The sequence below is a fragment of the Plectrocnemia conspersa genome, unplaced genomic scaffold, assembly GCF_051122295.1.
Source record: "Plectrocnemia conspersa isolate PC_06_02 unplaced genomic scaffold, ASM5112229v1 ptg000008l, whole genome shotgun sequence".
Classification (NCBI taxonomy): Eukaryota; Metazoa; Arthropoda; class Insecta; order Trichoptera; family Polycentropodidae; genus Plectrocnemia; species Plectrocnemia conspersa.
In genome coordinates this window covers 6,314,247-6,558,039 of record NW_028277172.1, presented here as the reverse complement: position 1 = coordinate 6,558,039, position 243,793 = coordinate 6,314,247, and the positions used below count along the sequence as shown (strand labels likewise).

The 243,793-nt window shown below is 27.9% G+C and overlaps 4 protein-coding genes and 1 non-coding gene across 8 annotated transcripts; 4 read left to right on the top strand and 1 right to left on the bottom strand.

Annotated features, from left to right (window-relative positions):
* Positions 1-2,475: 2,475 nt before the first annotated feature.
* On the bottom strand, positions 2,476-163,315 carry Lrt (Leucine-rich tendon-specific protein). 2 transcript variants are annotated; one of them, XM_088189621.1, is made up of 13 exons: positions 163,197-163,315; positions 158,546-158,672; positions 72,473-72,508; positions 27,335-27,494; positions 25,967-26,165; positions 17,823-17,941; positions 17,326-17,617; positions 11,058-11,186; positions 7,172-7,363; positions 6,805-7,094; positions 6,514-6,743; positions 3,427-3,561; positions 2,476-3,366 (listed from the first exon to the last, which is right to left on the bottom strand). In XM_088189621.1, the coding sequence occupies exons 4-13, from the start codon at positions 27,491-27,493 to the stop codon at positions 2,796-2,798; spliced, it is 2,316 nt and encodes a 771-aa protein (XP_088045747.1). In that variant the 5' UTR covers position 27,494; positions 72,473-72,508; positions 158,546-158,672; positions 163,197-163,315; the 3' UTR covers positions 2,476-2,795. The 2 variants fall into 2 exon arrangements, with proteins under 2 accessions (XP_088045747.1, XP_088045748.1); XM_088189622.1 differs by having other exon boundaries at positions 158,546-158,669; positions 163,197-163,303.
* Positions 47,317-57,094, top strand: LOC148232832 (lysozyme-like). Of its 2 annotated transcripts, XM_088190382.1 has the most exons (5): positions 47,317-47,572; positions 51,295-51,383; positions 51,455-51,518; positions 55,739-55,984; positions 56,964-57,094. In XM_088190382.1, the coding sequence occupies exons 1-4, from the start codon at positions 47,422-47,424 to the stop codon at positions 55,957-55,959; spliced, it is 525 nt and encodes a 174-aa protein (XP_088046508.1). In that variant the 5' UTR covers positions 47,317-47,421; the 3' UTR covers positions 55,960-55,984; positions 56,964-57,094. The 2 variants fall into 2 exon arrangements, with proteins under 2 accessions (XP_088046508.1, XP_088046507.1); XM_088190381.1 differs by lacking the exon at positions 56,964-57,094 and having other exon boundaries at positions 55,739-56,020.
* Positions 59,844-64,661, top strand: LOC148232831 (lysozyme-like). 2 transcript variants are annotated; one of them, XM_088190380.1, is made up of 5 exons: positions 59,844-59,919; positions 60,007-60,174; positions 63,390-63,478; positions 63,549-63,612; positions 63,875-64,661. In XM_088190380.1, the coding sequence occupies exons 1-5, from the start codon at positions 59,859-59,861 to the stop codon at positions 64,189-64,191; spliced, it is 699 nt and encodes a 232-aa protein (XP_088046506.1). In that variant the 5' UTR covers positions 59,844-59,858; the 3' UTR covers positions 64,192-64,661. The 2 variants fall into 2 exon arrangements, with proteins under 2 accessions (XP_088046506.1, XP_088046505.1); XM_088190379.1 differs by having other exon boundaries at positions 59,857-60,174.
* Positions 72,377-101,585, top strand: LOC148232830 (lysozyme-like). The gene is made up of 5 exons (XM_088189623.1): positions 72,377-72,479; positions 72,561-72,735; positions 73,743-73,828; positions 100,821-100,884; positions 101,175-101,585. The coding sequence occupies exons 2-5, from the start codon at positions 72,567-72,569 to the stop codon at positions 101,309-101,311; spliced, it is 456 nt and encodes a 151-aa protein (XP_088045749.1). The 5' UTR covers positions 72,377-72,479; positions 72,561-72,566; the 3' UTR covers positions 101,312-101,585.
* A 61,720-nt stretch (positions 163,316-225,035) lies between the features above and the next one.
* Positions 225,036-225,108, top strand: TRNAN-GUU (transfer RNA asparagine (anticodon GUU)). The gene has a single exon. It is a non-coding gene; the product is annotated as a tRNA-Asn (tRNA).
* The last annotated feature ends 18,685 nt before the right edge of the window (positions 225,109-243,793 follow it).

Below are 243,793 nucleotides of genomic sequence, written 5' to 3'. Positions count from 1 at the left end.
TTTTTATCGATGATTTTTATTAAAATTAAAAAACCAAATTTAGTATTACATGACAATTAAAAACTTTTATCGAGTAAACCATTGGCGTTCCACGATAATATTTGTAGTCAAACGCGGCGCAAATTTATATAATATTGAACAGATATTTACAGAGAAGTACTAACTCAGCTCAGTCCGGTAGATGATTTTAAATCGGACGGTTTGTTTAATATTATTGTGGGGCTCTGATTTCTTATAACTAATTGGAAAGTCAGAATAGAATTTTTTAGAAAAAGGTTAAAAATATTCAACCAATGATATTTATACAGTTATTAAAATAATTTGTTTTAAAACTTTTTACGATCAGATCTAAGATCATCGGTATAGGCTAGACCCTTGGATTTGTTTTGTAAAAATTGAATTAATTTGATATTTATATTTGCGTTTGCATGTATCTGCACTTGTAAAGCAATTTTATATTTTTTTTATTTAGATTTAATCAGTGATGGTGATTAACTAAAAATATAATATGCAAATAAGATTAAAAATAATACACAAAAAATACATAATAAGAGGGGGAAAAAGATAAATAATACAAGCTGGACCAGCTCCTCATGGCTGACAGTAAATAGTACACTTACTTGCATATATATTAACAGTATAAATACTAATATATATATATATTAACAGTGATCAGTGAAGTAAGTACTTAGTTCTCCATGGCATCTTATCTAATAAGTAAGAGTTATCACCTTGGCGATTAAAAAATCGACTGTATTTATTGGCAGCTAATGTTTAACGTTACAACTGCGTTTTTCACATATTATAAATATTTTGTGATGATAAAAAATACTAGATTATACTAATATATATGGAATACACAAAACAACTTAATACTGAAATAATAAAGGATTAACACAAAATACACTTAAATAAATTTTTGAGGTGTACCTGCAACAAGATCTATAATAATTATAATACACAAAGAACATGAGCAGTGTATAATTTTATTTATAAATAATTAGGAAATATTAAATAATTAATTAACAAAGTATCACAGCACTACTCGTGCATACTCACATATGCGTATACCCGTGAACATTTCTGCTTTTAAGGCATGAATACAGCAATGCGATCCTGTGATTATGGCTGTAATCCTGTGGTAATGGTTCATGAGGGTGAATGCGACGCCTTTTAAGGGTTGATGAGTACAAAGTATAGGGAGAACGTAACGCTGTTTCTGACGATTGTTTGAAATCGTAATATGTAGCTACTTCGATTAAAAATATTGTCTAGTACTTTTTTATAAAATATATAATAAATATCATATATTTTATTAAATGACCTACGTGATTTTTCTTTCAGCTGGAATATTTATAAAATTCGGTTAGTTCTCCGATTTATTTTATTTTGCGAGAAGTTTTTCATTTGATTATGAAAGCTTTTTTTATTTAAAAAGCTTAAGGTTAAGAAAATAAATATTTATACATTTTAAATTTATTTAAAATATGTACAAAAATTCAATTTTATTTATAATATATATTTACATTCAAATTTATTTAAAACATAGTATATAATATAAACAAGAATTCATTTTTTGGTCTCGTCAGTATTGTTAATGTTTCTTAGACTAAAAACTAAACATTAGTATTTTTGTTGCTGAAATCATTACGTAATACTAGTATGTACAATAGTCAAATTAAAGCGATTCCCAAAGTTTTAAGTCTCCATTGAAACAGGGACGAATAAATAAATATGTTATTTTTATAAATGTGCCTTTTGGATGCCAAACTTACTAATTTATTGTGGTGTTACTTGTATATATATAAATTAATTTATTAAATCTTATTAAATAAAAATCGTCATATTTAATAAAAGTTAAAAAAAAAACTCTTTTATGTTTAATAAAAACCGCGCGGTTACAAGGTTAAACTTGTGAACGTCAACATTTAAAAATTAAAAAAAAGATTTTTTCATCATAATAAAGTATTGCTGAATAGATTGTGCCATAAACTAATAATGCTTGACGGAAACCTGGCACAGGGGTTGTTTTATAGGACAGTATTGAATATATAGCACACATGTTGTGCCATCGGCCCGTATACATATATTGTTAAAAAATAAAAAAATTGACTTTTGTGTTTCATTGTCAAACATCAATAAGTCCACAGTGTATATTCTTATAGTGCTTAGAATGAAATAAGCTGTGGTACTATTTTATTTAAGGCATATTCTATTTATAAATATTATTACTATAAATAAATTTGTACAATATTATAAACTTAAGAAAAAAATCAATTAATATTTATTACATCTATCTACATATATGTTTAAAACATAAAATGCATAAATATTGTGTATTGATTCGCTTATGAATAATTATTGTCGATGTAGACTTATTCATGTCGATGTAGACTTATTCATGTTATTAGTAATAAATTTAAAGCTTTATTATCTTAAAAATAGCACATTTATTTTATGTTATATTTTTAATAATGTTCGTAAATAATTATTAACATAATGCTTGTTAATAAAATGTTTTTAAAATATAAAAATGCAGTAATTTACTTATTTTTTTAATAGAACTGCGCTATCTTTTTACGAGTTCATGACAATTTGCATGTTCTCGCAAAACAGTAAGATTGCCAATCGCGTTTGTGTGTTTTAAATATTTAAATATATATATGCTATAAAATATTTTGAATCACCATGTATTTGTGTTAGGAACTGTATTTCAAAGTTTGGCATCTAAAAGACTCAAATGGCACTGGTGCATTTCTTATACTTTAACTTAACCTATTCATTAAAACAGTTTATTACACTTTAGTGGTTGCATGTAGTTTAACATATCTCGAATGCTGCACTTCTTCGCACGTTTCCGGATCTGGCCTGAAGCACTGGTGAGATCCGTGAAAGTTCTTGGGCTTCTTCAACAGTTTCTTTGTGCTCCAGACCAGAATGACAATCACCAAGATGACTAACACAGACGCGGAAATCAGCACTACATTTACGCCTCCAAAACTCGCTTTCTCCGGTAAATTTCCAACCCTTTGCGCCGAAACGCACCTGGAATTAGGTCCAGTCACTTGGAACTCGGATAATGAGGCACACACCCTGTAGGGACCCTGCGTGAAACCCTCCATTTTCACGAACGTGTGATCACACGGAGAGTCCCTCTGGGCTATCAAGGAGCCTTGGCTGAACACAGCCAGACTTACGTAGCAGTTGTTGAGCACATCAAAGTACTGCGATATTTGCTCTTGGGTAGGCTCGCCAGAGCCTTGTGACAGCTCCAGATTTTGCGGCCTGTCCGGCGGGTAGCCGAAAAGCGAAATTTCGACAGACAGGGCACCTTCCTTGGTAACGTTTGACCTCACGCCGGATACCCTGGAGGCAGAGAGGTGGGTTTAAACAATTATTTTTTGAAAGAATAATAGGTTTACTCACCTCACTGGTGGGTCTTTTCTATTTACTACCGGTGCGGTAGTTAATTTTAGTGGTATTGTATCGCTGCACCCGAGGACTAGAGACAGCTCATCGTTGTTCCTGGAGCCTTGCATTAAAGCTAAGCAATATCTGTATCTGAATAAATATAAAAGAGCTTGAGAGATTTATAACACGTCTTACATATTAATATTTTTTCAATAACACGTTTTTTATAATTATTTTTTTCATATTTATTATGAGTACGTACTTATTAATATAATATTATATTATTTAAATATATTAAATATACATATCAAATTTTAATCAATCGTTATTAATAAATAAAAATCGTCATATATAACAAATATTTAAAAAAACTGTTTTATATTAAATAAATACCGCGCGGTTCAAAGGTTAAACTTTACCTGTAAACAGCAACTTGAAAAAAATATTTGTTGAATTCAAAAGGTTAATGATTTTTTTATCATAATAAAATATTGATGAATGGGTTGTGCCATAGACTAATAATGCTTGACGGAAAACTGGCACAGGGATTGTGTTACAGAACAGTAACAGAGATATGACACATATGTTGTGCCATCGGCCTGTACACATATATTGTTAAAAATTAAAAAAAAATACTTTTGTGTTTCATTGGCAAGCATCAATAAATTTTTTATTATTATTTTTTAAACATAGTGTAATATCTAAAAATATTTCGACATTTTTATCGTTTTATTTGTATACTTTTTATGAGTAATAACTATGTATTTTTGAACAAAGAAAGCACACAAAATTTCATGTCATATTGAATTATTAATTAGTAAATATTATAAAATATCTAACTTATTCTTACGACAAAAACAGAAGATATACTTTAATTCTAATTGATTTTACTATTTGCGTGGTTTATCTATAAAATATTTCCAATAACTAAAAATAAAATAAAATATTTTAATTAATTAAATAAACGGCGGTTAAAAATTTAATTTGAATTTATAATATATTTAGACACATAAAAATTGCGTTTTAGTCATAATGTTTGAATTAAATATCTTAATTGAATAGTGTAGATAAATAAATAAAAAATAATTAAATTAATTTTGGTTAACAAGATTTTTAAGAAAAAAATAAATTAAAGATGTACAATTTTTTATATTAAAGAAATGAAAAAAAAATATTTAATTTTGTGATATTTTTTAGAATTTATTATAAAAAACAATATCGAAACATATAGAGACTGCAGACTTTAGAGCTGCATCAACAGAGAAAAGCCCTAATTAGAACCCAATAAATTATTAAAGTGATATTTTATAAAACTGTTGTAATTAATAACGTTTTTGTAATATGGATATATTATATATCAAAAATCTATCAAAAATATTTTAACTAATGAAATAAACAGCGCCTAAAAATTAAATTTTTAATTTATTTTGACTCAAAAAAATGCATTTCTGTCATATTGTTTGAATTAAATATTTTATTTAAACAGTGTAGAAAAAAATCATGTGGAAAATTGCACTAACAAGATTTTTAAGAAAAAAAAAATTAAAGACTTATTTTTTTATTTTAATTTAATTAAAACCATCGTAACCTAACAGCTTACCCTCAATGCGTCACGATGGTCAAAAACTCTACATTGTATTGTTTTTGACCACCATAAATGTTTTTTAATAAAATCATAAGCACCTGAAAATATTTATATACGAAATACAAATATATATACAAAATATAAAAAGCTCCAAGGATTTGTATATTTTTTTTTTTTTTTAAAGATTTTCAATTAAAAATAAATCAATTATATACCCATTTTTATGAAAAACGGAAAAGTGTTTTTTTTAAGTAAACCTGAAGCAACTATATATACACGAAATTCTCTACAACAAAAATAAGAAACCTTTAATAGATTGAATCTAAGACAATCCAGACAAGAATTATGCGTCGAGATTTTTTTATTAAGCACATAACATGTGTATTTATTTTTTTATTTTTTTATTTACACCATATTTACCAAATACATATAAATAGCTCATAAACTCGTTTTTCATAATTTTTATTTTAATGGAAAATAAGTGCTTTATGTACCTACATACAACTTTGATAATATCGTGTCTTTGAAATTGACTAAAAATGAAACGGTTAGTCAATGCGAAAGCTGAAATAATTATATTGAGTACCCAAACTTTTCTTTTTATAAATGCGCTATACTATTAATAATGAAACTCAAAATAAATTTATGTATCTTAAATATAAATATAAGATAATATTAAAACCAATCCTTTTGTTGAAACTCATGAGTTATTTATAGCAAAACATAGTAATTTAAATAAAAGCTTGATAAATCTGTTTTTTAGTGTTAATTTAATAACCAAAATAAAAATATTTACCTTTAGTAAATACATATTTACGATATTTTAAAGCAAAAACATTTTACTTCAAATTGAAGATAGCGCTTTAGTCGTACTTGTACGCTAATTTTTTCTGCATTCTATTTTCTTTAATATTATAAATTTTGTTATAAATGTATTTATGTACAGTAATGTTACTATAAATAATATAGACTTGTAAGTCCACTTTTATTATTTTTGCGATTATTTTAAGCAAATAATAAAAAAACTATAAAATTATATTTGTATATGAGTCTAATTATAATTATGTCGTGACTTATAATAATATTATTACATGCCTTGTATGTATTATATATAATTTAAGGACATAATTGAGGAATTTGCTTTATCTAATCAAAAAGGGGAAAACCCCAAATGATGGATAATCTCCCATAATTAACCATTATAATATCTCTATTATACGGCAAATGAATCACTACTAATGCAATAAAAATATATTAGTATTGTTCTCAGGGAAATTATAATATTATTATTATACTTATCGTAATATTTAATACAATAAACACGCAATCTTACATACATATGTATATATCATATAAAGACTATCTAGAAACTTGAATAACGCAATATTATATTTTTAATTAATTTAAAATAAAATTGTTATTATTAAAAATAAATAAGCAATTTTAGGAAGCGTGATAAATAAATAAAAATATAAGTAACAACTACTCCTTCGTATTAAAATGGTTTAAGATCTTACTTATGGTCCTCTTTGAGATCTCTGCTACCAGGCACTGACACATGCAAATCACTTGGATCACTCATGACAACTGAATCACAATGCAAAGGTTCCGAACTCAACATTACTTCATTCTCTCCCAGTTCTTCGTATACAAAGACAGCATCGCAGGTATAAGGCATTGCCTTTTCTTCCACCGCCCATCTCAACTTCACCAAAGCTCCGTCGTATTGATAATCGGTCAAAGTCACCTTAATGACATAATCAAAAAATTAAAATAATATAATTATGAATAAGAATAGATAGACATACCTGTGCTTTAGATACAGGCAAATCTTCGTCATCTTCGTTTAAATCCGGAGCTACTAATGAAGCTGTATAAGCAGTCACTGTGGTTATCGGTTCAGTCGAAGTCGAAGGTAGAATTTCTTCTTCATAATCAGCGCACCCAAATTTTCTAGGCGATAGCTCGGTCAATAGGGCTCCTTCTAGTTCCGGAGGTGTTGTACAAACAGCTGTCATCCTGTCCAAAGATCCGAGTCGCGATTTCTTCAGCCAGAAGGAAAAATCCAAGAGACTGCAGTCGCAATTTAAAGGGTTATCTGCGGAATTGGATTTAGACGCATTATGTAAACTAGTTGAAATTTCTGGAATAGAAATGGCATTTCCGATCCGATACCTGACAGGGTGAACCTGTCCAAAACGACGTCGGCCGACAGCGAGTCTCCGGCAACTATGGATATGTCGTTATCGTCTAGGCGAAGATCTCTAAGTGCTTGAAGTGGCTTCACCAAGTCGGCGGTTACGGCTCGCAGAAAGTTATGGGACAAGTCTAGCTTCTGTAGTTTCACCAAGTGAGCCAAGGAATTACCTTTAAAGGAAACTATCGTTTTAAACAAACCAACAAACGCGGGGCCGGGTGGGTGGATGCGAGTTCAAGAGTTTTGAATTATGTAAACCCTTGATTGGGTCCCAGAGACCCGAGAGTTTGTTTCAAGTATACGTTTTCAAATAATAATTAAGAAGCCATCAGAAATATATATTTTTGCTACATCCAAGAAATACATTTATGGTAATGTATATAAACAAATCTTATCAATTTTCCTTTAAGTTAAATACAGTATTGCAAATTTATTTTATGGTACATAATGCATTATTGTATATAATAACTATTTAGTAAAAATTTTATTCATTATAACCTAATTTCTTGGCTTCATAATAAAATTAAAAGATTTGCTACAAACTTATGCTTATAATTCTTATTATCATGAAAGTATCGTTCTAATAAAAATTATATTAATTTTTAATTAAATTTAACTAATTTGAATACAAAATTATTTTTTTACTGCAATGATTTTTTACAAATTTTGAAGGGTTTAAATTTTTTACCTTTATTACTACAAATAATAAATCTTAAACTTTAATTAAAAACATGAAATATAGTTTAAAATGTCTTTTAAGTATTTATTCTATATTTTTTTAAATATGACTAATTTTCTTATATAAATATTCATAAAATCGATTATTTTAATTGTATTGTATTCAGTTTTATATTTTTAATAACAAATCGTGAATTTTTTTCTAAGATTTAATTTGATTTGTACATTATTGATATTTATACAAAAAAGTTAAGACACGACATAATAAATAATGATTTAAATATAATCTACTTCAAAATAATATAAAAATTTCTAAAATAATTTATTTGATTAAAAAAATCCAAGAAAATTATGAAATTTGAGTAGATTCAATATAATTTTCTACGAATTTTAATTTGTACGTTTGTTTTCTAAATACATAAAAAAAATCGACTACAATTCATCTATATCGACAATTTTGTACATATTTTTATTGATATATTATAAAATTTTTACTAGAAAAATAAACATATAAACACATAAGAATATTATATGATATTAAAAATATAGTTAAAATAGATTATATAATATATTATTAAAATTAATGGAAATTTCAACATTATTTTTAATTTGTTATTTTTTTAAACATATATTTTTTGATAAAGTAGATTCGTACAATTAAAAGTTATGATATTATGATATTAATTAATTAATAAGAAAAAATTTTGGCAATTATGTTATAATTTTCAATGTGTTATATTTTATATTTAACGTTAATTTTTTTTGTAATGGTAATTTGATATATTTTCTTGCGATTAAAAATTATGATGGTATTTTTAAAATAATTAAAATAAGAATTTGTACAAATAATTTTCTATCGTAATTTTTATACAAACTTTTTTACTTATATTTAATCAAAATTTAACTAAAAAAATACAAAACGCATCATAAGAAATCCAAAACAATATTCATTAAAAATATTTAAAAAATTATGAAAATTACGTTATTTTACGTTATTAAGTTTTTTATTATTACTTTTGAAGAATTTTTTTTAAATAAGATTTTTTTATACAATTTAAAATTTAGACTTTTTTCTACAAATCAAACGTCATTTTTAAATATACATACATTGCTAAGTTTCAATTTGATTTTAACTAAAAAATATAATAATAATTCATAAAAACGCATAATAAAAAATGCTAAAAAATCTACTTTAACAACAAATTATAATTTCTTAAAAAAGTGCTTTATTTGATCAAAAAAATGGTAAAAACCAATATAATAATTATTTATATGCTATTTAACTCTTTTAGTGAGTTAATTTATGTACATTTGCTATTTTTTAGGGAGTCTGTAAATTTTACGTGTTCTCCATAATTATTTCTATTGTTATTTATTTATTATTTATAAAAAATTATAGAAAAATGGTGATTCTGAACGTTTTATTGCTTTGATTTATTTTATTGTTTTTCTTTGTATTAGTATGTTTTAATAATTTATTTTAAATATTCATTAATATTATTCGGCTATTTTGTAAAATAATTCAAATATTTTTTATAAAATTAATATAAAATATTTTTTGCTGTGTTAATTTATTTCGCACTCTTACATTTACTAGTATTATTTTCTATGAACATTATTCACATTATTTAAAATTAATTAATATAAAAACATTAAAACAGTGCAAGATCAACTACCGTACATGTACGGCGATACTTCTCAAAAGGTGAACTATTTTTTTTTTTTGCTAAAATAAATTAAATATTTTTTTAATCCAAATATTTATTTTTATATATTTTGATGGACTTTTTAATATTATTTTTTTGCTAAGATTTTAATATATTTTTTAAATAAAAAATATTATTTATATATGTAGATAAAAATGCAAAAAAATCTATCTTACCAATATGTTTTTAATTTTATTGATTTGATATAATAATATACTTTTCTGCTAACAGACTATTTCCAATGTACATATTATTATTTTTATGAGCACGTACTTAATTTTTTCTATAATATATTTTAACAAAACTGATGCAATCGCTTGTTGAAGTCTTTTTTTTATATATTTATTTTTACTTTTAATTATTTATAATTAGCTTAATAGCTAATTTTTACAAACTTTTATAGGGATAAAAAAATTTTACGATTGAAAAATAATAGTCCTACATTAAAAATAAGCTTATAATATTAAATAAATATATTTTTATCCAAACAATGGCTCACACTTTGTTATTAAATATGTATGTCACACAGTGTTATCAAACATACATATGTATACATAAAAAATATTTAAAAAACGTATAACCATATAATTTCAGATTTTCTTTTAGCACAAACAGAATAAATAACTAAATAACTAAATAAAAATAGCGTGCTTATTTTAAATTAAGGAATTTACAGCGAGATTTTTTTTCTTACAGAAAAATGTGCTTGTACTAGAATTTTTTTATTTATAAAATAAACTTAATATGATTATTTTAGAGATTTAAGCGCTTAAAATTCAAAACATTTAAAATAACCTTATAATTTTAGTATCGTAGTTTTATATCAATCTTGATTAATATAGAAAAATATGTAATTGCAATTTTTATGTAAAAAATGTGGTTCGTTTTATGTAATCATAGGAATAAAATGTACCACATTTTTTCTGCATATGTAGAATTTAGATTTTTGTACAAATAATAAATATAACTACAATATATATTTCTATGGTTTGCGTTCGTATTACAAATTTTCTACAGGGAAATAATAAAGTATGAAATAAAATTTTGCTAAAATTCAAAAGGACTTTTTGCTTAGAGAATAAAATATAACCACATAAATATGATTTACAATAAAAGCAAAAAAATGGTTTAACAAAAAAAGAGCTAAAAGATAATAATTCATTTTTAATATGCATCTAGTAGTAATTAGATACAATAGTTTCAGACCTTATATTTGTAGCAAAAATTCAAATTTAATCATGAAGGTAAAACAAAATACGTACTTGGGTATCAATGGCTAAAGAATGACTGATTGTTAAAACTTCAATTTAAAAAACGGAATTACCTAATATATTGTTTGCTTCGTAGCTCAATTTCAATGATTTGACTCTAATTTAATATTTTCTTTCAAGATGAAATAATTTAATTGCATTTCAACATTTTAGTTTTTAATTTCCCAAAGCTCAAGCACAAATGATTTTCGATTTGTTGTAAAGTTTACCTGAAACGGCAACAATGGCATTGTGGGCCAAGTCTAGCTCGGTCAGATTGGACAGTTGCCTGAAGGCGTGGTCTTCTATGACGTCTATTTGGTTGTGCTGCAAGCTCAGCGAAGCCAAATTAATCAGACCTGTTGAAAAAAGAGGATAATGGTATGTTTGTTAATGAATTAAAAAAATATTACCAGTTACAAAAAAGGCTTTTCATTTTATCTGTAAAATAATATTTTTATAAATATGAATAAACAGAATATTTGCGCAAGGTCTATTTTATTTTAATAATATTACGTTTCAATAATAAAATTATAAATTGTATTAATTAAGCTTTATACAAATAGATGATCTAATTTGCAGAAATTCACAATGCAAATAAGCAATAATATGTATATTTCTTCGTAAGAAAATTGTTTACTCAAGGAGGCTGAAGTTATTTGTATCATATATATTTTTTTCCTCATATTATAATAAAACGCGTATTAGATTGCGATGATTTGATTTTAAATAAATAAATATTGAGCTTTTTCCAATTCATACTGAATATTTTCTTATACACATTAGTTTAAAATTTAATATACATCGTTACACTACTTCAAAAGCACTTTTAAAATCAACATATAAAGTCTGACTATGCTCACAAAAAATCTAAATACATATATGTAAGCGGCACATAAGTTAGTAGATAATATATGTAGTTTAAAATCAGAATAAAAATATTTTTGAATACTCTAATATATTTATTTTATTCATAAAATAAAGCTCGCGCAAAAGCTCACCAAGATACCGCCGGGATTTGAACTCAATTATCGCCGCGAGTATAAAACCGACGTCAACGAAATGTGTTGCGTGCTTTTTTAATTTTTTTTATACTCGAAAATAAAAAATGTATCCTTAGTTATATACATACATATAACTCGCTGAAAATTGCGTTTTCCGAATTTTCACACGACGGGGTTATTGTTTCGCAAGATTTATGGTTAAATGACACGTCAGCGTAGGTATTTATTTCTCGCGCGATTGGAATTTCGCCTTTTGTATTTTTGTGTATTGCGATACGTGATTCGTTTAACGCGCCTCGTTCCTTATTCACTCGATATTTTAAGCGAGAAATAAAGCAATTTATTTGTATTTTTTATTTTTTTAACGCTCGAAACAATGCGACGGATCGTCGTTGTTGAAATTGCGGTTTCATTGTGCGTTGTTTGTTTTCAATGCGATTGTCTCACAATTTGTCAGTTATAACGTAATTAGATTATGAGAAATGAACTTTTATATTCAAATGAGTAATAATTGATTAAAAATTATTTGTCAAGTTATAAATGCAGGACCTAACAGGTCACGACAATGCGTGCTGTACATAATTTATACTAAAAAGTTCAGTTTCAGTTCCTTTTTGCTCTACATTGACAAGATAATGGACGAAAAAGATAGTATCTAGTTGAGTTGAATTCATCTGGACTACTAAAGCATAAGCTTACCTTCAATGTTTGCTGCTAAAAAAGTTGATTATACCGATAATGTATAATGGAATGTGGTAGGCTTTGAAGGTATTGAACAAATAATATATTACTATGAAAACAATTTTGCATTAAAATTATCATTTTTATTTAAATTTATTAATGTGTTCAAATCTGTAAAAGTTAAAAAATCTATATTTACTTTATATAATTATTTTATTTCTGAAAAAGCACACAGCATATTATCCATTAATTAAATTTAATATGGCGGCTGTCATGTGTCACAGGAAAAAAATTATAAAAATATTATTACGTTTTCGACCATGGTTTTAATTTAATTTAAATAAATAATTAAATCTGTATTATATATACCAGTATAGATAGCTCTAGTATTTAAATAACCCAGAATGATTTTATTTTTGTGATTACATGCAATTTATTATCTCTCGCCCGTATACACTTTTCAATCTTCAACGCTGGATATTTTATTTTAATTATCATAAAACTAAATTAATCAAGGTTTTAGCGCTCGCCAGGAAAGTTTCGCATTCAATTAAGATAAAGCGTTCCGGAAAAATCAGCGCGGGCGCATCGGTTCAAGTTAAAAAATCTCATTTGGAGATATGAGAAACTTAGGGGTGGTTAACCGTTGTGCATCCACCGAAATAACTAACTACTTTGCAAGTTCAATCTAATAAGAAAGTTTCGCGACTCGAGTGGCCCCATTGAAGCCGTTCAACGTTATATTGCCGCGTTTTCAATATGCCACGCGCAAACTTTCAACTGCCGTTCGACGTTATTAATTTTTATTTTACGGCCGTAATAAATATGAGAGAAAAAGTATTAAAATCGACGAAAGCTACTTACCTGCTTAACGTGCGGGAAAGCAATCAGATTTTTTACGTTTGAAAAGATATTTTTTAAAGCTTTGTCAACATCACCTGACAGATTACTGCAGTGCATAATTATGATATAATACAATTCAAACATATATTTTTTAAATTCAGGAAATTCATCTTCGTTGTTTTTTGATGTCAACGACGTTTCGCTAAAAATGTATTCAAGCATAATCTTGTGATGTTATTTTTAGTACCTTTATATTATCATCGCAATAAATGTATTTAATCAAATAAATATAACTATATGACGTTGAATACATTTTTATCGAAACAAATATTTCTGTAAATATCTTAAAAAAAATTGGTTAAATTGTGTTACTTTTTTTTGACTGATTCTCGATAAATTGAATTGAACCATAACACGTGTTTTCAATTAGCAGCTTAATCTGAAAATCCGCAGTTTAAATAAACCATTTTTTTTTATATTTTGTATTATATATATGATGCGTGCCTTTTATTTTTGGTCGCTAATACACTTCTGTGTTTCGAATTGTACATATAATAATATATGCATAGCAATGCAATCGCGTTTTAACCGCGTTCATTTTTGCGGTTTTTATTTAACATTCAATATGTTCGCCTATACTTTTTAATTATTTCGTGGCTGTGAATTAAAGTTAAAATTTTGCGTATTTTAAAATTTATGTAGTACTTTTTATAAAAAGATTTAAAATGTTTAACGTTTTCAAGTACAGTGAAATTTCAGTATAGCGAAGGTCACAGGACCAAAGAAAATTTCGTTATATTGAATGTAAGAAGATTATTTATAAAAAAAATGAATACCATGTTACTGTATAACCTCTTATTAAATTGACAGATAGTATTTTGTCTATTTTAAAGGATGCTGTAATGAACATAATAAAATATGTTAAAAAATGTTTTATAAAAGAAGTTTGAAGATCGGCGAAACAGCTTAAATGTCACTTGGGAACACACCTGACACACGCCAAGTCAAAGGCAAACTGAATTAAAGTTGTAATGTCATTTTTAAATCCAAATCAAAAATTTCGTTATACTGAGATTAGTCTTCGTTACAATTGAAACATTTAGTAAAGTTTTTCAGGTAAAGATTGAAGATTCGTTATACTGAAATTTCGTTATTTCGGGGTTAGTTATAATGAGATTTCACTGTTATTGTTATTGATAAATAAATTGCTTGATTTGACTTTTATATTTAATAATCAATTACTTGATAACCAAATAATACAAAAGTCACTTTTAAGAACAAATGTAATAAGCGCTTCATAAATTTATATTTGAGAGAAATCGTCATGTTAGTTAAAACCCAAGATGAGAACACCTAGATTTAGAAATCACCTGACTTTACTTTATTTTATGAAGCGATAATTATTCAATAACATTGCAAAAAAATATGCAATTTTTTTCTGAGCAAATAATTTTTTTTAATGCGTAATTATATACTGAGGCGTACGCAAGGAAGCAAAAATCGCACATACAGCCAAATTAGGCAAGTTAAAACCGTTCACCATATGTCAAAGTCGCTAGTCTTAAACATCCAATTGCGTTTGCAGATATATTCACTCACTCTCACTCATTTAGAGCAGTGTCTATAAATATAAATATCATCATTATGCTAATCTGGGCAACTTAATTGTGCAATAAACATTCACTAATGCAAAGTTAAATTGTATAAAATATGTACTATTCATTTATAACGGTAGGACTAATATTATCTATTAGTTACAAACTAAAAAACATATGGTCGTGAGTAGCTATTTTTCAAGAGCCCTGCTCTTGACCGCTAATCAAGGTATTTTGCTCTTGCATTTGTACAAAATTATAGCTTAATAATTTATACAAAATCTAACTGTTATTTTTTATTCATTTAAATACATATATTTATTTAATAAATGCTTTTAGATATTAGGTCAGCAAAAAAATAATTTCAAAAATAAATATAACAATTTTATATTTGCTGGGATTACCCATAATCGTTTCGTATAAATTAGTTATGCAAGAACAACTAAAAGGGGGATAAAACTAATAGATTTGTGTCCTTCGATGTTAATAAATATTTCCGAGGCAAAATAATTTGTTTGGCCATACATTAACAAAAATAAACTTATCAAGCCATTTTTTTATATTGCAAAAAATATTAAATACACCATCATGTTTTGATAAATCAAACATGTATGAAATAGATAGGATATGTATTAGACAAAAACAAAGATTTTAGTGCCACCCATTTATTGCTCAAAGTATCAAAGACTTAAAGAGACACTGTCTACAGTCTTTCCTTAATGATGTATAGCCACACTTCCATTAAAACTTGATCACAAAACTTTCATTGTAAGTGTTTAAGACCCCCAATTTGCTTTTAAATTAAATATAGTTTCTAGAAATATAAACATGTAAATTGACATATGCATTTATAATAATGTTATATTACTATTTACAAAAAAAAATTTTAGAGACGCGTGTTTTTATATGCTTAAATGCAAATAAATAGTGAAAGATCAATGGCTTGAAAGATTGAATACTAACTTTAAATATATTTTCATTCATTTTTGGTGAAACTCTATTTTTAAAATATTTTAAAATGGTGGTAATACTTCATTGCAGTCATTTTTTCCTTTTATTTATATATTTTGTATGCAAAAGGGCAGAAAAATTAGGCAGCTGCCGTCAGTGATTAATGTCGAGCGCGAGACGCTACGCTCTGTATGAAAATTGCTATATTATAATATACCACACAACTTTAAAATGGTCGAGATTAAAATTTCCAACCAGTAAAAGTCGCAACAGATATGAAAAACTTATACGAATAAATAATAAAATTTATGCTATATACTCTCATTTTTGCGTTTGAAAGAATGTCTAACGATTATATCCGCTTCGTCTCGGTCTATGTGAAAATACAAAATTTTCCACCGACTCTTAACGGGAAAATTTCGTAGGAATGGACTCATTAGGGCGAAAGTTAGCGCGACACAAAGGTGGCCCTTTGTTGGACCGACTATTACCCGACTGCGTAACTACCTGTAAGCTTTAATCTGGTCGTGTAGTAAGTAATAGAATGTCTGGCGAGAGCCGAATGCCTAATGAAAATAAAGCATTAGAGGATATTAAATAACACATTGAATATCCAGATTTTGTAAATAATTAAGAATGAATGTGAAAATCTATTGAATGTCAATAATAAAGTCACTATTATCGTGCGATGCCTTTTTAAATATTAAATAATATTAATTTAATTTTGCACCCAAAGAAAAGAGTAATACATGAAATTGAATTTAATGATTTTGGGACAATGATGGAATTTTTCAAAGAAGATTTCGCATACAATCGAATCCACTAAATCTTAGTCCCGTTCAAAAGTACTTTGTGTGTGAATTTAGAGAAAATGTCAACCGTCATCAGAAAATCAGTGATATGTTCCAATTTAAAAATCGAATCATTTCAACTGTAAGAGTTTTTACCAATAAAATATAATATCATTACAACAAACCTAATTAATATAGTATTTACTTCTTAATAAAATTATTCAGTAATAAAATTATCAAGTAATAAAATAATGAAGTGCTATTCTTGGCACGGAGATATTTATACAAGTTTAGTAATGGACATTGTAATGCTATTCACATCACGCTATTTTGCTTAAAACTTTCGACAAAGTTTCATCGTAAAGCAACCAGTCGAAAAGGGACGGGGTGCGTTCGAATAAATCTCAAAGCGTATAAATAAAACGTAGACCATTATTTAAATCGACGATGAATATGTAACGCGTGACCTTAAACAATACATTTTGTGCACTTAAGGTTACTTCGAAAGCTTTAGTTGTTATTGAAAAAAGCAGTGTAAATTTAAAATATAAATTATCGATTTTAATATTAAATTGTGAATCTTTGCTTTGACACAAATTCATTATTAATAACTATAAATTAAGAGTATCTTACCTGCCAATGCTCCCCTCTTGATACTGGTCATTTCGTTGTTTCCCAACTGCAGCAATCGAAGGCTTCTAAGGGTAGGTAGTGTGTTTGGTCCTAGAGGTCCTGCGAGAGAATTTTTAGTCAGGTCTAATTCGCTGATGCTGCTCAGATCCTTGAGGGACGTGAGGGTAGGCACGTTCAAATTGTTCCCCCTCAGCCTCAGGGTGGATAGTCTTTTCAAAGGTTTGAAACATCCGGGAGACATAAAAGACAATTGGTTCTCGCTCAGCTCCAAAAATGTCAGGTTGTATAATCCCTGTAATTTAATTATAAATAAAAAGTGACGATTATTTTTATGTAACAAATAATTTGATTTATGTCGCATAATATATTATCTAACTTCCTGAATAATTGAGGTAAGATAAATTAACTATATATAAATCAAACCTCATCCGTTTTGATATCATATTTAGTAAAAGTTCAAGTTACAGATAAGAAATTAATTTATCAAAAACTGTTACCACAAAAGAGTCAGCCACCAAATTCTCTAATTTATTGTGCGATAAGTCCAAACGATCCAATCCTTGCAGTTGAGATAGGGCAGCTGAAGGTATCGATTTTAGCTGATTATTGGGTAATCCTGAAATATAAGAAATAAAATTTTAAAATCAATATTAGCTAGTAAAGATTTTTTTCGAAGCATCTAGAATCATTGCTAAAACTAATTGATTTATGTTCTTTACCTCTCTATTATATTTTCGTAGCATAAATAAACGATATTGCGTATCCGTGAGATATCTATGAAACAGTTTGTAAAACACTTGCAAACACAAAAAGTATGTAATTTTTTTTTAATATTTTCACATTTTTAAAAAAATATTTTTTATTTCCTTACTTTTTTCTTTTACATTTTTTTTTAAACTCAAAAAAATTTTTTTTTTATAAAATTTTTTTTTTCTTATTACTGACGAAAATTTTTTTTTTATTATTTTTTTTCTATTTATATAGAGTTTTGAGGACATGATAATTGCTGTAGTTTTAAGCATATTGATATAAGACTAGATATAAAAATATATTAGTAAAATCTTATTTTAAAATGGCGGCTATTCAAAACCTAATAAAATCGTTGCTCAGCTAAAAAAGTCCTAAAGAAAAATGTAATGGTTATTAATATGTATATTTAAGAGCATAATTATGTAGTTTTAATGATATCACCATATACTTTATTCTAAAAATAAATCTTAGTAATACATTGTTTTAGTTTAATAGCTAGTCTAATCTGCTATATTTGTTTTACACTTAAAATATGCGTCAATTAAAATCAAAAAATATATATAGAAAGTTAAATGGTTAACAATGACTAAAAATATTTTTTTTTGGTAATTTATGTGTAGTTTTAAGGACACGATAACTATTATGTTTTTAATTACATTGACATAAAACTGGTTGCATAAACTAATTTTAGTAATATCTCTGCAAAATTTGTAATTCAGCCTAAATTTCCATATTGTTTTAAAACGGTGGCTCTTTAAAATATGTAACTTTGCTAAAAATAAACTTACAGTCATTAATATGTGTTTTTAAGAACATGTTAAACATAGTCGTAGTTTTAATGATATCATAATGAAACTTATTCGATAATAAATCTTGTAAATACCTTGATTATATTTTTTTAGCTGATTCACCTTTTTTTAAATAGCAACTATTAAAAACATAAAAAAATTGTATCTATGTAAAAAAAAACTTGAAGTGCAAAAAAAAATTTACATTTTTATGTAATTTATGTATCATATAACAAAATTTAAAGACTCGATAACTACTGTAGGTTTACTCACATTGACATAAAAATAGCTTTTGTGAAAATCTCGTCCAACTTTATTAGTCAATTTAATCCGAAACGTTGTTTCAAAATTGCTGCTATTCAGAAAATAAAAAAAAAACGTTACTTTGTTAAAAAGATTAAGAGTAAAAAACAAACAAATATACGTTTAAAAATATAAATTAAATTAAAATCTTATTTAAAAAAAAAAAAAATTATAAAAATAAAATGTCTTATTAAGTTGAAAAATTTCTAGAGAAATATCGATAAAATCAAAATTGCTTTTATATAAAAAATAAAATTTATGAAAATTGAAATAAAAAAACAAACTTTTGTATACAGAAGCTCTCGTGACTTTTTTCGGACAAATTTGTAATTAAAAATAATTTTTTTCTTAAAAGAAACCAAAAATGCTGTCTATTAAAAGCAAACATAAAAACACTGTTGTATTTTGTATTTTTAAAAACACAAAATAGATTGTTGAAAAACTTTGTTAAAAAATCCCAAAAAAATATTTGAATTGTAAAAATTAAATAAAAATATAATAAAAGTTGGAAAATATTTTTATACAATACATTATTTGATATTAAAATATTATAAAAAAAATGGTTACATAATTTTTTATACAGAAATCTATTTTTCATAAATTATAATAAACAAAAAATATATAAGAAAGCAAAAATTAAAAAATTGGATGACTGTTGTCGTCCATAAATTTTTTGTATCTCAAAAATTAGTGCGACTAATTAATGATGTAATATTAAAGACGTTGGTTTGGAGTATTCTGATATACGAATATTTTTACTGATTTTAATAAAACAATATTTTTTTATTTATGTATGAGTTTTTAACTAGAAAGTCAAACAACTTATAAAAAATATTAAATGTGATATTTATTTTTAAAAAATGCGCTTTGCAACAAATTAAAGCATAGTACTTAAACAATTACTTACTACTACTACATGTTTTTAGGTAAAGATATTAGTAGCTAGTATATATTATTTTTGTTTAGATTATTCAAAATACTAAAAGTCTGTAAAAATAAATTGATGTGTTATACTACTTGTTTTAAACCCATTATTTAGGATTTAGGAATAGTGATCAATCATTAAAATACGTTTAATTCGAAGTCCCTTTATTTTCCTTCATATTTATTAATAAAGTTATAAATAAGCTTATGTTTTCTTATACAGGTACATTTTACATTTATTATAAATTAAAACAACCTTGTTTAATTTTTAATGAGTTTTCCAGCAGCATAGAAAACAAATACAAGTACACCTCTGCTACAATATTATTACTATAACTAAATTATTAATATAGAAGTAAAAGGAAACGCGCAGGGCGCTTAATTATTTCATATTTACTATTAATCTAGCTCCTTTGTTGTGTCAATCGCGTTTTATACAGCTCGCACTTAAGAGTGCTATACATTATTCATAATATACATTTAAAATTGAACGATCAAAGGATAATGGGTGGAAAATGTGTAATATGTATGTATGAGAAGATTACGAGAGGAAGTCAAAGGAGCCGACCGCGAAACTGCGTTGTAGATAGTGAAAGTAAATCTCACTTTCGAGCCCAAAGTCACGCGTGACTCTGCCCCCCGCCTGCGTATGTACCTGACTTATGGATATTATACGCCTGGTTTTTAATGAATTTTCTATGTAAAAAGAATATCGTAAATTTCTTATGACTATGACACGGTTTTCTTTTTCCGGCGACGGTTTCCTTTTTCCGCCCATTATGGTTATGAATAGTTTGCGGCGTAAGGTGAAGTTCTTACAATTACTTTTTTAATAATTTTAATTAAATGATATAATGACAATTTTAATAACTTTTTTTACACATCGAAATATAATTTAATACTATTGTAAGATATCGAAAAGGCGTTTGACACATTTAATAGATTAGCACAGAACATATTTTATAGAACAAGCTATATTGCGAAGCTGTTAATCTTTAGTTCAAAACTAGACATGATACTAATTTAGGAACTTTAATTGTCTTGTATTTACTGATGACTACTAATTTTTATTAAGCTGATTTAGGGACTTTACTTACCTAACTTTTATACTATCATCATCAAAAAATATAAAACATAACCTACCCATCTTTTTTAATTAAAAAAATAATCAATTAATAAAATATATTGAATTGCGTTATTATTTGGCTAATTTAGATACAAAAGAGAGACTATTTTCGTACATGATTATTTTTTTATAAAAAAATAATAGCTTTTTTTTGTATCTAGCTGTGCCTTAGATTTTTATATAAATTGTGTGAGTGCTTTTGTACAAATTTATAAGTGTATTGTTTTATTTTTTATATGTTGCATTATTGCAATGCAAGTAAAAAAATATACTTGGCGTTTTCTGGCTTTTTAAAATAACTACGTTGTTAATTGAAACGTGATTTTATTTTTTCACAAATAATAATATATTATTATTGTAATATTCATTATGTTTATATGAAAAAATCATTCGTTGAATAATATAAACTTATTCATAAGTTAAATACAATAGAAGTGTTACCATACGAAATTCTAGTGATACATTGTTAAAACAATTAGCGCATGGACTTTTTTTGTTTCTTTATAAATTTTCCTAATTATTTTTTTAAACTCATTCAAGAGCGTAGAAAATCTGCCCGTTTGGAAAAATTTAATTAGCGAGTTTTCTCGATAATTGATCGAGCGCTCATTATTTGCGCCATTAGTGATTCTCCGCGCAAAAATTATATATCAAGGTACGTGAAATAATGTGCCAATCCTTCGGGGGACTCCGGGCTTCGCTTCCGCGGGGGCGACGCAAAAGGGGGGCGTTTTTCTGTTTGCATTCCGGCGGCTGTCTCGGTATTGATCAACGGCCCCCGCGGATTTCCCATCTTTGCCGAGAGATGATAGACGAAACGGAGAGGAAGAAGAAGAAAAAGCGGAATTGGAAGAAGTCTCTCCCCCTCCTTCACCCACTCTCTCCGCCAGTGATTGATGCTGGCCGTTCGACGTTTTGACGACATTACTCGACCGTGACAAATGTGCTACGAAATATTTTACAGCGGGAAATTATTGCTACGATTTGACAAGAGGTCCTATGCGCCTGTGTAAATAATAATGCTGTAACTTAAAAAGATAGCCTACACTTAAGATTTACTATTATTGACAGAATTTTAGACTCCTTGCTACTATTTCAATCTATAAATTATGTAGTTAACATATAATAACATATAAACTAATAGTGTATTATAATAATATTTATTCTAATGGTAAGTAGTCTTTTTTGGTATTTAAAAGCTAATGTATTATCGATAGTAAGGGTGGGCCATAAAGATAATCCGTTTGGAATAAATTATTAAAAAAAAAATCTAGAATACTAAACGATTTTTTTTTCATTCATATTAAAATATACATTCAGGAAAATCACATCATAAAAATAACAATATCCAGGTGTGCACCATCGCATTGCAAACATTGTTCAAATCTGGAGCTCAAATTTGTAAAAAATACCACTAGTATTCTTGACAAATTTGACAAATGGACTCTTTTAGTATCATCAGAGAAAAAAAAATCAGGACTCCTGAGAGGCCAGAAATAATGGTAAATATGTTTTATAAATATAAAAATATCTACAAAAATACACTTTATTATTACATATCTACATACAAAGTGAAAATAATAATTCTCGTAAAATTCTTAAAACTTTTAATGTAATTTTATGTAAATTTATAATAATACGGTGTTTTTTGTAGATATTTTTTATAAGTAAAATATCTTTAAAGCGTTTCTTAAAAATAAAATCAGAATGTCTAGGAATAACTATGCGTCGTACAGACAAATTGCATTTTGTTTATTGCGCTTTTAACACGTTTTTTGCCATTTTTTTTTTCAGTCAATGCATCAATTTCATGTATGTTTTGTATTGGTTCACCTTTAAGCAAAATTAGTTTTTCTGCAAACATTTCATTGACGACGTGTGGATAATATTATTTTTAAGATATAATTTTTATTTAAATAATTCATCGCAATCTGCTTATTTTTATGGCCTATCAAAAATTATTTTTTAAAGATCAAAGCATAATAAGATAATACAACTTTAACTAACAATATTGTAATTAAATATCTAGGTAAGGCACTTTCTAGTTGCAACAATTAAAATTTTACAGTGCTGTAATAAATTGTTACTTTACTCTCTGTATTTCTTCTTGTAAATTATTTCGAGATAATATCCCAAGAAATATGCAAAATTATGATTATTTTCTTAAAATGTTTTTTTAGTAAAAACTAAATTTATATAAATATTTAAAAATAGTGTACAACTACAACAAGTTTAAAAGCAAATAGCGATTATTATCTGCTGAATTTATAGCTGCATCTGAAGCAGATGGTATGGAAAGTGACGAAGATTAATGCTGACTAATAATTCGATATAAGTTTTATGGCCGACTCTAGGAATAACGATTAGCAAATATTTTATTTTGACATCCTTAAGCATTCCGTTCAACAAAAAATAAATGACTATCATAGTTTTAGTATGTTTTTATTTATATACTATTAAACGACATAATTTTTTTTTAATTTGAGAAAATATATTGTTTGATTGAAAATAACTATTATTATAAAACAAGCAATATTTTGATCAGTAACTAATATAATTTTTTTAAATAAATTTATTGAAAGTTTTACCATTGTTTGTGTTAATTTATATTTAAACTATTATTTAACTAAAATTGTTGTACATAAAATCAGTGAAAGTATTTTTCAAAATAAAATATATATAAACTGTAATACACAACGTATTAATATTTTTAATATATTTTAATATTTTTAAGAATTTTGAATGAATTTAGAATAATATTTTATTTCTCGAGAAACGAAAACATCGAGACATGAGAAATTCACTATGAATACAATGTCTAGCTTCATTAAACTTTGACCTATTTCTGAACTATAAAATATACCTGAAAAGACGTCTACCAAAGTTTTACATTCTATGATAAAGCATTTTATCAACAGAGATAATGACATTCAACATTAATAAATCTAAGGCAACAATGTGATAATATCAATAAGATATAAATAAAAATAAAAAGCACAATTTTATTTAAGTTTTTTTATATTATATATTGTAAATAATAAATAAGAAATTTGTTAAAATACCGTTTTTTTCTTTATTTAAACATAAATATATTTGCGATTAATTGGCCTTATTTATACAGAGATTTATTTATAAGCAATTCATTTGCAAGTCACGAAATATTATATTGTGGCGGTTAATGTGTGACACACAAAAAAAAACGTAATTTCAATGGCACAAATCAGAGACAACTTCGTAAAAAAACAGTAAAAGTCAGACCCACCGTAGAGGCTTCGCCTCTAGAGCAGACTTAAAAATATTAGGTCCACAGAGATCCTGCATCACTAGGCCTACGCTCTAAAAATATTTTTTTTTTAAAAATGTTTAATTAGCAAGTTCTTCAACTATCTAGAATAAATATAAAATATATTGATATATTTGTTTAAATACACAGTAGCCTAGTTGCTATAACTTAAAGTGAATTACATAATATACTTAATTTTACAGAAACGACTTTAAACAATTTAAATATAGAATAATATATGATATTTAAACTCAATTAATCATATCTTTGTGATTTAAATATTTAATTTTTAATTATTTAAGTATGCTTATAGTATTAGGTCCTTAGCAAGGATTCGTTTGTCGGCTAAATAAAACAATGGTCAATGCTTTAACGTAAATACTTTAAGTCATGCGATAAAACGTTCTCATTTAAAAATTAAATTGATCCTTATTCTTTTGAATCCAAGATACGAAAAAAGTTTTTCGATTGGTACTCAACTTTTATGACCCACTCTATGATTTACGGTTGACAAACATTTCATTTTGACTTTTTACTTTGTCGTTTTATCAAAAATACTTGTGTTTATAAAATACTTTTCATTATAGCACCTGAGCGTCCAATCAATCTGAACTAACAATTACTTTTATAAGAGTCTCTCAAAATTAGTAATAACCTTTGACTGCCAAAGGCGAACTTTTACTCTCTTAGGTGATTTTAAGATCAAATAAACATCGCATGGCAAAGTTCGATACGGAACTTTTTTCTTCGACTCTTTGAAATCCTATACACATGTATAAGTATTTTCTAAATATACTTACCCGTGTATGAGAGACAAAAATGTCTTATTTTGTTTGCTCTTTCCGAGATATTTGAAGTGGATTGTTGTATTAGCGGATAGACTGGTACACATAAAACGGCTGTATGTACCTAGGCAAGGCTCGCTATCGAGCGTCCTTAACTGAAGGGGCAATAAATCAGGAGGGAGAAACATGATGACAGACGGACAGGGGTTGAATGAGAACTCATTAAAGAAACAACGAGCCACTGCAAAAGATATCTCCGAATCGAAGAAGAGGAAGTGGAAGGAATTCTCAGAGACAATGAGAGTTTTTCGCCGAAGCCTTTTGGGGGCTAGGGATCCATTGTATTAAATCAGCGGGGATGATTTCGCGATTAGGGGATGTCGCTTCGGGTTAACGTTTTGATTATGGAGGACGGTTTAATTCGGTAAATTAAATCTTGCGGTTTTACGAGGTGATGCGAATTTGTTTTATGCGATAGAGGGTTGAAACGGACGTCTGGCGGTGAAGTATTTTAATCGAAGGTTTAAATTTTATATTAGAAATCTTAAATCAATGAGATGAAAATTAGGTTATATTTATTTTATAGAGTTATGCTAAGTTGTAAGTATCTTAGAAATAATATTGATCTAATAAAAACGAAATGATAGCATTGATTGATTTATAAAAACATGTTAAAATATACCTAGTGCTTGCAGTGGAGATGCCAATCCTTCAAATGCAGAACTATGAACATCGCTTATTTCTCCAGACGAAACCACCAATCCATGAAGAGCAACTCCTTCCAGAAGTGAGCCTCCCAAAGCAGAAACGTTTTGAACTGTACAATCCAAAAGTGAAACTGCTCTGTGAGTCGGTAAAGATCTTAGAGTCCTTCCAATAATCTAAAATTAAATTAAATTATTAAAAAGCATTGAATCCATACTTATAATTTTTTTTATGTAAATAATATTAGTACTGTTTCGATTTTTGAAGCAAAAAATCAGACTAAATTTAAATACTTTTTAATATACAAATTTGACAATTATGTACCAAAAATGATTCATCCTCGTCTCCCGCTTTAAACAGATAAAAGTCACGAAAATAATATTCTTTCTCCCAATTATAAAAGATAGTACTTCGTTTTGTTTTTAATTATGGATTAATTTAGATTTTTTTATAATACAACTGTGACTGCAAAAATTCATTAACATATGTGTGTTTTAAAACTTTGTTCAAACTGAAAATAATAGCCGACTGTGTTAAAGTTTTGAAAAGTTGTTATTTACGGAAACATATAAGGCGTAGATAAACGAAATCTCAACATCGTAGTACAAAAAAAGTTTCGTCCTCGTCTCCCGTTTTTAACCGATTCTTATATTTTACATATAAAGGGAATTAATACTCATATTTTGATTAAGGGTTACCTTGAGTGTAATTAATAATTATTAAATATTGATATCTGTACAAAAAGGATTCTGTTTTATTATTTCTTGATCGAGATTTTTTATAGAAAAGTTCGAACTTAAATTTAAGAAAATATGTTTAAAAAGTGCATTATTTAAATTGATATTTTTCTTAATGCTTAAAAATATTATTTCTTTTAAAAAATCTGAATAAAGTACTTTTTTGGTAAATATATAAATTTTGTTAAAAATATATTATTAATTGGTAATTAATAAAATATGAAAAAAATTAGGATTGCATGAAAGTTGTTAATTTATTTTAAAGCACGCGTTTCTAAAAACTAAAATTCAAGAGCAAAATTAAAGTATACGTTTTTTTACACATATAAATTTAAATAAAATTTATTATTTACAGTTTATTTCAAGAGTCCTTATTCTCAGTATTGTTAAACTGATTTTAATCAGAATTCTAATAAGCCTAATTTATACATGTATAAATTATTAAACAAATATTTGTAATATGTCTGATTTTACAAAATATAACAATATATGATTGGATGAATACTTTTATTGTATTTGTATTATAAATATTTTCTTTTCAAAATAAATAATATTTTAAGCACGATTTTTTAATAGCTAATAAATTATTAATATTAGTAATAATTTACCTGCATGGCCGATCTGTCTCCAGTGCATCTCAAAGTGTGTGGTAGATCGCAGGAGCATTCCACAGCAGGATGTTTCTCGATTTGTGGACACTTCCACGCTTCCTCCGCGCTGCAGTGTATCGACGCAACAAAAAAGAAAAACAACCAGAAGCGATCCATCCTGCAAGCAAAAAATTAAAACCATAAGCATTTAGGTTAACACTTGGGTGTGACGTCTCAAAAATGGTGCAGTTATAGACTTTTTTTGACATATGCTTGCGGTTATAAAGAAAAGAGAATCATAAAATAATTTAAATTTTTAAATTATAAACCTTGTAATCCAGCGTCAGGTTTCTTTGAAAAAGACTTGAAAAATATAAGTAAAATTACTAAGTGTATTTTTAGGCTAATATTATGACTGATAATTTAAATAAAGTTAATATCTCGTACATTTAATGCAAGGCAATTTTGACTGATCTTAAGAAAATTTATTGCAATACATCATCATAAAGAAATTCTTAAGCTGATGTTGAATGATGTTGTTTATAACTAAGTTCATTTATGATATCAAAATAAATATGAAGCGCACCTATAACCAATATCAAAAATCACGTCAAGTTCGAGCAAACTGCAAGGTTCTCCAAACTGTTTTTCTTGATTGTAAGCTGTTTTATTCAAATTGTTTTAAGCTTATTTTTTACTATAATATAGACTTTTTTGATTTTGATTTTGATCATGTACATCAAAAATTAATAGCAAAATATTATTTCTTAAGCGGCATTAAACTCTTCTGAAGTAATATATTTTTCTCTCACTCTCTATTCTCACAAAATAATTTAAAAATTAGACCTAAGCCATCTGAACCCTTAGGATTGACACTATCGCATGTGACATCTCAAAATTCCAACTGCCCAATTATTCTATCGTTTTAGGCTTATTTCGTCACATGTGTTCGCTGCAAACGAGCATGAAGACAAAATATTTGTCCGAGAAAAATAAAAAGCGAAATCCTGTTTTATCCTTGGTCCTTTTAGAGGTCCGAGGAGGTTCTCCTTACAAGGACATGGCCGATGGTTAAAGAATGGTGCATTATTCATTGAATAACGAACCGCCGATCCTTGTGCCCCATTCCTGGACGGTGGCTAACCTCGACCGTTGTTGTTTTTCCCTGTTGTTCAGTATAATGGCGCCATTGTTTATAAATCAAAATTGTTTAATGTCCGCAATGTTGCGCAGCTAATGTCCTTATATACGCGGCGAAGGGAGTTTTAACTGCGATTTTTAACCGAACGGTTGCGTTGTTAATTTTGACGTTATCATTTTTTGGATAATGGCGAGAATGATGAATGTTACGACCTTTGAACCGCGCTAACCGGCCGTTAAATTGTGAAAAAGTAATTTTAATTTGTGCTTCTAATTGTAATGTATTGTAAATTGTGTGTTGGCCGAATTAAAGTAATGTATGAAATTATTGAAAAGTAAATTATTAAGCAAAAAAAATATCTTTATAAAAGCAAATTCTAATAAATAAATAATTAATTATAAATTTTTCGTTGCAACATGACAGGCACACACTAATAAGTTAATACGTATTTTATTATAATTTATTAGGAAAAAATCAAATTGATAATCTTTCATTACTCGCGAAATTTTAAGGTTTTTTGATAAATATTTTAAAATTATATTGATAAAAATATTTAATACGGTTAAATCTACCAAATTAACAGCTGCATACAAAGCAGATGATACCAAAAGATTACTTTGTTTTATAACACTATAAAAGTTTTATGTCCGACTCTAGGAATAACGATTAGCAAATATTTTGTTTCGACTTCATAAAACATCTTCCTTACAGCAAAAAAAAATTGGAATGCAGAGATCGATGACTCAAGAAAAATTATATTTAAGACTTTAGCAAGGATTGGTTCGCCACCTAAATATAACAAGATGATTTTAATTTTTATAAAATACGAAAAAAATATTTTAATAATTTTAAATATTAGCTTAACATACTACATTAAATATCATCGTCACAATTAAAATAATATATTATTTAGGAATTTTGTGTTGCTTTATTATAAAATAATTTGGTAATAATATGTCTCATTATTTTTTTTTGCGCTCAATAATGTCTTAAATACTTAGCAAAATATAATTTACATGGATTAATGCAATGAACCAATGCTGAAGTTAAAAATTAACCCAGCGCTGAAGATGAACAACATCTATAATGACTAGAAAGAGATATCCACAAACATAGTTGTATCAACAGAATGACTCTGGAACTACTGTACAGAAGGCAAGGTAAACCGCTGTAATAATCTTTCGAAAACAAGTCCTTAATTAGTCATAATAAATAATAATGATTATTTTCATAAGTCAAGAAAAAATAATAACAGCTTAAATATATTTCCTTATTATAAAATTATTTTTTCTCTACTCCCTAACGGCTAAATCGCCAAATAATTGGCTCGCGGCGAATACGAAAGTTGAACTTTTCGGCATTATTCGACTATAAAATTTTTGTCGAGCCATCAACAGCGCCATTGTCGCGATTTACAGTTGCGCAAAATCATAACCGAGGCCCCACATTTGGCTCGATTTGCCATCAAACACCTATTAACCCACCGAGGGATGCGAGCCATTGTGTGTTAAAATTACATTTTCCGAACAGCGTCGATTCTGTTCCACTAACTGAAAAAGGATGGTAAAAAAACCTTACACCGATCCAAGACAAACTTGTAGGTACAAAAAGTTGTTTGTTGTAGGGTCGTAGTTTCAATAGTCACGATGTGGAAGCTGAAACGTGCGATTAAATATTAAGTTTATCTTAATTTAGGTGAGAGACTCTTAGTGAAAAATAGATTTTAGGAATTAGACTATATAGATATATTATGAACACTTTTAAATCACAAATTAAACAATAATATCGATCAATTAAATGGTCAAAATTTAAATCAATTTAGGGTCAAAATAAAAATTAAATTTAAGATAGAAACAGCCTGGTCGTAATGTCATAATGATTTTTTATTATTTTATTAATAAAACGACATTTCTTTCAGGATTACCTAATGTACTACATTTAATTGCAAATGTATATTAGTGGCAAGTGAAAAAGATAAATATGACAATCCGTCAGCTATTCGAATGCTTCATGACACTTAAGTTATTAATTTATTTAGCTAATATAGCTAATTTAACAAAAATAAAAAATAAATAAAAATAATATTATAATTTATTTTTTAATGCACGAAATGAAATTTAGTTTTGCGGACACCTCTATACATAATTCCTATTCTCTTATACCTAACTTTCCTTAAATTGTCTCTAACTTAGTATTAAATCCATATACATTTTAATTTCTTCATAAATACTCTGGTAACATATTATTTTCTAGTTATATATAAATACTAAAACATTCATCTTAAATATTTATATTCTGGAAGATTAAGCCGTTCCAATATTTCAATCATATGTTTATTAGTAAATTTATTTTTATTAAAAACTACTGTCATTGCCCTATTTAGTAATTTTTGCAACACTATTTTATTTATATATTAAACATATATAATATTGTTGCACAACAATTAAAATGAGGCAATTTAACATATTTTTATTTCTAGATAATATACCTATTTTTCTACTATTTTTTTATATGTTCCTTAAATAATATTTATTTTATTATCTAACATATTTTTTATAATTAATAAACATAAATTTAGTTTAATCTTATTTAGTATAAGTATTATTTTTTAATCATATTTCTATTATACTTAATTAAATATTTTAATTATTTACAACTTTTTTAACGTTATCACCTATGTATATAATAATGTGACGTCCGCAAAATTTTTTTTTATGGTAATAATTACATTATTATTTCTAATTATATTTTTTGAACATAAATCAGTTTTATTATTTTAATCATACTTTTACAACTAGTCAATTTATTTTTATTTAAAACTTATCTCATATGCCTATTTTGTAATTTTTGCAACATCATTTTATTTTATTTATTTAACATATTTAATATTGTTAAATAATAATTAAAATGGGGCAACATGATTACAGCAATGGCCCCAAACTAGACCCCTGTAGTACACCGCTAGATAATGTTTTCTCTTCAAAATAAGCATTACTTATTGTTTTTAAATAAATATTAAACCATTTTAAAACAATTTCACTTCTGTTCTTCAACATTATTTTCCGGTCTATTGTTTCGAAATCCCTCTTGAAATGCAAGGAAACTGCTTCAATGATTTTGTTTGTATTGTTGGCTAATCATTTAGAACTACTTGTAATGCAGTCTCATTGAAATGTTTTTCTCTGAATCACGATTGTTGTTTACGTAGAATATTATGAGAAATTATAAAATCCTTTTAAAAAAAGTATTTGCAGTGTAATTAAATACTAATATAAATCTGTAACTAGAACTTTATATTGATGTTTTTAATGTTAACATTTTGATAATTTATAATTTTTACTTTATTTTTTTTTTTTTCTTTATAACTACATGTGTATTATTTTTGACCATCATGACGCATTTAGTAATCTAATATTTCGCGATAGAATCAATTAAAAAAAAATAAATAAATAAATTGTTTTATGCAAACCAATGCCTTATGTCTGTGGCACACAAATGTAAATTTGTTATACAATGTTATCATACCATATATTTTTTTAAACATAATGAAAAGCAAATCCAGGGTTTCAATTCCCATTTAGGATATGTCTCGTCATTCCAAATCGTCGAAAGCACACCCGACCCATATCGGGCACCAAATCGAATTCTAAATTGTTTTAGCCATTTTTATGAACGTCCCCGGCATCGTTAACGCGCTTAATTACATGTGGGCCGTTTTTGCCCCGTTCCTCCCGCAAAAGGAAGCCTACCCATTTTCCTAAATAAGGGAAGATTGACGGTTGATCCCTAAAACCAGCGATGATTAACATTTGGGCCGGAATGCCGCACCGAGGTAAACAACGAGCTGGCTTCGGCGGAACGTTTTTTCCACTTCGAAATTCTCGGATCTGGTAACGACATCCTTGTACGGCCGATGCGGCCCATCAAAAAGGAGGGCCCGTATCTCGGTCGAATCTCTACTTCTGACTTTTTCATCGTATGAATGACGGAGAATGCTAACTTTTCGGTCAGCGCCGATCTTATCACTTCATCGACGACGAGTCAATGGCGGGTTTTGATGTGCCCCCTTGTTTTTTTGCCCACCGCGCGCGAATTTTGCGATGCGTTCTCTTTGTGGCTGCGTATGTACATAAAGTGTATTTTTAAAGTGTTTATATTATACTAGTTGTATCACACATAAGCTGTGTTATTTATTTATATTATAAAAATTTTGTATAAAAGTGTTTAGTCAGAGTATCTGTTGCAGTTGCAGAGATTTTTATTAAAATATTTTGCAAAGTTTAAAATTTTATTGCGTACTTATAAGTATTAAGTATTTTTTATTTTTCTTTAAACTAATAAAGAATACAAAATTTCTAATCATAATTAACATATATTTTTTTATTAGTAATTAATTTTTAATATTTATTACACTTTTACGGAAAAACATAAATCTGGTTGTTTGAGTTTTTTGTTTATAAGATAAACACGAAAGTCCGAATCTAAAGTGTGAAAATGATACTTTTCTAGTTTATCAGTTAAAATCTTAGTTAATTAATCGCCAGCAATAATTTTTTTTTAATAAATATTACTGCAAGGTTTTTTGTGGAATAATTAGTGACTAGTCATATGTCGAACATTTTTTTTTAGAATATTTTTTAATATTGTCATTATTAAGAATTTCAAATTTAACAATAAAAAATTTAATAAAATGATTCTAAACCTTTAATACAAATTAATTATTTTTTCGCTCTAAAAATCTTGCCACCATTGCTGCCTTTAAACCGATATTCAATAAAAAGAGCGCGTTAACTATAAAAAAATATTTTTCAATCTGTAAACAATTAATTATATACATTTTTACATGTCTGTCCGGTATAAAGTAACACCATAAATACTATTTTTCCAAATTACAAGTTATTCTGAACAAAGATATAAAAATAATATATAACACACCTTTTTATACTAATTTTAATAAATTGCATATTAGTCCTATAATAACAACAATTAAAGAACACTGTCATTTTCATACCATAAAATATTATAATCTCGTGTATCGGTGATACAATAAAAACACCAATATATCAAAGGAACCAAATACGAGCGTTAACTATATGCCAAGTCGCATAAAAGCTCGGACGGGGGCCCGCTCAATATACCGTAAGACTCGTTTTTTAATAAAAAAAAATAATCAAAATTTTTTTTTAAATGTAAATTAAGGTTTTAAACACTTTTTGCAAACGACATTTTTGAGTCAGATTTCAATTTGCAAAGTTATGACACTTTTGATTTTTAAATTGGCCGCCATTTTGTAAAAAAAAATATTATTTTTTTCATACAGAACGTATATGGGGTGCTCAGTAGTTCTATACGATACTAAAAATGTAATTTGTAATCTTTAAAACCAAGCAGTTAAGAGCGTTAATTCTTCTGAAAGTCTCAAAATGGCTCGTATGGGGGTCCGATCGAACTGATACATCGCTTGTTTTGAAGCAAAAATCTATTTTTTTTATATTTTATTTAGATGAAGTTTAGGCTTTTAAATGTTTTATACGTAGTAATCTTTTTGTTTAAATTTAATCCTACTGAGTTACGAGTGTTTAAGTTTTTATACTTGTCGCCATTTTGCAAAAAATTGACACATTGGATTTTGCCAATAAACATATAGAGGGTGCTTAAAAATTCTATACTGTCACTAAAATTAAACTTTAAATATGTATAAATAAACTCACACTGACCTTAACTATATTGCAAGTCTTACGAGCGAATGTATGGTGGGTCGATCGACTTTTAATTTTTAATTTTTTTAAACGGTATCATAAGTATATTCGAAAGCTCTATTTTGTATTAAAAATTCAAGTCTATATATTTTAAATTAATAACATTTATTTAAATATGTGTTATGATTTTGCTATCTATCGTCAACAAAACAGTTTTCATAGAATATATGTGAATTATTATAAATTTTATTATGCATATTTTTGCATAACAAGCATTACACACATATCTAAAAGTTTAGCTGTATTTTATGTGCATTTGGTCTATAAAAGCAAACAGCTATAATAAAAATACTATTTTCAACGCACCACATAAACCATATAAACTTTATCGCTTATTGTGTTATAATATTGTTCGAATTCGAACACAAAAAAAAGTCAGTGGATTCACTTAAAATCTCATCAAAAATGACAGACTGGAGACCACCCAGATTGAAGTTCCGAATTGGGCTTTAGTATTTTTTCGACAAAAAAGAGAGAAAAAAATATCGAGCTACCCGTTTTGGTTTGTAAATTAAAAAATAAAAATGGAACGATGTAGCATACATTGCATAAATATTCTGTGTGTAAATATTCAATATTGTATAAAAATATAATATAAACCTTCAGCTTAAAACAATATGATTTTATTTTATTTTTAATTATTTCTTACGTCAATGGCAATTAATGCTTCAGCCTATTATTTATTATAAACATGTTGTTAGTTTCTCATAAAATAACTGAGAGTATATAGAAAATACTCATTGTTTAGTTGCAAAAACATCCACAACACAAACTTGAAACACTTCTTTGCTAGTTGCTATAAACAATACAGCTGTAATAAAGTTTATTCTTATTCAAGAAAGTTGAACCTGTATTTATTTAAAACATTCAATCAAAATAATTGTATGTTAAGAGAGTATATTTATTTATTTTTTATAAATCTTTCGTTGCAACATGAAAAATATTAGCCAAAATCGTTACAACTTAGTAAACACCAACAACAACTATAAATAAAAAGTAATAAGACAATATTCTGCAAATAAATACTTTTAAAAAGTCACATTTATCGATATTATTATTTAATTTAATTTAATTTATTATTTTTTTCAATAAATATGTACTGACTAAGTAAATCAATTAGATATGATGAATACCTACAAGTAATTATTAACCACCAGACTGAAAGTCTGGGAATCGATGACATTTATATCAATTTATAATTTATAATTATTATGTGTAATATAATTAATGTTACTGCAGCTGGTGCCGTTTTTTTTATGAAAGCGAATTTTTAATAAATAAAAATTCGAGTGCCGCTGCCGGGGCTCGAACCCTAAACCTCAAAGTTATTAGTCTGAGACGCTACAAACTACGCTATTTTGTCTTTAATATATTATAATAATATGATAAACACAATAGAGTTTATTTATAAAATTATTATATTAAATTTATTTGAAGGAAAATAGTAGTAAATCACAGTCATAAAATTATCGCACATCACTCAATACAAGAGCAACTCTCGAAAATTTTGATTTAACCAATTCGACAGAATATTAAACGGTACCAGACAAAAATCCCACCACTACCAGTCGGATGCAGCGACACCTGGTGTCGTTTGATTCAATTATCGATTCGAAGCGTGTATTTGCCCATCGAACCGTCAACCGGTCCAATATCCATTTCACAGGGTGTTCCTCGCTTCGCTAGCCCCCATCGCGGATTATTCTGTAAAACAACACTGTACCACCACTAGCAACCGGCAGCCACTAGCGATCCAATTATTTAGACGATGAATTAGTTTTAGCCCTGTGTGAGTACCAGTGCAGCGATGGTGAACCCTTTTCCGCACGTGGAGCAAAAAATAATTCGAAATTTCGCAGCATCGGAACGCGAGTCAAAGAGTTAATTTCAGAGACCTCTAATCAAAGCTAAAGTTCCTCTTTTTCTTGTCCTCATATTTTATGATTATCATGGAGATAGAAAATTTACTGTCTCAATCATGGGATATAACTTAATCTTTCCATAATGTCCAGAACATTTTTCTTATCGTTATTTCAAATTATATCTCAAAAATAATAATATCTCAAATACAATAAATAAGAAAGTTAAATAAAAAAAACGTATGTTTAATATATTATTTATTATACAATATAATAAAATAAGAATTTAATAAAAACGGTTTGTAAATATTGAATTTTTATATTCTAATAAAATTAAGAATAGTGTAGTTCTTTAATTTATAGTAATTTAATTCCATTTAATGTCAAATTAATTTTAATACAAAAAAATCTAGTAATAAATAAAGAAATGTAAAGAAAAAAATATTTTATATTTTTCATATTAATATAATACTATTTATATTATTAATATATAAATGACTTATAAAGTTAATTTTTCCAAAATATAATTTATTTTGTAAAACAGAGAAAGATATAATATAAAAGAAATAGTTGTTTTATGATTATTTTATTTAATGATTAGTAAATTATTTAATCAAATATATTCATTCAAAATGGCTTGGATCTAGCAACACTTATTACAAAAAACTTTGGACTACAAAGGCAAAAATAAGCGCGCTTACCACCAAAAATAAAAACCTAATACATGCCTGACCGGTGTGGAGTGACATCAGTTATACTATTTTTTTCTAATTTGCTAAAAGTCTTTCAAAATGAAATTTTAAGAATAATATATATTTCACAATTTTATACTTATTTTTAAAAACTTCATAACAGCGAAAAATATAACTGCAAAAATATAAAAAATATTCTTCATAACCACACTAACCCACTAATATCATGTATAACAACTTGGTGAACCTTTTTTATGCCGACTAGTGCATACCGTACGTGACAATAGAGGGATTGCTAAAAATCGTTTGCCAATGGCCGTTTGATGCCTTTAAACAATCACAATAATGTAATACATTGATTTACTGATTGATATATATTTTTTAAAACTTCATTACAGCCAAAAATATATCAGCAAAAATATAAAAAAATATTCTGCATAACCACACTAACCTACTAATATCATGTATCACAACTTGGTGAACCTTTGTTATGCCGACTAGTGCATACCGTACGTGACAATAAAAAGATTGCTGAAAATCTTTTGCCAATGGCCGTTTAATGCCTTTAAGCCAGAGATCCCTAAACTTTTTTGTCTCGTAGACCCCTTGCCATGTTTTTCGGTTTTGGGTAGACCCCCTGCTTGCTTGATATTGATTTTTTGCAAATTCATCAACTTCAAATGTGTTTTTAACAGCTGGTATCGTGCTACTCACTTTGAAAGATTTCTACTATCTGTGTATGTGGATTAATCCATTCATTGAAAGCCAAAAATAAAGTCAGCCACATTTACATCTTATGGATCCTCAATTTTATTTTTCACTGATATGGACCCCTTGCAGGTCGTTGTCGACACCTAGGACTCGATATAGACCACTTTGAGAATCACCGTGGTATATCATTATGTGTAGGTTTTTACAAGTTCAAAATGTATTGCGACCACAAAACGAATGCCTACCTACATCCTACAACTTACACAATTTTATAAACATATATAATATTTTTTTTTATTCATAGGTACTTTTATAAATAATGTATATGTCTTTATTTTATAAGATTATAATGTAAGTAGATAGGTACTATCAGTGGTTGTTGAGATCCACTTCTGTGGTCCCCCATTTTTATTTCATAAACCCCCAAATTTTTTTTCGCTGACGTAGACCCCTGGGGGTCGATATAGACCACTTTGGGAATCACTGCTTTAAACAATCACTATAATGTATTACATTATTATATAAGTAAAAATAATTTAATTCTAACGATAGAAATTTTAAAAGTCACGCAATGACAAATGTTCTAAGAAAACAGATGGACACGGTTATACCGCAAATCTTTGTTTTTGCCTGACAAAGATAAAAATAATTTTTAATTTGAATATAAGCACTAATGCCAAAGTATATATCGCTTTGAAAGATAAAGAACACATATCAATTGTTTTATACATATATTCAGTTAAATGTATCTAAATTCGTACTTGATCTATTTTTTTAATATAATTATTTTCTCCCACTCATATTACAAAAAGTTCTTTTAGTATTTTTTGTCTTATAACTAACCACTAACGTTTTATTTTTATTTTATTGTGGCATATAACAAAATTGTAAGCATAAAAATGGTTATTAACCAGTAACATATATGCTTGTGAAATTTACTATAAACGTTTTACAAAAAAATCTGATTGTCAGCCGCTTCCCTCTTCACGTCAACTCTGGTAAGGCTATGGCGTCTGAAATTCAGAGTTCAACTTGACTTTCCGAGACGAATGGATTATTAAAAAACAGACAAGGCTATAAAACAATAAATATATAAACCGTGACTTAAAATTTTTATAACAAATTAGTTTTGCTTTATTCAAAAATAAATACCATAACCTTCAGGTCAGGATACAATAATAACCACGCAACTGACATTTACCTAAAATAATTTTTTGAAGTTCTGTTAAGCTAAAATTATCAAATATGATTAAAATAAATATTTTATTGTCACTCAGAATTTTTTTATGTTATAGCAAGATTTTATTATTTTTTTTAAGTTAATTAAAATGTGTGACGGTTTGCAATTTCCTATGTAATAAATATTTTTTTTCTAAATTATATGATCCTAATATTCTTTGAATAATAATTCTTGTACCTCAAAATCGCCAGAAGGGTCAAAGGTTTGCCATCGCTGTGTTTATGCTGAACCGAACCGTCGAACCCAATTTTATGGTTGACGAGTATGCTGGTGCAATTAGCGAAAAGTAACATTAGCGATAATGATCGCGAATCCAAATCCGCAACGTATGTGGTTGAGTAATGCTATAATAGGATGAATTCAATGAATTGTAATTTTGACTGTTCTTTCCATGATTTTAGATTAAAAAATATCCATTTTTATTATTATTATGTATCATAATTAATCGATCATTGAATTTATAAAAAAATTGAACAGAAATATATACACTTTCTAATCGCAGCAATCCTTATATTTAACACGATAAAAGATACGTATAAAAGTAGCTTCTCCTTCTTGATCCACAAATCTCCAAAATCTCGCTATCCCATCTTGAGAGTACGCACATTTTCTCGCCGCGGATCCGCATGATTCCGAATAATTTATTATGATCGACTTTTAAAAGCGCCATTGTTTGCCGCCGTATTCGACATATTTCATTTCATAAATATTTGATGAGTCCGCCAGAAATCCGAAGATCGTATAATGTCGAATGAATCACATAAATCGGTCAAAATCAGAATAATATCGCAGCGGCGGATCTCTCTCTCTTTACTCCAGAAAGGAAACTGTGCAATGGATTTATCGCCTGGATTCAATTAGTGTAAAATATTATATTCCTGAAAAGCGCACACATAATATAATACATGTGACGTTGCTCGTGATGATGCCACATAAATATTTGGCGACCATTATTTTTGCCCCCTTGCCAGAATTTAATGGTAAAATATTTTTAGGCATAATACCACGATCATGTGAAGATTTTTTATATATTTTATATACAGCCTATTAGGTATGCATTTTCTGATAAATATATATATTTCTTAGTTATGGAGCAATACAATATTTTATTTACTATCTTAAGGATTTTTTTTATAAATCTGTTTCTTATTAAATAATAAGATATTACTTAAACAGTTTGGACACATTTCATTTAAAATTTGCATATAAAACCAATTTATTTTAAACAGAAAATATACATCTCTGGTTTCACGCTATTCGCGGATAGTAGTTAAATTATTTATAGCGAAATCGCAATTATACAATGTGATTTGCATCAAAGCAAATGTTTGTTATTTTAATTTAATCACATTGTCAGTGCGATTCGTGTTTATACAATTTGTATTTGTACGGATGTTTCTATAATATAAAGTGTACTGTATAATAAGGGAGGAACAAGCGGGTACTATTTGCTTAGTAAAAATAATTAGAAATTAAACACTTTAACACTCCAGCGATTTTTTAATAAGTTACTTTTTATTTCTTTTCACGGGTCCGTATCTTTTCCTAGCAATAAATATAAAATACTTGATTAACTGATTAATAAAGCAAGTACAATTATCTTTGATAATTTAATAAAAATATGTATACAATAATTCGTAAACTTGTTTTAAAAAAATAATTTGTAAAAAAAATAGTCAACAAAACACCTGTGAGTCGCTGACTTTTATATGGAAAAAATAAATTAAACATTTTATATTTACTAACTTTAATACGTATTTCAGATTTTAATACAACTAATTGTTTGAAGCAAAGAATATTAAGTAACTGTGTAATATGTAACAATTAAGTAAAAATAGTTACATATTTGGCTTAAATGATAATGAGCCTAATCTATATAATTTATGTTTATATTATAAAATAACAACGTTGAATAAAGTTCATTAAAATAAATCCCTCAATTTCATTTTACAAAACATTTAAGCATTGTAATGGCGAAACGTAAAACATTTGTTTCACTTTTTATAGATCTTAAAAGTTTACGGTCCGTCACAGCAAATTACACTTCTCATTGTTTGTCGTCTCACTGCCTATACAATTTTTTATATCATAATAAACCTTTTACCTTATTTTTATATTATCTATTATGCATTATTATTTAAAGATGGTTAATAAAAAAATATGATGAATCTAATCTTTCAACAAAACGGTGACAAAATCTTTGATAAAAAATGAATACAACTAGAAAAATAACATGTTTAGATTTCTGCCAACGCTTAGCAAATTATTTGATAAAATCATATTATTGCGATTAATAAAATTAAAACAATTTTCTAAAAAGCTGACAATACTCATATCCGCCAATTTTAATCAAAAATAGTTCTAGGATGTTATTACTAGTTAAATAAAAATCTTTTGATACTCTTTTGATCAATGTACGCCGACGACACTGTAATCACCAGTTCTCATGGTCCTAAACATATTTTAGTTGAACTATAAAAAAAACCTTGAAAACTTATGAAAAGGATAAATAAAATTAATCAAAACAAAACAGACGCTAGATTGTTTACAAAACGTAGGCAACCCTTGCCTTTGCCCATTAAGTGTGAACAAGGGCATAACATTAAATGGAGAACAAGCGTTAAATACCTAGGTATACACTTCCAGACTTAAATTCAACAAACATATAACTGAGCTTCGGTCAATATCGCTTTGCGCCATTGCGGTTAATTATAAGAATTAAAATATTTGTGCATAAACTGTTATAACTAATGCTTGTCCCAATTTATTTTAATAAACTTAAAGTTATCCAAAATGAAGCCATAATAATATGTTTTAAACCAACCTTAAAAACTCCATACCAGTATTATTATCAGTTGTTATTATCAAACTGAAAAATGATATAAAAGTATCTAACGGGACAACTGAAATTCGCTAATTTCGATTTTAAAGAAGATTGTAACCAATGGCTTTAATAAACCTAATATTTTTTTTAATTTCTGAAACAATAATAAATTAAAACGGCGATATTACATTGCCTTGTCGTACTCCTTTTATTTTATTTTTTCATGTTTTGCTACTTACGTGTTGATTTTACGGTACAGTTTTATTGAAAAACAATAGGGAGGTAGTGCAAAGTATGCTTAATTTAAAATCCCACGAGATCCCAATATTCAATTACAAGTTTTGTGGAACCCGAAGCATTTATGGGACTGGGCCAATTGTACTATACACATGCGGTTATATAAATTATGGCGACGAACCTAACAATGTAGGCGTTGAATACTTTAGCTTCTGAGATTGCACTATGCCGCATTGTCGGCCAATCTAATTGCATTATAGTCTTGCGGCAAATTGGATCTAATTTGAATGCAATACAAACAGATCCCAATCGTGGCATCGAGGGGTACCTACGTACGTGCTCCTCCCGGTGCATTTTCCATTGTGCTCCAAAGAGAAACGACGGTCGTGAAGAGGTTAACGGAGAATGCGGGTGGGGTTCGTTCGGTTTGGTGTTAAAGTTTTATTGCCCGGAAATTTTATTACGGCGGAAAATTCGAAAAGTTAATATCGGGCAATGGCTCGAAACTGAATTAGTTTTCGATCAAAAGGGCGAGTTGTAAATTATAACGGCCCCGTCAAAGGCGGCTAGTTAACGCTGAGACGAATTAACCCGACGGGATCGTGTTTTTAACTCGCTCGCTACACAAACAAGGGTTGTTTGTGCTATTTTATTAATTTTATTTGATGAAAGATAACAAAAATATAATATCACTTTATTAAAAAACTGTATGAACACAAATATTAGCTGTGGGGGTTGATTTATTTGGCCACAAGCGAATGCTAGCAACACTGAAATGGCGGAAACGAGAGCAACACATTCCTCTGGCGAATACAAAAATTAACAGCACCTCATAATTTTAGCGCGTTTAGAAGCTGGATAGCAATAACCGTAAGCCATTCAGCTCAGGCATCAAATAGAAAAAGACTTTTCGGACCTCAAAAATAGAATTTTTCGAGGAAGAGTTTTATTGTCAACAGCACGCTTCAGTAGCTTGAAAAAATGCTTAGCGACATTCCATTTTTAGAGAAAGAATAACTTAGTGAGTATCCCAACGCTGCTAAAAGAACGGCGCTGAAACACAAAAATGAATTATACCAAAAGTCATTATAAAAAGTTATCTAAAAACCTTTTTTGTACTTTTAGGATAAGAAGGGAGTATCTGAGTAATTTTAAATGATGAAGTTTTAGAATCTGAAAATGACAACTTTGTAGAGACATAACAAGTTCATTTAAATTTTAAAAAATCGTCTCTAAACAAGGAAAAAAAGCAGTAAAACATCTGGAAAATATTAAATCACGGGGTATTGCTAATAAACCAGCAAAGATGTACAGAAAAAGTTGAAAGAAGATTTTGCAACTTATTCACAAAATGATGAAAAAATTATCTGTCAAAAAATTGTCTAATTTTATATTATTAATAAAATAGGTATTTTTCTTAATTAAATTAAGAGGAGGTTAGTGACTATGTAATTAACTATCTCTACATCAATAAACGTTATAAGAGCATGTAGGTCATATTCAAGTGCTCCTTGAAAAAGCTTGCTTAAATTTTAAAATAAAAACATCAATATGCAAAGTGAAAAACAGAAAATTTATCATATTCATTTAAAAATCGACTATTTGAAAAGTAAATTAAAATAAATTGTTTTAAAAAAGTATAATTTTAAAATCCTGTTGATTTACCAAGCAACATAACAATATGGTATCGTTGTAAATGGCGTATTTGCCTAAAAATATATTAAAAAACTAAAAACAACGAAAATTTCTGGTTATACCGAAACAATTGGCGCCGTGTGAACGGATTTCAGTTTATTTTTGCGTCACTTTTGATAAATGGTTCGCTTGGCTTTAAAATGTACGGCGCACGTCCTGATGAAGCTTTAGTCGAAACAAACAGTGCTAACACTGTGGTTCTCAAACACAATTTTGAATAAAAAAATATTTAATAAATTATTGTTATGTTCATAATCAAGATCGAACCATATTATACATTTTTGTCCTTGTTATAGAGTATGGAATCTGTATTCGATTAAGATAAATATAAATTCCTTGTTTCGCAACAGTTAAGTCGGGTTGTCCGTGGGTGCGTCCATGGGCTGCAGGCTGCTCAAGAATAGGTCGCTCTGGATCAGTGGATGAGAAGAGAGAAACAGCGGTTCCTGCGATCTTTGCTAGTCCGAATTAGAATCGGCCTTTTCTAAGTCGGAGGTTGAAGTTCGAGTGCCTTGAACTCTGATGTGGATGTTCAAGTATATGTCAGACGAAGTGTGGAAGGGAAAGTCCTCAGAAGAAATGTCTGATGGAAAGTCCTCAGACACGATGTCTGAGTTCCAGTATTTATATTATATGGATTTTATATTCCGCCTCTTTTCGATGGGAGGACCAAATATAGAAGGATGGCGATTTCCTTTAAAATAAATTGCCGTTGGCCGATAAGGCTTGATGCGTTTTTTATTCTCAAGGCGATACATATGTAATTCTTTATAATTTATATCGCTTACATAAATCTGTTAGATGATAGAAAATTAAACAGAAAATGTTTCGTTTATGAATTCGTGTGCTAAGATGTTATTTTATCTTTATCAAAAATATTTTCAGAGCTTAGTTACCATAAAATGAATAAATCATTCTGGCAATATGAAGTTATATGAAAAGATATATTACCATTTTAAATTTAATTAAATTTAAAAATAATGGTAAAACTATTTAAAAAAATAAAATTTGTTAGTTTACTTTTAGCAACAAACCTTTTGTGAACATTTTGTTTAAACATTATTTATTTTAAATATTATGACATAAGATAAAGTGTCACATAATATAAATGTAACACCAAATTATCGACTATGATTAAATTTATCACAGGACAGGATAGGACAGGGCATTATTCACTACCTTAGGAACAAATGTACTAAGCCAAAAAGTTTATTTATAATATCATTTGCTTTAAAATGTATTTCATTAGTCAAAAAAAATATAATGTATAATGACGTGTAATTAATCAAACTATGTAATAAAAATCATGAAATCAACAACTACTTTAGCTTATAGAGAATGTCATATAAAAGTTTCACTTATTTAATATAAATATTATCCAAACTGATTTATCAAGTTTTTATTAAGAAATACACAGGCAAAAAATATATAATAATAACGACAAATACACTAAAACGTAATAATCTACAGAGAATATTGATAATTTTTACTAAATAAATTATTTATATTATATAATTTAGTCAAACATATTATCTGTAAATTGGGAGTTTTGATTTATAGGATCAGAAGGGTGTCGAACGTAAGGTCTAGACTAATAACCCAGAGGCCGCGTGCTCCAATCACGGCAACATACTTGAATTAATATTTTTAAATATGCGCTAATAATTAAAAATACAGCAACCGCTGCAAAACGATATATATTTATCATAAATTTCACAACATATAATAATTTATATTTAAATATCTGTTTCGTTAAGCTATTATTAAAATAAGCATAAGCTATGAACCTTAAAAAATAAGTTTCATTAAAAATTAAGTTTAAATGTAATAAAACGTATGACAGTTTGACAGTTGTTTGCAGCAGTTAAAGCTAAATATGCACATGAAAAATGATCTGCACAAAAAGAGTTTTGTAGCATTGTTTACTTTTTGTCAGAGAGTTGTAATTTGCGGTGTCATCATTACGCCGAGCCAATTTTTCACTGGGGGGCATTGTTAAATAAAAATTCGTCCATTATGGCCACGGAAGTGTAAAACTGGCAGAATCGCCAGATAAAAACCTCACGAATAAATTGGATTATTTATTTTTAAGTGGGAAAATAATTATAAGTATTATAAATCAGACAATTATTGAGTTACTGATCAAATAGGGAGTGTATTAATAAAACCAGTCAATAGAAAATATATTACAGCTAACAATTATCATTTATTATTACATATTATATGTATATATATATAGGACTAAAAAATAAATTATGCATATTTAGGTTTAAAACCCATGATAAAATTATTAATGCAAGTAAAAATGCGCTTTATATTTAACTAAGACACCAGTTACACTTTTGACATGAAGATAAGCTGCCTCTCGTGTAGCTGTCAGTTTATATGAGCAATATCCAAGAATTTAGGAAGGCATGGAATTCATCATAATTAAACTCACTCACTGCTAAAGTAGAATATAATGTTTCGAATCTAGCAATATTTATTTGGTTTATAAGTACGCAATATTCCAATGGCCTTTGTTACATTTTTTTGCAGCCAAATGTGCGACTTCATTAATATTCATATAATATACATATGACACTTAACAATGGCACCCGTTACCATAATCGAACGTGTGAATACACGAATCGTACAGAAAAACCCACTCATAATCGCGCCGGTTCATGAGACAAGCGTCATAATTCTGATTCTAAAAATATTTTTTAATTTAAAATAAAAAAAATTGTTGATGCGGAACTAATAAAATTATTTGGCGAGACAAATTCATTTCATTGGTTGTTTTGAGGGAATTGTTTTAACTCGGATCGCTGATAAGATTTGGGGTCGGGGCTCTTTGCGTTGATTCGCGAAATTTATCTTCGGCTACATAATCGCTTTGCGAAACTTTTCCAAAAAGCTAATTTAGATTAATTCAAAAGTGGCTAAACGCCGAGTTTAAAGTTTGTATATTGAAATGATACAACTTTTTATCTCGTTGTCGGGTGATTTTTGTCGAATTCGGGCGAAATCTTGGGTTAAGTGAAATTTCATAAACCGGATAATTAAATTATATTTATTATAGATTTAATTGAAATTAAAAAATTAAATGTGCTAGAAATAGTATGTTTTAATAAATCTTTGCTGTAAATATCAACAGCTAATTTGTACAGTAATAAATGTTGTTTTTTTATGTGTCGGTTCAAGGTAAGCTTCACTGAATGCAAGTTTAGGGTCCAAATAACGATTATTAAAAATAAAAATCAATGTAAGAAATATTAGTTAAAGTTCAATTTATAAAGATAAAAAATATTAAACTGACCTTCTATTTTTTTTTCCTTTTTGAGTAATCTTGATGGTTCAAGGGGAAAATGATATCTTTTTTTTTCATCTAATCAACGATAGGTTTTATTTTTGATTAAAAAAATACGGCAACAATTGATTTTGTAGTTTCTTACTATCAAATTCCTTCCCAATGTATTACCATTAAGCAGACGACTGAAACCTTTCCAATTGCGCGTCCAATATTTTTTTAAGTATATTTAAGCCAGAACACTGCTGCACTGAAACACTTCAAAACTACCACTTCGCTTCCGACTTGGAATAAACGACAATTCAGTAGAACATCCATTAAGCAGAGCAGCAAACATAATTTATAAACATTTTTTTTTATTTTATATAATGTATAATTTTATAAAAAAACATATTTATAAAATGTATAATTTTTAAATTATTAAAATTACATTAGGCATAATTTGTAAAACATATTTTATATTTAAAGTTATCATGCTATTTTTCACAGTTGATAAGCGTAATTGAAAAACAATAATTATGATATTGATAATGTTATGTTTGGCCTCGTCGCAGTGCAAGTCACAGTTTAGTCCACGCTACATCTATGACGCAGTTGGACGTTTAGAACTATTTTTAAAATATTCACTCGTCAAATCTGCCGTCAACCAAGAACAATGTCGATAATAAAAAGTAACAGAAAGGTCTTAATGACCTTAGTTTTAACCTCGTGCCTGTACCAAATTATTGAGTGTAGAATCTTCACAAGATGTCAACTTACCAAAGAGCTGTTGAAACATCAGTACGAAAGAACCTTTCTGAGCAATTGTAAGAATTTTACTTTTATTTATTAATATTAATAATAGTTCAAAGTACATTCAAGAACACATAAATATTGCTTGTTATGAAGAATCACATAGGTACATGTATTTTATTGCAATCGTATTTATTTTGCTTATCTCATTTGTGGCTTGTTACGAAACAGCAAATAAAAAATTGTATACTATCTTAACCTTAAAATTTTAAATGTATGTATTACTTTGACGGTTAATTTTAATATATTTAATTTAAAAATATCTTTAATTTAACATAAATAGGCATTAACTCAAAGCATATAAGCCTATCATACTTTTTTAGACAAACCTTTAAAGAAGCAAATAGACCATCTGTTTTTGCAATATACATAATTTAAAATATAAAATAGCTACTTATTTCTGCAACTAAGTCATCAAAAAATTATATATTTAAATTGTTCATTACTAATACTCAATTAATAAATTAACTTATTCAAATTACTGTTTTTTTAATAAAATTATTAATAATAAAACGCAAGCCAAAAAATGTAATTTTTGCATTGTTTATTTTTATGTTTTTTATATTAAGCTTTATATAATATATTATATATTAAATAATAAAAAAATTTATTATATATATAAATTAAAGTATTATGTAAATATTTATGTTGTACTTACTAAATGAGTTTTTGAGTTAAAAGTGTCATTAAAATATTTATTAACCTTCATCCGTCCCTCGGGTCTTTTTCGACCCGAAGCGATTTTGTTTTGCAAATATATCTTAAAATATTAATACTACATATCTGTAATTTCGTGACTTTGATTTTGTTGAGATAATAAACTAATTTTTGAAAAGAAAAAATAAATATGTTACCTGGATTATCTCTTGTAAAAAAAGTAACACTTAAGTCCCTCGGGTCGAAAATGACCCAAATCTATTTTAGGTCAAATTATTGGAATTCCCTGCGCAAACAGATGTTTATTGTTTATCACCTTCTAAGAAATACTCTTTTAAAGTGATTATAATAGAAGATAATTTACTTGAATTTTCATCGGGAAATGATACCTGCTCAGAGACGTCAGATCATATTGAAGAATTGACTGAAACTTCTGATAGTGACATAGATGATGTACCTCCTGGATCTACATCATATCTTTCTAAAGATAAAGGTATTAAATGGCGATCAAAGCCTTCAACATAGCCGTCAATCATCATCAAACATGATTAGAACTACCCCTGGAATCACAAGGTATGCTGTTTCTTGCATATCAACAGAACTCTGCATTTCAATTATTGTTTACGAATTCTATAAAAACTATTATTATTCAAAATTCCATTTTGGAAGGAAATCGTGTATAAAGAGGATTGCAAAATATTGATATTATCAAATTGGATGCATATATTGGACTTTTGTTGTTAGCTGGTATATATAAATTGAATAATGAGGATTTGGAAAATTTATAGCACGAAACAAAGGGTCGACATATATTCAGGGCTACTATGTCACTAGAACGATTCAAAATTATATCGAGTCATTCGATTTGATGATCGTAGTACACGAGCTGCTAGAAGAAATACTGACAAATTAGCCCCAATTCGAGAACTTTAGAATAAATGGGTTGAAATACTACCATACCTTTATAATCTGGGCGAAAATGTAATAATCGATGAGCAATTGATTTCATACAATTCCGTTTTGACAATACATGCCAAAAAAGCCGCTAAATATGGGATTAAATGTTGGGTCCTAGCAAAAATAGTTATGTTTGGAATATAGATATATACACTGGAAAAATAGCTGGTGAAGCACCTGAAAGGAATCAAGGAAGGCGAGTGGTTTTAGATTTGTGTCAACAACTTGATGGGAGAAATGTAACAGTTGACAACTTTTTCACTTCTTATGAACAAGGTCAAATGTTACTTATAAAAAAAAATACTATGATTGGCACTATTCAAAAAAATAAAACGTCAATTTCACCCGTATTGCTCGAAGTAAAAGGCAAAGCAATTTTTACTTCAAAATTTGCATTTACAAAGAATACATCTTTAGTGTCATACATTCCTAAAAAAATGAAATGTGTTGTTCTTCAGAGCACTCTTCACATAACGAAGGAATTGTCAGGTGGTTCTGAAAATAAACCTAACATTATATTAGATTATAATGCAACGAAAGGAGGAGTTGATACCTTAGACAAAAATAGCCAATTACAGTACTCGAAGAAAAACCTATAGATGACCAATTACTTTTTTTGCCAATATATTAGATACATCTATATCAAAAGCATTTATTATATTTACATGAGTTTATCCAGATTAAAATATAAAAAAAATTATCAAAGGAGAATTTTTATTGAAACCGTTGGCAAATTATTGATAAAAGACAACAATTTATATTAGAACAAAAATGCACAACTACATCTCCTTTAGAAGTACAACAGCAAGGATACGTGTTCAAAAAAAAGGTAGATGTCACATTTGCCCAAAATCGGACAATAAACATGCATTAGAATGTAAATATTGTAAAAGATTTATTTGTAAGGCACTTTCCTATAATGTATGTAATAAATGTAATAAATAAATAATTAACCCATAAATCGCTCTTAATTATTCGTAAACAGTCAACATTACCGTTACTAATAAAATTAATTTAATTAATTTGCATTTTGTTTCTTTTAAGTCAAAAATTTCTGCCTGGGTCGAAAAAGACCCGAGGGACTTTAGTGTACAGTCGATTTGAGGGACGGATGAAGGTTAAGCAGTCGAAAAATAATAGCGTCGATTCTGACTACGTGCATGTTGGTAGTACAGATGATTTTTTTGATCTTAATCATCATTCTTATAACTCGATTTTAACATTTAACTAAGTTGTGAATGTTTTAAAAATACATTTTTTATTATTATTCAATATTATTTTTAACTAGAACAGATTCTGACCGTAAACTTGATTTTCTTGGTCTTAACAATCATACTTACAAAATGGTTCCAACATTTTACATAGTTGCATCTATTATTATACATATCTTATTATCATTTAATATTTAAAAATATTTATATGCAATAATCAGATCAGGTTTCAATAATTTAGATTTTCTTAGTCTTTACAAATATCCTTACAGCTTAGCCTTAACATTTATCTTATTGGCTAATAATTTAAAGCTTCAAAATTCATTCGAAATATATTTATATTATACAATTTTAATTATTATTCAATATTATTATTAATAAGAACAGATTATGATCACACGCATGTGATTTGTTATTTATGATTGTTAAGACCTTGAACCTCTTGCTCTTAACATATTACTTAGTAAATAATATTTCACAATTACATAATTATTTTTACATTAATTTATTGTATTGATATTTCCCTATATTCAATATTATAAAAATATTATTATCAATAATCAGACTTATGTGAAATACATTAATATAATCGCGAGTGAAATAATACATATTTATTTGTATTAGTTAAAATATCATGTATTATTTTTGGCTCTGCTAAGCTAATTTTTATGTTTATATTACCATATTTTTCAACAAATATTTTTTTATTTATGTTATATACAATAACATACTGTCTGTTAAAATTAGTATTATATATAACAATTTTTATAAAATACAAATATAAATATTAAAAATTAAATTAATTGTGTAATAAGTAGCTCTACATAAATTTTCTAAATAAGTGTATTAAGTAGCTCTACTCAAATTATCTAAATAAGTTTTAATACATTTCTGTTTTTATTTTATTTTAGGGGTATGCCTGGCTGAGCAGGAAAGCAAAAAGAACACGTCTCTTGTAACTTCGAAATCGAACGGCAGTTTCAATTATGGAATTTTTCAGGTCAGTTGACATTTTGCATGCCATTATATTTTGCGAATAAAAATATATACGTTCACCGATGCAAATTTCAGATTAATAGCAGAAAATATTGCAAGAATGGTCGCAAGGGTGGATTCTGCAACGTTGCATGCGAAGGTATTAAATTGCAATTAAAATCACGATTTGAATAGTTATTCCCAATATAACATGACAGATAGAAATATTAACATATGTATATAGTCAAGAATATGTTACAGTTACCTTTTATTTAAAGTTAAAAAATATATTGCATTATATAGCATTATTTGAACGAAGTACAACAATACATGTGTGTACTTCGTTCAAATAATGCTGTCGTATTTTACCAGTCTTAATGTTAACCGCTTTGCAGGCTTTAAGTAGTATATGAGGATTAAATGTCCACTTTACATAAGACGTGCAATTTAATTTATGTATTTATTTTAATACATGTGCATAGAAAAACAGCTCAATTGACATTTGAGGCTTATTGCATCTGTTTTCTATATGATCATAAAATCTGTAGTACACTTAAATCAGTTATCACTTTTGTGCGATGAAGCACGTTGTTATTAATTTTAAAAGCAAATTTAAAAGATGTTATATATTTATAATATATACTTTAGCTGAATTATTGAACACTTTCTAGAATTGTCTATATTTAATATTATAATATAATTCTAGTTACATATTAATTATTTGCTAAATGTAAAATATATACAAAAAAATCAAACCATACATAAAGAAAAGGTGGTGTGTCAAACCCACAACATTCTTTTATGCGGCCCACGTTTCCAGTAATTTTTTAATAACAATTTTTTTTTACATGTATTACTTTTAAGACTTACTGAATCTCTTAATATCACTGTTTAAATTAAAAATAACAATAGACAAAGAAAGAGTGTTTCATAAAAAAGGCTAACTTTCTGGTAAAAAAATCAAAGCAATATGATATGCAGAAAAACTTATTTTTTTAATGCATCATATCCATTTTCTTTTCAAACCTATGATATAAACAGAAAAATAAAGATCTAGAAAAATCTTGCTTCACAACAAAAACAATTTCGCAAAATGACTTTTTATTAAATTTTCAAAGCAAGTCGTGTTTACTAACAATTAAATTATTAAAGGATCAAGATGGTCTGCTTCAGAATATTCTAAGACTAATAGATATACATTATATTATTTAGAGCACGCAAATAAAAATTAAAATGGTGTTGCTATTATTTTTAGAGAAAATTTCAACAGATATGTTAGAAATTTTATAACATAATCTGAACGCATTATGATACCACTAATGGGAGATCCGATTAATGTCAATTTAATACAAGTATATGCTTTTAAAGCTAATAAGTTCAATGGGAAAGTTTAACAATTAAAAAGAATTAATAAAATATACCATGATTTCAATAAAAAAAGTAGGAAATAACAGTACGCTTTGAAAAAGGTGATCAAAATAAAAGGGGAGCGGCTAATTTAATTTTTTCAAGAAAAAGATTTGGTCATATTACCATAAAATACATAGAAATTTTAGTTAAATTGCAAGGTTAACATAATACGTAACCAAATTTATTTTGTTATTAATAATATGAGACTTAAAAACAGTACTAGATCAGCAAAAACCTTTACCGGTACAGATGCAGTTCTGTTGCTAATATAAAAATTATATAAAAATCATACAAAATTATATTTACAACTTCTAAAGCACGAAAAAATTATTCTTGAATTTTCAACTGAATTAAATCAAAATATAAAACAATATTGCAATGACCAACAAATAAAGAAAAAATAAATATGAAATAGAAAAATATGAGAACGACAATGATTCAAGTGGGAAAAAAGATTTTCGATACTAAGAAAAGAGTCAAAATGAAAGAATAAATGACTGAGCAAATATTAGAACTAATGAACGATTGTAGGAAATTCTGAAACATGAATCAAATACAATACAATAATATTTACTGTAATATAAAAAAAATTGCTATGAAAATTCAAAAAGCCTAAGAAGATTAGATGAACTAAAAATGCAAAAAAATATATAAAAAATTGCAACAAAAACACCAGAAACATTTAGACTTAATCAAAAAAATTACACTACCGAAATACCCAAAGGGAAAAATTTTACAATAAATGGACTATAAGTATCCATCATTACTTTGATTTAATTATTGACGGTTAGATATAGGAAAGACCAGCGAATCTGATGAAGATGCAAAAATATTAGTATCATTACATTTTACACTTTAAAAAATCGATTTTAGAAACTACTTAATTATAAACGTTGTCATTAAAAATAAATGTAAAGAATTAAGTCACCGTTAATTTCAAGTTTCTAAATACTCTAAAAACTAACTATGGAGATACTATGTACTTCACTACAGTTTATATGTGGTTAAGTCATAAGTTTAAAGGAAAAACCTGTTCTTAAATTCAAAAATGTTTGATTTATATTTCAAGTTGATATAACTGCTTATTTAAATGAGCAAACATACATTTCAAGATAAAAATTAATTAATGAATTGAATGTTTAAAAGAACATATACATTTGATAAGAACATATGATAAGAACAGTTCACTTTAAAGCACTGTCCTAATTACTATTTTATCACATGACTTCGGCAGCAGATTTCAAAATTTTAGAAATATAAATTGCATTACTGTATATTTGCTACTTTATTACTAATTGACATCGACACGAACTTTCAGATTTGTAATCAGATAAGCAGTGATAAGAATTATTTATTTAAGCGTCTTTATTGGATATAACTATGTCATAAAAAATACCATGCACTCTTTATGACGTTCTTTTCTGAGAATACCTCTATTTTTTCGTATATTACATACAAAAAGTAAACTAAAAACAAAAATTTTAGACGTATATCTTTAAAATACCCATTATATCGCTACGTCCTTTAATAAAATATATATTAAATAAAAAGCTCAGATTTTACATTAATAATACAATGTTATTGCTTTTCCTGTAAAAAATAAAATTGCGAACGATCCATTGGTAATATGAGTTACAATGTAGTAAAAAAAAGGTTTTAAATTCTACATGTGGCCCTTGGCATATTTTTGTTGAGCGATGCGGCCCAAAACATCCAAACGGTAGAATACTATGAACATATGTAGATCTTATACGTTTCTTAATTCCAATAAAATGTTAGTTTTTATTTCTGCAGAATATATATAATTTACAATACTCCCCGATTTATTTTTTAGTTTTTTATTAAATACTTAAGGAAAAATATTATTATTTAAATTTTATTAAAATACATAAACAATACTTTTTTAATATATTTTTCTATCACCATTGTTTATCAAATTTATTTAACATATATATATTGCTATATAATAATTGAAAAAAATTATATTATCAATCTATGGTCAATAATTGATTATCAATATAAAACAAAGACTTTCAATACTTTTTCTTTAATTTTTCCAACTCCTCTAATAAATCACCAGTTCTCTTTTGGTGTACAAACTTTTTACTGTTCTTCTCTTCTTTTAAAAATTAATTTATTTTACAAATCAAGTGGTAATCGAAAAAGGTTAAGTCTAGTGAGTATGAGTAATTTAATCCTTATGTAATTAAGGCGTTGTCGTGTTTGAGAGTATTTTTTTTTGTCTGTTTCTTACAACTGGTTTCTTTTTACCTAATTCTACACTCAATCAAGCTCATTATACAAATCTGCCGACACTGTTTTTTCTTGATTTAGTACATAAACATAAATTATTCATTTGGAATGTTACCATATACGAAGCAATACATTTTTAGAATATAATACGAATTTAAGGGTTTAGAATTATATTTTTTATAGTTACTTAGAAAAATGTGAATGCAAGTTTACTTCCATTAATTAAGATAGTATTGATTTTAAAGTTTGTACTCATTTTTTTAAATTGTCTAATAATTTTCCATGATTCATAGATACTATTAATTTATAAATAATTTTTAGACTGTTTTATTTTTTGTACTGTATTGTATTATTTAATCGCATATTTTAAATGATTCAGCTGCCAACTGATTTTTAATATACTATTTGTCGTTAGTTCATACACCATCACTTTGAAAATATAAAAAGAGATCGTTCCAAGAAAACAATCAAACCCAGAACGACGACGATCAAGATGCAATAGTCGTTGCGAAAACAGCTGTTGCTCACTATAGCCTATTTCTCTCGCTTGCATACTAACATGCTAGTACGTGGTGCGAATTCCTTAGAAGCCTCCAACGCCACAACACTACCTTACTCGATAATAATGTTATAGCGAAGCGACAGACCAAAAACCTCATTATACCACCCTTTGGAAGCAAATTGGACTTATCTAACAAGAAGCATATTTATTTTCAGCTCTAATCGACGACGATATCACCGACGATTGTGAATGCGCCAGGAAGATCTTCACCACTGAAGGATTCAAAAGTTGGCCTGGTTGGGAGCACAGGTGCAAAAATGGAAGACTTCCAGATATTGAAAAGTGTCCTGAGTTCATGGCTTCTGCAAGGATTTCACCGATGAGAGAGGCTTCTCCAAATGTCGGGAGAAGTTATCGAAGATTGTTGTCAGGGTGAACCAAAAAACTTTTCAATAATAACGGTATGCTTAAATGCAATAAATAAAGTAAAAATAGTCTGTTTTATTATCAATTTGCTAATAATTATTTAATATGTGACTTTAAAAGTTATAAAAAAGTATACATATATTTTATAAAAAATTAATTTCTGCAAATATAATCCCAAAAATCTAATCAAATTAAAAAAAACAACTATGCTTTTATATACCAAATATTTATATTTTATGACAATTTAAAATTTTGTAATGTATTAATTCTAATTAAAATAAATATATTATAATAAACAATATAAATTAAATCAACAGGGTTAATCAAAAAGTACTTAGAATAAATGTATTTAATTTTTATTAAATTTTTATGATATACCTACCTACGTAATTTATAATAAACATCATATGATGTAATTAAAATTGAATACTTCACTTTAAATACTAGATCTATCCATATTTATATTATCAGACTAAGCAATATAAATTATTCAACAATATTATAAGTGTATTTGCATATGCATTTATATTTTTTTTTATTACATTTAATATTATTAAATTACTTGAATTACAATAATATAAGCACCTATGATTTATAAATAAAATCGTTGAAGTCAGTATCCTTATCTTAAAAGCAATTTAATTAATACTCAGAAATATAATCAAAACATTTATTTAATTAATTTTTTATATCCGGCTTATAGCGCTACATTTTATCGTAAAGATAAGACACGTAACGAAACCCATACACTGAATGAATTTTATTTGTCAAATTATTTAATAAGACATAAATAGGAACATATCGTTAAAGCTAAGAGAAAAATTGGCTAAAAAATAAAGTAGCTTCATACTTCTCAGAAATCTCTTGGCCAGAAAGTGTCATGGCTATTTTAATGTTAATATAATATTATATTTAAAATAACGCTTTTGGTTTTTTTTATTTTTAATTTAAGTATTTTTAAATTTTATTTTTTAAAATGTACATTTATATATTTTTTATCTTATTTAAATACAGGGTCCGGAAAATGTATCGCTTGCAATTCACCGCCAGCAATTAATCCCTTGCAACTTTCCGCCGCATCAATTGATAGTATATACAATTTAAAGTCTATAAATGATCGCTAGTATGTTTTATCGCCAAGAAATACATACAATTTATATAAATGTATTAATCATTTTAAATTAAAAATTTTAATAGATATTATTTTTACTATAAGCGCAATAAATAAAACCAGTTTCACTGATATTGACTTATTAAATTAAAAATTAAGTGTTTGATACATATTAATTGCCTTGACTAGTTAAATTATATTTATAATATACCATCACCGTAACAGTTGTGAAACGTCCATTTGCTGTTCAAACCCAAACCTAACCTAATGAAAATTCGCAAAATAATAATAGTTTGTAATTTTTACTAGATTAATTCGTTCAAGTAAGGTTGAGGTTTGAGCAAATAGCCGTTTCGCAACTGCCAAATTGCGTTTTATGACATTTTAGAGCAGCATAAAATTTATTTTTTTTTAATTTAAAAAAATATTTTTTTATACTTGTCACACCGGCAATCAATTAATAAATAAGTGTGTTTATATAAGCATATCTCAATGCTTCTAGACAGTGAAATATTATACGCTATAAATTGTATGCGATTAAACTGCTGACAGTAAATTGCTGACAGTGAATTACGAGTGAGTTTTATTAGTAAATTAGTGATATTATTAGTTATGATATTATTGTATATGTAATCTTAAAATAAATATATATAAAAATGGCTTATTATGATATACGCAAAAATGTTTTTTTTTCATCTAAATGTTACTAAAAAAAGGATTACTCTATTAACACTTATTGCCCGGCAAGTTTGAATCTTTTTTGGAATTAGCACTGAAAAATACATAATAGATTATGTAAAAAATAATTCAGACCAGCCTCTAAAATTATAAGAATGATTTAGAGCATAATAATAAAACGATGAACAATTTTACATTAAAAAATTAGATATATATAAAATAAAATCCTACTTTTTTTAATATTGATTAGGATCGCATATTTATTGTAACGCTCTTTATTGTCACTAAAATCTAATGTAAAATTAACATTACTTTATACTCATGAATTAAAATTTGTTCTATATTAAAAACATAAATTCTATAACTAATTGATTCATACATAATCCATTTAATAGTTTAAAACTTAAATTTTAAGATAAACTACTTTCTTCAATTCATTTTATTAATTAAAACTAAATAGTTTTAAATTACTCTTTAATACTTCAGCGTTAACGATCTTAAAGCATAAGTTAGTCGCGTGCCAATATTATAATATTAATATTAACATATTTAAGATAATTTTTAAGCTCTAAGATCATTATAATAATACTATATTTTTGTATGTAAATATGAGCGTAAATATACAAAATATTTATTTATCAATTAAATTAGCGATAGTTATTTAAAAAAAAAACATATTGTTAATTTAATTGAAATCATAACATAAAATTTAATGAAAAAAATAAACTGTATTATTTATAAAAATTTAGTTTTAATAAAATTTTCTCTAATTTTACTAATAAAAATTAAATGTGCTTTTATAATAAAATCAATAGATTATACCTCCTTCTTAATGAAAAAGATGTAATTAATATATAAAACTTATTTCACAACTAAGCTATGTAATGTATCCAAAAAAATCAAAATATTTAACAATTGATTTATTTCTACCAATAAAATTTTAAAACAATATTTTAATAAGATACTAAAGAAAAAGTGGTTAATATGCTAATTTCCTAAGTACTCATAATTTAGCCGTATAATATTGGTAACTACAATAAATTAGTAAATAAAAATAATTTTAAGCATACTCTGCAAATTAGCATCGAGTTTTTATGTATAAATTACACAAATATATATTTGATTGTATATTTTTTTACTAAATTTATAAGCAATTCGTTATATAAAATAAAAATTATCTATAATAAAATAATGTATAGTAAATAAAATATTTTTTATCGGCTTAAACTGAAATTTTGGAAGTTCTGTTTTATTATATTTTATAACTAGCAGGATAAACCATTGGTATTAATAAATAATTAATAACTAAAAAAATCCAAGTAAGCCTTAGCATTTTTAATCATCCCAGTATGGAATTTTTAGATTTTACTAATTTCATAAATAAACAATTTAAATAAATAGCTACACATACATATTTATATATTTTGATTGTAAGCTGTAAAACCAATTTAAAAGTAATTGAATTTAGCTTTCTACGCCCTTATAACGCATTGGGCTAACGCTTATCATATTCCAACGGACGACTAAAAAAATATTATTTAAAAATGTTTATTTTGTGACGCCTATACGCGTCATTAAAATTATAATATAACAATCACATATTTATAAATAAAGTACGTCGACGACAAAGATACAGATAAAGATCCACCAGCTGCAATGAGGTGATTCAAACTAAAATTTAAAATATTATAAAAAGACTCTCCAGACAAAAGTTCTAATGATAGAAGAAAATATTTAACATCACAATCTCGTAATAATTTAAGATTTTACAAACCCCTTTGTTTGTAGTAGTGTGGTTTAATTGATAAACCAAACAATGGAGCTCTGATTTTGACATTAAAGCTAATACTATGTTTTACAGAAAAAATCAGTCTAACAGCCATTCATCTATCATTTTTGAACTTGATTAAAATTAAACAGTCAACAGAGAACTCAAGCAACTTTACGACGAATGGACGCAGTTTGCAACGGTTAAATTTATTTTTATAATAAATAAAAAAAACCATAAACTTTTTTATGTAAATTGGCATTTACGCTCCGTTTCAATAACGTGTGTGGGGTTCTTTAGCGCTCACAAAAGGTCAAGTTTACGAGGCGTCATCAGCCGCAATACCACACAAATGCGCCAGTATACTTCTCGTTATAACGGCGACAATTCCGCAATCCTGCGCTTATTGTATTGTAAGCGCTCTTGCAAAACGATCCCGCGATCCAATTATTATTATTATTATTTTTGTACTTATATATTTTCTGGTTGTTCCCTCCCAGCACACAATAACATGATCCCTAAGTGGTTTGCGCGCGAAAATTGGATGTGTGTAGTTTTCTCGATGGTTTTCTTGACGTTTCGAGTGTGCGAGAATAAAGAGCTTTCGAGGTGCGAATTTGTCAGGGAGCTCATCTTGAACAGATTCGAAAGGACGTTTCTCACCAATTGTGAGTATTGTTGTCGTCGTTTGTGTGTAATTCGGGAATTCTGTGTGTTTTTTATGAGAATTCCCAAGTATTTTTGCGGTGTTATAAAAGCGATATATTATAAGAGACATAATTATCACGTGTTTGTGTAATACAATGAAAGATAACATTGTATAAGATTTTTACTACAACGGCATGATAATTTGATGTGAATAATATACTGTCACTTTGTGTTTTATAAGACGAGTTTGTGATAAGCATATATAGGTGACTTATTGAGATAAAATAGATATTATTTATTAATATGGACACTACTGATCTAAAACTAAATAACTATATAATACATAAACATATACAATACATATTTGCGAATAAAAAAGAGCTGTAGTAAAGTTAATAAAAATTGAATTTATATAATGAAAAAACTAAAATTAGAAGATGCATAAATCTAAAACTTAATTTAATGAGGTCAATATTCTACATAAAATTCTAATTCTAATGACTAACATTTATTTCACTCTTAAGTCAATAGACATAAATATATTTTTATTATTTTATTTATCAACATAATTTAATTTTATTAATTTAAGAATTGCTATATATAAGATTATCATTAGTGTATTTAATAAATAATTAATATTTTCAAAATCAGTAAATTTAATTTTTAATAATATTTATATAATATTTTATTTACGTATAATTAAATAATACTTATACATATTTATATCAATAAAATTACAGGAAATCCCTGTAATAAAATTTATTAATTGCTTATTAATTTATACTAATAATAAGAGTAAAATATTCAAGATGAGTAATTTTAAATTGATATTATAAATATTTTATATTTAATTTAACCTAATATTTAATCACATATATACCATTTTTAAAACCTAAAAAATATTTCTAAACTCATTTCTGAGCATAGTCATTGTAATTTTAATTTTTTGACCAGTGTTAAACTATAATTATACATATTTAATAATTAAAACTTTAATATATCAATCAAATATAATAATAATTAGGGATCCTTAAACAAAATTTGGGCCCATTTTTATTTTTATAGTTTTAAACAAAAAAAAAAATATCATATATTATCTCAACTCTATGCTTATACATACGCAAAGTCACATTTGAGATCAAGTTAAACTCTTTGAACAGGTGACTGCTTTTGTTTGTTAAAACCTGTTTTAACAGTTGAATTGAAAAGTGGCTGTTTTTTTAGATTATCTCGGATTTTTCTAGTTGTAGTTATGGTTATAGTCTTTAAGTAGTGCTCATAATTGTTCTAGATAAAGCTTAAAAATAAATAAATGTCTAAGTATAGCAGTGTTCTAACTGTTCTTGACTTCGTATCCTTATTATTATGAAAATCCTAACATATACCCTAAAACTTGTGGTAAGTTTTTTTTTTCATATCAGTCTCCGATTCTAAAAAAAATGTTAATGATTCAGAGAGGAACCATACTATTGGCTTCTATCTTATAAAAATATTAAAAAAGCTTTTTGTTTATACTGGCGTAACATAAATTCATAATCGTTATCATTTTATAGAATTTGTAATCCAGTTATGCTGTGTTTAGCACCTGTCTAGCGAATATATTTGCCACCAATACTTATTTTTGTTAAAGTGAAGTCCACCGGTTTTAGTACACTTGTTTATAGATCAAGGTAAAGTTAAAAGATTTTCTTGTATATATTAAAATATTTTTAAAAAACTATACAATTAAATTCTGTAAAATATTCTTTATCTATCAAGTATAACAAAATACATATTAAGCATTACAATAATTAAAAATCATAAAACAATAATTTAATGAAAATTTTATATTTTGCATTATAAAAATCTATCAGGTCCATAATAACAGTCTAAACTTAAATACAAATCTAATCTATATTACTAAGCAAATAAATTAATATGTCCAAATTTATTAAAAAATAATGTTTTAAATAGATGTATTAAATTGAAGCAAAAAATTTTTATTTTTATATTTCACAATCAATAACTTAGTTTGTACCTTAATTTTCAAGAAGTATACATAACAGATCTGAAAAAAATATTTTACACAGTGTGTTTGTATTATTTTGCTTATGAGTTTTTACATCTTAAATATATGTTACGTGCCATTATTACACCCTTAGCAATGACCTATGATGAAAAAGCTATGCTAATTCACTAAAACTATGATTTTGACTATTGTTTATAATATATTATTAAATAATAATGAATTTAATAAATAGATGATTAATTTCATTCTGATTCCAAGCTTTTACATTTTAATCTGTGTGGGCCTCATTCCAAGGCAACTATAGTATCGAGCAGGAGACACGATAATAAGTAAATGGCTATTTTTCAACTTGTTTTAAAATACTCTTAGTTGTAAAGTGATCTATATATTAATATATTTTTTTGAATTATTTACCTATTATTGTTAGGTGAAGATTGCTTTAAATTAACTATTCTTAACGAAACTTGAGCTCATTGTTGTCGTTCGTAAATAAGTGTTTATATAATATTTCAAAAGTTATGTTTATTTGAGTAATTCTATGAAATATGTATTTATTATCTAGAAGCGAAATGTCGTTATATAATTTATATTATTTGTTTATTTATATTATTCATATTAAAGATAATTAAAAATTTCTTAGAAAATGCTGTTTCTAAGACACCTAATAAATATTAAACAAAGGGATTTGCAAGAAATAATGGTACATTTCTTTCTTTATTTATTTATAATATTATTTATATATTTAAATACATATATGTAACAATAAGTATGTATTACTAGTGAAGTTATAAATACTATAATATAAATATAATAAACTGCTTAATTTTAGTAATTTATTTACGCGTATTTTTATATAAACAGAATTCGCAAAAATATTAAAATAAAATTAAGCCGAATCAAATTTAAATTAATTATCTATGAATGCTAAAAAATAATAGATTTAAAACTTTAATGCTTTGTTAATTCGCTTTGGTTAGGTTTGGGTTTAAACAATAAATGGATGTTTCACGCTGTCAAATTGAGTTGATTGAGAAATAAACATTTAATTTCACTAGCGCCTATTCAACAAAAATAAATATATTATATATATTTCTTCTGGTGAAAATGTGTTCGGATATGATTTCACTGTAACTCTAGTAAAAGTATAACTTCACTAAAAATACACATTCACTGTAATAGTATACACGTAGCAATAACTATAAGTTTAATAATTTATGCATATTTTAGGGGTCTGTCTTGCTGAGGTAGAAAGCAATCTGATTACAAATAAAATCGCCGATACATTTGGTGGACATACGAGCTTTGGAATATTTCAAGTAATATATTATTTAATTTCTAATTACATGATTTATTTAAATGAAATTTTAAAATACATATTTTTAATAGATCAGCAGTCAGTATTGTTCTAAAGGAAAAAAACCTGGTGGACTATGCCAAATGTCATGTGCAGGTAATCTAAATATAATGAACCACAGTTTTTATTCACATATCTACTCTTTTCCTATTAGCTTATAATATGACCTAATTTATAAATTTAAATATGAATTGAAAGCTATAAAATTTTGAGTCACTCAATCATTGTTTTATAAATAGCATTAATGCTCCAACTCAATACCATGCAAATTGAGCTCATAGATGTAGCTCACTAATTTCTTAGTCATACATTCCGCTAGTTAATAAATTGTTAAATGATGACTGTATTTCATTTTTAGATTTAATCGACGAAGACCTTAGCGACGATTCCAAATGTGCAAAGAAAATTTTCGATACAGACGGGTTTAAAATTTGGTTAGGTTGGAGCATGAAGTGCAAAGGAAAACTTCTACCTGACATAACAAACTGTCGGCAATACATAGATACGTATTTTGAGGATCCAGTGATTGAAGAGAAGATCTCATACAAGCAAATGAGTGGAACTAGCAAAAAGTATCTTCAAAACATCGCTTGGTTCTTTGTTGTGCTAAATTTAATAAGGACACTCGGTACTTTTGGAGAGCATACCATTACATCACCGACTGTCGTATTTTGAGACACATTGACTTAAAAAAGATTTCTCTGGTCGTGTGACTTTTGATTGTGTTTAATCTGATGAGATAATCAAAATATATTTTAGAGTCTATATAATAGTTTTGGAAGCATATACCACATCGGAGATTAAAGTGGTCGAGACAGTCGTGCGATTATATGAAACCCTTGTAATAAAAGTTATCGGCGAAGTTATCGATAGAGCAAACTTCTCCTCGAACACCGGTCTTCGAGTGTAGTGGTTCGCTGTTTATTTACCGAACAGCAGGGAGGTTTTAGATGTTTACACGGAAATCAGTAAGACAGGCTCTGTGTAAACGTTGCTATAATAAAGTCTCTGCTTCGGATAGACGGAACAATAACAAAGAAAATCTTTGCCTTCGCTTCGTCTAACAAAATATTGTACATTACCCACAATGCTATACGGATTTGAAACATGTTTGTCTAAATAATTAAAATATTATAAAAAAAAAACACATTTTTTATTTTTTATAATGCATATTTATAGATACGTAATCTGGATCATAAATTACTATATATATATTCATAAAATCTTCCTTACAAAGTAATTTAAATTAAAACTTAAATATAAAATAAAAAACATTTTTTTTACTTAATTTTTAAAAATCAAAGTATACTACTTTTTTTACTTAGAAAATATATTTACTACAAAATAAAACTTTAATTTTTAATATTTACATTTAAATATTTTTAATAAATTTACCTTCACCGTTATCCAAACAAACGCTGAACATCAAGCGCTGCTGTTATGGTTGATTTATGATTTAACAAAGTTAAATCCATTAGGTTTTATAAGCCATTTTATAGGTTATGGTGATGGAGATTGAGGTTTGGGCAAATTCTGCGAAAGGTAGGATATTGGATGATAAAATGTTCATATGAGAAGCGATTTCTATAATAAACGATGATATTATATAAAAAGCGTTAAACTTTAAACTATTCTAAAATAATCATTTGCTTAAATTAGGATCATAAATTAAAAAAAGAATATAAGTAATGTTTATAATTTATTATTTAATATGAAGGGAAAGACGAAATAAAAATCAATTCAGATATTAAATTAAACATGGGTTTTAACCAGCTGTACCGTGAACTCTGAGAGAAATTAAATAATATGAAAAAAATGATACAAAATTTTATGAAAAGAATATAGTATCACAACTGCGTGATAATTATATTTTAGATTTCACAATAAAAATCATAAAAACTACCATTTTGTGAGTGAATAAGCGCGATAACAATGCGTCTACCTACGTAAAAACCATTATTATCATCTACCGTTTGCATTAACGATCGTCAAAAGTTTCGCTTCAATGTGTGTACATATATATTTGTGCAAGTCATCAAGCGATGCAATTGGCCCACCAACATCCGCGTCTGTAATCCGCATCTCAAAACAAGAATATAAAAGATGTGACACTTTGTAACATCGACAGACGATAAGATGATTCGAAATAAGAGAGATTAATAAATCATAAACTATAGTGAAAAAGCGTGTGAAAGAAAAAAAGTTTAAATATCTAAGAAAAAAATGATATTCTTTATTAAAATGCGACACTATCGTTTGAAAACCATTTAAAAGTATTTATCGCAAATGATTTGCGAAAGAATAACACATGCGTTCAGGATTGCCATCTAAACGGACGTTTGTTATCTGCTCCAGCAGCCAACGGCAATCTGTTTTAAAAAAACTACTCAACAGCTACTCTTTTATAATTTTCCGTCCCACAAAAAGGGACGAAAAACAAAATCTCGTATGAAATAGGGAAACGTGGGCAACTAACGATGACTTGCTTTATCAGCGAGATTTTCAATGACATTTCTACTGACATTTACACTTGAACATCTACATTAAAGTTGAAGGCATTAAATTTGAAGGACTCAATTGTTAACCGTCGAGTCGCATAAACCGCCGCTTCTCTCTTCGCAACTTATTTTTAATCACAGTTACCACAATTAGTAAACCATTAGTAAATCTACTATTCACTACATACTGATTCTAGAAATTAAAGAACAAAGTGTTTCTTTGTATGGTTAAGACGCGTTTATGAACTGTTTTGGTACTAACTATAGTATTCGAAGATGCATGGTATATTTTAAAATATATTTTTTCTCTGCGGTGCGGCTTCGTCCTTTGTCTCCCGTTTTGGGGGCAAAGAGACCTTTTGCGGGATATATGGGGCAATTAGGGCACGTCTGTTGGTCTCTCGGGAGCGGTAAGGACATAATGTGGAGGTGATTTGTATCGCAGGATCGTGATTGCCCGCGAGCGCATCCTGTTGTTGGCAATAGTCGCGCCATTGTTTGATATTGAGGTCGGCCAATGTCCCAACCGTTGGCACGCGCATCATGGTCGCCCTACACTTACACATACATATACACAAACCACGTGCCTGATTCCGATTATGTGAATTTCAGGAAAATTCATACCTTTGAATTTACAGATAAATTTAATTTAATTTAATAATGATAATAAAATCAGTTTGCGGAAATACTGTTGCAATAAAAAATCATAACTATACATTATAGAGCAATTTTAGTAGCTATCAAAACTTTTAATCACTTTTTTACCTTTTATATCGTCAATAAGCTACCATGGTTTTAACTTTATATTACCTTTATATTATCTGTGACTTATACGTTTTTAACTTGATTTTTTTTCATTAAAACATCAAACCTATGGTTTCAGTGTCTTAAAAAATAATTTATAGAGAAAAGTTTCACCGTGAGGAGTATGTTGATGCTAAATTTGTATTGAACCAAAATTTAAACTTATTAATTTGTATCGCAATGAATTTTTCTGTTCTTTAACGTCAAGCTCTAAGGATGAAATATGAAGATAAACTCAAGTTTCATGGTGGGGAGTATGTTGAAGGAAAATTTACATGTCATGTATGTCATCAAACTAACAAAATATTTTTTTTGGATGGATATAGATAATTTATTTAAAATTATGTTATTATCACTACTCGCGAGTTTTGCCAATAGTAATTTTTCATTTTCGTGAGAGCTTTCTGTATTTATACATCAAGCCTTAACAAATGTAAATCAACGTCTAATGGTAAGAAATACAGTAACGGCAAATTCGCATGCCATATATGTAATGGAATTGATATAATAAAAATCTTTATAATACGCATTAAATTGTACTGTAAAGGATTTTTCATTTTATTATAATTTGAGCATATGTTAACCCAAAAAAAAATATCTAGCTATAAATGCTGTAAAAAAATACTTCAGAAATAAAAATGATAAAAAAGTGATTTTAAATATACAGTATGAATTTAATTACTATTTTATCCTAATTGGTATATTTTTAATAAATCAAATATAAATAAACTTTGATTTAAACACTACCACAAATGTGACTCTAGTTAATAAATCTATTTATTAGAGATTAGGAAAATCTAGCTAAACCTAATCTGTGAAGATCGATCTGAATTATAATTATATAATAATCACTAATTTCAATCTCCCAAAATCAATATAAATTTAAAACATAAAACAATAATAGTATATATTTTAAAGGCAGCCCTATTTCGTTATGACGAACTCGTGAAGGGCCTAATAAACTAATTTAGACATCTTATTGCTTGCACAATAAGCAATGGGTCTGGATCTTGCACAATATGTTTGAGTATGATTTAATATAAGTATAGGGTGAACTTAAAATAGTAAAGTAGTTACTTATTTTATTTTAATTATTTGTAATAAAGATGAAAAAAAATAAAATTTTATATATGATATTAAAAAAAACCTTCATAATATGTTTTTAATGTCCACTTAAGATTATTCTGTAACTTTCTATACAAAATATCAAAAATATCGGTCTCTAAATATATTTTCATTATTATTCATACTGTAGTGATACTTCACATTAATTGTATTTTAATTCACAGACGATACAAAGTATTTTTTACGCAAAAAAATATTCGCTCAGACTAATAACAAATTTCGAGGCGCAGCAGCAACAAAGAAAATATATTTTTTACCTTTATTGTAGTGCATCAAAGATAAATTTTAATAACCCATTACGTTTGCTTTCCAATGACAACAAATTATAACGAGTGACAAATACTATTTATTGAACAAGACAATGCGATTTGTTTTTAAGATGTATGTTTGTTGGTGTGGTTAAATATAATAGTCTTAGTTACGAAAGTCAATTTAAGTTCTTGTGTTTCAAACATGAACATTATTATAGTGTTTTTGTATGTAACGGATTTTTGATTAATAATTAAACTAATGTAGAGCTTTAGCAAATATATTGCTGCGTTACAAATTTTATTTATGTGAATTTTTTTGGTCTAAAAATGCCGTTTTAAAGAAGATTTTTTCCCCTTAAAAATGCCCACACAGTCCGTTGCTGTGAAATTGTAAATTCAATTTAAATTAAGTATCAAGCAATTTAATATTAAACAAGATCTTCAAACATAGACCTTCAAATCTAAAGGCAAACTTATAACTCACTACTGCTCTTCCGACTCTTTTGCCAACACAATATTTTTTTTTAACTTCGTTAATCCATCACGGTGATGTTCTTTGGGATGGTAACCATCACAATAATTTACTTTTTATCTTACATGTGCGGTTAAGAAGGATATCTTTAGGTGTGTAGCACAATTGAATTTCTCGTGTTTCATCTGCTTTGCCAAATTAATAACGTCACGCGTTTGACTTTCAGGCAGACTTGTGACGTCTCAACCCGAAGCGTCCGATCCGCTCCATACCCTCAACCTTCACAACCCTCGTATTGTGTATTGTCTAATCGTGTTAGGCAGTTGATGTGCGTGTTTAGAGCTCAATTAAGCGAGTCAAAGTTGTCTGAGGGCGTTCTATTAATTTGTTTGCAATGGGGCTGTTATCGTCGGCGGCCCAAGTTCGTCGGGCAATAACAATCAATACGATCCATCATCCAAGTGTCCAAAGTTGGCCAAACAACTGGAAAGTAAACATTGTCCAAGTTGAAGATTAACAGCCACGCGAATTCCCACCACTTGTGCGATGCGAAGGGAATATTATTATTGAACAACTCTGTTTATGTGTACGCTCGGAATTAACTTATAAATATACACAGTGAACGCGAATAGCGTTAACTATTGTATATATTATACAACTAAACAGTTTATGTCCATTAACATATACCTACGTATAAGTGCTAAACATCAGTATATTATAAAACGTCTAGTTTGCGTTAAAGTAGCTCATAAATTTATTGCAGAAAATAATTTAATTCTTAAAAAATTAGGCAACATTAACATTTGATCAGTATTGATAAATGTGCTGAACTGTAAACATATTTAATTAATTCAGCTATGTTTCAACAAGTCCACATATTGTAAAAAAATAATTTAAGCCGGAATCTGTTGATCAAAGCTTTTTTGTTTATATGAAATACAATGATAGAAGATGTGTGTATTTATATTAAACTTGCATGATTTATTCAATCAATGACTGTTCTCCGGTCCTTCTTAAAATATTTTTTATTGTATATTTTTGCTTTTATATTAAATAAAAATAAGCTTTAAGCAGTTTTAATTTAGTAATTTATTTTGTATAAAATGTACAAAATAAACTACTCAAACGTGTTAAAAAAATGTAAAAATTGCGCAAAAAAAGCCCGCGATTCTAGTGGCTGTTAATATTTAAATTGCAATATTTTGCACTCTACGAACATTCATAGTGGAGATACAGCAGGCCCGCACGATCATGTATATAACCAGACTAGACGCTCGGGCCACTACTTCGCTCCAAGGACTACATCTTATAAGATACCTACTGACGCAACTGAACAATTATGATCTCTAATGATCTGATAATGCATGAAAAATATTTAAATACTCTTGTTTTTCTATCAATCTAATACATTAAATTGTAAAACATATTTTTGATGACTTCGGCAGCAGAATTTTAAAATAATTTTCATTTAATTAAATATGACAAATCTCAGATTATGTTTGCCAACATTCCCAAGGGTTTATTTTTAGGAACCTTTATAATATAGCTTTACTCGCTAAATCTTTATCTGAGATATTAAATAAAATAAAGAAGAGATGTGTTGCACAATATGAATTAAAACCAATATCTACCTTCATTTTGATTTTATATGCTAATTTAATTCACTTGTAATTATCGGACGAAACTAATCTTGAAATAATATTTACTGTTTTTAGCTTACAGGCGTTTTACTGTTTTTAGTTTACTTATTAAAGAATATTTCAAAACATATGTCACAAATTTGAGAGAAAGCAATAATATGTAATTTTTTTATAAGAAACATTTAAATATTTAAAAAAAAAAAACATAATTTCACTGACGGTTTTAATGACAAATATTTAGTTACGAAAGTATATTATATCAGTCCTATAATATACATTTTTATAGATTTCAAATATAGTATTTCTTTATTTAAAAACACAACTATTATCTAAAAATAAAATAAAAACAGCAAAATATTTTTTTTTATTTTTATATCAGAAAATACTTTTAATAATTTAAAATCCATATTTTAGAAACATGTGCATAACTAGCACATTTTTATTTGTAACAACGGTCCATCCAGCTGCACAGTTAACGCAAAGATTATTCAAATGACAGTTTCATACATATGGAAAGAAAATAGCATCATTTTATTGTTAGTAAGCGTTTGACAAAACGCTTACTAACAATAATAATACTAAATACTATTTTCATCAAAGCATTTTTTGTGTACCGCTCGTTAAGCACTTTAAATCAACATTTATCGCGTAAAATATGCAATAGACAATGCGGTTGTCTAAAGTAAAAACCGCTATTTTAATCTACCCTTTGCATTAACAATCTTCAATTTTTTTACCCTTTAGTTAAGCGATGCAAGTCTAAATAATCAGTAATACTAAAAATCTGATAGTTTTATTTGAGACGAAAGCATCAGAGAGATCAAGCAATTCGAGCCGGCAGACAACCAGACCGAGACCGAGAACAAATAACAACATTCGAAATTTTTTCACCTTTCAGTTTCACTTGTTCAATGCGTAAATATATTTTGTTAGTCGAATATGCAAGCGATGCAATTGACCAACTAAGTCTAAAAACAATAATGCAAAAAAATCTGATGGTTCAATTCAAGACGAGAGCGTCAGAGGAATCAAGCGATTCGAGCCTACAGGCAACCAGAACGAGACCGAGAACAAATAACAACAACAAACATGGGAGACCACAGCGGATCATTCAGAAGTCATCGCTTTTCCACCTACTATATATTAAAACAAGGTTTGTCAAATGATTTTTGAAAGTGGTGAATTTTTTATTTTTCTTAGAAAAATATTTTTTTTAATTATTTTATTAAAAGAGCAAGAATTTTCTTTTTTAGAAAAAAAAATATTACGTTGAAGAGGCATGAAAAATATTATTTTGTGTTTTGAAATACTATGGTGTACATAATATGGTATAATAAATTTTAAGGTATTGTACATTGTAAAATGCACAGGTAAAATAATATTGAATTAACACGTTACAGTCCGCTCACGCGTTTTCGCGTGATAGCTAATCTTTTCACGCGTTTTCGTGGGTTAAAAATAATGTTACTTAAATTTTTTAAGATATTATGCGAACGTAACAAAAATATTTTATTGCGAGAGAGCAATATATATATTTATAGTTATGTCAGTAGCTTAAAAAATATGTCATATTTTGCAAAAATAGGGAACCGTTCCATGCATAATTTTTGCACGTCTAAAAATATGGTTAATTATCCCTACTTCATCCATCATTAAAGCAAGATTTTTATGTCTTGTGATAATAAAAATAGCAGGCAATAAGCTTAACTTTAAGATTTGATAATAAATGTAAAGCTACAATTTGAGATATTGCTAAAAAACATTATATATGTTTGTAAAGAAAATATGATTTTCATTGTTGTGTTTGTGATGTAAGTTTTTTTATGTGTCGAGTTACACAAATGCTTATGAAATACAATTTTAAAATATAAGGGTTATTTTTCAAAGTATATATATTGATTGTTACACAATCGGACGAGAGAAATTGCTCAATGCGAACGTGTTGAGTAAAAGAAGGACAATGGGCTTAAACGGCATTATCCGGTGCATTCCCTAACTGCATTGAGAAACGCTCCTATGCGAGAATTGGCAGTAAATAGGGTCTTCCTTTCACGTTTAACACCCATCTGCTAGTCTGTCGCAGATCTTCACGCTGACAGGTGACATCTACCCAAAACGGAGCACAATTAATTAGGAAGAGGGAAAACAGTCAATCGAACCACTCACCTGCCATGTAGGACAACCAATCGACGCCGATTATTTCTGAAAAATAAAAAAAAATGTTAAACTTTTATTGTTTTTTTTTGTGTTACAGATTAAAATGGTACAGCCGAGCTTTTCGTCTTCGCCTATCTTGAGGTTTCTGACTTTAAGTATAGCTTTACTGTACATCACCTCGTCACAGCCTAGCAGTGCCAAGAGCTTCACCAGGTGCCAGCTATCCAAAGAGTTAATGCGATACTCTTTCAACAGAAGCACCCTAGGCAGCTGTGAGTAAATAATTTGTTTCTAAATTAAGTATCAAGAAATTGATTTTATCTTTGGGGTTGAGCTTTTAAACCGATTATAACAGTATATATTTGCAATTTTAAGTACTGGATTAAATTATATTTATAGATTTTTTAGTAAGGATAATATTATTTTTTCTATAAAATCGCAACAAAAACATTTTTAGTAATCATTGCGTAATTTAGTATTAATTTAAATGTATATAAACTTATGATGTTAATAGTTTAAATCTATGGTCTTGAATTTATATGTTATAATTGTATTTTTCTCACAACTATATTTTTTTTTATTTATAGCAGATTTTTAAAGCAAATAGTGATGCATAATATAGCTAAATTTTATTACGTATGTATTTTTCCATAGTGATTTAACTACAATATGTAATAAATGTGAAATATTTTTTATAAATACTATATATTACATAATCTAAAACATATTTAAAAATATTTTTTTGAATGAAAATTGCAAAATAAAATATATTTTATTAAAAATTATCAGTTAAAATTTTTGAACTAGATATTAAGTCAAAAACAATTCCGAATAAACTTTTTTTAATTGAAATTAAGTACTTTAACTAACTTATTCCAACTATATTATCACCCCGATGCAAGATAGTGATTTGCTATTTTTATCTTCACTTATTACGTCTCAAAAATTGTCTTCGACAAATTAGTTGAAAAGTTTGTTTAATGGAGCCGTAGAGAGCCAAAGGAGACGGTTTTACTTTATTGAAAAACTTTTCTGGCTACATTCCCGCGAAAACAACCCGAAATTGGGTTGTATACACCGCTAATTTCCACCGATGTCATAATTAATTATACCGCCATCAAATATTCAGCGTTTATTCGCAACCTACCATAAAGGAAAGTTAGTCTAGCAAAAGTTACTCGACTGTATGCTAACTATTTTATTATGATAGTGCGCGCTTTGATTCAATTTTTTAATTCGTATTTTATGTTCTACAGTAAATATTTTTGGTATTTTGCAGGGATTTGCATAATTGAAAACGAGAGCGGAAGATCAACCACCAAACAGAACGTTCAGGCTAACGGTACAACGTATGGACTTTTTCAGGTTAGAAAATATATTTTTGTTGTATTAAAATTAGCTTAAGTTAAGCGCCATCAAACGTATAAAATAGTGTGAACCAAGAATTCAAACTATATTTAAAATTTAGTCAACCCTTAATGATATAAAAAAAATTAAATATTAAAGAAGATTTTTTAAAGACATTTATCATATATGTCAATGAATACTTATTATCTACTATTAAAGGAAAATTATATTTTAATAAAATAACTCTTTAAATAATATGTTCTTCAGTTCATTGAAAAATATAATTGTAGCGAATAATACTAATATTTATACATAATCTAAACAGACTTTTAAGTTTTCAATGGCATCTTAACAGTCTTAATTTAAACGGTATGATATATTACAATATAAATAAATGTGTAGTAAATAAATATATTCTATGGATGTGGCTATTTTCACCTACTGCATGTACAAAACATATTTTTGCTGTACAAACCCAAACCTAACTTAATAAAAGTTATAAAACTAATTATAGTTTTGAATTTTCAATAAATTATTTTGTTAGAGTTAGGTTTGGGTTTTAACAATATGTACTAATATACAATTAATCATATTTACAGTAGGATCTAATAGTCACATCTATACTTTATTCCTATATTCCAAAAAACATGAATTTTGGGAGGCAAACATATAGCTAATGACAGCTATTTTATAGTAATAAATATTGTATTGACTACCTAAGAAAGCGCTAATTTAATTTAATGATTTAGAAGATTTTAAAAAAATTAATTAATATATGTGAATTTTTTTTATAAATATTTTTTCATTACGCGTTAATAATATGCTCAATAAAATTAAACTAAAAATAATCTGTTCAAATTATTTGCTTAAAAAAAGTTTACTGATATTATGAAATTTTCCTAATGTTTTAGGTATTTACTGATTGATTTTACAAATATTTGATATCAGTAAGACATTCAAAATTTTATTACTCCCTACAAATAAATTATTGTGAAAAATAAAAAAAATCTAATTTTTTACTAACTACTCTTAAATTCTCTAAATTTTATTACTTCTTAACATAAACATTTTTGAAATATTCTCTTAAGATGTAAATTAAAATAAATTTTGTAATTGGTACTAAAACAGTGAAACTGTAAATAATTAGATGATCTATTTTAAGGCAATTCTATTACATTTGATTTTTTTTAACAATATTTTTAATAAGAATCAATAAATACTATTTGTATTGAAAATTATATTTGGAATAAAATACAATATATTTATTATATATGTATTATTAGAAAATAGATTAAATTATAAAAGTTCCTTATAATGTTTTTTTTAAAAACTTAACTATTTTTTTTATTATTTCAATACAAAAATTAACTTTAATAATATGGAAAAAATCACCCTATTTTGTATAAAAATTTGAAGATATAAGTTATTCTGCTTTTACATTTCATTTACAAATAAAATAAAAATATTTTATATCAAAAAATGCTCATATATAGAATAATAATGCTATTTATATTATTATTGCAAAACCTATAAGCCTATTTATTATATTTAGGAATATATAAGTGGTAATTTTAAATGCACTACATTACACTATTTATCACTTCTGAATATTACAAAAGATTTGCTTTAAGATTAACGTTTAAAAATTTTATATATTCTTTACTAAATGTTTTATTATAAAAAAATAGTAAAAAAAAATGGCGTTTAATTCATAAATAAATATTAAGGTTTATTTTACTTATTAATTTAATCTTTTTAATTTTGTATATTGTATATTGTTTTGATATTTTGTATATTGCTATTTAAAAATTGTGACGCAATGAGATAACCTGTTTCGATGTTCTTAATTTAATTTTATTAATTGAAATAATATACAAAGTCATTAAAATATACGAAAAGCAAAGAAAATAGAATTATTAATGAAAACTTTTTACTTATATTTATAAATAATTAACATATAAAGCTAAACCCTTATAGTTGTGATAAATAATAAATGTATATTATCAATTAATTTATAAAAACAATTTCAGCTTTAAATATCAAATATTTTTTTATACAAAATAGTAAAAATTGCTGATAAATTAATATAAATAAATTAACAAATATTATTGCTTTTACAATTTTTGTAATAAAAATAAGAATAATTAAAAAGTTATTATAAATAATAAATTCAGTAAAAATATAGTTTATTAAATTATTAATGAAACGTTTTATGCTTATATGTAATAAGACATACAAATTTATTAACTTAATTAAATAGTATATATTTTTTAAATGTACCACTATTTTTATTTATTGTAGACTCAAAACACATTATAGCATTCATTTAATATAATAATATAAACAATAAAGATCATTTTTTATGACTACTTTAAAAAACGAAGTCATTAACATCGATATTTTTAATTTACTGATTTAATTGAAAAGAAAAACAATATTTTTTTTAATATGAATAAGATTTTTAAAACAGTAATAATATAATTAATTAATAAATAATGTATGTTCTTAAAATTATATAAGAAAAAATATAATTTTATTAAAAATAATTTATGTTATAATTTTTTTTAAGAGGTACTTAAAAAATATTTGGAAATATTTTATTATTAAAAAATATTATAAATTAATGTTTTCTTTAATAATAGTTTCATATTTGTTGTTTTGTATAATTAATTTGTATTTAAAAAACATACAAAAAATTATTTAAGATTACATCAAATTTATAATGTAGTCTTATCTTTATTTAAGATAATATTAAATAACCCAAAATTTTATTGAATATAATATTTACTAATTAATATTAAAGCCACTTTTGAATGCACCATATTATATGCACAATTATTAAGAAATCAAAAACATTCCATAAAATTTATTTTAAAAATAATATTTCAAAAAAATTTGCCAAACGTTTGTAAATATTTAAAAATACTTAAAAAGATATTTTATATTTTTACAAATTTTAGTAAATTACAGAAAAAGCTTTTAAATGATTATGTTGAATAAAAAATTTAAAGCTAATACACAAAAATATTTGTGAAATGTTTTCATTTTTATTACCATACAACAATCTACATTCTATAAAATTATAAATTAAATAACGTTTTTTTATTATTTGCATTAATTCACACTCAAAAAACAGGTTTAGCAAATTCTTAATAATTTTAAATATTAAATCAGGGCTACTTTTAAGTGCACTAGGATGCAATATTTTTCACTTACAAATATAAAAACACACCCATTTACCGTTTAATAAAATCAATACAAAAAATATTACATATAACACATTTTCCAAATAAAATTGTGTTAATTGCGGTATAATTATTCGTATCTTTAAATATTATTTGATGCACGACGACGACGACATACGGTACGCTCAGTATCACCAGGACTGATACAATATACAATATTTTTCAAAAAGTTGTATTATTTGATGTTAAACGATAAACCTGCTAATAAACCTTCCTGATACCAAGTAAAAAGCGGAATTTTCTCGCAATCGCTCTATTTCCGATCCTGACTCAATTCGCCTGTGACGTAATAGTCTTCGCCGATTTCCGAACGACGTGTGCTCGATTGGCACCGAACCGGGACGGTTTAATTAGAACCGGATAATGACCCAACAGGTGCATTTATCATTCGGGCAAATGGGTCTGTAGAACAACTTCGCAGTTATTAGAAAACCCTGATCCGGATCCGGGATAACCCAAAGCTAGAGAACCTATAATACCTACACATAAATGTGTCGTTAGATACTAAACTTGTCCCAATTAATTAATTTTCAAATTTATTATCATATAAATAAATTTACTATCTGACTTTTCAGAAGAAACATTACATAATATAATTTGATAACTGAAGCTTAATTATGAATTATATTTTTAAATTCATACTCAAATAAACATAAGATGTTTTCTAAGGCTTAGAATCAATTAATAAAGTTTGAAATCTAACGACTCGTATTTATAACGTACACGTATGAGTTGCTTTACGTTGATATCGTAAAATAAGATTACGCCCTTCAGATGTCTAGGGGTCTGACCCTTTAGGTTTAGAATTCGACAATTATACAATGCTTATTCAGTGTTGACGCGAGATGCTATTAATTCAAGACTAAGCTTGGTTATAAATCAGATTGTGTTCATGTACGTAATTTAATATAATAACAATGTATATGTATGTATTAAGAGGATATGTATAATATATAATAATTTAAAAAAAATATTTAATAAAAAAATTTTAGTACCAAAAAAATCGATTTCTCAATATTGACATATTTAAACCATACAATCTCATGTACATTTGCATACATACACGGTTTTTAATTTTGGTGTTATAGCAATTATATTATTAGATTTTATCACTAATGGTTTATAGGGTACGTCGCCTTTATTTTGACCGCAATCAGTGGAAATAACTCATGATTGATTTTTAACCACAGAAAAACTTCTGATATGTTTATCGCATTTTAAATAATAATATATGGAATATTTATACAGTGAACAAACATAACAATGATGATATTCAAATATTTTATCAATGAGTTAATGGTAAATTAATTAAAAGATAATAAACCACAGATTAAATAGCATGTTAATGAACTTATAAAGATAAAGAGTGAGAGAGAAGAAGAGAGCTATAAATATTATAAATTATAATAACCATTTTGCTTTAAATTTAAAAAAATTTAATAATATGAATAACCTTATTTTTGTGAGAAAAATTCCGAATACTTTTTAGAGATGGATCTAAATTGTAATATCCTAATTGTCTTGACATAATTAATACATTATTCTTTGAATGTAAGTGTTTCGTCAAATCTTTATTATAATATAACGTTCTGTCATTAGATAATAAATAATATTATGTAAATTAAAATATATTAAATGCGTATTATACCTAGTTAATTAAATATTATTAAGCAACAAATTTTTATACCTTATTAATATTTTATTTAAATATTTTTCTCTATTGAAGTTTTTTAGTTCACATTCAAATTTAAACCAAAGTTTTTAATTGATTTTTTTCACATTTATATATACTTAAAATTATTTAAACTGATTTTGTATTTTATTTCTATCAAATATATTTAACTTTTTACTATTATCTACCATATGCTTATATCACATTAGATATAAATTTTAATTAGCATTTGGCAGATTGCAATCGTGCCACATTTTATCTTAGATATATTTACAAAACTAGATAAAAAAATTAAATAGCGTCTAGAAATTGCGAATCGGCACCATAATTATTTATAAATTACTTCAAACATTTTTGCCATAAATTATGAATCTAAATATTAGGTGTTTATATGCTTTGTGAAATTCAAGACTATCTTTCTTTGTAAAATATATTTATAAATAATGAAAAAGTACAAAAATAAATTTTCAATTACTTTTTTCTGATTTTTATTATTTGTAGAATACGTTTAAAAATGCTAATTGGTAACAAAACTATTTTTTAATTACTTTACACATTTTTTAGATTTAAGGCAGACATTTTAATTTTGATATGAAACTTCTTAAAAAATACATAAATCAAGACTCTTTATAAAATATATCTACAATATAATTGGCGAATTGGAAACAAAACTATTTTTTAATTACTTCAAATATTTTTTTCTGATTTCAGTCAGATATTTTGCTTCTGATAATAAGGGTTTTTAGGAATAATGAAATTTAATACTCTAAAATATAAAATAGATGGCACTCAATGTATTTTTATATCACTCTAATTTTTTTTCTGATACTTAGCAAAAATTTTGATTGTGATATAAATTTTTTAGAATTACGGAACTAAAAACTCCCACTTTCTTTGTAAAATACATCTAAAATTTGTAAATTGGCATTAATACTATTTAAAAAAAATAGAATATTTCCGATTTAAGGCAAAAATTTTGATTCTGGTATTTGGCGTTTTGAGGAATCACGGAACAGACTTTCTTTCTCTTTGTAAAATACGAATCTAGGAAAATTTATTGCCTGTAATTCACGGCCAGCCATTTACCATCAGCAATTAATCTTAACGCCGCAGTTATTGATCGCATAAACAATTTATTATATCCTACTAGCAAATTTTATAGTTTAGAAGGATCGAGGAGAATTTAAAAAAGGTTTATTCATTGGTTGATTGACAAGCCTAAAAAAATATTTTTTAAATAAAAATATATTTTTAGAGGTTAAAATTACATGCGGTGCTAAAATGTCTAAAACTCAGTGTGAGATTTTTGAAACGTTCAATTGCTATCAAAACCCAAACCAAAACTAAACGAATTAATCTAACAGAAGTTCAAAATCTATATATAGTTTTAGAACTTTCATATGGTTAGGTTAGTGTTTGAACAGCAAATGTATGTTTTATAGCTGTTACATTTACTATAACAGGTCAAATTTTTTAAACCATGAATATAATTTTAGTAACTAGTTAAAATGTATCAAATAATTGATTTATAAATACATTGCTTACTGTCAGTAAAACTGTATGTATTTACAACTTCGCGGATGGTAAAATAACATCTATATATTTTCTATTTAATATGATAAAATAAATTATATATATTGCCTAAGCTCAAGATATGCTAGAGGTCATTTATAGGCTATAAATTATTTATGCGATCAATTAACGAGGCGATAAGCTGCTAGCGATTAATTGCTGGCGGTGAATTGCGGGCGATAATTTTTTCGGAACAAGTAAAATACATTGAAAAATTTCGAAATGAAACCGAAACTATTTTAAAACAAAAAAATTTAGGCAAAAATTTTTTATATGAATTACGAATTTTTGAAATTTTTGAAGAACTCAAGACTAAATTTTTTGTATTGAGACTCAAACTATTTTTAAATTATTTTCAATATTTTCAGGTTTTAAATTACTTCTAACATTTCTGATTTCGGGCTAAAATTTTGTTTCTGATATTTAAAGTTTTTTTTAATATTATAGAACTAAAGACTCTCTCCTTGTAAAATATATTTATAAGTTACGAATAAAAATCAAATCTTTTTTTAAATTACTTAAAACATTTTTACAAGCTTTGGCATAAAAAAATTATTCTTATGAGGCACGAAATTGTAAACATTCGCTTTCTATGAAATACCGATATTTTCCTTATTTTTTAAAATGTATTTTACTAATAAATAATTATGTGTTTATTTTATAATTAAATGACAAATACTTTTTTAAATATAGTATTAATAAACCATAAATTAATTTTTTAAATTGTGAAATTTAAAATTTTTATATCTTAAAATAATATTTTTAAATATACGAAACACGATGCCTAACAATTAAACTTATTTTAAGAATTTCAGTATATGCTAGTTTTAAATATATATATTCATATAAATATAATATTAACTAAATTTCATTTTGTAACTCTTAGAATATCAGTAATAATTACTAAATATTTTTTTAGTTGAATTACTAAAACTTTTAGCATCAGTATCAAAATACAAAACCGAAAATGCCTTGTGATATTTTTACAAAAATCTAGATTTAGATATATGTACATGTAAGTATTTATATATTCAAGAACTCTCTAATCAATACAACCAAATAATCTAATTCACTCATTGCACTTTATCCTGGACACATTGTCGCACTAATTCAATTAAATTAGCCATCGAAACGGCGACACAAAACACCGGCGGTGATTAGTGTCAAAGTTTCGCAATTGACACGCGCGGCTCTTATCGCATTTGGTACCAGCGCTAATATTCTAACGAGTTTAGTGCACAAAAGCAGGGCCGCATAATTAGACTGATTTATAAACGGGCGCCCGTGATTTATGCACGCGCGCGCCGATACTAATTCGTCACTGGGCCAAAATCGAATCGATTTGGAGGTAAACGCACGATATCACACATTGATTTTGGGAATCACTGGTTATAAATAAAAAAATAAGTTCTATATATTTTATAGTAAAATAATGAGCTCAAATCTAGAGAGATTTGCGCTCATTATTTTTTTCTCCTTTCGCGAATTACATATGAGGATGTTTGCTATTCAATTGCATCGCTTCTTGGTCACATCCCCGTGATATGTTAATACCCTTATAAAAAAACTTCATTTACTCACTTCGGCGATTGGTAACTAAGAGTAAAATAACAATAGTATTATGCGCAGGTGAAATGTATTATTTATCACGCGGCTTTTCCAAACAAAATGTACTTTTTTTGCGTATTGTTGTTTACTCGCAAAATTAAATCTCACATTTTTGTAGTATTTTTGCTTGTTAATTAGAATGACCTATAACTATCAAATTAAAAGTGTATTAATAAATATGATATGGACGTTTTAAAGGTTGTCTTTATTTTTTTAACTCTAAACACACTGATATATAGATCAAACTCACAACCATTAATATCTATTGCGACAGTGTGAGCTATAAATCGTTTTAATAATTCAATTCCCGATGCACTTCCAACAGCATTAAACAATAATGGCTGATATAGGATAACAAATTGATTGAATAATTATATTATCAAGAGAGTTTCCTGTTGGCTAAACTATGAAATCACCACCAAATAAATTAATTCCAATGACTTCAATGAAAGAAGCTGCAATTGTCTATATTTTTTACTACCATGTCAAATGCCTTGTAAATATCGAAAAGTACAAATCATGCATCAACGAATCTTTGCATTCGACTGGCTTACAACCCTTTCGGTCGATTCGAGAGGAGTTAAATAGCCGCAGCGAGGATTTGTAACGTCGACAAAGTACAGTAGTATCCGAATAATCCGACCATTCCCGAAACACCTTGCCCTAATCCGGTAATATTTCACACGACGCCACTAAAATATTTGATAGCGCGACGCAGTGTTGTGACAATGTTATTATAATGTTGATCGCAGTGTCGCTGCAACTAAAATTAACTGCATATTGCCACTGTCGGTGCACTTTGTACTATATTATACGGTACTATGGTGATATATTAGTTGTACGTATAGTTTTAATACATTCGCATGCGTTTAAATAATGCATTAGCGCACCGTAGATATAATTTGAAACTCGCGTTTAATTTAAACCGTTTCAGATATTCTGAAAATGTTAAAGCTTAATTTTTTAACTAGTCACTATATTAAAATATTTTTTTACGACTTAGTTTGAAAAATACGTCACATAAAATAAATCAGACTTGACTGTTAAATATTAAATGCACAAAATACTTTATTTTTCATTTTAATATGCTACACAATTTTTATTGTGTAAATAAAATGTTTTTGTAAAATAAAACCTTTAAAAAATATTTTTTTATAAGATTTAACAATAATAGAATATCATAACAATACATATTACCTCCCCATTCATAACTATTAATTCGATACTATTTTTTTAATTTATGATTTCATGACAAAATAAATATTTGCAATATATTTTTAACTGAATATATCTAATATTAATATAATAAACATAATTATAATATTCAATGTAGCCTTTAGTACTATGTTCATTAATTATTCATGCGTGAAACGACGGTAGCTAGTTTGACTATTTGACTTTAATATCGCACGAAACGTCAAAATTAATATTACGCGAAATTGCCTATATACAATTTGCATACAATATACATATGTATGTATGTTTATATACAATACATAACATAATAAATTAAATACATAATATAGAGCAGATGCAGATATAATATATTATAGCAATAATATATTTTCGGCGATTTGTTTAATAATTTCACTATCAAAACATGATTTATGCTACATAATTCAAGACTAAGACTACTAAAGATTTAATTATTTATTATCTTATTATTTAGCAATTAAGCGCATAACAAAAAAATATAATAATATAGTAATTTATGATAATTAAAAAACATTTGCTAAATACGTTTTGATATTGTATTTTAGCTTTATTAAAAAAATAAAAATAAAACATTATTTCTTATTTAAAGATTCATTATATTATGAATATAAAAATCTTATGAATAATATACTACGCCTATGTTATTGTAAATCCTATAGCAATAAATTGCTTTACTATATATATTTAAAAATATCTATACTTTTGGTTTGAGACTCAAAACTTTAAATCATCTAAAAATATACTCTAGTTACGGTTTTAAATTGTTTTAACGCCAAAACACTACTTTTAACTGTTTCTTGCTTTCTACGACAGAATACTACACAATATTTTTTAATTGTATTTTTTTAATTATCGTAATATGTATTATATAGATTTATGAAATATTTTTTTTAATAAACAAATTTAGTCTTTTTCATAAAAGTAAATGTATACTTTAGTTAATTTTCTTTTGCTATTGTAAACAGAATTTGTACAATTTTTAATAAGTATAGTAATTTTTCACGTTATTTGAAATTTATAAAGGTGATTTTTTACCAAACATTGTCATTTTTTTTGCAAATTATTATTTAATATTTTAGTTTTCATACATAAAATAATATTTTTTAAATAAAAAATGTAAATGTTTTTTATAATTTTTTATAAATAAAATTTTAGCTGTGGTTGGTATTCAAAAAGTGGGATTCGTAAGTTTCAAAGTTGAAAGGAAGAATATTTATAGTAATAAAATCACTTGGTACAAATTTGTATTTTTTTTATTATGTATTAAATTTATTTTTGTATTAAGTGAGTTAGTTTAATAGTTTTTAAAGTAATTTAAAACCAAAATTTGGGCCCAAAACAATCTTATTTTTGACATAAAAAATGGGAATGTTTTTTAAAAGAATTGCCTTGATTTTATTATATACTTTCTTATTAGTTAAATTAGTTATTACTACTACATTTTTTAAAGTATGAACTCAATAATATGTAATAAATCGTTTTTATTTTTTTCTTACAATTTATTTTTTAATATAATAACTATAATATTTTGTTGTTGTATTAATTATCCCACTTTAGTAGTTATTAATTATAATAAGGCTTTTTATTATAGAATATTATGTTTAAAACATAAAATAACAATGTAAAAATTCACTAAAATTTTTATGGAAAGATTTTTTGCTTTGGTTAATTTTTAAAAATATTATTTTTTGGGTATAATAATATTTTAATGTTGTATTAATTAACTTAATTTTGTAGTTTTTAAGGTAATAATATTTAGGTTCTTATTATCGAATAATATGTTTTAAACTTAAAATGTCAATGTAAAAAATCGCTAAAATTTTTATGAAACGATTTTTTACTGTGGTTAGTATTAAAAAATATTATTTTTTGGGTATAGCTTGAATTGATGCACAACATCGAAAATTAATATTTTTTAAGGGTTCAGTGAAAAAAGAACTAATAAAAATAATGAAAAAAATGTTTTAAGCCCTGTAAGATATTTTAAAAATTAAGTGACAATTAATTTTAATAAACATCCAGTTACTAATTTGAAATTAGGTTTATATTATTAGTATGTATAAAATCTCTTGCTGAAGTTTGTATATAAAATAATTTTTAAATCAATATTTACATCTAAGATTTAGGTTAAATATTATAAATATTTAAATTATGGATAATAAAATCGACGGTCAAAGAAAATATATTTTTTAATATAGATAATAAATTATTTTGTATTGTTTTATTAGTCGTTTTTAAAATTTTATTAGTCGTATTTAAAATTTATTCATTTAAACCTAATTTTAATTTATTGCTAACCTAATTTATATATAAAAGTACCAATTTACTGACTTAAAATATAAATATGCTTGCTTAAACTTTGAGACAAAACAATATTTGATCTGGTTTAAAAATTGAAAAATCATAAAAATATTTTTTACCATTGATTCAATATGCTTTTATAGACAAATACTGATATTTTATATAGTTATTTTTATAGCAATAAATAGCGCAACCGTGATAATAATAAATTTAGCATAAAAATATTTTATAAGTTAACTTAAAAATAGCTAGAGATTTAACCGTTTTTTTATCGTCATTTTAAAGTTAAATCTGTAGAATATATTGAAAAAAATAAAAACTTTTAACCTTTTCAATAATATGATAGATGTTTAAAATACAAAATAAGTTATTTATTGCTATAGATATTGCTACAAAATAATATTGAACCATATTTTTGAAGTTTTTTATTAAATTTAATTTTGGACACGAACTAAATACAATATATGATGTACAAGTATTATATTCAAAAATCAATATAATAAATAATTTAAACAATACAGTCAATAGAAAATGAATAAATGATCGATAAAAGACACAACATATTTTAATAATTCAACAAAGGACTAATAAAATAATCTTCAAATCTTGTTGAGACACAACTGTTTATATTATATGCTAACTATTCGCCGTATAAATTAAAAGCATTAAGTTTAATTTACATCATCTATCAGACCATTGTGATGAAGAAGTAATGAGAGATGGTGTTTATAAATTAGAAATCGTAAGTTCAAATACAACATGTGATTCTCTATAATATTCGAATGAGTTGTCAGGACCACTCATAATCGTTGCATCGAAATTTATATTCAAGATTCGTTGAATGGATTACAAAAGTATTAGATTTGTGTTTCTGTGGGAAGAAACAATTAAGCGGATTAACGGTGCCTATTACTATTTCTGTTTGACCCAAAAGTTCAACTTGCTCTTCAATAAGACTTGTATATCACGTATCTGTACCAACAAAAGGTATATTTGTTTTTTTAAATTAAATAACATTTCTAGTAGTCAGTGCAACTTAGCAGATGCGCTGACCCAAAAGCAAACGCCCCTTTTAATTTCACGCCCAAATCTCCTCGCACCGTATAAATTCGTTGCGATAAGATTAAAGTTAATCCAAGGCTCGTCATAGACGACCGTCTAGTTTCACCATCTAAATTCGTTTGTAACTTTTTATCAGCTCCACCGAAAAGTAAGTTATTTAGGGCTAACTTCCATCCATCAGGGCCGAGTTTAGCGTCCAACGGGCCGAATTCGCCCAACTCGCGTTAATCATATCTCTTACTCGCTCCTACTTCACTTACTTCACTTTTTCACGCAACATTTACCGTGGCATTAGATTATATTCGTCCGCGCACCTAATTAACGAAACTTTCCAAAAGAACAATAAATTATTAGGAGTGAGAGAGAATACCGCCGGGAGTAGCATAGTTGCCAGGGGGCGGTTTTTCGAACGGGTGGTCGGATTTTGGGGGGCGCTTAATTCGCCGGAACGTTTTGTTCTCCCCGGACGCGTGACTTGAGAAATTCGGTCGCAAATTTCACCTATACGATATGCTGATAAAAACTTATTATGGCGTGACGTGTTTGGCCAACTAAAGACAAATTGTATAAACAATAGTATAATGATTGCCTAGCTGTTTGTTTTAAATACATAAAATAATTTGTAATGCTATTTTGCTATTAATTTCATATTTCTAATTTTAAATATTTTTTTTTTGGTAAATGGCAATCAATGAATAATTATAGCAAATATTAACTTTAGAGTTAAATGATTGAGTTAGAAATAGTTATTATTTCCTTTCAAAATATTTTTTCAATTTTAGATCGACTTGAGCGAATTTATTAACATACATAAAGATTTATATAAACTTATAAAATGGATCCGGGTAAATGGATTTAATACATAAAAATTTTTTATACGAAGCAATTTAATCTCGCAATATTAACTACATTTTATAATTATATATTTATTTATTAATTTAATAATTCTGTGCAATAATAATTATTGTGCAAATTGTTTAGATTGTACAGTTTAAATAAAAAAATAAAAATATATATTATATAACTTATTTTTAATAAGCCTTAAGATTTTTAATTTGTGCTTCTTCTTTGAGATTAAATATATACACATCAATTACTCTTTATCTTAAACACTAAATTATTAAGTATGCTAAATAAATGTATTAAATGATAAACAATATAATAATTATTATATTAATATTTTTTTATTTTTATCACTTATAAATATTTACAATCAATTCAAAAATAAATAAAGGGATAGCTTTTTTATCATTTATTTTTTAATAACATATTAAGCTTTCTTTAAAAAGTTTGTAGTGTTGAAAACACACGAAAAAACACCTTTAAAAATGTTTTGATTTAATTATGATATTTGTAACTTTCATTCTACATTCTTTCATTCAACATTCTACTTTAACGAGAAACATTTAAGTTAAATATCAACTATTCGTTTATATTTAAACTAAAATATTTTAAAACTTTTGATTTTTTTGTTCATTGTTAGGTGTAACTTAAAAACGAAAGTAGTCAACAGAAATTTCAGTGTACCTATGCAAAACCCACAGCCCATTTTTAGTTTTGACAAATGAAATCCAATAAGCTAAACAATTTTAAAAAAATGTTACTGCCGAAATTCCATAAATTACATGTTAATGTTTTGTAGCTGTGGACTTTTTTATTGCCAATTATAAAGTTTTTAATCTAGCTAAAATCAAAATGTTTAATGTGTATTTTAGTTATTCAATATCAGTGGCGTAGCTATGGGGGGGCGGAGGAATTCGTGCACAATGCTAAACAGCGCCGTGTATTTCTCGCCGTTGTCAGCTGCCGAAATTTGTTAAATCACATACACTCACAATCACACAATACACAAACACATACGAGAATCGATCAATCACTCGCGGCCGATAGACGTAATTGAAACAAGCGTCCTGATATTAATTTGCACTTATGCTAATGATCCCGTTATCGTTTTACAAGCGCGCTCCCAGCGGCGCACCGAATTGATTTAGCGAAGATTACCTATTTGCATAATCGGGGCCCCGTTTGATAACGGGGGCGCGTTCGTAACGATAATTGGGGTAAATATGACAGTATTTACCCGAACGCCGATTTTACATCGGAAGTGTCTCGCTGGGTGGGAGTGAATGTGCAATATCGACAGCGCGACGACGACTTGACTCGGTCTCAATTGCTACCATTAGGTTTTTTATGCAATGTGTTGTATAAACACACAATGAATTTGTCTATTTATTAAATATAGAATGTTGGGGAAACAATATAAAAAATTATCTGTCGAATTATTTGTTGGTTGCCTGCCTCTTTCGATAGATTTTTGTTTGGCGCCCCTTTCGGTAGGACGGCCAATTACAAATTATGATTTATTAGTATACTATTAAGATTATCATGCCTGTCAATTTTTACTAGAATTTTTTCATCCGTTTTTGAACCTGCCAATTTAATCTCTCCATGGGGTGGTCTAATTGTTAAGTGGAAGAGTATTTTATTTTATGAACCCGTTAGTCATTATAATAATATTTTACTTCCAATCAATTGTTATAGATTAATTTATTCTAGATTTTACTAATCTCACGAATAAATATCATAATTGATAATTACAAAAAAAATAAACTATTTTGCATTGAAGTAAAAAAATAGTTATAGGGCAAAATAATAATAATACTTACTAATAACTTGCTAATTTTGGGAGATTAGTTTTGCAGCAATAATATCAAAATATTGTACTGCCACAGAGCTATGTAAAACTCTTAGTTGTTATTTAAAAAAATATTTAGTTAACATTCACACAAATAAGTTTTTTACTAGAATTGATCACATAATTGCAATATTTAAAATTGATAAAATAATAATATAGTTGAAAATTGAGTTAATAGTGAAAACTTGTTCTTAAAAAAAATTATTGAGTCCCTTATTATTATTATTAATATTATTAAATATTATAATTTTAATGTTTTTTAATTGCAAAAATATTACATATATAAAAAACTCCTGCTGAAAAACTGAAATGTAATGTTTTTTATTTATTTTCTGTAACGGCTTATTTTGGTATAATTTATTAAACGCGAAAACCCCCCTTCCTGCCCCCCCCCCCAACTGACATCCCTGATGTTGTACCATATTATAAATTTGTTGTAGCTGCAGTACATTTCACCCCACAAAAATTTTTCAAAAAATTATTCTATTAACTCAAAAACATTTAAGAGTCAACTGAAGAAATAAATATTTAAAATGTTGAGTTTGCATTTGACCAAAAATATTGGCTTGAAGATATCGATGTACAGTTGACATTTCGAGAGATGAAAATTAGAAACATGTCAATCAGACTACCACTAAACAAAAGAAATGATTCGTGAATTTTGAGAATACATTCACGAAAAAACATCCTGAAAAAATATTGCATTTGCTATTATCTATGAATTTTATTTACATTTTCTTTAGTTAATATAAACGCGATTTTTGCAAATGAATCTAATTATTACTGGAATAAAAGTTTCGTATAAGACCAATACAGTTTCGACACTTTTGTTCATCAAACGTTTTCGGACCAATTTTGCCACTTTTCGATCCTTTAAAATACACCAACACTAAAAAATAAATTGAAACGATTTATTAGACGAAAATTGGACAAAACTTTCGAAATCACAATAGTTGTATATTTGGAATTTACAAGTCTAAAGCTTATAAAAAAATAAGATAAATTTTATTTTATTTTTTATGCACTTCGCGGTGTAGGGAAAGCTGCGTTAAGTTTAATTTAAATTTTATTTTAATATAATTTCTTTAGTAAAAAGCTTGACAAGAAATAAGTTCTGGCACTTTTTTTGTTTAAACAAAGGCCTATATATATTTATATTTGCGATGTACCGGCTATACTGCGCATTCTCCCAATATTCAGTTTCGGCGTGACTGTTTGCTTTTAATTCCAGCGTGGATTCTGAGCCCCAAGCCCATTCATAATAATTTCAATATCACGCATCGACCCATGGAATGTAACATGACGGTTCAGTTGTTTCACCCTGGAGTAGGTTCAGGATCTGTAAACCTGTTTCGGAACTTTTTTCCGCAAAAACTGTTTATCGTTATTTATCCTGGTTTTCTTCGCGTTTGTATCAGTGTTTGCATTATATAATAAAGTGCTATGTTATACCAAGAAACTGGGATGTTTCAATATTATTTCAAAGATACATATCTTTTCCGAAATTGAATATGTATACATCAAACGTGTTTCAAGTAATCGAAAAAGTATAACTGTAAGAGCTATCGAATAACGACAGTGTTGTTTTGTTATTAATATAAATACCTTATATGAAATCTTACAAATTTATCTAACAATTTAATATGAGAAATAATTAAATAAACCATACAAAATAAAAACATTAAAATACCAGCATATAGCCTTACTTTCAACTAATTTAATCTTGAGCAAGTTAAAATATCATAAGTACATACATATATATGTATAAGGAATTAAATTAAACTTGCTTTATGAGATAATAAAATATAAATAATTTAATATAATAAATAAGCAAATAAAATCAGTGGTAAAAACTGAATCACAGTAAATAAAAACTTTTTTGCGATAACTTTGGGGCATAATAATAAAATCGTAGCCACGTAAACTTAAAGCAACAAATATTTTTCTAAGAAAAATAGATGATTCGTTATGAATATACAAAGATTCTGCCTTTTAAAACTTATAATCAATAAACAACATAATCAATATAGATTAGAAAAATACTAAGATAAAATACCTAGAACGATAAGCATAAAAAATATCTGCTTTAAATAACGATTAAAAATATTATAATAGACTAGATGACGCATTGAATATTTACGTTTCTAGAATTTATATATATATTTTTTTAACGATTGCTAATATTTTAGATATTTCTTTAACATTTAAAAAAACGTCCTTTTGAAAAACTCTGACAAGCTACTGCCCTGTTAGTTTGTTACTGTAATTTAGTAAAATATTTATTGATTATTTAAATAATTCTCTGTGGAGTACAATTCCAACGAATCGCCATTCGAAAAAATCACTTAATGCCAAATAAATTCTATAGTTTAATCATAATTTTATAAAGTATTAAAATGTGTACTATAAATTATTTTAATTACTTTATTAATATTGAAAAAATGATTTGACGTGTTACTCCACACCGAGCAAGCATATGTTTATTTTTCTAACCGAACTTTAAAAATCTAAATTGTGATATTATTTCAATTAAGCTCAGGTTTTATCAGTATGCTTATATATGTAACGCTCGATTTATAAATTATACTACTAGCCTGTTTACTTTAAAGCTTATCTTGTTTCATAAAATTTATTTTATCCTTTAAAATATGTATTTGCCCTTTTAAAGAACGCACTAAATTTTTTTTAGCTTTTTAAAAAAAAGTAAAAAACTGATTTTATGATTTAGAAACTATTATATATTTAGTAAAAAATTACTTTATTCTAAATTTAATTTATTCATTTATATCCGCTGTGCTTACTTAACCTTCATCCGTCCCTCGGGTCTTTTTCGACCCGAAACGATTTTGTTTTGCAAATATATCTTAAAATATTAATACTACATATCTGTAATTTCGTGACTTTGATTTTGTTGAGATAATAAACTAATTTTTGAAAAGAAAAAATAAATATGTTACCTGGATTATCTCTTGTAAAAAAAGTAACACTCAAGTCCCTCGGGTCGAAAATGACCCAAGTCTATTTTAGGTCAAATTATTGGAATTCCCGGCGCAAACAGATGTTTATTGTTTATAACAGTGGTTCTTAACCGGTGCACCGCGGTGCACCAGTGCACCGCGAGCTTATTGCAAGTGCACCGCGAGAAAATTGGTAAAAACAAAAATTCCGCAAAATAGTAAAATCTTAATGTTTCAATCAATTTATATTTTATTATGGTCGTGATACCCCACAATGGATAAATTTATTACCAAACGAAATTGTGAATCAGACCAAAATATTAATGACACTGGGAGTACAAGTGGAAGAAGTAGTGACGATATTACTAGACATCATACGTCTCATACAAAAGAAAATATATCCAATAAAAAAAAAAAATAATGGACAGTATTCTGAAGAATATTTACGTTTCAGTTTTTCTAGCATCAATGAGGAAGGATATCACATTCCACTATGTGTTGTATGTGGAGAAAAACTGTCCAATAGCGCGATGTATACTGACAAGTTAAATCGCCACTTCACTACGAAGCACGCCGATCTTGCAACAAAAAGTAAAGATTACTTCAAAAGATTGTTAAGCATGCAAAATAAGCAAGCGAAATATTTTGAAAGAACTGTTAAAATTTCCGATAGGGCACAACTGGCGTCATACAAGATTGCTGAATTGATTGCTGTACAATTAAAACCACATACTATAGCAGAGTCTCTAATTTTACCTGCATGTGAAATAGGAAAAAATATGTTTGGTGATGAAGCAAAAAGGAAATTATGAAAATTCCTCTTTCAAACGATACAATAAAAAAAATAATTAAATATGTCGGATGATACTGAGAAAATAGTTAACGATAAACTTTCCAAGCGATATTTTGTTTTACAAGTCTCCGAATCTACTGACATTAGCGGTAAGGCACAAATACTAGGATTCGTTCGTTTCATAAATGAAAACAAAATAGTGAATCAATATCTATGCTGCAAAGAACTTACCGAGCATACGACAGGACAAGATGTTTTTGATTTTATTTTTTCATATTTAGAACAATTTAAAATATCATGGAAGTTATGTGTAGGAATTTGTATGGATGGTGCTCCTTCAATGGTAGGCTCATTTAAAGGATTTGTAACCCTTGCAAAGACAAGAAAACCTAATATCATATCTACGCACTATTTTTTACATAGAGAATCTTTAGTTTCGAAAATATTACCAGCAACACTAAAACTTATACTAAATCAAGTTGTAAATATAGTGAATTTCATAAAATCAAGACCTTTAAAAACACTCATGTTTAAAAAACTTTGCATTTCTATGGAAGCTATGTACGAGTGTTTGCTTTTTCACACTGAAGTCAGGTGGTTATCTAAGGGTAAAGTTTTATGCCGATTCATAGAACTTAAGAATGAATTGTTAAACTTTTTCGAAATGAAGGTATGGATGATTTTGTAAAATGTCTTCAGAATAATGATTGGTATGCTAAAGTGACATATTTAGCAGATATTTTTAATTACTTAAATAACGTTAACACAAGCCTTCAAGGAAAAAACGAAAAATTCATGACATCCATTGACAAATTGACAGGATTTCGGAAAAAAATAACTCTTTCGAAAAATCGAATAATAGAAAAAAAAGTAGATATGTTTCCTTCACTTAACGAAAACATTCCCAAGGGAGTTATCTCCGCAATAATAGAACATTTAACTTTATTGAAAGAAAAAATTGCACATTATTTTCCATTCTTAAATATAGAAAATTATGACCGGATACAAAATCATCAAATTAGTCTCATTGTCGACTGATCGTACTCTAAAAATTAAATTTTCCGAAATAACTATGAAGAATTTTTGGATTACTGTCCAAAAGGAATATTCACTTCTTTACATGAAGGCACTGAAAATTTTGTTACAGTTTCCAACATCATATTTGTGTGAGCTTGGTTTCTCAACAACAACTAATATGAAAACTAAAAAACGAGAAAGACAGAAAAAAATTTAAACGAAGAATTCAGGGTAACTAAATAAAATATTCGACGTAATATTTCTGATATCTGCAAAAGCCAACAAGCTCAGGTATCACATTAATTAATTTTTGATTGATCGTATAAATTCCATTATGTTAAGCAGGAACGTCATTTTGGGTAAGCAAAGGGGTGAAAATGCACCACTTAGATTTGCCACCCAAAGAGCACCTTTAAATATTAATACAAATGTTTTTAATAAAACACGTAATTAAAAATTTGTTCTAGGGCAAAATTAACTACCTAAATTTATTTTCAATACTAAACTTTTTTATATAATTTAATTTAAAAAAATATATTAAAAATTTTTATGTAATTTTGTATGTAACTATTATGTTTTTAAAATATGTAATAAAAATTATGTCCACATATTTTTTTCGACCTCTTAATTCTGGTGCACCGCCATTTTTTCCCATGATCAAAAGTGCACCGTGACTTTGAAAAGGATAAGAACCACTGGTTTATAACCTTCTAAGAAATACTCTTTTGAAGTGATTATAATAGAAGATAATTTACTTGAATTTTCATCGGGAAATGATACCTGCTCAGAGACGTCAGATCATATTGAAGAATTGACTGAAACTTCTGATAGTGACATAGATTATGTACCTCCTGGATCTACATCATATCTTTCTAAAGATAAAGGTATTAAATGGCGATCAAAGCCTTCAACATAGCCGTCAATCATCATCAAACATGATTAGAACTACCCCTGGAATCACAAGGTATGCTGTTTCTCGCATATCAACAGAAAATCTGCATTTCAATTATTGTTTACAAATTCTATAAAAACTATTATTATTCAAAATACCATTTTGGAAGGAAATCGTGTATAAAGAGGATTGCAAAATATTGATAATGTCAAATTGGATGCATATATTGGACTTTTGTTGTTAGCTGGTATATATAAATTGAATAATGAGGATTTGGAAAATTTATGGCACGAAACAAAGGGTCGACATATATTCAGGGCTACTATGTCACTAAAACGATTCAAAATTATATCGAGTCATTCGATTTGATGATCGTAGTACACGAGCTGCTAGAAGAAATACTGACAAATTAGCCCCAATTCGAGAACTTTAGAATAAATGGGTTGAAATACTACCATACCTTTATAATCTGGGCGAAAATGTAATAATCGATGAGCAATTGATTTCATACAATTCCGTTTCGACAATACATGCCAAAAAAGCCGGCTAAATATGGGATTACATTTTGGGTGCTAGCAAAAATAGTTAGGTTTGGAATATAGATATATACACTGGAAAAGTAGCTGGTGAAGCACCTGAAAGGAATCAAGGAAGGCGAGCGGTTTTAGATTTGTGTCAACAACTTGATGGGAGAAATGTAACAGTTGACAACTTTTTCACTTCTTATGAACAAAGTCAAATGTTACTTATAAAAAAAAATACTATGATTGGCACTATTCAAAAAAATAAAACGTCAATTCCACCCGTATTGCTCGAAGTAAAAGGCAAAGCAATTTTTACTTCAAAATTTGCATTTACAAAGAATACATCTTTAGTGTCATACATTCCTAAAAAAAAGAAATGTGTTGTTCTTCAGAGCACTCTTCACATAACGAAGGAATTGTCAGGTGGTTCTGAAAATAAACCAAACATTATATTAGAATTTAATGCAACGAAAGGAGGAGTTGATACCTTAGACAAAAATAGCCAATTACAGTACTCGAAGAAAAACAAAAAGATGACCAATTACTTTTTTTGCCAATATATTAGATATATCTATATCAAATGCATTTATTATATTTACATGAGTTTATCCAGATTGGAATATAAAAAAAAATTATCAAAGGAGAATTTTCATTGAAACCGTGGGCAAATTATTGATAAAAGACAACAATTTATATTAGAACAAAAATGCACAACTACATCTCCTTTAGAAGTACCAACAGCAAGGATACGTGTTCAAAAAAAAGGTAGATGTCACATTTGCCCAAAATCGGACAATAAACATGCATTAGAATGTAAATATTGTAAAAGATTTATTTTTAAGGCACTTTCCTATAATGTATGTAATAAATGTAATAAATAAATAATTAACCCATAAATCGCTCTTTATTATTCGTAAACAGTCAACATTACCGTTACTAATAAAATTAATTTAATTAATTTGCATTTTGTTTCTTTTAAGTCAAAAATTTCTACCTGGGTCGAAAAAGACCCGAGGGACTTTAGTGTACAGTCGATTTGAGGGACGGATGAAGGTTAAAAGTATCAACTTTTTAAATCAATGAAGCATTTGCTTCCCAATTTTTACAACAATGAAACATGTCCGAATTTATATTACTTAAAAACCTTATTAAATAGATAATAAATAAATATAAATTTTAAAGAAATTTATAATTTATAAATTATTAATTTTAAATTTAAATTTATAAATTATATAATAAAATCTATTACAAAACAAACTCTTGTATGGTAAAAATATCGATATTACTTCCTAGTATAGATATTTAATATCATTAAATAATTAGTGTATATTAATATTTCTTAATAAGTTTCAGAACTTTTATTAGGTTAGGTTTGGGTTTAAATAGAATTTGGACAGTAAAGTTATAAATATTTTCAATAGTATAATTATAATTTAATGCTCCTTTTTTAATATTTTAATGCACAAATAATTTGTTTAATTGCATACTACAGATAAAATATTGCTAAATGTATTAAAAACGTTGAACAAATTCCCAATTATTTATGGCTCATATTTTAATATTTTAATGCACAAACAATTTATTTTATGGAACAAAGTATTTATTAAAATGCATATATTTTTTTAATAATTTTCTGGTAAATTCAATAAAAACAGCATCATAAAAATCTGCTAAGCAATATTTTAATGATACAGAACTACTTAAATGTATTAAAACAGATGACGAATTATACTTGCATGATTATTACATTGAAACAAATGTTTAATCGTCTCAAAAAAACCGCTCTAAATAAAAAGCATGTCAAGTTCCATTAAGTGTCTAAGTAATTCTTACTGTTTTCTATAATTTAAACTTTTAAGTATAACACGAATTTTTACCATGACAACATACTTTTAAAAAAGAGTCAAACTTTGCAGTTTAAAGCCGTTTTTTTTTCGAGTAATGTTAAGAAAACGACTAATTTTATTGCAAAAAACATGATTTTAAACTACGAAATGGAAGCGGCTTACACCAATTTCAGAATTGCATTATAACAAACGATTAATCATATATGTATGGTTATGATATGAAAACTAAGGTACTACCGTTTTAATGAAAGCTTTCTAGATAATTGTTTTTTATTACATTTTTAAGGGTTGGAATAGAGTGGACCGTAAGTTCTAGATTGATAACACAGAGGCTACGGATTTTTTATGCTTAATTATATAGATGTCACTAATTTATCAGTCACATTCACATGTACTAATAACCCGCTGTAATGCATTGGACTCACGCATTTAAGGTTATAACGTAAAAATAACAAAAATATGCTTTTAGTTAATTTTCTTTTAAATTTAGATTTATATTGGAGATTCTTACTCTAAAGGCCCTCTATAAAGCTACAACAACAAAGTATTAGTTCGATATTTGAGAACTAAACAGGAAGCTATTGATTGTCAATAAATACTATTTGAAACTTTTTGATAAACACATTCCAGGAAACAATGCGTTTTTATTGTTATACGTATCTTTTGTAATAATCGTATGGTCACCCATAAATGATCTGAAATGTATGCTTTTACTAAAGGGTGGTGGTTTAGTTAAACAATAACACAATTGCTCCTGAATTTGCCTAAGCATCATCGTCTAGTATACAAGACATGACATTTGGTCACAGCACCACATTAAATATCAAAGAAGAGCAGCAAGCGTTAAAATTTCTGTTAGATAATGCTTGAAAATTACATAAAAATGTTTGGTCTATAAAAATGAAAAGGTAATAATAAAATTTATAGCTTTATATATTTAATAAAAAATACCCGAGACTTTTTATTTTACGCTTTTTTTTCTAAATCGATTAATCTAATTTATGTTTATTAAGTGAATTTGTCGATCATATAATTTTAAATAAAATATTACTTTGTAAAAATTTTATAAATTGTCAAACATCATTTCACATACAGATGTCTATCTGCGATGAGACGAAATTACGAGAGTATCTAGGTGAAATTTCGTTAGTTCCCGATTATATTATTCCCATGGTGTATTGCGCGCGGGCGTCACAGTGGTTTGATATATGATCTACTAAGGAGATTACTTTGCGGCCATTCTTCCAACTTTTGTGTCATGAAAGTTATTTATTGGGAACTATCCACCTCGTTCCGTCCACTCCACGCTCTATCCCCATCCCGTTCTCACGCCCCCCTCCACCGACCGACGTGGGCCATCTCGGCGGGCGATCTGCGGAGCGCAGCTTCCATTTTGGACCAGTCTCAATTTCTTAGCTGCATGCTGCTGGCAGAAAAAGTGCGCGAGATTTTTGCAATTCCAATTTTTGCATCGGGACAATTTGTCATTCCGTTCTGTGGAGTTTTACCTCCTTATAATATATTATGCATCCCATTGTTAAATTGCGAATGATGTAATAGTTTAAAAAGTAATTACAGTTATATTTTAAATAATTATGTATATAAACATACCCCTTTTAATTTTAATTTAAAAAAGCTTTGTCCCATTTAAAATTGTACTGTTAAAATTTACTGTATTTAGTCAACGTCATATTAAATGCTGACTTTATGTTTAACAGCCTAAAATTTTATTATATTGAAAATGACAGAACAAAGATTGTCTATTAAATTTTGCGATACAAGGAAAGAGTCATGAAGTAGTGCAAATTATGTAGTGCCTTTTTGACAATGATATGACTAAACAAAAAATTAAGAATGGTACAAATCGAATATGACACTTGAGATGAGCAACATAGCTCATCAACAACCGATAAAAATATATGTATGTAATCGTTAAATAACTACATATTAAGAAGATAACTCACGGAACTATTTTCTAAAAAGTACAATTACTGCAAATCAATTTATACTGACTTTTATATTCAAAGTACAGCTAAATTGAAACCAAAATCGGTTTATTACAATTTTTGAAAAAAGTTTTTGGTGACACAGAAATTATATGTGTATAATCATAGCGGTAAAGCAAAGATTAAATCGTCTTAATAAAAATGCTATACAAAATCACGTCAAGTTAAATCGAATGTCAAATTTTTTTTTTTTTTTAATAATAACTTTCAAGTCTAATATTAATACTCTAAATAAGAAGTACTATTTTTCAGTTCAAACCCGTTTTTCAGAAGAAAACGATCTCATTATTATCAATAATGATAACTTTTAAGTCTACTACAAATTTCTAATATTAGAATGAGCTCTAAATAAAGACTAGATTTATAGAAAAAAAACTGAATATCAAACCGCGATAATGCAGCAACTTAGGTGTATGTTTATGACATTAAAAATAATTTATTTATTAATGCAAAACGTTACGGTAGCGTAGGGAAGCACATTTTTTGGCGGAACTCAACAGGAAGACGATGACCGGCGGTGCTTCGTCCGCCGATCTCATATATATAATTTATATAAATTAAACATTTACTTATAATTATTAGATATAAAAAATAATACTGCAGCGGCTAAATCTGTGTGTAATTGCTACCTGTCATCATCCATCAAAGTACTAATGTACAAAGTTTTAATAAAAACTTCCTGAAGAGTCAAGAGCAGAAATATATCGGCATATCGGCAAGATCAATGACTAATTCCCGAAAGACCTGGAATTAAATCCAATATAAAACATTGTTTTATTTAATTCTACCGTGTTTGGAAGATCGTTATTAGCGATTATCACAAATTAGGTTTTCCTAGATTTTCCTAATCTCATGAATATATATCATGATAAATTAAGCAAATCGATCTGGGTCATACATATTAGATTTTTAAAATGATTAAATATTTTAAATTGAATTTTTCATAAATATATGATATTCTCTATCTCAAAAAAATAGTTTTTTGAGATAAAGAATATTATATATTTATGAAAAATATTAATATTTTAAATTAAAAATAAATAAATATTTTAAATCAAATTTTTCATAAATATATGATATTCTTTATCTCAAAAAACTAATTTTTTGAAATATAGAACATTATATATTTATTAAAAAATAATATTTTCTTTGATTATCACTGAAAAGCTTGCTTAAAGAAAACGACAAAAATTAGTGGCAAACATGGATTTTTCTATTCTTGTAGATAAAAAGCATATTGAAAAAAAAATGGTTTGATTAAAATTTAATACAATATTCAATATTATAAAAAAATTAAAAGATATATAAATATAATACATGATTATTAATTGTCAACAATACGTATATTACAATATTATTATAATGGTACAATACAAAATAATTACCATGTTGAAAGGTAGTAGTGTGTATAATAAAATATGTATTATATTATATCATATATTAAAATGTAATATTAACTTGTAGCTAGAATATTAAATTACAATAAATCAAATAATAAGTTGTAAACATTAAAATTGCTTGATTTTTGTAAATAACGAAAATATTTATCTACATACATATTTAAATAGATTATTATTGTAATATTTTAAATTTTATCATTGCAGCTAAACAGCAATACTGTTTGCAGAAAAGGACGTAAAGCGGGATTATGCAACATGAAATGCGACGGTACGTAAAATTATATCTATTGTTAATTTCACTAGTTAAAGTTTAAACAAATAAACATATACCCTAATTGATTTTTAAATAAAATATAAATTCTATTTAACAAAAAGTATAAATTCACACGAAATAAATTACAGCATGTAATCTAAATTGACTCATTTCATCGGATGCAAATGACTCATAATTGGATTTGAAATAATATTGCCATCGAATCTGCGTTGTATATTTATATATAAAAATATAGTTTCCCTATCTGTGGCACTTAACGTAGCTTACGTATTTCATTTTTGCAGATTTCCTGAACGACGATTTATCTGACGATGTCAGATGCGCAAAACGTGTATACGAGAGATTCGGATTTTCCGCTTGGCCTTCCTGGGCATCCAGGTGCAAAGGAAAACCAATACCAGATATCTCGAGATGCCCGTGAAAATCTGAATTTTCAATGATGAAATGAAACATTTTATTATTTTTTAATAAAGCATGTAATAAAAATCATATTATATATTGTATTAGTATAATATCATTATCGTATGTATGTTGTATATTGTTTTTGGTTTTATATACTTTTGTATTTTTATACGATTTTTCTATTAATGAAAATAATTTTAGGCGCTTTGATTTGATTTTTTATTTTATTAAAAAAATGTATTCGATTGATTTAAGATTATACAATGAAATTTTTAAATAAAGTAAACAATATATAGATCAGTATTTTATTATCATATTCTATCATACAGTAGTATGTTCTAGTTCCAGTTGTTTCTGTAGTTTTAGTCATTATAAATTATCACAACGTAAAACCACTTTTTTATAAGCTTCAAGAAACACGTCTAGAATAAATACTCATGGGCTCACAACATAAAAGCATTGTAGTACCTATCATTTCTCATTAAAAAAAGGTCGCCCACAAATAGCTACATGGGTTTTAAGTACGGTTTTCAATTATTCGTAATTTTCAACTCAACAAAAAATTGATGAAGTATTGGAATATTTATTTATTTAACCAATTAGTGCAAAAAAATAAATTAATTGCTCCTAAAATTTATTTAAATAAAAAAAATATTGAATAATAATAATTATTTTAATTAATCATTAATCACTTCTATAACTGTTAAGCTTTTTAATTATATAACATAAACATAACACAGCTAAGCGAATTACTGAAAGCGTATAATTCATTATTTTACACACTTTTTGATCAAGGACGTCAATTTATATTTTTCAAATCATTAGACTGCCATTTTATTATTTAACAAAATTGATGGAACATTTTAAATACGTAATTTAGCTTATAATGTTTGGAACAAATTTGATGTACATAAAGATCGGATCCGTATCTGGGTTGGCCTTGTGTGAGTTTGTTGAGGAAATAATTAGAAATAAACTAACGGCGGTCGAATTATTAAACTAATTGAAATAAAATATTTGCGTCTTAAAACAACAAATACAAAAACGCACACCTGTTTTTTCTGATAAGTTTTAAACAATAAGGGTGGGTCTTTCCAACATGTTGTTTTGTTCAATGAACGATTTCTGCGAATTTCGGTCATAGTAGATACGGCCGAAGTAATAGCATTTTTTTTGTTGAGAAGAAGCGTCTAATTATCTCGCACTTGGAGCGGCACTAGTCACTCGGGTATATTGAAAAAAATTAATCCGGTGTTACATAAGTAAATAAATAGTTTCATTTTAAGATTTTTTTAAATTTTATTTGAGAAAGTATAAACGAACATTTGATCTATTATCTAGTGAATAATCGAAATATTCAAAAATTAAATTGAGAACCCTAGTTTTAAGGTATGTACCATTGGCGAAACAATAACGCATTAGTCCTAAATTAGCATTATATCCCATATGATCTTAGCATCAGGCAAACAATTACACACAGGCTCTAAAAAATCTTAAAATAGACTAAGCTAACCATGAGGAACTAGAGACAAGGGAAACTCGACTTTCACCGCTCCTGCATTTGACATAGCCGCCCGATACTGAGACCTGTATGTTTATTGTATATCTGTATAATATTATATTGTAATTAATTTTTCATATATCACATATAATTACCAACATTTTTTTTAACATTCGCATCACTTAACTCAAAATTTAATGGCAATTTTTTGTTCCATCGTTTTTAAAATATATAAGTCATCTTATTGCACAGCCGAGATATTGAAGCATTTTATCTTGATGTCTCGCAGCACTTCTTGTTTATTTGACATTAATGTTCATAATTCTATCGACCCATAAAATTTTAAGCAATCAAAGGTCTCTACTTTTCGGATTATTTCTTGATTTAATTTGTATGTCTCAATTTCGTATAAGAGAACAATGAACCAGGTGCATTTTCAGCTTAGTGCTTAGTTCACAGTTAAAGAATAGAGATATTATTCTGAGAAATACACTTCTTGCTTTTACTTTTTAAAATGAACCCCATTTCTTATTCGAGATGTACCCAAATATTTTTTTGTTACTTTGTAACTCTTTTTTTTTTGATTCATTATTAATTGTTACTAAAAATATTTTTGTTGGAATTAATAATTTAATTTCACGAATGTTCATTTTCAGAGCATGCTTGTATTACCAGTGTTTAAATGTCGATGGTATTATCTGTTAGTATTACTGTATCATCTGCAAATCTCATGTTAATAGTTGATTCGCCATTCATCAGTATTTCCAGATCACTCTCATCTAGAGCTTCTTAAAATATTGATTTGAAATACATGTTAAATATATTAAATTGTATTTCTGAATAAAGAAGTATTCTGAATGTCTCGCAATGTAACGAACTGTACATTATCGCAATACCCTTTTTTGTCAGTGGTACCGAGGGTTAAACGCAAAATTCGCCATTGGCCACTTGTGGGAAAGAATTGTCGCCAAACTGGTGTAGTCCTGACAAGACCGGTTCAGAGTGGCTACTCTTGGACACGAAGCAAACAACCAAATGCACACGTATCTTTGGCCGCGATAAAATGAGATTGTATAACCTAATGTGGCACTGGCGTAATCTATTGCGGACCCGGTGCAAACTTTGACCGCAGATTTCGCAGACCGAAATCCCCTTTCTCTCTTCGGTTCGGTCCAGGAACTTTACGATTCCGCAACGCTTCTTGGCTCTGTGTGGTGCGATTAGGAAATCAATTTTAGCGGAAAGTTTTTGAAATGTTGTCACGGTTGATACTTTATGCGATGCTCCGATTTTGGAAAAGTGCGCTGAAATAACAGCGCAGGTTATTTGTTGTTTGAGCGAAAACAACTAAAAGTTAGCGCATTTATTCAGAGATGTTATTGAGTTTGAAATTTAATGACAAATAAATTAATTTTTGATTTTCGGAAAATATATCTTTTAAATAAAAATAACGTAAATTAGTAAAGAATAAAATAAAATAAAATCGGAAACGACTGTTTTTCCTAAAATTTAATGGCGTCTGTCGCTGTGCGATGTATGGAACATATGACTCACCATTCAATCGAAAGCAAACAAATATACGTAAGCTTAAAATGATTGGCCTGATAATGAATAACCTACTTATCGTATAGGTTTTTGTCATATCTCATAAATAAAATATCCAGCTGGTAATTTATAACTTGTATATTCAAAATAAAGTTGATTTATTATTTATAAGCCGATTAATACCTAGTTGGGCTTATCATGCAGCGTACTTGCTTGATATATATTGAATACAATTTTCGATAATAATTAACATATTAACTTGTATTTAAAAAAGTGATTTATTTTTCTAACGAAATAAACAGTGGTGTTTCAGAAGACATAAAAGAAAAATATAACCCAGTTTTTTTTATCAAACGTTTTTATTTCCATAAAACGCTATTAATACATTTCTTGTTACAGTATTATATGATATTTAGCTTCACCTTGAAATATAAGAATATTTAAGGTATTTTTTTTATCATAATTTTTATCTAACTCTTTCACACAATGCAGCGAAGAATATCATCTGTTTTTTATTCTCTTAAATTCAATCCCCTTTATGGGGGATGTCTGCATTCTTACAAATTGTGGGCAATGTCTTACATTCGGTAAGTATTAAATCTCCCGGCACCGAGACGTCTTCTTATCCGACATATTGATTCAATTCTCGGTCCTTTGTGCGAACGTGCCATAATTTTTACTTACTCCAACTGTAAACCGAGCTCAAAATCCTTTTGTGGCCAAAGTTGATTTAAACATTATCTTCTTTTTAACCCCTAAAGTCCCATTGTATCCCACGTACATATGTGTCTAGTGACCTCACACAAGTTTCGAACAGAAGACGTTTGTGTCGCATAATTTATTTATGTTATTATTTTCTCTCTCTCTCGCTCTCTTCATATGTGTAAACGAACCCAAATGTTCACGAGCCTTTTGAGAATAATAAATTAAAGGCGCGAATAGACTTGTTACTTTTTTATATCCCGGGCAATATAAAAACATGCATAGAATTTCGATATAAGGTAAATTATTTATTTACTTGATGGGACTAAAGCCCCAATATTGTATATATACACATACATACATATAAAATATATTATTTAATATTTAAGCTACAAGGTAATGCATACTAAGTTTTCATTAAATATTGCGTATTTCAAATAAGCATTGATTTAATAATTTAATATACAGTAAAATAAAATATGTAAAAAATTGTATCATCTACTTTTTTAATGGTCGAAATTCCTCGAGAGCAGGCAGATGATCTCTACCATAACTTGCGATAAAATAATTTCAGAAGAGCTCAGGATATAGAGTAAAGTACAGATTGAATGCACAATAAAGCACCTCATAAAAGAAAGAGAGAGCAGATTTTATATCAACGCAATAATATATAATATAAATTAATTAAAATCTACAACACAAAAAAAATTCGACTGCTCATTCGCAATCATGCTATTTTTATTTACATTTAATTGCATCAGCGCTGGATGATAATTATCTTCCGGCACTAATGTGAATCTGCTCTTAATTACTTGACAATTACATACACTAGTAGAAATTCGATTTAAAAATATACACTTAATTATTGTTCCTGTATTTTAAGATTATATTTTAATCAATAAAAATTATAGTGAAACCTGCGGGAAATTAAATAATATTGATTTTAGCAAATACCAATATGATTTTAAAATATTGCTATGCTTTCGTCTCAATGAAGTTTCGTATTATTGCAAACTATGAGCTTAGTAATTAGTGCAATAAATTGTAATGAAGCGCTAATTAATAACACAGTACTTTCGCAAACCAAAATGGACGAATATATTCATATGATTTACGTTATGAAAATATTGCAATATGTATCGTAAATTTAATTTATTTGACTAATGAAAATATATGTATTACGTCATGTAAGTTTTTCATAATCTATAGAATAATAATTTTCATATTGAATGGTAAAATCGTTATTAAAAATTATTATATTGTAAACATTGGTTGTGTAATGCTAGAAATAAATCTGTAATTTTAGCCGAAACTAAAGGAAATATTCTATGTGTTTACGTTTGTTCATTGCATAAAGTTTACTCTAGAATCTAGATTCTGCAATCAATGATATAATAGAAATAAACCAATTTATATTACACATTTTTTGATTAACTCAATGTTTTTTATCATACTTCAAATACATATATCTGAGAAACTTCGATATGAAACACTTAAAATAGTGAGAATATTTGCTCATTGATACTTAAATAAAAATAAAAACAATTTACTTGCAATATTTATTTTATAATAAAAAGAAAAAGTACAGATATTTGAAAGATTAATAAATGTTTTTCTATCAGATCAATAACCATTATGTAATATATATATAAAAACAAACAACCAAATAATATTTTCGAGAATAATAAACTAGCGCTATTACGCAAAAATTTATATTCTGGCGCAATTAATACGTTAAAAAACGATATGTATTGTTTATTAGGCCATGAATAAATACAAAAACATACAATAAAAATAGTATTCTCAAATCCCTCTTTTGTTCAAAACAAGTAGTAAAACAAAAACCACCGTTACAATTTTTTTCACTAATGTTAGAACAGCATCATAAGATAAGAATGAGATACTTTACAAATCAGTCAATAAAAATCTGATTATGTATTATTTTTCCAAGTAAAATTCTAATTAAAAATACACTCATTAGAACTCGCAGTTAATAATGTCAAATATTTAAGCTGACATAATGAATGTCTGGAGAATAATAGATTTCAATCGTCAGATTTGGTCCTTAAAAGATGTTACGATGCAGAGTCACAGCTACAAGCTTAAATAAACATGTAATAAATAACACGATGTATTAAGAAGAAGCAGAAAGTACTCATAATGTATGAATATTCATACAATATTTAATTTAACATTAATAAAAAGATTTATTGTTTAGTAAAATATATGTATGAAAATGTTTAGCATCTAAAGGTTTTATCTTTATCATATAATTTTTATAAAAAGCACTAAGGTTATAAGATAAGAATAGGCTTTGAAATTATAAATTAACAGAAATTAACAATACAACATCAATAGATTCTGAATATAATTTAAAGGCAAAAATTGTTTTTATTTTATTGATAGTAATTTCAACAAAGCTAAAAGTTGCTCTAAATTGTAGAATTAGTACTTCTTCTTAAGAATTATTTTTAGAAAAAATAGTTTATGTCTAAAAACCAAGGTAATGAAAATATTTTTATTTTTTCAATTAAAAAAAATAAATAGTAGTTTTTAATTCTTAAGATTCAGAGCAGGTAGTTAAAAAAGGGACAGAGATTTTTGATTACCACTCCAAATACATGCTTCATAATATAAGTTTTATGACCGACTCTAAGAATTAGGATAAGCAAAGATTTGGTTTCGACTTCCTTAATTTTTTGCTTGTTAGCAAAAAAATAAAAATAAAAATAATGATTTTAATATTAAGTCTTTAGCAAGAATTCAATCGATGGCTAAATAAAACAAGAATAAATGTATTAGTGAAAATGCCTTACAATTTATATAAGATGTTGTCATTTCTAGCAAAATTGGATAAAAAGTGCCGGTAATGAAACATACAGCAAATATTTCAGTTAGAAAATTAAAATATTCTTATATTTAAACATGAAATAAATTGCTGCTTATGTACAAATTTGTATGTTTTAATTTTTTTACTATTTTTTGCGTTTGATTATATTTTAATCAATAACTATAATTTGATCTAAATGCATAAATATTACTTTATATTGTTAATAATAAAATCAGTAAAAAATAAGTTTATGTAATAAAACATTCGAATGTGATTTTTTAATTAATAGAGAAAGAACTAAAGGTAGTAATAAATAGCAATATTATAAAGAAATTTCGTCGAGTGACAATAAATTTAATTGACCTACTTCTGAAGATCGCTATTTCAATATTCGTTCAACAGTTATCATACCCTTTGATTTTTACATCTTTGAACCACCCAAAAAGGCAAAGATGCTGACGACGCACTAGTGGTTACGTTCTCACTAGGAAAAAATCAAGAGATATCAACACACTATTTAGTTTCCAATTCGAATTTTAAAAATAAATTAAGATCTTTAAAGTTCGGGTGACTACTTAGCTGAACCAGATCGGACAGTGATTGAAAAAGCGATTGCTTTTCTCAAGCTTCTAATGGTATTCTCATTCGATTTTATTTCAATTTTGTGGCGGTAGTTTTTTGGTTCTAAGTAATAAATGAAAAATTTAATTTTTATGTAACAATTCTATGTTACCCCGACAAAATAATTTATAAGCAGAAAAAACAGCTTTGTACTAAAATTGTATCGTTGTATACCCTTTAAAAAAACGTATAGCAATTTATAATAAAAAATAAAAATAATATATTTAATATGTTGTAGCAATTCATACATAACACCATGGCACACGCGCATCTGAAGTCCCGCGAGCGGTTCCCGTGGACCTAGCAGCCGTCAAGAAGTACGCCCGCACGTTTCTCTCCAACGTACAAAAGAAGATTACAGCTTATTCTCGCAACAGTTAATATAAAGCGGCACAAAGCCAGACTCTACACTCGATTCATATACACCGGACTACGGCCTCTTGTTAAGGCACCGACGACTTTAAGAAGAACCTATCAATGCAACCGAAAATCCACTATCGAAGCGACTACGTACTCAAATTTAACTAGCTTTAGTACTTGGTAAGTCAACATTGTAAAGCGCATATCAAATGAGACGAAGAAAGGTCACGACCATCAGCGACGAAGGATACGACCTGGAGGAAAAAGGGATAGAGCACACCGTCGTAAATCTCTATCATCAAAAACGCAAACAATAAAGTGTAACTTCATAAATTATTTAACCGCTTCTGCGCATCATTTTCGATTTGATTTCGAAAAAATACGCCCTGCTCCCATCAATTTTTCATTTCGCACGCGCGTTTTCGCACACGCGTCACGAAACGGGTTAAATAAAATATTCAGACTGCCAATGGCCCGGTAAAACCTTTGGTCCCCGTCTCTGGACCTTGCCGACGTGTTCCCTCGTCACAATCTGACCATTCAATAATTTATGGCCCTCCCTCGCCCCGCCCTCCTCGCCCTTAAAGTCTTTATTCCTCACACATGTTTGTGGATCTTGAAAAAAAACGGACACGGATCACGGAGCAATTAATAAACGATGATTTGCACACAACGACTCGAAACGTCTTGGGATGATTGATTGGATGTGAGAAAAAAACGCGAAGGTTCAAACATCCATACTGACATTCCGAGCGCATTTATGATCATAACATATTGATTTGATAATGCGTTTGTAATTTTTAATTTGGGCGCCAGTGATTTATTTGACCCTTTCGTGATCAGAATACGATTTGGAACTGGTTTATAAAGTATAAGTATAACTAAGAGCAACAGCGTTTTTATATGTATCTTGCGTGGCCTTTAATATAAATTTACCATTTAAAACTAGCTTAGTTTCATTGCTTTATATTTTTGGTAAGCTCATTGATAAGTTGAATGGCTCGTGCAAGAGAAGCGTTCTCGAGCGCTGACGCCGAGATGGGCAAGAACAAGGGACATCATCGCGACTCTCTAAGGAATTATAAAACTTCCAGCTAAAATTCGCGTCATGGATTAAATATTTAAAAAAAAAAGTTTTTTTAGAATTAAATTTGAAAAATATTTTTTAATATCTCAAGGATCCAACTTGCCTTTTTTAACCTTTTAACCTATTAACCTTTTTTTCTGTCTAAAAATAATATATTATTTTCTTAATCTTATATAAGATCAGAATATTCCTAAGATCTCTATGGGAACTTTTTTCTTTTGTCTGACTCATTAATTACATGTAAAAAGTTATAAGTAAGATTTTAGTATTATTTATTATTTAGGAATTTATTACTTCTCAAAACATAATATGTGAACAACAATCGGGATTCAGAGAAAAGCATTCGACTGAAACTGCATTACAAGTAGTGATAAATGATTGGCTGTTGGCTAAGGATACAAACAAAATCATTGGAGCAGTTTTCTTGGATTTCAAGAGAGCCTTCGAAACAATAGACAGAAAAATAATGTTAAAGAAATTGGAGAGTATAGGTATAAGTGATATAGTTTTAAGATGGTTTAATAATTACTTATATAAAAGAAAACGAAAAGTTAAAATAAATAATGTATATTCTGAAGAGAAATTAGTGTCTTATGGAGTACCACAAGGGTCTAAATTGGGACCATTGTTATTTGTTTTGTATATTAATGATATAGTTAATAACGTGAAAAAATGTAAAATTCATCTATTTGCGGATGACACATTAATGTATTGCATAGGTGATAACATTAAAGAAATTGTAAATAATTTAAATAATGAATTAAGTATATTAGAAATATGGTTAAAGAATAATGTACTTAAATTAAATGAGAATAAAACTAAATGTATGTTTATTAATTATAAAAATGTGTTAGATAATAGTACCAAAATAGTAATAAATAACTCTAGTATAGAAATAGTGGATAATATAAAATATTTAGGAGTAATTGTTGATACAAAATTAAATTTTAAAGAACATTGTAATTACATATTAAAAAAAATTAGTAGAAAAATAGGTTTATTATCTAGATTAAGAAATATATTAAGTATAAATACAAAAAAATAATTTACAATAGTATAATATTGCCCCATTTTAATTATTGTGCAACACTTTTAAATATGTTAAATAAATTAGATAAACAAATGTTGCAAAAATTACATAATAGGGCAATGAGAGTCATCTTAAATAAAAATAGATTAACTAATTGTAAAAGTATGATTGATAGATTAGAATGGTTGAATGTTCAAGAAATATTGAGTATGAATGTTTTAGTATTTATATATAAGTTAGAAAATAATATGTTACCAAAATATTTTAATAAGTATTTAATAAGAAATAAAGATGTACATAAATATAATACTAGAAATAAAGAAAATTTTAAGATAATTAAGTATAAGAAAACGAGTACGGCAAGGGGAATTATGTACGGAGGTTTTGATTTATATAATAGTCTTCCAAGAGAAATCCGAAACAGCAAAAATATAACGGGTTTCATAAATGGAATAAAAAAACACCTTCGTACATATAGAAATAAATTATAATATTAAGACTTTATTATTGTATATTTTTACTAAATTTGTTAGATGTAAAGATTAGCTATTAAGCTAAATAAATTAATAAAATAAAATAAAATAATAAAATAATAATTTTAAACAATTGATATTAAGTGTTATTAAATTTAAGACTGGACAAACCTTATCTATTATTTTATATATTAAATTAAAAAATAAATAAAAAGTGTTTATTTAAAAATAAAAAATGCTAAATCAGTAGACTTAATATAAAAAGAAAAATATTTGATCATTCTTTATGAAAAATTACAAAATTATTTACAAATTTAAACTTTAATATAATACTACTAAAACCCAGAAATAGTATATCATTTCCAATTATAAAAGTGTTCTTACAAGCGTTTTGAACGTTTAAGAAAATTTATAAAAAAACACGTTTTTTTTATATTTAATTTTACCCAGAAAAAACATATCAGGCTATATTGCTAAAGGTTTTTATAATGCAAATTAATCTTGACAAATATTAGCTTAAGTTTTATAAAGAAATATATTTTCGTATCTCTATTATCAAATAAACTAATTATTTTAAATAATACATTAAACTCTACATTTATTTTAACATGTAAGTTTTAATCGTCGCAAAATACTTTACGCAACACCTTAAGACAATCGTAAAAAATCCTGTTTGCAAAAATATAAATTTTAAATTCGCTAAAACGCTGTCTAACAGTTCTCCTTCATCGTGTTCCTTTTTGTGTTAAAAATAAAATAAAGGGAAAACTACACGAAACAGCAGAAAAAAGTGGCGTGAGGAAGAAGCGACAACCCAGTTCATAAAACATGAGGAAATCTCTGCAGCCCTTCTTCTTCTTGCTTGTGTACGGATTTAGAGTTTGAAAAAGTAGGCTTAAACTTTCGTCGCCTTGAGAAAGGGAAAGTGTGTGTGAGTATGTTTCACGTAAAAATCAAGAGGATTGAATTACTTTTGCTCTTTCGCCTGAGGTTTTTGTTTCCAACCATAAATAACTGATAATGATACGCTATAAAAGTATATTTATATTATCCAAGCTCCTTGAAAAATTTAAAGAACTGAGAGATTTTCTTATACATATATAAAAAAACAACACATCAATTACTTATTATTAATCTATATTATTTGATCTAAACTATTTGTTAAGATAATATAAAATTGATACATATATAATTTATTAAATAATGTTGTAGCATTTTCTAAGCTAGAATCTACGATTTTTTTTAATTAGTATATTCAATAAAATATATTTTCTAATATTCATAAAAAAGCTTCAAAGAAACATATTTTTAAATTTATATATTTTACACTCTCCCCTATATACCAATTGAGCTTCATGTTCACGAATCTCGAGTTTGGATTAATTTTAAGAAATAAAGCAAACACGCAGCGTTGAACTATGGTTCTAGTGTGGTAATTTTCAAAGGTCGACACTCCTTTTTATAGGATTTATGGACTATATCATGCTAAGATCAATCCGAGAAACAGGTAAAGGATTTGTCAACGTTGCGATTGATGAATTAAACTTGGCACGCGATTATGTCGCATGCGGGTGAAAATGTGGTAAAGTGTAATATATGGTAGGAGGTATAAACTTTGGTTGCTATTTATAACTTTTTCTCAAAAGCAAACACTTATTCTGAACACGTTCGTATTTTTTCGTATATATTGTATTCATTTTTGATATATATCTTTGTGTCATATATTAAAAAATATAATATATAAATAAATAAAAAATATAATAAGTGATAAAGCATTTTAACAATCTAAGAAAAAAATCGTTAAAATAGGACAACACCATGAGAAACATTTTATTAGCCTAAATCACAAAGTACCCATCATAAATCAAAAAAAGATTAAAATATGTATCACCCTGAGAAAAAATAACAGCCCTCAAAACAGCCATTTGTAATCCATTTTAGCGGCTAAGAGCAATTTTTTTGAAAAAATTGTCGTGTTACCTTAAAGATGCGGATAACCATAGAGGATGCCATGTATATAAATATAGGTACGTGTGCAACCCAAAATCACTTTTCCTCAAACATTACTTAAAATGCTTTATCAGAAACATATAATGTTATATAAATAACGTTTGATATACATATCTAACGTTATACAATTATTCTCTTTAGACAAATGTTTTAGCACGAAATACGACGCATTTTATACTAAAATGCGGGTGACTGCAAATAGCTTCGCGGTCAACTGGTCGACCGCAATTGACACACTATCACCCCTGTTGCATATAAATCAATTCGCCTAGTATCTAACTGGCTGAATAAGTTACATCACTTAAAACCCCAGAAGTATTCCAGTATTAATTTAAAAAAATACTGAAGTGACCAGATCAAAAATATATCTACGATTAATTATTTTAACTTTATATGTACAATAAAATGAAGAAAAAAATACATAATAAATAGCTTTATAATAAGTTATTTTTATTTCTGAATCTTTAGATTGTTATTATTTTATTGACACACAAGTCAGAAGCTAGTATCGATTAAGATACCTTACAATTTGGTTAGCATTCGTCAAAAATCATTTGCTTGGACAAAGGTGTTCTTCTGGGGACTTCTTTTAAAGGGTCCCGGGGACCGGTTTTCAGAGTGACATTCCTTATTAGTGGCATCAATCGATCAATCGACAAAGAACACATTCGAAACCTTGCCAATTACATTGCGTACGAACTCGCTGCCAACTAGGAAACCTTGAGAAGGACCCGAGAGGCTACTGATCGGATTTTTTACCCTTACTGCTATAAATAAAAAGGCTAAAGCATATTTGTATCTCTCGCTTATTATCTCACATTACGAAATTCTTTTTTGGTAATCAAAATATTAACAAAAATATTGAATTGATAACAATTCTTATTAATAATATTTTCTGATAAATCTTATTTAAATATTTACTCTAAATTAAATGTTTTTTTCATATAGGAAAACCAATATGAAAGATTTAGGTATATTTAATAAATATTTTAAAAAAAACTGTTTTATTTATCTAAGAATTAGGGGATTGTCTCAAAATTTCAAAGAAAGAGTACGCAAAAGGTCAATTCAGACATTTTTGAACAAAAAATTGTGAATGACATTTTTTTAGCCTCCAGAAAACATTTTTACAAAAAAATCTTCGTGACCTTTTTCATTTTAAGCTCTTTTGATTAAGAGCTTTATAATTTTTGAACAATATATCTCAGAATTGTCTCAAGAAAAGTTAGAGCCTTACTTACTTAGAATTTGTACTACGAACTCATTAAAGATAAAAATATAAACACACAGGTTTCTTAAGTAAATAATTTTTAGGACATTTTTAAATATTTTATTTTATATTTCTCTCTCTTACTATGTATTATTTTTATGCAACATATTGTATTAAATATATACAGATCATGACGCTTTGCAGTAATCTGTTCTAAATAAATATTTTTTCTATTTGCCCACTATAATATTATAAAACACAAGCAAAATTGCATCGATATATTACTAGTCAACATTTTCGGGATAACCTGTAATTATTGCGTCAAAATTATTTGCTAATAACTTGCTTAAGGCATTATAAAATCAATCAGTATGTGTCTCTAACATTTACCTAATATTTGACGGCATTAAAAAACAAAACAGCAGTTAATAGTATCCGCGCGGATGTCCATTAACAGTACCATCATCAATTAATTTTCACTAAAACCAATAGACCTTATTTAAACAAATCTGCAGATCACAGAAAATTTCTACGTTGCTAAATGTGCTTTTTTGAACTGATAAGATGTGTAATAAATAAAAACAAAAAATATGATTATACCAAAGGGTCCTTTGAATTGATTAAGCATGACTCAAAGGGTCCTTGGAATTGATAGAGCACAGAAGTACAACTTGGTTTTCGAATTTAAATAATGCAGGCGCACCCGAAATCGCACTAAACAAATCTACTTAGAACCCCAAATAACATATTTTTTTTATTTAACTACCACACTATGGTAAAAACAAACACATATACATATATGGTTGTATTGCACAAATCATACAGATATAATATTTTTTTTAAATATATACAAACGCGTCGTTCTTCTAGGTTTCGCAACACATAATAATTTACAGCTATAGTTTATGAAAAAATTGAATATTTAAAAAAAAAAATTTTTAGTATAATAATCTTCTCTGAATTATTCAGTAAGCAATAAAATAAAATAACACAGGGATCTACAAAATTAGTTATTTTTTAATAATGTTAAAAACAACTACAGCGTGCATTCAACATTGTCAAGATTACATCGGCTTGAAAATCAATACAGATGTTCTTAACAATATTTTTTATTTGTTAAAATAAATAGTAAAATTAAGTCATACTTCTTTATTACTTAATAAAAGCCTTATATGTTACTTTGAACTACTTTGTGCATATATAGATTAAAAAATATTTAAAACAATATTTTTTAACCTAAAAAAATACTAAAATTAATTCATGATTGTTAATTTCTTGATAAAATCCTAATAATAAATAAATAAAATTATATGTAATATGTTAAGAACAAATAAATTTTGTTTTTATATTCTGTTGCAGCCTGACAAGCAATAATCAAAAATAATGAATACCCATCAGATCTTTGCCTCATAATCGGTGGTATCTCCATAATATGTGTATTCAAATATACATACAATCAATAAATGTCACTTTGTAGCTATTAAAACGCATTTTTATAAATACAATTTCCAGTCGCCTACCGGGGACCGATCCCGCAGCCTCTGCGTTACCAATCTAGACCCTACGGACTACGCTATTTTAAGCTTAAATTAATAAATTTCATATACACATCTTTATGAATTTATTAATATACCCTTAGTATTTTTTTTGTTCCATAGATTTTTATACACAACCAAATCCCACGTCGCCAGATAATAAAGGTGACGTGCAACCCGTAAACCCATTTTTCATCTTTAATAATTCCCATCTTAAATAACTGAGTGCAGCCCGGGCCGTGTGAGTCATGCAAGCATGCAGCGCCGATAAAAGAGAAAAGGAAAGATGTAGCAGAAGCTGAGGCAGAAGCAGCATCCAGCGGAGGAGCAGAGGCGGCCTTAGCAAAAACTTGAATAATTTACTTTAGCGTACGATGTCGCCATGCGCGAGCCCTGGAATAATAAAGTGTACCTGGAATTTCGACAAGGTACACATATGTATATGTGTGGTATATCAACGTAGATTCTTTGGCCGTTTTTTTGGATAAATAAATTGAGTCTGGTGCAGAACATCTGTTTACAAATCGTTTAATATTCTGGTCCTAATTCAATAAAACACCTATTTTATAATTCGATTATGAAATGTAATGTTATATATTAAAATAAATAATTGTTAATAAAACAATTATACAAAAGATATTAGTATTATTTTTTATATTTCTAACACGGTATCAACTAATTTCTCATATCAAAAAAATCTTCTAAGACAGGCTGGCATAGGATAAAAATGGATTTAAGGTTCGAATAGTCTGTAACGTCCCAGAATAGTAATTCTGAAGTTGCGGGTTCGAGCCCCGGCAGCGCACTTGAATTTTTATTTATAAAAATAAATGCGCTATTAATAAAAAAAACCGGCCTAAACTGCAGTGATATGTATTGGTTATAATTTATATTACAGATAATAATTTATAATTATTCATATAGATGTCATCGATTCTCAAACTTTTAGTCTGGTGTAAGGTAATTATTATATCCTAATAGTGATTCGATATACAACGTAACAGTTAGCCCTCTTCATAATATAATTATCCAATCAATGCGCTATCATATATCAGCCGTTATTGTCTAATGCTGTTGGAAATGCATTGGTAATTGAATTAATAAAACAACTTATCACACATATTGTAATAGATATCATATTTATCTTAATCGGCTTATTACTATATAACAGTATGTTTAGAGTCACTATAACAATAATATACAAGGTGTGATAAAAATAACGAGAATCTTCAAACTAGTACACATCAGAAATAGTTAATGAATGCCAGCAGTTCCTTTCAATATATAAAACATTTATAAATTGCTATATTTACTAAACTGATTGTGCAAAAATTAATGTTAAAAAACTCTATGACATACAGATACAATATATTTTATCGCTTTCTTGGGTCCTTAAACTTGAACCAACTTAACAATGATTCTTACAAAATAATCGAATCCTTTAAAGAATATTTGTGTATGAAAAACTGTAGCTAAAATTTTCTACTACGAGTTTTTCAACGAGAAAGTTCAACCTTTTTGATCTCCTGAACAGTATCGCTCACTAAAATAATTAAATGAAAAATATTGACTAAATTATAAAACTATATTACTAATGGTTCAATTACAACTTTACTTTTCATAGAAAAATTAATAATGTATTATTATTAACGTGAATATTGAGCTTGCGTTATCGATTTTAGTGCATCAATGTCTAGTTTAATAATATATTAGCTATGCAAAGAGTATTTTAAAGATTCTCGTCTAATTTTTTTATTTTACTTTCACCTTTTATATGCTTCAGACGGGTAAAATATACGTACTTTCCAAAAGAAACGCTATGAACAATGCATATTCGCAGAGAACAGAGATTTTTTTATGCACTTATAAACTTAAAGTCCAATAAATAATTTGTAAAATTGAATATCTAATTTTAAATTTTCATATTATATCTGAAAGCTCTCAGGAAACGTGTTGAAGTCAACTTTACAAAAATTAAGTTGCAATAAATAAATAGCAATTAAAGATGCATATTTTTTCTGGCTTGATTTAGGTAAAATTCAGTTTAATTTTAAATGAAAATGATGTTAAAAATATGTAATTTAATATTTTATTTTCATATTGAAGACGTATTTTATTATTAATTATTATTAATTAAATTTTAACAATATTAATACGTTGGCCGCATGAGCAAGTACATTGGTGTAAGTTGTTTTTAAAATAATACATATACTTTACATTGTAAAGGATGTATTACTTTAGAAACAGGGATAGTTATTCGTAAAAAAGTTTCATTCTTGCAAGATAATGCAAGACACATCCGAGAAAAGTTTATGCATTAGGGTGGGAAATTTTACCTCACCCTCCTTCTATTTTCTCCTAACATTTCTCTAAGCGACTATCACTTTTTTTGCTAGATAATCACTCGAGAAATAGGAAATTTTAAAATAATAGAGAAGATTGAAGTAGAGATTTATGAACTTGTATTTTTTTTAGAGAGATAAGCCTTTTAATATAAATAACACTTCATTTAAATTGCTACCTAATTAGATTTTTAATATGCAAAATCGCACGATTTTTTTAAAATACTGATATCCTATAAAAATGATATTCTGAATAGTAGATGATAACTTTTCTAAAAGCTGCAATTTTAATAAGTAAATAAAATATAATAGTTTCAGATAAGAAATAATGGTTTTAATATAATAAATATATTTTTATATTTGCTTAAATTGTACATTTTCATATTAAACCCCAATTTAAAATTAATTTATATATTAATGTATGAAGCATACTTTTAGCTTTATTTGTACTATAATTATTATGCATATTTCTATAGAAATGAATGCAAAAATATGTAAACATAAGGAAGTATTAATAAAAAAATAACAAGAAAATCGTGACGGTAGATAATCATAAAATACAGAGGGTAAAATTAAAGTTTAGTTACTACCCTTACACACAACAAAAAAAAAACAAAAAAAATAGTAAGATAAGTATCCTAATAATTCATAGTACTATTAAATGCGACTATGGCCTATAAACAAATCAAAAAAAAAAAAAATTCCATAATATTTTTTGACACAAATAAAATATGTCTGTTATATAAAATATTTATTTTTTTACCCTAGCTGTGATTTTTTATTAAGATATTTTAAAAAAGACATTTTTTACTACTTTTTCTTTAACTAAGCTAAACTAACATAGGCAAAAAAAAATTAAATGTATTTTATGGTTCCTAATAATAATTATTATTGGTAAGTTTTTATTATAAAAAATTATGGGTATTTTTAAACAAATATATAATTATTTATATATATTAATGCCACTCGTTTCTATTTGAAATAGCTAATTAATAAAAAAATTATAACTAATATGTAGCTTGATATTAATTATTAATCGCGATATTTATCCATAATGTGAGATTAAGAAAATCTAAGAAAACCTAATCTGTCATTATCGATCGGAATTAAAAATATTATAAAAAAAAAATAAAAATATTAAAAATATTTAAAAGCGTGTATAAGTATGTCGTGTATATCGAATTATATTTGAGGCAAAAAAAATATCAAACCAATTATAATATATATATGGTATAATTTGCTATTAATATTATGCTAATTATTGATTTCATTAAAGTCAATCAAACCTCGATTTGTCCTAGAATGGGTCATCTGTCAAATAGTCCTAATTGCATTATAATCGCAGGAAACTAGTATGCTTATCAATATGTCAATCCCTTGACAATGTATTGTATGATTTTGAATAGAAAAAACTTTATTATATCTCAGTTGAATATAATTAAAAAACCAATGATTATTTTGCTTAAATTATTATTTCTGCATTTTGCTGAAGTAATTTTTTCATACACAATTATCATTTTCAAAAATTTGGCTCGTCACCCAATATAATGTACTTCATTTCGATTTGCGTTTCGTAAACTTTTACGTCAGTATTTTTTTTATACCTCGCTCTTTTTTACCCCTTGCTCTTTTAGCATTTATGTCAATAAGAGTATTTCTCGTAGTGATTTCCCTGTAACGAAATTGCTTTTCTATTATAGTTTGCCAAAAGACAAATAGAAGAATCCGCCCCTTTTCTTAATCAAATCTAATATTTACCTTCACTTTAACTCGGATTGACGTTATGAGACAAATTTTGTGCGGGTATTTCCGTAGCTTTATTTTATTTTTTGTGACTCAATATAGTTTTGATTAAAATATGTATTTAATTAATAACATATAGTCCATCCAGGATGTTAACGCTCATCATCGTTGTGTTGGAAACAAGGGTGCGTGTACGCATGCATTCATACATATACAGCTTTCCGCGAATTTGTTTACACCGATAGGAGAATGTTACTAATACTAAATCAGGGCTGTTATAAGGGTAGGGTTACCTTATGTTGAAAATTAAATTAAAAATTACAATATGTTATATTTTTATTTTAAATTATTGTCATGTTGTGTTATTTTGTAATCAATAGAACAATTCCTGTAATATTCCATTGGTATTTTTTAAAATAATATAATAAACAGATATTCAACCTGGAGAGTGATTCAAAAACTGATATCATGTTTGTAGTTAAATATGTATATAAATAAATAAAATAAGTAGGAAAGTGATATTTTACATTATCTTCAAGAAATTAAATTAAAATAGGAAAAATTAATTAAACGTTAAATTTCACATTGTCACCCTATTATATTCTTTCACCAATACTGTAGCAATGAGCGTTCATATCTTGGATGGACTAGTAAATTTATATTATTTTTTTGCGAACAAATATAATATGATCATATTTGAAGATGTTTTATAACTAAACATGTTCTGTTTATTTCTATTTGAATGATTTAAAATTTAATTTTCTTCTACAAGTATAAATTTATTTTACATTTTAATCATTCTTTTAATTCCATTAGCATAAATTGTTGGAGGCTTTGATTCAAAATGTTCCGATTTCTCTCTTTTCACATCATATATGTATATTTTACCTTTTTCTATCCAAGAAGTGTTGCATCGAGCAAAATATATTCAACTTCTGCTGATATTGTATTTCTTAATTCCTCATGTAAATAATCCTGCAGATCATATTAGAAATTTTCTATTATTGCTTTATGCCAATTTTGAAAGTTTCGTAATGCAAAATTCCTTTGCAATCCCACCATACACACAAAATAGTTTTTTGAGTGAGCCTGGACTTCGAGGTAGGTTTTTTTACTTGACATTTGGATAACCATTGTCATTGTATAACACCACTTTTTTTACCTCTGGTTTTAAAATACTCAAGAAAATGTGATCCAGCTTCAATATCCGCGCTGACTTGTGTGGAACCTTTGTATACAAGCCTTCCCAATCTTGTTGATGTGTCAATGCACATCACTTTCAATTTTTATTTTATATGTTGTACATCTGTAGCTTGAACATATTAATGCGACTTTTTTTCTAATTAAACTCAATCTTCAAGAACTTTTTAATAAATTATCAATCCTAATATGTATGAAAATTCTTACGATAACTTCCTACTTGACACCACAGTCTGCCTCCTATCTTTACCCCTAGGGTTTCGCCAAGGATAGACGCCCCTTTGTAAACACAGCTAAAGGACACGTATTACGTGCAATTAGTTATGAGGATTGGTTTCTGAAACGTGAGCTTTGTTGCCGAAGCGCATTAGGAGCATCCCACGTCTGAGTATCAAAGATCGCCTCACTGTGTAACAAAGGTCTAAGAGTGTCGTTTTGGGAAAGTAATACTGTGGTCCGTAAAAGCTGTTAACAATAGCGTCATAAAATCAAGGCAAAACAATACAACGCGTATGAAGTATAAATAATAATATTTTTGTACAGAGTATTATTTAAACTTGGGGTCAACACCTGGAGGTTCAGTGCGACTACTTATCTGGGCCAGATTGAAGTGAAAGTTTATATAAGTCATCTCGGTCGTTTCAAAATCGGAAACAAAGTTTTAGTGTACTTGAAAGTAAAATGAAATAAGCTATTATTATCATTCTTTGATGCAAGTTCTCGCTACAAAATTCATAACTAATTATACGTGTTATGTTAACGTGTCCTTAAGTTGTGTTTACAAATGGGCGTTTATCCTTATCTTGAAATCCGAGGGACAAAGTCGTACGGGGATGGGATAGGGCGTCGGGTGGGGCGTTTACGTCAAATTTCCATACATCCGACTTTTTCGCCATTTACATAAAAGACGCTGCTTTGCTTTTTAGACCGAGTTCTTCTTGGCAGAAGTTTTCGTTTCGAGAGACGTTTCCCGATGCCGTTCGCCGCTCTTTTTTCTCTTGGTCGGAATTTGGAGCCACGTTAAATATTTAACATGTTCTTCTGCGGAGGTAAGTCGACTATTGCCTCCCGAGGACAAATTCTAATGTTTATCTTGCGGAAATGCAAGTCAAATTTTGTGCTACTGTGGATTTCTATGTACCCATGCTGCAAACGCGCAGGTGGACTTTGCCATACGTTTTTTTCAAAAGTTGCCTATTAAAATGCATTTTAACTTTTAAGACCTTAGGAAAATAAGGCGTTTTTCTAAATTTAAAATCTGATATATTTAGTGAGTTAATAATTTTTTTTAATTAACTATGACTTAATCAATATTTTGTCCCTTAACTATTAAGTATGAAACAATCGTTCTTTAATCCTAATAAATATTATGAAATAGCAATATTCTATTATATTTTTTTAAGAACAGATGGTGAAGAGTAAATTTGGATACACTTTATTTGAAATAATAATCGTTACTGATTATTATTTTTTATTTAAAATCACTTTTTTAGGATCGATATACAATACAAACAGTCGTCGAAAAAGTCGTGCAATAGTAAAAATGATTGAGTTATCATCAAGTGATTCTTAAAGTGAACTTATATAGTTCGAGGAAGCTTTAACAATTGTGAAAGAGAACAAATTACAAACTAGCTATGCTATTGCTTAACCCAACCTCTCACACATCCCTCAGTAAAAGTTTAATTTTTAAAATAAGTATTTTTTGCGCAACCGTTCCATAATTCAAATAAAACTTAAATTTGCTTTTTTGAAACATAGCATTAAATATTCTTTAGAGCACCTTAAAATTATTTTAAAAGTACATTTTTTATGATCGACAATAAAAAACTAGTTGCATAAATTTTATTTTATGTAACCACAATGATTTTTTATTAGAGATTCGTATTTAAAAAATCCAACAAAAAACTTAAAGTAATATTTAACATATCACAGCAATAGTTTACACAAAAATACATCGACAAAAATCATAATTTGTTAAAAAGTATTAAAAGCAATTTTTTTGTGATTTATTTTTTGAAAATTTTACTTTTTTTACTCAAAGCATCTTCGGATACTATCTAAAACGCAGAATTCCCATTATTTAGTCATAATTTTATAAATAATATATCTACATTAAAAACCCATTATTGTATAAGTTTTGTGAAATTTATAATTTAATAAAAGAAGCACAAAACATTATTTTTTAGATTTGTATTTTTAATACTTTAAGTTTCATTGCTTGTTATTTGAATCACAGCACAACATTTTATGTAGCTGTATCATAATTACTAATTAAAAAAATAGTTACAGTTTTATTTTGTATAAAACTATACTAACAAAAACCATTAATTAAAAAAAAAATATTCAGAAAAATTTTTTTTTTTCCTTGAAACATCTTAGATTATTTTATGTGCATTATTTCATACTTTATTATAAAATATCATAAAAATAGTGTTTTAATCAATAGTTTTCATATAACAATTTGCCAAAAAAAATTTAAAGCAATTTTTTTAGAGATTTGTTTCTAGAAAAAAACTTTTCCTACTTTCAGCATTATTAGTTATTGCTAAATTTTTATATTAAATGCAAGCTAAATCATATTATATTATGAAATATATTATACAGCATTAGTTTATCTGAAACTACAATGGCAAAAATAATAATTTAACAACAATTTAATTACTGTCTAAAGCACAGAACTTTATTTATTTGTGTTATAATCTATCAATATCGACATTAAGAAAAAATATTACGGGCTAAAGCTAAGAAAAACTGATAAAATACACACAAAATTTGTACTTTAAATATTTTACTTTAAACTTGTAATCTTTCTGAATAATAATTAAATATAAAAAACTTTTCACAGTAATATGTTAATACAACTACTACCGCAAAAACTATAATTTAATTTTAAAAAAAAACGAATCTTGCCAAAATCGAGATTTGTTTTGAAACAATTTTAATTTTCCTTCTTTTGCCATCTTTGATTATTATTTAAAATTTATAAATCATATAAATTATTATTTTTTATTAGTAGCAATACTCAAATTATTTTTCATTATAATTAATACACTAATTACAGCAATAAATAAAAAAATATTTAACTACAATGACAAAAAAGCATAAATTGCTGAAAAAATCAATTAAAATTGTTTTTTAAGAAAATTTAAGTAAAATACTTTTTTACGTCATAAATCTTAAATTACTGATCAAAATATAGAGCCTAAATTATTAGTTCATATTTTAATAAAATCAATATAAGATAAAAAATACAAACAGTAGTTCAAAAATAACTCTATCTTAATAAAATTACTACAAAAAAATTGCAAAATTAATTACTAAAAAAAAAAGACTTTTTCTACTTTGAACTTATTTAATGGTTATAAAGAGCACGAAACTCAAATAACTATGTATATGTTTTAATATCAACTGTAAAAAACTAGTTACAGTAATATTTTATACAAAACGACAATGGCAAAAGCCATGGTTAAATTATAAAAATACAAAGCAAAGCAAAAAATACTTTTTTTACCCAAAACATATTGAATTATTATTTAAAACGCAGTAAGAATGGTCTGCCCAAAGTTATATCACATCAGGCAGAATGTTTTTTATAATTTTAAGATGATATAAGTCAATCAAAAATCCACTATAAATTTACACGTTTTTAGTTTTACAAAACAAATAATTGAGGATAAAAATAAAACTAGTACAGTAGAAAACGACAGGCCAACAAAAGGTATTCTTAAACAAAAAACTCTAAAAAATGCTAAAAAATAAATATTCAGAACGTTTTCAGCGCTACTCTACAAATTACTATAATTAAAACTACTATTATTTTTTTTAAATACTTAAACAATTAGCATTGTCATTATCGTGGAGTGACCACAGTAGCTACCTTTATAAAGTTATAACCGGGAGACATATTCCTGCTTAATAAGAGTGTACGTAAATTGTTCTAAATAAGCTTTTATCCCATTGCTTCAATATTTGATTAGAAAAAATCGTATATAAAAATTTAATTACTAATATTGCGACACTACCTGCACCACCTGCAGAAATCAGAGACACTCACTTATACAAAATCACTAGTGCAAGGACTCTACTACTACTCTTTATCGATCTCAACCGCATGGTAGAACCCTTTTGAATCAAGTTTGACTCTTCCTTTTAAGATTTTGTGTATCTTATTGGTTCAATCTGAGTATAATATCCCATTTAACAATCAATCAAAAGTCAATTGAATATCGAAGTTATTTTTGTTTTAAACCAATAAATAAACCACAAAATAAGCGCGTGCCTGCTCTGACTATCTCCTGGGCTATATAATTCATCCCAGATATTAATTAGGCCTATATGAAGAGTCCTATCGGATCTGACGTGTTGAGGGCAGAGTGGCGTATCGCCTAAGAGGGTTTGACATCTGAATAAAGACGATGGAAATTAGATAATTCCGGAGGCACAAAATAATCAGTACGAATTAACTGCTAGGACACGGCCCGCAACATAGGCGTAACGTTACACGAAGCGTCGAGTGACCGTCGAGAGGCAATTTGTTCGCTTCGGGCGTGACGTGACGTGACGTGACGTGGCGCGACGCGACGTGATGAGCGCGGATGTCTCTTAATTAATCTGATCTCGACTGTAAGGTGTACTCATTATAATAAACATATGTTACAATTAAAATAAGGATACATCGATAATATGTTTTCGAATTTCGTAAAGGGGTTGATAATTTTATAGTGTGGGAAATTTATTTTTTGATGTTCAAGCGTTTGTTATAGTGATTTTTTAATTTGTAATTACTCTACACATCCACTAATAATTGCTAAACGAAAGCAGTACTGTCGGAAAATAATTGCTGCTTTGCCAAAGTATGAAAAAATAGTTGTAGATTGATCCTGTTAGATATTGAAAGAAAAGCACAGATTTCATGAATCTGCGTGTAATTTGTTAACGTGCTGAAGTAGTCATCATGATTCAGTACTAGATTTGACGTATTCATATCACGTATAAAATTATATTAAGTTTGCAAAATCAACCGGTTAAACCGTAGCGGTTAATTGGTGTCCGTCCAAGACCCTCTCGAACGAAAATTTGTATAATTGATACAATTAAAACCGGAGAGAGATGAATTCAGCCGTACAAAAGTTAAGTGGTTTCGAATGTCTCCTAGTCGAATTTCATAACTAGAGGTGGGATTCATTCAAATATTCAACGGCTCGTTAAAAATTTCGTTACTCAACCCTTTTGGTGAGATTGCGAATACTTCGACGACAAATTTTACTTGGACTCGTATAAATTAATATATATTTTTATAAAATGTATAGGAGAATGGAAAAAGGTTGACGGATATTTTTTGCTTGTCTCTGCTTATTATAGGTTCTCTCTCGCCTTCGGTGCCTTCGTCTAGATCTGTTCTATTAAACGAAACGCGACGCAATTAAATAGAAATTGCGGCCGCTGAAAAGGAAAATTTAATTTGAAAAACGGCGTAAAATAAACGCAAAGTCGAAGTCGAAGCAAAGAATAAAGGAAAAGACTGAACCGGTCGCATTGCATTAGCGGATGAAGGAGACCCACCTTACATTTTGCATCGGTATCATAATCCTTCTTATTAATTTAAAAATATATATTTTTATATATATAGCACATCTTACATTTTGCAACAACATCAAACTTAAACTATATCGTAAAATCGGTGATATTTTATTATTTGTAAATTTGATTCAAATTAAGAATCAAGCTGCAAATTAAATATTTTAATCATAATTTAAGAAATAAAGTAAAAGTTTTGCTATTTTAATAGAAATTTTTACGAAGCTATAACATAAGTTTTTTTAGAATTATATGATTTTTTTATAAATACTATTTATTACAACATTATTTATTTTCATAAATAAATATTATCGTAATAAACTATTTCAGACAACAAATATTCGTATTGATTTAAAAAATATAAAAAAATAATATCAACCATTGAGAAAGTTACCACTGCTGAGAAATATTAGTTATTTCTGGAATTTCGGCAATAACAACGTTTTTATTTTGTTAGTCGGCTTTCAGTGGTTACGATCATGGCTCTTATAAATAACATATTGACAAGAAAAAAATAGGTATAAAAAAGGGCTAAATTGGGCTCTATATAATGCAGTGGTACTTCAAAGAAAAAAATGCCTTCTTACATTGTTGTAATAGACACCAACTTGATAAGTAATTCACAGCTGTATTTTATTATTTGTAAAAACCAAACATTTTTAAATATTTCTCTACAAATATATACGAATATATAGAAAAATATTTGAACAGCGAATAATTGAAAAAAGAGAAAAATATGTACCAACATATATTAAATTTACCGTTACACGACAGAGAATCTGATAAGATTTGTATTTGCCAAAATAAGTCTGTTGTCGCGCCAAATCGTCACTCTTGAACAAAAGTTCAATGAATTTATTTACTTTTTATCTACCAGATCTACCACTTCGCATTCGACTTGGAATGAACGAGCCGATTGAGTAGCTCACAAAAAGTAGAGCTACGCCGAATCGAGTGAGACGGCCTTTAGAAGCCATAAAAAATAAGTTGATTTCACTTTAACCATCCAAATCAGTCTAGCTAAGCAGTCATATAAAATCCAAGAATTCAACTCAATCTTTGATATGACATGGAGACTATGAAAACGCAGTACAACGGCAGGAATAAATACGTATATAGTAGATGTATATATTTTATTATTTTTATACATAAATAATATTCTCTATAAGCTAAAGTAGTTCATTATTAGAGTTATTTTTATTATACAATATGCTCGCTTTTTTAATTAATCATCGCGATATATTGAGACATATATATGTGAGACTAAGAATATCCAGAATTTTTTTAATAATCATTAATTTTGCTCTCGAATGTGATTCAAGCCCATGTCTTTCAGGTAATCGTCACCGACTATTATTCTTGTAAAACTGTGATTAAAAAATAATTAATATGAAGCCTTGTAATTATAAAAATTTAAGCTTTAACAACCCAAATTCCGCAATATTATCAATACAATTGTTAATATCGCGGTAATATCAATACGAATTAGCCACTTCTCGTGTAAAGATCAATATTATTAGTGTCCTGGCGGACCATATGCTACGATAATGCCTCACGGAACAAAGAAGACTGTTATTTTTTAATGTTGTGATCTATGTTTAAACACACATACGTAGTTAATACTAGTACAATAAATAATTACTGATTTAGAAACCTAATTCTATCTGATCCATCGGAAGACCGTGACAATGTTCAGCAAAAAGAATCACTTTTGTATAAAAATAAAGATTAATAATAAGGAGTTTCTGTATCATTCTATGTGGCACTGACTCAAATTATTGTTCAAGTCCCGCTAAAATATTTTTTTTACTATATTTATTAAAATTGTATTATAAAACTTATTTAAGAATCACTGCTAGTATTTTAATTTGCCATTAAACTGAAATTATGTCGCATTTGTAACACAGACGCGTGACCATGTATTACCATTTTTAACTCATTAAACCGCAGTTTAAACACATTGGCCGAATGAAAATATATTTAAAACCGGTCCAGTTCGGCACTGCTCTACGGTGCAGGACAACCACGGCTTGCATTTAATGATTTAAAATTAAATTTCACTCCGAGCTTCGCATAGAAAACAGTACAAATACAACAATTGTTACAAATATCTGTTGAAACGTATACTATTATTTGCGGCGCGTGGTTTATGACAAAGAATAAAAAAAATATATTTACTTGTTGATACTTTAAAGTTTAAAATATGTTTTTCATAGTAAATAATATATCGCTCGTAGTTTGAATAACGAATGCTGTGTATTTATATTTAGGCTTTGAAATGAACATCACGTCACAATATCATTGTGTATCATGTGGTCCGTCAGAACACTAATAATATCCACCTTCACCTAAGTCGCAGCTAGCTCATAACATTGACTAATATGTTATATCATTTCAATATACATAGCAATAAACCTAAAATCTGGAACTACTGAGAGCTGGATTAGAAGATCTTAAACATTCTTTAAAACCTTTACAACATGCAAAATATTGACAAAAAATGGTGGCATCGGTGAGCTTCGACGAGACTGTTTCTTAAGAACACGATAGTGTTATAAATGGCCCTTGTAAAAATCTTGACTAAGTTATCTAGTCTGATCTTCCATACAGATTAAAAATGGCGATAAAAAAAATGTATCTTTATTAAAACATTTTAATTAGCAAAAAAATAAAATAAAATAGATTTATTAAAAAAATGTTTTTTATATAAATTTAAAAATAAAGTTTTTGAGAACACCGTACATGCCATTTAAGAATAGATCTTTTAAATAATTCGGAAAATTTTGATATTCAGAATAATCTGCTATCTTGTTTCAAAATAGCGGCTATTTAAAAAAATCAAGGCTTTGTTAGAAACAAATCTTAAAAAAAAATTAAAAGTTAAAGAACTTTTTTTATTAGAAATTAAATTATAATGAAATTAAAAATTGTTATCTATATTCATTTTCGTTTATAAAAATTAGGTTTTCAAGGAAACGATAAATGCCGTAATTTAAATAATTTTTAGTATTTTTTTTCTTAAATATTAATTCTTTAACCAGTCGTTAAAAATATAAGTTTCTAATAAAATCGTTATAAAACTAATTAGATAATATATATTGTAAATATCTCGGCTTTTATTAGCCAGCATGTTATATTTTTTCGCCATGACGGCTATTAAAAAAATTATAATAAAATTCGTAACTTTTTTAGAAAAATCCTAGAAAAGAAGGTAAAAGGGAAAATATTATAATATATCTATATTTTATAATATAAGCACTAAACTGACGAATTGTTACAATAATTTATCTCTCTACTGTCTTAAAGTTTATTATCGTATTTTTTATAGTAAGTTTTTAATCAACGACCGTGAGTGGAAATGTGATTTAGAAAATCAGAAACTAGATATATCTGAAGTAAGTTTAAGACTCTGATGTTGATAGTATCTAATAAAGTACATATAAAATATATTCATTTTTATTTTTATCTTTATTTTGTATTGTATTATTGACGTGTCTCATATTCTATAAAATATGGTATATATTAAAATTATTTGCTCATACATTTTTTTAACAATATAGTGTTTTTAATCGTTTTAATAATATAATAATTAATATTTTAAATAATAAGCGTTAAGTTTGGTTCATGAGAATATTCTGAGGTAGAACCAATTGGTGTGACTTTGTATTTCTTAGCTATTTAGCAAAAAAAATATTAATAGATTATACAAAATTAAATTTTGATTAAATTAGGAATTTAAAAATTATACTTGTAAAGAAATTTCCTAAAAGAGAGATCCTCGGTGGAATTTGTACTAGTTGTATTTTCAGTTTGTACTTATATTCTTATATTATATATATGTATATATATACATATATGTATGTATATGCCTATACCTAATCCCACTTTAAGCGTAGGCGAGTTTCGAAACGTTGACAGATCCATTCGGAAGTTTTAGCCAGATGGTACTCTAAACGAAAGTAAACTCGGTTTAAAACATTACGACGAAAGGTGGAGCGACAAACCGTCGCACACTATGGCAAAATTTAATTCAAAAGTATTTTAAAATACGAATATATTTTTATTCGTTTGCATCTGTATTCAGATAAAACTGTGCAATAATTACAGTAAGATTTCAGCTGAATCAAGTACCTTGTTTTTAAGATTAGAACATCGATTTTTTGTTGTGCTTATGAGTTTTACATTATAATTATTTTTTATAAAGTGAAATATTTATATCCATTATCATTACAAAAATATTAAATTTTCTAAAAATAAACATTATTTAAAAAGGTACTCTATATCATATTGGTTCGACTGTGTAAATAAAATGGTACTGTAAGAGAGCAAAATATATTCATTAAAATACCACTAAGTTAAAGGATAATATTTTATTAAAAAATTGTTCCTGTGTTTGTATAAGCATTTATGCGCTCATATATGTACGTATCAATGTATTTTTATTGAATATTTTTTTATCATATTAATATAATTCATCTTAACCCAATTGCGTGGGTGTCTCTTTGATAGGTTTACTCAGAACTCAAAGGTCAATTGGCAGCGTTTGAGAGCGTGTGAATACAGACAAGATTTTTAAAATAAATTTGTCTTTTTATGATAATAAGATTATGTAAAAATGTTCCATAAAATAAATTGTAATCTGATTATTACAAATTTTTAAGCTAATAAAAATATATTTTAGCATCAAGTGCTTTCTACATAGTTCATATTTTATTTGTTGTCCTGTATGTTATATATGTAAGTATTGAGAAGCATCGCTTTGATGCCGCGCTTTTTAACCTTTTATGCACCATAAAGCGTTTGATACCCGACAATATCATTAAAATCTACATACGATCTAGAAAGTAGGTCACATAATATGATAAATATGTAAAGATCATCCATCAAACTCCATCGAGTTACTCGAACGATCGTAAAACGAGAGATGGGGCACTTAAAAGTAGCCTAGATCAAATTAAAAAATACATAAGTAACATACACATAAAATATACGTTACTTATTTATATATTTTGTATCGAATATACCCGACTACATTTTTATTATTGACATGAATCAATACTTGTTGTGACGATAATAACTAGTAAATATAGTAATAAGATAAGATTTATTCTACAAAAATATTTATCAAACAATAATTTGCTCACTTGGTGCTGCTTGAATTTTCAGCTAAAACTGAAACTTAATTTTTAATAAGTTTTTATCAAATTATATAATTAAACTTTTAAAGTAAAATGAAGACTTCTCGGTTAAATTAAATCGATCGTTCTGATTTTTTCAGAACTAGTCTTTATTGATTTAACGTAATTATTGTTAGTTTGGCTGAACTATTTATAGTCATAAGCTAAGCTTTGTTAAAGAAAATAACGACGTTTCTCTAAACCAGATTAAAAACGCTTTTCAAGAAAAAGTCCAAGATCTCTATTTGTTTTGGATAATAATATTTTTAGAGTATCAAAAAAACTTTTTTTAAATCATGTATTCAATGATTTTTATTATTTGTGTAACCAGTGGTAAAAGTCGGTAACTTACTTAAAAGACATGGGTTTAAATCCCATATGGACCCTAATGTTTTTCAATTTTTACCGTGACTGGAATATCCTAATTAGAGATTATTATATAAGTTTAATTTCGATCGATCATCACAGACAAAGTTTTTCTAGATTTTCCTAATGTGACGGATGACTATCATGATAATTAAATAGAATCGAGCTATACTGTACATATAAGTTATTAAAAAGTAACTAAAAGTAAGCTATTTTAGCTCATAGAGATAAGAAAAAATAAATAATTATAATACTAATCCATGTTATTATTTTGCCTGTCGTTGCTAAATCCTGTGGTTGTGAAAGTTTCGTTGAAGGTTTAAGATTTCAGATATATTGATAAAATTATAATCAGATATTTATGAAGGACAAAATATTTTATAAAATCACTAAAAATTGCATCTATGTTGCGTTAAATTCGCATTTAATAATTTTTTCCTTCTGGTTTATAAAAGAAAATGTAATTTTTATTTACTTTTCGTAAATAATTTACAGTAAATTTTTTACAAAGTACATATTTTCATTTAATTAAGTAATTTAAATATTATTTAGCAAATATTTGTAATTAAAAATTTACTTTTTTAGTGACACGCAATTTTCTTTAATAATAAATAATTTATTAAGTTGTGTTTTAGTCACATAAGATTAATTTACACTTTATAATTTTCTTGACATTGTGTTTGTTATTTAATCTAGAGAGCATATATTTTAAGTAATTAAATTAAACGAAATAATAACTGGAAAATGTTTATAAAACTAATTTATTTTTTATTTAACACAGAGCACACTGTCTACAAAAAAATTAAATTGAAAAATTGTTTTTTAAATATTTCTAATTATTAAACTATATTTTAAAAACACACGTATTTTTTAAATATACTAAAAAAAATCATTTATTAATAATAAAATTGAATTTTGCTTTGTGTTGTGCTTTATTCTGAAAATTATTTTAGACTTCAATATATACCATTAAATTTAACTGTTTTTTCAAAGAATACTGTGTTTGTTTATTTGTAAACAACACACAACACAAACCTTACAAAATATATAAATTTATTAATTTAATTTAATGAAATAACAAAAATGTTTATTGAAATATAGCTATTTTTATTGGCTCGCCCAATTTTAAAATATATTTAAAAGTTATTGAATATATAAAATAAAAATCCTGATCCTAATTAAGTTTTACAAAGATTTTTACTGTAGATAGATGCATCCTTTTTTAAGCTATTTTATTCAGGCAAAAAAGTATAATACACATCGATATTACAGCATTAAAAAAATATTCGAAACACAGATTCATCGATATTCTCTTAGATAGATCATTTACATTAAATAGCAATTTCAATATAAATTGAACTACTAAAGATCGCAAATGATAAAAAATACATTTTGCTAAATCTGACGTGGCATTAACGACCAAAGGTCGAACTGGAAGACCGTTCTCACAGAGGCTCGCATGCCATTCTTATGATAATGAGAGGCATCGGGTGATGATCTGAGAGTTGAAGCCTTTTGTGCTGTTGTCGGTTCTCCTCGGTCTGGCCCACGTGTGATAAATAATTGTAACGCGCCTAAAACCGTGGGCCGCGGCGCCCACGCTCTGTGGTAATGTGTCAGTGCCGGAAACCGGTACTCATACCAATCGAGCGAATGACGAATGAAAGTGCTCCGACAATGTGTCAAATGATTTTTGGAAACTACTAAATTATTGGAAAATAACAGAAATTTTACGACTATGGTTTTAATTAGCATGATATTTTTTGAAGCTGACAGCGTAAACATAAACTAATTGTAGTACACAATACTATATATTGTTATATATGAGTCTAAAGCAAGTATCAAAATTATATTTTATTTATTTCAGAATTCATCCGTTCAACAAGAAAAATTTGGAATTGTCAATTGAAATTATAAATATATATTAATTACTTATTCTGATTTCATAAACATAAATTTAAAAACACTATGGTCCATACATTATTTAAATTCAGATCTTTCATGCATTAGTCACAGTCATATACCACTGATTTTTTGTGCCGTTTTTATTGAATTTTGTCATGAAATGAATAAAATGAATTTATATTTGAAGGCATTATTGAGAAAGCATCAAATTAAAAACTGCAATTGTATGAATTTAAAACTTTTTTAGTTAAAAAATTCCTATACATCTTTACAAAACAAATTAGAACTTTATGTTTCATATAATTCTCAAAGTTTAACTTTCTGTCTGAATAAAAATATTTAAATGAAACACCTAAGATTTCAATTTTTTGCAACTAGAATTAAACAACTTTTAAAAAACACGCAGACAAAATATATAAGTGGTGACTACAACGTGATGAAAATACGTTTATCATAGGGTCAAAAAAAATTATCAGACGCAAATCGTATATCCTAAAAACAACAATTACACGAAGCTACATTATATTTATTGGTGACTTTAAGCTGCAAGCTTTAGAATGCCTTAAAGAGTTCGATCGCATTTTTTATTCTTGCCCATTACGGCCAAAACCTCAGCACTCTTTTTGCACCATCTATTTTTTCAAAAAGCTTGTCAAAACACAATGATATTTTTGGCGATAGCTATGAAGAGCCAGAAAAATGTATGTGGGATGATGCTATTTTATTTTTAGGTGTGCATTACAACTGCTTTTTACGTTAATAAAATTTGAATGATGACCAATTGCGAAAATCTGCAAAGTCATTAAGGTAAGATTTTTAATAATAATAAAAAATAAAAATTTTAAAAAATGTGGGGATTATTTTACAGAACCAAATTAAAATTTAGAAAAAAAACTAAAATCTTGTACCAATCAGGAAGCAAAAAAATATTTTATATTTATTTTTTATTATTTTGCTTTTTTTTTGCAAAAATATTTTTTTTTCACAAACATACAATAAGTTTATTCATATGTAAAACTATACACAAGTTTTAAAACTATCTTTGTATTTTTTTTAATAGTCTTTAATATATTCTAAAACTATTTACTATCATATATAATGCATTTTTTGTGGTATTTTTTTATAGATGAAATTTAAAAAAAATATAATTATAATTTAAAGTCCAAAACTCAGATAAAAATCAATCGAATACATTACCTTTATCATAGGTAAAATAATTTACAAATTGTGAATAAAACATATTTTTATATAAATATGAAAAACAAGAAAGCATAAGAAATAAATTCTATTAAATTTATAAAAAAAAATCACAACTATTTGTACTGATTTTGTGAGAAAAATAATGAGCTTTTTTACTAATAAAACAAAAAGTGAAATACAATTTGAAACTCAAAAACTCAAATCAATTAAATATATACCATTTATCATAGTTATTGAATAATAAAAAAAAAGATAAAAAAAAAACAAAAAAAATATAAAAGATAAGATTAATGAAAATTTAAAAAAAAAACACTATACCAGAATAAGACCTAATAGATAAAAAATTGGTATAACTAAAATAAAATTGGGTTTTTACATAAGTTTCAAAAACTACTAAATTTTAATTAGGAAAGAGAAAAAAATTATAAAATTTCATTTTTTACCATTAATATAGTAAAATGGTAAAATGTGTTAGTGAAAAAAATAAAAAAAATAGACAAAAATATTTTTTGCGATTTAATAAGAAATGAAAGTTGCGATTTGTTTATTTTACCTTATTACTAAAAAGAAATACCAAAACTTTCGTAAAAAACAAATTGAGCCTCAATAAAAGTGTCTTTTTTATTAAAATTTATCTCTTTTTTATTAAAAATATGTTATTGAATTTAAAAATAATAGTCAATTAGAACACAATCACCAAAATAATAGTAAAAAATGCAACTAGAATAAAAGTGTTATTAAACATGAATAAAAAACAAATTATTTTATCATTAAGGAAAAATGGTAAAACAGTTGTATTTAGCATGCGACAAATTAAATTTCATATTTAAGGATGCCAGTTGCAACATGTTTATTTTACATTTTTGCCAAAGTGATTTTCATAACAATGAGCTATAAATTATTCAAGTAAAATCTTAAATTTCTCTTGTCTGATTGAATCATTATAACATAAATGGGATCTTAAGGTTAGTAGCTGTATTATGCGGCTCACAAACCTTGATTAATTAAATCTGTGAAATAAAACGCATTAGATAGACTATTTATACATTTTCAGTTCATATCTTACGTTAAAGCAATTTTATATTGTTTAATAGGCTATTGTCGTTTATATTAAACGCGTAGTTTATATTTAACAGATTTTTGAACTTCTATTGTAGCCTAACATGCGTATGCCCAATGCGCTTTAACGGGATTAATCAGTGCCAATTCGGTTAATCAGACATAATGATCAGATGTGTATACACTTTGCAATTATAGCCGGTTTTTTTATAAATACAAATTTGAGTCTATTTCGGTGACCTGGACCCATGCTCTCTGAGCTACTACTCTAGATCTTACGTACTACGCTATTCTGATTTTTTTTTAATTACTGAATTTGCATTAAACTGAGCGTTAAAAATATAATAAAATGCTGTAAAATAGTGATTTTTTAGGCAACGATTTTGATAAAGAAATAATACAAACGTTTTCAAGAGACCTATGATGGAATGTGAAAAAAATGACATTGTGCTCAGTATGTAGACACACCATTCTTAAATAATTAAGATATTGATTGCAAGCGATAACAAAATCTTAATTGATAAGTAAACAGACCGCTAATGGACTGTCTCTTCACATAATATTGACACAAACTCATAAACGTACTTACTGTACATACATATATTTGTAGCTTGTATCGTTTAATTTACATGAGTAATATATTTGAATGAAGTTTACGTATGTTAAACTATTTGTCGCCTACGTTTCGAATGAACCTCCTGTTGTATGCATAATATGACAAAACTACGAAACAATGAGGGACTCGTTTCGCGAATTTGAATAATATTAACGCATGTGAGTTGTTTTATAAATATACAAAACTAAGTTTTATGTTTTAAACTAAGGTGATTTTTTTGAACGCATAGCTTGCATTTAATCTAATTGAAAATAGGCTTATATTTAGTTATTTTAAAACTGATAATAATTCCAGTTGGATCAATGAATCATTACAATAGATCCGTGATGAAAGTATAGAATAAATGAGACCTACTACCAAGAAAATAGCTCTAACATATTGTGTTATTAACCTTTTGATAGCATATTTATATCATATATTAACATATATTTCTCTTAAATTTAATTAAATTGTAATACACATCAAATTATTTTTAAAAAGTTTTTTTTATCGATTAACACCGCAAACTTAATTTAGTCATAGCTCAAAAATTAAACAAATAATTGGTGTAGTGAATGACTAGTCAAAATTTGGAATGGCATAGTATTTCGTCAAAAAAATTAAATTCTTGTTTTTCAACATTTTTTAATGGTCTTGCACTGCATATTTATCATATTTTAAATTAGTCTTCAGCGCGTGTAGAATTATGCAACCTGAAGTTTAATGCGTTCAAAAGTTCGTAGCCCACGTAACATGGGCGTGTCGCATGTGCCTTAACCCACGCCAAATGTATATTATACATACACCTACGACATTTTACTATACTTTTTAGATTGCTCAGATCAATTAATAAACTTCATTGATTGCGCATGCGCGTGCACAGGAAATGATAACTTGCCATAATGAACGATGATTATGTGAAATCATATCTCAACTGCTGGAATGACTTACCAATTAAATATAATGGTATTGAAAATATGATTTGAATAAATATTTTTTTAAATTATTGCTTATGAATAAAGTGTGAATAACTTAATATGATAGAAGCAAAAATAACAGTGCTTTAAAATAAAATAAATAAATGCGGCAAATAAAGAAGGACAACGATATGCACCTCATGTGCTTAACAATACAAATATTTCTATGAAAGCTTAGTGAATCATATATGATTGCTTCTAAGATAAACTTAATAGGGTATTTAAGCTAAGCATTTCCATATTCTTTTAGTTACCAAAACTTAAAATACTTTCTCTGTATCGCTTCTAAAAATAATCGTATATACATACATATAAAGCTCTACAAATAAGTAATTCAATTAATCTCTTAGTAACTCATTTTTTATGTTTATTGTTAAGCAACATAAAATAATTATTAATACAACTTACTAAAAATCGATATTATGTGTGTCCTGACGGACCGTATGGTAACGAATATTATTTTAAAATTCCCTCCATAAAATACGTTATTTCTCGTATTATTAGATAAACATAAAGATGCAGTTTTCCTTCCACCTACAATTAATTTTCTTCCGCATTTTCCTATATGTATTTGTGTCTTTTTGCCTATATAGAATACATATATATTTCAACACAAACACAATATGTTAATATATATTAGAATAACAAACTGTTATAATATAGTCAAATCAAATCTAGACTGCCCGGTATTGCAACAAATCCGTTATCTGGGATTTGTCGGTGAGAAGGGGTTTCTCAGCACCAAAATTTGAATGTTATAACTAGCTTTACTAATATATCGAATAACGTATCAAAATCAATAAAAGTAAAAGAAAAACAATAAAATAATCTAGACGGATCGCCTTAATCAGGGGTGCCCAAACTACGATCGCAAGCCAAATCCAGTCCGCTGCCTATTTTAATCCAATCCGCAGACAATTATATTATGTTTTCTCGTTTAAACATATTCTTAAGTTCTTTCTAGCCCAGAAAACCTGAAATATTTTTGATATAACACTGCCCAAAAAGTTTTCTGATCTCTGGCTAAAATCTAGCAGTGATTTTTCACATCAAAATAACATTTAATTACTTAAAGCCTTAAGTCTTATATTAATTACGTCATTTTTACTGTTATCTAACACCATGATTTGCGTGTTTTCATCACGTTGAGTGTCACCACTTTCGTGATAAAATGCATGAGACTTGCCAGAAAAAGTGAAAATAATTTTTATACAATTTGGCACATAGTCGTTGCTTCCAGACATTTGCTGTAACAGCATAAAATAATAATTATTGCACCGAAAACAGATTTTTTTTATCTCATTCCAAAGTCCCACAATTGTTGCTACTGGTAGATATAAATTGTTTGTGAAAGCTAGAAGTATAAAATATTTTGCAGACATTCACAATTTCTAATTTCTAATCTTTTTACTAACATCATAATTTAAAAAATCAATACAAGTATTGTATAACTAAATTAAAATAATACAGGTTTAATGTAGTGTTCGAGGCAAAATTTAGTATAAAAAAAATATTTTGGAGCATGGAATTTGAGGTATCTATTGAAAAAAAATTCTCTCAGTACTCTAAGTCCAGTGAAATTTGGAAATAATCCAGTCGCGTCCCACACGCTCTATCCGAACGGCTTTGATCTCCGCGTAGGCCATAGTCTGGTCGTAAAAACCCCGCACACTGCCATCTGGCAAGGAAAAGCTTCTAAAACTGTTTTCGGCGTCGTAACCCGGCGAGCTCACCTGCGCGCACAAAATGGCGAAACGAGCCGTTTATATGGGCGCGCCAAGAGATTGATAAATAAAACATGGGCGAGAAGAAAAAACACTGATGCGTGCGGAGGGAAATCAAAAAGAAATGGGATTGCGTAAGTTGCTCCCGGTCGTTGAGGGGTTAGCGCGCGAGCTGATTTTACTCGAGGTTAAACGCGAAAAGTCAACTTTAAAAATATTTTGTGATAATTTCAATAAACTTTTAATACGTGAAAGTGTCAATGTTGCTCTAATATAAACTAGAGAATTACAATTAATTTATTATTATAGTGTAACTTAATTTTATAGAATATAGGCGCTTAATAAAGTCAAACGACTTTATTTGTGTTAATAATATTATTGACAAATACAATGTTTCAAAAACATTAAAGTGCAAAAAAAGTACTAAAACTTATTGGTTTTCATGTTGATTTAAAAATTTACAAAATGAAATTCAATACATATTAGCATTATCTATTTAAGTGCCACTCAACTTTTATAATACCAACATCTTAGTTATTGATCGTTATTTGGAAGTAAAAAGATACTGTGTGTTTCTAATCTTGGTATCTTACTCTTTATTTTTGTTTACAAAATGCTGGCAAAAATTTGCCACCACTTAAACATAAATAATTATGAAATGTAAATTTACCATAATTTCAAAAGTAAATGTTCTAAAAGTCAGCTTGTATGTAAATTAGTATTAAACATTTAAATATACTATTTTAAACTTATTGAACTACAGTGTATTATAAGAATATTTTCGCTTATATTTCTCATGTTTTTAACTTAGTAAATACATTGAATCTTTTTCCATAGCGAAAATACAGCAACATGTAATTATCAGTAGCTGTTAGATCCTCACTGTCGTGAGGTACCGAATGTAGCGAGTGTGCGAATACCGGATCTCCAACTTTTTGGGTTTTAAACAGGGCTGTAGAATCGGAGTCGGTGAAGTTGGAGCATTTTAAGCGAAATTGTAAAAAATCTAATGACTCTGACTCCTTTTTAACCCTTTCCACCCCGACCAATATTTTTTTAATTGTTGTAGTGCACCATGCGTTTTAAGTCGGCAATATGAAGTAAACAAAAGTTATTAATCAAATACCCAACAACAGCCAATCACCCACCAGCTGGCGTGGCGCAATACAATGGCGCGGCACTAATCCAAGCAAATGCCATTCAGGGTTTCCATATTTCTACACTAGTCGTATTTACATATGGCATATTAGAAATAGTATGTATTTACTTATTACTTTCACATCTGACTCACATCCTGTCATAGAAATTCAGAACTCGACAACATTTCCAATATGTATAGAAAAATCACGTAAATTGTTTACCAAAAATTACTAACTATCTTTTTTTGTATTCACATGAAAATAAATTTTATATTTTAGGATTATTTTATCGAAATTCTTAAGCTTGGAGTCGGACTTTGCGAAAAATTCCATCGAAAATATTTTAATATTAAGAAGTAAGGCAAATTTAATTATATAACAGTAATATGAATATCTGACAATTTTAAAAACTATAATACAATTAATTACTTTACGTGACAATAAATATTATATTATATATATAAAATACTATTTTTATTATTACTGGATTTAAGCATCAGCACAAATCGTGCTTTTTAAACTAAAACAAAGCCTTAAATACAATTTGTTCTTAACCTGTTTTTAACAACTAGTATGCGGGAGACAATAATCTACGTTTCGGTTAAAAGTGGGAGATGTGGAAAAAACTTTTTTGTGATGCGATGTTGAAATTTTGTTTTTCTACGCACAATTCAGAAATTTATTTTAACACTTTGACTTCGAAAAATATGCATCAAAATAAAATGGGTCACATTTGTATTACTACAGTAAAGTTTTAAATTAGTTCCCTAATGTTTTACCTTTAAATCTTAATAAAAAAAAAATTATTTTAAATTGTTTTTTAGCAGAAAGTAGATTAATTTTTAAAAGAATATCTACTCAAAAATAGATACATATGATTTAAATTTCGGTCGTTTTAATTTAAAAATATATAGCTAATTATGAATTCAATAAATAAAAAAATATTTATTTAACAAATTTTTTTTGTTTAAATTTTTTTGCGTTAGTAAGTCGAAAACAAAGCGCTTCGAAAAATTTTTTTTAAATACATAATCAATGATAATTGTCATATTTTTTCCTATTCTAAACGTCTTATTTATTTTAAATCAAAATTTGCAAAATTACTGCAAGACTCTTTTAGATAAAGCTTTTGCCACTGTTTGGCATGACGATTCAGTCTATTATATATTCTATACTTATTATTTCTAAAGCTCTGCCTTTATTTAACCGCATAATTAACGACTAGGCACATGCGTGACAGAACCTTCTCAGTTACAACAACAGTGAAAAACTTCCAATGATAGTCCTTTAAGATCTAGTGATATAGAAAAAATAATTTTGAGACTGAATTTACGGCATCTTAGCCAAAAGCAGCTTTTTTCTTAGACATAGCTGAACAAAGAAACGGAAACCATCAAACAAAAGGGACAAAAAAAATTAGCACAGCACATTCTATAGTTTCGTTGAATTAATGAATACTCCGCAGTCCATAAAAATTTGGCCATTACTGTTTCATATTTTTACTGTATGCATAAAACAATGCAAACGAGAGCGATGAGTGTAAAAGGTTAAACGTCACGCACACACAATAAATAACAATAATAATAATTAATTTTTTGAGTACGATAATTTTGACAAAGCCACTGCCTCGGACAGTGGCCGCTCTTGTTGAATACTAATAATAAAAACACCGTGACGAGATTCTTTAATTAATTTCCTCCCGACTGCGAATGATTTTTTTTATTTTAATTTTTTATTATAATAATACATAGCGCAGAGGATTAGCGTGTATTTTTCCTATCGTGGCGGTGAAATAGGTCGGAAAAATACGAAAGGAGCATTGTTTTCAAAGGAAACACAGGGCGAAAGCGAATAGTGGAAAACATTCAGTGTTTACACATCGCCCACTTTCGGCAAGTGGAAAAACAAATTTTTATGAAAAATTTCCAATGAAAATTTTTCATCAAAGCGCTCGCCGAGTTGGACTTAAAAAAGACGGTTAAAAAATAACGAGACGCCGGAGAGCTCGTACATTTTTTTAGAGAATGCATTTTACGGTCGGTTTATATCTTGAAATTTCAATATCGCTTATTCGGTTTCAATGATTGCTGCTCTGCGTTTTATATAACGCTATATTATATAATAATATGTTCAATATCATAACTGTGTAACTAAAATAAAAATAAGAAGGGAATATATTGGAATATTCGCATAGTTAAGTGGGTTGAAGTAGTGCGCAATCAGCCCAAGCTCAATAGCTAAAAAGTGAGTTCACTTTAATAGTGCACGAACTGAAGCTACACCGACTTCCTACCTGGGCTGTCACGAGTGATAAACACGGCCATGTAAGCCAAAGCAAAACTATTGATAGTCTTTAATATCACTAATTTATGTATAACCTTCATTTCCTGTCAAGTTATCATAAAAACATATAATATAAAATAGTGTCATAAATATATTATAACCAATAAATTATAACTGGCAATTAAGAGATTACCGTACAATAACATAACTCAATGACATCTAAAAAATAGGGTCGCAATTATGGCAAGTGCTTTTTTTAACCCTTTCCATGCTATGCATAACATATAATGGGCTCGAAAAATCATATATTTAAAAAAACTAGAGAAATATTGCCGTCAAAATAAGCATTAAAAATCAGTTCGACTTATTGCTAAACGATTGTGGTAGAACTATAAAAAATAATACTCTTAAATAAAGCATTTATTTTATTTGTGAAAATTTTGTCAGCGTATTACCTCACCCGCGACTGCCATATTCAAATAATGAAAAACGTATTTTTTTACTAATTTATTAGTGATCAAAAAGTTTTAATTTATTTATGCATATTTTAAAGTTAATAAATATTAAAAATCACAATACTGTTGAATTTTTTTTAAATAGTAAAGAGGCCTAAATATGATTTAAGTGTAGTTGTAATAAAATAAGAACTAAGAAACTTATTATGTTTTTTTGTTATTTTTATTTTTAATATTGTAGAAAATTATACACACCACAAGTCAAGAGACATAGCCACGCGCGTCTGAAATGCCGCGAGCAGTGCTCACGGACCTAGCAGCGATAAAAAAATACGATCTTCTCTAACGTACGGAGGGGGGATATGACTTATGGGCACGACGGTGTATATTACGTGGCATAAAGCCGGACTAGACACACTCGTCTTCACTACACCTCTTGCTTTATAGACTTCTTACGGTAGACCTCCTGTTTTAGAAAATCTACCAACGAATTCAAAAAGGATCTAGCAATACAACCAAAGATCTACTATCGAAGCGAATATGTAATATATAAAATGGGCTACAATTTTTGGCACTTTTTAAATATTTCAAGATGCTGAAAGACTTTTTCCAGCTTCCAGTAATTCCCAGGATGTCATTAGAGGACATAAATGCAGCAAAACGGGGCAACCTAACATACATCCAATATTACTAAAATAAATAATTTAAGAAATTAAATTTTCAAAAATACATAGTATTTTTAAAAAGGAAAAAACTTATGGTCAATCATGTATGGTCAATCATGTACATATTAGTTTTTAAAGACTTAAAAATTTTCATAGTTTTAATTTGCTTTTAATAAAACTTTTTAACAATAGACCTTGCAAATATTACGTCTAAATTTCTATTGTTTGATTAAGTCACTTTGAATCAAAATAGCATATAAATGTTACTAACAAACTTAGCTGAGATATTTACAAGATCTACTAAAAAAAGTTAAAAGTGATCTGATTAAAATTAAGACAGTTATTATAACAAAAAACCGTTGTGTAACAAACATATTTTAGTCAATTAAGTAAATAAAAATATAGGTAGGGTTAACAAAATGAACAGGATGCTTTAAAATTCAAACTGTCTTAGAAAAACCTTCATATGAACTGCAAAACCTAATAAAACTATTATGATTATTTTATATAAATACAAAATAGTTGTTGATTTAACAAATTTTAATCACGGCAAATAATCCAGACGTGTAACATGGATTGTATTGAAACAAATATTAAGCATATTTTATATGAATAATAATAGAACATTATTTCGGGTTGTGCCAGCTCTACACATTTTGGTCGTGTATATTCTTACGTGTGCGTATGTGAGTCTATATGCACTTTTCCATACACTGAATAATTCTAACATTGACACTTTAATACGTCTCATATTATTCATAATGCATTCCAATTACTTTGTTTATAGATTTATTTCGATTTAAAAGATCTAAATAATCTTAATTAATCGTTTTTTACAGTAAAAATGTATATTGAAATTTTATTAAATATTTAAAAATATTTTTCTGTAACTTTCAAAGAAGATAAAATGTGTTTGCGTCATGAGATCTTTATCATGATAATTTGAATTGTGATTCTAACATATAGGTAATTTATTTAATTAAGGTTATAAAAACTGTCAGTTTTTATAACCTTAAGTCAAACATTTTCACATTTAATTATCATGTACGTATTTTAAACATGAAGCTTAAATTCGTTACACGTAACCTCTATACGAATTTCTTAGAAATGTACTATTATATTTTCCAACTTAATTTTGTATACACATATCTTTCTCTTAGAGTATCTTACGTAACGAATTACCAAACAACGTTAACGGACACGTCATCGTCTCATACATACGTTCTTCTTTTGTAAGTAATTTTATTTTCGGTCACATGATAATGCTAGTGTTTGACAAGGCGATGTGTCCTTTGGAAGCATCCGTGAGAACGTGACACACTTCCGAGGACAAATATTTACTATTTATTCTTTCTTTTTCTCCCTCTCGTAGTGTTATCTAGTTCCAACTAAGACAAAGACTAATATCATAAAGGAAGGTGTCACGCAGAATAATTAGCAATATGCGGAGGAGAATGTCGCCAGAAATTCTCTCCTTCAACGTATACGTACATATGTAGTATATAAATACTGTATATGTAGACATACAAATTGTATAATAATATTATCCTGCGAAGCGTTAGTATTATCTTTATATTATAATATAATAGGCAAATGGCGTTGTTGTTTATTTTGATCACAGCAACACTGATAAAAATCTATAATATTTGTATAAATTAACTAAGCAACTTTTCTGAACTCTCAGGCTCTCAGTTACTTCATTTATTATTCAGATTTATTAATAAACTTATTTAAACGACAGAAAATAATAGTCGTGACTCGAATAAATATCGATATTATTAGTACCTTGACTAACCGTATGGTACACAACGACGCAAAACAACGGCATATTAATGGACTGCCAGAAAGGAGTCCGTTTTACTAGCGATCTTTTATGACTCAATACCAACTTTTAATTATTATGTAGACTATCGTGATCAAAAATCACAAATAAATTCTTTATTATAAGAAAAGCGATCGTTTCGAAAAAATAGAAAAAACAACGAAAACTGTTTCACTAAGCAGGTAGTGAAAATACAAAAATTCAAACGTAATATACCTGCACTGATAGAATAGTATTTTCTAAATTCAGATTTGCTTAAGAAGGAGCAGGCGGAAAATTTGTCAGTAATTTCTCCACATTTATTTGCATATTTCGGAACGCTACTGAATGAAATTATTATTTTATTTATCAATTTCATTCTGACTTGAAAATGCGCAAATATTTTACACATTCCTGAGCTCGCTACCAGTATAGCTCACGCTAATTTGACACAGACGACTCAATAAGCCTAGATATTCAATGTAAAAAGCGGTATTTTTACAATGATTATCAAATTTGATTTAGTCCTGAATTGATAAGAGTAGAGCTTTAAACCATTATATGCATAGTAGTTCATATTCGAATATCAAAAAAAAACTATAAAATATTTGAATATATTGTAAATCAATAAAGATGTTATAAAATTATGTTTTAATATATTACTTAATGTACAAAAAAATGATAATGATTTATTGGTTTTAAAAAGATAAAATACAAATACCAACTGCACAATAATAACTAGGGGAAAAAATGAGTGATATCTGGATTTTCGGCAGAAACAACGTGTTTTTTTAATATTTTATTTGACGGCTATAATTATTTTATTTTTGAATAATAAATTTGTTTTGGAATTTGCAATATTCGTAATGTTTCATATTAACTCTTTCTAAGATAAAACATTTAGTTTAATAAAATTAAAGCATTATGATATTTACACAAGCATACATTGTACGTAGTCCTCTCGACTATTACCAAAGAGTTTGTCGTGGAAACAAAACGTAGTTTAGAGTATCTTTCGTTGCCGGGGAGACAAAGAGGTATCTCGGCTAAGACGCGAGTTACATTAACTCGGATAATTGAGACGAATCCAAGTGTCGACGTGAAAGCGACTTCTGGAAAACACTTCTGGAAACTTCTATCTCGCCGTTGTTGTGTGCCATCCTTGTTGTTTTTTTTTTACTGGAACAGATAACCAGGAGGCGGTTGCCGGATTTCTTAGTGCGGAATTTTAATTTCATCGCCGGCCGACATTTTTATCCGGAGAAAATGCAACGAATTTGCATCTTTGCGTTTTAAGATATTTCTATGCATACCTTATTTGCGAGGAATGTAAAAAAATAGCATTAGTGAAACATAAATCGCAAGAATTAAAATTGAAATAATTGCTATTTATTCAACCATGCTTTGTGCTTATGCTTTGGGTTTATTGCTAGTTAAACTACAAATTATTATTCAAATAAACTGAGTGAACTTATATTCTATCACATATTTTGGAGAAAATGATTTTTGTGGTTGTTGTTATTATAGTAATAATATATTCACAATAATATGAATAAATATTACAAATTGCATATACATAAAAATCCCTAAATAATCTAAGTAACATGTGACATTCAATAACAAATTAAATAGTGTGTGAAACTGTTTTCATTCATGAGCACACGTGTAGAACGATCACAATAGCAACCTAATTAAATATTGATAAAAGGTATAGAATTACTAATTTAAATTAAAATAAATCTAAAAATACGGTTTTTATTTAGTTCTCATACAATATATTTAGACATATTATTTTATAAATAAAATAATATAAAGTGTGAAAATCAGTTTCTACGTCATATTTGTTCATCTTTAAGATATAAATAATTATACTATACTTTTTTAAATATTTCTTAGGAAAACCATCATTGGAGACAATAGCAAATATTAAACATTTGTCTTTTGTACAATATAAATTTATTATATACTTTGTAATATATGATGTTATGTACATAAGAATACATAATACATCTTGGCATTCGTGTACATTGAACTTGTTCAACAATTTGTATAAGCGTATGTATGATTTCAACATCGTTCATCCTTCCCGGGATTAGCATATATAGTATTGATCATATATTATTGTCTGTCTGTCCACAATACATAACCGTCTGAAATGGTATCATTAGCATAGAGCAAGGCGAATAATAATTTATAATACTACGAGTACTTTTCCCTTATAGATCATGTCAATACTGACGAGTATTTTTATTAGATTAACCATTACAATTTTTTAATGTCAAGATCTTTATTTACGCTTCGTCTACGTTCGGGTTATCACCTTGAATCTAGAGGCAGTCTCTCAAGTGCAGTTCGTTAGGTGTAAAAGTTGGCCCTTTAAGCGAAATTAATACTTTCAGCCGGCGCCGTCTGAAGTTATGAATGGGAGAAGATGCGCCCGTGGAAATTTTCAACAGTTTCACAATGTATCATTTTTGTAGCGTTTGGCTTTGTTAATACCTATAAACGCGAAAGGTATAATAGAGTATCTCCGTCGACCGTGACGGCCTTTTGTTTAAACTCTGTGCCATGCAGCAAGCAACAAAGTCGGTCATGACTTGCGATGACGCGAAATTTAGTTTACTTCCACTAGATTTTAACGGTCCTAGCAAATCAAGTATATGACGAAAACAAAACACTGCCTTGTAATTGAAACAAATATTACATTCACTAATATAAAACTACAAACCGCTGTAAATATAGTATATTTTATTAAAGCCCCAATGAGACTTGAAAGTTAAAAAAAGTTTACTCATATGGAATATTTTTTAAAATCTGTTTATTTGCACTTTGATAATAATGTCTGAGACGGATCAGTGTAAGCTCCGCTGGATACGAGTTCAGGACTTAGCTCTCATATATTCCAAACAGTACTTTTCATACCAGCGTTACGGCTTATAAAAAATAAAATAATAATAAAAGATCAATGACTTTGCAGGTACTAGTCATATATGCGGTTCAGTAATTACATTAAATATATTGTAGATTCAACCATCATCATAGACAGTATCAAAAGCTTTCTTAATGATGTTTTATTTTAAATAAACTCAGCAACAGAAAGTTCAAGAAACATTGAACTATGTTTAAGTAATAAAATATGTTCTGGATCTATATAGGAAATATTTACGACAGCAGATAAGCATAGATAAACGAAATCTTGACATAGCAAGACAAAGAAGTCGTAAATAAAAGCGACATTTAAGGGATAAAATACGGTTTGAAAAACCTCATTTGCTCACCTTCGATTATTTTTTAATTTGTCGCTGAAAACTATATCGTTTCATATTTGTGGATATGAATTGAACCAATAAGTTTACAACTCCGTTGTCTACAAACCGAGTAAAGCAAAGCACACGATATCTTTAAAAGAGGGTGTAGCGATATAATTCATTGCATTCTCGGCGTAGCGTCTACTCAATGAAGCACTTTTAAACTTGCTAAGGAACAATATTGACAACCCGTCAATGCTTGGTGACTTTCAGCTTAGAGCTTTAGAGTCAAGATCGCGTCCCTTATTCTTACCCGTCGCGGTCAGAACATCAGCGCTTGAGAACGCTCATTTTGCACGAGTCACTTGCCAAACGCAAGAAATAAAAAAATTGTAGGATGGTGCTCACCTATTTTAGGTGTGCGCCATATTATAATTATTATTTTTTAATATTTAATGGTATACCCCTTGTTTATATAATACCCATTATGACGCATTGGAGAAACCTATTAGGTCATGATAATCAGATGAAAAATAAAATCGCAAAAAAAAAATTCTCATCTCCCACATACAAAATGTTTAAAATATTTTGTTTTTTTAACAAACAGCCTCTTATAAATTAAATATTTTCTGCTTTGTAAAATATAAGTACTGTATTTCGATATACATATATATATATATTTATATAATTTTAGGCTTAGGTACTACACCATTAAATATACAAAATCATCAACGAGACTTTTACATCCATCCTCATATGCATGCATAAGATGCAGACACGCGATATTCGCCAGGGCCGCATCGGGAATCGCCCCACCTGACCCCTCGTTAAAAATTAAACTTTTCGACCCACCCCCCTTTTTGGCCCCACCCTACTTCATCTCTATAGAACCGGACATGACGTTTTGTGGACGTTGCATAATACACAAAGTACTACGTCCGGATGCGATTCCATTGAAATTCGCTGCCCTGGGCGCTCGCTTTTGTCGTGTTTTGTTACAAAAATGGAAGGATAGAGAATACAGTATCTAGTTGTAGTTGTAGTAGTCACTTCCGCGTCGCGCATAATGAACACGAGATTAACGGAGATACACTCGGATGCAGCGTCCCGAACGATCCAATCTCTCCACTGGGCGATTGGTGGGTCTTATCTTATCGGACGGTCCGAGGTGTTGTGGATATCAATATATTATAAGAAATGCATATATATGTATGAGTAAAATGCGTGAATTTAATCGCATGTGAAATTTTTTCTTATACCATCCCCTATTATTTTTGTTAACTGCTGCACAGAATATTTCAAAGAACTAGTTTGGTGTACTATGCCTTTTAGTCTTTTATAATTCATTTAAATTGTAGCTTACAATGATCACAGTATTAACGAAGCATTAGTACAAAATAATATTATAAATTAGCGACCCAGAGTGAGATATAAAAGGTAAAAAAAAATATGATTTTCATGAATGTGCCATACAACCAAAATATATTTTGATTGAGATACCTTTATCAAAACAGTACTAGTATTTAAAATTATACAGGAACTTAAAGCCTTGCTCTCAAATAAAACGACGAATATTCCAATCGGGTTTTTCGCGTTGCACGTCCGAGAGTGCAGAAATCCCATCGGAGCTGTGTCACAAGAATATTTTTTTCTCAACGCTTGAATAGGAAATTTCACCTGTTCAATTATTCCACGCTGCTCCAGACAATAGCTACGGCCGGCCATAAGTACCGTTGTAAAATTTTACGAGGAAACCGGGCTCCCTTGCGGGGGTGTTGACTTTTTTTTATTTCAATAATATCTCTATAAGCGCTACGGTTTGTGACGCTATTAAAATAAGTTATAATATATTTAAACAAAAATAATGTGAGGTGAAAAGTTTTTTTTTTATAATATGTTGTTACCAAAAAAATATTTGCTATAAAAATACAGAAACAAAAATCGATATAAACTTTATCAAACTGGATTTTTGAATCAATGGACTTTGTCACCTCAATTAAGAGGAATGAGAAGTGATTCTGGAAATAGGCGAATGAAAACCATGTTACTGGTCTACCAAAAACTACTGATAAAAATTAAAAAGAGAATTTAATCAAACAGCTTAGCAATAAGTGCCGAATTAAAAGCGACTGGTTTAAAGTGTTATTTATACTGAGCTACCTTAAAACATTATTACTAATTAATAAATTAAACTTTTGTGTGACAATTAAAAATACATTAAATTAAATAACTTAACAGTTCTTAAATATACATTTAAGAAAAAAGTCCAGTCCTGTGAAGAACATTTTTGCTTCAATAGAAAAATATTTTTTGTCCTTTTTTGTCTAATTGAATTACCTTTATATTTTGTCCCAAGAATAAAATATGTAAAATATATTTAAACTGGTAATTGAATTTATGATAATAATTTTTAATAATTCTATAATCACATTTTTCTGCAAACATTTGTTAAAAAAGTAGTATAATAGCAGTTCAAAACCTTTAAAGATTAGTGATCCTTTTTTACATCTTTTAATAAATATATTATTTTAGTATTAGAAATACAGTATTTTGACAGTTAATAAATTTAAGGGAAAAGGGCACAATACTACAAATAAATAATTTATAAATCAAATGGAAATTCGTATTTAAAAAAATATTTTTAATAATATCGATTCAAATAATTTATTTACAAGCTCATTATTAATACTTAAAAATTGTACTATACTCTGGTTTATTTGTGTTAAGACAAAGATAGTTATTATTTAATTTTGGGTACGTCCGTGGGCTACAGACGTCATTCAATTGATTCCGTACGTCGAGCTGGACCAGTAGATGCGAAGAGAGAAGCGGCGGCTTCTGCGATCTTTGGTGGTTTGGAAAGCCTTTTAAGATATAATGCATTGAGTATGGATACCAGTAAAAGTTTCTCAGATGAAACGTCGGAGGGGAAGTGATTCCTGTTTGCCAGCGATCCAGTATTTATATCCATAGGAGATTTTGTTGTCCGCCCTTTTTTCGATTGAACGACTAAAAATTGTTTGAATACAAATTGCCATTGGCCGCTAAGGCTGGTCAGAAACGGTCATTTTGAAGATAAACCATAAGTTTGATTTATTAATTTGGTAAGGGATTTTTCACGATGTTTTATTTTAACAAAAGAAACGTTACGTTTTTAATCGGTTAAAATACTTAATCGCGGGTAGAAATAATTTTTTTATAATGGTATGGGTTAATCCCTTTAATTTTAAATAGAAGAGTGGATTAATTAATAAACCCGAAACCTTCTACAAACGTATTACGTTTTGCAAAAATAAGACTTTTAATAGCAAATACTATTTTATTTCTCTATATAATATTTTAATATATATTGATAAATTATTACTCAGTATTTTTTTATGTATTATATTTTTCTTTGACTTCTTCGTTTTAAATTAATATAATTTTAAATCGAAACTAGTTATAAAAATATCACTTAAAACCCTATACTTAAGCAAAATGTAAATATATTAATATCGATATTTTTCTGTGTTAAATTGAAATGCCAAAATATCAGTATTAAATATCTTAATTTTGATCAGTTAGATATTACAGATCTTTTTCAATGCATTACATTCATAATTACTATATAATTACTGTATATGTGAAATTAGCGAATTTTTTACTAAAAACCTTGCATTTGGTTTAATATTTATGATGGCGGTAACTGAAACATAACAAATTTTAAAACCATAATTTAAAATAAAATTATAAATAATTGCTTGGAATATTAAAAATTTACAACTCCAATTTACAAAATAAGTTTAATTATAAAATAGTCGTAAAACTTAACACAAAATTGATTTAAGGTGCATTAAATTACGGGATACTGATTTTATTTAACAATTATTTTTTCTACGATTTATTGGAGATAAAAGCACTCGAATATAATATTATTTATATATCTTTTAAGTGCACATTTATTATTTTTATACAGTAATAATAAAAAAAATAGATAGTATTGCACATTAATAATGAAATAATCTACTTAAACGAAACACGTATTTATTTAACATATTTTCTATAATTATTACAGATTATTTATGGTTTCATATTATGATCATTTTAAACACTCATGGGGATAATTTTAACTGCATCGTTAGATTTCGTTTAATGAATTTACAGTCACTGTAATGACTCGTTTTTAATTTGATAATGGAGAATTGATTAAATAAGCCCGGTAAATAATAATCTCAAATAATTGATAAGCATTTATAGTGATATTTATAAAATATATGAATATAATGAATATTATTAATTTCAACCAACGAATTTGTAATTAAATTATTTGTAGCAAAAAATGCAAAATTTCTATACAGTGTTATTTTTTTAACCTTTAACTAATAGTAAAATGTTTTATATATGATTTAATAATATATGGAATGATTAAAATATGTTTTTATATTTAATTACTAGCAACTTTAATTAAAATTCGATTACATGTGAATGCTTTATTTATCAAAACCACGTGTATAAATATTTTTTTATATATTACCACATAACGCGTATTAATTAATTTGACCCTTGTTTATACAATCAATATGTATTATGCATACATATAAAACAATAATAAAAGGGTTCGTTTGGAATCAATTAACGTTTGAGAGGCATTCGAAGCGTCTAGACTGGAACGATGTTAATTCCAAAGGTATACACAAAGTAAATGTCGATTTCCATACATATATTATATATACATTTATACATATTATTTGACTTGAGATTGATCGAAATCAACAACAACTGACTTTTTGAGTTATAATTTTCTGAAAAAGATAACTAGCTATTTATTTCAGTAGAAGGATCCGAATGATAGGTATTTTTATATATTTTTTTTTTGGAATTCGATTCGATGTTTGGACCATAAAGAGGCGACCTTATTTTGAAAAGTCAGACAGGTCGTTTTACATAAATTTACGAGCGTCGTATAGTAACACTTCATTCGGTCGTTTGTAACACGAAATTGTCCACAGTTCTCGTAAAACCGACAGACATATTATTGCGCATATTGTATAATATTTTCGAATGGGTTTAGTAAATGGGAAATGCTCTAGGAAGTTTTAAAGAAAAAATATTAAATTATTCTTTGTATTTTAAGTTCTATCGAAACAAATTATTAAATTTATATATGATCAATAAAAATCATTTTTTCTATAATTTTATACTAAAAAAGGTTATACACTATAACTACATTGTTTTTTAGTAATATTTTTAGAAGATGAAAATCTTGCTGATAATCATTCATTTAAATTACTGTTTTAATTATTTATGTTCAAAATTAAATAATATGTTATAGATAAATAGCTTATACCTGTTTTTGGTATTTATAAATTAGTTGTATGAAATATTTTTTGTCAAAAAAAAAATGTCGAGTTCATCAACTGAATCACTCCTCTATCTATAATTGTACAAACATATTCACGCATATCATCAATAAAAAGGCTAGTACTCCTCGCGATAAAGGCATTTTTTACTGTTGAAGAAAAAAATAGGTTACTGCGTTTGAAAAGAAAGACCGCGGGAGATCATTTAGCGGATTATATACGCGCCATAAATCATGAATGTTTTAGATTATTTGCCTTGAGAGTAGATAGCATGCGTAGCCATTTCTAATCGACCTTACGGTCAACGCAAATTTATATACGTATAAATTCGCCACCCTTCTCTAATTGGTCGTCCCACCGAAAAGAGTCGAACCACAAAGTCCACCATGGAGTGATTACGAGTAAAAATATTAGAATCCTGCCCCTAGAAATCACTTTCACTCAGACATTTCTTCTGATCACATCCACTCGAATACTTCCTCTAACATAGACTTGAACATCAACATCAGAATTCAAAGCACTCTAACCAAAAGATACATGTAATTTGGACCGTAACTAAGAGGAGGCAGACTTAAATTTTGATCCAATTCGACGTCTGAATCCAGAGCTCACGGAAAAAAATTGATAGTTTAAGAAAATATAAAAAAAATAAGCTATTTATGAGGTAATTACATGCTTATGTTTATAGCTTTATGATTTACAAAATTAATTCATAATAAGAATATATTAACAACGTTGTATTATAATAAAATATAAGAGATAGCAAATTGTATTATTTAGGTAATGCTTTAAATTAAATATTTAAATATCTCCTAGACTCTAGAAGCAATACGTTAAAAATCTCAGAAATTTATGTTTTTGAATTATTTATATTTCTAATTTATGCTTTAACTATAAATGAAAAGTATAAATTTTAAGCTATTCTTTTAAACTTTTAAATTTTAATCGTTAGTATAAGAAAACATTAAATTTAAATAAAATATATATGATGTCAAAATAAATATTTTTGTATGTTTTTTGATTTCATTTTATTGGTTTATGAAACTGTCTAAATAATAATTGATTTTTTAAATACATCTTTTGAAAGCATGCAAATAAAATTATATAAGCGTACAAAAATTCCTATTAGTTTTATACTTTTCGCTTGTATTTTATTTATAGATTTTTAAAACCTTTTTTTCTATTTGCTGTTTTTTAATGAATGTTTACTGACTTTAAATGAATAAAATAATTAAAAATTCCTTTTAATTATATAATAAAATATTCCCTAATTAAAAAACTTGGAATTTCAATAAAATCATATATTTTAAAAATTGCTTTTTTTAAATATATGTTTAAGTTACATGTAACAAATATAAAAAAGACATCCCTTAAAAAATCCATAAAATTAATTTTGGAAAATAAATTATCAACTGCAAATTTGTGTATCTCTTATATTTAAAATATTTAAAAAAAAAAATTCTCCAATATTTTGTTTTATATGTATTAAAAATTATTAATTTTTAATATCTTTATTAGAAAAAATATTTATTTCATTATGAAAACTGCAAATTTCAATAGAAAACTTTTTCTATATTTTTTAAGCTAAAAAATTGTAAATGCGTACCAAAAAAATCCCTACATTAAATTCTAAGAATAAAATACGATTTATTCTATTTCGATTATATTTTAATGACTTAAAAAAACAATTTTAATAAAATATAATATTTATAAAGCATTTGAAATAATAGAATTGTTGCTTTTGAATAAAGATTTTAGTAATGTAAATATACCTTTATATATATATATATAAATGTGAATATTTCTATAATACTCGTATATTTTTTTACTTAAGAATATTTCTCTACAAAAAAATCTTTTTTAAGACAAAATGTGGTATTTTATTATAATATTTTAGATGCAAAATATTTTCTTAATTTTATACAAATGCAAATAATAAATTAAGATTATCAAAAAAAAATTTAAGAAAACGTTAATTTTAAATATAAAATTTAATAGAGATCACATTATTATGTTTTTATTGATGTTTTAACATATTTTCTTTCATAATGTAAGAAAATATAAATGCGTAACTAGAAGAATCCCTGAATTAAATTAGAGAAATTAATTAAATATAATGTATTTCGCTTATATCTTGATGCTTTAAAAAAATATGGAATTTTCATAAAATATAATATTTCGAAAGCATAAAAACTATTATAATTGTTGCTTTTAAATTAATATTTAAGTGATGTAAAATAAACCTTTAATTTTAGTTTTCTAAATAAATTATTAACCTACTGTATTTCACTTATATTTTTAATTTAAAAAATATTTATTTATATTTTTTTTTCATAAAAAAATTGCTTAAAGCTGATGCGATTTATAAATTTTTAATAGATAAAAAATATTCCGTTTTATTGAGTAAAACGTCAAATTTTAATAGAAAACTATAAAACTATTTTACATTTTTTTATTAATAAAAGAAAACATAAATGCCTACCTAAAAAAATGAAATTAATTTTTGAGAATTAAGAAATAGTTTAACCCTTAAATGCATGGTGTTGCAAATCTGCCACAATTTATTTAAGCGCTTATAAATCAGTCTACGTTCAATAAAGGAACTGTATTGCATAATGTTACATATGTGTAACAAACGACGAGCCATTGTGTTTTTAAATTATTCGTATAGATATCTCTGTACGCGTGATAATGCTATTTAAAAAAAACGTTGGGTGCAAATGTGTCATATTTTTGGGAATTTCAACATTTGTTTTCATTGGTGCAATTGGATATAAAACGAAATAAAATTAATTCATTGACTCCTAAAAGGTTAGTCTACCATTGTTTATTTATTTTTGGTTTCTATTTTTTGTAATAGTTGCATAAAAGAAGCAAAATATGCAGTTGTAGACACTGGCTCATATTGACCAAGAGAAACAGATTCAAAATGCTGAAATGAAATGGAATTTGACAGATAATGTGTGAAAAATGTGGTGGTGTCTTATGTTTTAATAATAAAAAAATTGCAAAAAATATTTGCAAGTGGAAATTCTTAATTTTAATATACTTTATTCGCGTTCTGCATGATGTTGCATTTTTAGAACAATAATTTGTTAAAATATTATCAACAACTAAGCTTTAATATTTTTTAATTATTTTTGACGTCATTTTCAGCCTAATTTTATTATAAAAATTTATTGAAAAAATCATGCATTTAAGGGGTAATGTATTTCGCTTAAATTTGGTAGCCCTAAATATATTCCTTTGTAATAAAACATCAGGTTTTATTAAAATTTAATATAAATAGAAAGCACAGTTTCTAATTGTTGCTTTAGAATGAATGTTTATGCAATGTGAAAAAACAACAAACAATTAAAATTTGTTTTTAAGAATAAATTACTATTTTAATAAAATTTACTAATTAAATAGGTACAGAATATATAGCGTTTTATATGCCGTTTTTTAATTGTAAAAATATTCAAATGGCGTTTTAAAAAGTAGCCGAAATACATTTTTAGTGACATTCCTTAATAAAAACGTTTTTGATATATAAACATAAAATTACTTACATTCTATGACGCAATCCATTGGTCCAACTGCAACAATCCACGAACACACATTTTGCACCACATCTTGTTTTTAACACAAAAAATAACCTATATCATTGTATTTTATTGCAAAAACCACTTTTCACTACTTAAGAAAATATGCACGTGTTTATTTATTAAATAATAATACTACAATTTTGTTTATTTCTTTGTTTTTTTTTAATAATAAATAATATACATTCTACTGTTTTTTATTAGAAACACCAACGTTATTTTTTTAAATGTGAGAATAGAAGGAACGTGACTGCAAATGAGATATCCGGATAAGGATCCTATGCAAAGGTAAGTACAATATTTGTTTTCTTTGACTTTTCGCATCCGGAAGTCCGCACACCTGGACGAATTCCAGGTACGGATTAGATCAATGTGTGAATCATATCGTTAGAAATAATCACATTCATTCGTTTGTGATTCATACAAACCACTCTATTCAAATATTTTTTAGAGCTCTAAAATTATTTATGTTTAATTTTACATAATTAATATTTTTTGTTTTAAATAATATTAAAAAAATAGCAGTTAAACGAGTATTAATATTTGAGTAACACTGATGTGACATTTTTTTAATATTACGTCATTGTATATTTACTTAATAATTTAATTTAATTTATTACATTCTTATGCTAATATTTATTTTTGGCAAACAGAGTTTATATAGCAATGGTATGCAAAATTAGTAAATGTAGCTCATATGTATAGCTCACAATTTAAAAACAATCTTACTATAAGATCAGGTCTAACAACAGCTGATACCCCCCACCATACTAACTGTCAAAGTCAACAGAAAAAATATTGATCAGCTGTTGTAGTTTGCCTAAGCTTGGCAGCATTATTACTAACATACTAAATAACGGACGTGTTCCCTACTCGATTCGCAACTAAAGTAAACCAAACACATTCGACCCATTAGCCTCAGATACGATCGATGCCACGCGACAAACTTTGAGGAGGTCTGGTCCGCGATGATTTAACGCTGTAGCATGTTCCGGCAGTGTTTTGTATCGCTCGCCTTTACAAACGAGTTTGTTTATTATTATGTTGTATACGAAATTTTCAAAACGAGACGTTTGGCGCGTGGGTCGACAGACAGTTTCGTTCTTGGACCCCTCTCTTAAAATTATAAAATGTTCAGGGCCGGTGACATGCCTAGTGACATGTCATATTTGCATATATCCAACGGAGAAAAGAGTGGGTTGACTACCGGATTTAGAAGAAAGACTATTATTAACTTATTGTGATACGTTTATGGTATTAGATATAATGGGTCAATGTGTAAATGGAAACTGAATGCAAAGTCAGCTACTTTAATTTAAATAATATCAAAAATATGAATATATATTAACACATAATGAATATGATTCATGTTCAATGAATATTGATTATATTGTAGATGTCACATATACCTGAAAACCTATTCATATCAGAGCTTACATTTAGATATCATGTTACAATATCGAATAACATAAAGCAATTAATACTCATTAATATATAAAATAATAAATTATTATTTTAAAAATAATTTACTTGTACTAGTTTTAGACGCGTTGAATTTTATTTTTAGTTTTAGACATTAGTGCATTCTTTAGAAATATGACACCTTGAGTTTAAATCAATCTTTAAAGAATAAAATAAACATCATCAAGTAGCAAATCAACTTTAATGTCTTTAAAATCTATTAGTCAATCTCAATAGTACTTTGTAACAAGATTACAACTCTGTTTTTTGTTTGTTTTTCTTAAAAGGTGCATATATTTATAAAAATATTTAATTAATTTAAATTTGCTTTTACAAAATGTATAAAATATAGTTAATTATATTTTTTTACAATTTATTATATATTGTATTGACTCAAAGATCAGCGACGTCCATCCCAAGGCAGATCAAAGTTTTTTGCTATTTTTATTCATTAGTATTTTTTTAGTATATTTTAAATGTTTTTTTTTTAAATTGAAATATACGGCCCAGTGTATTTTTATTTTTTGTTTTAGCCCAGTAAAGCATTTCGGTTGGACATCACTGCCTAGATTATATTTTTATATCATTTATTGTAGCAAAAAATACGAGATTACTCATGTTATTTTTATCCGTACATTAAGTTTTTTTTAGTAGTTCTGCGAATTTATTTTTAATATAATTTTTCTACTAATAAATAATACGTATATTTACAAATTCGCAAATAAGAGAAATCTATAAATAAATATACACATAGCTATATAGTTTGCAAGAATATCCTTTTTATTTTTTATAAAAACTGAATCTTCATTTAAAACTATAAAAAATATTATATGGTAAACTTAAGCTATTCTAAATGTTTATATTTGGTTTAGTTTAGGTTTTAGAATTTTTTGCCTCAATTCATAGATATTTCTTAATATATTTTTTTTATATAATACAATATTTAATGATAAATTTTATTTTTTCGTAGATTTTTAATATAGAAATAAAAATTTGCAAGTTAAACTTTTTTTTAACTAAATATGTATATAATATAACTTAAACTGTTTTATAATTTTCTAAAAGTAAAATTTCTGATAATCTCATTGATTTAATTTGCTTTTGCCACAATTTTTAATAATAATTTTTATTCATAATTTGACTATATGTGGTATTTAATTAAAACTAGCCCTAAATTATTTGTTAGAAATACATTTTTTTGGCTATTTTATTTTAACTCATGCTCATTTCATTTGCATTATTTTTTCTAATCAAGTCTCATTGAATTGAATGTTTTATATATAAAAATTTTTTTTTAAAAAAGTAGCAAAAAGGTATTAATTAAATGATTTAAAATTATAACACATTTTATTATTCTACAAAATATAGATTTAGGTACACAAAATAAAATATTTGGTATTAAAATCCTACAAGACTCAACCTTAGTATCAAAACGTCCGCATTTTTAAAAAAATGAGATTATTTTTTATAATATTTTGTAAATATAGTATATATTACATATATATAAAGCTATACAATATATTTATAAAACTGTATGTTAAAAAATAGTATAATACAGCACACAACTTAAATTGAATCAAAATATAACATAAACAATTTTTTTCGATTGAATAAAAGTGTTAGATTTAATATAAAAAATAGTTTTTGCTATAAAAGCTTTGAATAAAAAAATTACAGTAACAAGTCTGCAAGTTAATGTTTATTTTATTTATTGAGAATAGATTTTATCTGTAAAGTTATTTTTCCTGTGTAATGTTTATTTGATATTGTAATTTAAACTAATATTTTGACTTTAAATAATGATATTTGTAGCAAAAATGAAGCATTGGTATAACTTATCAAGTCATAATGCGCAAATTTGTATTTAATAATAAAATAAAATAAACATATCTATATATGCATATGTAACATTAATATAAAGCTCTAGATTCTAAAGCTGATTTAGCCATAAATTATTTTGCAGTATATAATTTATCAATCGATTTAAGTTTAATAATTAAAGGTGAAAAAGTAAAAAGAAGTAGTACTAATGTCACAAAATAGCTTTGAGGCAATTTATATTATATTAAATATACATACATGTATTTAAAAGTTTTTCTTAGATTTTTTATATGACAAGATACCTTGAGTAAATTTGATACGTAACATTAGTTTATCATATAGTGTCTTATGTTATGAGCTTTAATTTTTTTTGATAATATTTTCAATAAATATGTTTATGTTTCATATGTATCAGTAGGTTAACTAAAAATGTTTCGTTTTATACAGGCTGTTTAATTTTGTTTCTTAAAAATGACATATTCATTAATACCCTTTGTGCTTAGAAAAATTCTCAAAGATAAATAAAAGAGTATTGTTATTGACTTTCTTATTTGACAAGTTCAAATATAAATATTTTAGCAAAAAGCATATGTGAACTTATTAATAAATATTGAAAAACCTTAACAAAAACCTAAAAAAACCTAATGCTCTTTTTTGTATTGAGACATTGACATTGATTCCTTAAAATATTCACAAATATTAATGAAAAAAAAGTTAATCTAACGCACTGTTTGTAATCTTAAGATAGTCAACTTTTTATTAATATAATCAGAATAGAATAAATAAATTCTAAAAAATCGTTTTAACTAAATAATGTACATATGTGAATTTTTAAAAGCAAAATCAATCATATATAAAATAAATGAAACTTCATAGGAAATAAAAACTAATGACTATAAAATCTAAATTTTAATTTTAATTTTAAATATATTTTTCTTATCACTAGAGCTCTTAGTTCACATATATATGCTATACAATTTTGCAATTTATTTAAAAAATATGTAAAATAATTTCAAATGTTAATATAATTAAAAATAAACATTGCCCGGTAAATAACATTTTAGATTTTTTTAAAGATAAAATAAAAAATAATTTTAGAATCAAGTTATATGATAAGCTTATCAACTTCATATATTACTTTATGGCTAAGATCCTTTAATAACCGCCGCTAAAAAAATATTTTGCTGTATATTTTATATAATATATACTTCACACTTCAAAACACATCGAAGTTAATTGCACTTTATTAATATTAAACAGACACTTTCGCTGTGCTGTTTATGAATATTAATATTAACGAAACACTTTTAATTAAATTCCTCCTTTATACACTTACACAACTAAGACGCAATAGTTATTATTGTCGTTAATTTCGAATCGCGCGCCAAAAGCCGTAGTCAATAGCAACGAGAGGTGCGCGCGCACGTTCGCTCCTCGCAACAGATTCGATCGACTGACTCACCTGTGTTGTTTGTTGGCTCAGGTGGGACGAGATGTATTTAATTTTTTTTACCATTTTTTCCACTTGTGTGTTTGTAGATGGAGATCGCGACTGTCACTTTCGGAAGAAGCAGCATCTCTCTTATCAACATCCGCATTCGGCACAAAATAAATATTCACAATGAAACATACAATTGTAAGTTGCTTTATCTTTTTAAAAAAACATAGAAGTATACGTAGATTTACATAAATTTGTATATTTACAAAATTAATTAACGAAACCGGATATCTACTCATATAACGTAATAAAAAGTATTACGCAATTTAATTTTTCAATATGGTATTTTTTCACTAATAAATTTTATTTTATTTTAATGCATTATCATTATTCTATATACAATTTAAAATTTATTTTAATGCAATATCATTATTCTAAATACAATTAATTTGCTTATGAGTTATGAAAATAAATAGTATTATAAATTTAAAAGAATAGTTAGAAAAGCTTTTAAACATTTATAAAACAGCAACTTCAAAAGATCATTATTACACAAATTGTACGGTCATATTTTAATTAATTGTAATTTATTGTTTGTGTTTTTAAACAAATAATTATGCTCGTTTCCTGTCAAAATTTAATTTATGGTTTTTTGAAGTAAAAATTTGTAGAAAAATGTCACTAAAGCTCTTTGATATATATGATATTTGCTAGAAATATAAAATAATTCACGCTTCATTCGGCTGTATTATTAGTTTTTCTTGAAAGTTTCGTTTTATATATATTAATATTTTTTTCAATAAAAACTCTTGCAAAAATAGAACATTCACATTGCTTAAAATATATGCCGGCATTGCCCTGACAATATTAACATGTTTTTATGGTATAATTTTTATATATATATAAAGTTAAAATATATTAGTTATATTAGCAAAAAATTAAGAATTAAATTAATCACATGATTTCTATAAAAATTATATTATATATTTTCATCTTATATAATATTAAACTTTAATAATCAAAATATGCATGATTATAATTAACATATACATATATTTATTCAAGTGGTGTAAATTACAATTATGAGTTATTAAAATCTTAAATTTACTTAAGTAGTAATCTTAACCTTAACCTCAACAATATAATATATATATATTTCTACAGGTTAATGCAATCTTTTATAGCCCAACTTATTGAACTTTTGTAGATTCAATCGTGTAATATGTGGACTTGTATTGTCGTTTATTAAAATAAGACCTTTTCGATTAATTAAATATCACAAGTTCAATATTTAAAAATTGTTTTTATCTGTTAACTGTTAGTGCTTAAATTGCTTTAAGGTTAAATTTTTATTCAACTACTAGGCAGATAGCTTTTAATTATTGCAAAAAAATTAACCCTTTGTTACGATACAAGTAATGAATGAATAATTTATTTTTTCATGCTATAAATTTAACTAAAGTCTTTATCTTTATGTTATAAGCTATAAAAGGACGCCCACTATCCGTACCGTACCGTACTTTTCCCCTGAACTCACATCAAACACATTGTTAAGTTTAATTTTTATTTAATTCATAAAGTACAGTTTTTTTGTAGTTTTTAAACATTTTTAAGTAGCCTAAAATTGTGAACACTAATGCCTAGTTTTTGTATAAGCTTAAAAAGTAATAACACTTATTATACAATTAAATTTGATGTTACAAAAATAAAACTGAAAATTGTCTTTTGAAAAATTTTGGAAAAAAAACACTACACGATAGTTCAATGACTAATACAAAAAATATCTAGGTTCAAAACCCATCCAGGTCTTAGTGTTAATTTAACTTATATGTTTTCTATGTACTTAAAAAATCGGAATTAGTGAAATTTATATAATTCTAATTCTAATTGATCATTACAAAATAGGTTTTCACAGATTTTTTTGCACTTAACTATAGTGTTTTTAAAAATTCTTATTTTTTACTTTTATCTGTTCCTCCTATACATTATTATTATTAAAAAAATAAATTTTCTTTTTCAAGTATTATGAATTCAATAACGATCTTTGTTAGCATGTATTTTTAGTTAGTGTTTTAGTTAAATTAAAATTTAGTTGGGTCATACATAGTAACATATCTTGATTGTAGATTGTTTTACTTAGTAGTTGTTGCTTGTGTTTATTCAGTTGCAACAATTTGGGATAACTCATGTAATGTTGCAATAGAAGATTAACAATAACAAAATAAAATATTTCAGGTAACAACCAAAAAATCGATTCAATCTAAGAAAAAAATACACTGATATCATCATATCACTTCATATGATAAGTTCTAGTTTCGTAGTACTGCTAACACTCTTAGACTAATGTCTATTATAATAGAGGTTTGTGCTTTAAGATGAATCAACTATACTTATTAAATTTAAATAATAACTTATGATTATATTACTTATCTTTATAGCACTTTCTCCAACACGTGCTTCATCTCTAATCACCGCCATTACTTCTCAACCTCCTCATCTCTTCTCGAGCGTCCTTATCAACTCAATGGTACCCCGTGATAAATTCGTCTCGGATCGTTTATTATTTGTCCATTGGAAGCATCTGCTGCTGCATAGTCTCCGAACGACCGGGCCTGGTGGGCTGTCCATGTATGGCCAGAACAGGTTCGCCCATACACGTTCGACGTTTCGAAACCCGGTCTCTCTGGGCCCATCTCTTCTGGTCTAGACGGACAGAGACGCACCGATGTGTGTGCACGTATGCGCACAGGAACGCGACTTTCGCTAGGGACTGTGTGTAGAGGCCATTGTCTTTTTGTTGCGAACGGGCAAAAAGTGACATTTAAATAGAAAACGATACCTTGCGTGTGCCATATATGAGCATGGCTTGCTGTCGCTGGACAAACATAAGCATACATACAAACATATGGGTATAAATGTGGATTTTTGATAAGACATTTAGTCAATAAAGCGTTTATTTGATAATTGGGATGGGGGTAGATTAATTACTAATTCACTGTGATGAATGTTAATTTAAAGCCTAAGATTAAAAAGCAAAATTCATGTATGTATCATCCTTGATATCCGTGTAGGGTTCAGATTTTTTTATCTTTGAACCTTTAGAACAAGACCACTGGACCAGTATTTCTGGATTTAAAGAGAGCCTTTGAAAATGTAGGCAGATTAATAGTGTAATTAATGACAGTAAAATAGCTTTAATTTATGAAGATGAAATGTTTTACAAATTTTTTTTTTTTTAATTTTATTTTATTTTAAAATCTATACTTTAATAATGCTTCAATAATTTTTATATTTTATAAGTTCATTTTTATTTTGTTTATCAGCAAGGTCGGTCAGTTAGGTAATTATGCGAATCCAAATTCTGTGGATCTAAGCAAAAAAAACTCTCTAAATTATCATTATAAATATTATTCAACTCCGAGGCATAATTTCAGGTTTAGTAAAAAAAAATACTATTGGTTTGATTTTTTGTTTTATACTTTAGACGCAACGCTTCAATACGACAATACTACTAATAGCAGCATATTTATATATATTTTAATATTTATAATTCAAAGCTATTTTTGTTACTGTGTGCAAAACATGAAAAAACGAAAATATAATCGAACAATTTGTTTTGTTTGAACACCTGCGATTCATGCGATACTTTAACTAGATTTTTATCGGTATTCTGAGTGTTGCCTTGGTCGATTCGGCGTAGCTCCGCTCGATGCGAACTCTTGTTTATCGAAGGGTAGGTGGATTTAAGAGAGCGGGATGGATTGATTATTTCTTGGACCGATTTCAATACCGGTATTGAAGCAAAAATTTGGCCTCGATACTACCGGTGTTATAAAATAAAATAGTGGTATTACCGGAAAAAACGACATTTTCATGGCTTAAAACTTGAAAGAAGAAGCGAAGAATAAAACGATGCTCATTGTAAGGGTATAACCTAAATATTTTTATTGTGATAGGATATTAATGATGTAAGTGGAATAACATTATTGCTTTTAGTTTTAAAGGACTGAAATATTGGCATACCCTAATTATGCTGAAAATCTTATAAAGCGATATTTTAAATTTTTAAAATGAAATTTAACTAAAGGAACACATTTTATTTATTTCAGGCAAGTCTAACGGTACCTAGCAGTTGTTCCCAGTGATTGTTATATAGCAGAGAAATCACGGCGCTGGCGCGGCCTGCTGTTTCTTTTTACGATAGGGATGGCTGGCGAAATGAAAACCAAATTAGGTATTGTAGAAATTCTTTCTATTATTTGTTCATTTTTATCTCTATTCGGATATATTTTTACTTTAATATTCCACGAATTATTTTACGTCTTTATAATTATACTAAAATAAAATACGAAATGTATGCTTTTTAAAAAAATATTATACTAGACCAGTGGTGGTCAAAAGCCAGCCCGCAACGATATTTAGATTTTAACTTATTTAATCCAACAATTAAAATTAAATTTTAATTTTAATTTGAAATAAAACAAAGTTAATCAAAATAAATTATTAGATAAGCTTAATATAAATTAATAAAATAAACCTTAAAAACAACTTTACAAGGTCTGTACCCTAAAATCTAAGCAAAGGGTATAAACCTTGTAAAGTTGTTTTTAATGTACAAATATTATTTTTTCTAATTATTTAAAACATGATGCTGCATTTGGTTATAAATTGCAGGTTTTGAGATTAAATCTTTGATTTAATTTTTTTCCGTGTTTGGAATATCAGAGTTAATGATTAATAATAGTTATACTATGTTAACAGAACCATGTATTTGTATTGCCATTTAGAAACAATTGACTGTACATTATGTGTACTATATAAATAATAGTGAATAACCATTTATTAAAATTAGCTAACACATTTAATACCATGTGCTTAAATTTGTGCGTTACGGGATTTTAACCTCAGACAAAAAACGCACCCTAAAATTCATATTCACTCTTATGTATTTAAAAATTTAGCTAATATACAATTTAATAAAATTGTTTAAAAAATCGATATCTTTATCTTTATATTTTTTATATCTTTAAGTAATAAGCTCATTTCAAAATCTTTTTTATAGCTTACATTCCATCAACGTCTACTTGCCTTTTAATGCACATTCATTAATCTCTAACTTATCTTAATGGACCATTAAAATTTTGCTGATATTATTTCAACCTAAGAAAAAGTGTCAATAAAATATTATATTATAAAAAAACATTTCCAGCAAAAGATTACGCCTGATTTTATTCCTAAGATAAAAAATCATATAAGATTAAATCCTAGATATCTTAAATATAAATTAACTACCACTGCTGTACTTCCAATGTATAATCTTTAAAGTTAGACTCTCATATTTGACAATTCATTCCAGATACATGCTCACTTTACAAAGTCAATGCTTTTGTATAATTTAGGATAGTTAGCGAATATGATTTATTTGTTTTCTAGTTTCTTTTTCTTTCACAAATCCAAATTGTTCTTTTGGTACTTGCAAATCTATATCAATCTCAAATAATCGTTTTTTATTACATATAATAGTATTTTTTGGTGTGGTATATAATCGCAATTGTTTTATTATTTTTTTGCTTTTTTTAGTGGGTTATTTTATGTGAGAGATAAATATGGATTCCTCTCAGTCTTGAGTCCATATCCTGTTTTTCCATATTTTGTCATCTACATCACACAAGATAACAATACTCTTGTCTCCAATTTTATTAATCATTTTCGCTGAAAATTCATCGCCTTCTAGAATTTTTTTGAATTGCTTTATAAATCTCTGCATGTAAGTTATTTGGTTAAAAGTTGAATTAGTTTGGAACGCTGGATTATTTGGATAAGTCTACTTTATATAATTCTGAGCAATATTTTTTCATCTTTAAAAACCTGATCCATTATCAGGATTTTCTAACCTGTCTTTAATTACAATTGGTTTTAGGTGAAACTCACAATTCAATTATTTTTTCGTTTTAAATAGATCTTGATTTGATTTTTATGTACATTCACTTTAGTTTCGGCGAAGATAATATTGATGTATTGGTTTTTGTCCTGTCTACAGTTTCTCTATTCTTCTCTGTGAAGATTTGCAAAACATTCTTGATCTTTCTCGGCCTTTATATCCAATCGCTTGAGTTGTGATTCAGTTTTTGATTGTATTTTTTGTGGGGGCAATTTAAATGAATTATTTGTTTGAGTTTTTCCCTTATGTTTGCAACAAGTATATAATAGTCCATGCTGAAATCTGCACCTAAATTTTATATTTTATATAAAAACTTTTCATTTTGTTATTATACCCATGTATTAATAATAATTAGGAATATATTTTCTAGACCAATTTTTATCCTCAATCGTTTTGGACGTCAATAAAATATTGTCTCTTAATTTTGTCTACAAAAGATTGGCTTTCTATTTTTGCATATGTCACCTGAAATTATTTTTATTCTTCTATTAGAAATTTGAGCTATAATACGGTTAATAGATTTATAAAATGTAGCAGTTACCGTGTTTTTTAATTCTGTTAAATGTCCATAAGCTCAAAGAAACTTTATTTTGCAAGGATGCGAATTATTTTCAAGTAAATTATTTTCTCATTTATAGGAATATATCCAATAACTGATTTATTCATTTTATGATTGCTATACAGCTATAGCTCGAATTGCTATTACTTGAAAAATATATTGTGCTTCCACCGGAAGTTTAAAAGACATTGGATTTTCTAATGTGTTTCTGACAAGCCAAGATTGTCTAGATTATGAGTACTCGTTTATTTTTATACTGTTTGTAACTTCCTTCCTTGTAACAATCCTCTGACATTACATGTACCTATTTTTGATTCTTGCTTCAAAGACTGTCTTCCTTCAGACACAAGATGCCAGGCGAGCCACATCCATGTAATAATCAACGACCCTGTATGTAGATGTAAATATATCTTGCTGGTATATCTAATATCAATGTTACAAAGCTAAACTTTGCTACATTAGTTATACTATTTTTTTTTTGTTATGATTGCATTTAAAAAAAGTGTAATTAAGCCATTATTAGAAAAATTGCAAAAAAATATTGATATTATTATTTTAATAATCTTAAATTTAGATGTAAAACATAATTAATTGGCTTCCCTAATCAATTGCAAAACTTATCTATTTAACATTTTCGTTAGAACTTATAAAAAATAATTGCTTTGGTAAAGTTTTTTGGTGTAAAAAATAATTAAGATGCAGACATTTCAGAGAGGTTAACAATGTGCAAAACTAAAATGTATTTTACATAATTTGAAACAATCTTATAATTATGAGATATTAGTATGTAAACAATATTTTGCTAAGAATTCGACGCTCATTCACTTTTCCAATTAAATTTAAATTGACACTTTGAGCAGCACTTTCTTTAAAAATATTAAAGTATTTTAAGTTCATAAGATTCTTTACGTGCACAATGGTGACACATCAAAAAAAATTATAAATATGATTACATAATCCTTCGGCGAAGGACCCCCATCGTCTCATCCGGTTAAAGTGAATCTCCTCTTTGCCAACAAAAGGTGTAATAGTCTAAGAGTGTTCGGCGTGTTTTTTTCCGGACCTTAACAAAAAGGTTACGTGACTTGACGCCGTTCTGTCAGATGAAACTGGCTTTATTGCCGAACGACAAATGGACCCAGAATCCGGGGTGTGCCACTCAAAAGTGGCGGTTTCTGGAGGTGCAATCTGGGTGATTAAGAATAGAATCGACTCTTGCAAATTCAGCGGTTTCGGTCGCTTTAAAACTAAGAGTAAAATTTTATTATTTATTTTCAACATACACGAAGAATTCAGTTTCAAGTCCAGGAATTGCTTTAAAATATGGTTAATTAATTTTTATGAGTATAGAAAAATAGTAGAATATTTTTTATGTGAAACAAATTTGCTGTATGAAATTTAAATCGTATATTTTGTATTCTGAACTATTTTTTGCTGTAATTTTGCTATAAAAGCTTTATTTATTATTTATTTATGTTTTTTTTTTAATTAATAAGGATTTTTTTAACTATTTAACCATCACGATAGACTTAATATTTTCTAAAAGATTGGAATTAGTGATTATTATATATTAATAATTACGATAAATCAACAGAAATTAGATTTTACTGATTTTATAAGCTCACGATTTTAAATAAAGCTAGCTCGTATGTATTAGCTATAAAAAATATTTAATAATAAGCTACTTCTGCTCATATAGAACATGTTTAAAAAAATGTAAATTGAATAAAATAATTCTGCCGTTGATATTTTATTCAAACTGTCCTAATCTTCTGGTCATGTGTTTATTTTTGTAAAGACAAAGTTTGTTATTGAATATTAAATATGTTGCGCAATAATTTTAGAAGTGTTGTAAGCTTCCGTTTCTAGAAAACAGGCGTCGAGCTGGAACAATAGGTGCGAAGAGAGAAGCGGCGGCTTGTGGTCTGAAGTTGAGTCCGCTTTCTCTTGATTGTAGTCTTAGTTAAGGAGCTCTTATAGATCCAATGCCTTGACTATCTAAATGTAGATGCAGTAAAAGTGTTTCTGAAAAAGTAATAAAAAAAATCTTAGATACAGTGTCTGAAAATACGTCCTAAGAGGAAGTGTTTGATGAAATGTACGTTATTCTCGGTTACCTGCGTTTTAGTATTTCTATCTATGGCGCAATAAATTGGACATTTTGTTTTCCGCTTCTTTTTGGTGGTACGTCCAATTTTTTTTAAATAAATTGCTGTTAGCCGCTAAAGTTGTTCACGAAAAGTCGTTTTCAGGGCGAACCCGAATCTGTGCATAATATTTTCTCAAGGTTACGGATATTTTAATCTCTTCTGATTTATAGCGTGTTCCTTGTGACTTGAGCTGAAGAAAGTTTTTCCATGGTGGTGTCCTATTTATTTATAAAAAAAAACACACTTTTAACAGTAACTCTAAAAAGTAAACATGTTTTTTATTGATGAAATAATGCTACAAATTAAAAATGCACCATCATTTAAAATCAATTAGTATAATATATATATATATATATATATATTTACAAAATATTTTATGGTAATTTTGTTTTGACTTAATGAGCGCACGTTCTTTAACGAATTTAAGTTGCAAAACTTACAACTAAAAACTAACATTGCATTTTACAGTAAGTAAAACTTAACAAGTGCACATTCTTTAACTGGATACGATTGAGAGCTAAACAGTTACTAAAGAATATCCCGGTATTAACTTAGGGTTTGAAACGCTGAACCAGAAAAGCAAACAAATTATGAATACAAATATTAGGAATATAGAAAAAAATAATACGTATTCTAAAATAAAATCCTTAATACGCACATGTGAACAACCCTTTGTTCGGCAAAAGACTCTCGATAGAATTTAACGTAATCGTACCATTTCGCCTAGGGTCACCGACAACCGAACCCATAATGAAAGGCACCCACCCCTTCATCGCCTCAGGGGGTTGGCGGTTTCCAGAGGTTTTCCTTATGAATGTAATGGGTCCCGCTCAACATCTTACATTTGATATTATCCTAATAATCCTCCCATGAGCCGCGGAACAATAGCTTAACGATATCGTTTTAGTGGATGTTTTCGTCATACGAGCGCGGTCTAATAACTGAAAACGCTTCGAAGTGGGATGCTAAAATATATATATATATATACTATAGCATAGTATAGTGATACACTCGGATTTGTACGAGGACGCTCAAGGGGGCGGAAAGAATAACTCATCCATAATACAAACTCATCCGATAACGGTAGACGTCTCTCTCTCTCTCTGTCTCTCTCCATTTCGCTCAAACGGCCACGGAACGTTTTCAGCTATGCAAGTCAGGTGAATTTCAATTATAAAGCTCGACTCAAAATTATGTAGCATTTATTTATTAATTCATCATTGTACGTCTGTTTTATTTCTTAGATTTAAAGTATTTATCATATTTTTATAATTTGACAATTTATTTTAGAATCGCTTTTAACAGAATCATTTAAGCAAAAAATGTGTTTTTTTATTGTCAAAAAGGTATTTTTATTTTACTACGTTTAAATAGTCTTTAAAATAAATAAATTCAATCGGAAAGTTAATTTGAATCAATTAATTAATTGCTATTTTTACTCGATCGGTTCTCAAACACCGATTGAAATCGTCCACTTACTTTCAAAATACCTGCCCTTTTCACCAATTAACCGACCCATTTAAAGCAAACAATCGACCCCCGCCGCCATTTTTAGACGCTTTCCGCCTAAAATGGCAAAATTTTAATTTTCAGTCCGCCCCTTTGATCCTTTTCGAGTCGACGGAGAGCAGCGGCAGCACTGAGTGTCAACTACTTACAGTAATTTACGCGCTTTGTATAACCCGGCGACGCCTCTGAATGATACTTATTAACTTCTTTGAGCTAAATGAATGACACCGCTTCTGACGAGTGTATCCAGGCTCGGCTCGAGGGGGAAAAAGGGGTGAAAAGCGCACAAGAACGAGGAAATAATCGCTCCCGAGGCTCTTTGTAAGCCGAGCGCTACAAAACATAATTTATAAGTCGGACGAACGATATTCGCACTGTACATAAACTATATAATATACCCGTTGAATGTAAACGTGATTCAATAAGTTAAGTAAATCATAGAGTTTATGTTCGAAACATGTAATATTATGTATGTATAGGTCGGTGTTTAATTATATATATTTACTTATATAAAATTAAAATGTAGTTCACTGTACGATAGTTAATTAATGTTACATACAAATTAATTTATTAAATTTATGAAATAAAGCAATTTTTAAAGATAATAAAAATCTCAAAATAAATGGTAGTTCTAGAGAAAATTGTGATATTGTTAATGCGAAGAGGGAAGCGGCGGCTTTTGCAATATTCGATGGGCCGAAGTCGGGTCGTCTGTTCCTTGGTTAAAGTGAATCTAATTTATAGAGCTAAGTTATGATACTTTGGACTTTGATGAAGTGTCTAGGGATTACCCGCGTTCCTATATTACATATTGCCCCCTTAAAAAAAAAAATATTATTTTCGGTGGAACGGGCAATTAAAAATGTGAGGCGAATTTATGGCCGCTAGAGCAGATTACGAACAGCTGTTTTGATGGCAATCCCGAATGCCAGGGCGTTTGAAACGGATACTTTTAAACTCTGATTTATTAAGAGTACTTTTACGCAATCTGCAAAAATTTGTTTTAACAGTGGTGCCTCATTTTAACAAGAAAGCTACTTTTTTGTCTTGTCCCATTTTAAACTGGCTTTATCATTGATGCTTATGATTTACTAGCATTATATTAAAATATTCAGATTTGCAAATTTTGCAAAAATCATTTTTTGACAGTTTTTAGAACTACTCATTTAATATTTTCATAAGGTTGTCCAATTAGTAAATGAAAGTGTGATTTGATTGATGAGCACGAGAAAGAGATTAAAATTATTTCTTATAAAATAGTGAATAATTCACAAAATAAATAGAGATTTTAAATTTTTAAGTTGTATATCAATAAAAATAAATACTTTATATTTAAAATGTATTGCAACAAGGTTAATCACAAATATTGAGTGTAATAAAACTATATTTTTCTATAAAACATTTTTTTCAATCATCAACAGTTAAATATATGTGTTTATTATTATGATTACATTAAAATTTTATTTATCACAAAAATAACTAAATTTAACAATTTGTAAAATAATTATTAAGTGATTTTCATAAAAAAAAAACAGTTTTAATCGAGTTTAATAATATGTTTTATTTTACACAAATACATTTATTTTCTTATTCAAAAACGAAATATTAAAAAAAAAATTAATTTTAAAACACATAGTATTTCATAATTGATTATTTCTAGAAAAAAATTGTTGCACATGCAAATTAAAAATATAATGAACTTAAATTCTAAAAATATTTATTATCTTAATCTATTATTATATATCAAGATTTTTAATTGTTATTGTTTCGTATTTTCTCTTTTGGTGTTTTTAATATTTAAAATATTCTAAAATCATGCACAAAAATGCACTTTTTATCCTAATTAATAATAAATATTAAATTAAAATCAATTTTAATGTATATTTTTAAAGCAAAATATCAATTTTGTACTGACTCATAATAGCAAAAATTTTACTTTTACTATTTTAAAAATGCGCAGATTATAAAGCACATAATATAACCTTGTATTATAACGAACCATAAAAAATAATTTAATTATCCTTTTTTAATAGTTTATTTAAATAAAAACTATAAAAAATCTATGCATTTTACAAAACAAATATATCTAATGTTAAGTATAATTTTTGTATCAATGATTTATTATTTTACAAATATTTAGCACTCATCATAATTATTTTAAAAAAATAAAAAATAAATATTTTAGAAAAGCATAATTTTACAAAAAAATATTGTCTATATTTTAAAAACTATACCTTTTAAATAAAATCACTAAGCATTTTTTATATATAATATTATTTTTGTGGCAAAAATTTTCTGTATTCCCAATAATATAGCGTCTGCAATTTTTAAATTAAAAAATAGCAAATAAATAATCAACAAAAAATTTAGAACCTGTATATTTTTTTATTATTGTATAAATTTTATATATGGCAAAGATATTGCGTCAAAATAAATTTTAAAGTTCTTTATCATAATATATGACATGCGAAGGACTCGATAAAAATAAAATTTTGGCTCACTTATGAAAAAGGTTCGCCAACCCTCGGTTTACTCCAGACATATTATTTTATCTCACTAAAATTTTACGATATATATTTAAATAAATAAATATTTCATAGCAGACCAAAATTACGTTCGTGATTTATAGGTGCATTTAAAATTTGATTTAAAGCACTATCTTGCGATTTTAAGTACATACGCAATTTGGTATTTTTTCTGCATATATTTCAATACATACATGTATGTTATTATACCGTCTCGCAAGTAAGCTTTACTGCTATTCTTAAACACAAAACCCACCCCATTTCTAGTGATTAATGTTTTTCATATTCGCAATTTACTGCAAAACGGCGCGCCTTTAACTAGGAGTCATCTCTGACAGGTGTTTAGTTTAAAAACAGAACTATACTTATATACATTTTCAAGCCTCGAATACCCACCCCAAAATTAGGAATGAAATAATTTCGCATTAGGATATTTAAGAAAATCGCGAAAGTTTCAACTGAGACGATTATCGCTCCGGGGATATCTGCGATTGTTTGATCTGAAACGATAATTATAATCTATTAAGCTGATAACGGATAGTTATTTTAAGAGATCGTTACCGCTAACTGGCGGTTTTGAACCGGCTGATATTCAAAGATTAAAGGGAGTTGGAATTTTAACAAGTGCCAGTTCAGATCTAAAGATCGTTTGTGAACAAAGTTACATACTAGCAGTTAAAATTGTATGATGATATACATATATATCATTATATTATTGCTTCCCTTACATAATATTACTACTATACAACATTGCTTACATTTTTCACATACATACATGATTTTATATATAATTTTGTTAAAATGTTATCTTGTCATACAATATATATAATTGTAAAATCAAATACTCAATGAAATTGCTTTTGAAATATATTCCACATATTAAAATGGGGAAAAAATCTATCTAGAGCCAGAATTCCTAATCCAGACATACTTCGGTATCGAAGCATAATGAAATTTTAACCATAAACATTAGTTTCATTACATATAGCACACGTTGAAAACGTCGTTGCGTTTCACCTCACGCATAACAACATTGCCAACCCCTAACGGCAAGTTAACCGTTCGGTTAACTGCGAGTTTCGCGGTTTAAAACCGCGGGCGCGAGTTTGACGACCCCTAAACGTTCGCTCCCAGGTGAGAATCGACGTTTAGACGTCTTTATTTCACCATTTTCAACTATTATAATAAGCCTTTCACCTGTTGGAGTTAACCCGAGAAGGAGAAAAAGAACACTTAGTGTTCGATGGAAATTTATTAGGGATTAATATAATCCCGGCGCTGCGCTTCGTCTGGGTAATTCATTAAGGAATTTTCACATTTTTCCCTCCGATCCTCGGCCGACTTTCTTTTAATTTTTTAAACTTCGTTAGATTCTCAAGCTACTTTGCTACCTTTAGATTTTTAAGGCCATATAGCATAATAATACATATTAAAAAAGTAGATTTATAAAAAATAATATATTTCATTGAAGTGTGGTATAAATACAGCAGTTGTACAAACAATTTTTCTTTATATAAATGTGTTCGAGAAAATATATTTTTTAAAAAGTCCGAAATCAAATGTATAAACTAGATATCTGGAAACGACGTATAAACTATATGAAGCAGATAATGTTTCGATAACATGTATCTATTTTATTGCACAAATCGTACTAGGTTTTAAAATCAAAAAAAATTGCTATAATAATATTGTATTGGCCTTCGTATCAAATTTTTGTTTTTAAATATTAATTTTGACTTTTTTGCGCATCACTTGAATTCGTAGCATACAGTGTGGATGCAAAGTGGGTAAACTTTTGTTTCTGGACGTTGCACGTCCAAGGGATGCGAAGGGAGAAGCGGCAGCTTTTACGATTTTTGTTGATCTCAATATTTGTAGGCCTTCTCTTGGTTGATAATATTAACCTGCAATGAAAAAATAACTCAATCGGTGATTTGATCAGTAGTAAGAGCTAAATGATAAATGTTTTGAAAAATTCTCAAATATTCGCATTTAAGTGCACCAAAAAAATATAATGTGAAATACCAAAATATTTCTATTAAAAATTTAGAACGTTTTACAGAATTTTGAAAAGATATTTATTGATTTTAAAAAAATTTAAGTACATGTATTTTTTAATATTTATTATGAAGGATTTTTTTAAAACAACTTTACAATTTGATGATTCTTTGAAAGCCATGTTTTTGGAAATATGTTTGTGAAATTTTTCACATATTTTTGTAAATCAATATTTTATTATTTTAAAACTCCTTAATTTTAGCATTGTTTAATTATTTTCCTGATTTTTTTGATTTGACAAAAGATATAAAAGTACATTTCCATAAACTTTCCATTAAACTAACTACGACATTAAAAAAAGAGGCAAAATTATCAAAAACAAATTTTGTTTAATAATTTATAATATTATTTAAAATAAAAGTGTCTTAGATTTCACTATTTCTATCGCCCTTCTGTTATTTATGTTTTAAATAAATATACTTAATATACTACGAATTTATATGTAGCTCATGACAATTGTTTCTGTCAAAAGTAAACCTCAACAGCAAACAAATTTGCCACCCCTGCTATTTACAAGTGCATATTAAAATCAACAATATACGCACTTACACAATTATAAAATATAAAAATTAGTTTACTATTAATATTTACTGCAATTGACTAAAGAGAGAGTTATTAATATTTACTTAACATATTAGCATGGAACGCTAACGACTAACGCGATAACAAAACCGAATTTTAAACAGTTTTTATCGATATACAAATAGACACCGCTCTTATTTCTAGAAACCACTTCAAATCATAAATAAATATATTAATATAGAATATGCTAACTTTGAACAAATTGTACCGAATAATTGATTAATTTCATAAAATATAATAACATTGAAATATAATTTATAGTTTGCAAATTATCCAGTTCTGCTCATTAATTTTTTTTGTTGTAATTTTAATATTAAAAATACTTTTTTGCAGAAGTGGATTTGTACATCTAATTTAAGAAAAGCTTTGGTTAGATATAGATATATACATGCGAAGCTTAAATATAAATTCATGAATAAAAGTGGTATTGTAGTAGGCAATAATCAATGCTTCTTAAAGCTTTAACGATTTGGTTATATGTATAAAGAAATATAAATAAAAAACTTATGTACCTTATCAATATGGAAAAAAAATAAAATATACAAGAATTAAAAAGTAGGATATCACGGCTTAATTTTTTGAGACGCGTTTAAAAACATCCTAATATCTTTATCTTTAATCATATTTTTACCGGAAAATTCTGATGATGATTCATTGAAAAGACAATAATTTATCACCTAAGAGATGAGCAGTTTTTAATGCATATCCGACAATGCAGTTTTTAAGGCAACCTATTTTTGCAACGGTTCAAACTCAATCCTTATGCGAGCTTTAAAAAAATCCTATTTTTTATAGGTACACTCAGGTATATATAGCCTTATAGAAAACCGTCTCGGATAATTGCATGGATGTTCGCTAATAGCGAGGCTCGAAGAGAGATTTCCCGGGGCCGGAGTTTTTCCGGCGCCCCGAGCACCAACCTTTCTGAGATTTCTGAGCACATCTCAAGTGTGCTCACTTTTATTCGCGCAAGGCATTCATATTAAAAGCCTTTAACGGTCTGATCCCTGAGGTTCATCCCCTATTTCACGGCGGCTTCCGTTCGGTCCTCCCCGTGCAGAATGCATCAGATTTTTCCATTCCGCTTTCACGGTGGCGTCCTCCTATCGGTTTAATTTTTATTGGAATAGCTTTTTTATTACCGAACCAACCCCCAAAGGGGAGTAAGGTGGCACTGTAGAAACTTAACTGGCTTTGCCGCTGTCGAGAAAACGGGCGTACGGCTCTCGTTTTAATTGCCGGATTAAAAGAAAAAATTGCGTTTGATGTTTTTTTTTTGGGAAGTTCTCGTTTCCTTAGAGATGCTTTTTAAAATTCTTGACGAGGATATACGACAAGTAGTGGTAAAAATATGATTGATAATAAGTGTGACCTTTGAATGAATCAAGAGAACTAATATCTTGATGAGTTTTTGTGGTAGTTTGAAACATAAAATACATAATATTAAAAAACATATTATAAATAATTTGATATATTTTAAAATAAATGTATTGATCCCATTTCTAACTAAACAACCCTCTTTTAAAAATATTTTAATAAAATATGCTAAATTCTCCTACGTCAACAAATTTAGTAACATTGAGAGCATATTAAGTAACCCCTCTTAAGATTCAATCAAGCAATCTCATTAATGTTTTTTTTTTCTTCGAAAAAAGCTCATTCACATGCGGATTAATGTCGTTTTCTGAGAATTACACGGTCTTGACTCGAAACGAACGTTCTTCGTAAAACCACGACTTTTTCCCCTTATATACCGAACCGTTGAAGAAATGTTTCATTAAATTATACATGAAAGTAACGACGTAAATACGAGTCTTACGTGAGTGATGTAAGGAAATTTTGTACACACAAGTATCATTTTGAGAGTACTTTTAATACATGTATAACAAATTACGCTTCGGTTAACTTAACCAAAAGATTATGAGTTATCATATTAATTTAACTAATGAGGTATTAAGAATCAACTGTAATTTTGGTCTGATTTATTTTTCGCACCTAATTATGATTTAATTACGTAAATATATAGCTATTGTTGTGATAAAGTGACATACATATGTATATATATATATATAATTTTGATAAGTGCATAAGCATTAAATCTTATTCGAAATCTTTAGTAAATTATTAAAGAAGAAATTGTAAAAATAATAAAAATAAAAATGGCTATATGTAATATTTAATTTCTAGTTAGATAGTAGTTATGAAAATTAACTTATTTCAATATGATAATTTATTTTAGAAAATTATTTTCATATACAATACTAATTACTGGTTTAGAATTAGTTGTATGTCAACTGTTTTTTTATTAGCTAAAATATAATAAAAATATACTCTTTAAAATGGTATCAATTTAATAGTAAACTATAAAAAAACATTTTATAATAAAAGTTCTGAAGATATAAAACCATTAAAATATTTTGTTTTGCTTCAGTAACAATATATTCTTTGGCATTTTGTGCTTTTATTTAAATTTATGGTTGTTTCTTTCATAGTCTTTGATACATGAGATAAATGCGTTAGTGTGTATTGAACAAAATGGTTATTAGTTTTTCTCAAGACAGCGATATTTTAATCCTTTTTTGATTTATGACCTATACTTCGTTACTTTGTTTGTTGAAAGGTTTCTCACGGTCGTGTCCTATTTGAATGAATTTTTTTTCTTAGGTGTTTTTTTTAATACGTTTATTTCAATAACATGAATAATTTTATATACATACAAATTATATATAATATACATATTACTGGTGTATAACCACTTTCGTGTTTATAATTAGTTATTAGCTAAATTCAATAATAAAAAATAGAAATATAAAACAAAACGTTTATAGTTATAAATAAAGGTGAAAACCCGTTAAAACGCTTTATCATAATTGAACTGACCTTTTTGTGATTTTGTAGCATGCGTTAATCCTTTTATTTTAAAATATCACAGTGGTTCAATTAATGAACCTAGTAGGATTATTGTACTTGCAATAAAATAAAGCGGTTTATTGTATTATATTTTTGAAGGTTAACTGGACAATTGCGTGAAAATATAGACTTTTTTATTTTTTATATTACTATTTAGTAGATCTGCTACTTTATCTGTAGAATAATGTGTAAATGTATTGACTTTTTTCAATCAAATATTTTATTTATGCTAGTTTATATTTTAGGGCTCAAATATTGTATTTTATTTAGTCAAAGGTATTGGCAAATAAAACTTTTATTATCATAATGCATTTTACAAAATTGCAAAATATTAATAACAGCTAAAAATAAATTAATAGAATTTGTAATTTTATTTACTTAAAAACTGCTCATTCCTTAACAAATTTTAATTACAAAAATTGAATCTTGAAAAAGCAATGATGTGGACTTTGTGACTTAATACTTGATCAAGTAAAAAGTTTCTCACTGTGATTTCCTATTTTAACGAAGAAATCGATTTTTTTCTGAATAGAACTGTAGTCTAATCTATGCACCTGATTATAGTAGTTGCAATAAGAGAAAGAGGTTTATAGTATTATATTTTTGAAATACCTTTATTGTTAACAAACCCGTTTTATGAAAAAATCGTAATATGTACTTTTGTATATAAATATTCAGTATATCTGCTACTTAACTTGTAGAATAATGTTCGGATATTTTATTAGGGAAAGTTTAAATATAGTATGTTAATAAGTCAGAGATAAATTAATATTGTGAAAAAATCTTTTTAATATTAAAATTCATTTTACACAATTGGAAAAAAATATTTAAATAAGAACAGATAAAATAAATTACATTATTATATTTTCTTGTCTAAAGAAGTGCGCATTCTTCAATGAATTTTAATTACAAAAACAACGTCAAAAAAATAAAATCTCAAAAAAGCGATTACGTGTACTTTATGACCTAATCTGTAAAAATGTTTCTCACGGTGGTGTGCTATTTTTACAAAGAGTTCTATTTCCTAGACGGTCAAACCGCTTTATCACGTGCCGAATTGCCTTTTTTGTGATTTATTAGCATGAGTTAATCTCTCTAATTGTGAATAGAAAAATGGTTTCATTGATGAACCCGACAATAGCTTAAAGCTATGCAAGAACTAGATCAATTTTAATTTAAAAATTCATATTATTGACATTATCCTTGATAACAGGATTAAAATTATATAGTAATCACTATTTTTTTCAAACACGAAAAGAATTTAAAAACACTATGATCCATATTAGATTTATACTTCTGTTTTGTATGTATCAATTACTGACTATTAGGCTGATTGTATTTATATACATTTGACAATAATAATTTATAAATTTATATAGCAGTTTAATATTTATAAAAAAAACATAGATATACATGTCTTACAGTTGTGGCTTTCACTAATGAATGAATCATTTTTCAAAGAAAAAATAATAAAAAATTAATAAATTATTATTAAAAACTATTTAACTGAAAATTATAAATATATTATGGAATATGCTATTTGATAATTCTCTTAACATGCATATTTACAAAGATAGGGGGGTTATTTATTATTAATTGTTTTTTTTTCGATTTATATGTTATGTTGTTTTTTGTCATATTCTTCTTGTAGTGTGTAGTAGCATCAGTAAACTTTGGTTTGCTCTCCTCAAAAGGCACTAACTTGGGGCTAATTAGTTTACAGTTTGAAACCCAGGTAGGCCATACTTTAAACGGAACCGGAAATATTCATAAATGACATTCGCACGCAATAGTTTACAAGGAGTAGACCATATATGTCTATAAATTATGTACGCTATTAATATTTTCTCTAGAGTGTTACTATCAAATTTTAACTAACTAATTGACTATAAAGTAGTAAAATATTGATTATTTTACTATATAGAAAATTAAATGTTAAAAAAATAAAAAACGAATTGAAGAGAAAATACAATTTGGATAATTATTTTAATAATATACTTGCAAAATCCAAAAAATACCAAATTTTTAATTCAAAAAACTATACAACAAAATTGATAATAAATAAAAATTGTATTTTCCATTTCGGGAAATTTTGTAACGAAACTTAGGACATCCCTCAGTGGTAGATCAGTACTTGTTTTGTATTTTTTAACGTCATATTTGGTGAAGTGGAACACCAAATAAATGTAATAAATACAAATTAATTTAGTTTACTTCTTTAGGTAATTTTTTGCCTTCCAATAAATTTCATATCCAGATTATGATTTGAAGTTTCCTATGCAAAAAAAAAAAGTTACTTTTGTTGCCATCCGCTTTTTATAATTGAGCATTGGCCCTCACCCACCGGCCCATTAGTGACCCATAGCTTCAATTTCACGTTGGTTTCGCATAGTTGCTTCATGAACTGCTGCATCTTCGTTTTCGACCTATACAACAATTTCTCAATAATCATAGCTATTTAACTTTTAATTTATTATCCTCGAGATAATTTCAGTTTATTAATGTAATATGTTTGTCTATCCATGGTCTATTAGCGTAAAGATGTAATACCCTGCACACATTTCTAAGTACAATAAAAAATAATATACAAATAGTCTTAAATAATACGTTCAAACGTATTAGTCTAGCACCTGTCATATTATAGTGGCAGATAAAAAATAATAAATACATTTTTAATTGGCAATCAATCGATATAGTATTGCAGAGTCGCCATTGCGGATATTCTCCATCCCCAATTTAGACCCCTAAGGGTTGGAAACTTTTCAATGTGCGCCATCTTGCCCGCTCGAGTATAAATATATATGTATATATGTATGTGCGTTTCGGCACTTGACATCGTAAGTATACATTAGATAAGATCCTCGTCGTAAGGGCGGATATAGTTAATGGTGCCGCCGTTATTGTACGTAAACTAGGAACAGCAAAGGGCCGGCTTAGGGGCTGTCATTTGCCAGGCCGAGGATTTGCCGAAAACCGGCTGAAAATATCCCCGGCGACAATGGCGATATGATTTCGCCAACAATGGCACATCCCACGACCTATAGCCGAATAAAAATTGAATTACGCACTTGAGTCTAGTGGGTCACTATTGATCGTTGATTTTGATTCGATTGCTTCTTTTATGTTTTATTTCTATGAATACAATAAATGTTTGACCTTTAATAAAACTAAGAATATTATTTTTTTAATAAAAAATTAATTAAAATAAAAACTGTATTCCAGCTAAGTAACATTAATTAATGACTATCAATACGAAACGTCTATTCAAGATTGCTTGTAACGCGTTCAGTAGAGTAAACTCTGCCAATACCTAAAAAAATGTATTTTAAGATAAAAAATTTAAGAGACAATAGTAAAATTAATTAAATAAATATTTTAATTTAATTCATATGCTTTTAGTTTACATAAGCAACTAAAAGTATATAAAAGAGCTTAATCAAAATATATAAATTAATTATAATATTAGGTCATACAGCGTAAATATATCTTCAGTTAATATCTCAGACTTCTCATGTTTTGTATTGTCTATGTCATATTTTTTTTATATATTTTTAGCCAATTTATTTATTTTTAATAATAAATTGGGCTAAACCGTATTTTTTATAGCATATTTTAATTTAAGTAAAAAAAATATTTTTTAAATAAGTATAAATATAAAATTTTAACGAATTGTTTCAAAGTCCCAAATTTAAAAAATCAATGCAAATAAAAATAATTAGATGATACATAAACTTAAAAATCTTATTAATTATATTAAGTAGCAAAGAATTGCTCTTTTTGCTTGCACATGTATGTACATTAATAAAATACATATTAGTGTAATTTATAACTAATTAGAAACCTAATACAAAGGCAAATTAAATTCCTGTTTAAAAAGCATAGCCATAGTTAAAGTTTATATGTATAAACTTTTGAACTAAGCAAAATGTTTCATATTAAAGTTGGAATATATGTACATGATCAAGTTAAAATACACATTCTGTGTTTATTCACGACCAATATCCGATGGCGAAGTTTAAATATGAGCTTCAAAATTACTGAATTACGATCTAAAATATTTTATACCTTTTAGTTATTTTTTCACTATTTTTAATTAAATAAATATTTGCTTTTATGCTACACTTCCGTTGCTGTATTAAATTATAATAGACAATTGAGATTTCAATTGATTGTATTATTACAAGTTTTTCTATTAAATTTTGCTTGAAGTAAAATTTTGTTGACATTGTATTTAAATAGAATATATATTAATAATATATGTTTAGCTGAGAATTTGATTTAAATTGCTATTTACCTTCGTACCGATCGTCGAGCCAAACAAACTTCGATTTAATCAAGTGCACTTGTGCGAGTTTACTTGAAATTAGTTTTGGCAGATAATGGATTTGTCATTAATAATATTAATTAGTTTAGTATATATAAACTTACCGTTCATACACAAAGTAATATTGACACTGAGTGCTATAAATTTAAAATAAGTGGTTGGTTTTGCAAGTCTGAGAAAGACTATTTTAGCGTCGTATAGATTATAAAACGTTATATTTATATGATGTGATATGAAACACACTTATTATCAGTAGACAGGAAGTGAATAAGAATAGCTTATCCTCAAAGGGATAAAGGTAGATTATACAATTATTTACTATGTATATAAAACATACTTATAAATGACATATTTATTTATTAATTTATTTAGCTTAATAGCTAGTCTTTACATCAAACAACTTTAAGTATATAAACATATATAAAAAATATATAAAAAATACACAACAGAAAATAAAAATATACACTAATAAGACTTAATATTATAATTTATTTCTATATGTACGAAGGTGTTTTTTAATTCTATTTAGGAAACCCGTTATATTTTTGCTTTTTCGGATTATTCTTGGAACACTATTATACAAATCTCCGTACATAACTCCCCTAGCCGTACTCGTTTTCTTATACTTAATTTTCTTTAAATTTTCTCTATTTCTAGTATTATATTTATGTACATCTCTATTTCTTATTAAATACTTATTAAAATATTCTGGTAACATATTATTTTCTAACTTATATATAAATACTAAAACATTCATTCATAATATTTCTTGAACATTCAACCATGTTAATCTATCAATCATACTTTTACAACTAGTTAATCTATTTTCATTTAAGATTACTCTCATTGCCCTATTTTGTAATTTTTGCAACATTTGTTTGTCTAATTTATTCAACATATTTAATATTGTTGCACAATAATTAAAATGGGGCAATATTATACTATTGTAAATTATTTTTTTTGTATTTATACTTAATATATTTCTTATTCTAGATAATAAACCTATTTTTCTACTAATTTTTTTTAATATTTAATTACAATGTTCTTTAAATTTAATTTTGTATCAACAATTACTCTTAAATATTTTATACTATCCACTATTTCTATACTAGTGTTATTTATTACTATTTTGATATTATTATCTTACACATTTTTATAATTAATAAACATACATTTAGTTTTATTCTCATTTAATTTAAGTACATTATTTTTTAACCATATTTCTAATATACTTAATTCATTATTTAAATTATTTACAATTTCTTTAATATTATCACTTATGCATGTGTCATGTGTCATTCGCAAATAGATGAATTTTACACTTTTTCACGTTATTAACTATATCATTAATATACAATACAAATAACAATGGTCCCAATTTAGACCCTTGTGGTACTCCATAAGACACTAATTTCTCTTCAGAATATACATAATTTATTTTAACTTTTTGTTTTCTTTTATGTAAGTAATTATTAAACCATCTTAAAACTATATCACTTATACCTATATTCTCCAATTTCTTTAACATTATTTTTCTGTCTATTGTTTCGAAGGCTCTCTTGAAATCCAAGAAAACTGCTCCAATGATTTTGTTTGTATCCTTAGCCAACAACCAATCATTTATCACTACTTGTAATGCAGTTTCAGTGGAATGTTTTTCTCTGAATCCCGATTGTTGTTCACATATTATGTTTTGCGAAGTAATAAATTCCTTTAATTGTTTGATTACTACTTCTTCTATTATTTTTTTCTATACACGGTAGCATGTTGATTGGTCTCATTTCTTCAACTTTTTTACTATTTTTTATTTTAGGTATAGATACAATAGTAGCAATCTTTAAATTTTCAGGCATTTCTCCCAAGGAGAGTGCTTTATTTATTAAATAATTTAATTTAGTTCCTATTATTTCCCAAGTTTCTTTAATTATATTTATATTTAGTTCATCAGTACTAGTTCCTTTTTTAAATTTACATATTATGTTATGAATTTCATCTAATGATACTGATTTAAATTTACTAAATTTTACAATTATTGCTTTATTATTATATTGTACTAAATTACTAAGCCTAGGTATTGAATTCACAATTTCTTCTATGCTCTCAATGTAATATGTATTCATTTTTTCTGCCATTATATAAGGATCTTGATATATATTTCCATTAATTTCCATTTTTATTATGTCGTTTTTCTGAGTTGGATTAATTAATTGTTTTATTGATTTCCACTTCTTATTTGGATCATTTTGTATTTCATCTATCAATTTTTCATACCATTTCTTTTTAGCCATTCTTAATACTTTGACTGCCATATTTCTACATTGTGTGTATGTTTTCCATTTTTCATTAAAGACTTTATATTCTATTTGTTCTGTTTTTATTATTTGAAAAATTTTGTATGACTCATCTCTTTTCTTTATAGCATTTTTAACATCATCATTAAACCACGGTTTTGGGTTGTAACGATATTCCTTTTTAAAATTATATTGACTTTTTGTTTTACAATCTACTATATACTTATAAATTTTGCTCCATATCATATTAGCATCCATATTATCTACATTCCAGTCACATTTTTGTAATTCTAATCTTAATTTATTAAAATTAATTTTTTTAATTATATAATTTTTTTTGTTTTTTTTACCTTTAACAATTATTATTAGTAAAAATATAAATAAAAATAAAAATTTCAGTTATATTTGCCATCTTTCGTTTTTAAAATATTGTATAGGATCAAATTGCAAATGCATCCTAGTTTTTCTTTTCAATTTATTTATATTATTTCTATCCACCTTCTTAAACTAGATTATCTTTATATTGCTTCACTTCTGAGTGAGTTATCGTACTTCTTTTGATGAATACTGCAGTTTGATTATTCTGTACTTTCTTTTATTTTAAATGAATGACAAAGATGTAAGAATTTGAGAATTTATGCGAAATATCTGAAAGTTTTGAAAAGTATTTGCACAAATGCGTCTTTACAAAAATACAAAAAGAAAGTCGTTGTGTATTTAGTTAATCGAATCTGTAAAGCAACTCGTAATTTTTTCATCTACGATGATTTTTTACTCCGTGTCAATCGCAAAGTTTATGACTCGCAATTTCCATCTAAACTATATAAGTCTTCCTATTTTTTCTATTACTATCTAAAAGACTGTTTAATCACATATTATCATCTTTTAAATTAAATATTAAAACAATTTTTTTTAATCAATGTTAAGTGCCCTTAAAAACTACCAAAAGAAAAGCTATATGGCTGTCTCGTAGCGTTTAACATTTTTTTTTTTGTAAATATTTTATTAAATGAATAAATTTAAAAAATAGTAATGTTTTAAAAAGAGCACGAAGCACTACCTAGAACGAACAAAGCATAGCAAAGGCTGCGGTTGAGATAGCATAGCCCCCCTCCCCGTAGACTTGGGGGGTGATGCTATTACTAGGATGATACGCAATTCAATGCCGCCTATCCAAAAAGTGCTCTTCTCTCTGAGCGCTCGGGATAAAAATTAATATATTCCCAATAACATATTTAGTACTACGGGGGGTAGGGAAGCACTCACCCGGCCGTCACAAGCTGGGTGCCCGCCCGAAGGGTTGGACTCGTAGGGCTTTATTGCCGGTAACGGCAGTGGCGCACCAATGGATTCCATGTAGTTATACCTCTTCTCTGGCAATGTCTGTATGACTGATTAATACAGTGCTTGGAAATGTAAATATTTTAACGTGTAATTATGTGAAGCTAGTATTGGTGATTCGTGTATATTTTTGAACGAATTTTTGTAGCATTCTAAAGTGTGATATTACGTAGTCAAGTTTATGATAGTATATAGATGTCTACATGACAGTAATCAATTTACAACTTGGTCTGATAAAATCGCCGCAGAGTGGCATCGTTCTCGCACTGCGATTCGTCCCAGATCGGAAAACGGTTTCGATCCCCACCCGCCACCCGTAAAGTGGTGACCCCGACGCAGTGCTGGGGTGAGTCGGCGCGCTGGTGCGCTTTCATAATTATTTCGGACGTTGTCGAGAAATTCGCTTCGGCAGAAGTAATTTGTTTTCGTCGGCTCACAATGTGCCCGTTGAAGCAGGGTACACATCAAATGAAATCAGACGATCCGTGATGCTTTAAAGGAGGCAGACCTGTTTCCTTATTATTGTCTGTTTATTGGCCGGGGCCCGAGGGTCTTCCAAAATAAAATCGACGGGGTAGCAAAAGTCGCCCCGACGGGCATACATAGCCAAGAATAGATTAAGTGAGAATGACAAAGATAAATTTAATCTGGTGAGGGTTGTAGCGGGGGTAGGGTGGGGGGGAGGAAGTCGTAAATTTTAACGGTGTACACGCGAGCTCGGTTTTAATTTGTCACGGATCGGACTCGACGTCACTTTACTTCTATTCGCCGCGAAAGAGTGAAAATAAAAAAATGTATCGTGAATGTGTATAATTAACCTTTGGCGAACAATTTTTCATTTGCGCCTGAATGAGACGATTCATGTTTTTTACGACCGGTTGGAATTTAATGGTCGATGTACCAAAAATAGCGAAGTGGGATTAGTTAGTCAATAATATAAGAAGCACTTAGATTCGAGTGTAACGTGTAGAGTTAATAGTTTATTTAAGATTTTACGTTAAATTAATATTTTATTTTAATTGTTAACACGCATGTTCCGCTTAATGAAATTGTTAAATATTGATTTTAGGATCGCAATCAAATTTTAAATAAATGTTTAGTAAATTTTTGTTTAATTAAGGGCTATTTGCATAAAACAACTTATTAATTTATTATTTCACCTCTGAAATATTTTTTTCATTGGCTCATTGGCGTCCAGAAGAATTACTAAATTTTTCGCATTAAGGAGGTTGCCTCCCTAGATGTTGACGTGTGGTTGCAACCTCGTTTATTGTTCAGCAGCAAAACATTTTGTAACACTGTTGCCGTCTTTGACACATATATCACGTTATATGTCTATTGCAAATATACCAAGGTGCATTCACAATTTTTCGTAACACTTTATTTTTAAAAAAATTAAACCTTTTCAATGTGGCGGTATTTACCACATCCACAGAGGTGTATGCCGTAGACTCAAACTGGTTTCAGAATTTGTCTGAATATCTTGATTTTCTTGAATAGTTTAGAGTTTCTTCCTGTAAGCCAATATAGCTTTATATATTTTATTTAAAGTTCTTCCTTTCTTATATGTTCCTTTTACCGCAGTTTGGTGTCCTGTCTCATGCCAAAGTATTTATCTGTACTTCCAAATGAAATAGCGTTGCCGCTTGTGAAAATTATATTTTTATTAAGTAAGTTGAAATGTACCGATTTCTATTCATTCAACTTTATTTTCCATTTTTTCTCCAGTTGGTCATTTTTATCAACGGGTTGTTAAACTCATTTGGAGATCATTAAAGTAATAAAATTTCAGCTGGTGTAGCTCTTTTTGATAACAAATTTTTTTGACGCGTACTAAATTCGAAACAATAGTTACAAATAGTAACTTTGAACGAAATAGTTAGATGATTTAAAAAATATGAAAAGTAATACTATTAGTATAAATGGGTCGAATAAAAAAACACATGTAATATTTTTACCAAATTGTGATGTTATGTTGATACAAGTATGTGACAAACTTTCCTTACGAAATAAAATAGTTGCCTTATTTGCAGATAATACAAATACCAATTTTAAAGACTGCCAAAGGCTTGGCAAATATAACGTATGGTGAAAACTACAATCTGAATTGAAAAGACATATTATTGGTATTGGTTGTGAAACACATGTTATATACAATTGCCTTCAATGTGCTATTGATTGTTTACCATTCGATATAGAATGTTTTGTAGTGAAAGTATACAAATATAGTTTGAGTTTTAGAATTAATTAATTAATTGGTAATGTTTGAAGGACTTCGTTTTACTTTCTTTCTCAAAATAAATATCCTGTAAATTACAAAAAATATTTAAAGATCTAAGTTTAAAATTGTGGTTATCGCTTACGAGAGATCAAATATTTATGTTTCAAAGTTTCATTGAAAAAAATAATATTTCAGCGACAGAATTTTTTATAAATGTTAAAAATTTAGAGGGCAGAAAAAAAATCCTGTATCTAAAATATGGGTCGAAATATTTTCTAAAATGTCAGAAAAACATCTATACCTACTTTCAAAATTTTAACATCGTTAAATATATTCTAATATTTTCCTGGAAGCACAGCATTTTTTTTTTTTATGAATAGTATGTGGCTCAATTAAAATTTTAACCAAGATCTATGTTAATCAAAAAAAAAACTTAACATTAAATGTGAATTATTTTATGATACAGTATTAAAAGATCAAGGTTAATTACGAAAAATTACTTCATCTGAGAAATATTCTTGGTATCATTATAATATTATTAGCTAATTATAGTTGACCTTTGCGTTAATTTAAGAATTAATAATTTTAAGCTTAAATTTACCATTTACCATTAAAACCGTTTTGAAATATTCATTTAGACTACATTGTGAATAATAATACCTTTTCGTACACTATGTCTAATTAGACATTAGTAAAAAATATAATTTTTTTTTTATCTGTTCTGATTAGCATTACTTTCCAATTATCAATACTTTAATATGAAATGATCATATGCTTAAAACAACGAATCTTTATAAAAGAGTATTTGATCTTTTTGACTAGCTAAAATTAAATTTAATAGTTGTTTAGGACCGTTACAAATGCAATACCTATTGTATTACATTGACAAAAAGAATGTGATATGGCAAGTGCGAGGTTGCCAATTTTTCCTGTTCAAACCTTCAAAAGTATAAACTTAATTTTATTCTCCAACCGTTAAAGTATAACGTATAAAAAATCAATTAAAATATTTTTAATTTTTTAATTTTTTTTCTAAAAACTCATTAAATTACTCTTCATAATCTTATGCTATATTTTTTTGTAAAAATTGCACATATGCTTTTTAAGTCAAAACGTAATTCCTTAGGATTTTTAATTAAAATAACGCTTGTTTTTAAAATGAACATATTAAACTAATTAAATCAGCGATAGAGTTTGGTTTAGCTATAACAATTAATGTTTTGTGTAAAATCAGTTAATTTTGATCTAATAATAGTTTAATATTTTGCAATTGACATGACACTTCTTTTTCACTATCTATCTAGTCTATCCAGCAAATAGTAGGAAGCCCTTGATGTTTTATTATGGATAAAATATATTAATGAAATATATCTAATAATCAGGTAAATTTATTTTAAACTAATTTAAATATAATTACTGACTCTAACGAAACTAGTGTTATTAAATAAAAGTAACATATTATATAACATAACATAATACATATCTGTATATACATAGGATATTCAATGGGTTAATAAACTAAAAATATCATGTTGATATTTATATTAATTTATTATGGCAATCTTATGATCTGGTCCTCAATATTGTTAAACATAAAAATACTTTACATATATAATTCATGTATTATTTCATAATAAACTACAGTAAAATAATATAGAGAGGTTCCTAATGTGTCACGAAAATAAATAACTTAACTGCACATCAATAAAACATGGTTCAAAGAGCACTGACTTTTACTGCTGAATATGTCTAGAGTTCATAGATTAATTTATTTAATATGTATTTTTTTATAATAAGCAAAGCAGTTTTTTGATATCTATTTAATTGGAAAAGACGATCCGCTAAATTTCATAACATATTACATTAAACTTAAGGATCCTAAACGGATTCAGGTGATTCAGTACTTATTTCATAGTTTCACTTAAAGGTTGATGGATTACGGATGGGATACATATCAACAACTCAACCGCGAAACTTACTAAAGTTCAATTTGAACTTTAAGAATCTTCCGGGAGCTTTTGGCCGTCCATCGGCTCAAAAAGCTCGACGAAAAAATGTTTACAATACATCCGTCATTGTTGGTAGCTCTCTTGACTTTTTTCCACTTTTACAAAAAAAATACCGGAAAGCTATTCAGCGACAAGGGTGAACTTTAGAAGTTGGCCCATTCACCCACCCACCCACACACACACATACACACACCTAAGGCTTCTTCTTTAATAATGAATTGCCATTCTACATTCATACAGGACTTCCATTCAACAATGTACATAATAAATTCGTAATGGCGTACGCGCATATTAAGGCTCTGGCGAATTTAAGGCAGACAAGTCTGGCGTGCATACTTGTAAGGTTACTTTGAAACTAAAATTAAACCATTGTTTAAATTATTTATATCGTAAATACTCGCAGTTCCTAACCGATTAACACTTACACATAAACATAGTTTAAAATTATCTTTCACAAGTTTTGTTTTTCTTTATTTGTTAAATAAAACGTATTTTTTATTTTAAATATATAGCTAATTTTGGCGTATATATTTTTTTGTAATTATGGTGTCTTTTATAAGCTTTATTATGCTGTAGCTCATGTTTATTAAAAGTCTACACATTAAAAATCAAAGATACATAAATCGGTTCGCTAGCGAAATTGACTAAAAATATTAGCATGGAACGCCAACGGTTTACACGATAAGTAAATCGAATTGTAAACAATTTTTAATAAATACAAAAATAAATAGTGCTTTTTTTAAAAAAACATATATAAGCATTAATGAATAGAAACCAAAGTACTGATCAATTGATTAGAGCAGCTACTATATAATGGGATAATATTTCATTTTTTTTTAATATTACATTTGTTCATTAAAATTATAATTTACTGCCAGAATTTTGACATTAATAATACATGTGGATTTTAACATATAATTTAAAACAAATATTCACGATTTTGCCGTAGGTAGACAAGTTTGTAAATCACTAGAGTAATATAACTATTTGATGATTTTTAATGTTTCTACGATAATAATATTGACTTTAACATTATTATGAAACGAATTTACCATAAAACCATTTATACGACGCTTCCCAACATTTATCGCTGAGCATAAATTAATTATTTATTTTTCGGAATAGAGGCATTAAGGCTTTTGCGACACAACGGAACCCTTTCTGAGCCGCGTTAAAAAGGCATAAACTTATGTAAATGAAGCACTTTTCCGATATTCATTGCGCGTTTACTACGTGTACGTGAAAAACGCGAGGGATGATCGATGGCGGCAATAAAAAGCGAGCGTCGCCAAAGGGGTGGATTGTGATTTTTGCATCCACGGGGGGTGGCGGTGGTCGGTGGCAGAAAGGCGTGATGAAAAGAGCATTTCCATATTCAATAAGAGGGTGGAAGGCTTCTCGGGTAGTATGGAGTATTCGCGGCACTTACTGCCGGAACTCTTGCCAACCGAATCTGCTCCGCCAGATAATATTTATGGAGGATTTAACGTTCTGGACGCGGAGACTGTCTCCGAGAACGCTGTTATTACAGATATGACTGGTGTGGTTGGGAGTGTTACAAACGTGGGCTTGCCAGTTATTGGTATGTATGGGTGTGTTATGGTTTTGGCTTAGATCGATTAATTAAGAAGTTAAAAATCAAAATGGGATCATTTTTACTACTCTTTAGTTAAAATTAGCAAAAAATATTTAAAATAATACAATAACAATTTTATAAATATCACTTGAGACACTTTAACTATAAATTATATTATTTTTTATAAAAAAAATAATTAGCAGTATTTTGAAGATATTTTATTAAGCTTAATAATTTATATTTTGTAACTTTCAAAAATATAGGTCCATTAAATGCTCGCTAAAAGTTTATAGTAATGGAAAGGTTGATATTATTAATAATTTTAAATCAAACCTAAGTCCCAGAAAATTTGTATTGGCATAGAACCTCATAGTTATTGCAATTTTTACTCATAGAAGCTTAAAAATATGGTTAGAGTATTTTTAATAGAAAAAAAATGTTCAATATCTGGTTTTTCAAGAATGAGAGATGTTTCTAATTTTTCTCCTTTCAAATAATATTGATTTAAAATTATTGTTTAAACTTTATATTTTGAGTTTACATATAAAACTGTAACATTAACAATAGTTTAACATGAAAACATTTTCAACTTTTCATATTTAATATAATTAGATTTTAACTGTTTACATACAAATATTAATTTAAAACCTGCAATCACTGGCAATATTTTTTGCGGAAATATTATCACCCACTTTGCAACTTTGCATTTTTTAGTTTATTGATTTTATTAGTCGAAGAATTGTTCATTATAAAATATATAACGTGTTAAAAAGTCACAACCGAATCATGCAAAGGACGATCTGCAACTAATGTATTTTTTAAATTTAAAATGCAACTGGTCAGAGATTATTTGTACACGTTGTACATTTTTTGTGTAATGTAATAAATTAATATCCCCTAAACATTAAATATATTTTTTATGTAGAATAAACATGATATGCTGACATGGATTAGAGAATATCTGTTCTGTGTATGCACGTGATGTGTTTGCTCTTGTGTTTTTGCGGCGTTTTTGTAATATAAGCTGCTCAATCGAATGCGAAGGGTCGAGAGTTTATAGAATTATACATACATATATTAACACATTTTATTTCTTAATTTTACTCTTATATTTGTGATCAACTCGCAATTAACAAAACCTAATAATAAGAAACTATTTATATATACATAAAATATGAGAAAATATATTTTATTAAATACTTTAACTTTTTTAATCCTATTGAAGACGTCATACATAAGCTATTATGCAAAATTTTAAATTTATTTATGCATTTTTTTAGTCAGTTTAATGTAAAGAACCACCAATGTTCAGAACATTGGTAGTTCTTCATACAAAAAAAAACACATTGGTTATTTTTTCAAACGTGGTAATATCTTAGCCTTTATTTTTTGTGATAATGCTGGTTTCACGATTTTTTTCTTAATGAAGCTTGTAAAGAATGTATATTCTATTTTGACAGTAAAACAAATTTCTAAAAAGGAGATTTTGGCACTTTTCATATATGGTCTTCAATTCCAAAATTTTAATAAATGGATTATCATTCAATTTAAGAAAATGTATATATTCCATATTCCATATTTTATTACTAATAAGATTGTATATATTAATACCGATAAGACTATACTAAAAAATGAAATATATGTGGGTAAAGCTTAAAAAAATGTTCAAGCGATTCATGGCATCAGATGATGTTATTAATATATAGTAATACTTTTATCATAGAAAAAAATAGTCTTACACTTTTCTAAAGGCATCTGAATAAAAAATATATAAGTCTCAATATACTAAGTTAATCAAAATTAATAATTGAATATAAAGTTTGCTACATTGCTAGGAGGGGAGTACAGTGAGCGCTGATTAAATTAGCCACCCTGGAATAATGCTATCAACACGATGACGTGACAGAAATTCATAATTAAAATTGACTCAATAATGTATCATAAAAATAGATATCTTGGAATGTCATCGAGTCAAAAAAGTAGTTTTTGTTTGTTGAATAATACAAGAAACTTGTCAAAGATAAATTTTCTTAAGCATATCTGTCATCTTATAATAAATAAAAGATACTTTTTTGAGCTTCTTAAATATTGTAGAGAAACATTTTCAGAGAGTCGGACACGCCAAGAGAAAAAGTAGAGACCTTACACTAAATTTTCTTTAAACACTATCTCGACCGTGTAACTACAATCCCACGTAACAAACGCACGTGTAACACCCTCTTTATAAATAAGCCGTGCACGCCGTTTTGGCCTTAATTGTGTTGTTAAGACCCATTGTCTCGGGAAAGCCGCGAGAATTGGCGCCTGGCTCGGCGGAGTGCATCGTTTTCCCGCGGCTTTTCTTCGTCGCACTGTCGTCAGTGTCGTCCCCCGACGCCGGTTGTTTACCCCTGCGGTGCGAACAATGGACTCGTTAGATCGTTAATCATTTACGACCGTCGCGTCGTTCCGGGTGTCGCTTTGTGAGGGCGAACGCGAAAAAGGGCTTTGTTTTTATTTTGGCCGAATTAATTCGGGTAAATGACTTGTGTGTCGGTTACCGGACGAAGCGTCTCTTTTGACAAATTGATAATTGATTGTAAGCTTGGAAAACTGGGATAATACTGTATACGTTATTTGAGTCTCTAGTTTAAGACTTTAACGTATCGATCCATACATATATATCATAATACTCATTGTATAAATAAAAAGTGGTTCGATTTATTTATGTATATTTAAAAAATAAAGTCACATTTAATTATTTAAGTCAAACTAATATTATTGGATATATATGGTAATATGTTTCTTTGTCTCTCTTCTTAGTCAAATGACTCAAATACTTAATTGCTAAGAGGGGAGTACCGTGGGGGGCAAGTTAGAAGCTAGCGATGCAGTTTTCTGTCGCGAATGACAGACGTGCTGGTATTCGCCTCTTGATCGGCACATATAATAATTATTATCGATTTGATTAGGTAGTATTTAAACTGTTAATAAATTTTGTACAGCGGCTAGCCTGCTTTTGCAAAGTTTCTTTATATTTAATATTTATAAATCAATTTTGAAATTATAGTTTAAGCAAATATTGCTGGTTAAATAAAATTGCATTAGTGGTCTACAAAGCTAAGGTTAAATTTTAGAATCATAGAGCGAAGTTATAATAAAAAATAACGCTTCACGTGAACTCTGCACTTTTAAATGAGTTTTCTTGGAGCGTTTCTTCGTACAAGACATGTAATCATATTATCTGGGGTTGCGAATCTGTCAATTTGCGAGCGAGACAATGAAATTTGCTCATCAATAATATATCCAATCGCAGAAACCGTACACGTACTCGGAGACAATGTCGCCGAAGGAAAAAAAGGTTTCACTTCATTTGCTTCATCAATTGTGTCGATTTTTTGCCTCGGCGAAATTTGAACGAAAATACCAGACGGATAAAAATGATTACGCACCCGTAACACGTTCTGTATCATCCATAAATAATATATTCATGAAGTTATTAATACATGTATGTTGTATTAAAATCATTTTGTTTATGAAATGTCGTAACTGGAGATTTAAATACATAAGTATAGAAAGCTAGCTTTACTTACTCTGTCTCAATATGATCTTCATGCTTTGATTAAACTTGAGTTATAAAAAACATTTGGTCATTTAATACGCATCGTATTAAATGACTAAAAATATCAGACGTCCGCATTAAAAATAAGTAAAATTAATTAGCAAAAAAACTGCTTCTCCTCAAAGCATGTCTCATTTAAGTTTACACTCTTACTAATTTTATACATAGTGTATTTATTTTTTTTTTTAAAAAAAAACACTTTTACGAGATTTCAGTACATGTCGTCGTAATAAAATTTGCCCTCTCAAATAAACATGAACGCTGTTTTTTTTCTTCTCCCTCCGAGCATTCGCTGCTTCGAGAGATGTGTACGTACGTCTTCATATTTCACATTTTTTTTATATACCCACATAAAATATCCATGATTTTTTCGCGAGATGATGGCAGATCGCCATCTTTCGAGTCGTCATATATCTGCATTGATGAAACGTATGCAATATTCGCTTTCGGCATTGCGAAAATTTGACAGGTGAAAAGGGTTCGCTAAGGTATGCACGCATACGCGTAGCGCGAGCTATTTGCGTTTGATATTAATTGACAGTGATAAAGTGATATTTGACTGTATGGAATATTATAACGTCTATTCTAGTAAAAGAGACTCGGTACAATAAAATAATTTTGTGATGTTTTATTTTTTTTTCAATGGATCTAGTAATATTCTAAAAAATATGTGTACCTTAGCCTCATCCAAAACTGCCTTTCATCTTGTTTTATATTGTACATCGCAGCATCATATGCTTATGCCAAGCTTTCCAAGATCTTAGGTTTTTTAAGAGTTAGCCGCTTTGCAGGTTTCAAGTAATTCATACGAGTTAAACGTCCACTGCAAGCGTTGCAATTTTTTCTCCTTTATTTCATTTTTTATGTGTGATGTTAATTTTGTTCCAACATGTTGCAAGAATCTTCCTTTACTTGTTTTACTAATTTTAAATATATTTGTAACTAAGTTTTATTAGTAGTGCTAGCTTACATTATATATATTATTATATAAATATTATATAAATACTTGATTATGTAAAATATTTAGGATTAATTGTAGATAAAAAAAATTAAGGAACATTGTAATTACATATAAACACAAAAGAATATTGCCCCATTTTATGCTTAATAATATAGATAAAATGATGTTGCTAAAATTACAAAATAGGGCAATGAGGATTGTTTTAATTAAACATTTGTTTACTAGTTGTAGAGGTATGATTGCTTTATTGTAAATAATAAAAAAAGGGTGCAATTTAAAGAAATATTTTAAATAAATTTTTGGATTTTTTGGACAATTATTTATGGGGTGTTCACTGTTCTGACCAATGCTCGCTTGCACTTGATCTTTCAATAGTAATGTACAAACAATTTATTTTGTGGAACAATTATTTTATATATTGCTCATTTAAATTGTCCTTAATAAAGATCAAGACCGAATTTTTTCTTCTAGTTTTAATATTTATATTGAAGTTATAAGATCCACAATCAGTAAGCGACTACTCTAAAAATATAGATATAATAGTTGAGGCTAATTCTAAAGCATTTAGGATTACTTCTACCTTACCGAAGGAACTAGCAAATATGCTGTATCTAATTAGAACTTTATATGCCAGCAGTGTTTGTATTATATCTAGGATTTATATAAAAAATAGTATATCCATTAATCTTTTAAAATATAAGAACTACGTCTCCAACTCTAACTTTAATCTAAATTTAATCCGTAATATTTTGGCGATCTACAAAATACGGCACTTTTCAGCATTCTAGCGATTATTTTAGTGCTTGATGAGGACATATGTGTATATTGCTAGATTATTTGCATAAAAAATTAAGTTAAGGATCAAAATACTGCCTTGAAAGACTTATCGAAAAGAAGGAAAGAGAGCTCTGGACTTAAAAATTGCGTTTATAATTACTATTAGTACATCCGTCCTGAAACGTTAATCATTTGTAATCATCAATAAGTACAAGAAAAACTATCCTTTTTATAGAAAAGATGCGCGATAGGCAATGCGTGCTGCCTTGCGCAAAAATGATTTTTACCCATTTATTAACGATAGCCGAAAGTGGTCAGCTGTATGTTTCACTTTAAATGCATAAACAATTTTCGTTTGTGCGTCCAAAAAGCGATGCAATTTACCCGCCAACATCTTCATCTGTGATTCGCCAAAGCCGTCTTGAACCAGCAATATAAAATATGTTATATTTGATCACAGAGAAGCAGACGAAGAAAGACACTTTTTAGACTCAAACTCAAGGAGTCAGCACGAGGCAGATGATACCTGCACGACGCACGGTGGGGTATTTGCTCGATCTGGGCGGCCAAAAGTTGATTATGAAAATTTAAGCGCAGGTAAAAAAGAAAAGTTGCTTTATAAAGCTGATAATTTTGCGCATAATAATCAACAATTCTCCTACTCCTTGCATAACGCTAGCGCCCCCACGATCGGTCGGAAATCAGTCATCCCTTCGAGTGCACGCATCGTTTTCTTGTACATTGGACAATTATTATTATTTTATTTGAGTACAGTTAAAAATTCAAACCATTGATTGTGATAAAACAGGTAAGTGTTTCTACGTTTCATAGCTTTTTATTGCAGTTTCTGTCATATTAAACACACAATATTGTTTTGAATAAGTACCATTTTTTAGTACTTTTTCCAATTTTTTTTCTAATTTTGAGTTCATTAGTTATATTTCCCACCACTTTTTAATGTAAATTTTATATGCAATATAAAGCTTTAGGTCTTCTCTTTATGATACATGTATAATTGGCTGTGGATTTTTGTAGTTTTTAACACTTGCATACCATTATTCTTAAAAATGGGACGGAGCTTAGTCGCGAAAGTTAGGACCTAAACGTTTTAAACTATTTTGACTTTTTAATTAGGTGATGTGATAACGTCAAATTTAAAATACAGTTTTATAATGATTGTTATTTTTTAATAATATGATCAATATGGTAAAATCAGTAAATCTCAAATTATGGATCACGTACTAATAAAATAAAATAATAATTTATTTAGAATCACCAAATATACACATATTTAAAAATGAAAACGGTACCAAGTATGATAAAATACTAGTCAAATACTTTTTCTTGGTAAAAAAAAACAGCAAATAGCAAACTTTGTGACATATACAATTTATTTTTTATTTTTAACACTTGACGCGGCGAAATTCGTACGAACAAAGTCACACCCCTTCGACCTCAAAACTTGAAAGTAAATTATGCGGATAAAAAAGGCAGACTATCAGCATTAAGTAGTTAATATATTTAACTTGCATCTTTGGCAGTTTTAAAAGGTTCTACGCTGATATCTTTACAAAAGTGAAACATTTTCAAATGAATTCAACATCTAAAGCCGAATCTAAAGTCTGGAATTATTTTATAAATTCTAGGGAATTGTATATTAAAAATAATATACATAAATATTTTACTTATGAATGATATTATGATAGTCTGTAGTTGAATCTTTTGATATCTGAAATATGTGGCAGTTTTTCATTCCACAATATACTTGATCTATTTGCATAATGTAGCAGCTCGTTGATAAATTTATTTTAGACGTAATAAATAATTTTCCTTCAATCTTGCAAAAAAAAAACTAGTCTTAAAAACACTTCTCTTTATATTGAAAATTATTAAATAAAATAAAATAAATTAGGTTTAAAGTGCTAGTGGTGTTAGTGGTTTAGGAAGTGCGCGACTTCGTGCGCAATGTGCGAAGTCGGTTTGCTGAGTGTGTGGACAAGTTGTGTCAAGATCGAACTTTAACTTTAAATCTATGAGCAACATCAAAAGTTTTGGGTACGTGTAAACGCCGGGATGGATCCTTCAAAGGGCTTCTGTGCAAACCGTACGGCGAGTGGGTGGCGCACGGGTGTTTGCTATATAGCCTGTCTGGAGTGGGAGGGTTCGAACAACTCATGGCTTTCCCTTAAGAGAGTAAGACGTATAAAGTAGGAGAAGAAGACAAAGGTAAACCAATCCGACGAGCACGCGGACGGAATACCTTATCAGTTCCATCGTTTGCTACATATCGCGGCGGAAATTCTTGAGATAATTGAGCTATTTACTTGTGTTATGTATGGGATGGGTGTCGGAAGGGGAAGCCCTTTAGACGAGGGATTACAATTTACTTACTGATGTAAATATGTTTGATGAGCAACTCAATTAATATATTGGGATACGTTATTTAACTATATATTTTAGATATGCTTAGATATCAATTACTTATTCATACGTATAAGTTACTGCCCTGTTTATTTTGTAATGAAAATAATTGCTTCTGTTTCAATTTGGATGATTTTAATTTTCTACCCCTTGAAATATTTATTTAAGATTTCAAAAGATATTTGTAATTTATTCCTGTTGTTAAGTAGCTGTAACGTCAGGGTTCATAGATAAACGCGTTTTTTTATTTTTGCAATATCGTTCGTATACAAGATAAAGAGAAACGGGCCGAGCAAACTTAGGTATAAGAAAACGAGTACGGCCAGGGGAATATTAAATTTAAATTTAATAAATTTGTATAATAATATTCTTAAGTTTAATAAACAATTAGTTATATTAGCTTAATAAATTATAACCGAAAACAGACAAAGCTAAAGATGTAAATGTTAGCGTGCGGCTTTAGATATGATTCTGTGACTACGATAATATAAATTTTGTATTCATAAACAATAATTTCAGTTCTTTAGTTTCATATCAGACTCTACGAGAACTCAACGTTAATATGTTAAGTATATGCTTAGAAGAGAGATGTAAGAGTTTTACTATTCTAATGAAAACTTTTTTTATGTTTATATTCTAAAAAAACATAATTTCAATAATTACAATTGTTTTTATAAATATGCATATATATTACTTGTTTATAGCCATTTTAAGGTTTAAAATTTGTTATTAGCTCTAATTTGATAAAAAAAATAGGGATATAAAATACAATGTTGGTATTTAAATGCTAATGTGTCTTTTTTAAAAAGATTAATTTTTGTAAATTTATTTTGAATGACTTGCAATTTAGAAAAAATAGTATTACTGATCTTATTATACGCTGAGCAAGCATATGATAAAATGGGTCTAATTAATTGTCTGTAATTTAGAATTTTATTTTTTAAAGCAATTATTAAATCTTAAGTCTTAGGGCCGCAATAGCAGTAAGCTCTTTATTTTGAAATTTCAGATTTATAACATATAGTATATCAAATACGATTTAGTAGATTATAAATTATGATTTTCTTTATATATTTTATATTAAAATAATAAAAAAAAGAGCTACGCTGACCATTGACATAAATGGAGAAAACTGCAAAAGCAGCCGCTTCCCTCTTCACGTCATCTAAAATCCAGAGTTTAACCCAATCTTTTGAAACGACTTGATTATTTAGATTGGGCTATATTATAATAACCCAAAGTGTACGTGGACCTAAACAATTTTTTACTAATAGACGGAACTTTTTATTTTAAAAATTGAAAAACTGTAAAAATTTTATTTATAATTTTAATTAAGACTCGAAAGCTCTCAATCAATACTTTGTCACGCAGTCTTGGAGCAAATTGAAGCCAGCATCGTATGACGTGTAATTTCGTTAGACGTATACTCGTCACGGCTCGGAGGCTGCTATGCCCCGATGCACAATCATTAAATTACCCCTTGACAATAGGCAAAAGGAGAGGTATTTTGACTGGAATCTCGCCCGTGTATCTAAGTAGTATTATGTGTGATGTATAAAGACTCGGCACAACAACCGTGATTTGACTTGAAAAGCATAAGGGCGCAGGCTTTGCTGGTTGAACGTTCGCTAGCACAGAGTGGGAGAGAGGGTTTGTTTGCCTTCCAGTGTACTGAATGTTTGTAATGAAGAATTCCAAAGGTGGTTCGTTATAATGTTTCGGTACGCTTGCATGATATGTAAACAATTTGTTCTTTGGGTGCGTTTGACTCATTTGCCACAAACGGCTCCAATTAGCTTTGTCTTCGCGAGAAGGGATGGGGTGGTTCCAGGTAATCGATTATGATACTAAGAAATAATTCTAGCATATAGTATTGATTTCAACTCACACCGTTTACTCCACATGAACGCATTGTGATATGTTTATATTTTTTACTAAAAATATATAAAATTCATGGTTCTCTGGATTCCACATACTTCCTAATTTTTATAATACCGACTCCCAAGATTTACGTTTCAAGAACCGGGACGAGAATATTTCCGTAATCATTGATACTGTTATATCAATTATTTATAAATAGACGATATTAATCGGTTATAAATCTCAAGTTACAAAAATAAAATACCAAACTTTATGAAACGAAGTGACTCATATACTATTAGGGGTGGCATATTTTTACAAAAAATAATAAAAAATATAATATTTAATTACGAAACTTAATTACAACTTGTGTTGTCTTAGTAGTTTTTCATTTTCTTCATCATATAATAATTTTATTATATTTTTTCAAAAATAAGTTATTTTTTTAAAGACATTTTACCATTTACGAAGCAGTCTAATGGCTCTTCAATTTTTATATTTTTGCGACTCTATTATCATTACCAACTCATTTATCAAAAAACTATTTATTTCTCAAATTTAAATTTGATTGCTGAAGAAGCTATTGTCTAGTGGTGGTATTTAGTTGTGGCAGTGGCGATGTAGTCGATGCGGTTTCCTCTCTGCCTTTCATCCCTTGGAGAGGGGCTTAAATATCATAATGAAAACTCTCTAGCGAATCAAAACCATGCAGCGACCATTCAGTCAATTGTTGCACTTGTTTATTCGTCCAATGAAATATTGCCACGCATCTAAAAAGTGACATTTACTTGATGGATATCTTTCGCAGGTCGAATTGTACAACGGGATAAGTGTGTTTATTGTGATTTTTGCCGTCCGGTGATATATTGCTTCCTCGCCAGTTACTCAACAAATAAATATTCTTTCTAAGCATAGGAGGGTAATAACAACATGTTATTTATTTGTTACACATTACGAGAGCTATTGTGTGGTCCGTTCAGTTCAGTTTATTGTCACGTTCATCCTTATTATTGTCGTGGTTACGGTGATTAAGTGCGCGAATTTCAAGAAGAACCCATAATCGTTCATAGCAACTTCTCTAGTCGTCTTCTAATAAGCACAATGTCTTTAATACATGTCGAATCACTATTTTAGGATATTTTATAAAAAAAAATCAGATATTAGACAGATATTAAATACAATTAAAATAAAGTTATTTATAAGCTAACTTTTCAACATTCAAATACTCTTGTCTTCAAGGTTGCGCAAGAGAGCGTCGATCGAAATATTCAAAGTTTTAATTACGAACTTTTTTTTCTACTTATTTTCGTTCTTCTGGGAAAAGGATTACATAAATTTCGATTCGTTCACTTAGCCGCGCGCTATAACCGTTCAACTTATCTATTATTTTAAAACGAGAGTTGGACGTCGAAATTCGTTCGTTCGAATATAGCGTCCGTTGATAACGACGCCGTTACCGTAAAAACGTAAAAAAAAAGTAAGTCGACGTATACTGCGGAAGAATAGTCCTACTATGGCGAAAACACATCTATATTTATTGTTGCGACTCGGCACAACGGCGACGTTATTTTTATACATAAACGCGAATATAAAGGGTTAAACACGAAGATAAATTATAATAACGTTATGACCGCTTTTAATAAAGTTTTATGAACTGGTCTTAATTGTAATATCTAGTAAATATTGCATTACATACAAGATAATATTTTTTATTTGACAAATCTACCGACGTGTAATTAATGAGACCACTCGGCATTAAACAATAATTTATCAGAATTTAATTAAATAGGTTTATTTGCTTCAATTGTTATTGTTTTTGTTAAGTTAACATGTTAACAGTATAAACTACATATTTTTTTGCGTAACATGAAACTTGTCAATATATACAAACAACCAATATAAATATAAAATATTTATAATACATTATTTAATCTAAATATTATTAAACTAATCTCAAATACATATCTATTGTACTTTTTAGCATTGCTTTAACACCATAACGGACAGCTATTTGCCAAGCTTTAGTCCTTGGCCGACCGACCCATTATATACATCACCGTAAATTTCACTAAAATCGCAGCCTCCATGCTGTATTTACAAAGAGAGTCTTTGCCGCTGAGACTTCAGCCTACACAAGTGCCTTCACAAAGTGAGGCTCTCTTTAAATAGTCTAATAGTGCCTTGTGCCGACCAAAAGCTCCTAAATGGCACGTTACTAAGTATCTGTACCCCGAATAATGTGCTCCATAAATCATGTCTCTAGTGGCTTTTTTATCTATTTTTAAGCATAAATTTATTTTTGTATTCTATATATATATATATCAATCCATAATGTTTTATTTAAATATAAAATGCAATCCAAAATCCTCACAATATTTCCATTTTTTATAAATTTACGAAACCTGATAAAATACAATATGAATATATTAATTTTAGATTTGTACGATTTATTGAGATCATTGCTCAACGCTAGTATTGTTTCTTATATTGTAGATTAATCTTTTAAAATGGATAAATTTGTAAAGCTTAAGTGACATTAACAAGGCTTTTTACCAATTTAGTTACTAAGCACAGTGCACACATAATTATGGAGCAGATTAGTCATTTCTTAGAAATCATTTCTTCTAAAACGCGTTGTTTATGCTAATTTCATTCAAAGATACATAAATTGCACCTTAATTATTCTCCAGAAGATGCCGAAAAAAAAATTCGGCGCAACACCGTGAGAAAATACAACTAAACGCGGAGATAAAAATCGTTAATATCAAAATATTTATTTGGGCATGCATTGAAAATAATTAAAATAATGTCTTAAACTAGAAACAAACTATTCTATGATTTATCTGCGCAATTAACTTATACAAAATATAATTTTAAATTGAATAATTTTAGTTTATACCTAACCGCGGAACATATACATAAATTGTATAGCAGTTGTGTCAAACTCGCGGCCCGCTTTTCAAAGCTTAAAGTTGGCTTTACTAAAATTATTTTTCTCAAATAAATAATAACTTGAATACATAGCTATAGCAAATAAAAAAGAGCTACAAATCTGTTGTTTTAACCTTACTGTTTTTATTAAATTTTTAAAATAAAATTGCATAGATAAATGTTTTTGTATATTCTGTTTCCCTCATTTCTATTTATAGTATGGGCTTGGATTATATTTCATCTATTAGTATTTTCCGTATGTTATTATGATAGTTTTAAAGTTCAGATAATTAATCTCTACCTCAAACAATAAGGATTTTTGTAAGAAAATATTTAATTGCTCAAAGAATTTTTCATTGCCTTAAGAATATATTAAAATAAATATATAGTATTAAAAAACGATTTTTTTTTTTATTTTTCAGTATGAAGAATCCTAATAATAATTAGAAAATAATATTTATCAACCAAGATTTTGGAATTTTTTATAGAAGTAAAAAAAAAACTTTTTTGTTTAATAAGTAGCACGATAGACGAGTGGTATTAGCTTCTGACTATTGACCAGAAAGACCTGGGTTCGAATCCCATATGGACTTAAGTAATTTTTAAATTTGATCATGTCTGAAAAATCTAAATTAGTGATTATTATATAGTTATAGTTCCGATTGATCATCACCGATTAGGTTTTCCTTGATTTTCATAATTTCAGGAATGAATATCATGATGATTAATTTAAAGCAAACTAGGTCGCACATATTAAGTATAGTAAAATTTTTATTAATTAGCTACTACTAAAAATACAATAAAAATAATAATAAAACATACATTCAGTATCTTTTAGAAACATAACTTAACATACCAAAAAAACAAATTAATAAATTTTATATCTGTTCTTCAGAAATATAATTAAAAATAGCATTGAAAGCAGTGAAAGCATATTGAAAGCTAGTTTTGGTATTTTGGAACATAAAGCTCAACTTTATTAAGCAGTGTATGTTGAAAAATGCATATATATTTTTTTTTCGGAAAAAAAGCAATACAATACACAATATTTCACTGTCAATATTGCAGTAAAAATCAATTAAATTGTAGCTAAATTAATATAAATTAAAATTTAATTTTTTTTAATATATTGTTGATAAAACAATATATATTACTAGAGTAGTGCAATTAGATGTATTTTTTCCTGCTTGCAATAGAAATCCTACTGTTAAAAAATTGCTTCTTATTTTCATTTAATAATCAAATTTTTAATTAAAAATTAAACACTGTACAAATTTTGGTTCTACTAAAAATATCCATTTTGTGTTGTATTTTTTTATTAAACTCTATTTTATATTTTTAAGTTAGAAAAAAAATAATTTAATTCCACAAATTTAAAAAAATACTACAGTACATTTATTCAATATTAAAATGCAGTTATTTTCTGTTTGTAACAGAATATGTAATGAACGCAATCAAAAAGTCATTAATTATATGTTTGGTATAGTAAGATACTAATACCAAAATATATCGCTAAAGATATATTATATATAGTAAAATATATATACCTATTAAATTAAATAACCAATATTATTTTATTGACCCCATAATATATTTCACTATATTTATTAATATTACGAATTTTCAAATTTGTTAACAACTAATTTTGATCTATCTACCTTATAATAATAATTAAAACGCGTATGTTTAATCAAAACGTTTATAAAATCAGTCAGAAAAAATAGTTAATAATATCAAATATGATAATTTTAGAGATCAGTTTAGAAATTCAAGTAAAAAATCAAACCATAAATAAGCATGTATTAGAGATATCTATTTTTAGTATTTATTTTTTACACTAAATACATACATAGAAATTTCACATATTTCACTACTATTAAAAAAATATTTATTAAGATGCTAAATATAATTTTAAATTAATAACTTTTGATATCAGTTACAGACAAAGCTTTTTACACAAAAAATAAAACGTGAAACTACAATTAATGCAGCAAAAATTCGCATTAATCATAATAAGTATATAAAGTTCGGGTTTATTATGAATATTAATTATCATATTTTACTGAAGTTTATTGCTGAATTTATTACAAATTTCTTAAGGCGATTTTTAGGTTGAAAGAAAATAATATATGTCTGTTTAAGAAAGGTATTAAACAAACGATGTATCAATAAGGTTTAAGATCTTAGTTTACATCAAAAAGCTTAAAAAAAAAAACTTTAAAATTACGTCTCAATTAAAATTGAATAAGTTTAAACATTGTGAGGTTAATAAAATCATTTTACATATTTACTTAATTTTAATATCGAAAGTTATTACACATTATATAAATTTCATATTTTGTGTTTCCTTGGACTTTAATTCAAAATATTCTATTTTTACCCCTAACAAACTAAACTATTTTCAACAAAATGTTAAGCCAACCCAACCTATAAATAGACTTAGTGAGCACATAAATAAATTTTAAGTTTGCGGTCGTGCCACACATCGGCGCAAAGTTTCGATTCGAAATAAGCATCATTGGCGGAACTCGGACACTGGGGAAGTTGTAGTGGATTTTTCTTCCGGCCAGGAAGTCCTGGTCGCACTAACTTCTATCTGGCTTACTAGTTCTCAGCAGAAAGCCAGTCGACACGGCTTAACCGGAGGGGCAAAGTTAACCGAGCGCCGGACAGTGACACATTTACTCATTACAGTGTTTAGCAGTTTTCCACTTGAGCCACTTTATACACTTTGCGCTAGGGCAACTTTTTTATTGCAAGGGATCAAATGTGATTTGTAGTTTTTTTTGCAAATTTTCAATAAATTTTGCGACGTGGCACGGTCCAAACGGTGACCATAAAGAAAAAAGTCGGAGACGTGTCGGACAACGGTCGGCATACAAATTCTTCATTATCGCGCCGAGCTTGTGTCGCACGACTCTGCGCTCATAAATGCTCATAAAACTGAAACATCTTTTATTTATAAAAGTTCCCTAACCATGATTTACTACAAATAAAAGTAAATCTAAAATAATTGTTAATTAAACGTAGAATTAAACAAACGTCCCCAAAAAAAACGCATCGAATTGTAATTAAAATAAACAGTTCAAATATAAAATTATTTTTGCTTAAGTTTATTTTAATAAATGATTTATAATATCATATAATTAATTAAAAATAATTCCTACCATTATAACGATAATTTTATAATACCTATATTTTTAATACGTTTCAGTCATAAAAAATGTTTTTACCGTAACTGACTATGGTTAAAATAATCATTGAATTAGTGGCTAGCAGTAATTTAAAAAACACAAAAACACATTTATTATTAAATTGTATAGGACGAGCCATAAGTTTTTGAACTTTCGAAAATTCAATAAAAAACTACCAATTGAATGTTTATTTTACTAAAAAAAATATTCACAAAATAATTTCGTTAATTAACTGTCCACCATCCTGCCGCCGGCATTCCTCGAATCTGGCACCTAGGCTTTAAACACCCTTTACAAATATTCACCTTAATTTGGGCTATTGTGGGGCGGTGGCGGTGGCGGCTTTGACTGTCATATTTCTACATTGTTGCTATGTTTTCTACTTATTTTGTTTTTATTATTAAAAATATTTTATATGATTCCTTACTTCTCCTAAAAGCATTTTTACAATAATTTTTAAATAAAATATTTATGTAAGTAGTTTAAAATAAAACGCATATCCTCAATATAGTAAATATCTACTTCATAATGGTTTTTAAAGAAAATATTTTGAATCAATCACTGCATCTAAATGTATTATTGAATTTAAAGTAGTGTACTTCAACATGTCTTCACAATAACTATGGTCCATTCTTGTTTGTCCCCGTTTCTCACATTACAGGGGCAACCTGGTCACGCGCCAGAAGGTTTCTTTCAAGATTCGGAAGAAATCGGACCCGGGTCATGCGGTAAGGAGCGATTCGGAGTTAAGAAATCGCCGAAAGAATAACCCCTAGACCTATCGCTATTGAATCTGGCTTTTGTGTGTGACGTCGAGCACCCTGTGGCTAATCTGAGGGGTGGGTAAACGGATAATAAATATCGTTACGTTTTTGCCGCTTTTTCCCTGCTGTCATTCAGGAAAAAGAAAAAAGGACGTGTGTGACTGACCTATCGGTAAATTAATCGCTGATTCAAATCGATACCTTAAGCATAAGTTAATCACACTGAGCGAATCAATTTTTTAGAATAATGGTAAGCAACATATGTTGCTCAATCATTCGTTGCTTATAGTAATATAATAACACCTAGATTCGAATCTCATATGGACCATAGTGTCTTTAAATTTTTATCATGTATATAAGATCAGAATTAGTAAGTAATTTATAATTAAAATTCATATCAATCATTATATGTATGGTTTACCTAGATTTTTCTTATCTCACGGATGAATATCGTGAGATAAAAAAAAAACACTATTTACAACAAACAACATTGAAACACTTGACTGAAATCAGTCTGTAAATCAGTGACATCTATTGTATTAATTTCAAATCATTATTACAGGTTAAAATCAAAAGATGTCCCTATGCTTAACTTGATTTTATTTTAGTTATTAATCACAATAATCATCCATAAGATGATTTTTTAATTAAATAAAATCACTAATGCTGAACTTCCAAACATAATAAAAATTAAAAAACACTATTGTGCTAGTATTTTTAAAATGTAATAAAATACTAAGCATGAAGAGAAAGTTTTTTAAAAGATTAACTATTTTCTCAATTTCGTTAAAATAATTAACCAAATCAATTAAAATTTCGCAAACCCCTATATGAATTTGTGCTCCAGTTGCTTGGAAAGCTGACAATCACTAGTATAATACAAACAAGCTTGCATTTGTGCTTCACACAATAGTAGCAAGACCCAAAGGAAAACCGCGCAATCAGAGAACGACCTCACACTTTCGTTATGAGCACCATATATACAACGTATGTGTATATTTACATATACATATGTATATTACAGTTTATATTAGAATGTGTAGTATGGGATATGCGGCAATGGAATTAATAAGAGCCATCTCAACACTTATATGTAGCTCAAAAATAACTCAAAAATGTTGTGAATATTCAGATTTATGCAATATTGATTAAAACGCGAAGTTATTTAGATATTCTAAAATAATTTCCAGGACTAATATCCATAATTCTAACATTAAATTAAGAAATTAAATCGATTCTGGGAATAAGATTATCATCACATCTAAATTCCCTACATAAAACGCCTAAATATATTTCATACAATTGCTCAAATCAATGGATGACAGTAATGATCTTTGCAGATTTTTTTTAATGAAGAAGAATCGTTGTGGACAGCTTCATTGCGATATACAATTCTAGGTACTGATATTTTTACTAGATTCAAGAAATACGTAACCAATATATTGTTGCCATTATTAAAATTTGTATCAAGCAAATTTGTCTTAATAAAGTAACTAAATCGCTTCAAAATAAATACACAGAAATTCCACAGTTAAAAACTGGAAATATCACAGCTGACACGGGTCAGGATAAGGTAGAGATGTTAGCTGATGGTTTTTCAGTATCTTACGAACTAACTAAAATTTTTAAACACTAAAACTGTAAATAAATTAAATAGATCAATTAAAAAAAAACTCCACGGTAGATAAGAATTTATACGAATTGCTCACGGGAAATTTAAATGTTATTAAAAACTTGAAAATAAAAATAGTCCTGGAATAGATAAATTAAACAACACGTTGATTAAACGCTTGCTTAACTTTTGAGTATTTTCCAACCGTATTGAAAGCCACTAAAATTCATCCGATAAAAAAAACCGATAAGGATCCTACAAATCTGGTCAGCTTATTACAGTCATTTAAGAAATATTTTTAAAAAATCTTATCAGCTTAAAAGACTCTTTAGATATTTAAATTATTAAAGAACAGTTTGCTTCCGCGAAAACCACTTGACAGCACATCAACTAAATAGTTTTTTAGGGAATTTTAATGTTAGATATAGAAAAAACTTTCGACACAGTATGAGATGACAAACAAAAAACAAAATCTTTAACTATCTACTACGTTTAATTCGCTCATACCTAAAAAGTAGAAGCTGTGTTGTTGCACTAAATAATGAACACTCGATCCCGCGTAAAATTCTAGCAGTGAAGTTTGCTCAGGTCATTCCTTTTTATATTGTATACGAACGACATCCTAAAAGTAAAAAAATAAACTTTTATTTATGTACGCTGACGATATTGCTATTTTAACAATGGCTTACTGTCTTAAACCAATCGCGAATAAACTACAAACAAATTTTAAAATCTTAAATAAATATTGTGAGAAGTGAAAAATTAAAACAGAAGCAATTATTTTCACAAAACATAGACACACTTTGCCACTATCTTTCCTAAATGAAGAGGCCAGAACGTCAAATGGAAAACTCGACAAAAGACTCCAAGCTTAAGTTTAATAAACATATTTTGGAACTTGGGCTTGCCGCCATTGCGGCCCTTATTTAATTCACTGATATTTAATTTGAAAAGCGCGCTAACTATAAAAAATAAAATTGTGATCTATAATTATTAAAATGCCTGTCCGGTGTGAAGTAATGCCACTAATACTATTTTTTCTTAATTACGAGTTATTCAAAACAAAGCTATATACTCTCAAATCAAAACCACAAACGTTTTATTTTATATTCTTAATTTTTATTAAATTTAGCTAATAACTAATTATAAACATGAAAATAGTTATGAGCCTGTAACATGTATTTAATATATGATTTATATGTCTGAAAAATTATTTATATTTTTGAAATAAACGTATAAATAATAAAAAATGAAAGCCATGTTATTGGATTTATTGCTTCAAGTCAGAATGAAGAAGATTTTTCCGATATATCAATTAGTTTTATATAACAAGATTTTTAACACAAAAAGTATTATATTTAATTTTATTATTTAATCGATTAGAGAAAAATATACGTTCTGTATGAAAAAAATATATAAATTTTTTTTACAAAATGGCGGCCAATGTAAAAATTAAAAGTGTCATAACTTTGCAAAATCAAATCCCACTGAAAAATGTCGTATGGAAAAAGTGTTTAGAAGCTTAATTTTCATTTAAAAATAATTTTTTATTATTTTTTTTTTAATAAAAAACGCGTCTTACGGTAAATTGACCGGGCCCCCGAATGAGCTTTTATGCGACTTGGCATATAGTTAACGCTCGTATTTGGTTCCTTTCAAAGATATAGACTTGAATTTTTGATACGAAATAGAGCTTTTGAATATACTTACGATACCGTTTAAAAAAATTAAAAAAAAAAGTTTTTTTTTTCCATGACACGTTTAGTGTTATGAGTCGATCGACCCACCATACATACGATCATAAGACTTGCAATATAGTTAAGGTCAGTGTGAGCTTATTTATACATATTTAAAGATGAATTTTTGTGACAGTATAGAATTCTTGAGCACCCTGTATATGTTTGTTAGCAAAATCCAATGTGTCAATTTTTTGCAAAATGGCGATTAGTATAAAAATTTAAACACTCGTAACTCAGTAGGTTTAAATTTTAACGAAAGGATTGCTATACATGAAACGTTTAAAAACCTAAACTACATCCAAATAAAATACAAAAAAAAATAGTTTTTTGCTTCAAAGCAAGCGATGTATCAGGTAAGTTATTTAAAATTATTTAATCGATTAAAGAAAAATCTCTTTAAAGGTGACTTTTTAAATGCAATGTAAAGACGTAAAACTAATGTGATATGAACAAGCCGAAGCAAGTTTTTTTTGTACGAAATCAATAATTTTCTTGAAGAAATAGAAGATGATTATTAAAATCTGCGTTAAGCAAAATTGTGTTAACATACTTGACTGATTTTACAAAAAAATAAGCTTATTGAATTTAGACATACAAGGTTAAAACAGCATCATATGTGATTTGCTTAGTAGCATTTCTGGGTTTAAAAGACATTCTTAAGTTATGATCCAAGAACTCAGGGATAAATGTTTTGACAGATTTCAAAACATTAGAGACTATTTTAAAAAAATACTTTTTATCATTTCAACGCAGAAAAATACATTTCCAAAATATAGAACGCCCTACATTTTTTTTTAATATGTTTTTTGCTTTAAAAAATATTGGTTCAATTTATTAACAAGCCATATAATGAAAGCGTAGATATTCAATAAGATGCATAAATTTTATAGCGTTTGAAAATGATAAAGAGAGTGAATCTAAATTTTTTCGAATACTCTAAAGCACTTTCAGGTCATCAGTATATAATAAATATTACGAATTATTATTTGCGGCATGTATGTCGTTAATAAAAATCAAAAAAAGTAGAGGACTCAGAATGGATCTTTGTGGTACTCCAATAAGCGAAATACTCATCGGAGCAACGATTACTAATATTAATACAAATAATTGCAGTGCATTTACATGATCCAATGTTTTGAATCAAAAGTAAATAGTCCCACAAAAGAAATCACTGTCTCTGTAAATAATGCTTTAAAAAAATATTTACCAAGACACTTTAATTAGGAAATTTATACTCAAAAGCAAATAGAGTAGAGGGACAAGCTCACAGAAGTCAATAATGTAAGATCCACTTACGTGTTAATTCCTCACGTGACAAATTCAGAAAATTTGGCTCACGCTATTCGTAAAACACATTGCACACTCCAAAGTTGCAGGGCCGCATCGATTGTTCGGAAAGGGGGCTAAAAATTTGTCCATTGTCTCGAGTGCAGCGTTCTGTAATGGCCTCGGCGGCGGACGAATTTAATGCACCCGAATTGAATTTGTTTTCGAGTGTAAATAATGGGGCGGCGGTTTGTGCAGGGCCGCATTTGACGATTGACGACTTCCCGGGACTCGTTTTTGTACCAGTGCGCCGCAGTTTAATCGTTTTTCGATAGCTGCCTTTCAGGACTATAGCCACGATAACGATTTCGAATCGACGCTTTGCGTTGATAGTTTAAAAAAATGTATGTATGTGTAAGTTTCAATAGAGATGAATGAATTAAATAAATCCAAACGTAATATCGTACAATACAAACTAATGATATTGGCCGTGAAAATAATCCACCACAAAAATTTGTTTACTGTTACTAAAGCGACGTCAATAAAAACTATTAACTTAGAAACGGTTGCGATTTAAATAAAAAAGAATAACATTAGTCGCTAGGTATCATTCTCCGAGAAACGAGTTGCTACGATACATAGGTATACAGCTGGAATTTAATTTTAAATTTACTAAGCATATTAAAGAGCTCAGGTACAGGTTATTTTAAGTTATTAACTCTTAAAAAATGTAGCAATTTTACCGTTATTTTGAATCCTCGATCATTTGACTAGTACCAATTATAATTGACTCTTAATATGTTCCGAAAGGAAAAAATACTTTGAGGTGTTCATACTGCTGTTCGACGAATCATCAAAACAAATCTAAATAAGAGGTGTGCTAAATTAAAATTATTTTTGATTGCTTTTCATGAAAGCACATATACTTTTAATACATACATTTCCAATACAAACGATTTGATTTCAATAAGATTGATGATCAAATAAAAATTTATGATTTTTATAAGCGTTCATTATTTTGCCCACAACTGAGTGTTATTACTATCTATATTATTATATCATACTACATATGTAAGTCATCTGATGTACTATTTACCTCAACATCTATTGATCTAACGAAATGATGAATGAAACAATCAAAATTAAAATTAATAGTACCTAATATTTTTAAGTAATCGTTTAATTTAATTTAGTTTTTTGATAATAAATGTTGCGTTCTATATTTATTTTCCTTTGCTACTATTATTATGGGACAGAGGGAGTATAATATATACAAATTTTTTTGGGATATAAAACCCGAAATCTGGTAACAATTTATAGCTTTAATCAGACTTATGAATAATTTTAATTTATTTTTAAATATTTAGATATACTTATTGTTTGTTTTCAGGAATTTCTTAAAAAGAATGACCAATCGAGAATTTTAATTTCTCGTGAAATTTTATAAATCATTTTTTATTATACAAAACTAAATTTTTACGAATATTTTTTAACGGTTTTTAACCACTGCCCTTTTAATAACGCTGCATAAGTAAAGGCTTAATCGTGGTCTGGGAGTCACAAAAAATTGTTTACAAATTCTTAACACTTGAACTCATCTTATTTTTTTAAGCAATAAAGTAAGACGCTCAGATAAAAAAAAAACTTTCCGAAGGTGCTCGTGACTGATGTTTGAAAATATGCATACTTTCTCGGAAGACCAAAAGTATTTGCAATTTTCTGTCACTCTAACCGGCCGATGGATTTATCTTTGCTTTGGTGATCTAAGAACCCGCTCCGATAAGAATAAAAAAACTCATGGAAATCGGCAGGATGCAAAACGATTTAGAGCTAATATTATTTTGCCATAATTCATTTTTTTTATATTGCTGCTTTACAAAAACATTGTAAAGCAGCAATAGCTGTTATTGAAAATTGTCTGATGATTATTATTGACAGCCGCAGGGCTTTTAAATTTTTTGGTAAGATAATTTGAAAATATCAATTCTGAACTAAGCTTTGTGCCATATTTTAATTTACTAAAAACTGTGTTGTCGAACTATTCGACTTCTGCAACAAATGCAGGCCTTTTTTTACTTTATCGAACAAACGATTGCTGTTATTGTTTGCCCTGCTTCAAAAGATTTTGTAATCCGTTGTCGTACAATACCCATTTTTCATTTCAGGTAATCCAATTATTGAGAAAATGTGATTAAACTATAAGATCCAGAAGCTGATGGATAATTTGAGTAAGTTTTTTTTTCCATTTCTGCCAAGATACCATTGTCTATCTTGTTTTGTCTTCCACTTTCAGGACTTTTCTTGTTGTCTTAATTTTCTCTTGGATTTTTTTAAATTATATATGTCATAAACTGGTATTGAATAAAACACTTACCACTTCACAGATGTTTTTAGTGACCATAATTAACAATTTTTATAATAAATTCATGTAACAAGTTGATCACAAAGCAACGGTCATAAAAGTCCAATTAATGAACAAGCTCATCTGATTATACTCCTATATCGTCATAATCGGTTATAATAGCAAAGACTTGGTGAGCACTATACCTTCCTCAGTTTGGCCACGTGTATAAAATCAGATACACAGCACCCAAATGAACCCTTGCTTCCGACAACACAGAAAAAACTAAGAATTTTAATTTAGACACATGAGAGTTCAAACGAGCTCAATTAAAAAAAATCAACTGACGAGATCTAAAAAGCAACTGCTTCCCTCTACACGTCAACCCTGGTCCAGCTCGATTCCCAGAATCTATATTTCAACTGAATGAAAAGGACGTGTACGTTAATACAATTATACAATTTTATGCAATTTTTTTGCACAAATAATATTTTTTTTTTTTCGCATCTTTAATAATGAAAATTTCTGCGATTATTTATTAAGATTTTTTTATTATCAATATATTGTCACTATATCAATAAATATATATTTATTTTTGATATCCATTTTTTTAAATCCAAAAACAAGTACTATTTCATATTTAGAATGTTACTTACACTGGATACAATTTTTTAAGTTAAATAAACACACGAGTTTTATTGATATATATTTATTTTTAGTACCGTATAGTATGTTAGGGATGATGCATAATATTTTTTTTTAATTAAATAATTTAAACACGTTTGTAAATGCCATTTATGCGCAAAGATATGTGTAGTGTCAATTCATTCAGAACACAGAGGAAGGGAAGATCCTTTCAGACAGTATATTTTCTGTGTATCATGTCTTCAAATAACTAAAGCATATGACCTTTGGAATTCTTTCAACGCCAACGGGGCAAATAAATGTAAATCAGGGCTGGGAAAAGCGGGCCGTGGGAGAGCACAAGGTGAAAGGCGGGCGTATAATTCCGAGTTAATTAACCCTCAGCTCATAATGTTTTCAGAGGGTCAATTGCTGCGAACTTATTGCGTTTATGTGTGACCCTCGGACGGAGCAAAATTGGCTTTCCATATTAAAGTACGAAACCGAGTAGCGAGCGCTTAATCGGTGCGAGGGGGCCCAATCGAGAAATGGGGCCCAGAAACGCTCCTGGGACGGGACCTTGCGATTTCAACTTCAAGCTAAAGGTTTGTAATAAATTTTAGAAATAGTTAATTAAGCGTCATGGCGTCAATGTTATCAACGAAATTATTTTGAAACCTCTATGGCATTATATTGCTGCGTAATACATGCTTATGATTAAAAATGTGCGTCATGTAATTTGTAACTATTAACTATCTAGATTCTAGAAGATCTGTTAATCACTCGTAAACACCAGAAAAAACAAACCCTTTGTGCGTAAATTATGCGCAATATACAATGCGTCTAACCTGCGTAAAAACCCTTTTTGTCATCTACACTTACATTTCAAAACTTTTAAAATGTATATAATTTATAATTAATAATTGTAATTTCAAGTAATATTTTCCACCCTACATAAATTTTATTTAACGAAAAGAATAGATACGACTTTGTTTTTTTTTTCTTGCAAACATTAAAGAAAATAAGTCTCAATATAATGTCGTTGAGAAATACGAAAACAACATTTTATAAAACGCACATGAAAAGGCGCACACGACAAAATGTTATTAAAATAAATTACATGGACACATATACTTATAGATTTTAAAACGTTCACGTTTCATAGAGAGTCTTCACGAAGAAAAAAATAAGGCAAAAAAAAAACATAATTTTATTACAACGTTAACAGTATTCTCGCATGAATTCGGCGAAAAATCATATTTTGCGGAAAAATTTAATGTGGGTCTATGTTCAAAAACAAATTTGAGTCGCCCAGGGCGCACGAACCACTTTCTTTTGACACGTTGAAAATTACCGGAAAAAATACACGTAAACCAACAAGAGGCCTTACGTGTGCGTTTACCCGCAAATTAACTTTTGCGAAATTAAAATAAATACACGCACAGAGTGACCCGTGAAAAAATCGAGTACCAACATCAAATATCCGGCGACATTTTTAAATCCTGTTAACTGAGTTAAAGATTACTAAAATTAATGAAGATAATTCCTAGATTTTTAAACGCCTTATTACTTACATTTTCTAAAGATTTGGTTATTTAATTTTTTCAACGAGGTAAACACAATCAGCAACTACTAAGTTGGAAATGGCACACCAGACTGAAATCAACATCTGTAAATCATTGACTATTTTTATTAATTATAAACTATGATCGTATGCACGATCTATCTTGATTTAATTTTTAATATTCATCACTATATTTATCTTTGAAATTAGGAAAATCTGAAAATAAATATTATAAGATAATCGATAAAATTTATATTTATAAATATCGGAAAAATGTATTGCGTCGAGCAGATCGTTATAAACATTATTGAGTCCATATGGGAATCGAACTCATGTCTTTCAGGTATTAGTCACCGACTTTATAGACATTAATAGAAAAAAATTGTATTGCTTTTAAAACATTTTTATGGTACATCTCGCATTTCTGGAACTCAAATTTTCCTCACAAAAAGCTTAAAGTGCGCATCCGAGATTAATTTAAACCAGCGAATCGAACCAAGGTAAACCGAATGTGTTTAACCGCGTTTTCCTTTACGTCATAACCAGCCGCGAACAAAGGGTCTTGCTGTCCCTCTAGGCGTGTGTTTTTATTTATTTTTTTCACCATTTTTTCGGTTCATCCACAGCAGGCAGTATACTGGGGGAAACTTCGATTTAAAATTCAAAGCAGACCGAGTCGTACGTCACAAATGCACCGTTTTGTACACACACAGGGCGAAACGTCGAAAACCGTCGTCGCCAAGGTGCAAACACATTTGCATGCGAACGGTGACGAAACGTTTCTATTTGAGCCAACGTATAAATATACCATGTGACGGAGCTATATTAAATTTGTGATAATTTACTTAATAAAATTTTTAATGTTTTTAACATTTATTTCTCGCCATTGTATTGCAGTTTTTCAGTCTTTAAGTCGTATCTAAGATCGTGCTTAACTCATGGGATACAGGTGATCGCTTGGCTGGATCAGATCGGATGGCTATAGAGAGAAGCGGCTGCATAATTCCTTTATGCTTTCTTTCGTTCTATTGACGCAGCTCCGCTTGTTGCCAGTTTAGTTAAACTTTTATTATGACAAGTCGGAGTCGAAGTGATAGTAATGGATAAAGTTACTAGTGGAAGTGTTTTTTACTAGGCAGTATTTTGGCTTACAAGGAAATGCAGGAAGATTATTAAACATGGCAATAAAAGTACTAAAAGTGGCACCGTGTTTATGTTGATAATTTTTTAATAGCGTTTTACTCGCAAAAGATTTATTTCTACGGAAAACAGGACTTTGTGGAACAATTCGGAAACGTCTGCCAGAATCTCAAAAATATAAAATTATAGCCCCTACAGATGAAACATGACAAAAAAGGTATAACGCTTATCTAAATTTGGAAAACAAATAAGAAAAGAGATTTTAAAATTATATCTACTTTTTATAACAGCCAGATGATAGAAACGGGGAAAAAACAGAATGACCGACCTTACAATATACAAGCCTCAATGTATAACAGAATTTAATAAATATATGAGGTGTTGATAATATTTTGAAAAACAATTGAATAAACAAAAGAGGTTGTTATGGTTTTTATTTCAATGCGCATTGTTTTATTCGTTCAGTGTCTATCAAAATTTGAATCGTAACGGTAAAATTAAATTCAAAGATTTGCTTTTGAGTAAGGATGCAGAATTCAGTGAAATCTATCGATTCCGAAGACATTTGATCAGTTTTTACCACGCCTTGTTGTTCCCGTGTTGTCAATTCACCATAAAAGCTTTCGGATAAGCTGAAAATCATCAGATAATAATAATAAAAAGTGCGGAGAAATATGTGAGAAAAAAGTGTCGTGTTTGTTCTGTGCAGAAGTTGTGAAATTCCTCTTCATATTGATGAGTGTTTTTATACGTATCAAAAAATATTAAAATAGATAAAAAAATAGTGTATATAATAAAAATAAATATAAATAGTGATATAGTGTGGTTTATGTGTAGTGCTAAAAAAGAATGTGTCCGTGACAGTTGTAAGCAGAAAAAGGACGCCGAAAAATTTGGTGAGTGCAAATTATATTATATTATAAACTGATCTTTTTTTAAATTGTTTATACAAAAATGTATAGAAGCATTTAAACATACATATTATTAAATTATAAATAACTGGTTTATCCCCATTGCAACCATTTTCAATTTACACAAAATATTAGGAATAAAAAATTAATATTTATTTATTCATCATTTTATTTCTCAGAGATTCTTTTAAGTGCAATAATATTATTTTTTTTAATTAGTTTTTAATAAACTAATACGGGGATAATTTATCCGAATTGTAGCTTTTTCTCCCTGGTTTCTTAATCTGTGAATTATTGCGGTTTTCCAAATGGTGAGGAAATTTAAAAAAAAATTTTTAGATTGAAAATCTTTGTTAATTTATTTATTTTGATTGGATTGGTTTTATGCTTACCTTGCCATACAGTTTGGCCCTGATATTTATTTTTGTTAAAGAAGTGTAACATAAAGTTTTATTTTTATATGAAATAAATAATTATGGTTCATACATTTCATAAAAAAATTCACGTGCCCCAAAAACTCTTTTTACAAAAATTTGCAGTAAAATATAATTTATTTTTTATTTGACAGTACATAGAAATATATAGAGGCAAACTTAATGCTATCTCAGTATTTTTTTAATAAATAAAATGCATGACGCAGGACTCATGCATGAGTTCAAGGCCACTAAACAATGTTCTTTCATGACTCATATACGAGTCCTCGGGCGTTAAGCTATTAATATCAAATTCCACAAGGATTTACATCAATATTTTGATGATATGCTTAGAATAGGACATCTAAGTATTTTACCATTGCAATGAAAGCTTTTTTTATTTATTTATTTTTAAAACGTTAATTTCAATAATATACATAATTTTCTAAACATATTAACTATATATGTATATATATTATACATATTACTGGTTTATAACCATTTTTATGTTTCTAATTCATTTTTGACTTTAATTAAATATAACGTTAGTAGTTATAATTGAAGAAAAAAGCTAAGAAAAACTTTCGCAGTTCAAGTGAAAGAAAAAGAAAAAATATGGAAAAAAATATTAAATTAAATGATAATTCAAATACATTTCTGAAAGCATTGATATTTTGTATTTAGCCTCTAAAGCAATATGTGCTTTGGTATTTTGTGCTTGTGTTTAAATTAAAATTTATTTTTATGGTAGATTAGTGGGTTATTCTGGTTTCGCGAAATATTTTTATTATATTTTTTTAGTATAAAAATGAGTGTTTTTTAATTGCTGGTATTAAAAGGCTAACATGCATTTTTTAAGACGAGTATAAAAATGCGTACTATAAATTATTTGTATATCTATTTTGAATGACTAATAATTAAGAAAAAAATAGTAATACTAGTGTTACTCCACACCGGTGAATCATATTTTAAAATGGTTGTAATAAATTGTTTATGGATTACAATTTTATTTTTGATTGTTAGCGCGCCCTTTTTATTAAGTATTGGTCTAAGGGCCGCAATGGTGGCTAGTAGAATAGCTATAGGCAAAATCTTTCGTGTAAACATTGAAAGGCAAATTTAACAATTTTTTATAACACTTTGGAATAACCTGAAGTGATTGTAATATAAATTTATTTGTAAAACCCCAAACGCGACATATACTCGTAATTGTATCCTCCAAGGAAAATCTTTAAATTTGTCAAACATGTTTTATTTATTTTAAAGATCTTATATTTCTTTGCATTTAATAATTTTCTTAAACTCATTTAGGACAAATGTATGCTTTATTTATCTCGTAGTTGACATTACAATGACCATTGTTATGACTACGAGATATATATTTAGTACACACAATTGTCTATAAAAGGGTTCTACATTATTCTCTGGTTATATCAATTGTGTTTACTTTCTAAAGTACCTTTTACCACTAGCAATTTTATTTATCATTAAGCATAATTTACTATTATTTTACAGAAAGAGCTAAATAATCGTTAAGATCGTAAAAACAATTTTAATAATCAACTATTAAAAAATCAGACACCAGTCATTCGCAATGTGTGATTTGTTCACTGCAGTCGCAAGCCTCCGTGGCGCAATGGCTAGCGCGTTCGGCTGTTAACCGAAAGGTTGGTGGTTCGAGTCCACCCGGTGGCGATTATTTTTTTTTTTTTATGTGAAAAATACATAGTATAAATGCTATTATAAAAATACTTAGGCGGGCAAAGTCGAAAGCGGATGCTTTTATCGGTCCTCTAATAATCGTCTCGGTCGATTCGGCGTAACTCTGCTTAGTGCGAGTACGAATATGATATTTCTTATTTGGATATAAGTCTATATAAGGTTACAAAAATAAGTTCTTAAATAAAATATTTAGTACAGAAGTGCCTATATTAGGTTGTCCAATTAATATTTTATACATGCGATATATGTTACGGGGAATATTTATTTTTCGGTGAAGTTATATTTTCACCAGTGAAGTCCAAATACATTTTACCATTAGATATATATTTCTACAGTATTAGCTACAGTCGCAAATATACTTCTCTAAAATATCTATGAAACTCAATTTGACAGTTGCGAAACGTTTGCTGTTCAAACCCAAACTTAAAGTTCTAAAACTATTTATAGTTTTATAAGCTGAAGAATAAGTACAGACAAACATCGTATCTCACATATTCCTCCATAGTTTGTCTGCATTTCGATATTACACTATGTTTTAAAAATATGATAGCTATCATTACAGCTATAACTATGAACTACTGATATGTGAGCATTGGTCAAAGTGTATTCAAACCAAATTTTGGTCAATAGGAGGGCGCAAAAACAATTATCACTTCTCAGAAGTCAAAAATTCACGTCAAAAGCAATAAAATCGTGTCGGCGCCGTCGCAGTGGGAACGCTCGGTAACGAGCGTTCCCACTGCGACGGCGACGGCGCGATTTTATTGCTTTTGACGTGAATTTTTGGCTTCTGAGAAGAGATAATTGTTTTTTGCGCTCTTCTATTGGTCAAAATTTGGTTTAGTGCTGCATATTTAAATAACATTTCTAGTAAGGCTTATAATACAAACATCTTGAAAAATCACACTAGGGCTTATTTTTAAAGTAGGGCATCTTAATCAAAGAAAGACTTTCTTATATTAAATACTATTGATTTTTAAAATATTCACTCAGCTTTTAAAGACATATTGCGGAAATAATTAAAAAATCGAAATAGCGTAGTCCGTAAAATCTCAGACTAGTAGCCCAGAGACAGTGGGTCCGAGCCACAGGAGCAGACTCGAATTTTTATTTATAAATTTGCTATAATTAAAAACCAGCACTAGCTTCTAAGTAACATTTATTGATTATTAATTATATTACACATAATAAAAAATTAAATCAGTCAAAATTAGCACTAACAGTATTAAAATATAATTTAATAAATCACTTAAAAATGTATTTTAAACAGATTTACAACATAATTTTAAATATTCTAAATTTAAAAATAAATAAAAATATTTTTTATATAAATTAATAAATGTATAAATAGCTTAATCTTTTTTTCTATTGGGTGGCAATTGATATAATCGGTTTTGAATAAATTATTAAGAAAGAACTATAAGTCTTTTCGTATTTTTTTGTAATTCATATTAAAGTAAATATTCGGAAAAACCATATCTTAAAAATAACTTTATTCAGATATGCCACACGTCTGACGAATCTTTGGCTGTAATAAATGAAATGTTTACAGAAAAACTCATTACGAGTCGAGGTGATATTCCATGGCCTCCCAGGAGTCCTAACTTTTTTCTGTGGATATTTAAAGATTCAAGTTCAAACCAGCTATGATAGTCGAATTGAAAGAGAGTATTCTAAAACAAATGCTATTTCACGCGCAATGTGGCAGCGAGTTTTCACAAATTTTAGGTCCAGATTAGAACAATTTTTGCAACGCGATAGTGCACTCCTGTTTAATGATATTTTTAAGATATTATTTTTCTGAATGTTGAATTTAATATGAATTAAAAAAAATTGCTAAGATCGATAGTTTTTTTTTAATAATTTATTCTAAGCCGTTCATATTAATGACCCATCTTGTACCACACAAATTTAACTACTCAAACAAAAGTCTCTTAAATTTGCTCATTACTATAGATTGCCATAATATCCAATCGTAGCTCTTAATAAAATATTTCATTCTATAAAATTTATTTTCTACGTCCATCAATAAACCTGTTAAGCACTTTATTCAAGAATTGAGACTGGCGGTTGTTCCATAAGAACTGACGGTCGTTAAAAGGAACAAACTACGCCAACTCGTTTTGGTCTTGTTCGCATGGAGCGGAGATTTGTTTGGTCTTAAGGCTTTATCGACGCCCCGATTGCTTGTTCGACGGGCTAATTTAGGCACCCGTCTTAATTGAGTTTCGCCCAAATGGAGGGGCGATCCTCTGAAGCGCTGGAAATCAACGACCGAAACAAAAATCGACGCAAAGTCGTCATAAAACGACCCAACGGACAGCCCGTTTCAAATCTGGAAATGGCAAGGAAGGAGGCTCATTAATAAGCAGAAAAAAAGGACATAGCAAAAGTGAGATTAGACATATCGATGATTTTTATTTCTCGAGAAATTAGGATTCTTGACTTCACTTCTCAAATTTCTCGGGAATTCTCGAGAATTTTTTTATAAATGAATGTTTGTAATACAGATAACGAAAAAGAAAAGTAGTGCTAAATCGTTTTGGATTTTCACGATTCCCATGCTTATTTTGTTCATATTGGAGCGGGTTTTTAGATCACCAAAGCAATAATAAAACCGCCGGCCGGTTAGAGTAATAAAAAATGTAAAAAAATTGTTGCTCATTCAATCTTTCGAGAAAGTATGCATATTATGTAACATCTGCCATAAACACCTCTTTAAAAGCTTTTTTATCTTGGTATCTGCTTTTATTATTTAAGCAAAAATAGGTGTTAAAATTTTGTATATAATTTTTTACAAATAAGTATTTTTTTTATTTAATGAGTTGCCAATAACGAACAGGAATTTAATCACTAAAATCTTTTCGTAAACCTAACCATGAACGTGTAAGATCGCATATCACTACATATTTTTTTACAAAATTCTTGTTCCTATCACCACTTACATCAAACGCTTGCCATGTCTCATCATATCTCACATTATAGTATAGCCAAATTATTATATTAATTTTTTTTTTTACTTAATTTTTCGTTTCTTAATTTATTAATATTAAATTTAGTCGTTACACACCTGTAATACTCCTAGGTACAGATCGGTCGCACAATATCTACTAAGCCTTCCAGGAATTTGGTGAATTTCTCGCATGTGTGTATGCCTATGCGGTTGTTGTGATTCTCAAACCCTCGGCCCGGAGCGGGATGCCATGTCTCATTCAATATTCCTGTCACTATTCGGTGATTTCCAGACACTTTATTGTTTTTCGTTCCAGCGCACCCTCTTCCTCTCTCTCCTATACCTACAGAGGTCTGAAGCAGTGCCATGCCACTGGGACGTGTCACGTCCGCACTCTCAGCCCATACACTACTCCTTTTATGTCGGCAAATAAATACAGATTGAACACTTAAAGTATAAAGTGCTAGTTTTAAAGTGTTATGGCTTGTTAAGAATAACAAAATAAAGTTCTTCTTACTAAAGTATACTTTTAAATATTATTAATTATTAATCTTGCAATTTAAAAAAATACGTTATTAAGACAAATTTATAAAATAAAATAATTATATGTTTACTATTGTTTTTTACTAATAGATATTGATCATTCAGCAATTACAAACTAAATGTTATGGTGACAACACTACAAATTAAAAATGAGAATAAATTATATACCTTTCGCTTAAAGTCACTATTTGCATTATTAAATTTATAGTCGGTCGTACGTCTTGTAAGTTAAAGACTTATAAAGTCTCAGTTTTAATCTAAAGTCACGGGGTGAAGTCGTACGTAGACGTGCAGCGGACAAAGAAAGAGACTCCCACAAGCGGTCCTTTAATTATAAGCAGAATGAAGAAGATCTTGGCTTATTTACATAACAATTCAGCACACGTAATAATATTCTCGGGACGCTACTGTCTGATGGCTTGAACTTTTCCCGATGTAGCAACTACAAATTTCTCGTTAATGATACACCCGAAAATGTGTGTATGAAAAGCCTTTTCATTTGGCGCTTGCCTAATGCCTCGTTTGTGAATGGAATTGAATTTCCGCGAAAAAGTTTTTATTTATAAAAGTCTTCTATGAATAATATTATAAAATAAAAAATCAAAATTTGTGTGGATTTGCACAAAATAATATGCTATATGCATAATATGTGTTATCAATTCAAGTTATTTAGTAAACATATTGATTCGTTGCGATCTTGATGTTGTGTTTAAACTTTATAAAATCATACGTGCTTTGGAATTGTTGCAAAGAGTGGATTTTTAACTTCTCACATAGTACGGACACGATCGAACGTATATCCGTATCGTGTGTTTTATATCTAATAGTAGAGGGCGTAATCCCAGACTTTCTATCACTTAATTATGAATAATGATCAAGTGTATAGCTCTCGAACTGACTGTGTTAACGCAAATAGTGTATGGTAGCAATGTGAGAAATAATATGTTATTTTGAAAGTTTTAATTGTAAGATGAAAACTCAAACCTGTTATATCTTACGGGATGTTTTTAAGCATAACACATACAACGCCACTGAAATATATGTGTGTATATGGACATATTTATATAAACACACATAGTATTACAGATAGAGGAGGAATAAGAAAGTTTGCGCATGCCTTATAATAGCCATTACCATATTCCTTAAACCCGAAGACCCTTCCGATGTGGTGTTAACCATGTCAAATATCCATCTCTTTGTGTCACCGAGGGTGGTTAATGCTCTCAGGCATTAAGGCCAAATCCCATCTTCCCAATTTCCCTTTTGATACGGCGAAAGTTTTTGAGGCTATCCCCCGACCGCTCGCCTACATAAATGTGAACGAATGGCAACGTCAAGTCTTCGACGGGATTAAGGGTCACAATTCAGGATTCGGAAATATTTATACAAAGATATTACGATTTATGACTTGACGTAATTTATCGACGCCACTTTTGTTTGAGGATCAGACCTAAAAGCGCGCCCTGGCACACGTACGCATGATACTTAGCGTTTACTAATACATATATTATATAAGTGGTTGCTAAACTTTTAGGCACTATTAAAAGTAATTAATTATAATATTTATGAGTTTTCATTTGTTCGAATCGAACACATTTTAGAATTAAACATATTTTTTAGATGCTCTTAATATCATATACAAAATAAAAAAGTGTTTTAATTTCGTATCGCATGTGTCAAATTATGTCATTTGTACATAACAGAGAACCTTCCATCGTTTGCGATTTGTTAGCCCGTGTAACACTCACTCTCTCGGTACGGTTCTCATCGTGTCGCGCCTGGTGGTGGCGTCATTTATCAAAAAAGAGCAGGTATCGCCACTTTTTCTCCATCTCCCCAGACGTCGCCGAGATAGAGGAATAATTCCCGAAAGCATTATTCAAATATGCGGGCGAAGCGGAGGTAATCAATTCCGATGTGCGGGGGAGGAAGAAAACTTTTTCCCACTCTGCACCGGTGTCCATTTCTTCCCTCTCGGTTTGTTGTCATGCAAATTTTCATAAATTGCATTATGATGGGAAAGTGGCTGTGTGTACCCGAGGGGTCCGGGACTCTTTGGTGTACCGCGAGACCCGCTGCTCGTCGTCGCTATGTTTGCCCTAGCTTGATGGATTGGAGCTGGAATTGAATATTTTAACAATTAATAACCGAAAGAGCTTATGATTGCCTTTCTTGTGTTATGAAAGCACTGGGTTTCCTTTGTAAAGTTAAGGGTATTTGTAAGTTTGCTAAAAATGTATCCTAAGACGAAAAAGAGAATGATATAATACTTAGAGAGACAATGTCAGCGCTAAGTGATTCTTATTCTTCTTTGTTGACGAATGTCCGCTGAGCATTCCTAACTCAAGCTCAACTCAATAATTGATTTACTTATACCTATGCAAGAAAATGTTATTGTTACTTATCTCAATCAATATTATGTGCAGACTTGCTGAGAGCGAACATGGGTCCAAGGAAAACAATGATTTTAGGCCTCATGACAAAAATAGCATTTTATATATACTCATTATATTTACTTGATAATTAGTCGTGTTTTTTGCTGCTCAGTGTTGCCATATAATGAATTTCCAGTCCAGGTCAAAAGCAATAAAATCGTACCATTGCGGTGAAAACGATCGATTGTCAAGCGTTTATAAAGGATGTCTCAAAATGAACGCAAGATTTGAGTTTGCCGTCACTTGTGTTACTAAAAATAAATATTAATCATAAATATTCCTATCTTATGTACTTTATGATTCAATAAAAAAATAATCTAAAGACTAAAAAATGTGTTTTCTATTAAATTCAAATCTTGCGTTAATTTTGGGACACCCTTTTAATTTGGGACTTTATTATTATTTATCCTTACCAATATTACTGATATGAGAATATTGATCGAAGTATATTTAAACCGAATTATGGTCAATAGGAGAGCGCAAAAACAATTATGACTTCTCAGAAGTCAAAAATTCACGTCAAAAGCAGTAAAATCATGCTGGCGCCGTTGCAGTGGGAACGCCCGTAACTGAGCGTTCTCACTGCAATCGAAATTAAGAAATATTTTTTAATGAATTCATGCAACTTGAACCAAATAAAATTAATTCAGTAAATATAAAGTAACTTATCTCTTTGTTATGCTTCTACTTTTTCTTGTTTGTTTTTCTAAAATTTAATAATAAATATTTTTAGGGTACTTATTTTATTTTTCTAAATGTATACGTTTTATATTTATTATTCAAATGTATAAAATTCTAGTCGCAGAATAAATAATTTCTTATTCATTCGGAATTACGTCATTAAAAAAAAAATAAAGTTAATTGTTGAAAAAATCATGGAATACAACATTTTGTGTATAGTGGTCCGTGAGATTCAAAATGTTGACTACTGCAAATGTATAACATTTATCAATAATTTTTTTTAGTATAAAATAGTTTTAAAAACACTTAAAATCAGGAATCAATACAATTTTGAGAATGCTACAGAAATACTATATTTTTTCTTATTCTTAAATGAGATTTTTTATGTGTATCATTTATATCAAATAAATATTAATTATTATAAATGAAATCTAAATATTTGATTATTTATAAATATTTTTTTCGCTCTCTCATTATTTTTAACTTCTATAATCATTTAAAAAAATCTATACCAGTATTTTACCCGATATTTTATCATTAAATTTTCAGAATAATGTAATACCTGTATTAAAAATATTCTGTGTGTGCCTGTTAATAAAGTAAGATCATTTCTTAAAATGATCAATAGATTATTTGGGCCCCAATAAATAATTTAAATATTAAACTCATTATTGATTTTATTTTGCACTAATGATTAAAAATAATTTTTATTCACAATTATCTATTGAATCGTTTTAAACGATAACTATTTGATTTGATTTATTAGAGCAGCGTTTCTTAACCTGTTTTGGCTCGCGTTCCACTTGATAGTACATCACGCTTAATTGTACCACTTCGTAAAAATGATTGTACTTCGAGAAATTTGTTATTCTAATTGCATTATAAATTTTATAGGGTGACTATATTTCCCAGAACTAAATTTATTTAAGTTAAAAAAAATACCAAAGGTTTTATTTTTTCTGATAGCAATGAGACATTTGAACTTAACATATCACAATGTTTTTTTTTAAATAAAAGGTGCCAAGGCTCATTTCTTGTCGAAATTCAAAACCAGGACATTTAAGGAAGTATTTTTTTAACAACTAATTTTTATTAAAAAAAAATACATGAAATTAAATTAAATTACTTGTATAAAAAAATGAAATGCGCCGCAGGCAATTTTTTCCAAAAATTACTGATATTAATAGAAAATATATGTATATAAAACTAATTAAACACGGTAATCGTGAAAATTTTTCTGATAAAAACGAGATAATAAACACTTTCATTTTTACAAATGTACAGCATCGCCACAGGCGAAATTTTGGTTTTAAATATAATAATATTAATGAAATTGTATTTAAAAATATTTTTATTACCGAAATTTTCTATTTATTATCAAAAATAATAGTTATGAAAGTGTTGCTTAAGATTATAAATACATTGTTATCAAGTTATAAGTTTAATTTTTAAACAACTTTTACGGAAATATAAGCACAATAATATAAGCAAAATAAATTTAATGAGATCCTTGTGCTTGTTTCGAAGAACATAATTTTTTGAAATTTGGTTCAAAAGATGTGAAATATGCCCTTAAATCTACACCTGCGTCCAATTTGCTTCGACACTTATTTTTTTAAGAAACATATGAAGGAATAGCTCTTTCTACTAATTCCGTACTAGTGAACAGTAATAAGAATTTGAGAGCTTTTTCAGAAAGTTCTTCATATTCTTTATCGATGCTTAACCAAAAATTAATTAGATTGTTTCGTTCGAATTTTACTTGTATAGTATTGTCACTTGATAAGTCAATTAAATTTTTTTTATCTTTTATTGATAAGCGATGAAGCTTTTTCTAAATTTTCTGCATAGAAGGGGTTTGAAATCCAATTATTATCTTTGTTTTCGAGTTTTGGAAAATAATCCATGAAAGACGATTTTAATCCTGTTAAATGAACTATTATATGTTTTCGTAAATCTTGAGACAAGCTAACCTTATTTTCAACCAAAAAAGTATGTAGAGTTTCGAATACTTTCGGTTGATTGTTTCCGATACACTGTTTCCAAAAATCTAATTTCTTAATCATACTTTCAATTTTATCATTAACATTAAAGATCGTCATCGAGCTTTTCTGTAAAATTACATTTAGAAAAAATACAATTGTTTAAATTATATTTTTATGACTGATTTTGTTTTACTTTTTGTGTCCGCCATTACTGTTTATTTTTCGCGTACCACCGGTGGAACACGTACCACAGGTTGGGAACCGCTGTATTGGAGAGACGATTTTTAGTAAATTATATATGGTTTGTTAGCATACAATTCGATTATGTCATGTAGTTTAATTATATATGCAATAAGAAATATTATGGGTCTAGTATTACGATAAATTTATTATCCTCTCATCTCATTTAATTTGTCTTTATTATTATAATAAATAGCTTTGCTAGAAAATTAAAGCTTAAATCTTGACTCATTTTACACAATATTATTACGTTTAGTTTACTGATATTTCACGACAAAGAATAAGGTTTCGCAGAATACACATTTTTCCACCGCCATAACGAGTTCGACGTCGGCTGATGATGAAAAAGTGGGCACAAAGGAAGCCGTCTGCGGAGCCAGGTTCTGGCTGTTGTTCGTAAATTGGTTTGGCACAATGAGAGCTCGCCTCGGGCGGTGAAGAGGTTAAAAAATGTATTGGCGGGACACAAACTCGGTGGCTGCACTCGCTCCTTTCAATTTCACCCCCGCTCTGAGGCCAACCGCTTACTGATTTTTTCTTCTTATCCACAGTCTAACAAAATTTCTTCAATATTGCACTAGAACGCGAAAAAATGCCAACGACAGTCGGGAGGGAAAGAATCTAAGGGACAATGAGGCATTTTCACTTATTTCAAATCTATAAATCAATTCTGAATAATAAAATTAAATTATACGAACCGAACCAGCTCCTCGTAGCTGACATTAAATATATCAATGTGCAGTGCAAGCGTATTAAGAACTCAGATGGGCCAGGGCGTCACACTAGTACCTCTTTTTACGTAATTCCGCATGAGTAAGAAATAACTCATTCTGCAATTAAAATTTAATACATTAAACTTCGTTGTCACTATCTTAAACATATCTCAAATTAGCATTATTTTCGCCTCTTATGGTTTTAACCCGCAGATGACCGAAATTTAATATTTAAGTTAAGTTTTGATGAAAGAAGTAAACCACTGATATGATTAATTATTTTTTTATTGTTTTTCACATCTTATTCGGATCTATCGACTTTTCATACATTTTTTTTAAAGCTATTCCTAATGCTTTAAATATATTTTCTATTTTTCATTTAAAACTTAATATTCTACTCGTTTTCTTTTCATTATTTTTAATATTTTATATGATGAATCTCTTCTCTTAAAGGATTTTTAACGTCATTATTAAACCACGGTTTTTATTTCACTATTTACAATATTCTATTGCTATTCTTGATTTTTTTTAAATACCTTATTATTTTTTTACTGTAATTATATCATGTTTGTTTATATTAGTATATATATAATAAAATGATCAGTAATTCATTAAGCTATTTTTACTTTACATTGTGCTTTTTTACTATTGGTAAAAGTTAATCTATTATTGTGCTTGAGTTATTATTTCTCTTTGTATATTCGTTAACCTATTTTCGTAATCCAAATAAATTTGCCCATTTTTTATTTTTAAAATATAAAATTCCTCAGATTTGTTTCAATTAAAATTTCAATATCCAATTAAAATTTTATGAATAATTTTATCAGAACTGCTGATGTCTTCTGTGACAATCTCTCTCCTTTCGTGAACAAGTGTAGCATATTTGCTAGTTCTAAACAGCTCTGGCAAATCATAGATAAGGATGTTTGCGAACACACACACTAAATGTGTTTATGTCTGAAGAGGAATAGTCCAGATTACCATTCAAGTGAATGGTAACCAAAGAGCTTAAAAACAATGCGCAGGCAATAATGCATTGTCTAGCGCGTGTCCTTCCCAAACAAAGGGTAGTTTTTGACAGTGCTTATTGCCAATAGTGTAGTAGGCCCAAGGCGTCACCCTGGTACTTCTTTTTGAGACAGGATGCCACCTTGATACTTTAATTACAATGGAATTTATTTTTCTGTTACATTTAAAAAATATTTTAAAACAATATATATTTTTTGTTAATTTTTTAAGCAAACATTGTAAGCGCAAAGATATTATTAAAATGCAAAAAATATTCATATTGCATAAAAAAAGCTGACAAACTCTCGTTCTGACATTTGGCAACTATAACCGATTAGAAAAAGAATATGGCAGTGATATGCTTGACGATGTATTTTCTCTTGTATAAAAATATAATTATTACTTTGTTAAATTTATACATAGAGACCGTAAAATGTCACTAGAAATTTCATTCAAGCGCGAAACAAAACAATAAAACATAACTTAATCTAGCATTATACTCGCCTCTTCTGATTTTAAACTGCAGATGATCATAATTTAATATTTAAAGTATTTCTTTATGCAAGAAGCAAGTTATTGATAAAATAATTTAATTTGGCAATATTAGTTTGAAATCTGGAACATAATTTTTTAACACTTAATCGACGCGTCATTTTTTGTCGCGTGATTTTCGCACAACACAGAGCTACATCAATAAAATTATTTTATCAATGGCTTCTTGCATGAAAAATTAATTTAAATATTAAATTTTGGTCATCTGAAGTTTAAAATCAGAATATGCGAAAATAATAGGCCAGTTTAAAATATGTTTAAGATATGTCGTAGCCTTGACCATGAATATTTTCGATGGTTGAGCCATTTTAATACTTTCATTTGGCATACAATCCACAAATATAGAAAAATACAAAGCATATAACCAACTCGTCTATGGCTGTTGCCATTCTGCTCCCTAATACGCTATCAATGTACATTGATTTAATGTCAGCTGCGAGGAGTTGGTCCAGGTTAATTTTTTTTGTGTATTGTAATAAAACAAAGTAATGTTTTTTTACCACCGTAATGAATTGGAGTTACCTATTACGATGGTCTCAATTTAATTTAAATAAATAAATATGATATGTGTATATACGTTTTTGTGAGATGGAATCGGAGCGCGTGTCGGAGGGTCAGTCGGTGCTGCGTTTAATGTAGGATTTTTCACTTTTTCCCATGTCGAGATTTTCAATTTTCCACGGCAGTTATTGAGTCTGGCCGGAAAAGGCTGGGTTCCGTCTTTGAGAGCCTCGGCCCTATGAATTATGCACATTTTAATTTCGCTGATGGAAAATCATGGAGCGGAGCAGCCAGCCCCTGTTCCCTCTCTCTCTCTCCCTCTCTCTCTCTTTCTCTTCGTCTGGCAGTGTTTATCAACTAAATTACTCGACTTAATCTTACGCGATGTATTTATAAACGTATTATATTATGGAGACGTACAAGAAACGGGTCGAACACGCTGTATATACCGAGATACACTCAAATAGTATACTGTAAACGTTGGGTTAAGAAACTAAGACGTAATAGGGATGAAGCTGTTAATAAAACAGCAGTTGACAGAATTTACAGATAACTAGTATCGCACACTAGTTAAAATGTATTACTTATGGAAAAGACATACAGTAAAACTCTGCTAATTCAAAACTTTAAACGTGTTTATTTTTAGAAATAACTGCATTGATAAATATACTACTTATTTTTTTTTTATAAAATACTCATTTTAGAGTAAAAAATCGATACATTAAGAACAGTATAGATACGTATTTTTTTCATAGTCTTTTCTGCGTCATGTTGTTTGTAATTTTCTTCTATAAAATGATTTGTAGCTGGACCATTTTTGACTTGAAGTAAAAAGCGGCTTCCATAATTTTAGAGTTGATTTCTGACTCGTATAAGTTTCAGATGTGTATTCCAAAAGTGTCGTAAGTAGGTATGTTTGCGCTTATACTCTTCTAGAGATGAATGGCGCTTTTGCTTATTTTACTCTTCTCAGACGTTCCAAATCATAATTTATTGTACTTCTGTGAATATTATTTTTCATGTATTGTTTTTTCTTTGCACCCTCCACATGTATTAAAATAAATAAATGTGTATCTCCATTGACTATTCCTTGTTTAGATCTACTTTAAAAACGTATTTTCAAGTGGTCCTACACCGTCCAAATCTTTGGTAGTCATGTGCGCTTGTTTATCGTCGGCGTGACAAATAAACTTGTTCCGCAAGTTGTAAATACTTACAGCATTAATTTATATGATTTCAAAAAAAATAGTTCCACGCTTAATGAGTGGTCCTGATAATATAAAAAAATTATTTAAACTTTACTAAAAGATTATATCAGTTAATTTACAATTTTCCATAACGAGTTTCTTAAAAATATTATACATAATCGAATCAGTTCTTTATTAATACATTTTTATTATTGCCCATTTTTCATCCCATCCTTAACCTTTAATTTAACTGGCAGCCCTCAGCCTTTGCCCCAGTTAACATTTAACCTTTATACCAAAAAAGGGAAAATAACCTTTTTTTTGAACTTCTTAATATGTTATACTCAATTTCTAGACCGGGATCGACTGGTGAGTCTGTTTATTTTTGTTGTGTAACAGTTTAACCTTAAAATATTTACTTACATTTTTATTTATTTTATATTTTTATATTTAAATTAATATTATAAAATCCATTTCGTCATCAGACAACAGTGGGACACGAAAAACGCCCGTGGCGGTGAAACACATTTTTTTCGTGCGAAACGGATACAGCTGTATAATTTTTCATGCGAAATTTTCGCCGGGGGAGACAAAACTTTTGCATTAGTACAAAAGATGGAAAAACCGTGAGGCGAAACTCGCAAAACAACCCCAAATGTCCTTTGGCTTCTGTTACACAGGTAAAAGCATCAGTGAAGCTTTTAAAACTGGACCTCATATAAAATTGAATTTGAATTTTATTTTAATGCTTGCGTATTAATAAATACTTTAAATAAGTCCATTACATTTTTCGTTTATTAAAGTGTTCAATGTTCTGACCAATGTACGCTCGCTCCCGCTCGCTCGCACCTAACCTATGTAGCGGTTTTGGTGCAAGCGAGATTGCAAGCGAGAAATTATTTTTTAATTTATTCTTATATATAATTTATGGGAATGTATGAAGTTAAAAAATATATTTCCGGTATAATAATAAAATACATTGCATCAATTTGCAATATAACATTAATTTGCATTAAAAAATAAAAATGTAAATAATTATCGTTATTAAATAAATCATCGGTGATCAATTAAAAAAACGGTAAATTTTCCATTCGGCGAATTTATCAGTCTTGAAATTTACCAGAGCCCTAATAAAGTTGCTACTTTTTCAAATAACTTTAATGCCTAAATAAACTTTTTTATTACCTTAAAGTAATTTTCTAAGAATTTAAACTATTAACGAACACTTAGGCTTTCGAGTAGACCTCTTGACGACACATTTACTTAATAGTTAATTTTGAAATGAAAAAGATTACGGACCATTTTTAATGTACCTTAAAATGTAACCGCTAATGTCACACATATATTAAATTTAAATAATCGTATGTAAGCAAGTTAGTTTTTACAGAAAAATCAATCTCTTATGTGTAGGCTTTGATCATCCCAGACAACACGCGCTTTTTTAATACATTGCTAGTATTTTTGTTAGAAATTATTAATAATAAATATCTTAGAACGTCTTAGAACGCCCTAATTAATCAACCCCATAGTATAAATCTAATTTTGGCAAAGGTCTATTAGTGGAGATTGGCTATGGATAGGGGCAATCCGCGGGGGTCGAACCGGTCGTTGGTAATTAGCGGTGCGCGTTTGACTGGCAAAGCCGATTGGGACAATTGATTTGGTCAGTCCGTCCTAATGACCCTCTTCCAGAGAGGGGCTCAGCCCCTTCGTCAGGACTGTCTGCGCTAATTTGGTCCCGGGAGTGCATCCATACAACACCCACGCCAAATTAGGCTGTTTCTCTGTTGTCCGAATGCGCCAGTTTATTTTTATTCGGGCATAAGATGAGATTAAATCGAATCTTCTCAGGGAGTACTTAAGTTCGTTAAACGTACTTTCAATTACATGACTGCTAAAAAAATATGACTTCAATCTATATTTGATTAATGCGATACAACGATGCGAAGCAAGTGTAAGATTCGAAAATATCTTTCCTATTTATAGGACTGGTGTGTGACTTTTTAAAAAATAATAAAATAATCGGAACAAACGGGTATTTGTACACATTCGTCTGATTGATTTTTATTAGTATTCGTATATAGCACAATAAAGGATCAGCATATAAAGTATTTTTAGAAGTACCTGAATTTAAGAAGGATTCTTTAAACGATTATTTTTGCTTAAAACGAGAAATATTTATAAATAGTAGATGGATAGTTGCTATGCTATTTTATTATATTTCATAAAAAATATTATAAAGATGACAATAATTACTACATCTTCAAAGAAAATTTTTGTACTCTGGATTCCTAATTTTTTTCAAAAAATTCGCAGATATGTATTAACATTTAATAATATATCACAGCATAAACTTAGCATAAAGCATTTAGTTTGACTTTGAATGAATGGACATTATTTTTTTTTAAATAATAATATATTCAATAACGGTAATATCGGTATTAACTATTTTTTCTCTTGGTTATACCGGTATTGAAAATTCCAATATCATTGCAAACCATAATTGCAAACAGCTTCACAGTGGTTTTATTATTTTAATTTAATAAATAAATACTGAAACTATATTTAAAATCCAATTTTCGTTGATTACGTTTTTATTGAGGTGGAGCTTTTTATAATTGATATTAACGTAATCGCCACAATCTCTAATTACATATTTAAGCTTTAAGTCGAAAATATCGTTTTAATCTACGATTAGAGATTAAAAATTTGTTTTATTAAAACATTTTCTTGTTAAACCGATGTATATATATGGACAGGTAAAAATCATAAACTCTTAAAAAACAAATAATAAATTAATTTAATAAATAAATACTGAAACTCTAATAAAAAAATCTTATTTAATGATATTTATGATATTTAAAACTCTAAAAAGTTGAGCGACCGGTATTCGTACACTTGCTAGATGTGGTATTCGCGATAGTGAAGGACCGACAGAAATGTTATTGAGGCAACAATTTTAATTATCTGTTCTAAAGGCAAAAATTTAGACTGACGTGTCTTTTAACTTTAAAAGATTGCAATTTGAGATAAAACTTGCTTTCGTATTGACCATGAATAAATCTCAGAGATAATCTCTAGTCGTTGTTAAAGTAAATTTAAAAGCACTTCACTTGCTCTGGTCTCGAGTGAGTAAAGGAACAAAAAAACATTGTTATTAATGATGAATTACAATAGCAAGTTATATTGTGAACTGATTAACAAATATAATTTGTATTATTTAAAAGCATTATGGTCCTTTAAATCCCAGTTTACAGGTACAAAGTGTCTGAACAACACCAAATATTTCCGCTTATTACTTATATTATAAAAATAAGTAAAATATTTTTTTAATGATTTGTCAAAGCAGTGTTGTAATGTAATTTACTCATAGCAATAAATTTAAAATACATAAAAACGACCTAATTTAAATTTTACACGATTTTCTTTTTTCCCAAATTAATGTTATCATGGTTTTTAAATAATCAAATAACTTCTAAAATCTAGCATTGTATTTTAAAATAGTTGTATAGCTAGTTAATAATATGTATATATCAGTTTCCGTTGATTTTTCAACGGCTTCTGCGCTAGATAATTAATAAAAACATAACAAATGGACCGTCGCAGAAAAGAAGCGTCTCTGGGTCAATCCCGGGTCGGTTCCGGACAAAAATAATGGGACCGTTTTATGTAAATAATGATAGCAACTTCCAATTAGTACGAGTGCTCGTTTCTTTTAATATTCTTTTCTCGGCCTACCTGTTTCGATGGCCGGTCCAGATTAAAAGAAAACACCCGGGGTTAATTCCGAACGATTTGAGGGAGAAAAAGCGGCCCTTTTAAAAAGATAACCCGACACTACACGAAGGACGAGAAACAATTTGTTCTATATAAATAAAAGGGGAGGATCGTAGTATATTTATATGTATATATGTTGTCTTTCGCGTTCTACAACACGTGCCCCTTTATCTTGTTTACATGTAAAATATACGATCCGGCGATAGACAAACATAATATCAATCGTCGATTTGTTGTTGTTAATTTATTTTGTAATGTATGTGTACAACATTTTTTTGCCGATATTTCCAGAAAAACGGAAAAAATTTTATTAGATTATTGGTAGTAGTTATATAAAGTATAGCAATAAAAATATTCATTTTATCAGAGCGAGTGATAAATAATTTGTGTTATTCAATTAAAACACTGTCGCACAAAGCTCTCATACGCTTATTATAAAAGTAAAAAAAAAACATATTTTTGCATTCACAAAGAGCGCTAATGAATGAGAAAAATGATGTTGCATTCGTAATGAAAGGGTGCAGGTATACAACACACATCCTCTCTGATTAACGACCGAGCTAGATATCTGTTCTCTCCGGTGAAATGGTACACTGGTGGTGAAAATTTCAATATCCGTGAAAGCATATAACTCTTGTATATCCGTTTGAAGCAAGCAAATCCGTAAACGGTTCATCCATTATGGAAGAGTGTCTATATCTCTCTCTCTCTCTCCGTACAAAGGACGCCGGTGGTCATGACAATCGCCTTAATGGGACGTATCGCTTCAACGTTCACATTTTACTCCTTGGTCCACGCCTCACAAACAACAATACGTCGTTAATTTTATACGAGCCGATTTGGCGGCGTAAACAGTATGGTTATGTCAGGAGGTTGCGTGGGAAATGGTTCGATTAGGATGGCGCTAGATGGACGAGCTTGTTTGTTTACTGGGAGCTTTGTGAATTATATAAACCATGCAGCAAAGCAAGCTTTTTAGTATATTTTAAAATCATAATTTATATTAGCTCGATGGCATTGTATGCTCTGTATAATCACTTTCATGTTATTCTGAAATATTTACAAGCATAAACTTACCGTATTTATTATTAAATCAAAATTATTTATTAATTATTACTAAAAAAGTGTGAAAACAATTTTATTTTATTTTTTGATAAATTCGCTGATTTTCGGAAATTTTCATAAAGGCTTTTTGGGTTAAAAATAAATTTTTAGGGTGAATCCGTGCCAGATGTATAAAATGTTGTTGCTTTCTTGAAAGCTTTTAAAAGAATTATATGCATCGCATATTTTTTTACGTTTATCTCAACTACTCTAATAGTTAAAAAAAATTATTATACATTAAAAAATATAATAAAAATGTTTTGTGTATACTTAAGTAAAATAAAATAGTTTTGTCAACACATAGTATTATTTAAAAAAAATATAATATTATATTATTTTTTCTCAGAATTTTGGAAATCTATTATGGACCTTGTAGAATTTTTTTTGGACCACCGTAAAAGGTTAAAGATTTCTTTGCCCTACTTTAGAGTACATCTAAAATACTAGTATTTGTTGTAAAAAGGGTGATTACAATACATTGTATTTATTTAAATCGCATTTTGCGCGAGGAGTTTTCTTTGACAGATAAAATTTTAGGACATAAAAGCGAGGAATATTTTTTTAATATGCCTCTCCTTGGAATCACTGTTACCGAAATACGTATCATGCCGCCGGCACATATAGCGGGGGCGTGTTTAATTTATAAAATACTTATATATTATAAATATCAACGTTAACCCTTTCCGCTCGTAAGGTGCTAGATAAATAAAAGTTAGATTAAATAAATTTGAGAAAACATATCTGCAAAATATATTCTTATATAAATTTTAAACGTTTATTGAATTTTATTTTTAATTCTCTCTTGCTCTAATTCATTTTTTGGTCATGTGTGAAAAAACTATTAATATTTTACAAAGTTTTGTATTAAAATAAATATTATTGTGAATTTTAAGCTATATATTTTATAATATTTTAGGAGTGTTCTTTGAATTTTTAATTTAATTAATATTTTTAATAAACAAAAATAAATATAGTAAAA

Excerpts from the sequence above, each read along its gene's own strand:
- Lrt (XM_088189621.1), bottom strand. The coding sequence starts at position 27,493 with ATGGATCGCTTCTGGTTGTTTTTCTTTTTTGTTGCGTCGATACACTGC. Across the intron at positions 6,744-6,804 it reads TGCCTGTATCTAAAGCACAG|GTGACTTTGACCGATTATCA; the intron begins GTATGTCTATCT and ends TATGTCATTAAG. Across the intron at positions 3,562-6,513 it reads GATCTCAAAGAGGACCATAA|ATACAGATATTGCTTAGCTT; the intron begins GTAAGATCTTAA and ends ATATTTATTCAG.
- LOC148232832 (XM_088190382.1), top strand. The coding sequence starts at position 47,422 with ATGTCGATAATAAAAAGTAACAGAAAGGTCTTAATGACCTTAGTTTTA. Across the intron at positions 47,573-51,294 it reads AAGAACCTTTCTGAGCAATT|GGGTATGCCTGGCTGAGCAG; the intron begins GTAAGAATTTTA and ends ATTTTATTTTAG. Across the intron at positions 51,519-55,738 it reads CTGCAACGTTGCATGCGAAG|CTCTAATCGACGACGATATC; the intron begins GTATTAAATTGC and ends ATTTATTTTCAG.
- LOC148232831 (XM_088190379.1), top strand. The coding sequence starts at position 59,859 with ATGCGCCAGTATACTTCTCGTTATAACGGCGACAATTCCGCAATCCTG. Across the intron at positions 60,175-63,389 it reads AAGGACGTTTCTCACCAATT|GGGTCTGTCTTGCTGAGGTA; the intron begins GTGAGTATTGTT and ends TGCATATTTTAG. Across the intron at positions 63,479-63,548 it reads CGAGCTTTGGAATATTTCAA|ATCAGCAGTCAGTATTGTTC; the intron begins GTAATATATTAT and ends TATTTTTAATAG.
- LOC148232830 (XM_088189623.1), top strand. The coding sequence starts at position 72,567 with ATGGTACAGCCGAGCTTTTCGTCTTCGCCTATCTTGAGGTTTCTGACT. Across the intron at positions 73,829-100,820 it reads CAACGTATGGACTTTTTCAG|CTAAACAGCAATACTGTTTG; the intron begins GTTAGAAAATAT and ends TTATCATTGCAG. Across the intron at positions 100,885-101,174 it reads ATGCAACATGAAATGCGACG|ATTTCCTGAACGACGATTTA; the intron begins GTACGTAAAATT and ends TCATTTTTGCAG.